The following is a 267,430-nucleotide window of genomic DNA, read 5'->3' as shown; positions in this document are numbered from 1 at the left end:
AGCTGGGGCGCCTGTGTGGCTCAGTCGGTTGAGCTTCAGACTCTTGATTTCAGCTCAGGTCATAATCCCAGGGTGGTGGGAGGAGCCCCCCCACTTGGGCTCTGCACAGAGTATGGAGTCTGCTTGGGATTCTCTGTCTCCCCCAACCCCCTCTCTTCTCCTCTCTGTCTCTGTCCCTCCCCCACTCATGCAATCTCATCCTCTTTCAAAATAACATTTATTTTTTAAAAAGGAACATAATTTGCTTTAAAAAATAAAACAGTCGGGGCGCCTGGGTGACTCAGTCGGTTAAGCGTCCGACTTCGGCTCAGGTCATGATCTCACAGTCCGTGTGTTAAAGCCCTGCTCAGAGCCTGGAGCCTGCTTTGGATTTTCCTCTCTCTCTGCCCCTCCCCTGCTTATGCTCTGTCTCTCTCTGTGTCTCAAAAATAAATAAAAACATTTAAAAAAATAAAAAATAAATAAAACAGTTGACAGGAGCCAACTTCTGACACTGTTGCTGCTGCTCAGCCATTCTTCCATTCATTTCTTGCCTTCCCTAATTCTCCATCCAGTAGTTAACATGAAGAGAGGTTCTCTATATTTACACAGCAATATATAGTTTTCTACGTGTTTTATTTCAGTTTCTTTTTTTAAAATTTTCTTTTTTAATGTTCATTTAATTTCAAGAGAGATAGAGCGTGAGCAGGGGAGGGGCAGAGAAAAAGGTAGACACAGATTCTGAAGCAGGCTCCAGGCTCTGAGCTGTCAGCAAAGAGTCCAATGCAGGGCTCAAACCCATGAACCATGAGATCATGACCTGAGCCAAAGTTAGACACTTAGCCAACTGAGCCACTCAGGCATGCCTTTAGTTTCATTTTTACAAGTAGCTGGTAAAAATAGATGAACAAATTTTACCTATTTTCATGTTAAAACACACACACACACACACACACACACACACACGGATTAAATGAATTGACCAAGATTAGGTAGTAGAAGCTAGAATCTGACCATAATGTTCTGGTTCCAATTGAGTGTTTATCTTTGAAGGCTAGTTAGACCACACTGTTGCCTGCAACCTCCTGTAATATACTGTTACACCAGGAAAGGTAGACCGTGTACTCGACTGCCTGATATATGTGGTTTAAGACCAAATTGTGGAGTAGTCTTACCACTAAATATCTTTCTTCTAAGTCATGTGCATATTTAAAATGATGAAACCTTTCTTTTCAAAGGAATTTTATTAACTAGTGAATACTATATTGTATGGCTTGTTTATTCTTTTTGTTTTACTCAAATATATCTCTGCTCAGTAACCAAATATCTGGTAAGATGGTACAGCCCCTGAATGGGAAAAAGTTATCTTTATGCCCTTTGTCCACTTTCATCACTACAAATTTCACAAAATAACCCTCCAACTTTGTTGTTTTTACAAACCATTTTTTTTTTCTGCTATCCTACTATTACCCATGAGGAGAAGGATGCTCACCTTGAAAATAGAGTAGAATTATAGGGAAAGGGATTGCTGACCGTACATTTACAAGCCATCTTTTAGGAAATGACCCTTTCAACCCAGATATTCATATGCCCTACCCAAATTAAGGTTTTAGGTGTAAACCAGGATTTGGCAAATGAAGCTGAAAGATGCTTCTCAGAACACTTACAAGTGAAGGCAATATTAATAGTTTTACTATCACAAAACACCCCATATCTTACCCCCCCAATTCTGTACATATCACAAAAAATCTCAATAAAAATTCTGTATGTGTATGTGTGGGGATAGTTCTGCCCCAATCTTTTTTTTTTTTATGTTTGTTTTGAAAAAGAGAGAAATAGAGAAAGTCCAAATAAGCTAGAGCAGAGTGAGAGGAGAGACTCCCAAGCAGGCTCCTCACTGTCAGCACAGAGCTGGATTCCATTAACCATGAGATCATGACCTGAGCCAAAGTCAGACACTCAACGGACTGAGTCACTTAAGTGACAGGGCACCCCAGGAGCCCCAGTTCTGTCCCATATTTATATATATATTATAAATTATGTATATAATATATAATATAGTAATATATGTTATATATATCTATATGTATCTAGTGTTTTATAAATAATTATAAATAATTAGTGTTTATTTTTGAGAGAGAGACAGAGCACCAGCTGGGGAGGGGCAGAAAGGGAGACACAAATTTGAAGCAGGCTTCAGGCTCCCAGATGTCAGCATGGAGCCTGACACCGGGCTAGAACCCACGAACTATGAGATCATGACCTGAGATCATCACTTGAGCCAAAGTCAGATGCTTAACCCACTGAGCCCCTCAGGCACCCCTGCCCCAATCTTAATGTGTAGATATAGAAAAGGTTTTTTCTTCATTTCCATTGCATTCCAAATTTAAAAGCATAGTCCCTGCTGTCATGAAACTAGTTGCTGGTAGAGGAAACCTTGACTTCTGGTCCAGTCTGTGGTGGGACTTCTGATTCTGGTCCACTCTCAGTAGAATTGGCAACCACTCTTCTTGAATTGTGTTTGTTACCATTAAAAATTGTTCTAATATACAGTATTCATTTAGATAGAATCTAAAAGAACTGCGATTTTCCAATTTGATCGCGTACTGGATCACCTAGAATGGTGTGGGTGCCTGTCAAAAATTAAGATGCCTCCAAATTTTCGATTTTAAGAGGGTCTGGGGGTGGGGCCAGCGATCTTCGCATTCACCAGTTCGGCAAGTCCAGGGTGATAATTGTTTACCGTTGCTACAGCACCAAGGCTTTAATAGCTGTAATCTCGGACCTCCTACCCCCCCCCCCCCCCCCCCCCCCCCGTTCAACCTCCTGTCACCTTCAAACCAGCCACGCCAGGTACAGGGTGACGCCAACACCGTCTCCCTGTCGGAACCGGGCCTGAGCGCCGCATCATAGCAGGTTCCGCTACCCACATGGTCGCCAGGGGCAAGCATAAGGTCGACTCAGTAGGCCAAAATAAATGTGTGACGAATGCCTGGACCGAAGCTGGCAAAGGTCTAATCACTCATTTTTAAGTTTAAATCTAAAAATAATATTAAAAAAAAGCAACTCCACCCCCAGTCCTCCTCGAAAAGGCAAATTCGCGTCCGGAGGTGAACACGAGGGGCGGTACTTCCGGGTCAGGTGGACCGGCTGCCTTGACCTTCCTTGCCGCTCAGCCATTTTGTCCCAGTCAGTCCGGAGGCTGCGGCTGCAGAGGAACCACCCTAAATAGAGCTACAAAGATGCTGTCCGTGCGCGTCGCCGCGGCCGTGGCCCGCGCCCTGCCTAGGCGGGCCGGGCTGGTGAGTGCGGGCAACCGGCGGGAGGGAGGTGGCCCGGCAGGTGGCTGGTGGTGTGCTGACTCGAGAGCTCTTTCTGCAAGGAGGGTGAGGGGCTGGCGGGCGCCGCCATCTTGCACTGTTGGCTGCTCGGGCTGGGCAGGGAGGAGGCACAAGGGCCTGTTGCTGGCCATCCGTGCGGGACGGTGCAGAGCGGTGCGGGGGAGTTGCTGACCTCGATGCTGTCCAGAGATAGGGTTTCGGGGAGGGTTCCCGACTTCAGCTGAGTACTGCCCGAGAGGGGCCTTGGGTGAAGGTCAGTGTTGGAGCTCTAGCTCCGATGCCTGCTCTGAAACGGCGAGGCTTGTCTCCGCTGCTTCTTCGGGACTGTGCCACTGAAGGTCAGAGCACTGTTGCTATGTCTCGTTGAAGCGGTTTAAGGAAGCCTGACATTGTATGAAGGTCAGCGGGCCCCAGCATTTCACCTCTGCCCGGAGGTCGGTCCAGGGGAAAGCAATAAATGAAGGTGCCTTTCTGAATACTTCAATAGGCGATCTCTTAGTGCTGAATATTGAAACAGTAGCGAAACACAGCGCAAATGTGCATTTCATGTGGTAGATACCGTGACAGCAGTGATAGCGAATCCTAAATTGTCTCAGGTAGAAAGACTGCTTTGTGTTGTGGTACTTTGACATGTTTTAAGATTTCGTCCTTGAGGAATCGTTAGACAGTGATTGAGAACTCAAGTGAGGTAGAACATAGGTTAGAAAATGCCTGTGAAGGTCAATGCTCTCCCTTCATTACTTATCGCCCTTGAAGTTAAGGCTTACATTTACTTATTTTTTCCATGTTAAACATAATCTCAGTTTCAAAGGTGAAATAAACATATTTTGTTGTCATAATGGAACTGGTATCAAAGAGCATTTTTAACGGATTTCATCTGGTCCTAGAGAAAGTAGTCGATTTAGAATTGCCAGTGACCAAAATTAGGGCATTACAACTTGAAGGAGAAGGAGGGGGTCCAGATTGCTATAGGCTTTGTCAAAGGCAGGAAAAAAAGAGTAGACAGCCATACTTAGTTTCTAATCAAACTCTAACATTTACAAGTCAATTTTTGTTTATTTGTTGGTTTTTTTTTAAGTAAAATAGGATGTTATTGATATTTGCCCCTTTTGGAAAGCAATTTATCTTACTGAGAATTTTCACAATTCAACTGAAATATATCTAAAGATGAAATAATAGCAACTGGTGCCTTTAAAGGAAAAGATAATTTAGTAACTGTTGCTTTTAAAAATAGGCCGTTACTATTTTTTTAAAAGTAGGCTCCATGCCCAATTTGGGACTTGAATTCACGACCCTGAGATTAACAATCACGTGCTCAACCGAGTCAGCCAGATGCCCCTAGACTGCATGACTGCATTTTTAAAATTTGCTTTTTATAGAGTACTTATAGCATTGCCAGGAGCTGCATAATAGATTTTCTCATATATCAAAAGCTACTTTGTTATATGATTAATAGTCTTCCAATTTTAAGCAAAATATTTTGATATAATTAATATTTTCACTGATAACATGATCAGAGTAAGCCAACATTTGTTTAAGCTTGCCAGTTTTATAAAAGCTTTTTTTTAAATCATATTTTTAAAAATGTTTATGTGTTAGGTCTCCAAAAATGCTTTGGGATCATCCTTCATTGCTGCAAGGAACCTCCATGCCTCTAACACACGTCTCCAGAAGACTGGTAAGTCAATATTTCTAAGTGTACATACCCCACAGTTACTGTCTTGTCAATAAGTGAGAAAATAAGTTACATAGGTAACATAACTGTTGGGGTTTTTTATTTTCATCTGTTAATTTTTTCTTTCAAATTTAGTTACCACAAATCCCAGATTCTTAGCCCATAATGTGCCATTTAGCCCTATCTTGGTAGGTTTTCTTGTTCTAGTGAAATATTTTATCATGTTACTAGCTCTTTCCTTTTTTTTTGTTTTCTTTTTTCATTTATTTAAAAAGATATTTTAGAGCATGTGTAGGAGCAGGGGAGAGGGGCAGAGAGAGAGAGAATCTTAAGCAGGCCCCATACTCAGTGTGGAGCCTGCTGTGGTGCTCAGTCCCACAGCCCTGGGATCATGACTTCAGCTGAAAACAAGAGTCCCAATGCTCAACAGACTGAGCCACCCAGGCACCCCTACAACTTTTTTTTTCTCTGATACAATATCCCTTGGGTGGAAACAGAAGGTACACATATCAGGTGCTGGGCATCCGTTCTGAACTATGAAAGATTTCTTTTTCTTCTCCAAAAAAAAATTAGAAAAAAGTAAGCAGTTTTTACCTTTGTTTTTTGACGGTGATAGCTGCTAATCTATATATGGCAATCTATAAATTTACACATTGCAAATAGGATAGAGAAGTAGGGAGGTGAGCATAGGAAGATGCTGTAGGTTAGGGAATTCCTTTGGAGATGTGATTGGAGCTTTTGAACTAAAAATTAAGTAAGTGAATCCATAGGGGCACCTGGGTGGCTCAGTAGGTTAAACATTTGACTTTGGCTCAGGTCATGATCTCACAGTTCGTGAGTTCAACCACATGTTGGGCTCTGTGCTGACAGCTCAGAGCCTGGAGCCTGCTTCGGATTCTGTGTTTCCCTCTCTCTGCCCCTCTCCAGCTTGCTCGCTCGCTCTCTCAAAAATAAATAAACATTAAAAAAAAAAAGTGAATCTGTAAATCTCCCACATGCTAAGATGAAGAATAGTATTTGCATGTTTTTAAAAAGAAAGATATTTATACTTTGTTAACAGTTGCTTTTAAAAAATAGATTGTATTTTTAAACTTCCTATAGAGTTTAGCCAAAAAGTCTGGTTTCAACATAGATACAGATTCTTAATCACTTGGATTTGTTTTTATAGTAATGGTAGGTACTAAGCTTTTTCGAATAGAGCCAAGTATATTATATTACATCTTAGAGTAATTTGGTTATTGTGATCACAAAACTATAGTTTTCACATTGTTGAGGAAGTGGGTTTTAAAATCTTGAGACCAGGCTATTTTTGCAATGGAATTTTCCTCTCAATAGGCACTGCCGAAGTGTCCTCTATCCTTGAAGAACGCATTCTTGGAGCTGATACCTCTGTTGACCTTGAGGAGACCGGGCGTGTCCTAAGCATTGGTGATGGTATTGCCCGTGTACATGGGCTGAGAAATGTTCAGGCAGAAGAAATGGTGGAGTTTTCTTCAGGATTAAAGGTAAATTATAAAATGAGATTTTGGTGGTTTAGGATTGGTCTCTGAGTTATTCATTAGTAATTCAGAGATTGTGCTAGTGTTTTTTTGTTTAACTTTAAATCTCAACTTGTTCACTGTTTTAGTGATTATCATAGGTTGTGAAAAGAATAAACTTAAGGGTTTTAGTTACCAAAGTTTTTACTCTAAGGATTGATGTATATATCAGTTATAGCCACTAGTGCTAAAATATATATTGAGTAAACGTTCATCTGGATTCCAAGAATGGTATACTCTTTGCAGCCATTAACGTCATCTTATACAAAAGCATTAGATAACTTTAAATTCATTTCTGGTGGAAAGTTGAAAGTCATTGAGTTTGTATTTCTAGTAAGAGTAGATGTATTATTGTTGAGGTAGGGTAGTGTAGTTATCAGAAGCTCTCTGATAGAAATCTACTTTCCATTAGGTTGAACCTAGTTGTTTTCTGAGGAAAGCAGAGTGTGATATGGGTGGACCAGGGGGAGTAGGATTACCCACACATGGGAGAAGACAGTCTTGGCCCTCTGGGTAGTGTCCAGTGTGGAAAAAGAGCCTTGATGTGGAAGAATAATTACAAAGCCAAAAGTTTTATCCAGGGTGTTAGACTTTGGCTACAAATGTAATCTCCCATATCTTCAGTGTATGTGTATTAACACAGTTTTGAAAGTTGAGGTGAAATTAATGAACTCTGAGTTTCTGTTTAGCTTTTAAGATCTAAGAGTTTAGTAATGCCTAATAGAACTTTCTGCAATGATGGAAATACTGTGTCTTTGCTGTAAATGTAGTAACTGTTACATATGTGAGGCTGTTGAGAGTGTAAAATGTGGAGTTTTTCACAGAGAGTAGGTGATGTATAGAGATGTGTTAGAGAGAAAAGTAAGTTTCTCTGACTTTGTAAGATGGTGTTAATTCAAATTTTAAATAGCCACATGTGATTAGTGACTGCTGTAGTGAATATCTTAAGATTTAGATTAAAGATTTTGTACATCCAGTGGTATTCCATGATATTCCTCTGTATTTGTTCCAAGTACTTCTACAAAGCTTTCATTACTGACCAGACTCTGTTCCTGGAATAACCTTTTTCCTTAGTAATGATCAGGGACCTAAAAATCTTACCATTTTGAAATAAGTTTATAATGAGGAGAGATGACCCATCATTGTTACATTATGGCATTTTGTTCTTGTTTGACTAGCTTTTAATTTCACTGTCTACTAACCTGATGAGTTCTCAGTAGGTAATTCTTTAAATTGTGTATGGAACTTCTCACAGGTAAAAAGATGTAAATTAACTGTGTCTTAAAATTTCGGGTTGATGATTTTATTTCATACTGATCACCCAGTTCAAAAGCCAAAGACAAAAGAAATGCAGTGAAATAAGCTTAACCTGTTGAGGTTTTTTTTTTTTTTTGCTTCTTTTAGTTCTTTGAGGATGTGATAAAGGAGCATGCTAGGCTTATCGTAATGCAGTTTTGACCAAAGAAGGGTGTTGGAAAAATACTTGGGTAAACCAGATCTAAAGGACAAGACTTTTTTTTTTTTTTTACTAGGTATTTTCATAATATGTAGTGTTAATGTATGCGGAACAAGTACTAAAGTTTTGTCGGTGTTTGATTGTGTGTTTTGTGTAGGGTATGTCTCTGAACTTGGAACCTGACAATGTTGGTGTTGTCGTGTTTGGCAATGATAAACTGATTAAAGAAGGAGATATTGTGAAGAGAACAGGAGCCATTGTGGATGTTCCAGTTGGTGAGGAGCTGTTGGGCCGTGTCGTAGATGCCCTTGGTAATGCCATTGATGGAAAGGTACGTTTAACATTTATTAGATGTGATTGTAGCCTCTAACAGACATCAAAACTGATTGTTCTGGGGACACTTTTTATTGTTTACCAGGGTCCAATTGGTTCCAAGACCCGTAGGCGAGTTGGCCTGAAAGCCCCTGGGATCATTCCTCGAATTTCTGTGCGTGAGCCAATGCAGACTGGCATTAAGGCTGTGGATAGCTTGGTGCCAATTGGTCGTGGTCAGCGTGAGCTGATTATCGGTGACCGTCAGACTGGGTAAAGCTTGTTAAAAGTTCTAACTAAAATATGCTTGTGGAAAGGTTACTTTTCAGGCTTGGAATGGTAAATGCTTTGGATATAATAGAATGGAATGCGATGAGCATTAGCAGTAGTAGTTTTAAGTTGAGAAAACTTTTGAAGTATTCACTAAGATTCATGTTTACTTTCCCTTTTTAAAGCAAAACCTCAATTGCTATTGACACAATCATTAACCAGAAACGTTTCAATGATGGAACTGATGAAAAGAAGAAGCTATACTGTATCTATGTTGCTATTGGTCAGAAGAGGTCCACTGTTGCCCAGTTGGTGAAGAGACTTACAGATGCAGGTATTAAAGAACTTTAGTCCTGGGGCCAGTCCAACTGGCTGGCTCAGTTAGTTGGTAGAGCATGTGACTGTTGATCTCAGGGTTGTGAGTTTGAGCCCCACATTGGAGGTAGAGTTTGCTTATAAGAAAAGAAGTTGTTCAATCTTATTATTGTTTGGTGGGAGTCCTATTGTTGCTAATCTTAGGATAGCTTCTACTGAATGAAGACTGGTTTTAATTACTCCCTAATGAATTGAAATTTCTCATGTAATTCAATAAGTAAAAACAAGTGAAAATAGTGTAAAACAATGATACATTTAAGGTTTTTGTCAGTTTCTTTAAAGTAGGTGCCATTTAGAAGTTCTGGCTAATCTGACTTTGATAGATGACTTAGTGAAGCACTTAATTTTTATTATAGTAGTCTCTAAAATCAAAACGTTAATAATCTTGTAAAACTGAAAATTTATCTTCTTCCCAGATGCCATGAAGTACACCATCGTGGTTTCAGCTACTGCTTCTGATGCTGCTCCGCTTCAGTACCTGGCTCCTTATTCTGGCTGTTCCATGGGAGAGTATTTTCGGGATAATGGCAAACATGCTCTGATCATCTATGACGACTTATCCAAACAGGTCAGAGTATATATATTTTTAGAATCTGCGTGTTTGCACCACAATGGAAGGTGACAAATTTAGCTTTTAATAACTAAACTTCGTAACCCTTTTCTGTACTCTAGGCTGTTGCTTATCGTCAGATGTCTCTGCTGCTCCGCCGACCCCCTGGTCGTGAGGCCTATCCTGGTGATGTGTTCTACCTACACTCTCGTCTGCTAGAAAGAGCGGCGAAAATGAACGATTCTTTTGGCGGTGGCTCCTTGACTGCTTTACCAGTCATAGAAACACAAGCTGGTGATGTGTCTGCTTACATTCCAACAAATGTCATTTCCATCACTGATGGACAGGTATTTTATGCTTAAATAAATGTAAAAGCTTTGGATGACTTCAAGGCATTGGTTGAGGCTGGTGTTTATGAACCGATCTGTAATGCCTTTTACTTTTTATTGTGGACAATTTCAAATATATAGAAAAGTAAGGAGAAGGGTATAATGAACCCCACATCTCTCTCACCCATTTCAATTTGTGGTATAGTGGACCTCATTTTTGCTTCATTTATAGCCACTACTATTTTCCGTGTTAGGTAGTTTTGAAGCAAATCTCAGAGGTCCTATCACTTTATCTGCATATATTTTAATATAAATTCATAATCTGTTTTTTTTTTTGTCTCACATCTTTTAATCTTACCAACAGAATATGTAGTTTGATATGGGCTGTGAAAGATTGGAGGGACTCTTTACTATGAGAAGAAGACAACATTCTTCTTTGGAGATGTTGGGTTTCAGTTTTTAAAAAAAAAATTTTTTTTTTTAATGTTTTTATTTATTTTTGAGACAGAGACAGAGCATGAGCAGGGGAGGGGCAGAGAGAGAGGGAGACACAGAATCTGAAGCAAGCTCCAGGCTCTGAGCTGTCAGCATAGAGCCCGACGCGGGGCTCAAACTCATGGACTGTGAGATCATGACCTGAGCCAAAGTCAGACGCTCAACCGACTGAGCCACCCGGGTGCCCTGGGTTTCAGTTTTTTGACTTAACTTTGAAAATACTTGATTTCTTTAAGCTCATTATCATGTGTATTCTCTGTATGATGTAGATCTTCTTGGAAACAGAATTGTTCTACAAAGGTATCCGCCCTGCCATTAACGTTGGTTTGTCTGTGTCCCGTGTCGGATCTGCTGCTCAAACCAGGGCCATGAAGCAGGTAATTTGCATCACTTTGTCAAGGAGATGGGGTGTCTTTAGTTTAAAATCACAATGTATTTGTTCTTTGTCAATGAAGTTAAGTATTTTTGTATTTCATGACTTAACCATTTCTGTATTTCAGGTGGCAGGTACCATGAAGCTGGAATTGGCTCAGTATCGTGAGGTTGCTGCTTTTGCCCAGTTTGGTTCTGACCTTGACGCTGCCACGCAACAACTCTTGAGTCGTGGTGTGCGATTGACTGAGTTGCTGAAGCAAGGACAGTATTGTAAGTTGTTCTTTCATGTCATCAAGTTCCTACTGTGTGTTAGGGCCTGGGAATATCATACAGCTCCCTACATAAGCTACAATACATACTGTTACCTTTCATTAAATTTGGAGTGTTTTGAATTTTTTTTTTTTTTAACGTTTATTTATTTTTGAGAAGAGGGAGACAGCATGAGCGGGGGAGGAGAGAGAAAGAGAGACACAGAATCTGAAACAGGCTCCAGGCTCTGAGCTGTCAGCACAGAGCCTGACGCGGGGCCCGAACTCATGGACTGTGAGATCATGACCTGAGCTGAAGTCAGATGCTTAACTGACTGAGCCACCTAGGTGCCCCAAGATGGAGTGTTGTGAATGTGATCGATGCCTATTATACTTGTATTGCAGGTATTGTCATTATTTGAAGGAAAACTTACTAAAATATACTTACTACTTTTGAGAGTTAAAATCTATCAGATCCCTTCCTCTGCCCCTTTCCGTGTTGGCTTTGAGAGAATGGAATTGGGCAGATTTAAAAGAATGTTAGTATGTGTTTACCTTGCTATAAAATGTCAGCAACTTATTTATGTCTCAAACAGTATAAATACTGCCAGATGATAAACCGTGCTTATGGAATATGCCCAAAGATAACACTTTAAGGCTTGCAAATATAAGGAAAAGTTTTTCCTGGGGACAGAAGTGGGAAAGAGTATTAATGTGGGGTTTCTCATAGAGAATGTGAGAGCAGGTGATATGGAGGATACATGTTCATAATTGGAAGAAAAGGTAAGTTTCTCTGGCTTTGTTAATATGGCATTTATTTGAGCAACTCACTTGGCATTGTTTTGTTTGTTTTCAGCTCCCATGGCTATTGAAGAACAAGTGGCTGTTATTTATGCTGGTGTGAGAGGGTATCTTGATAAATTGGAGCCTAGCAAGATCACAAAGTTTGAGCATGCTTTCTTGGCTCATGTTATCAGCCAGCACCAAGCTCTGTTGGGCAACATCAGGTATGAACACAATCGGTAGCCTCTTTTTTATAATTTTTAAGATACAAAGTCTTGATAAAATTCTTTTGAGTTTTGTAGTTAGTCATTGAATTTTTGTTTAGGTCTGAACTGATGAACTGTTTTTCATTTCCGAATAGGACTGATGGAAAGATCTCAGAACAGTCAGATGCAAAGCTGAAAGAGATTGTGACAAATTTCTTGGCTGGATTTGAAGCTTAAACTCCCTGTGGATTCACATCAAATACCAGTTTGGTTTTGTCATTGTTTATTCTAGTAATCAGTTCCATTTGTAAAAGGATTACTGTCATACTCCAGATGTACAGAAATTACGTTAAAAATAAAGGTTCCGTATTGCTTGGTGGTTTTCTGTAGTTTGAACGATTCTTTTAAAAGAACTGAAATTAATTAGAGGAATTGGTAAGCATGCTTTAGCTAATTTACTTGAATGTTATTCAGATTAGAGGCCTAGATTATTCAAGACTGATCTCTTTCCAAGATTCTAGAGTGCTTTGTGATTGATTAAGGAAGAATTCATAAACTAGGTAACTGGATATGTAGCAGAGTTCACATGTGGTAATGTTGAAGAGCCTCGCTGGCTTGTCTGCCAAGAAGACTGATCTATATAAAAATGTACTGTAGGCAAGAAAAGAACAGGACAACTAAAATTTTCAAGGAAGTAAAACTGGTAAGTGAGGTCTGAAAGATTGGGACAAAGATTGAGAAAGAACATATTAATGAATAGAATTAGGAACATTTGTTAATATCTTCTCATTGTTAATTTTCTTTAACATCTTTTATAGGCAGTGGTTTATAATTATAACCAAGTTGGTCAGTTTTTATGGTATTTTTGGTCTTATTTAAGAAATTTTTACCTTAAAGTCTACAAAGATAATTATATACTTTACTAAGAGTTTTAAAGATTTACTTTTGTTATCTAAGAGCTTAGTCCACTTACTAGAGTTCTTCAGAGAAATAGAGTGATTAGGATGTGTATAGAAAGATTGTAGGGGCTGGCAAGTTTGAAAGGGCAGGTGGATAGGGCTGGAGACTCCTGGAATAGTTGTGTTTAGAAGCAGAATTCCTTCTTAGGGGACCTCACGTTCTCTAAAGGCCTTCCAAATGGATGAGACCCATCCATGTTATGGAAAGTAAGCTTTTTTTTTTTTTTTTAAAGTAATCTTTATTCAGAGTATTTCAGATGTTAATCATGTCTAAAAAATACTTCCACAGCAATTAGACTGGTTTGACCATAAACTAGATACCATAGCTTAGCCAAGTTGACACAGAAGATTGACTGTCATTGTTGCACCTGGCTGGCTCAAGTTGGTAAGGCATGAGATCTCAGGATTGTGAGTTCAGTCTCCACATTAGGTATAGAGCTTACTTAAATAAATTAAAATGGGTTCCTGGGTGGCTCAGTCGGTTAAGTGTCCAAATCTTGATTTTGGCTCAGGTCATGATCTGATCTCATGGTGAGTTTGAGTCCTGCAACCAGGCTCTGTGCTGGCAGTAAGGAGACTGCTTGGGATTCTCTCTCTCCTTGCTCTCTGCCCCTCCCCTGTGCTCTTTCTAAATAAATAATAAACATTTTAAAAAGGTAGGAATGCAAGCTGGTGCAGCCATTCTGGAAAACAGTGTGGAGGTTCCTCAAAAAACTAAAAATAGAGCTACCCTACAACCCAGCAATTGCACTACTAGGCATTTATCCAAGGGAGACAGGTGTGCTATTTCGAAGGGGCACATGCACCCCCATGGTATAGCAGCACTATCAACAATAGCCAAAGTATGGAAAGAACCCAAATGTCCACCGTTGGATGAGTGGATAAAGATGTGTATACACACACACACACACATATATATGTGTATACACACACACACGTGTATACACACATACATAGATATACACATACACAATGGAGTATTACTTGGCAATCAAAAAGAATGAAATCTTGCCATTTGCAACTACATGGATGGAACTGGAGGGAATTAGGCTACGTGAAATTAGTGAAGGACAAAAATCCTATGACTTCACTCATATGAGGACTTTAAGAGACAAAACATGAACATAAGGGAAGGGAAACAAAAATAATATAAAAACGGAGGGGGACAAAAGAGACTCCTAAATATGAAGAACAAATAGGGTCACTGGAGGGGGTGTGGGAGGGTGATAGGCTAAATGGGTAAGGGGCATTAAGGAATCTACTGAAATCATTATTGCACTATATGCTAACTAATTTGGATGTAAATTTAAAAAAATAAATAAAAAATAAGGGCGCCTAGTTGGCTTGGTTGATTTGAGCGTCCGATTCTTGATTTCGGCTTGGTTGTGATACCAAGGTTGTGGGATTGATCCCCGCATCAGGCTCTGTGCTGAACATAGAGCCTGCTTGGGATTCTCTCTAAGTTAAAATTTTTTTTCCATATATTCATATCCAATTTTTAAGCTCCATTTATTAAATGAGCCCTCCATGTAACCTGCTGTGATACCGGTGTTATATTTAAGTTCCACCCGTGCCTGGGTCTTTCTGGGCTCCTCATTTTTAAATTGTTAACAGGTATATAATTTAAAGAATCAAAAAGTCAAGACAGTTGTTTATGAGAAAAGGAAATCCCTTGTTTGCCTATCCCCAACCTCTACAAAGGCAACTGATTCCTTTTTTTTTTTTTTTTTTTCATGTTTATTTTGAGAAAGAGTGCACGAGTTGGGGAGTGACGGAGAGAATCCCAAGCAGGCTCCGTGCTGTCAGCGCAGAGTCTGTTGTGGGGCTCAAACTCAGGAACCGGAAGATCATGACATGGGCCGAAACACTCGGACACTTAACTGACAGCCACCCCGGCGCTCCCAAAGGCAACTAATTCCTATTCAGTTATTTTGTCAGCTCCGTATTGCAATGGTGCCACTTCCTGATTTGTACATTATGTGTGTAATCTGTTGATTTCACCCAACGGGTAAGAATTTTGCATGTGCACACAACTGCTATACTACACCACCATAAATCTATTTAACTATGATCACAATATGAACAGATGATGATTTGGGTTAAAGAGAAATGCTGCTCATAGGACTTCTTTATGATCTGCTTAAACCTGAAATGGTTTTTTGTTTTTGTTTTTTGCAGTGACATGAACAATTTATTTTTTAAGTTTTGTTTTTTTAAATTTACATCCAAATTAGCATATAGTGCAACAATGATTTCAGGAGTAGATTCCTTAGTGCCCCTTACCCATTTAGCCCATTCCCCCCCCCCCACACCCCCTCCAGTAACCCTCTGTTTGTTCTCCATATTTGAGTCTCTTATGTTTTGTCCCCCTCCCTGTTTTAATATTATTTTTGTTTCCCTTCCCTTATGTTCATCTGTTTTGTCTCTTAAAGTCCTCAAATGAATGAGGTCATATGGTATTTGTCTTTCTCTGCTAATTTCACTTAGCATAATACTTTCCCGTTCCATTCACGTAGTTGCAAATAGCAAGATTTCATTCTTTTTAATTGCCGAGTAATACTCCATTGCATATATCTACCGCATCTTATCCATTCATCCATCGATGGACATTTGGGCTCTTTCCATACTTTGGCTATTGTTGATAGTGCTGCTATAAACATTGGGGTGCATATGTCCCTTTGAAACAGCACACCTGCATCCCTTGGAAAAATGCCTAGTAGTGCAATTGCTGGGTTGTAGGGTAGTTCTATTTTTAGTTTTTTGAGGAACCTCCATACTGTTTTCCAGAGTGGCTGCACCAGCTTGCATTCCCAAGAAATAGTTATTTTTTAAAATTTATTTTGAGAGCGAGTGGGGAGAGGCAGAGAGAATCCCATGCAGGCTCTGTGTCCCGACAGGACTGATCTCCCGAGCTGTGAGATCAAGACCTGAGCCAAAATCAGGAATCGGATGCCTAACTGAGACACCCAGGTGGCCCAAGTCTTAGAATATTTTAAAGCATGTCTGGTTTACTTGGTCTAATAAAAGGACAAACCATATCTAACAAGTACACCCTATGAGAAGAATTTTTGTGAATGGTCCTCTGGATTTTAGTTTCTACTATCCACTAGCTGTAGTGATTTGGTAAGTCATTTATTCATCTGGATTAAGAATTGTAGAAGAGGGGTGCCTGGCTGGCCCAGTCGTTGGAGCATGTGGCTCTTGATCTCAGGGTCGTGAGTTTGAGCCCAACATTGGGTGTAGAGATTACTTTAAAAATAAAGAGGTAATGGTTTGGGGAAAAAAATTGTGCTGGAAGATGGCAAGAGTTCCCCTAAAGCTGTAAAGCCTCCCTGATAGTTTTGCTGACCTAGAACCCAACACAGTCTATTGCAACAGTGAACCAGGAGAAACCAATTCTGAGATAACAAATGTTATTTTTTTTATTAGTCACTCAAAGGTGAGCAGGTTGGGAGACCACAGGCATGGCGCTGTTCTCACCAGATGTGCCTAGCCTAAGTACCCAATGGCCCTGCTGTGAGGCAGCCAAAAGGCTGCCATAAAATGAGTTTTTGTACAGCTTATCATCTGAGAAAGGCACTTGACCTTTGAAATGTAAGGTTTTATAGCTTTCAGATAGGTATTTTAAAATCTGTTTGAGGATTATTAAGTCTAGCTCTGCAGAAGGCCTCTAATGTCTCAGCTCTGTAATCTATGTGAGAATATTAAGATAGGCATATCTTAAATAAAATAGTGTTTAGTTTAGCTATTTATTACTCAACTATGAGATGAGCACTAAAGGATACAAAATGAGTGACATAGAAGGACCCTCTAACTTTCCTAGGATAGGGAGGAAGACCAAAGACATTTGTTGTAATGACTTTATAATGCTGTGCAATTACTGTAGTGACCAGAGCAAAGTACTATTTGAATTGAAAAATCCATATCTATTGACAGAAGTGAAAAAGAGTTCATGGGAGAATTGGCCTTTGGCAAGAGGTAGACTTTTTTTTAATTTTTAAAAATATTTATTAAATGTTAATATTAAATATTTTATACTTATTATATTGTGTTATATAATATATAATATAATTATATATTTATATATTATATATGTAAATATATAAAAACATGTATTTATATATAATTATAATATGTAATATACAATATATTAAATATTTATATTAAATATTTTAATAAAATTAAATATTAAATATTTTAAATATTTATTCATTTCTGACAGAGAGAGAGTGCGAGCAGGGGAGAGGCAGAGAGAGAGGGAGACACAGAATCTGAAACAGGCTTCAGGCTCTGACCTGTCAGCACAGAGCCCGATGTGGGGCTCGAACTCATGAACTGAGATCATGCACTGAGCCGAAGTCGGACGCTCAACCAGCTGAGCCACCCAGGTGCCCCAGAGGTAGACTTTTTAATTATGAAAATACTCAGTCCTAAGGAAAAGTTGGAAGAATAATACAAGCAACGCTCTTTTACTATCCATCAATATATGCCACATGTTAATATTCTGATGCATTTGCTTTATTTTTCTGGGGAACTATTTGAGAGTAAGTTGTAAGCATCCTGACATTTCTGACACTTCATCTAAAAAATTTCAGCATCTGTGCCCTAAGAATAAAGACCTGCAACTCATCTGCATAACAGAACAGGCTTGTTTTTCCAAACATCTTTCACCTTGCTAGTGAGTTTTCTCCCTTTTGTGTCTTCAGCCCCTCCCCCTTTCTTTAGGTCACATAAGCTTCATGTTGCCTCTTTGGAATTCCATGTCTATGTGATTCCCCATACATATGCCTATTTAAATTTGATTTTTTCCTCTTTTTTAAAGAAATAGGGGTGCCTGGGTGGCTCAGTCCATTAAGTGTCCAACGTTTGATTTTGGCTTAGGTCACAATCTGACCATGAGTTCAAGGCCTGCATCAGGCTCCATGCTGGCAGTATGCAGCCTGCTTTGGAATCTCCCTTCTCTCTGCCTGTCTCCTGTGCACACTCTCTCTCAAAATAAATAAGCTTAAAAAAATAAAGACCATCTATATAGCCACAATACCACTATACCTAAGAAACAACTGACTCAATAATATGCTGTCCATATTAAAATTTTCCTAATTGTCTCCCCAGCATCTTTTATAATAGCTATTATTAAAAAAATATGTTTATTTTGTGTGTGTGGGGGGGTGTGGCAGAGAGAGAGAGAGAATCCCAAGCAGGCTCAGTGCTGTCAGTGTGGAGTCCGACACAGGGCTTGATCTCATGAATCGTGAGATTATGACCTGAGCTGAAATCAAGTCAGACGCTTAACTGACTGAGCTGCCCAGGTGCCCGTAAAATAGTTATTTTTTTTAAGTTTATATAAAATTCCAGTTAACATACAGTGTAATATTAGTTTCAGGTGTATAATTTAGTGATACAACACTGGTGCTCATCACAAGTGCACTCTGTATAATAGTTATAATTTTTATTAAACAGTTTTTTTTAATGTTTATTTTTGAGAGAGCAAAGGGGGGAGAAGCAGAGAGACAGGGAGACACAGAATCTGAAGCAGACTCCAGGCTCCAAGCTGTCAGCACAGAGCCAATTGTGGTGCTTGAACCTACAAACCACAAGATCATGACCTGAGTTGAAGTTGGATACTTAACCAACTGAGCCACCCAGGCGCCCCTGTATAATAGTTGTATTTTTAAAATTAATGTGAATATCTTGTTCTCCAATAACTTTTCACTGGATGTTTTGGGGATCTATTGATTCTTACCTGAAATAGAACATTGGGAATTGTAAAATGGTGATATCTATCTATCTATCTATCTATCTATCTATCTATCTATATATTTTTTTTACCCTTGCTGGTATTCTCCTCTGAAGGAAAGCTTTCCCTCTCAGGTCAGTATGAACCATGGATTTTTTTTTTTAAATTAAATATATTACAGTATAAGTTCTATTCTTGACAGAGGATGAAGGTCATGGGCATTAAGGGTAGAATTAGCATACATGAACGAATAAAAATGGTGAAGTAGTTTATTTTGGGAATAGTGACTTAATGTGCTTGCAGCATAAGGTATATATGGCTGGGTTGTGTTTTACACATTTGAACCTGTTAATGGAGGGCTTTGAAGACCACTGAAACATTTGGAATTCTCAGTGATGATCAGTTGTTGATCAGAGCTACTTAGGAAAACAGCAATGATTTGTTGATAGCTTGGAGCAAGAAAATCAGAAAGCCAATTCAAAATTCTCAGTAAAGAGAGTATGGAAAGGGAGAAAGAGGAAGTAGATTTGAGGGACATTATATAAAAGTATTAAATATAGTACTGGGAATTCATGAAAGGAGAGAAGATTGACCATGAGCCTTCTGGTTTGGGCAACCAGAGTAGTGAGGGAAAATCAGATTTGGAAGTAGAAGTTAGATCATTTAATTTTGTATAAGTTTGTTATCTATTTGTTGAGGTTAATATCTCAGATGCTCACTATAGATTCAATTTAGGCCAGAAATGTCTCCTGAGAGTCCTCAAAAGGAGGATACTGAAGTACTGAACAGTGTTCTCAAGAAAATCTTAATAGGAAACAGGGACAGTTTCCCAAAGCTATGTCATTTTTCAGTGTGGGACAAGAGATTTTGTCAAGGTGTGATTTGGTAAAATCATTCATATTCGTGGGGGTCAATACTATCCAGAAATAGCCCCTTAATTGTTTGACCTAAATCCTTTAAAGTCATTCCCCACAAATATTCTTTAGTTTTTGATGCACACAGAGTGACACAGTCCAAGACTCATTCCTTAATGGGTAAATAGATTTCCAGTTCCTTCATTGGAGATGGTTCCTCAATTCATGTATGGAAAGTGTTGCAAGTTCCAAAAGAAGAGCAGTATATCCTTCAGTTTGTCAACTTTATCAAACACTTAAATATGTATTTGTTCACCACCGTGTTAGGCAATGAGTGTATCATGACTCATTCCCTTAAGGGAATAGGGAGGTGAGATAAATACATATGAAAGAGAATAATCAAAAGTAACATGAGAATGAAGCACCAACATGAGCATCTTCCCAAACCACTGAGTCCAGAAAGGAAAGCTTTGCCAACAGTCCCGGAAGTGTTGGAAGAGGTTCCAACATGGAACATTTCCTAGTTCTCACTTTAATTAAGTCTATTTTCCTATTCCTTTTATGGTGGTGCTTTTTGTGTCCTGTTTAAGGAATCTTTATAAATTTGAACTCAAAAGCAAAGAGTAAAATAATGGTTGCCAGGTGCTGGGGAGGGGGGTTGGAAAAATGGGGAATTGTTGGTCAAAGGACACAAAGTTCAGTTATGCAGGATCTAGAGAGCTGATGTACAGCATCAGCTGCAGCTACTAATACTGTTTTGTATACTTGGCATTTGCTAAGAAGTTCATCCTAAGTGTCCTCACTACACACAGAAAAATTGTAACTGAGATCGTAGATATTAGCTTGATTGTGCAATCATTTCACAATTTATATGTTTATCAAAACATCACGTTGTATGCCTTAACTATTTAAAATTTTTATTTATCCTATATACCTCAATAAAGCTGGGGGAAAATCTTAGTTTACCTTAAGGTTAAGTTTTTTTTTCTTTCTTTTTTTTCTCTAGAAGTTTTATTGTTTTCACATTTGGGTCTATGTGTCAGGGGTCCAAGACCACGCTCAGGACCAGTAATTTTCTAGAACTCAAAGGGCTCGCCATACAGTTGTATTCATGGCTGTGATCTATTATAGTAAAAGCATACAAAGCGAAATCAGCATGGGAAAGTGCTCGTGGAGTGATGTCTGGAGGAAACCAGGCCCAGAGTTTCAAGAGTTGCCTCCCAGTGGAGTCACACGGGATGCACTTAATTCCTCCAGCAATGAATTGTGACAGTATATGTGAAGTGTCTACCAGGGAAACTCATTAAAGCCTCAGTACCCAGGGTTTGTACTGGGGCCACTCATGTAGGCACTTTGCTTAACACATACCAAAACCCCAGACTTCCAGCAAGAAGGAAGCAGGTGTTTAGCATAAACCACATTGTGCAAATAATTTAGCTACAGTGAGCCACTCTTATTATTTAGGGAAAGTTTTTTTTTTAATGTTTATTTTTGAGAGAGAGAGAGAGCACAAACAGGAGAGGGGCAGAGAAAGAGGGGAACAGAGCATCTGAAGTGGGCTCCATGTTGACAGCAGACAGCCTGATGTGGGGCTTGAACTCTCAAACCATGAGATCATGGCCTGAGCCCAAGTCAGACACTTAACCGACCGAGCCCCTTAGGGAAAGTTTTATATCAACGTTGGGAAATGTTTACCCAGCAAGTCTGCAGACACCAGCCATGGGCCAACTTTGCCAAGTAGGTGTCTCTCAGGACAGCATTCCCGGCCTGCTACGTGAGTTCTTCTGCGCAGGTTTGACTCTGAAGCAGGGTGATACCAACCTCCAGTACTGACCTCAGTCGTGTTCTCCAGGAGTCCTGGACTTAGCCAGCAAATCCTGTTAGCCATGGAGGTCTGTTTTAGAATGCTGGGTACCTCAAGTTTCTGTATGAACCTTTTTTGATTTGGTTAAAGGTACTAATTCAGGCCTGGTACAACTCTCATCAGTAAACCAAAGCTGACCTGATGCCTTCCTGGGCTGAGGCAGTACATGATAGTATATTAGGATTTTTAATGTTTGTTTGTTTGTTTGTTTGTTTGTTTATTTGAGAGAGAGAGAGGGCACACGCGAAGGTGGGGAGGAGAAGGGTAGAGAGAGAGGGAGAGAGAGAATCCCAAGCAGACTCTGAGCAGTCAGTGCAGAGCCTGACATGGGGCTCGATGCCACAAACCACGAGAGCAGATTGATACACTGCTGACTGAAGTCCTTAGTTTATTGAGATTTCTTTTGCTTTATTTTCACTTTCTATCTTTCCTGCCCCGTTGGATTTTCTTAGTTTTTACCTAATGTCCTTTTTTTGTTCCTTAGATCCATCTAGGACACCACATTAACCATCATGTCTCCTTAGGCTCCTCTAGGCTGTGACAATTTCTTAGATTTTCTTGGTTTGTGGTGACCTTGGCAGTTTTGAAGGGTTTTACTCAGGTATTTTATAAAATGTCTTTCAGTTTGAATTTGGTATTTTCCTCATGTTTAGGCTGAAGTTATGGGATTTTGGGTGGAAGACCACGGACATAGAGCGCCATTTTTGTCATGTGATATCAAAGGTATGTACTATTAACACGAATTATGACTTTTTTTTTTCTTTTGCCTTTCCTTTGTGAATTATCACTGTTGATGTTAACCTTGATCTCTTGCCTGAGGTACTGTTTGTCAGGCTTCTTCACTGTAGGGTTACTCTCTCTCCAACCCTTTCCACACTGTATTCTTTGGAAGGAAGTCACTATTCCCAGCTTCCATTTAAAGAGTGAGGAATTGGGGCGCCTGGGTGGCTTGGTCGGTTAAGCGTCCGACTTTGGCTCAGGTCATGATCTCACGGTCCGTGAGTTCAAGCCCCGCATCGGGCTCTGTGCCGACAGCTCAGAGCCTGGGGCCTGTTTCAGATTCTGTGTCTCCCTCTCTCTCTGCCCCTCCCCTGTTCATGCTCTGTGTCTCTCTGTCTCAAAAATAAAAATAAAAAAACGTTAAAAAAAAAAAAAAGAGTGAGGAATTATGCTCCACCCCTTTGAAGACTGTCTATACAGAGTATTTGGAATTTTGCTGTTTATTTAGGTATTCAGTCAATCTACTTACATCAGTATGGACTCATGGTTAGTTGTTTCATATTTGGGGTTCTAATCCAGTATTTCTTTTGTTGTTCAAATTGTCCCAGCTTTGGCCATTGGGAGCTTTCAGTTGGCTCCTGTATTCCTTTGATATGGCCCTAACTATTTTGTGTATTTCTTGTCTTAATGCACTTTCTGACACTACAAGATACTCTAGGCTTGTATATTTCCTGCCCCAGCCCTAGAACCAGTCCTATGCCTGTTTGTTTTTTTTAAATCATGTTGTCTGGTTTTGTTTGTTTCTTTTGAGTTTTATAAGTTCCTTATATAGATACTGGATATAAATCCTTTTTGGACAAATGTGCTATCAATTTGTTCTGTTCTGTGGCTTGGCTTTCACTCTCTTAATGGTGGCTTTTGATGGAAACACAAGCCCCTATGTGCAGTTGGTTGTCCTCTGTGACAATAGATACCAAAATTTTCCCATCTTTACACTCCTTTATGAGGAACAGGCCCTTTGAGTCCCTTACTTCACTCCCATTACCTTATGAAAATTCAAATCGTGATGGTATCCAGCCAGCCAGCCCTTGCTTTGATGCAGGCCAGACAGAGCTCCTCACCCACCGTGCAACTAGCCCTTGGTCACTTCAGGCTCCTCCTGGATGTTTGTCCCTTGTATTCGATTCCTGTCCTTTCCTCAATCTACTCAGCTTCCAACCTAAGTGACAGAAATCCAGCCACTTATCTTGACATTGACTTGGCAGACCTAATAATACAGCTTAATCCTGCCCTCTGGTGCTCTCAGACCCTGGCTGCTGCTTGGCCAGGTTCTGGTCCAGGGATCCCATCTGGCTTTAGCTACTTGGCCAGTACTCCCACCAGGTTTTCCCCCTGCTTCTTGAAATGGAGGGAACAGACTATGGGAACTGAAAGAAAAATTGATAGTGCTGATGATCAGAGAGAGTTCATTGAATCCCCTGGCTGGGTCCATCATTGTCTAATGACAATGACACAGAGAGAGAGAGAGAGAGTGCAAGTGAGTGAGGGGAAGAGACAGGGAGAGAGAGAGAATCCCACAAGGGGCAGAGAGAGGGAGAATGTGAGAGGGAGAGAGAGAGGGAAAGAGAGAGGGAGAGAAACAGGGCTCACCCAAAGCAGGGCAGAAGGTCACCTGAAGTGGGGCTTGAGCTCACCCGATGTAAGACTCGAACTCACGAACCATGAGATCATGACCTGAGCTGAAGTCAGATGCTTAACTGACTGAGTCACCCAGGAGCCCAAGAGAATATCAGTCTTACCTTGAGGTGCTTTGCAATCTTCTTGGGAGGTAAGATATCCAAAAGGAACAGAAATTAGAGAACATAAGGATATAAGTAATACATGATTAAGGGCTTATGTGTGTGATATGGGTGACGAGTTCCAGAGATTCAAGAAGTGAGAAGACAACAAGGGCTGGAGAAGTTGGGGAAGTGTGATGTCGTGGAACTTTATTTTTATTTATTTTATTTTATTTGTTTTTGATGTCGTGGAACTTTAGCAGGAGGAACAGTAGCAGGTGGCTGGTAAAGTGTGAGCAAAGATGGCGTGGCAAGACTGGGAAGAGCTGATGGCCTTGGGTTGGTTGGGGGGAGGGCAGGAATCTGGGCAAGGAGATCAGAAAGGTCAGAGCAGAGCAAAGCCAGGAAGTTCTTGAAAGTCAGGCAGAGGTGTTTGGGACTTCATTACGATGGGCAATAGGGAAACTTGGTAGCTTTGTGAGGAGAGGAGAGACGCGAAGAAAGCAGTGTTTTAATTTTTTTAAATGTTTATTTATTTTTGAGAGAGAGAGAGACAGAGTGGGAGCAGGGGAGGGACAGAGAGAGAAGGAGACACAGAATCCAAAGCAGGCTCCAGGCTCTGAGTTGTCAGCACAGAGCCCGATGCGGGGCTCAAACGCAAAAACTGTGAGATCATGACCCTGAGCTGAAGTCAGATGCCTAACCAACTGAGCCACTCAGGCGCCCCTGTTTTTTGTCTTTTAAAAGCTTATTTATTTTTGAGAGAGAGCCACCCAGGTGCCCCAAGATATAAATGCATTTTAAATTTTGGTGACATGATCAAATTCTCTTCACAAGGATTTTCCAGTTTTACGTGCAAGAGTCTATTTGGCCACTACTGTGTACTATCAAACTTTTTGTTAGGAAAAATGCATTTAATGACTTTAGAAAGTACTTCTGAAATGTTAAGTTAAAAAGCAAGATTCAAAATTTTATGTATAACAAATGTGTATTATTGGAAGAGATTATGCCAAAATATTAACAGCAGCTATCTTAAAAGTAATGATCATTTATTTTTTAAGTGTTGATCATTTCATTTCAAAATTGCTATAGCAATATTATTTAACTTTGTCAGTAAAATCTCTCCAATTGGTTATAGACCCTTAGATATAGTACACATTTTACTTGTCTTTTTATTCACAACACCTTGTCCAGGAGATGACTTTAATAAGTTTGAGGAATGAATGAGTAATACAGTAAATCCTTGGTTTGCAAGCATAATTCATTCCAGAAACATGCTTGTATTCCAAAGCACTTATAAATTTCCCATTAAGAAATTTTCCATTAAGAAACAATGGAAATGCAGATGATTTTGTGATAAATAAAAAATAATACATATAAAATATAAAGACAAATAAACAAATTAACCTGCATTTACCTTTGAAAATCTTCATGGCTGGTGTGAGGGAGACAAGGGAGAGGAGGGTTACTGTGTAGGATAACTTTCACTATCACTAACAGAATTACTACTACCTATTGGCTCCATGGAATCTTCTTCTGCATGGGGGCCATTGTATACACTTGCACGGATGTTGACTACAGTACATTATTAATAAATTCTTGTCTTATATTATATTTAATGTAATTGGCAATAAGGCAGCAGAGGAAAGGGTCTGTATCTGCAGGCAGCCTAAACCTAGAATGAAGCAAAGCATTCCTAAGCTTATTCTTGTATGGAAAACCAAAGGACTGTTCATAGGTGCTTTGAAGTGATTAAAAAATACACTAGTGTCAATTGTGGGCACTTTCCAACATTCTGAAAAATCACCTATTTCTGCCACACACCGCGGGCTGAGACTGAGCATCTGAGCATGGGAGACTATCACCCGCAATCCTGTAGAGAGAGAGAGAGAGTTATAATAATGTGGTTTGGCATCACATACCACTCATATTGAAGACATCACTCATTTATCAAGTTAAAATTTATTAGAAATGTTTGCTTCTCTTGGGCAACACTAGCAGAACAAGTTACTGGCAACCCACGGTTTTACTGTATTTTCCGTCAGTGTGAAGCATTTGCAATTTTCAATCCTGCCACCAGGTGGTAGAAGAGAGTTAAAATTCAGGGATCTTTGGAATCTAGGTGGTGAAACTCAAGCATTATGCACCATGACAGTTTGGAAGACTTTCTAAGACTTAAAAAGTACATGCATTAAAAGTAAAAACTTAGACAAGTAGAATTATGTCCAAAATATCTGCCCTGGGGCGCCTGAGTGGCTTGGTCAGTTGAGCAACCAACTTAATTTCAGGTCAGTTCATGATCTCACAGTGGTGGGATAGAGCCCTGCATGGGGCTTGGTGCTGAGTGTAGAGCCTACTTTAGATTCTCTCTCTCCCTCTGTCCCTCTCCCCTGCTTGTGCACGCTCTCTCTCTCTCAAAGTAAATAAATAAACACATAATAAAGTATCTGCTCCAAAATATTAAAAACTTCCAGGAAGCATCTTGGTGCTATCTTTCTTCAGCCTCTTTCATCTCCCCAGTGGGTGCTATTTCTTACCTCTCCTGCAGTTTAGCCTTCCTCCTGGTGTCCACTGAGGCCTCTCCTGTCTCCTGATGGTGTTGCCAGACTCCCCTTCCTTCTAACCTCACTGCTTTCCAAAGAGATGAACAACCGGATGAATGGATGCATGGCCTTAGAGTGACCCAGAGCTGGAGGCAATCTTTTCATCTTTCTATTGTAGGTAACTCTGCTGGTGGAATTTCATTACAGTGGAACCCGGGTGGTATTACCAGGCAGAACCTTTTAGCCGTCCTTCAAATCCTCCCAGAATTGCCCTTTCACTGTGTCTGGACAGAGGTAGAACCTGCTCGAGAGGCAAATGCTTGCCTTTTCAGGCCTGTGGTTATAGGTGGTCATCAGCACTTGGTCTTGGTACCCTTGACCTTCATCTTCCCCTCCTTGAGCACCTACTCTTTGCCCAGGGTGGATTTGCTCCAGGAGTGACATCTCTCTTTGACCTTGGCCCTGTTTAGAAGTGTAGAACTCAACCCAGTTCTTCACCTGTTTAATACCCTGGGATCTTGGGCAAGACTTTCAAGCCTCTCTGTCTGCCACAATTTTGGCTCAAGGCCTGTAGCATCATGCAAAGCATCACGCTTTGTTCCAAAGCGCCATATTACTACCAAGGAGAGATAGGTCTGACTTGTCCTGGGGTTATGGAGTGTCCTTAGGGAGGGAGAGTGCATGGAGAGGAAGGAGGCTCTGGGCTGCTGCTGGAGTGGGCTTGCTGGAAAAGGGTCTTGGGTCTTGAGAATGAGGAGGAGGTCGGAGAGGAGCTAAGCTCTTGGAGGCGTTGAAAGGGCCCCGCTAAGAATCAAGGGCTGACAGCATCAATGACCTTTCTTGACCTTTAAACTAAAACCTGTCCAGGGGCTGATCTGTAGCAGGTGCCTCTGGAATGTACTCAGGACTCCCTGAAGCGTTTGCACCTCACGTAACCGCTAGCATTGTCAGTCCTCGAGCTCTGCGGAGCTGACACCGGTCCCCGAGACCACACTCCGATCAGGTTCCCGAGACCTCTATCCAGCATCCTGCCGGGCCAAGATTTCTCCGGGAGGAATTCTATTGGGGGAGGAGGGAGCACGTCGGCGGGAAGGGAGCCGAATTCGGCAAGGCGGCCGGACCAGTTCCTTGCAATCCTTGAAGGCTTCCTGCATGAGGGGACAATTCCCGGCTCCCAGATTGCCGGCTGCGGGACGCGGCGGGGCTCTACCCGGGCGCGCGCGTGGGCGCTGAACACTAGTGACCGCGAGGCGGAGGAGGTGGTGGTGGCGGCGGTGGCGGCGGCGGCGGCGGCGGCGGCGGAGGAGGAGGAGGAGGAGGAGGAGGAGGAGGAGTGTGTCCTGGGCGGGTGCGGTCGGGAGTGGTTTAGGACCCGGGGCGGCCTCCCCGCGGCCCGGAGACTCTCCAGCTGGGCCGCCCCACCGCAGGCTGCCACCCTCCGGCCTCCCCGCGCCTGCCCGTCTCCCCGCTCCACTCGGCCCCCTGCGACGCGCGCTGGCCATGACGGGCGCACTGTTCAAGGCGAACTTCTGGGTAAGTCGGCGCCGCCTGGGGACCTGTCCCGCTGCCGTGTCCCCTCTCTGCCCCGCCCCCAGCCCGCCGGCGCCCTCGAGTCGCCCGGGTGGAGTCCCCGGCGCCTCTGCCCCCCGGGCCCCAGCGGCACGGGGCCCCGAGTCTCACAGCCGAGGATCCGGAGACCCCGGCGAGGAGTGGCGCGGCCGGGGAGAGCGGCCGGTGCCCCCGAGGCTGTGCCAGGCGCGGGTCTGGGGCGGACCTGGGTGAGCTTCGCGAGCTGACCGCTGCAGGCCGCCCCCCCCCCTCCCCGGGATCGTCGTCGTCTCCAGGTCCGTCCGGGCCCAGTCGGCGCCCGCCCTTCCCCGCAGAGGCTTTGCCCTGTTCCCGGAGCCCCCTCCCCGGAGCCCCCTCCCCAGGTCTTTGCCCAGAGCTGCTGGCGGCGTCCAAGGGCTGCCTGTCTCCCTTCCTCCGTCTGGTCCTCTTCCCTCAGTCCTGTCACTCCTCAGGGACCCCTCAAGGGCCTGTAAGCCCTCTTTCAGAGGAACTGCCCTCATCCTTTTAGGCCAGCACACCTCCCGACTCCTTACTTCGGACCCTGCGTGCCTCCATTGCTCCCCCCCCCCCCCACCTTCCTGAAGTTTTTGAAGTTCCCCTGGGGCACTGCCCCCCTGCAGGTCCCATAGCAGGTATTGTCACTGTGGGGGAAAAAAAGTAGGGCAGAGAGACTGCCTTCCCCCACCTCACAGTGTGACACCAGTTGTCATATCTCAGCCCAAATGTCACCTCCTCGGGGAGGCCTTTCCTGATTGTGCCCAACAGGCCCTATCACTAGTTCACATGTCACCATTCTGTTCCTTTGTAGCATTTGTCAGCCTGTGGTTTTGAACTGGGGAGACTGCAAGCGCATGAGCCTCTTGGGACAGCTACTGTGCAGTTTTCAGGGCCGGTGCCCCTTACACAGCTGATGCGGGGTGGGTGCTCAGCAAATAGTTGATGACTGAGTAAGTGCATCTGTATCGCCCAAGGGGCCTGGGACTGGGTGACAGCCACAGCCTCTGTCCTCACAGGGCTCCACGCCACCACCCCACCGATAAATACTTGCCGGAGTGGTTAGGGCCAGGGGCAGAAATGAGCTCTGGGTTGGGTAAAGGTCAGCGGGGAAAGAACCCTCTGTTTATACCTTCCCCCCTCCTCTGGCCTTATACTTTGGGAAGGTATCTGAGATCCTGAGATAGTTTGCAAAGGTATCTTTCACCTCTAATTTTCTGTATACTTTGTGTCAAATAATAGAAACAATAATAGCTGACATTACTGTGCACCGACGAACACCTGTTCTAAATGCTTTATACACACTACTCATTTCAGCCTCACAACTACCCTGTGAGGTAGCTTGCTTCCTATCTCATTTTACAGATGAGAAAACCGAGTGTCAGATTGTTAACCAACAATCCCAAGCTGCTAGAGCTGTTAAATAGTGGAGTAGGCCTCTGCACGGACCAAATGCTCTGTGAGTGCCTCAGTGAGGCTGGGGCCCAGCAAGATTGTCCCAGCATTGCTGTCTGCATGGATCCTTTGGTACTCCCAAAAGTAGATGGTGGGTCATCATTTGACCCTCTGTGTGAATATCTTTCTCCCCCTGCTCCAATCATGAGCTCCTGGAGGGTAGGTCCTGGGTGTTACCATCAGCTGAGCCTTCAGCATTGAATGCTGCCTTACCTGTGAATGCTCAGGAATCAGGCAGACGGGATTGTTGGCTAGGCCTGGGGGCAAAGGAGCAGAAAGGAACCTGCTGGAGGCTTCGTGTGATGCCTCCACCCACTCAGGGCATAGAGGAGGCAAGGCTGTGGTTAGCACAGAGGGGAATAACTTTCATGTTTCAAGGATGAGAAGGTTGTGATCAGATACAGTAGAAAACTTTGGAAGCACAAGTGGGTATCAGTGACTGAATTTAATAAATATTTATGAAATACTTTTCCTGTATAAGGATTTCTTTTTTCTTCTTCTTTTTTTTTTAAATTATTTTTTAACGTTTTTATTTATTTTTGAGACAGAGAGAGACAGAGCATGAACGGGGGAGGGACAGAGAGAGAGGGAGACACAGAATCAGAAGCAGGCTCCAGGCTCTGAGCCATCAGCTCAGAGCCCGACGCGGGGCTCGAACTCATGGACCGTGAGATCGTGACCTGAGCTGAAGCCGGACGCTCAACCGACTGAGCCACCCAGGCGCCCCTGTATAAGGATTTCTAATTGAGGTGGCATTTGCAGAGTAAGGCCACTACCTTGGTTGGAAGGTATATTCCCATGAGGAATCAAGGTACAGAGAGCAGGCTTTGGCTTCAAGTTTGTGGAGGAGGAAGGGGCGGAGGTAAGAAGAGTCCAGCAGGGGCCACGGAAACTGGGCCAGGGGGTCTAGGGTGGAGACCATACGGAGGAGAAAGGAGGAGATGAGGGAGGAGTAGCAGGGGAAGAAGATGTCAAAGCCACAGGGCAAGGCAACCATTGAAGGTGAGCATTAGGGGAAAGGGAAGGAGGGCTCAGAGGAGGCTCCATGTAATATGAACTGGAGAATGAGATGCGGGCCCAGAGATAAGGAAGTCAGGAGGAGGAACTGGTTTGTGGGGAGAGAGGGAGGAGGAGGAGGAAGAGGCAGAGCCAATATTAACAATATTTAACCACAGGGGTAGCAATGGTGAGGACCAAGGCCAGCAGCCAACCCAGCCCTTGCCCCCACACCCCCCCAGCACCATGCCAGGACTGGTGGGTATGGGGAGGTGTTGGGAGGGGGAGGGTCCTGGAAAGGGGACAGATGTGTGAGGCAGCAGGGTTTGGAGCTATTTTGTTTCAGTAACCAGTGCAAACACGGCAGTGAGTGTTCTCTGATGTCTGGTGGTCAACGGGCTGACAATGGGCACCTGCAGGGTGCTGTGGTAGTAGACCGTTGGTTGGCATTCTGGGTTCGAGGAGCTGGTCTGGAGGAGATGGCCCTGGCCCCTTGCGAGCTGTCCAGGTGAGAGAATACAGAGAACAGCATGAAGTACAGAAAGGCATTGGTTACCAGTGGAGGCTCTGAGGTGGACTGGCCGGGTTCGAATCCCCGTCACGCCCCTTACCAGCCGTGTGCGACTTTAGGTGGCAGGTTACTTCAACCTCCCTCCTCCCGCCCGCCACCAAGCCTCAGTTTTCCTTCCTCAGTCCCATAAAAATGAGATATTAATAGCGGCTACCCCATCAGAGTTTAGTACCGAGATTAGCACAGTGCCAGGTGAGTACCTGTGATTGTCAGCTGTTACTACTATCAGCACAGAGGTGACAATTAAAGGCAGCACAGAGGTGACAATTAAAGACAGTTGACAGTCACTTGAGGAGAAAGAATGAAAAGACAGGAAGTTCCCAAGGAGGCACTCTTGAAGAATACCTTTGTTTAGGCAGGAGAGGAGAAAGGACAGAGAAATAAAGACAGGGATGTAGGGACACAACCAGGAAAGGGCTGTCACACGCCCAAGAGAGAAATGTTCCATAGAAGTGGAAAGGCCTGTGGTCAAATTAAGTAGGTGTTCCAGAAGAGGTATGAGTCAGTACATACTTTGTATGTAATCTTACTCAAATGACCCATGGAAATACTTTCCATGGATCTGTTTGAAAGAGAGTACTCAGTGTTCTTTACTAATTTTTCAAAACATTTTTTTAAGTTAATTTATTTGGAGAAAGAGGGAATGTGAGCAGGAAGGAGCAGAGAGAGGGAGAGACAGCAGTCAGAGCTTAACCGACTGAGCCACCCAGGCGCCCCTACTCGGTGCTCTTTAAAAATGGGACGGTCCCAAGGGGCCCTGGGTGGCTCAGTTGGTTGAGTGCTGACTTAGGCTCAGGTCATAATCTCACGGCTAGCGAGTTTGAGCCCCACATCAGGTTTGCTGCTGTCAGCACAGAGCCTGCTTCTGATCCTCTGTCCCCCTCTCTGTGCTGCCTCTCCCTCACTTGCATATGCTCTCTCTCTCAAAAATAAATAAAACACTAAAAAAAAAAATAAAAATAATGGTCCCCAACTGAGTTTGCCCGATGTGAAGCACCCAGGGGGGTTGTTTCTTTCCCACTCTTCCCTGTGCGTACCTGGTCTGTGGCTGCATGGTTAAGCAGTGCTGCGTAATTTATCACGTTAATGTAAATACTACCTTGTCAGAATAAGAGTGACCATGGATGTGGATTCCAGAACTCCAGGGAAGCAGCTAGGACACAGTAGAGGAAAAATCCCAGTCTTTGACACGATCAGACAGTGTCTTCCAGTTGTGGATAGGCACATGTGATATAGAACCTGTTCCAGCAGAGGTAGAAGTCCTCCCAACCTAGGAGATTCTCATGCTCCTCACTTGGGTGTGAGGCCCAACCTACCTCTGTACATTGTCTAGATCCTTATTTTGACCAGGGCTTTCTGCTTCTCAAAGCTCTTGGTCTAGACCAGCTTCCTAGTCTCTGTCCCAGCCCTCCTCTGTGACCTCCTGCACCCGCAGTAGGTGGGGGCTTGCTGTTCTGCCTGCAGAGTGACCAGGGAAAGTCTTAGAGCTGTTTGAATTTGCTCATTGTCTTACTGTGGACCCAGGCTGTCCCTCTGCTCCAGATTTTCGGCCAGTGTGGAATCTTGTCATTCTGGGGCCTTACTGGAACGTGGGCAGGTGCCATATTGGGCTTTGCTCAGTGACTTTTCTCTGTACGGTGACCTACATCACTATGGGAAGCTGCTTTCTTTTCTTTTTTTTTATTAAAAAATTTTTTTTCAAGGTTTATTTAATTTTGAGAGACACAGAGAGACAGAGCATGAGCAGGGGAGGGGTAGAGAGAGAGGGAGGCACAGAATCCAAAGCAGGCTCCAGGCTCTGAGCTGTCAGCACAGAGCCCGATGTGGGGCTTGAACTCGCAGACCGCGAGATCCTGACCTGAGCTGAAGTCGGACGCTCAACCGACTGAGCCACCCAGGCGCCCCTATCTTCTTAAAAATTTAATGAGAGGCACGGGACCTCTCTTAAAGGAAAATAAAAAATTACAGCTTTTCTCAACATCATTGTGCAGAAACTTGTCACCGCTTTACAAAATAGTATGTTTATACAGCTTTTTCTTGACAGAGCAGCTCTAAAATTATCTATTGACTTACCGCTCTAATCAAGGATTTAGCCTTCTTATGTCATCACCTCTATTTCCCTGTAAAATTATATCACTAATTTTAACTTTTTATTTAGAAACAAATTTTTAAGTGTATTTATTTTGAGAGGGGGAGAGGGGCACAGAGAGAAGGAAAGAGAGAATCCCACCCAGGCGCACCCTAGAAACAATTTTAAAGTTACAGAAATCTCGAGAGTATAAAGAATTCACGTATACTCTTCACTCAGATTCTCCAGTCTTTTTAATTTTTTTGTTTTTTTTAAATGTATTTATTTTTGACAGAGAGAACGCATGTGTGAGCAAGAGAGGGACAGAGGAAGAGAGAGAGAGAGAGAGAGAGAGAGAGAGAGAGAGAGAGAGAGGTGGGGGCGGGGAGAGAGAATACCAAGCAGGCTTCATGCTCAGTGTAGAGCCCAAAAAGGACTCAGTCCCACAACCCTGGGATCATGACCTGAGCCCAAATCAAAAGTCAGATGCTCAACTGACTGAGCCACCCAGGCACTCCAGATTCTCCAGTTTTAAACCCCATCTGCTTGTCTCTCTTTCTTTCTCTTAATAGATATATTTTCTCCTGAACCACTGAAAATAAATATCACTGTTTTGAAATCAATAATCACTATTTAGGTTGTCAGCATAAAAAGGTTGTTTACTTAAAAATAAATTGTATACTATGATTACATCTCCATTCATGCTTTTCCTGGACTTTTTTGTTTGTTTGTTTTTTTGTTTTTGTTTTTTGTTTGCATTATTCAACTTTATCAGAGACTTTTTTTTTTTTAATGCTCAAGCATATCAGGGGTTTTGTTTGTTTTATTTTTTATTAAAATTTTTTTTTCCACAAATAAGCAAGTTTTTTCACAGACCAGACTTACATAGTGAATGCAGAGTTCAGAGGTTGGTCTATCAGATACCCATTATGCAAAGGCCTAAAAATATAACACGTGTATAGATAAGAACATATAGTTAAAATGTATTCTAAAGTGGGTCTCCTGGGTGGCTCAGTCGGTTAGGCATCCAACTCTTGATTTCGGATCAGGTCATGAACTCACAGTTGGTAAGTAGGTTTCAGTCCCACATTGTGCTCTACTCTGACAGTGAAGAGCCTGCTTGGGATTCTTTGTCTCCTTCTCTTTCTGCCCCTCCCCATCCAAGAATAAATAAATAAACATTAAAAAATGTATTCTAAAGGAAAAAAGATTTGGTGTATTCAAAACTTGGTATAAATGTGTATGATGCATGCTCATTTATGGATTTTTCTGGTGAAATAGCTATAGATTTCATCATCTAGTCAAAGCAAAATAATGATTATATCTAAAATTTAGAATAACCACTATCTGTACGACTACTTGATAATTTTGTACTTAATTTTTGTATTTATCATTTACTACTTCCTAAATTTAATCAGAATGTCCAGTTTTTATTTTATATTTTATTATTTTATTTTTACTTTAGGGAGAGAGAGAGAGCGTGTGAGTGGGGGAGAGGAAGAGAGAGAGAATCTTAAGCAGGTTCCATGCTCAGTGTGGAGCCCAATGCAGGGCTCTATCATGGGATCATGACCTGAGCTGAAATCAAGAGTCGGACGCTCAGCTGACTGAGCCACCCAGGTGGCCCCAGAATGTTAAGCTTTATACATATTTTATTACGGAATAAATATCATCTACATTTCAGTATTAATGAAAACCTCATCCTGAGTAGAAGTGGCTGACATTGTTTTTTCTTTACCTGCGCTACAAATCTCCTATTTTAACAAAAAGGAGATTTCGATAAGAGGAGTTGTTGGTTAGCTTTAGAGTTGCATTTTTTTTTAATGTTAATTTGTTTTGGAGAGAGAGAGAGAGCAAGGGAAGGCAGAGACAGAGGGAGACACAAAATCGGAAATAGGCTCTAGGCTCTGAGCTGACAGCACAGCGCCTGACATGAGACTCAAACTCACAAACTCTGAGATCATGACCTGAGCCAAAGTCAGACGCTTAACCTACTAAGCCACCCAGGCTTAGTTGTAATTTTTTAAAATTTGAAACTATTAAAGGGGCACCTGGGTGGCTCAATTGGTTAAGTGTCTGACTCTTGACCTTAGCTCAGGTCTTGATCTCAGGGTCATGAATTCAAGCCTCATGTTGGGTTCCATGCTAGGCAGGGAGCCTACTTTATCAATCAATCAATCAATCAATCAATAAAACCATTAAAAATTTCTAATTAAATAAACAAGGATGCTTTAAGTTAATTAAGTAATTAATTAATTTTAAATGTTTATTTATTTTGGGAGGGGTGGAGGGGCAGAAAGAGGGAGAGAGAGAATCCTAAGCAGGCTCCATACTCAGCATGGAGTCCATGCCGGGCTGTATCTCACGACCGTGAGATCATGACCTGAGCAGATATTAAGAGTCGGGTGCTTAACTGACTGTGCCACCCAAGCACCCCTAAATCATATATTGTGAAAATCCATGAAGATGGCAGAACCATATAGCTCACTCTAGAAAAGTCAGGCAATAGAATACATGGTATTTTCTTTAAAAAAAATTTGTTTTTAACGTTTATTTTTGAGACAGAGAGAGACAGACCATGAACGGGGGAGGGTCAGAGAGAGGGAGACACAGAATCTGAAACAGGCTCCGGGCTCTGAGCTGTCAGCACAGAGCCCGACGCGGGGCTCGAACTCATGGACCGCGAGATCATGACCTGAGCCGAAGTCGGACGCTTAACCGACTGAGCCACCCAGGCGCCCCAATACATGGTATTTTCAATACCAGTGTCCAATAGCTGCTGTGAGTCTTACAGCCTCTCAAAACAAGGGCTTCGTCACCTGTCTCAGAGTCGTGGGGTTCCTATTTCCCAAATAACACATGTGTGAGCTAAGTAGGAAAATCAGACTTCTCAAAGATATAGTAGACTGGTGGCTTATTTGTTTAAACCTACTTTCTGGAATCGGCTGTTTGCATTTTGGGCTGAAGGTTAGCCAAGGGTCAATAGGGGATTTTGACATATCTAATAGATGTTTGTTCTTCATGAGAATAGAAAAGCTTTTCTTCAGTGGACCCTAATGCCCCTGTCTTAAATTCTTTGTACTATTTGTATGTTCAGGGAGGCTCAGAGCAGCAGAGGGCAATCTTAAGCCACAGTGCACAATCCATAACATTCATTATTCTCTGTCTTTGGAAACTATTATATAACCTTAAAACTCACTGTTCAAATATGGCTGTTTCATTAGCATTGACCAGGTCACACTGGATTGCATTTGTGGATTAGAAACTGGCTTCTTCTTTTTTTTCTTTTAAGTTTATTTATTTGTTTTGAGAGAGAAAGAGAGAGAGAGAGAAAGAGAGAGAGAGAAAATCCCAAGCAGGCTCCACGCCCCTAGTGTGGAGCCCCGTGTCGGGCTTGAACTCATGAACTGTGAGATCATGACCTGAGTTGAAATCAAGAGTTAGCCACTCAACTGACTGAGCCACCCAGGCACCCCGAAGACTTCTTTTTTAAACAGAAATGATCACAGGTAACTATTTTTGAAAGTTGAACAGAAGAGTATTCTTAGATATTAAATACCCACTATTCTTAAAAAAAAATGCTGTGATGATCTTAAATATTTTTTTCACAGATGACTATTCATTTTTTACACACATTATTGTTTATGGCCATGGATTACAGTTTCAAGTACTTTTATAAACCTCCAAAAATGACACTAAAATTCCCACCTGCCTCAATATCATAACCGTTTTCACAACTATATTTTAGCAGAGAAAGAGAAAAAAAAAAAGAACAAGAAAAGGTGTAAGGCCAGCGGAAAGCTGACCCCTGCCTCACACCCACAAAATTCACACTTTGAACCACAGCCACACAAAACTACTTGCTATACCCCAAGGTGGGTGGGGCAGTGTTCCCTTGGCCCTGTCCCCAGGCTTTTGCATTGACTTCTGCTCCTGCTTCTAGGTCTTGGTTAAGAGAGTTTCTGAAAGCCCGTTGTATTTCTTTTCTTTCTTTTAATTTTATTTATTTAAGTAATCTCTAAACCCAACGTGGGGCTTGAACTCATGACCCAAAGATCAAGAGTCAGGTGCTCTTCCAACTGAGCCAGCCAGGCGCTCCAGCCTATTGCATATTTCTAACAGTACTTATCACTCAGTATTTAGTCATCACTTTCTTTGCCTGTCTTCTTTACAAGGCTATTGTCGCCTTTTGTCTCATTTACCTCTATGTCCTTAGAGCTTGACACAGTTCTGAGAACAGAGTATATGCTCAATAAATGTTTAACATGTGAAGAAGAAGTGAACACGGAAGTCTAACCTACTTGATTAAAAAAAAAAAGGTATCCACTGCTCTTCGCCCCTACGCACACTTACATATATGTAATATTCATGGCCATGCAACTGAATTCCGTATTTAACTAGTTCCCTTTTCATTTTTTAAGTCTGATAGTATGTATATTTTTTATTGTGGCAAAATACCTATCACTTAAAATTTATCCTTTTAATCATCTTAGTGAACATCTTAGTTCAGTGGTGTTAAATATGTTCATCGTGTTGTGCAATCATCACCGCCATCCATCTCCAGAACTCTTTTCGCTCTGTGGAACTGAAAGCCTATATCCATCAAACAATAACTCCCCATTCTCCCTTACCCCAGCCCCTGGCAACTATCACATTTCTGTCTCTATGATTTTGACTGTTCTAAGTGCCTCATATAAATGGAATCATACAGGATTCATCTTTTTATGACTGGCTTATTTTGCTTAGCATAATGTCCTCAAAGTTTCTCCATGTTGTGACTTGTGTCAGAATTTCCCAACTTATATTATATTATATTATATTATATTATATTATATTATATTATATTATATTATATATTATCTTAATTTCCTAACATAGTAATACATATTAACGTACATTCCATTGTGTGTGTATAACACATGTTGCTTACCTGTTCACCTGTAGATGGACACTTGGGTCGCTTCCACATTTCAGCTCTTGTGAATAATGCTGCTATGAACACGGGTGTACAAATATGTCTTCAGGACCCTGCTTTCAGTTCTTTTGGGTATGTGCTCAGAGGTTTAGTTGCTAGATCATATGGTAACTCTATTTTTAATTTTTTGAAGAACTGCCATATGTTTGCAACAGCAGCTGCACCATTTTACATTCCCACCAGCAGTGTGGAAGGGTTCCGGTTTTCCAACGTCATCATCAACACCTTGTTGTTTTCTGGTTTTTTTGATAGTAGCCATCCTAAGGGTATGAGGTGATACTGTAGTTTCATTTTGCAATTTCCTAATGGTTAGTGACGTGGAACATCTTTTCATGGGCTTGTTGGCCATTCGTATATCTTCTTTGGAGAAATGTCTATTTAAGTCCTTTGCCCACTTTTGAATCAGGTTGTTTGGTTATCTTTTGTTGTTGTTGAGTTATCTGTATATTTTCTGGATATTAACCTTTTTATTTTTATCAGATATGTAAGTTGCAAATATTTTCTCCCATTCTGCGGGTTGCCTTTTTACTCTGTTGTTAGTGTCTTTTGCTGCACAAAATTTTAAAATATTCATGAAGTCCAATTTGTTTTTTCTTTTGTTACCTGTGCCTTTGGTGTCCTATCTAAGAAGTCATTGCCAAATCCAGTGTCATGAAGTTTTTGCCCTATGTTTTCTTTTAAGAGTTTTATTGTTTTAGGTCTTACATTTAGGTCCTTAATCCCTATTGAGTTAATTTTTCTGTATTTGGTATTAAGTAGGTGTCCAACTTCATTTTTTTGCATGTGGGTATCCAGTTTTCCCAGTACCGTTTGTTGAAAAGACCATCCTTTTCCCATTGAATAGTCTTGGCCCCCTTGTCAAATGTCATTTGACCCTGTATGAACAGCTTTATTTCTGTTCTATTCTGTGGGCCTGTCTTAATGCCAGTACCACACTGTTTTGGCTACTGTGGCTTTGTAGTAAGTTTTGAATTCAAGAAGTGTGAGTCCTTCAGTTTTGTTCTTCCTTTTCAAGGTTTTTTTAGCTATTCAGGGTCCTTTGAGATTCCATATGGATTTTAAGATGGGCTTAGAATTTCTATTTCTGCAAATTAAAATCAGAGACTCTTTTTAAAAAATTCTCCAGCATACTAGGTATTTTTTAAAAGCCCTCTATACCCCCATCCTCCTCTGGAGACCCCCTTTTTGGAGCCCTCTGTCCTCTGTCCCAACTGCTGCACAACTGTCATCCTGGGCTTTCCTTCAGTGCTCTCTTGAGTTGGAGCCACTGTTTTCCAGATCCTATGTCACTTAGAGAGCTCTCAAAACATAAATGAGTTCATATCCTTCCCCTGCTTGAATTCTTCCAGTGGCCTCTTGTGGTACTCAGAGTGTAAAAGTCTGACCATGGCCTACACAGGTCTGCCAGCCCCAGACTAGCCTGCCCCTCTGCACGTATCACTTACCTTCTCTTGCTCACCTACTCTACTGTGGCACTTCTAGGTCAGTTACCAAATGATGAATTATTGTTTCTGACTAGCCAATTTGCTTGCCCCACCTGCCTGTTCCTATGGCATCCTGTGCCCATAAGATAATCCATAATACTGTAACTACCTCTTTAATGTCTGATTCCCATGCCCATAAGCTCCATGTGATGTGTCTGACTTGTTCAGAACCATATTCCCCCACATCTAACATGGTGCCTGGCTTGTAGCAGACACTCAGCAAATGAGCTGACACTCATCCAAGCCGACGCTCTGTCTTCACATTCCTTTTGGTGAGAAGTGTTATTCTAGGCTTCTAAAGAGCCTGTCCTACTATGACTGGAGGGGTCATCTTGTGCTTGGGAGAATGCTGTTGTCAAGGATGGGCTCTGGCTGTACTGGATGCCTTATGCCCAAGGAAGGGCACAGAGCAAGGTCCACACACTAAGTGCTGACCACATGGTGAGAGACCCTGTGACCAATAGAGAAAACACAACACTGGTTAGAGAGAGGAGCATTCCGGTTCGAGCGACCAAAGCAAGATGGGTCAAAGTCAGAGTGGTGATCATGGCCCTGGAGGTGACAAGAAAAATGACAAGGAAAAGAAAAAGAAATACAAACCTCCCGTACCGACTAGAGTGGGGAAAAAGAAGAAGAAAACAAAGGGACCAGTTGCTGCCAGCGAGCTGCCACTGGTGACATGTCACACTCAGTGCCGGTTAAAATTACTGAAGTTATGGGGCGCCTGGGTGGCTCAGTTGGTTAAGCGTCCCACTTCAGCTCAGGTCACGATCTCACGGTCCGTGAGTTCAAGCCTTGCGTCGGGCTCTGGGCTGATGGCTCAGAGCCTGGAACCTGCTTCCGATTCTGTGTCTCCCTCTCTCTCTGCCCCTCCCCTGTTCATGCTCTGTCTCTCCCTGTCTCAAAAATTAAAAAATAAACGTTAAAAAAAATAAAAAAAAATTACTGAAGTTAGGATTAAAGACTCTCTTCTCATGGAGGATGAATTCATTAGAAATCAGGAACAAATGAAGACTTTAGAAGAAAAGCAAGAGGAGGAAAGATCAAAGGTGGATGACTGGGGGGACCCCAATGTTGGTAGGAACGTTGGAAGAGATCACTATCTACATCTGTGGGCTCAGAACGCTATGTCAGTATTCTTTCCTTGGTGGACAAGGATCTGCTGGAACCAGGCTGCACGGTCCTGCTCAACCACAAGGTACATGCTGTCATAGGGGTGGCTCATGGATGACACGGATCCCTTGGTCACAGTGATGAAGGTGGAAAAGGCCCCCCAGGAAACCTATGCTGTTATTGGGGGTTGGACAACCAAATCCAGGAAATTAAGGTATCTGTGGAGCTTCCTCTCACACATCCTGAATATTATGAAGAGATGGATATAAAGCCCCCAAAGGGGGTCATTCTCTATGGTCCGCCTGGCACAGGTAAAACCTTATTAGCCAAAGCAGTAGCAAACCAAACCTCAGCCACTTTCTTAATAGTGGTTGACTCTGAACTTAATCAGAAGGTGATGGGCCCAAACTCGTTCAGGAATTGTTTCTAGCTGTGGAAGAACATGAACCATCCATGGTGTTTATTGATGAAATCGTTGCCATTGGAACAAAAAGATATGACTCAAGTTCTGGTAGTGAGAGAGAAATTCAATGAACAATGTTGGAACTGTTGAACCAGTTGGATGGATTTGAATCAAGAGGTGATCTAAAAGTTACCATGGCCACATACTGAATAGAAACTTTGGATCCAGCGCTTATCAGACCAGGCTGCATTGATGGGAAAATTGAGTTCCCCTGCCTGATGAAAAGACTAGGAAGTGCATCTTTCAGATCCACACAAGCAGGATGATGCCAGACTTTGATCATGGCTAAAGATGACCTCTCTGGGGCTGACATTAAGGCAATCAGTAGAGAAGCTGGTATGATGGCCTTGAGAGAACAGAGAATGAAAGTAACAAATGAAGACTTCAAAAAGTCTAAAGAAAATGTTCTTCATAAAAAACAAGAAGACACCCCTGCAAGGACTCTACCTGTAGCGACCACATTTGCCTTCAAGGAAATGGTCGGGAGTGTCCCGACTCCTCGGAAGGATGAGGCAGGGGAAGGTACCCAGAGGAACCCATGTTCCAGTTGATCTTTCTTAACAAAACTTCCTCTGTACATTTTTGAGGGTGATGTGGATATAGGATGCCCACTGGGCTGCTTTCATCTGTTGGCCATGTGCAGTGCTCTGCCCCCAATAAAGCGAGCTCCTTCTCAGGTAAAAAAAAAAAAGAGAGAGAGAGAGAGAGAGAGCGAGAGAGCGCATTCTTCCCTAGTCATCACACCATCTCAGGCAATTCAGCTTAACAACTATCTGTGAAGTCCTGAGCAGCAGCCTTGTGGTAGCTGCTGTGGGTCACAGAGTGACATGAGACACCTCACCTTCTAGAGACTGTTATCTACTCAGTTCAGACTCCTGTGCTATTTAAAGACAACAGTTTTTTAATATTAACGTAATAAAATTAAGGACATTAAAAATGTATTGTTGGGGCGCCTGGGTGGCTCAGTTGGTTAAGCGTCCTACTTCGGCTCAGGTCATGAGCTCATGCTTGTGGGTTTGAGCCCTGCATCGGGCTCTGTGCTGACAGTTCAGAGCCTGGAGCCTGCTTCAGATTCTGTGTCTCCCTCTCCCTCTACCCCTTCCCTGCTCATGCTCTGTCTCTCTATCTCTCAGAATAAATAAACATTAAAAAAAAATTTAAAAAAATGTATTGTTAGTGATTTGGTACTTTTCCCCATTTTGTCCTCCATGCATAGGTATAATTATACCGTATGTACTATTTTGTATTCTACTGTTTCCATATAATAAATAAAATATAAATATAAGAAAGTATCAGAAGTTTATCTATTGCTACCTACTTTTCTCAACAATCATTTAAAAAATATTATAATTGATGAAACTGTCTTCTTGCTGTTTGACATTTATATAATTTCTGAAGTTGTCTATAATAAATAATGTGCTGCACATCTTTATTTAGGATATTTAAAAATTGGAATCTTTGGGGCATCTGGATGGCTCAGTCAGTTGAGCCTCCAACTTCAGCTCAGGTCATTTCAGTTTGTGAGTTTAAGCCCCGTGTCTGGCTCTATGCCGACAGCTCGGAGACTGGAGCCTGCTTTGGATTCTGTGTCTCCCCCTCTCTCTGCACCTCCCCCACTTGCGTTTTCTCTCTCTGTCTCTCTCTCTCTCTCTCTCAAAAATAAATAAACATTAACAATTTTTTAAAAAAGTAATTAAAAAATGGAATCTTTAAATATCTGTTTCTGGAAATTCATGAAGGAACTTGTCACTGCTCAACTGTTTTACTATGTTTCTCTGATGAGATCACTCCCTCTCTTTCCATGGTGTTAATTTCATACCTTTTCCACGCTACTCAGACCTCTACTTCCTTCCCATATGCTCACTCTGTTTTGATGATCTTGCTTCCTACTCCATGGAGAAGCCAGACACCAGCTGGTGAAAGCTCATTTACCTTCTGTATAAATAGGGTTAGGTTTGGCCATGAGTAACAGAAAACCCAGAGCGACAGTGGCCTAGACAAGGGCAGTGTTTATTTCTATCTCACATACACAGAGTCCCTAGCCAGAGCTAGGCATGATCAGGAAGGATACCCCTGCCTGCTTACTCCAGCGGTACCTGGTTCAATGCCTGATACATAATAGATTTGACGTAGGCAGGGTGGGCCCCAGGACCCAGAGGGGGTCACACAGGACCAGCCAAGAGGGTCATTGGTTTTGTGCAGGACAGAAATCAGCACCTGGCTGGCTTAGTTGCAAGAGCATGCAACTGTTGATCTTGAGGTCATGAGTTCGAGCCCCATGTTGGGTGTAGAGATTACTATAAAAAAAAAAAAAAAAGAAAAGAAAAAAAAAATCAAACATGAACCTGAAGGAAGTGAAAGCAGAGTTTGTTGAATACTGTCAGTGATAGCACATAGCATATTGAGTGTCTGGGAGACTTGGAAAAGAAAGGAGAGTGAGTCTCTCCATTGCTCGGGGTTAGGGCTTATATTGGAAACGGTCTCAAGGTACGTGTTCCTTCAGGAATCCAGAGTAGGGTCCCCTCAAAGGCGAGTATCAGGTGAATAATAGGTGCTATTTCTTAAATCACTGAAGGTAGGGAAGATTGATGTCAGCATCGGCAGAGGTTGGTTTGAAGCTAATGTCCTGGGACATGTTTGGGCTTCGGTTCTTCTTAGATGATAAAGTGTTTGGGAGCCTAGGACAAGAATCCAAGAATGATTAACTTTCCTGCCTCTCTGTTGGAGCGGGAACATAAATAGCAGCTTGGTTCATTCAGATGCAAGGTGAAATATAGAACATGAGTAAATGGGGCCTAGCAGAGAAACAGCAGAGACCGAGCCTTTCTAAAAATGGAGCTGCTCTCTTTCCCTCTCTCAGATTCACAGTACTATCTGTTGAATGAAAATAGCGTTCATTTAGAGTAGGACACTTAAAAACTTTTGGTGTATATATAAAGTGATTTCTTAGAGAGCAGATGTATTCTCAATGTCTCCAATAATATCCCAAGGTACTAGTTCCACTACCTCAGTCGTGGCCAGTGTGGTTTCTTCCCTGCCCATTTAATAAGCAAAAACAGGTGCCTCCTTAAACTTGCATTTGTGTTTTTACCACCAGGGAGAGTGAACCTTTGTTTACTTCCATGTTCTATTTCCTCTTTTATGAATTGTTTTGTTTCTTTCCTTGTGCTTTGCTTATGAATCTACGTAAGCTATAAAAAATGATAAAGGTATTGCTTGTTATTTACTACAAATATTTGCAAGCACATTCTCACATCTACATATGTATGTGTATACATATGTGTGTTGTGCGTGTGATTCACATCTTCTGGCCTCCAGTAAATACCGTGTGCAGTAGTGAGGGCGGTCCTGAGGCACTCAAGCCTCTGTGTCGGACATTCTTGGGTTGGAATCCCAGCCCTGCTCCTTTTAAGCTGAGGGATATGCCTTGTTCAAATTACTCAACTTTCCTAAGCTTCGTATTCTCCTCTGTAAAATGATCATTATACTTAAAATGTATACATATTTTGAAAATGCTTTATACAGTCAAGTGTGTTGAGCTAATCTTTTGTGATTTCATCTATTATATACCAAAGTTTAAAAACTTCTCCCCATGCTTGATAAACATTTAATTATTTTTCTTTGAACTTTTCTATGGTTAAAGTTGTACTCAATAGTTAATTGTCTTTTTGGATGAGTCCCAGGTGTTCTGACATTTGCAGAAGCCAGAGATCTGTGTGACCTCTAAAGTCAGGAGAAGATTGACTCCTGCCCTCAGTGGGCCTACGCTCTTGTCAGGGGGCAAACACACATGTATGATCCCGATGGGAAATAGGCTGACCTACTCTCCTCACGCTAAGAGGTGTGGGTTAGCAGAGTAGGATTATGGAGTAGGCCCAGCTGGGTGGGTGCCATGGGCCACCAGTCCCTAAAAAGCGCTAAGATAGCACTGGGCATGTGATAACATGGGAAAAATCTGTGTTTCCAGAACACCTCAAGGGAGGGTAAGGCTTGGCACAGGGCCGGAAGGAATACTTAAATAGGCTGCTTAGGGTAGGGAGACCGAGCCTCTGCCCCTACCTGCAGGCCCTGCTTGAATGACAACAGTTGACAGATTGATGTCCTCTGACAGGCTGGAGCCTGGTTTCGGGCTTAGTTTTGCTGGGTGATGGATGCAAGAGGAAACACTGTATGGTCACTGTAGTCTTTCCTCTCCACTCTTGCCTTACAGGGCTGATCTGATTCTACTCCAATTTGAACACTAGTTTTTCTATTTAAAGAATAGCTGCTTGAGGTGACAGGTCCATAAAGGGCCACAAATGTCTGAAAACCCTAGAAATACAGTCTCTTTACTGCTCCAGGCCTTGGTTGCCCTGCCTCTTCGAAACTGCTCTGAGGATATACTCTTTAAAAAAATTTTTTTTTAATGTTTATTTATTTTTTGAGAGAGAGACAGAGAGACAGAGCATGATTGGGGGAGGGGCAGAGAGAGAGGGAGACACAGAATCCGAAGCAGGCTCCAGGCTCTGAGCTGTCAGCACAGAGCCTGATGTGGGGCTTGAACCCACAAACCATGAGATCATGACCTGAGCTGAAGTCAGATGCTTAACCGACTGAGCCACCCAGGCACCCTGGGATATACTCTTTTTTATCAAACACAGGCACTAAACTTTCTCCCTCCCAAGACAGCCAGGTCTTGAACAAGGGGTCCAAAAAGACCTTAGTTCTCTGGGATAAAAAGTATTTCTCTAGGCCTTTGTCAGCACTTCTACTGATGGTCAGGTCTGGAGATCTGAACAGTTGACCAGTCCTGTGGGTTGTCCCCAGCTCAGCCTTCATCCAACTGTCCTATGCTAGCACCTACCTGTTTAATCAGGATTCCCATGTAATTCCTGCCAGGAGAGTGGTTGGCTTTGATTCTGACCAGCTGTTGTTTAGGGCCATCATCTTGGCCAGCAGGCTTCTCCCTGGCTGACACCAGCTGTATTTCCCTTTCCTGGGCTGAGTAGGTGGAGAGAGTGTATATGAGAGACCATGGTGTTCTCCTAGATGTCCTTAGCTCTGAGTCAAAGGCAGCAAATATGATGCAAATCAAGGCACCTGCCATTGAGCCATGTGGCCACTTCTGCAGACACTGAACTGAAGGGCCCCAGGACCCAAGAGCTTGGGTCAGCAAGCCAGAAGCCTGTCTGCTCTCCAGGGCAAAGAAACGAGTCCTGTGGACGGGGTTTCAGATAGGGAAGGTGGAAAGACCAGGGGGCTCAAGAGAGGCTGTAGGTACAAGACCGCAACTATTCAGATGGAATTGTGGTCGATTCCATGGGAACCCAGGAAGTAGGGAGGGAGAGGCCACCAGCTAAGGGCAGCTGCAGTCCCCCCGGCCACGTTCCGTATCGTTTGGGATCTACATCCGACACTACCTCAGACTAAGCGAGTGCCTTGCCCAAAGCCACTCAGCTAACCGCTCTGAACTTGAGCTTCCTGTTTTGCAATGAGGACAATACTGTCTGGGCAGCCTAAAACTAGGACCATTCTGTGTCTCAGATGAGAAGATAGATTATAGTTGTGTTAAAGACGTGGAACTGTTGGTAATGCATTTGTATATCGATATTGTAGCGCTTTGCTTTTTTTTTTTGCAGTTAATTTTAAAAATTGAGACAATTCATGAAATTGGGTGGAAATAACTTTAAAAATTTTAAGGAATTGTTAGAACAAGTGAAATATAGTCCATAATCCCTAAAAATTGTCATTTACAGCAAGCAGCAAGAAAGGTATTTGTAATACATTACTTTAGAAAAAGTTACTACCAATTCGTAAAATAAGACCTCCTCATTTTTTTTAAGTTTATTTATTTATTTTGAGAGAGAAAGAAAGCATGAGGGGGGAAGGGCACAGAGAGAGAGGGAAAGAGAGAGAATCCAGGATAATCTCTCCATTTCAGGGTCCTTAATGAAATGACATCTGGGAAGTCCCTTTTGCCATGTGAGGTAATGTGTTTACAAGCTCCAGGGATTCTGACTTGGATATCTTTGGGGGCGGGCCGTTGTTCTGCCTAGAACATTGGGTGATTGGATAATCACTCCATGTGTTTGGGGGACAGAGTGGTCACTGGGGGCTTCTCTGGAAAGATGACATTTGAGCTGAGATGTGAAGGGTAAGGTCCAGCCAGCCTTCCGGAGCGCTGAGGGAAGGGGGAGACAAAGCGGCGAGGCTGGAAAGGGCCTGGCGTGTTTGAGGAACAGAAAGATCAGTGTGGCTTCAGCAGGAAGCAGGCCGGATTGCTGGGAATCAGTTTGACAAAAGCCAATTTGCCGAAATGATCAAGTCACTAAAGTCCTGCTTCTAGTAATTACCTAGAAAGCTAAAGCATGCTGTGTTATCGAGGGTAATTTCAAGAATCTTTAAAATTAATAGGTTTTATTATTTAGTGCAGTTTTAGGTTTACAGAAAAATTGAACAAAAGTACAGAGTTCCCATATTGCTCCCTCCCACCCCAGTTTCCCCCTCTATTAATATCTTGCATTAGTGTGGTACATTTGCTACTCTTGCTGCACCAATATGGATGCATTATTATTAGCTAAAGTGCATAGTTTATGTTAAGGTTCACTGTGTTTTATAGGTTTTGACAAATGCATTATGTCATCTATCCTCCATCATATCATACAGAATTGTTCCACTGACTTGAAGAACCCCCTGTTCATCCTTCCATCCCTCCTTCTGAACCCCTGACAACCACTGACCTGTTTGTTGTCTCCAGTTTTGCTTTTTCCAGAATGTCATGTAGTTGGAATCATACAGTATGTGGCCTTTCCAGATTGGCTTCTTTCCCTTAGCAGTATGTGTTGAAGATTCTCTCATGTCTTTTTGTGGCTGGATGCCTCACTTCCTCCTATTGCTGAATAATATTCCCTGGTGTGGATGTACCACAATTTGTTTATCCACCTGCCTACTGAAGGACATCTTGGTTGCTTCCAATTTGGCGCAGTTAAGAATAAAGCTGGTATAGGGGCGCCTGGGTGGCTCAGTCGGTTGAGCGACCGACTTCGGCTCAGGTCATGATCTCACGGTTTGTGAGTCCGAGCCCCGCGTGTGGCTCTGTGCTGAGAGCTCGGAGCCTGGAGCCTGCTTCGGATTCTGTGTCTCCCTCTCTCTCTGCCCCTCCCCGACTCACGCTCTGTCTCTCTCTGTCTCAGAAATAAATAAACATTAAAAAAAAAAAAGAATAAAGCTGGTATAGGGGCACCTGGGTGGCTCAGTTGGTTGAGCATCCAACTTCAGCTCAGGTCATGATCTCACAGCTTGAGGGTTCCAGCCCTGTGTCGGGTTCTGTGCTGAACTCAGAGCTCGGAGCCTGCTTTGGATTCTGTGTCTCCCCCTCTCTCTGTCCCTCCCCTGCTCGTGCACTGTCTCTCTCTGTCTCTCAAAAATAAATAAACATTAAAAAAATTTAAAGAATAAGGTTGGTATATACATTCATATGTAGGTTTGTATGGACACAAGTTTTCAGCTCACTTTAGTTAAAATATGGTTTCATTGAATCAGATTCATTGGTCTAGTTCAGCTGAATGTCATTTTAACATGTGTTATTTCACGTCTAAGGTGCCTGAGTGTCCTCTGTGCTCAAAATTCATGCAAAAGGCTCCTTGGATTAGGCTGGGTAAGAAATCAGTGAGTTAGAGGGGAAAAGTCAGTGGACTTAGGAGAATGTGTACTGGAAGAAATACTTGATATTTGCTTCTAGAATTCTGACATTTAAGACATGTGTTAAATCTGAAATTTGAATATGTAAGACATTCTGATTCCCAAAAGTCATGGACCCGAAGTGCAGAAAATCCAAAACATACTGAACTTGAGCTGGCCTAGTGACATTGCAGTGGCGAAGCCAAAGATAAACTAAAAGTAAAACTTAACCAAATCTAAATAAAAACTTTGAGGAAAAAGCCCTAAGACAACACAAATTGTCATCAATTTTACAGAGTCTCTAGGAACAAGTAGAAACAAGAGTCACATATTTCCGGGGTCAGGGAAGGCTGAATCACTGAGAGATAGAGGATGAGTAATTTCTGGACTACAAAGAATCATTACTTGGTATTATCCCTACAAACAAAGTTAATCATCCTGATGGGCACATTTGGAGATCATTGCATTTATTTGCATATTTTTGGTTGGGTAACATTTTTTTGCATTTATGTACTTCTGTTCATGTTAAGAATATAATGATCAGTCAAATTGTAACCTAAGCCTCCATTCCTTCATTTGTAAAAGGATGGAAATGAATTATGTGGTTTAGCTCTAAGATGCTCTCAAATACAGTAGCATTCTAAGGCTAGAATACTGTGGGAAAATAGGCTCTTTGACTACCTAGAATGTTTAGGACATGGGATATTCTGCTTAATTCCACTTTCCGATCAATTGATAATTAACCCCGATTAGTTTTTGGTTTGAAATTTGTTAGAAATTATAAATCCACATCTTGGCGAATCCATATCCAGAGCACGTAAGGGATTTTTTTTGAGGATTCTTCTGATTTAGGTGCTGGGGTTTCAGAAATGGAGATGGAGACATGAAAGATACAGAATAGGAATGAATGCACTTTGTTCTCATCAACATCACATAGTTTCTATTAGTTTGCAGTTTCTTGGCTTTAGATAAATTGTCATGGAAGAAATCCAGTCAGTTGACTATCTGGGTTACTGGGGTCTGAGATACGGCGTCCAGTCAGCGGCTGTGAAATGCATCCCAGACATTACTGCTGCAGGGATGTGGCTGCTTAAGAGGCTTCACAGTTATGTAGTGTCTTAAGACTTTGAGATTTATTCTCGTTTGTGTATTTGGTTTGCCTAGTAGGTGAACCAGAGGATAATAGATAGAGACTAAAAGCCTTCAAAATTGTATTTCAGTGGGGATGTGACATGAAGGGTGTCAGAGGCTGGAGGGAATTTTTATGGACTGGACTCCAACTTCCCACGGGGAGCAAGAGGGAATACAAGTCAGCTAGAGTAGTGACTGGATATTTCCCTGGGCTTGACCTACTTTGGTTTCCTGACTTACTTCTCTTATTTGCTTTGACGGTGGTGGTAGTTCATTGGGTATTTGATCTGGCTGGCTTTCTTGGCTCTGCTGGCTGGACTGCTGGGGTTTAGAGAAACACTGTCCTGTTCCCTTGGTCCCCTATCTGAGGACCTACTTCAAATTTTAGGTATAACCGCTTCCTGGCACTTGCTTGCTTTTCCAGGCCTGTGCAGTGTCTTGGGCATGTCGGGAGGATTCTCTAGGGACTGCCGTGGACCAGGAGGAAGACTTGAGTCTGTATTTCTGGACATTGATGCACCACTGATTGGTGCTCAGTTCAGCAGCACATGTACTAAAATTGGAACAATGCACCACTGACTTTACCCTGTGATATATACAGTCACGCACCTCTCAGGGGTAAACTATAGAAGTTCAACTTGTATTTATTAACTGGAAAAGTGTTAGCACTAACATTAGCAGTGCCCTTAGCTGTGGTCTAATGTTCCTCATGAATTGAAACACCCACCTTCGATTCTTAGATTTTTCTCTCCCTGTGGATTTGTAAGTCAAATTTCTCATGTCCCTGATGGATGTGTGTGTGTGTGTGTGTGTGTGTGTGTGTGTGTGTGTCTGTGAAACAGAGAGAGAGAGAGAGAGAGAGAGGGAGGGAGGGGGAGAGGGAGATTTAGATCATATTGAAGGTTAGATGGGTAATGCTGAACATTAGCCAACTTTCTGAACATTGATATCTTCTAAATCTTATGCCTTCTATGTTAAATTTAGAGGGATATTCGTCTTTCACAAAGTCATGGTCTCAACATACATAATATAAATTTTCTGTAGTAAAATGTGAAGTTGTTCCTTTTTTTATGTTCAGTTTTGTTATGAGGAGTCCAAATAGTTCAGAAATAGAGGTTGCCACTAATAAATGTGTGGTATGTTTCCTTCCGGACTTTTGTCTCTGTATTTATATACAATGTAGTTATGCATTTTTCTTAACAAATATGGACTCATTTATTATGGGCTTATATAGGAACCTTTCATTTGTCTCATGATAATATATTGTGGCTTTTTGTTACTATGTATAATTCTTAAAAAAAATTAAAAAAAAATTTTTTTTTTCAACGTTTATTTATTTTTGGGACAGAGAGAGACAGAGCATGAACGGGGGAGGGGCAGAGAGAGAGGGAGACACAGAATCAGAAACAGGCTCCAGGCTCCGAGCCATCAGCCCAGAGCCCGACGCGGGGCTCGAACTCATGGACCGCGAGATCGTGACCTGGCTGAAGTCAGACGCTTAACCGACTGCGCCACCCAGGCACCCCCCCAAAAAATTTTTTTTAACGTTTATTTATTTATTTTTAAGACAGAGAGAGACAGAGCATGAACAGGGGAGGGTCAGAGAGAGGGAGACACAGAATCTGAAACAGGTTCCAGGCTCTGAGCTGTCAGCACAGAGCCCTACGCGGGGCTTGAACTCACGGACCGCGAGATCATGACCTGAGCCAAAGTCGGACGCTTAACCGACTGAGCCACCCAGGCGCCCCAATTACTATGTATAATTCTATTTTATTCTAGTATCTAAGGAAACTTGTGATTATGTTGGGCCCACCTGGATAACCCAGGATCATCTTCCCCTCTCAAGATCTTTAACCTAATTGCACCAGCAAAGTCCTTTTTGTCATGTAGGGAAATATATTCATAGGTTCTGGGGCTTAGACAGGGGCATCATTTGGGGTCATTATTCAGTCTGTCATACTGGTGTTTTCTAGGTGTCTCCGCGGTAAAATTACGGCTTTCCCTTTTGTAAGTAATGAATAACTAATGTAATTATATAAAATAATGTAATTAATAAGTAGCTTAAGGGGGGATACTTTGAAATTATGTAAATGTACTGCTTGCCTCAAACTTTTATCCATTAGTTTTTAACATCCATTGGTGATTCTTGCCTGAATGAATTATTAAGGGGGTGGTCATTAAAAATTTTTGACAGTTTTGTTGAGGAATAATTGACATGTAATAAACTGCCTGTGTTTCATTTTTATTTATTTATTTATTTATTTTTTAATTAAAAAAATTTTTTTTAACATTTATTTATTTTTAAGAGACAGAGAGAGAGTATGAGCAGGGTAGGGGCAGAGAGAGAGAAGGAGACACAGAATCTGAAGCAGGCTCCAGGCTCTGAGCTGTCAGCACAGAGCCTGATGTGGGGCTCAAACCCACAAACTGTGAGATCACGACCTGAGCCGAAGTCAGATGCTCAACCGACTGAGCCACCCAGGCGCCCCTCATTTTTATTTTTTTTAAAGACTTAAAAATTTTTTTTCTTTAACGTTTATTTATTATTGAGAGACAGAGAGACACAGAGCCTGAGCAGGGGAGGGGGAGAGAGAGGGGAAGACACAGAATCTGAAGCAGGTTCCAGGCTCTGAGCTGTCAGCACAGAGCCCGACGCGGGGCTCGAACTCACAAACTGTGAGATCGTGACCTGAGCCAAAGTCAGTTGTTTAACCAACTGAGCCACCCAGGAGCCCCTAAAAAAATTTTTTTTAATGTTTATTCATTTTTAGAGAGAGAGAATGCACCTGTGTGCATGTGAGTGAGTGGGGGAGGGTCAGAGAGAGAGAGGGAGACACAGAGTCTGAAACAGGCTCCAGACTTTGGGCTGTCAGCACAGAGCCTGGCGTGGGGCTTGAGATCTTGACCTGAGCTGAAGTTGGACTGATGGAGCCACCCAGGCTCCCCTAAACTGCCTGTGTTTTAAATATAAAGTTTAACAGGTTTTCACATAGGTCTACCACCCATGAAACCATCCCCACAGTTAAGCTTGTGAACCTATTCATCACCCCCAAGGTTTCCTCACACCCCTTTGAAATTCCTCTAACCTCACCTGCCTCTCTCAGGCAACCACCACTCTGCTCTCTGTCCCTGTATATTAGCTGCGTTTTCTAGAATTTGTATAATCCAAGCACAGTAGGTGCTCTTTTTTTGGCCTGGCTTCTTTCATTTACCATATTTATTTTGAGTTTCATCCATGTTATTGTATTAATAGTTTGTTCTTTTTAGTTACTAAATAAGATTCCATTTTATGGACATGGACATGTGATAGTTTGTTTATCCACTGATCGTTGATGGACGTTTGAGTTGTTTACAGTTTTTAGCTATTACAAATAAAACTGCTATGAACATTTGGGGCTCCTGGGTGGCTCAGTTGGTTACGTGTCTGACTTTGGCTCAGGTCGTGATCTCATGGTTCGTGGGTTTGAGCCTGTGTCTCTGTGCTGACAGCTCAGAGACTGGAGCCTGCTTTGGATTCTGTGTCTCCCTCTCTCTTTGCCCCTCCCCCCACACTCTGTCTCTCTCTTTCTCAAAAATAAATGAACATTAAAAAAATAAAAAAAACTGCTATGAACATTCATGTACATCTTTGTATGGTGATTTTCTGATTCCATCTATTATAATGAAGTTGGCATTCTACTGTAGGGAAGAGCTTTCTCTCCTCTCTCTCTCTCTTTATTAGTATGCACACAGGGATTCTTATTTCATTCGATGGATATAGTATGTTACCATCATGATTTCTCTTGATGCTCAAATTTTTCTGGATTTGGATAGCAAGGGGTCCCTCTAAACTGGATTGTGTGCCCTAGATTTTGTGTCCTTTAGATATATTCCCATCATTCTTTGAGCACTCCTCGCTTTCTGGGACAAGATGTTATAGGCTTAATAGCTAATTTCTCTGCCACAGTCCTAGAATCTGCTATTTCTCCAAAGAGCCCTGTTTCCTTTTAGTAGAGAATAGGATTTAGAAAGCAGTATTTGTGCTGTGGGTGTGCTCATTGCTACCTGGAATTCATTGTTTCTAGGCTCTTTCAACAGAGTGAGGAAACATATGTATGCATAACAATACCTCCAGTTCCATTACAACACCACAAGGTTATTCTAGCCTTCTCCCACTTGCTGTATTTTCCAGAGGTATGCTGGTAAATGGTTAACAACTTCTCCAGGAGATAAACTTTTATCTATGCTTTGCAGCATTTGCCAATTTCCGTGGTGTAAAAACTCCCTCCATGGCCATTTTCAAACCACCAACATGACATCACTGAACAGGGAGTTAGGAAGAGATGTACAGCATTGGTCCTCACTGGTACGAGCCAGGTCTTGCATGCCACTGTAGGAGAAGTGGGCTCCTATTATTCACAAAATATTTACTCATTTCCTAAATGAGCCCTAAAACACATAGAAAGTAGTTTCAGGATTGCTAACCAATACCATTGGGAGAAACAAGCTAGCGTTTAATGCGTCTAACTCCTTTGGCTTAGGATGAGAACACACTGTCAGAATAGGGTGGCTAAAGTTACCTGGGTTGGTTCTACTTCCCTCTCCTTTAGTATGGTGATTTTATTCATTCAAATGAGGTTAGGTTTGTTTATTTCTCTTTGTATTCCATTAGCTAGGTTTCTCCCTTACTTGTGTATGTTTCTAGTGTTTTCCACTGTGTAAAATATTAACATAATTTCAAAAATTAGAACAACTTAGAAGGGTGTACCCAGAGGTGCCTGGGTGGCTCAATTAGTTAAGTGTCTGACTCTTGATTTCGGGTCAGGTCATGATCTCACAGTTCGTGGGTTGGAGCCCCTGCTTGGGATTCTCTCTCTCTCCCTCTCTCTCTGCCCCTCCTCTGCACGCACATGCATGCTCTCTCTCTCTCAAAATAAATACACTTGATCTTATCCAAAAGGCCGAGAGTGATCTCTCTCAAAATAAGTAAATAAACTTTAAAAAAGAAAATAAGTGTACCCAGAGAAGCATCACTTTCGCCCCCTCCTTCTATCCCAATTCTACTCCTGTCTTGTCCTTTCTGATCCCACTTACCCTGTGTAAGTGACTAATTTCATTAATTTCTGGTTTATCTTCTCTGTTTCTTTTGTACAAATGAGTAGATATATATATGTATATTCTCATTTTCTTTTCTTTCTTATGCAAAAGGCAGTATACTACATAGAATAGCCATGAAATCGGAAACGTGTGTGTTTTTGTTTTACTTTTTATGACTGAAACTCCTCGATTACTTCTGGGGCATGCTAATGATAGGTATATTCCATGAAAATCAGAAACATGAATCCTTGAAACAATGCAAAGGCGCATGTGCAGGGGTTGATAGAAATGCTGTATTGATAAACTATGTTCATAACAGTTTTGCATAATGCATTAAACTATGCATTGCTAATCAAGGACAGTACGTTCAACATACCATATGATATCACCATTGGAAACTTTGTAATATAATAGCAATTAATCATTTCTTACGTATATTAGCCTATGCTTCCAGACTTTGGGACCACGCTGAAGCTACCCTCTTGCCCTTTGCTTTTTTAGCTTTAAAAAATACAGACTGAGAGAACCTAGGTGGCTCAGTTGGTTAAGTGTCTGACTCTTGATTTTGGCTCAGGTCGTGATCTCCGGTCTTGAGATGAGCTGAGCGCAGAGCCTGCTTAAGATTCTTTCTCCCTCTCCCTCTGCCCCTCTCTCTCTGCTTGTGCTCTCTCTCTCTCTCTCTCTCTCTCTCTCTCTCTCTCTCTCTCAGGGACAGAGCCTGATGTGGGGCTCGAACTCATGAACCGTGAGTTCATGACCTGAGCCCAGATCAAGAGTCGGACACTCGATATACTGAACCACCCAGGTGCCCCTCATTCTTTTTTATAGAACTTCATTGTGAGGATATACCACTCTCCCTGTGTGTGAATATTTAGGTTGTTTGCAAAACTTTGGACAGCACTTTGTTGGAGGTGTATCTTCAGGGTAAATTCCTACAAGTGGAATAGCTGGATAAAAAGGTAAACACACATGTACTTTGGTTATTATTGAATTCCCCTCTCTTAAAGTTTGAACCAATGTTCATTCTCACCAGCAATGCACAAGAGTGGCTGCTGCCCGCAGTCTTGTCAACTGAATGTGTTTCCTCTTGTTAATTTTGCCATTCCAATGGGTGAGGTTAAGTTTCCATTTGCATTTCTCTTTAAAAAAAAATTTTTTTTTTTTACATTTATTCATTTTTGAGAGACAGAGCACAGTGGGGGAGGGGCAGAGAGAGAGGGAGACACAGAATCCGAAGCAGGCTCCAGGCTCCGAGCTGCCAGCACAGAGCCCAATGCGGGGCTTGAACCCACAAAACCATGAGATCACGACCTGAGCTGAAGCCAGACGCCCAACCAACTGAGCCACCCAGGCGCCCTGCATTTCTCTTTTTTAATAGGTGAGGTTGTATATATCTCTAAATATTTAAGGAATGCATACACACAGAGTAAATCATGTGTTCCATATCTTTTGCCCATTTTCTGATTCTTTTTCCATCAATTTTATTTTATTTATTTTTTATTTTTTTAATTAAAATTTTTTAAATTTTTTTTCTTTTCCATCAATTTTATTTTTTTTTCAACGTTTTTTTATTTATTTTTGGGACAGAGAGAGACAGAGCATGAACGGGGGAGGGGCAGAGAGAGAGGGAGACACAGAATCGGAAACAGGCTCCAGGCTCCGAGCCATCAGCCCAGAGCCCGACGCGGGGCTCGAACTCCCGGACCGCGAGATCGTGACCTGGCTGAAGTCGGACGCTTAACCGACTGCGCCACCCAGGGGCCCCTTTTCCATCAATTTTAAAGAATTATTTCTATGTCAGGGATATTAGCCCTTTAGTGGTGATTTAATTGCAAGTGTTTCTCTTTGTCAGTTTTATGTTTATTCTTTATGTTTATTATTATTTTTTGCTATGAAAATGTTTTTATGTTTAGGTGGTCAGATGCATGAACTTTTTTTGTTGTTGCATTAGGATTTTCAGTCATAGTTAGAAAACCTTTGGCATGTTTATCTCTAGCACTTGCAGGTTTCATGTGTTTACATTGAGATCTCTGATCCATTTTGAATTATTCTTGGGTACATTGTGGGGTTTGTATCTGCTTTTACCATTTTCTAAATGGCTAACAGTTGTCCCAGCACCGCTTATGAAAAAGCTCATTTTTGCCCCAGTGATGTGAGATGCTACCTTCAGCATATATTACTTTTCTGTGTGTACTTGTGTCTATTTCTGGGCTTTATATTCTATGCCACTGGTCTGTTTGACTATTTATTATGCACCAGCCCCACAGGGTGTTAATGATGGAGGCTTTATAAAGTGTTTAAATGTCTGGTAGGGCTGGCTTCCCTTCAGAACTTTTCATTCTCAGTATTTTTCTGGCCATTTTTGCATTTTTATGATTTCCATATGAACTTTGTTTAACCACATAAGAAAAAACTTGTTGGTATTTTCATTGGAATAGCATTACAGTTATAAGTTAACTAAGAATTGACATTTTTATGACACTGAGTCATCCTATCCAAGAAGAAAGATACCTTTCCATTTGTATCATATCATCTGCAAGTAGAAATGGTAGAGATGGTTTTATTTCTTTCATAGCTCCTATGCTTCTAATCAATTTACCCCCTCAAATTGCATTGGTTAATCCCTCTAGTATGAAGTAGTGGAGAAAGGGGGCATTCCTGCCTTGTTCCCCATCTTAATACAAATAAATGCCTGCAGTGTTTCTCCTTTAAGTAGGATATGGGCTTTAGGCATAGGACATATAAATATATAAAATCATTTTAAGAAAGTACCATCAGTTTCTTTTTTCTTGAGTTTTTTTTAAAATCAGCAATGGGTGTTGAATCCTGTTGAAGGCTTTTTTGGCCTTGCATTGCATTGCTGTAATAAATTATGATGACCTTGTGGCTTAAAACAGCAGAAATGTATTCTTTCACAGTTCTGGAGGCCAAAAGCCCAAAATCAGCATCAGTAAGATGAAATCAAGGTGTCAGCAGAGACATACTCCCTCTGGAGGTTGTAGGGAAGAATCTATTCCTTGACTTTCCCAGCTTCTGGTGGCTGCTGGTGTTTCTTGGCTTGGGACGCATCACTCCAATCTTGGCTCCGTGGTCACATGGCTTTTCCTCCTAAGTGTCAAATCTCCCACTGCCATCTGTTTTATAAGAACACTTGTGATTGTGTTTAGGGCCCACCCAAATAATCCAGGATAGTCTCTCTATTTCAATACTCTTAATGTAATCATATCAACAAAGACTTGGTTTCCATATGAGATAAGGTTCATGGAATCCAGGGATGAAGACCTGGGTATCTTTGGGGTCTATTATTCAGTCTACCACGGGTATCTATGGAGAAAATCATGATTTTTCTGTTAGATTTATTAAAGTGTTTTATTAGATTAATAAATTTCCTAATATTCACCCAACTTTGCATTCCTGGAATAAATCCCACTTAGTCATGTTACATTCTTTTCAGAATGTGTTACTGAATTATTTTTGCTAATATTTTATTTAGAACATTTTGATTAATATTTATAAGTGATATTGGTCTTCAACTTCCTTTTTTGTATTCCACTGAGTTAAAGTATTGTGTTATACTTGGTTTGGAAAGTGAATTAGGACATTTTCTTTCATGTCCAATCAATTTTGGAACCTCAGGAATACTTTTTTCCCCTGACGGTTTGGTGGAATTCTATTTTCCGTGAAACATCCAGTTCGGTTGCTGTTTTCTCCTCCTTGATTACTTTCTGCTGCTTCTGTGGGAGCTGGCCTGCTGAAACTTTCTATCTCAAATGGGGTCAATTTTGTTAAACTGCATTTTCAGAATACGCTAATGTCGTCTTTTTTTTAAATGTCTTCTAAGTTGCAGTCTAGGAAAAAAATCTCTTACCTCAATATTTAAAAAAATATATTCTATATTTTCTTCTTACATGTTTATGATTTCCATGCTTAGACCTTTAATTAATCAGGTATTTATTTTAGAGTATGATGTTACAAAGGGCTCTATATTTAGTCTTTGGCAAAATGGACAGTCATTGTCACAGTAACATTCATTGAATAAGCCATCCTTTGCTTTCTGGTTTCATGTTTCTTTTATCATATATGAAATCCTCCGTGTGTGTAAAACTACCTCTGGACTGTTGTTTGTATTTTATTTACCTGATTGTCAATTCACAATGTCAGTACTATGCTTTTAAAATTTTTTGTTACTTTATACTGTTTTTCATACGGGTAAGTTCCTTACTCATTACTTTTCAACATTTTGTGAGCTTTTTTCATTCACCTACCCTTTCTGGTGGGCTTTGGAATGAAGTTAAATTTAAAAAGAAACTCCAGTAACATTTTGATTTTTATTGGAATTATTTTAACTTTATAGATTTACCTGGGGAGAACCGAATTTTTCTAGTATTAGATTTTTCCATCTTGGAGTAGGATATATTTCTAGATGTATTGTGATTTTGTCTGTATTTTTTGGTAGTGTCTTATACCTGGTAATGTCTATACCAGATTTTGTCTGTATTTTTTGGTAATGTTTTCCTTCAAAAAAGCTTATTCCTAGGTATTTTATTTTATTTTATTTTATTTTATTTACTTATTTTATTTTATTTTTAATTTTTTAAAAAATTTACATCCAAATTAGTTAGCATATAGTGCGACAATGATTTCAGGAGTAGATTCCTTAGTGCCCTTTACCCATTTAGCCCATCCCCCCTCCCACAACCCCTCCAGTAACCCTCAGTTTGTTCTCCATGTTTATGAGTCTCTTCTGTTTTGTCCTCCTCCCTGCTTTTATATTATTTTTGTTTCCCTTCCCTTACGTTCATCTGTTTTGTCTCTTAAAGTCCTCATATGAGTGAAGTCATATGATTTTTGTCTTTCTCTGACTAATTTCACTTAGCATAATACCCTCCAGTTCCATCCACATAGTTGCAAATGGCAAGATTTCCTTCTTCTTGATGGCTGAGTAATGCTCCATTGCACACATATACCACATCTTCTTTATCCATTCATCCATCGATGGACATTTGGGCTCTTTCCATACTTTGGCTATTGTTGATAGTGCTGCTATAAACATGGGGGTGCATGTGTCCCTTCGAAACAGCACACCTGTCTCCCTTGGATAAATGCCTAGTGGTGCAATTGCTGGGTTGGAGGGTAGTTCTATTTTTAGTTTTTTGAGGAACCTCCATACTGTTTTCCAGAGTGGCTGCCCCAGCTTGCATTCCCAATCTTAGGTATTTTATATGTTTTGTTGGTATTGAGAATAGGATTTTGTGTTTTAAGTTATGTTCTTTTTAAAAAATAATTTTTAATGTCTATTTATTTTTGAGAGAGACACGAGTGTGAGCGGTTGTTACATTCTTAAGTGGTCATTGTTGATGTGTACGAAAGCTTAATGCTTTTTTAAAAAATGTATTTAATTCAACTCCTAGCTTTTCATTTGATAAAATGTCTGGTTTTCCAAGTAGGTACTTGTATCCTCTAGAAATCATGACAATTTCTGATATGTTTTTGCCTGTCTGGAGTGAGAAAGTGGGAAGGGTGCCCTGGAGGCGAAGGGCATTTACAGGACTTGACAACTGTGTGTAACCTTTTTTTCCTTTCAGTTTGTACTGTGGAAGCTTTGGTGGTGCCAAGGGACGGTGCTTGTTGCTCTTCTGCTCTTTCTGCCCTTGCTGGGAGCCTGCTGCAGGGCGGAGTCCTCACCAGCTGTGGCTTTGGCACAGAAGTCCCAATTGGCCGCTCTGCCTCCACTCAGCGGGGCGGGGCACTGGCTGGATTCCCTCGGCCTACAAACACTGCCCATGGTTTCCGTGGTTGCTTCAGTTTCAGCCCCTGCTGACTTGAGCTTCAGGGTTTCTAGGGCTTTGCCCAGAAAGTCTGGAATTTCTTGTTTGGCGTGGGCTAGAATACTGGCTTCTGTCCTCTGTGCATCTAGCCCCATTGGCTTTTTGTATAACGGAAATTCCTACAAATCTCCAGCTTCCTCCTTGGGCCCTTCCTTATTTTCTATTATTGTTATGGATCATTTGGTATTTTAGTGGGGCTCGGGAACACAGGAGAGAGAACAAAAGACCTCAATCTGGCATCTTTAAAGGATGGAGGTGGGGAGGAAGACTTCAGATTATAAAAGCAGTATAAATATTTTATAGTAAATTTAGAAAATACAGATGTGTGGTAAGAAGAGAATTGCTTTCAGCATTTTGGTGCACATCCTTCCAACCATGGTTTTGTTTTGTTTCGTTTTGTTTTGTTTTGTTTTCCTGATGCAGGGGTTTGGTGTCACACAGTTACTTCCAAGTGTATTTTCAGCTGAGTGGAGTTGCCTTTTTAACTCACCTGCTGACTTGACAGGAGGGACATTTAGACATGTGAAAATGTCAAGTGTGGATCCAGCCCAGGCAGAGCTGGGGATGTCTGATTGAAGGCTGGAGGAGGTGAGGGAGGCACCCTGTGGGCTTGCAGAGCACAGCTGGAGTCGGAACTGGGGTGCGTTTCATTCTTGTTTTCACAGTCCCCTGCTATGGCTTACGAGAAGGCTTAAGGACAAAACCACGATATGGTTTTGGCTTTATTTTTTTTTAATGTTTATTTATTTTGAGAGAGACGCAGAGAGAGAGAGAGAGAGAGAGAGAGAGAGAGAGCGAGCAGGGTAGGTGCTGAAAGAAGGAGAAAGAGAGAATCCCAAGCAGGCTCTACGCTTTCAGCCCAGAGGTTCAAACTCATGAACCGTGAGATCATGACCTGAGCCCAAACCAAGAGTCAGACGTTCAACCGACTGAGCCACCCAGGCGCCCCAATTTTGACTTTTGATTTAGGAACACATGGCCGAAACAGCAGTTTCCATATCCCTTTCTGAGGTCTCTCTGACACCTTTCCGGCTGCTTCCGGTGATGATGACATATTAAAAAAAATTTGTTTTAATGTTTTATTTATTTTTGAGATAGCACAAGAGGGAGAGGGTCAGAGAGAGAAGGACAGAGGATCCAAAGCGGGCTCTGTGCTGATAGCAGCGAGCCCGATGTGGGACTTGAGCTCACAAACGTGAGATCATGACCTGACCTGAAGTCAGACGCTCAACTGAGCCATTCAGGTGGCCCAACATACTTACTTATTTTTGAATAGCTAACAGACTACATTTCTTTCACTGTTGTCTGTTTTTAGTAAAAAAGTTCACACGGTCCAAATACATTTGATTTTTTGCTGATGTGGCCTGGTCTTTTGAAATTTGAATGTGTCTCTCATAATTCCTTTAGTTTATGAAGCACTTGACAAACTCAAAGCACAATATCTCATTTGATCCTTACAAGAATCCCCGTTTGATAGTCTGGTAAGTTAACATGAAGAGAGTCTGAGCTCTTAGCCCAAGGTCACATAGCTGGCACGGGGTAGAATTTGGACTCAAATTCATGTACAGTGTTAAAGCCTGGGTGTGTCCCTTATAAAATTGCTGGGGTTAGGGGGGCGCCTGGCTGGCTCAGCAGGTGGAGCATGCCAATCTCAGTCTCGGGGTTGTGAGTTCGAGCCCCACACTGGATGTAGAGATTACTTTAAAATCTTTAGGGGCATCTGGATGGCTCATTCAGTTAAATGTCCAACTTCAGTTCGGGTCATGACCACGCATTTTTTTTTTTAATGTTTATTTTTGAGAGAGAGAGAAAGAGTGCAAGCAGGAGAAAGGGAGACACAGTAGGAGCCTAAAGTAGGCTCCAGGCTTTGAGCTTTCAGCACAGAGCCAGACAGGGGGCTAGAACCCATGAACCATGAGATCATGATCTGAGCCAAAGTTGGAGGCTTAATTGACTGAGCCACCCAGGTGCCCCATGATCTCATGGTTTTTGAGTTCTAGCCCCTGCTTTGGATCCTCTGCCTCCCTCTCTCTCTCTGCCCCTCCCCAGCTCATGTGGGCATTCTCTCTCTCTCAAAAATAAATAAATATTGAAAAAAAAAAGTCTTTAGAATTGCTGGAAGCAGACCGACAGAAAGTTAGCTATGGTCCTTGTCCTCCAGGAAGAGAAGCTGTGTGGTTGAGTGGTTTATGAATACAGACTTTGTTCCTCAGTTGCTTGTCCTATAAATGAAGATAATAATGATCCCTGTGTTGCAGGATTGTTATAAGAATTAAACAGGATATTCCACTCACAATAGTTGGTATGCTATTTGGAATACAGTGAGCATTCAATGGATGTTAGACCTAATTATTAATATTAATTAACAATAACTAATCCATATTTGCTGATAAGGTGAGTTTGAACCATTTGGTTTTACCTGTCTGGGTAAAAGAGATAGGAAAGCAAGCAGGAAAGAAAGGTCCGGGTGGAGAGCATAGGGAGGTAAAAGGAATGCCTTGGTCTTTACTCCCAGTCTACTGTTGCTGTATAACTTTTCATGAATAACAGAGATTTGAATATATTGTTGGTTGAGGGTTAAGATCTTTCACTGTGGTTAGAGGTAGTGATAAGGAGACCCTCACTTCCTATTTTCTCCAGCTGTAAAACATGGAAATAGCTCCCATCTTGCTGTGTTTGTGGAAAACGCTGTGGACCTGTAATGCAGAGTGTGGCACAGCATATGCTCAGGCAGCGAACAAATGCAGCCTTTGTACGTAACACCAAGTCAGCAGACCCCAGCCCCGGGTCCCTAGAGGGCATCAATGTTAATTTGCATTTTTTACTCAAAATCAGAGTTGTGGGTTTTTTTTTTTAAAGTTTATTTATTGATTTTGAGAGAGAGAGAGAGAGAGAGAGAGAGAGAGAGAGAGAGAGAGAGAATGGGAAAGCAGGGGATGGGAAGAGAGAGAGGGAGAGAGAGAGAATTCCAAGCAGGTTCCGTACTGTCCATGTAGAGCCTGATGCGGGGCTCAAACCCACGAACCATGAGATCATGACCTGAGCCAAAACCAAGAGTTGGATGCTTAACTGACTGAGCCACTCAGGTGCCCCCCAAATCCGAGGTTTCAAAGTGAAGTGCAAACCATGGAGTCTTTCTCTGCCCTCTTCTCCATGCCCCTTTTACAGTCACTCTCCTGCCACCCCAATCTCTCACGTTCTCTAGTTTTGCCTGCATGCATCTTGCTTTCCTCTGTGCTCAGCTCCTCTGCATGGGAACCTTGATTGTTCTTTTGTCTTTTATCATTTCTGGGGCAGCAGCAGTTCTCAAAGGGCATTAAGTCACTTGGAAGGAGCATAAAACGTGGAGATTCCCCTGCCCCAAGCTCAGAACCCAGCAGGTCTGGGTGGAACCTGGGAGTCTGCGAGGGTGATTCTGGCACAGGTGGTCCTTGGAGCCCACAGCTAGGGAAACCGTGTAGCAGACACCGTGATAGGGTGGGCGTGAGATGTAGCACAGACCCAGATGTGGGGACCCTCTGGTGGCAGCGCCTGTAACTGCGATGGCAGCTTTGGAAGCTGCAGGATGCTTTGCTTCCCCTCTGCCCTTATTTATACCTTCTGCCCAGAGGCCACGTGGCGGAAAAGGATCATGGAAGCAAGTTCTGAGAGGCTCCTGCAGCATGGGGCTCAGCGCTGGGCAGGAAGGAGAGTGTATATGCCTGGACTGAGTGACTGAAATCAGACCTGAGTGTTAGATCTGGGGTGGGGAGCTGGCGGGCAGTGGAGTTACCCTCCACCAGGCAGTGCACAGAGACTTCCTCCTTCTCTGAACCCACACCCTGACCTGGTCTGGGCTGCCAGCCTGTGCGCTCACAAGACTTTTACTACTATTCTTTGGTTCACATGTCTGCTGATGTGGCACACATGTTGCTTCCTGCTGGATCTGGCAAATTTTTTGTCTTAAAAAAATTGAAGTTTCTTTGTGGTCAAAGAACTAACACATTGACTGAAACTTGAATGCTTTTTTTTTTTTAAATTTTTTTTTTAAACATTTATTTATTTTTGAGACAGAGAGAGACAGAGCATGAATGGGGGAGGGTCAGAGAGAGAGGGAGACACAGAATCTGAAACAGGCTCCAGGCTCTGAGCAGTCAGCACAGAGCCCGACGCGGGGCTCGAACTCACATACCGCGAGATGGTGACCTGAGCCGAAGTCAGACGCTTAACCGATTGAGCCACCCAGGCTCCCCAACTTGAATGCTTTTTAACTCTTTATAATTCGAGCATTATGAAACCTTACGTTCTGGGTCCTTGGGTGGTTTGCTGGGTGCTTGGATCTGTTCTCCCTTCGTTTTCATCTCCCTGCCTCACACATGACTCCAAGGCCAGATCCACTTCCAAGGCTTAGTTAGCTTCCTCTGTTCCTCCTACTGTGTTTCCTGCCTGTTCGCCCTCTGAATTCTGTTCCTTTTGTTGTTGTTGTTTTTTGCCTTTTAATTTTATTGAAGTGTAATTTATGTAAGTTAAATGTGCAGATCAAGGAGTTTCAAAAACTGCACACACCTGTACAACCCACACCTCTATGGAAAGATCTTGATAAGAATGTGGGTCACATGGGTGTATGCATTTCCATCATTCCAGGAAGTTCCCTGAGGGGCCCTTCCCACTCCACCCTCAGTTTCTCCCCTGGCTCAGGTAATCACTGTTATTTCTTTTCCTGTAGAGGTAAGTCCTAAAACTGCCAGGCTGCCCTAGAATGTCATGTAAATGAGATCACACATTAAAGGCTTTTTTTGTGTCTGGCATCTTTCACTTGCATGAGGTTTTGTTGTTGTTGTTGTTGTTGTTCTTGTTGTTTTTGAATGATTATTGAGAGAGAGAGAGAGAGAGAGAGAGAGAGAGAGAGAGACACACAATCCCAAGCAGGCCTGACTCAGGGCGTGATCTCACAAACTGTGAGACCATAACCTGAGCCGAAACCAAGAGTCAGACACTTAACTGATTGGGCCACTCAGGTGCCCTCACTGGCATAATGTTTTTGAGATTCATCCATGTGGTTTCCTGTGTCAGTAGTTCTGTCATTTTATTGCTGAGTAGTATCCCACTGTATGAATATATCACACATTGTTTGTCATTCATCAGTTGTTAGGCATTTGGGTTGTTTCCAGTTTGGGGCTATTGTGAACAACACTCCTATGAACATTCTTGTGCAAGTCTTTTTGTGGACAGATGTTTTCATTTCACTTGGGCAAATGTTTAGGGTGCAGCTCTGGGCCATAGAGTATGTGTATATTTTTCTTTTTGAGAACTTGCCATTTTTCAAAATGTACCATTTTTACACTCCCATCAGAATGCATGAGAGTTCTGGTGGTTCAACATTCCTGCCTACATTCAATGCTGACTTTTTAATTTTCGCTTTTCTAGTGAGCGTGAAGTAGATATGACTGTGACTTTAACTTGAATTTTTCTGTGATGGTAAGCAACTTTACATAAACTTTTTGGCCAAATGGAATATCTTTTATGAAGTGTCTTTTTATGAAGTATTTATGAAGTTTAAGTATTATGCCTGGTTTTTATTGGGTTGCTTATGTTTTTATTATGAATTTGTTGGAGTTGTTTATATATTCTGGACATAGTCCTGTGACAGACATATATGTTCAAATACTCTACCCCTGACTATGACAGACATATGTAAGGTGAATAGTTTCTCCCAGACTGTGGCCTGCCATTTAATTTTCTTCATAATATCTTTTTAAAAAATATTTATTTATTTTTGAGAGACAGAGTGAGAGCAGGGGAGGGACAGAGGGAGAGGGAGACACAGAATCTGAAGCAGCTTACAGGCTCTGAGCTGTCAGCATAGAGCCAGATGCGGGGCTCAAACCCACGAACTGTGAGATCATGACCTGAGCTGAAGTCGGACACTCAACCGACTGAGCCACTCAGGTGCCCCTGTTTGTCCATTTCTATTCAACTTTATTCCACTATTTTTCTTTCTTTCTACTTACTACAGATTTAATTTGTTCTTTTTTCCTAGCTCCATTAAGTAAAGGCTTAGATTGTTAATTTTAAAACATTTTTTCCCTCATGTAAGCATTTAGAGCTGTAAGTTTCCCTATAAGCACTATCCTGCTGTATCCCATAGATGTTGTTTCCTTCACCATCATTTGGTTTGAAGAATCTTCTGATTTCTTGTGTGAATCCCAGTTATTTTAAAAGACTCAACTTAAATCTTATTTCTTCTCTTTTCTTTCATTAAAATTTTTTAATGTTTATTTTTGAGAGAGAGCGTGCACGTGCGCATGAGTGGGGGAGGGGCAGAGAGAGAGGGAGACACAGAATCTGAAGCAGGCTCCAGGCTCGGCGTGGGGCTTGCACTCACAAACTGTGAGATCGTGACCTGAGCTGAAGTCAGACCCTTAACTAACCGAGCCACCCAGGCTCCTCTCTTCTCTTTTCTGAAGACTGAAGCCTATTCTTTCCTATGTACCTCTTTCATTATATATTTTCTCTTTATAGTCTTGTGTATCGTCTTAGTTTCTAATTTTCCTTGTGCATACACATTTGTTTTATGTATTTGTCTTTTATTGACTCTAAATGAACAATAGGCCCCTTGACTGCAAGAACTGCAGCTACCGAGGACTTGGTAACCTTGTTAGATCTTGTCCGTGGTTGGCATATAATTAACAGATATTTCTCAAGCTCCACTAACATGGAAGCTACTGTGGGTGATAAAAGTTGGGTGTAATCCAGATACTCTTTAAGAAGTTAACTAATTTTTAAAAATATGTTAACTAATGATATAAAATAATGTATAATAAGAGCCAAATAGAGGAATGGGCATTAAACACTGCAGGCATTTAGAAGAGGAAGTGAAGTCATTGGAGGGAATTATTTGAGGAAGACTCCAGAGAGGAAATGGGATTTTAACTGGCCCCAAACCAGAGGAGGAGATGCCATTCCTGCTGTGGGAAAAGCATGTACAAAGGTCCTGAGGTATAAATGTAAACTGTCCATGTAGAAGACAGGGAAGAGACCAGTGTGGGGAAAGCTGAGGAAGGGAAGTCAGGGATATTGTGTAGAGAACTCTAATTAACAAGCTGAGGATATTGAGGTTATGGGGTTATCACTTCTGATGGCAGATCTGAGATGCCATCTTGGTACTCATGCAGTCTTCTATCCTACTTGACCCTCCTATTCTTACTTATGCTAGTCAGAGCTTACCAGCCATGCTTTCCGAGCAGCATATGAAGAGTTCCCAGGCCAAATCTTCCACTACTTTGAACTTGGTCATGGGCACTGTTTGTTTTCTCTTGGGGATTTCATTTCTTGGTTGCCTCTGTAGCCCAGTCACTGCTCTGAAGCAGGAATTCTGGTTTCTTAAGCTGACAACCATGAGGCCTAGTGATTTGGTTTGTTTCCATGAGGCCTAGTGATTTGGTTTGTTTCCATGAAACACTGGTCTAGCTCCACCCTTCTTGTTCAGCTCAAAGAGTATGTATCTGCACCCTTCATTAAGAAAAAACAAACCACTTTTTTCAAAAGAATGGCATAAAACAGAGAACCCAAGTGTTTTTCACTGAGAAGGGCAAAGCACTTCTGTCTACAAGCCAGCATTGGTTGTGGTCCTTTGTGCCCATTCACTCATTCACTCAGGAGTCTTTGCCTTCATAACTTCCTTCTGATGCATCTGGCTGGAACACAAGAGGCGTTTTCATCCTCCAGAATTTTACTGTAGATCTTTGGTGTGCATAACTCGAAGCTAGATTTTTTGGTGTGTGTGTGTGCGTGTGTGTGTGTGTGTGTGTGTGTGTGTGTGTGCAGGAGCGCCCCAAGACTTGGAAGAAGCTGCAGGAACTTGCTGTAGAGTTGGGACAGCAAGATTCCTCACGTGGTGGATACCAAGCAGCAAATTCAGAAGCTGGGCGCTCTGAAAGCCCAGAGGAGGGGTCCTTGGGGTCCCTCAGAGAAGGCTTCCAGAAAACCTGGCAGTTGCGGGACTGGATCTAGATTTATCTAGGAGGGGATAATGTAAACATTGTGTTAGAGTTGCCGCTAAGTGCTGCATTGCTGGTGACAGGAAGAAGCCTCCCTGGCTGAGACAGAAGAGTGTGTATGGAGGGGGTGGGTGGAGGAACGAAGCTTTGGTGGAGGCTGTTTCTTTAGGGTTCCCAGGACCTAAATTTATGCGAAACAACAGCCAGAACTCCTAGAACTAAATGCATTTCTAACTTAGATTTCTAGTTAGATTTCTAACTTAGATTTCTAACTTATATGCCCACACGTAAAATTGACTCTGCTCATTAAAAATGCAGTGTGAGTTATGGCCGGTTAGGTTTCTGAAGGCCATGTTGAAATCAGCCTCAAGCCTTGTCCTGCTAGATCTCCCTGGGACCCTGTCTGCTAGTCCAGGCCATGCCAGTGGCAGCAAATGGAAGAGGGAGATTCTGCTTCTCCAGTGTTCAGAGCTGGGTAGAGAGGTATCTTCAGGGGTCCCCCACTCACCACTAATGGTAGAATAGTACCTCCCTCAGCCCACTGGGGGCTGGGAAGGGGTGGTCTGCCTGGCTGGGCTGGGGGTGGGTGAGTTTAGAGCTCCCCAGGGCACACTTGGGACAGCCTAACCAATCTCCCTAAGGGACTAGAGTCTGAATCAGGCAACCTAATGTATGCCTTTGGAGGTAGAAGCCAGGGAACCAGCCAGATTAGGGGACCTCATAGGGGGTATTCTTTAGCCCCTGACTTGTTGGTTTGAGGCGTTGTGGGACTTTGATTTTAAAGGTTTTTTTTAAAAAATCTTTATGTATTTTTGAAAATGACAGGGAGGGGGAGGGGCAGAGAGAGAGGGGGACAGAGGATCCAAAGCTGACCCCATGCTGACAGCAGACAGCCTGACTTGGGGCTCGAACTCACAAACCGTGAGATCACGACCTAAGCCGAAGTTAGATGCTCAACCGACTGAGCCACCCAGGTGCCCCATGGGGGCTTTGATTTTAAAAATGTACTGCCTCTGGGGCTACTCCTTTGGGGACTTAAGTAGCTTCCTCCAAACTCAGAACACATAATAAAATAAAATGGGCATAAATTGCTAATTTAAAATGAGAAAACATCCCTCCTCCCCACCACCCCTCCCCGATTGGGGCCAGCCAGTGACCATGTGATGGATCATGCTGACTCCCCTTCATGTTTCCCAGTGGGAAGCCGGGTCCCCCTCTCTACTCCAGGGACCTGGCTCCTGGCTCAGAGCTGCTTGCCCTTTGCAGGAATACCCTTGACCCTTGACCCTCGACCCTCAGACCAGGCTTATTGGCTGTGGGAAGACGTGTCAGTGTCAAGCTCTGTGACAAGTTTGAGAACGAAGGGAAAATTGTGTAGCCCTGGTTAAAGCAGCCCTGCAGTGGCAGTGGGTTTCCACCCCACAGGAGCTCTTGCCCTGTCCTGATGTGACTTGGCCTTGGGGGTTGGTGCAGAGAGGGACAGAGCCCAGCCAGCTCCCTCATCCATGTGCTCTCCATTTCCTGTCTTGTCCTTCCTGTTTTGTGGCCCTTCAGTTTCATAACTTTGAAAATTCTCCCACAGCCACATACACTCTTACTTCTTCTATTTTGTTTGCTTTGGTCATATGTGTCTTGGAGGTGAAGTTCTTCAGAAACTTCCCACTGCTGGCTTCCCCTGTGCTCTGCCCTGTCTACTCGCCAGGCTCGGGGCTGCTATCGTCACTCCCTGCCCTGACAAATGTCCTGTCTCATCAGAGCTCAGACATCCTCAGCACCGCCGGCTACGACAGCATCATCCAGCACCTGAACAACGGCCGCAAGAACTGCAAAGAATTTGAAGACTTTTTAAAAGAAAGGTACATGCTGTTCTTCCTTGAAGATGGAGGGGAAGACAAAACACCCCCACACAAAGGAACAATTTCCTACTTTCTGTGTGTTTCTAAGCGTTCCCAAGACGTCTGCTGTAGGCTATGGAATGATACCCAGGAAATAAATGATATCTCTGTCCCAAAGCTCTTAGAAACCAGCTTTGACAGATGACATTCATGAATGAAACAGCAAACAAAATATAATAAAATGCTAAGTGAGGTGATACGCACAGCACCGAAGACCTCACGGGAGAGGGAGATTGTGAAAGACTAGTAAATAAAGAGGGGCAGCTTCATAGCTGACGGGACTGGTGAGCGGCCCTGGGGGGGAGGGGCGGGGTGGATTTGATAGGGGGAGGTGTCTGTGGAAGAGCAGCAAGCTTGCAGGTGGAGGAGAGGAGCACGACTTAAGGAGCCTGATTCAAAGACCATAGGTGGGGAGGGGCAGAGCAGTGAGAAAGATGGGGGCGGAAGGGTCCCAGCACTCCAGAGGGCAGGGAGCTTGGTGGGGAAGGAGGGGACTGGCATGGTGTAGAGGATTTTTCCTTTCCTTTCCTTTTTACATTTTATTTTATTTTTAAAGTTTATTTATTTATTTTGAGAGGTTGGGGTAAGGCCAGAGAGATTGGGAGAGAGAGTATCCCAAGCAGGCTCCCTACTGTCAGCACAGAACCCAATGCTGGGGGTCAAACTCACAAACCATGAGACTGTGACCTGAGCTGAAATCAAGAGCCAGACACTTAACCGAGCCACCAGGCGCCCCTCCTTTTCTTTTTGGAATAGATAAGGTTTTTATTATTATTATTTTTTAATTCCGTACTTAATGGGGTAAGTTAGTTTTGTGGAAAATTGTAGTCCTCCAGAATACTCAATTGCCCAGTGATTCTGGATGAAGGAGTACTCTAGGGGGATTTTTGGCCAAAGAGCTGGGTCATTACCAGGACCCAAACTAATGAACAGATTCTCTTTGTAACACAGTGAGTGAGAGGTTTATAGCTTGGAGATACAGGCATTAAAGTCTTTTTCCATCAAATCTTTGTATTTTCTTCTCAAGAGAACATTGGGTAACATCACACCTACATGGTCGTGTGCCCTGATGAGGAGGCCTCTGTCCCTGAACTGTCTGAAAGGCCCCTGGGAACTGGAGAACTGCCACACTGTGGTTCTCAGGAGGCATAGGCGAAGTGAGGTCGGTCCACTGTCAGCTTCCAGAGAGCTAGCTGGTCATGCACCTCTTCCTTCCAGACACCAGCCTCCCTCCTCTACCCAAGATGGTTGACAGAGGTGACACCAGGTTACCACTTTTCTTTCTCTTGATGGGTACTGGAGGTGGGCTTCCTCTGTTCTTCAACAGAGCTCTGGAGGGAGCACACAAACAGGAATTTCATGACTGCAGGGTGTGCACATTGTAGAGCCTCCCTTGCTTTTTTGTGCCCCTCCTCCAGTTAGTGCTTTTATCGATTTTCTCCTGGGTGTGAACTAGCCTTGCCCTGCATCCATGAGAAGGCATTGCCAAACATCCATGACCGAAGCTTCCGCTGCCGAGGCGGGACCATCCAAGAGTCCCCTGACACGATGTGGATGGTGTCGTAGCTCCGTGGTGCCCACATTTTTTTTTAAATGTGACCCTCAGCAAGAAATACATTTTACACTGCCGTCCGGTACACACGTGCATAAAACAAGAGCTTAACAAACGTCACTACCCTATTATTTTACTCAATTCTATGTATTTAAACACGGCTGGTCATGACCCATTGAATGGATTTATTGTGCGCAAGTGAGTTATGACCCACAGTTTGAAAAACACAAGTCCAAACAGATCCCAGAAACTAAGTTCTCACTTTTTAAATGTCTCATAAAAATATATGGAGAAGAGGAGGAAATATATGGAAATTAAAAATTAATAAATATTTTTATTGTATTTTTTTAAAAGTTTCTTATTTATTTATTTATAGACAGAGACAGCACGAGTGGGAGAGGGGCAGAGAGAGGAAGAGAGAGTGGGTAAGGGGCAGGGAGGGAGAGAATCCCAAGCAGGCTCTGCACTGTCAGCACAGAGTCTGACCCGGGGATTGAACTCACAAACCGTGAGATCATGACCTGAGCCGAAACCGAGAGTCAGACGTTTAACCGACTAAGCCACCCAGGCGTCCCTGTGCTGTATTTCTAGTATATGGTCATTTTTCTGGAGGAGTTTCAGAGCAAAAGAAACCAGTCCCATGCTCTCTGGTTTTGGGAAAGAATCGGCATCAGGTCAGAGTGTCAGATATGTATGCCCTGGGTACGGGGGTTTGAGGCTCTTGGTCATGTGGCCTGCCTGGGCCCTGGGCTTCCTTTCTGGTGGTGTGCTTGCCAGGAGGAGGCTGCTGTCAGTGAGGGAGTGTGCGTTCCTTCCCTGTGTCCTGTTCAGAAATAATTCATGTGAAGAAGTGCAACCCTCTTCAGGGTTTAGTTGCCTGGCCTTTCCTCTTGCTCTGGTAGGTGTGGGGTGCCTGTGGTTCAGAGAAGTTATGTAACTTGCCTAAGGTCACACAGCCAATAAAGGATAGATCTGCTTTCAAGCCTAGGAAAATTGGGCCCTGGAACTCTCTTCATCATACCTGGTACAGTGCCTGGGACATCTTAAGTGGCGGGGAAAGGGGATATTCGGCATTTTAGATCATGCTACACCAAGTAACAATCAGTTGTTTTTGTGAGACCTGCCAACTGCAGAGTTTATATTCTGAAATTCCCCTCTCTTTGCTATAGTTTAGCTGTGTATTTGAATTGGCTCAGTCGATTAAACGTCCAACTTCCGCTCAGGTCATGATCTCATGGTTTGTGAGTTCGAGACCTGCATCGGGCTCACTGCTGTCAGCGCGGAGCCTGCTTCAGATCCTCTGTCCCCCCTTCAGATCCTCCCTCAGAAAACCCAAAGAACAAAAAGCATAAAACACTGAATTGACTATGAATGAGGAACTCTTTAGGATGGTAAAAGGATACTCTTCGAGAACATGGGAAGAGGGGTGGGCCTCAGGAGTGCAGCCTTTAGTGGAATTATCTCTTACTCCACTTAAAAAATATATATGAATAAAAATAAATTTTTGGTAAATAAATCCTTGGGTCACAGTTTTGAATAGTCTGTAACGTGCTGGCCTGTGCCAGTCAGGGGGCCATGTTTGGTTTTGCCAAGATGTGATGTCCACCTGGCAACTGAGACATGAAGGCCACCAATCTTCTCACAATTCCCCCTGTCCTGTAGGAGAGTTTTGCATTTTAGAGAATGGTGTTATATCTGAGCTTCTCCCTTCAGAAGTGCAGTTTTGCCCTCAAGGGGGGTGCCATGTGTTTTAACTAAGTCAGCCCGAGAAAGACTCAGAGCTCTCTCTTCTGTTCCCTTTAGGGCATCAATTGAAGAGAAATACGGCAAAGACCTGCTAAACCTCTCTAGGAAGAAGCCGTGTGGACAGTTGGAGATCAAGTAGGTACCATGCTTCTTTCCTGTTTCCAGGTTGACTAACACTGCCAGGAGCCCCATCACTTCAGCAGACAGAGCTGGCCAGTGCGGTGAAGTGTGTTGGGGGAAAACAGTTTTTAGGTTTTTTTTTTCTTATTTTGAGGCGTGAAAAATCTGAAAAAATAGAAAGGAGGCTAAAATGAACTGCAAAGCCACAATCCATTAGTAAAATGTTCTGTATTTCTATGTATACTTTTTCATAGGTAGGATTATACTATATATGATTTTGTACTAGACGTTTAATAGAGGGGCTTCCATGCACGCACACACACACACACCCCACAGTTTGTGATAACTCTGAGAGACTGTCTGCATGATTTTATAGTTCTCACGACTGATGTGAGGTTTCTATACGTATTCTTCTGTTACTCACTGATTACAGGAATGGCCAGGACATGGTGCCTGCTTTAGGAACACGCTCCCTCTCATCTACAGGGCTGGCTTCATGGGCCGTCATACAGGAGCCTATGCTTTGAAGGGCTTCATAACGGGTTTGATGCTCTTTGCTGTCCCCATTTTGAAATTCTTAATAATTTTTATTTATTTATTTATTTTTTAATGTTTGTTTATTTTTGAGAGAAAGAGAGCGTGAGCAGGGGAGGGGCAGAGAGAGAAGGAGACGCAGAATCTGAAGCATGTTCCAGGCTCTGAGCTGTCAGCACAAAGCCCAATGCAGGGCTTGAACTCATGGACGGTGAGATCATGACCTGAGCCAAAGTCAGTTGCTTAACCAACTGAGCCACCCAGGTGCCCGATAAATTCTTAATAATTTATAAACAACGGGTCCCACATTTTCATTTTGCAGTGGACCTCACAAATTCTATAGCCCCTCCTACTCATTTGGAAATTTCTACATTCCTTCTTCAAAATAGGCATGTTGAGGGAGGCTTGGGAGAAATAGTTTCAAGTAGACTTTGCAGGCCTCTGCAGACCTAATCACATCACATACTGTGCTATAGAGAGCCGCATAGATGCCCTGAGGTCTGTGTCCTATCAGAGACCCTAATGGGGGAAGATAAGACATAGACCTTCCTCTTCTCTTCTCTTGCTTCTAACACACACACACACACACACACACACACACCACCCCACCCCACCCCACCCCAGAAATGTGCTGGATTATAGAAAAGAAACATTGGAAACTACTTAAGATATTAATAGTTATATAAGCCTAAAAAATTTGTTACCCCCTGATATCAGGCATTGGTATAAGGAGAATTTGTTGATTATACTATATTTTACTTTTGATGTTTTAAATGAAAAATTAAAAAATACACTAAAAGGTAAAAAGACAAACATAAAGACTGGCTGTATACCCAAATCACCTAGATTTAATAATTATTCATGTTTGCCATACTTTCTTAATATAGGTTTTTTGTGAAAATGTTTAAATTGGAACATTTTAAATTTAAACCTAGAATTAGATATTTCTCCACATGTACTTGGTTCCTTTTAGTGATTTATTGTATTTAGAGATGAAACCCTGAGTTCTAGCATTGGTCATTGTCACAGAGATGTCACCGTTTCTAGGCACTTTCCCAGGACAGATATTATATATTATATTATATTATATTATATTATATTATATTATATTATATTACTTATATTTTATTATTTTTAAGTTGTTTTTAATAATTTTTTTACATTTTATTTTATTTTTGAGAGACAGAGAGAGACAGAGCACAAGCAGGGGAGGGGCAGAGAGAGACAAAGACAAAATTTGAAGCAGGCTCCAGGCTCCGAGCTGTCAGCACAGAGCCTGACGTGGGGCTCGAACCCACAAACCATGAGATCATGATCTGAGCTGAAGTCGGAGGCTTAACTGACTGAGCCACTCAGGCATCCTATTTATTTATTTTTAAATGTTTATTTTTGAGAAAGAGAGAAAGCAGGCACGTGCTTGTGTGAGTGGGGGAGGGGCAGAGAGACAGTGGGACAGAGGATCCCAAGCAGGCTCTGTGCTGAAAGCAGAGAGCCAAATGCAGAGCTCAAACTCATGAACTGTGAAATCATGACCTGAGCCCAAGTCGGACGCTTAACAGACTCAGCCACCCAGGTACCCCTCTGGGGACAGATTTTAAAAGCATAAGTAGTTCATATTGATATTTCCAATTCTAAAATAACTTTGTAGGGTTTTACTTAATTTCCTTAATTTTATATTCATTTCACCTTGCACTGAAAATCTTGATTCCTGACAATATTAGCACAATTACTTGCTTTATATGACCATTTATATTAAAATATTTCAAAATAATATCAATATTACTACTCATAATAATACTTCTGAATGAAGTTTAACATTTCCTTGAAGTTCCTTTTGATCTTAGAATGTATTTCACTGAGAATACTGTGTTCTGGGGTGCCTGGGTGGCTCAGTTGGTTAAGCATCTGACTCTTGATATCGGCTCAGGTCATGGTCTCATGTGTGAAATGTAACCAATTTTGTTTCAATTTTTTAAATTTTAAGGGTTGTTTTCTTTTCCCTATTTGGTTTAGTTTTATTTTTTGAACATGTAAAACATTTACGTATTGACAGATCAAAACTGCATAGATTTAGGTATGTTTCTTTGTCATTCAAGCAGGGTTTAGATAATTTCAAGGAAGATTAGTGGGTCACTTGGCCAAAAAACTTGTTTATTTGCAGAGAAAGTGTAAGCTGTTTGGGAAGATACCCAAAAACTTGAGGTGATGTCATGAGAAAGAGCCATATTCTCTCACATTAACACTTCTTAGAAAAGGTATTTAGCAGAATGAGTCTGATCCAAAATGGTATTTATTATATTCTTACACATTTGACTTATAATTTAGTAAATTCATAGAGAACACTATTCTCTCTGTTCTGTGATAAAGGCCAGTCAGTGTTCCTTCTAAGAGTATACCTCAGACAGGAAGATGCAGCAAAAAATGAGGCCTGGGGACAGAGTGTCCAAAGTTGAAGGCCATTTAGGTGACTTCTGTTTCTGTCACCTCCAGAATGATCTTTAGGAAGGGACCCTCGATAAGAGTGCAAGACTCTGCTTCTCTGTGGACTAGTTAGGATTTTTCGTCTTGTGGACCACATTGAGAGACTCAGGCGCCTAATGGGCTTGCTAGGATTTAAGGCCAAAGTGTTTATCGAAAGGGTGGTAGAGGGGCACCTGGGTGGCTCAGTTGGTCCAGCGTCTGACTTCGGCTCAGGTCATGATCTCATGGTTTGTGGATTCGAGCCCCACATTGGGCTCTGCGCTGACAGCTCGGAGCCTGGAGCCTGCTTTGGATTCTGTGTCTCCCTCTCTCTCTGCCCCTCCCCGGCTAACGCTCTGTCTCTCTCAAAAATAAATAATAAACATTAAAAAGAATCTTAAAGGGTGGTAGAATATTTTCTTTTCCCACAGTGAAGGGGAACACTAGGGAGAAGAGGAGTCGGATGTTGCTAGGCCACCACCCCCAAGGTTCAGATTCTCTCCGGTTGTCATGTCCTGAACAAGGGAAACAGCAATTAAGTGATGATGTGAGACAACAAAGCTAATGACAAACCAAAGAGAGATTGAGGCTGCCCTTCTTGTGGCCCTGCAGCCAGTTGCTTCGGGTGGGGGAAAAACTTTAGACCCTGAACAGATTATTTATGTGTAAGGCTGGGTTTCAGCTCCACGACTCCCAATTGAGAAAGCCTTCTGGTGGTGTCTGATGCCATATCTCTGCATTTCCCAGTAATTCCAGTAGTGTGCCTGCACTTCAGTGACGTTCGTGTGTCCTTCTGGACCACTGGCACATTTGTTAGACATGGACACTTTCTAGTTCTATCCACACCATATCACGATAATTGTATCATAAGATGGGTAAAGAGAATGGAGAATGTGCAGTTATGTTTTCCTGCTTGATGTCTTTGTAATAATTGGAAGTGTTTGTGTGAGAAAAGGCATGCAGAAATAAGGATTCTTTCTTTGCAATGAACAGAGCAGGGGAAAGGAAATAGCTGAAAGAAACGGCCAGCTGGAAAAGACAAGGGGTTTTTCTTTGCAAAGTAGCAAAGCTTGCCACCTACATGTATACATATAAGAAGTGATCCGTGATGTTATGCTGTTGTGGTTCGGGGACCATGAATTCACAAAGTTCTATTCCTACTTGAAAGGCTGGAGTGAGCGCAGTGAGATCTGCTTCCAGTGAAGGCAGCATGAGCAAGAACATCCCCAGGGCCATGTCACCTCACAGGGATGTTTACTTTAGGAAGTGTAGGATGACAGACAACTAAAACCATGGGCCAGGGTGTCTCCAAGGGAGGAGGAGCCATGGGCTGTAAGAGGATGGGGGAGATTGAGAGAAGGTATGAAAAATGAGTCATGGGCTTTCCCCACTGAAACTGTGAGGTAGTAAATGTGTGTTGTTTTAAACTGCTAAATTTGGGGTAGTTTGTTTTTTAGCAGTAGAACATTGAAACGATGTGTTTCATGTCTGTCCCTTCCTTTAGAGTCCAAGGTCTGGGACCAGTCTGTCTTGTACCATGGAATCATTAACATCTGACACAACACCTGGCTCATGGTTTATGTTCAATGAACACATGATTGACAAATGAGTGAAAAAGAGGGAGATCAGGAGCCAGAGTTTGAACCCTTCCTTGTATCCTTATTTCTAATTACCATACTTTAAAGAAGTGGACTGGTATTCTTATGAGAAAGGGATCATAATTCCTATATAATCATTGGGAGAAATGAAACATAAGGAATGTGGGCATCTTGCTCTACCCAGGTGGACAGTGAAGAATTTATAATGCTTTGCCTGGGACTGAGAGAGCAAGAAAGAGGAAAACTGAACTGAAGAAATCTTGATCCTTCGCTGTCTTCCCAAGCTTACATGCAAAGATGAGTCTGCAGGCCATGACACGTGGGCGGAGAGAAGCATGCAGTGGTTTTATAATAAGATTGTACAGGGGCACGTGAGTGGCTCAGTTGGTCAAGTGTCTGACTCTTGTTTTCAGCTCAGGTCATGATCCCACAGTTTTGTGGGTTCGAGCCCCGCCATTGGGCTCCTTGCTGGCAGCATGGAGCCTGTTTGGGATTCTCTGTCTCCCTCTCTCTCTGCACCTCCCCACTCACACTGTCTCTGTCTCTCTCAAAATAAATAAATAAACTTAAAAGAAAAAAAGATTGTACAACAATTTCCAGAACTGAAGTTATATTTGTGCTTGTTTTTCAGCACCCTGAAGCAGGCCCTTGAAGTCTTCAAGAAGCGTAAGTGATTCTTTAAATTATATTTGCTGCCCTTGGCCGGTTCTGGGGGTTTTACTTTGAACAGCCATCTTGTATTGGGTAAAAAAAAAAAAGTTAGAGCAGATCCCAAGGTGAGAAGTAGCTCTGCAGAGCTGAAATGAGCTGGAGAGCCCACCTTCCATGTGGAAGTCATGATGTGCATTTGACTTACTTTGAGCAGGGGTTCTCACACTTGAAATCCAGGGCAAGGCCCTTGCAATTTGGTCTTCAAGGGGTCCTGTCTGGGTCTTTTTGAAAAAAATTTTTTTATTAAAAATTTTTTTTTATTAGTTTATTTTATTTTTTGACAGAGAGAGAGAGACAGAGAGAGGGAAAGAGAGAGAGAGAGAGGGAGAGAGAAGGGAAGGGGCAGAGAGAGAGGGAGAGAGAGAATCCCAAGCAGGCTCCACGCTGTCAATGCAGAGCCCAGTGCGGGGCTTGAACTCATGAACTGTGAGGTCATGACCTGAGCCGAAATCAAGAATTGGACACTTAACTGATTGAGCCACCCAGGCGCCCCTTTTTAAAGTAATTCGTACACCCACCATGGAGTTCAGACTCAAGGCTCTGAGATCAAGGGTTGTAGGCTCTACCGACTGAGCCAGCCAGGCGCCCTCCTGTTCAGTTCTAAGAGTCCCCAGTCCTGTTACTCAGAAACTGCCTTTAAGGCTTTCTGTTCTTCATAATACTTGCTGCTTTCGAGCTAAGGATTTTAACATGGCATTGTATGTATGTGCTTAAGTGTTTCTGTAGCTAGTTGACTGGTTCTAGAAGTTTGTAAATGTTAGCTAAACAGATATTCATCTTAACTTTTCCATGGAAGGTGTTCTCTTCCCTTTTTAACTCACCAATGAATACATTTCTCAAGGTAGAAATGTTTATGTTTCATGTTTTTTATATGCCCTGCAAGGCTAACCATGGGGCCCACGGGAGCTTCAGTCTAGGCTGGGTCTCCTAAGCCTATGTACTTGCTGTTACTTGACTTACTTTCTACCCTCCCCGAATAGTTTTATTTCCTTCTTATTAAAAAACATATTTATCTTAAACATTCAAATGAGACAACTATCAAGAAGATAGTAAGTACCTAGACTTTCAGTTCCTAGTGATAAGCAGTTATTGGTGAATGTGACTCCAGATATTTTTATGCAATTAAACACATGTAAATGTATCAATTCATATAAAAAATAGGATGATACCATGGCAGTGGTTCAGAATCTGTGGGGTGAGTGAGAGCAGATCATTTGTTTTTAAGTCATTTTTAAAATGAAAATATCAATGGTTTCATCATGCTAACAGTTTGGGATATATCTCTCCAGACCTTTTCCTACACATTTACAATTCTCTTTCTCTCTCTTAAATTGCACACAGACACACACACACGTGAGTTTTTGTATAAATGAGATCATACTATACCTATATCCTACAATTTGTTTTTCCCAACAATATTATCTAAGCATCTTTCTATTTCTTTTTTTTAACTTGTTTTATTTTTTATTTTTTTAAATTTACATCCAAATTAGTTAGCATATAGTGCACCAATGATTTCAGGAGTAGATTCTTTAGTGCCCCTTACCCATTTAGCCCATCCCCTCTCCCGCCACCCCTCCAGTAACCCTCAGTTTGTTCTCCATATTTATGAGTCTCTTCTGTTTTGTCCTCCTCCCTGTTTTTGTATTATTTCTGTTTCCTTTCCCTTATGTTCATCTGTTTTGTCTCTTAAAGTCCTCATATGAGTGAAGTCCTATGATTTTTGTCTTTCTCTGACTAATTTCACTTAGCATAATACCCTCCAGTTCTATCCACGTAGTTGCAAATGGCAAGATTTCCTTCTTTTTGATTGCCAAGTAGTACTCCATTACACACACACACACACACACACACACACACACACACACATACATACCACATTTTCTTTTTTTTTTTTTTAAATTTTTTTTTTAACGTTTATTTATTTTTGAGACAGAGAGAGACAGAGCATGAACAGGGGAGGGGCAGAGAGAGAGGGAGACACAGAATCTGAAACAGGCTCCAGGCTCTGAGCTGTCAGCACAGAGCCTGACGCGGGGCTCGAACTCACGGACCGTGAGATCATGACCTGAGCCGAAGTCGGACGCTTAACCGACCGAGCCACCCAGGCGCCCCCATACCACATTTTCTTTATCCATTCATCCACCGATGGACATTTGGGCTCTTTCCATACTTTGGCTATTGTTGATAGTGCTGTTATAAACATGCGGTGCATGTGTCCCTTTGAAACAGCACACCTGTATCCCATGGATAAATGCCTAGTGGTGCAATTGCTGGGTCGTAGGGTAGTTCTATTTTTGTTTTTTTGAGGAACCTCCATACTGTTTTCCAGAGTGGCTGCACCAGCTTGCATTCCCAAGCATCTTTCCATTTCAGTTCTTATAGATCTGCCTCATTCTTTCACATTTGAAAGTTTTGGTCTTATAAAATGCCAGACCTCCTCCAGAAAGGTTGTACTGACTTCTCCCCCACCAAAAGTGCTATTTTTTACCCATGCTTGCCAATATGAAGAATTTTCACATTTAAAAATTTTTCCCTAACTGAAAAGTAAAAAATTATACATCTCTGGGGGTTGAGGTTTTGCATTTTTTCCAATAGCTTTACAGTTGAATATATTTTCAAATGTTTATTAGCCATTTAGCCAATCTTTTAAAAAATGCCATGTTCTTTAACCAATTTTTTTATACTGGAATGTATATATTTTTCTTTTGACTTGTGAAAACTCTTTTAATATAGCAGTTTATTCTGTTACATAAATTGCTAATATTTTTCTAATTTGTCATGTCTCTTGGAACCTTTCAAGGTTATTTTGACACACACAAGTTTAAATTTTTTTCTTAGGTCAGATCTGTCCATCTTTCTAGCCTTAAAGTCATGCTTCAATTTGTTTTCTTAGAACAAGTAAAGTAAGAATTTTTTTTTTTTTTGCTGCTACAAAGGTAAACCGTACTCATTGCAAAGATCTTAGAAAATAAGAAGAAAAAATCACCAATAACCTTTCTGTCTAGAAATAATTATTGATAGCCATAATTTTTGTGTGTGACCTTTCTTATAGATGCTCAGGTTCAGAAAATGTTAGAGATGGAAAGACTGTTAGAGTCATCTAATGAGAAATAAATACCGAATTTGAAATTGTAGTGGGTTCAGTGACATCTTTCAGCATGTAAGCTCCATGAGGGGGCCTCGGCTGTTCTTCTCCCCAGTTCTGGGGACACACTAGGTTAGTAACAGTTAGTGGTTGGAGGTTAAGCTAAAGATTTGCTAGCCTGGTCTTGGTGGTCAGGGCAAGGCAGGGCACATGGAGGGGGTTGATAAATGTTGGTGACCAAGTGAGGTAGGTTAATTTTACCACTTGTTCCAGTATTTTATTTTGTAGGTAAGTTTTGTGTGGTTTCGTATATTTCAATTCAGACATATGTAGATCTTGTTTATTATGTTTTAAAAAATTTTTTTTTGCAGAGGTAGACAGTGTGGCACAATGTCACATTCAGCTTGCCCAGACTCTAAGAGAAGAGGCCAGGAAGATGGAAGAATTCAGGGAAAAGCAAAAGCTACAACGGAAAAAGGTTGGATTTGCGTATATGTTAAGACGTTGCTTTTCCCGTGGCGGAAAACTCCAGGCTTGTTTTTCATCAAACTCCTTGGCTCACACCCGCCTTCATGCAGCCATGCTCCTCTTTGAACCTATGAGATTATTTATTGGGAAACCATGTGGAGACCCAACTAGATGGTTCTGTCTCTGTACCCATTTGCACCCAGGCCAGTTCTCTTTGAATTCTCCCAGGAATTATGGGTCTGGCCTGTCTTCTTCTTTACATATCTGCTGCCACTATTGAGACAATGACTGGCAAGAGGAAACCCTGTCTTTGGTAGAGTCTAGGGCATTTAACCTGGCAAACTCCCAGACCACACTCCTCCTCCTTGAGAAGGCAGTAAGGGAAGGGTAAGATGTAGAGAAGACTCACATTCTCCCAGAGACCATGTAGTCTAACCACCTTATTTTACAAATTGGGAAACTGAGGCCCTGGGAAATCCAAGTCCTTTTTGTCTTCAAAGCAGATGTGCATAGGCTGTTTTTCATTGATGGAATTTACTCTGTCCAATTACATGGAAGGAGATGGGAGTAACAAGAGTTAATAAAACTGGCGAATGTTTGAAAAGTTACAAGGATCAAGAAAAGAAGTTCAGATATACAGTAGTAAAGTGTTCCTTAGAAGAGACCAGCGACTATTCTGACTCCCTTCTATCTTGTTCCTAAATGACTTATACATTCAGGTTGGCCTGACAGCCAACTAGAGCTCTTCTAGAATTTCTTCTTTTTTACATCTTACATCTGGTCTAAAAGGTTGGAACGTCAGCTTCACATGGGGGACCAGCTCTTCTTTATTTGGCACCCAAAGATTTCCACCCAGGTCTCCCCAGACATCTTTGCATGAGTTTTTTGGAAATCCGTTCTCATCCTGGTCCTTGACCATCTGAAGGTCATTGTCTATAGTGTGTGTATCCAAAAAAGTTCCAGCTGTTAAGGCTGATTCTACCCATATGCCATTTTCAGAAACTTTGCCTATGGTTCTAAGCCAGAGTCTAATTCCAGCCTTTGGTGACCAGCTGGCATTTGGAGTAGATGGTGGACTTAAGAGCCCGACTGCCTTACATCTATGGTCATCTCATGAGCTGCTCTTAAAGCTATGCCTCTTCTTAGGAATAAAAGGTGGAAACTAACATTTAAGGAATACCAGATCAGTGGTTTCACACACATTCACACTTCGTATATCAGGTTTGAGAGGTGCATCTGGCCTCAAATATTTTTCAGAGCATAAATAATATGTACATATACCCACCCATTAGACAGTCAAATTATTTTGACCTGACATTGCCAGCCTTGCCCACCTACCTAGAGAAATAACAATTTTTCAGGGGCAAAATTAACAGAGTCTATACGCATATGATTTCCAGTAAGAGGAGCAGAAAGTCATTTCCTCATGTTTCCAAGTGCCTTTGGTAGCCTTAGTCGTTTCAGGGAGAGTTTTGTTAATTTTGCAAGGCTTCTGAAACTTCCCCTCCTAACAAGTTACAAAGATCAAATTCTCATAACTGGAAGAATGTGTTCTGAATTCTGTTAAGTAATAAAGGAGCCTGTGCTCAGCTCATTGCTGTCATCCAAGTTCTCTATATTCTCTGTGCTCTCTACAGGAGGAAAATGCCTTCTGAGCTTTCTTGAAGAAGTCTGAAGTTTATTAATAAATTTCTAGTTACTCGTGTCACAGTGAACTCTGGGTTGTACCACTTCTGTTTTTAGATACCTTTTTTTTTTAAATCAAACTTTGGGAGAAAATGTGTCAATGCTAACTTCTCATTTTCACTGTATGTTTTGGGCTTCCACTTTCTGGAAATTGAGCCATTTCCACTTATCAAGGAAAACCATTGGTTCCTTTTAGCAAACTGGGGAAGGGGAACGGCAGGTAGAATAGCTCAGAAGTTAGTGGTGTACTACTCACTTAACTAGATTTCTGGGGGTGGTGAACAATACAGACATGGTCATCCTTCCCTCGTGGAGTGTAGAGCATGGCCAGAGAATGATGTGACATAGTCATCATGATAAAGCGTGATGAGCATTAAATACTAGGGGAGATGAAGGTGCCACCTCACCTGCAGTGGGGACTCCTAACCTTATCAGTGAGGTGGGGGAGGCGTCTTGGGGGCAGACCCTGAGGCTACAAGCACCAGAGTGAGTGACAGTACAGGTGAGGATGATGAGGGACAGGCTGTCATCCCTGAGGGTTGGCCAGGTTGGGGGGGCTCTTAGGAGTCTTGGCGTCTTAGGGTACTGAGGTTGCTTCCCCGGCCCAGAATGTGCTAGGCTGACAGGGACAGCACACGGTCAGTCACTCTCCTCTGGTGCCTACATTCTGTTCTGCCCTCTCCGCTGACATTGGGATGAGCATGGCAGAATGGTGCTCTGCCTGTGTAGAGAGAAATCGCCAAAGAAAGGAATGTCCTTGGTTACACGGAGTGACGCTTACAGCTTTAATGGCGTGAATGCAGACAGACAGACAGACCACCAAAGCAGCTATTTCAGTCATGTACTGCAGGGCCATTTGAATCATTTACATATCTCTTCTTCCTTTGCCCCTCCCTTCTGCTTCTCCCCACCCTAGAGCAGAGGTGATAGTTCTTGTACTACTTTGTGTTATCAATAATAAGACAATTAGATTTCCATTGGGTTTGGCCTTTGAAGACCTGCCAAGAATAGGCCATTCTATAAGTGAATACAGACATGAGGAGACTTAAATCAAAGTGGGGTAACAGACAGATCTGGACTTGGTGTCACTGAATGGCTTTGAGCAATTATCACCTCTTGGGCCCCCAGGGCTCACAACTGTCAGGTTAGAGCCAGACTACCTCTCTCTCTCTCTCTCTCTCTCTCTCTCTCTCTCCTCCTCTAGGGTCCTGTTCTCATACAGGTGCCAGGGATCCTCCAAGGTAGAGAGGAAGATGAAGGGAAAAGGTCTGACTAATAGAACTTTGTAGCCACCTGAGAGGAGCTGGAAGCAGGTGTTATGTGTGAGATGGACATAAGGAGGCCTGGCTGAGGCCATAAACTATGAAATAGTGGCAGCTCCCAAACTGGAAGAAATATATATATATATTTTTAATATATATTTAAATATATATATTATTTAATATATATAATTATATATTATTTATTATATTTATTATATATTAAATTATTATTTAATATAATAAATAATATATAATAAATAATAATTTATATAATATAATATAATTTAATATATTATATTAAGTTAATATAATATAATATAATAATTTAATATAATAAATATAGTTATTATTATAATTATTATATAATTATATAATATATATAATTATATATATTATATAATTATATTTAAATATATATATATTTAAATATATTTAAAATATATATTTTTGGACTGGCAAAGACCACAGGACAGACCAATAGTGCTGAGTGATCTGCTCCATGGAGTTTGGGGAAATCAGGAACCATTAATAAATAAACCCAGCTCCTCCTCCTGGTAGAGGTACCTAGGCGCTTACGTGAACCACACAGCTTCCTGTCTGTGATGACAAGGGCCTTCCCATGAGACTCTGCATGTGGGGCTCATGTCTGTTCTCTGTGTCTACAGGATCTTCACTGTTAGCAGATGCATGGCCCACCTCTTAGTCCTCGATTTCAGCTGGGCTGGAAGATGGCTGTTCAGTTCTCTGAAGGCTCCTTGGGGATCCCCAACAGAATTTCATGTATTCCACAAAGCTTATATTTGAAGTCAGACCATCCCAAACATTCCATCCAGATATCTTGAAAATCCATCCAGCCATGTTTGTGTTGGTAACAGACAAAAATGTAATTCTCCAGAAGAAAGAGAAACCACATTTGAACATCATTTTCAGAGTTATTATTTTGCATTGTGTCATTTTGCATGAGAGCAATGCCATAGCTCATTTTGAATTACTGCACCTCTTGGTTTTTTATATACCCGTTTGATTTTATAGAGCTATCATAAGGATAATGGTAGGTGAGGGTAATGATTAGGAACAAGGGCACAGGAGTCAGGCTGTGCTCAAATCCCAACTCTACTACTTGCTTGGGTAAATTAATCCACCTCAGTTTACTGTCAAAAAAAATGGGGATAAGAGTACTTACAGTTGTTGGGATGCATGAAAACTGATTAGCACATAATAATGCTTGATAAATGGCAACTACTATTATGTCTGAGACATACATTTTTACTACTAGCACCATTATTCTGAGTAATGAAAGGGTTAATATCAGAGCCACAACAAAGAAATTGCTCTCAAGTGAACTCAGCAGAGTAGTTTACCTTTCCTGGATTAGCTGGGATTAGCTGGGAGAATACCTTCTTTTAGTTGTCCTACAAACATTTCTTCTCTTCATACTGCCCCGGCTCCTTGCTGGTTTAGGGTGTGTTATTGGTGGATACAAGAGGAGTGAATATTTATGAGTCCCTAATTTTATTGTGCTGACACAGGCTTACAGAATAAAGACCCCTTTTAAAATATGAATGGTGCCTTAACAAAGGTTTTTAAATCTTTTCTGAAACCTAAGTTCCTTGATTCCAGGTTTACAGAAGAGACAGCTCCAAGGATGATCAGTGATTCTCAACGGTCGCTGCCCAAGTTCAAGGGCGGGCCTTACCATTGAGCAGCCGTAAGACCTTGGGCAGGTTGTTCAGCCTCTCTGCTACAGTTTCCTTGTTTGTAAAAAGGGAGTAATAAATAGCACATCTACCTTCTGGGTGTGTGAGGACTAAGTGAGGTAATCCACGTTGAACACTTACTCCTCAAGATAAGCTGGCATTAACAGCAATTTGTTTTTTATTAATAGTGCTTGTCCTCTCTTCACAGACAGAGCTTATAATGGATGCTGCGCATAAACAAAGGAGCTTACAGTTCAAGAAAACTATGGATGTGAGTCTCAGTTTATTGCTTTTTTTTTTTGCCATGGTGACATTTTTTGAAATCCTGTGCTGTGTAGGAGCATATTCCTGAAAATAGTACTTCAATAATATTATGGACTAGTGCAGTGGTTTGGGAAAACAACCTTTAGAAGTTTGACTTTCCTGCTTTTTAAGGCCTTGGAAAGATGGAGGATGAAACAAGATAGAGGAAAGAAAATGATGGTGACTTTCTGGTAACCTGGGAAAGTCTACAAGTCAATTGAAATATCTCAGGCCAAGACACAAAAGTGTCTATATCACATGCCATTTATCTTGTTGGATGTTAGCTTTTTCCCCTGTGACTATTTTGAATCTTGGTTTCTTACCTATTTTACTGAGTGAGCCCTTCATGTTTTAGGATCTACAAACTGTAAGAGCCTTCCATAAGTAATCTATTTAAACACACACACACACACACACACACACACACACACACACACAACAAGACAGAGCTAAGACAAATTGCAAGGGCCCTCCCTCTAGCTTTCCTAAATCTGTTCACTCTGGACACAGTGAACTCTGTTACTGAAACATCCATGATTCCATATTTGTACAGAAGTATCATCATAATGTTCTATGTGACATGGTGTGTGGTAACCCAGTTAAAAAAGAAAATGTCACCAATGTCGATGACATATGCAGTCTGCTCCACGTCATTTTTTTTTTCTGTGATGCATGGCACCTCCAAAGCAACTGAGAAATAGGGAATGATGTCAGTGTAACTGCAGAAATAGCATTGGTCCATACATGGTTGTTCCCAGACTTTCTGTGTTTTGAGCAATCTGGGACAAGGTTTCTCACAATTCAAGATAAAACCCTAGTGAAATGCAAGTTTCTTAACTATCTCTTCTACCTGCCTGCAGAGCCATGCTAGTATTATAATTTTTGCTTCGACTATCAAAAATGATTTAGAAAACTCAAGAAAAAGGAAGACTATTGTATTAACTCATTTTTCGCTTGCTGTGTCCTTTTTTCCTCTTGATATTCCAGCGTTTCTTCTTTTATAGTTTCCTTTGCTTAGAGAGTTTAGCCATCTTCAAGATGGTCTACTATTGACAAATACTTTTAGTTCTTCCTCATCTGAGAATATCTTGATTTCCCCTTCAGTGTCAAAGGCTGTTTTCACTGGTTATAGGTTTTTCCTTGTAGGTAAAGTGTCATTTCTGTTTTAAGATATTTTCTTTCTTTCTTTCTTTCTTTCTTTCTTTCTTTCTTTCTTTCTTTCTTTCTTTTCTTTTCTTTCTTTCTTTCTTTCTTTCTTTCTTTCTTTCTTTTTTTTTTTTTTTTTAGTTTTCAGAAGTTCACCTATATATGTAGTGTCATGGATTTCTTTGGGTTTATTTTGTTTGGGGTATGATCAACTTCTTGAATCTGTAGTTTTATATCTTTTGCCAAATTTGGGAAGTTTTCAGCTGTTATTTCTTCAAGTAGTTTTTTAGCTCACCTTCCTTTCCTTGGATTGCAAGGACATGAATGTGTTAGATCTTTTGTTATGGTCCCAAGGGTTCATGAGGCTCTATATGTTTATTTTGAGGTTTATTTATTTTTCTTGAGAGAGGGAGTGAGAGCATGAGCAGGGTGGGGCAGAGAGAGAGGATAAGAGAGAATATCAAGCAGACTCCATGTTGTCAGCATGGAGCCCATGCAGGGCTCAGTCTCAGGAATTGTGAGACTATGACCTGAGCTGAAATCAAGAGTTGGACACTTAACCCACTGATCCATCCAGGTGCCCCATCTATGCATTTTCTTCAGCCTGTTTTTCTCTCTGTTCTTCAGATTAGGTAATTTCTATTGCTCTGTTTTCCACTTCACTGATTCTTTCTTCTATCTCTTCCATTCTGAAGTCCATCCATTGAGTTTTTAATTTTCATTAGTGTGTTTATTTAGTTCCAAAATTTCCATTTGGTTTTTTATAGCTTTTATGTGTTTGCTGAACTTTTCTAGTTCTTTGCCCAAACCATCTATTTTCTCATTTAAGTGTTTTTGTAATTGCTTGTTGAATTTTTATGATGGCTCCTTTAAAATCTTTGTCAGATAATTCTAACAATCTGTCATCTTGATGTTGGCGTCTATTGAAAGCCTTCTAATTCAGTTTCAGATCTTCCTGGTTCTTGGTATGATTAGTGATAGTCATTTGGTTTTGGACATTTTAGGTATTATGTTACAAGACTCTGGATCTTATTTAAACATTCTGTTTCAGCTGGATTACTCTGACACCTCTAGCAGGGGACAGTGAGGTCCCCTGCCTCATTACTCCTTTATGGGGGTAAAAATCCAGGTTTCTCCCATTGGCCTCCACTGAAATCACAGGGTTTGCGTGGCTGTGTTACTACAGAGAGGTGGTTAAAGTTCTGATCCTCCACTAGACCTTCTCTGACACCACCCCAGCAGGTAGAGGGGGCACCTTGTGACTGCCAGGCAGGGGTCGTAGAAGTCCAGGTTGCCCACATGGTTTCCACTGGCACTATGTGTAGGGCTGTTATCTTCCAGTAAGAATGAAGGTTCCAGTTCCCTATTTGTCCTTCTCTGAAACCATCTTGGCAGGGAAGTTGGGCATCCTGTTATAGCTTGGTGAGAGTGGAAGTCTAGACTCCCTGCTTGTCCTTTGCTGTATGTATGGGGGGCAGGCCACAGTTTTTTTAGGTGGTGCTTGGCTGCAGTAGAATGGTTATTTTCTCAAGGTTTCTCTCCTGGTAGACTGTCCCTTTTCTGGTCTTTTGGCTAGAGAGGGCAGGTTTTTGTTGGGACTTCTTGTTTTTGCTCATTGCCACTTCTTGGTTGCCTGCTTCTTTGGCACTCAGTCTGTGACATACGAGACAAAGAAAAAACCAAGAGAACTTACTTGTGGGTCACCCTTCTCAGACCAGGGTTGCTAGCCAGTCTGCCTTCTCTCCACCTTTCAGAGTCTTATGTTTGTTTTATACAGAGTGTCCAGAGTTTTTAATTGTACTTATGTGGAGGAATAGGGAAAATTACATCTTTCCATCTTTTCAAAAGCTTGTATGTATAACCTTTAAAAAAATTATTTAGAACCATAAATGTGATCATATCCCCTCAGTCTTATACTAATAATCTAAGACTCTATCTTTAGGAAATCATCCCAAAAAGAAAAGCAAAGTCATGAACTTACTCTTAAAATAATGAAAATTGTAAATTATTTAGTGACTAAAAAATGGAGAAATATTAGTTATATGACCTTTATGAATATGTAGCAACAGAGAAAAAATATTTAATATGCCATATTAAAAAATAAAGTAGGGTAGAGAAAGATTGATATAACTGACAGCATTAAAATTTAAGACTACTTTACAGCAAAAGAAAAAATATCTTATACACGGCTTAAAGAGAGATAACAAATGGGGGAAAATATTTGTAACTTACATAACTGATAGCCAATTAGTGTTCCTAATATAGACTGAGCTGTTAAAAACCAATGGAAAAAGGGGTGCCTGGGTGGCTCAGTCAGTTGAGCATCCAACTTCAGCGCAGGTCATGATCTCCTGGTTCATGGGTTCGAGCCCTGCATCCGGCTCTGTGTGGACAGCTCAGAGCCTGGAGTCTGCTTCAGATTCTGTGTCTCCCTCTCTCTCTCTGCCCCTCCCCCACTCACCCTCTGTCTCTCTCTCAAAAATAAAATAAACATTAAAAAAAAACAATGTAAAAAAACTCAATGAAAATATGGAATGCTCCAATAGGAAAGCAGGTAAAAGACATGAAGTAGAAAGGACATACCACCTTAGTGGTCATGAAATAAATACAAATAACCCAACTTTATGCTGACATTTTCTCCTCTAATATTACAAAAGGTCAGGCATATTGTCCAAGCTTGGTGTTGGTGAAAGTGAGGAAATTTACTCCATAGACTGCTGGTGGGAGTACCAGTTGGTGTGGTCATTTTGGAAGGAAGTTGCACATATACATATTCTTTTACCAAACAATTACACCTCTAGGAATTTGACCCGTATAAATAAATTCATACTACCCAAAACAAAATCAGAATATTTTTATGTTATAAAAAATGGGAAACAAGTGTCCACTGATAGAGAGAGAGTTAAAATTATGGCGTGTGTGTGTGTGTGTGTGTGTGTGTGTGTGTGTTTACAACCTTTAAAATGTTCAGCTACAGGGGCGCCTAGGTGGCTCAATCGGTTAAGCGTCCAACTTCGACTCAGGTCATGATCTCACAGTTCGTGGGTTCGAGCCTCACGTCGGGCTCTGTGCTGACAGCTCAGAGCCCGGAGCCTGCTTCGGATTCTGTGTCTCCCTCTCTTCTCTGTCCCTCCCCTGCTCACTCTCTGTGTCTCTCTCAAAAATAAACATTAAAAAAAAATGTTCAGCTACAGGGATCATGCTTGACATAGAAAAATGTCTATCACATACCATTACAAAAGGAATTTGCTGCATGAATATCTTATGTGGTTACAATTATGAAAAATTATGAAACTTCTATGTGTGTGTAGCATATATAGAGAATTGTATGGTTGTTTACTGAAAGGTTAACCTCAACTGAATTGCAGAGGATGCCGAGAATTGCACAAACCATCTCTGCAAAGGAGTCTTCATTCTTGGTCAAGCAGTTTTGAGGGGGAACAACATTCTTATTTATTAGCTGACTCACAGCTTTGCTTTGTTTGAGTAAGTTAAGTCTTTGCTTCAGTAGGTGAAACAGAAAATTATTTGATTTGCTAACTATATAGTTGAGAACTGTTTTCATACTAATGGTAGTGATGACAGCACAGGATAGACCAGGGTCTACTTTTAAACTAGTTAAAACAGGGACACTGAGGTGGCTCGGTTAAGTGTCTGACCTTTGGTTTCGGCTCAGGTCATGATCTCACAGTTCATGAGTTTGAGCCCCACATTGGCTCTGTGCTGCTGGTGTGGAGCCTGCTTCAGATTCTCTCCCTCTCTCTCTCTCTCTGCTCCTCTCCGACTCCCGTGCATGTTCCCTCTCTCAAAATAAACTTTAAAAATAAAAATAAAAAAAATAAACTAGCTCAAACAGATTTTTTTAAATCAAAAAGGAACACGGCTATGCTTGAGTGACAGAATTGATGGGATCCATGCCCTTGTCACCTGCTATGGTGGATGCATTAGAATATTGAGGCATAATTACAATTACTATGGTCAAATGATGGCATCTAAGTTCTGAGGGTTATGTTACATAAACGTTAGATTACACATATTTTTTTAAAATTGTTTTTTAATGTTTATTCATTTTTGAGAGACAGAGAAAACCAGAACGTGAGCGGGGGAGGGGCAGCAAGAGAGGGAGACACAGGATCTGAAGCAGGCTTGAGGCTCTGGAGTGTCAGCACGGGGCTCGAACTCATGGACCATGAGACAATGACCTGAGCTGAAGTCAGCCGCTTAACCGACAGAGCCAACCAGGTCCCCCTAGATTATACATACACCTTACAGTTATATACATATTTTGATTTTGCCTATTTCAAATCCCATCTTTTGTTCCAGTTTTTAAAGCCCACATACTTTGTGTTTGCCGAATTGGAGTTATTACTTCCTTGATCAGGCTGCCACCACACGCGTAGTTTGGAAAAGGGCTAAAGAGCCCTTCCACAAATAGATAAGAAGGAGCCTTTGCTGCCAGGGTGCCCACCATCTGGCGGTGATCACAGCACTGACCAGAGTGCCCTGTCCTTTGCTGGGCTCGGCGGGCTCGGGCTGCTGCTTTGCAGGCTCACGTTCCGCTCACCTGTTTTGGTCCTCTTTTGGCACATAACAACAAAGGCAAAGAAGACCTATGTGCAGAAATGCCGGGACAAAGACGAAGCAGAGCAGGCTGTCCACCGGAGCGCCAATGTGGTGAACCCGAAGCAGCAAGAAAAGGTACCTGGGAGAGCCGACAGCCTGAAAAATCTGAGCTTTCTGTATTTGAAACTAAAGCCAATTACTAATCTTAATGAAAAATGGACGTGCATCCTAAGTCCCTGGCAATATCTTGCTTTTGGGCTGTCAGGATCCTCTGGCCCAGAAAGTCGTTTGTCACAGTTTTGGGGTTTGGGAGGAGCTGGAGAAGCGTGGCCGTGGGGAAGGGAACAGGGTGATAAGAAGTAGGGGAGAGGGTTTTGGTTTTTTCATCTTTCTTCAAGACTGAAGTATTCTTTGGAGCCAGGCCACCTCAGGCTTGGGCGCATTATCAATTTTATGTAATCTGGTAGAAGACTGTCAGCAACCAGAGGGCAGGGGTTATGTCTTTAGGATACCATGGGGCAAGATGTTTGATGGCCGTTTCCCTGTGGTGCTAAGATTAGAGGGCAAGTTGAACGGTTTGCTGAGAGAAACACAGGTAAGATGTGGAACACGGGTCTCTTCACAGCCATTGCTTTCAAAACCTGTTTTGCCTGTGGGAGCTCTACCCAGCATTCCCCATCTCTTGTTCTTTATGTGTCCTCACAGCTTTTCGTGAAACTGGCAACTTCGAAGACTGCAGTCGAAGACTCAGGTGAGGGGGCTGCTCCCAGGGATGGGGGAGGCTTGTGGGGAGGGGGCTGACATTATGCTGAATCTGTCGGGAAAGGTATTTTTATATATCATACAAGAATGTATGGACAGACAGTGGGATTAACAAGAAAGCAGGAGGGAAGAAGGGAGAAAGGGAGGACAGGGAGGGAGACAAGGTATATCAGAACCTGGGAAAGTGAGACAGCTGTTTCTGGCCACTGCCTGCTTGAGCCGTACTTGTAATTAAATGGTGGTGGTGGAGGGGGGGTGCGGGGGGGGGTGGGGGCAGAGGTCATGTGACAGCTGCTTTGTAAGCAGGTACTCATTCTGATTTATTAGGAACATCTGTCTTAAAAGCCCATTTCAGCCCTGATAACTCTTATCTGCTATGAAGGAAACAGCCAAGTTGCAAGGCCTTGTCATGGCTGAAACCTGAGATCCAAGCCAGGTGTTTGCAAAGCCTTCTGATCCCAGAGTATTCTGCAGGAGCCAAGCCTCTTGTGACCATGGTCATTTAAGAAGTCTCTAAACCCAAAACCAAAGTCACTTGGTAGTTCTCTGCACCTCTCACTGTCTAATCTTCCTGAAAATGGAAATGGGTGGAAGCTATTGAGGTTGAATTAGCTCAAGAGAACTCTGGCTGAAGTTCCTGTCAGCCTTTGTTCTCCTTCCTTGAAGCATTTCCTTTTTTTTTTTTCTTCCCCTTGAAACATTTCTTACTTGGCTTGGTTTAATGTCTAAAAAGAAAGTGCTTATTTCACAAATATATTGTGAGAGAGAGAGATGGATATGGCCTCCCACTGTTCAGAGCTCCATGGGGTCTTGTGAGCTCAGTGTGACTCTGGCGAGTGTCATTTGTCATCCAGGGTGAGCTGGGCAGTGGGTCTGCGCACCCTGCTCCTGCCTGGTTTCTGAACCCAGGCCCTTCCCCTCCACTGCAGACAAGGCGTACATGATGCACATCAACACTCTGGACAAAGTCCGCGAAGACTGGCAGATCGAGCACATCAAGGCCTGTGAGGTACCAGAACCGGTGGCTGCTCAGGAGGGGATGGGTCTTCCTCCGAGAATTTGGGGAGTCTACTTTGCCAGAAATGCACCACCCCCTTATTACAGGGCTCCAATTCTCATAGAATTGCTTGAGGCCAAGTTAGAAATCAGAAATGTAAGTATAGGATGGATGGAACTGGAATGTTTTCCTCCAAGCCTCATCTTTCTGCCCCGTCCCAGTCCTGAGCGTTGTGTCTGACTCTGTTCAAGGACTTCCTCCAACGTTTGGTTAGTGCAAATACGAAATAGCTGAATCAGTTAATGGGTGATTAAATAATTATCTTTCAAGAGCCTTGCCTGAACTTGCTATCCAATAAGGAGAATGCAGATAGAAGGTGAACTAGAAGTTTTCACTCAGGCACCTGGGTGGCTCAGTTGGTTGAGCGTCTGACTTCAGCTCAGGTCATGAGCTCGAGGTTTGAGAGCCAGGCATTGGGTTCTCTGTTGTCAGTACAGATCCCATTTTGAATCCTCCGCCCCCTCTCCCTACCCCTCCCCTGCTGGCACACCCTCAAAAATAAATAAACATAAAAAAAAAAAGAAGTTCTTACTCTCCTTACACCTTTGATTTCACCATTACCTCCTGCTTCATTTTTAGCATGTGACCTCACTTACAATTTCCTGGAGAAAATAAAGACATAACTTGGAAACTTCCTCAAGTTTCTTTTAGCCTGTCTATAGTTTTTCTTACCAGTGGTTCTCAAAGTGAAATCCCAGGACCTGTAGCATCAGTATCATCTGGGAATTTGATAGAGATGCAAATTCTCAGACCAACTCTGCACCTACTGAACAGAAACTGTTGGAATAGGTGCAGTACTGTTTATAAGTCCCCTGGTGCTTCTAAGGCAAATTCAAGCCTGAGAATCACTGATCTACACCCCCCTCCCCTCCTTTTCTCCTGTTAGTTGAAAAGGGGCTGCCCCTGCCTTATCAAGATCCTATCCCGCCATCTGGGCTCAAGATCCCATCATCCAGCTGTCTTTCCCTCATGCCTGTGCAAAGCTCCCTTCAGCGTGAACTTCTTATACCATTGTTTGGACAACTCAGCTCATTCTTGGTGTTAGAACCTACTGGCACTGGCTGTTGCTTCCTGTCTGCTGCCCTCTCCTCTCTTCACAGCCAGGCTTCCTGAAGGAGTTGTCTTCACATGCTCATTGCCCCTGCCTGTCCCAGCCTGCTGCATCTGGGGTTTGTCACCCCTGCTGCTGCTCGCTGAGGAACCAGACATCTCTGTGGTGTGAGGTCCAGCAGGCCTTTGCAGTTCCTGATCTTATTTGGCTTGTGTCTACTGTCTAACACTGTGGGTCACTATCCCCTTCCTAAAACACTCTTTTCTGCTTTACTTCTGTGACTCCACACTCTCATGGAAAAACCTAGAATAAGTCCCCCTTTTTAAGGTATAAAAACGTGCAGAGCAGTACCATATGCATTTTATAGACACACAAATATTAGAAAAGCCTGCACAGGAATGATAAAGTTTAGGAGAATGGTTATCTGTGGGGAAGGAAGAAGGGGATCGAGTTTGGAGAAAGCACACAAGGGGCTTAAACAGAATCTGAGGCAAATATGGCCTAACTTGTTGACCAAGCGAGGTGGTCAATAGGTATGTATTCATTATATTGCTCTCTATGATTCTGTCCATGCGAAGTATTCTATAATAAAAATCACATAAAATCTACTGTTTATATGCTACATAAATACAAAATATAATAAACACTACATATATACCAAGTATGCTACATACTAAATACTAAAAGGTTTCCAATTAAAATAATGTATTTGCTTCAAAATATCCTAGGGAGTAGATGAGTTGGTAGGGATATAATAAAACAGAATTGGTTGTGAATTGATACATGTTCAAGCTGGTGAAGGGTCCATGTGCATTCATTATACTATTTTCTCTGTTCTTATCTATGTTTGAAGTTCTACATGATAAAAAGTTTTAAAATGTAATAGTGTTATATTCAACCTTTAAAAAGTACATTAATATGGGGGCGCCTGGGTGGCGCAGTCGGTTAAGCGTCCGACTTCAGCCAGGTCACGATCTCGCGGTCCGGGAGTTCGAGCCCTGCGTCGGGCTCTGGGCTGATGGCTCAGAGCCTGGAGCCTGTTTCCGATTCTGTGTCTCCCTCTCTCTCTGCCCCTCCCCCATTCATGCTCTGTCTCTCTCTGTCCCAAAAATAAATAAACGTTGAAAAAAATTTTTTTAAAAAAAGTACATTAATATATAACATCCAGCGTTGAATAGCATCCCCTTTATAGAATAATAGCTTGATTTTCCTAAAGTTGATACTTGCTTATGTCCAAGAAGCTATTGTTCAGGAAGTGACTTCTTAAAAAACTTTTTTAGTTAAAGAAACTTCAAACATAAACAGAGTTGGAGGACAAGTGCGAGTTCCCCCACGTTCTCGTGAACTTCAGTGATTATAATCATCTTGCCAATATTCAGTCATAGGGGAATTTGAATGTGAGGCTCTGGCAAGCTGCCCACGTGGAGATGCCCACCAGGCAGTCGGAAATGTTAGCTGGAATTCAGGTTAGACCCTTGGCATCTGGGCTCATCATCACCTCTTACCTTCAGAACTATATCCAATCCTGTTGGTGTCAATACCATATTAGAATACTATTTGCATTCTTTGCCTGCGGTAAGAGTTTATGAGTTTCCTTGGTAGCAGGGAATGTCCTAAATGGGACAATAAGCTTACAGATAATGAGGGTTGACACTGTTTCTTAAGTCATAGCCAGTCTAGACAAATGTCTCCCTTCTCTGTATATGTACGGACATGTAGTTATGTTTCCGCAGATGTTCGAAGCTCAAGAATGTGAACGAATAAACTTCTTTCGGAATGCGTTGTGGTTACACATGAATCAGCTGTCACAACAATGTGTCACAAGTGATGAGGTAAGTCAGAAGCATCCATGGAGGATTCATGAGAGTGGGAGGAACCATAGGCATTTATTAGTGCACCCTCCTCATTTGAGGCCCAGAGAGGTACGGTGACTTGCCCGAGGCCACACAGCGAGCTGATAGAAAGACCCAAATAAACACCTAACTGCCTGACTCCTAATCTGCTTTGCCACCATGACTTTCTCTTTAAGGAATTCACAGGGCAGGAGAGCAGAAAAGGGAGACCCAAGTGTAGTTTAGTTTATGGAAGACAGAGATGTCATAGCAAAGGGTCACTCCAGGACACCACCAAGCACTAGGAGACTGACCCATGCCCGGGCTAATGACCATGTCAGGGCTCAAGATTTACTTCAGCGGCATTCCCACAGCCAACATCCGGGTTTAAGTTGTGCACAGCAACCCTCATGGGGTTTCCAGACCTCAAGAGGGATTAGAATCAAATTATCACAACCTTCTTTGCTAAGAAATAGCCACCCTCACTTGGATGGGACATTCACTTTAGGAGAAAAATCAAACACCTAGAAAACCTGTAGAATTGACTAGAAGAGCTTTTTTCCAAGTTAATTCATCTTTGCATTTTGTGTGTGGCTTTGGTCTTGGTATCTATTTTCTTTGTCCCGTCAGTGTTAAAGACAAATCTTTCTGTGAAGGTTTTTATGCAGTCACAGAGATAACATTTCTTGTCATCTTTAAAACAATTTTAATAGCAGATATGCACCAGAGAAATCCCTTTATATGAGTCTGGGACTTAGGAATGTCTCTTTTTCTTTTCAAAACAAAATTTGGAAGAGCCAGCCATTCATCAAACCTGTTTTAATAAGCTGTGTCACAATTATTCACAGACATACCTCTACGCTTGATTTGTCTTCTTTTTGTCAGATGTATGAAGAAGTCCGTAAGAGCTTAGAGGCATGCAGCATTGAGAAGGACATTGAGTACTTTGTGAACCAACAAAAAACTGGACAGACTCCACCAGGTGAATGGAGTGGTGGGGTGGGGCGTTTATTTAAGCAATTCTGCTAGTCTTTTGTGCACATGTCATGGAGAATGGGAGACATCAGCATCTTAATATTTTGTTTCTTAATTGCCCTAGCACCCATTGTGTATGAGAATTTCTACTGCCCCCAGAAGAATACAGCCCCACAGGGAAAGGCTCCAGGGCCCAACTTACCAAGGTAATAACCACCTACCTTTCACATGAAGAAAAATACTTAAAACATTTTTTTTAATGTTTATTTATTTTTGAGAGAGAGAGAGAGAGAGAGAGAGAGAGAGAGAGAGAGAGAGACAGAATGTGAGCAGGGGAAGGGCAGAGAGAGAAGGAGCCACAGAATTCAAAGCAGGCTCCAGGCTCTGAGTTGTCAGCACAGAGCCTGATGTGGGGCTCAAACTCACAAACTGTGACATCATGACCTGAGCCGAAGCTGGACAGTTAACTGACTGAGCCACCCAGGCCCCCCGAAGAAAAATACTTTTAATAAATGTTGTTATCATTAGTGTTCTAAGAGATATTGGAACACATCTACCCCTGCATTTGCTTAAGTGAGGTTGCTAGATTTGGAGAAGTAGCATTTTTTTTAATTTTATTTTTTATTTTTTAAAAATTTACATCCAAATTAGTTAGCATATAGTGAAACAACGATTTCAGGAGTAGAAGTAGCATTTTTAGGACAAATGTTAAGTGGATTTTACCAGTCATAGTTTAAGGAGGACCATATTATGCTTGAGTGTGATTATTATGATTCACGCATGAATCCTATACTTTTCGTAGAGCTTGTAGAAAGCAGAACTCTGGCCCCCTGTGAGTCAACTGACCTACCTGTTTTGGTAGGGCCCAAGAGTAAAGGATGGTTTTTATAACTGGCTGAAAAAAAGAAGAAAAGGATACTATTTTGTGACACATGGAAATGATATGAAGTTCATGTGTCAGTGTTCATATAAAGTTTTATTGGGACCTGATCATGCTCATCCATTTACATTTTTTCTGCGGCTACTTTTGCATTAGAGTTGGCAGAGATGTGACAGAGCTGCCTTAGTGGCCAGCAGAGCCTACGTCATTTACTGTCCCTTTGCAGAAAGAGTTTGCCACCCCTGCTTTATCTGAGAGAAAAGAAACTTCTGTTTCCCGCACAGTCAACTTGAAATCTAGGCTGTTGAATTTCCATTCCAGTTTTTAAAGAGAAGGGAGTATTTGAGGGAGGATTGCATGGTCATCATCAGTATTTAAGAACACCAGGTGCCATTCAGAACAGGTCATGTGAATGAGCTCATTTAATCCTCGCAGTGAGGTGGGAATTGCTTGGATTCTCCATCTTACGTGTGGAGATTTTGAGGGACCAGGAGGTCAGGAAACCACACGCTCCACAGTAAAGACTTTCCTCCTGGCTGTTTGGGGTGCTGGGACAGGGCTCTGGGCTTCCTGAGTCCTGTGCATCCTGCTGTCCTGTTCACCAGCATAATAGAATGCCGGCAGCCTAGATTCCGGTACGTCAGTGTTGCCGGCTTTTGCTTCATCTGAACTTTTCTTGACTCTTTGGAACAGAAACCAGATCTGATTAGCGTGCAGTATGATTGGGGCGTGAAGACAAAAATTACAAACTAACGAGAACTTATCTGAAAGACTTTGGTTTTCATCTCTTACAGGAGAGGACCTCTCCCAGTTCCTAAAAGTTTACCAGGTACGATGTCAAGAAAGACCTTTCAAAATACTCATGTCAGGTTCTCTTTAAGGTTGAGCAGCTAGAATGTTGAAATAAAGGGAAAGAAGGGAATAAATAGAAATAAATTCTCAAGAGAACGAGCCTGTATCAGGATCTTGATGTAATACTGTTTGTCAAAGAGTAGACTTTGGTAATTAGGGGTCTACTTTATTGCCTGTCAAAGAGAATTCAGTTCCTAGAGTACCAAAGGAAACTTATTATAAGGCAGTCTTACCTAAGAGATTATTTCAACTTGGACCATAAGAGAAGCAAAGTATAGTTTCCTTTGGATTACACAGAAACATAACTGATAGAAGTTATGTCTAGAAACACATAACCTAATAGTATATATCTGCATACTGGCCATAACTGGGTCTGTCACTCATGACTTGGTCTCTTTTTAAATCCTATCAGAACTCCTATGACACCTCTAGGACAACCACACATTTTAGCTTTTTTGTTGTTGTTGTTGTTAGTTTTATTCCTTGGATAATTATAAGATCCTTGAAGGTGGATAATTGGTTTTCTCCTGTATCACTCATAGCACTTAACACAGTCCTGAGCACATAGGAGGTGCTCAACAAATATCTATTTTTTTTGAGTAAAAGAAAGGTATACTTACCTATGTTCAAGGGAAGAGGGAACTTATGCTGCATATCATGGTTTACTAAAACTTCAGTGACTGAAAAGAAGTTTAGGACCTGAAATTATAATAATATCTTTGAAAAATATAAGGATTTAAGTTATTTTACTTTAAATGTTTATTTATTTTTGAGAATGAGAGAGAGAGTGTGAGTGGGGGAGATGCAGAGAGAGAGAGGGAGACAGAGGATCTGAAGCAGGCTCTGTGCTTAGAGCAGAGAGCCCGATGTAGATTTCAAACTCATGAACTGGGAGATCATGACCTGAGCCAAAGTTGTGTGCTTGACTGAGCCACCTAGGTGTTCCTGTTATTTTATTTTTATAAAACAATTACCACCTGATAGTGTGGGACTGATTTTTGTCTATGTCTTAGCTTGAAATCTAAGCTAAGCCTTGAAGATGGCTTTACTCTAGGTGCCGCTATCTGCACATGGATGAAAAAGGGCAATGAAATCGTGGTAGTGATTTCCAGAATGTATGCGTGAATCTTCTGTGTGTAGTCTTGACTTTCATGGGTAGGTTTCATCGCCGGATATGTTTTCTTTTTACAGAAGGGCAGTCAGTAGAATCTTTAAGTGGAATGTCTTGATTTGAAAAGGGCTAAGAATCTTACCACAAAGCAGTATTAGCTTAATGTTGCTCTGTTCTGCCCTTTGCAGATAACCCTGATTATTCTTTGGTTGATAACTACAGTCTGATCTATCAGTAACATCAGTGGTAAGAACCTTTAATTTTCACGTAATTTTCAAGTTGCATTTAGACTATTGATTGTGTTTTTGAAGTCTCTGAAGCTTCTTTACGACACCACTGCAGGCAGCAAGGCCTTGCCTCAGGCTCACCCGTGCCGTGGATGCACGTGATCCTGCGGGATGGCCTCTCTGGGTCCCACAATTGCAAGGGGACTGGAGCCCACGCCATACCTACTTGAATGAGGAGATTTTTCCTTCGTTAATTATTTTGCAATTCATTTTCTGCTCTAGTTAAGCTCTTTGTGGCTACAACGCACCCGCACTTATAACACACCTCACACACAACGCTCACACAATGCCCATGATCCTCACTGTTTAATTTAGCCTTTTGTGTGCTCCCCCCTCCCCCAAAGGGGAAAAGTCAAGTAAAAAAGAAGTCAGTGACAACGAGGCAAACACTGTCACACTCCCCTATCACACAAAGGGCGTTGGAGGGGTCATCTGGTATCAGATCATTACTACTCCAAGCTAGCAAACCCCAGGGATTCCTAGAGCAAAACTATGAGATGGTGCTTGTCTCTGACTCTCAGGTGCTTGCAACGTGTCCCAGGTCCATCTTTGCCTTCACAAATGTGAGTGAATGCCTCCGAGTCCAAAACAGCAATACTAAACGGAACTCTATAAAGTATAAATGTTTTAACCCAAATGGGTGTGTCTTGGGGCATGACAATATCCATATAGATGAGCAAAGAAAAAGCTTGAAAGGATACATTCCCAAGCAAGTAGTAGTTTTTTTGTTGTTTACTTATGTTTTCCAGTTTGCCTACAGTAAAACTTTGTTACTTCTTTAATAAAAGACAGTTTTGAAAAGTTGATCCTTTTGCACATTCCTGATGTTCCCAGGGGTGACAGGAGTGGGGGCAGATTCAGGAACTGTGCCAGCCTCTCTCCCACCCTTTCTGGTTTGCTGTTACTGCCACTTAGGAAACAAAACAAGTTTTATTTCTTAATGTTTATTTATTTTTGAGAGAGAGAATGATGGGGGAGACGCAGAGAGCGAGAGGGAGAGTTAGAATCCCAAGCAGGCTCTGTGCTGACAGTGCAGAGCCCAATGTGAGGCTCAAACTCACAAACCATGAGATCACGACCTGAGCCAAAGTTGATGCTTGACCGATTGAACCATCTAGGTGCCCCCAAACGGGTTTTGGTGGCTTTCCTTCAGTGCTCTATAACACTGAAAAGTTCTTCAAGTGAGTACATCAAACACTTCTTGTCTTCAGTCCTCCAGAAACACTCACTTTGTGACTTGTAGCCCATTAGCTACATGGGATGGAAGCCATGTTGTTTTGATTGGGTAGAAATGATCAGCCAGTGTGTGTTTATATTTAAACATAAGTCCTTAAATGGCTTAATAAATGTGTTTAATATCTAAGCAACTTTGCTGTGAAAGATAATGGAAATGGAAGATCTAAAATATCTCAGCCGCTAACTGTACATAACTTTCTGACCTGCAAACAAATTGGAGTCTCTACAACTGGTCATCATTTCTTCATTTCATAAGGCTCCCTTTTTCTCATGAAAAGAGGCACGGCCCATATTAGAGGTAGAAAGGGACATGGGGAATCAGTGACTTGGAACTCCAAGGCGAAATCCGCCCTCTGGAACAACACCATGGAGGTGATGGCTGCAGGTAGGCCGCTGGCAGCTCCGAGAGTTTGAGTTTTATTTTAACCTCCTCCTTTCCCACCCTCCCTTATTTGCATAAAGCACACATTCTAGTTGCTTAATAGTAACCTTTGACCCAGCAACTCTAGTTCCTCTGAGTTCAAGAACCTGTTGCTTCAGTGCAAGATGCTAATGCCAACACACGTGGGCTCTGTCATTTCACGGGGTTCATTAGTATGTGGAAGCTCAGGGAACAGGACTCAACATACACATGTATCATTGACGGAGTTGAAGAGAATTTTACAGAAGGAAGTCTATCTTAGTTAATAACTTAGCTAAGCAATGTATCATGACATTTAAAGTAGTTTGAGCCTTTGGAAATGAAATAGGAATGTGTAGGTATTTAAATAGGAAGGCGGAGGAATTTGTGGTTTGTTTGGCATTGTTGATGTAGCTGCTATGCTTGTTTTTAATTCTGACATGTTTAGGGACAGATTATAACTTCTGAGCATCAAAAATATAAATATGTGTATTATTTGCATAAAGCAATGCTGTTGTCATCACAGTCCATTTTTTCATCACTTTAAAACACTTATTCCTCACTGTGTGTTCTCTTTGGCCAAGCATACTTATTCTTTCTTTTTTCTTTTTTTCTAAGCATACTTATTCTCATTGAATAATACGGCAAGGGGAGGAGTGAGGAGCTGATGTGAATGGTTCATTCAGATGAAATTTCTTTGTTATTTTCTTTCAGAAAACAAACCTTTTTCGGGCCGGTGCTTCTACAGCGTGGGAGGAGGCACTCAGAACAGCAGAATCCTTAGCCAAACTGTGTCAGTCGTGAAACTTCCAAGTGAAACCTTGCTGTAATTTTTTTTGTATTTTAAATTCATTGTAGACATTTAGATCAACTTAGGCTAGTTAAGTTCTGAAATTCTTAGGAGAAGTTTACAAATTGCCCCAGACTGAAGAATCATTCTTTCCTAGGCGGTTACTAACGTTGTGAGTGAATTGTGTTATCTCCTTGGTCTCTGGATTTGGAGCCCTGACTCTTGTTGTGGGGGAGCAGAGGTGGCTGCAGAGGAGTGTGAGCCATGAACGTGGAGGGCTTCTTTGGCTCCGGGGGCAGCTTGGCTGTAGAATGTTCACAGCAGCACGTGCCCTCGGTGGTGCACCATTTCAAATCACCTTCCTTTTTGGCTGCAAGACTTGGAAGCCATCTAATTATACTTTCTAATTTTACAGATGAGGAAATGGGGCCCAGAAGTGTGAAATCAATTTCCCTACGGATTAGGGACAGAATCCAAACTGGAGTGTAAGCTCACCTCGCGTTACCATTCTGAGTGATCCTTCCTCAGGCCATTGGTGCTTGTGTTGAAATTTCAGACGCCGAATGTTTTTTGCCGGCGTCTTTCCAGTTGGGAAAATAACCAGGGTTTAAATGTCAGATTTATTTTTATGGGAGTCCCTGTGTGTCCTGAACTTCTAGAGCACCATATTTAATTTAATCTAAGAAGCCACTGATTATAAAGCATGGCCATTATTTTACACACCACTGAGCAAGTTAGGTGAGGGAGTTGACATTCTCAGTGGGGGGAAAATTACTCATAAAGGGGTGAAAATTGGGACAGTTAAGGGTTAAGCCCATTTAAATTTGATTTGCTAAACTGAGGCAGGGGGAAGTACATCCTAGAGTCAGTGCAATAGGGTATTTGGACCTCCATTCCTAAAGAGAATTCGAGAGCTCCAAAGCCAGTCCTCAGTCCTGGGTCTTCACAGAGAATCTTTCCCTTGCTAGCTCCTAGAACTTTTTAAAGCGTCAGTCTTACCCTTTCGCAGGTATTTGAGTCTTTCTTCTTGTTACCCACAAACAGCAGGGAGACAATGTCCCTTTTGTGTAATATCCACATGCCATGAGAAAATGGTACATTTTAGTTAATGACAAATTAAACTAGCACTGGTACTTATTCAGTATGTTGTTGGCCTTGTAACACATATTTTCTTCTCCTGCTCTATGCAGTAGCTTTCTCAGAACTGTGCACAAATTGATTAAAACAAGATTGATTATTTCCCACCCTTTAAGGTGTTACTGAAAGTGGCAGCTTCTCCTCATGACAGGAAGCTTGCATCAATTGGATATCCTTTTGAGAAACTGAAGTTTGCAAAGGGCCATTGACTTCCCCAAACTGAGCAGGCTCAGGACATTTCCTTCAAGCTCAGAACATTCTAATTTTTAGGTATTTTATTTATTGTTCACAATTCCTCAGGGATTTCACTTTTCTCTCTTTTGGTCAGTGCAATCGCTGTAAACGTGTTTTATGAATTGAAAATACTTTTATTTTATTGCTCTTTCAGTTTGATGTGAAGTAAAATAAAGGTTCCTTGGAGATTTAGGATTTATTTTGCCTTTTTGTGTCGACCACATCCTCTCTTCCAAGCTGTTGGACCCTCGTCACATTTGCTATTGTCCAATGGCAGTGGAGCAAACTGTTAGGAGGGGAACTGCCACATCACTTCCTACTGGTCCTTCATGACAAAGTCACTTGCCTGGGGAAGCATCACTCCCGCCTCCAGACTAGCTTGGATCCCCTGCTGGGTCCTTCTCCTCTCCCTTTTTTTCCTTGATAGTACGTGGTTCACTCTTGAAATTAATTGTTCAGAGTCTGTCTTCTCTCCTAGATGGTGACCTCAATGACTGCTATATCCCCAGCACCTGACACGTTGTAGTGAGTATGAAAGAATGAGTGGCTAGAAAGAGAGCATACCTCGAGAAATGACCAGTTGGGAGTGTAGAGGGAGCGAAGCCAGTCAAATAAGTATACATGTTAAATTTAGTAAATGTGATCTACCCTTAAGACTGGAGGCTTCTTCATTTGAATTCCACCAGAAGCAGCCCCTGAGATAAGGCTTTGAGTGCAGGTACTTTTTCTGGGGGGGGATCCCAGAAAGCACCAGTATGGGAGTGGGGAGGTAAAGGGGGTGGAAGGAGGGAAGGGAGGAAGGGAGGAAGGCAAAAAAACCATGTATTATCAAGACAGCACTGCAGGCACCGTAGCTGTAGTCTGGTGGGGACTTGTACGAAACTGTGGCACACGCACCTCACAGATGGCTCACCAGTTAGGATGTTGCTGTGATATTCATTCCCCGGCTCCCTTCAGTCACTGGTTGAGGGCCACCCCCAGGAGGCATTAAACCCCTGGCATTTCTGGCCTGCTGGAAATGCGGAAATGCCAGCAGAGTGGGATCCCGAATGCTGAGAGAGTCCTTGGGAGAGGCAGTTCCTGGCAGTTGCAAGTGGGCTGACGTTTAAGGAAATGGTAAATACTGAAGGGAGGTAGATGGTGCCCTGATGGGGTCTGACCCCTGCGTGGCTCAGATCCAGCTGTGCCCCACATGGATTTTACTCCAGCTCGCCATCACTTCTTCAAGTTCCAGTTTCCAACACACACACACACACACACACACACACACACACACGCACACCCTAGGCCGTTTAGTAGGACAAGCTATGGTCCCTTGCTACAGATGGTCCTGAGTCTCTAACTGATATTCATCATCTCCTTCCTCTAGCAGCGTGTTAGGGAGTGAATTGTATTCTGCCCACAGCCCCCTCCGAATTTATATGTTGAAGTCTCAACTCTTAGTACCTCAGAAAGTGACTGTGTTTGGAGATAGGGCCTTTAACGAGGGAATTAAGTTGAAATGAGATCCCTGGGGTGGGGCACTAATCCAGTCTGGTGCCTTTTTAAGAAGAGAAAGAGACACCAGGGGTGAGTGGGCCCGAAGGATGACCTTGTGAAAAACAAGAGGACAGCCACCTGCAAGCTGAGGAGAGAGACCTCAGAGGAAACCAATCCTGCCAGCACCTTCATCTCGGACTGCCAGCTTCCAGAACTGCCAGAAAATTAATTTCTATTGTTTAAGCCACCCAGTCTGTGGTATTTTGATATGGCAGCCCTAGCAAATTAATACCACACATTCTAGATGCCCTTCGCACTTGGCAAGTCTACTGCTTGTCTAGGTTGCTCAACTGGGTTGGGTAATCCAGATCGTCATCCCAAAGGGTCTTAGCCCCTGGTTGTCAGGCTCTTATCAGACCCTGTTTGCTGAAATTGCTGTGTTTATCACAGGCAGGGCAATACCCAGAGGCACCCCAGTGAAACTCCTGAGTTCCAGATACATTTCCCCCCACCCTACTTTCCTCATGATGATCACCAATTCCTGCTGGGACAGTTACTCCCTTCTTGTCTTGCTGGTTTACTGGCATGACTAGGCATCAGCCACCATTTAGTGGAACCCTTTCTATGTCCCCCGGTTAATGCATCTCCTGGCAACCACATAGAGCTAGGTGCTCTAGTCCAGCAGAGCCTAAAGTTAAACTCATGGAAGCACCAATTTCCCAAGTGGGTCAGTGTGACCTACCCCCTCTTACCTCTTCACTCCCAGGCCTGTTTTCCACCCAGTGGAGTCAACATATATTACCATATTGCAGCCGTATAAGCACCATATATGACCTCATCTTTAAGACCAGCACCCCAACCCTGCAAGGTATTCTCAAGCTGCCACACTTTATAAGGCCATTCCAACATTCTATCAGGACAGTAGTTTCTAGGTGATGTGGTATATAGTAGACAAAGTGGAGCCCATGGCCATTTGCCCATTGTTGTACCAACTATACTGTAAAGTGAAGCTCTTGTTATAAGATATGCATTCTCAGTGGGGGCAGAATTTCTCATAAAGGGGCAAAAATCGGTTCTTGTTGGGCAAAACGACTCTTACTCTTCTTATGTTTAAAGCACAGACACACATATGGCACATATACAGAGATGCAGTATATCTATGGTATTAGAATTTCATGAGCATGGCAATTAAGGAAAAAGTGTCCATAGGGTAATGAAAAGCACCAGTCTAAGGTAATGTTACGTGGAATTTCATAATGATACATGAGACACTCTTTCAGCCTTTGGATAGTGGTGTTGGCCAAGGCACTCCCAGTAGGAAAGAATAATGTATTCTTGGAATCAATCCCAGTAGAGGTGAATCTCTGCTTCTTCTATAGTAGAAGAAGCTTAATGAATCACTTCTCGCCAAGTGGCTGGTTGGTCTCCTTGGGGGATGATAACATATTAAGGGCTCACCTTCAGCTTCAGGGGCTAATTGATCAGACATTTAGCAATAGCCACTAGGGCAGGCCTGGTGAGTGGGGGGGGGGGCCTGTAGAGTCTTCATTCCTGCTACCATGGCTACTCTGTTGAGGAGTCCACCGAGGAAGCACTGGGGTGGTCAAGGACAGAGACCGCTGGATGCCACTGGATGAGTCATCCTTGCCACTTGGTTGCTCTGTACCTCCTTTGATGAGTTGTTTCTTGTGGGCACTGGTGTAAGACACAAAGATTTCACACTTCGTTGCCCATTCTTTTGTTTTCGGTCTTCTGATCCTATTCCTTGGTCAATCGGTCAAGTCATGTGCCATTGCCCAGCCGTCACCTTGGCCTTCTCTTCTTCACATCAGGCTGATGACCAGCTGTGTTACTTGATGCACTGCCCACTGGGAGCACTTCTCTTCATCCTAGGTGGGGCTGTAGCATAGCAGCCCACATACAGATGAACAACAATTAACATAGAGAGATGATTTATTCTTGAACCAGGCATGAGTTTTTTTGCTCTTCTTCACCCACTGGGTTGAAGGAAGCCTCCTCTGAGGCCACAGGTATAAGCTGCAAGGAGAGGCATAGGTGAAGCAGAGGAAGTTGGGGGAGGTGTCTGCATTGCCTGTTTGAGTAGTGGCCTTCTGGATTTGCCCCCACCTATTCCAGAATGTACCACATGTTCCACAATGTACCCCACATGTTCCAGAATGCCCTCTGTACCTGACTCAGGGGGTCTAACTCAGGATAAAATGGTAATAACATTAGTTAATGTTTATGTTTCCTTTATAACTTTGACAAAATGCATCTCTGTCAATGTTACCATGGAGGCTTTCTGGCTTTCTTAGCCCCTAGTGATCTGACCTTGTAATCTTCTTTGGTACACCAACAGCAGTTGACGACCAACCCACTCTATGGTCCTTATAACTAAATTTGGCCCATATCTCTCAAATGTCAGGAATGTTCTATAAGACTGTCCTACTGAATCCTGCCCTAAGTCACCACAGATGAGGCCTCCAATCATTTGTGATGCTTCAGCTTGGAGGTTACTGATTGTTCTATTTCTGTAAGCAGTGAGATCCTTGTTACCATATGGCTGGGAAGCAGTCTAATTCCTGAGTCCCATCCTGACATCTGAGTACCATTTCTGATACTGTCTTAGTCTAGGTTCCTCAAGGGGGCTTGGAGACCAGGACTTGAGATCAAGCAGTTCATTTAAGAGGTGTTTCCAGAGAACACTAGTAGTGAAATGGGAACTAAAGAAGGGAAGAGAAAGAAGTGAATAAATACAAGGTTATCAAGGAAGTTGATAAGAAAGTTACTTATCACTGTGGGCAACTGGAGCTGAATCTTATGGGGAACTCTGGGCAGAGGCACAGAACACAGATCAGATCGCAGTATTAATCCACCCTGGATGTGAGGGAGCTGAGCATTCGTATTTGCTAAAGCTGCTGTAATAGGGCACCGCACACTGGCTGGCTTAAACAACAGAACTGTGTTGTCTCACAGTTGCGGAGGTGAGAAGTCCAAAATCAAAGTGTTGGCAGAGTTGACTCCTTCTAAAGGCTGTGTAGGAAGGAGCTATTCTAGCCCCTCTCCTTGCCCAGTAGATGGTCGTCTTACCTCCATGCATGTTTGTGTGTCCATTTTCCACCTTTGTATAAGGACACTTGTCTTATTGGATTAGGGCCCACCCTCATGACCTCATTTTAACTTGATTACTGAAAGATCCTATCTCCAAATAAGGGCACGTTCCAAATAAGGTCACATTCACGTACGGGGTGGAGGGGGGGTGGAGGGGAGGGGGGCTTAAGCCTCCAAAATATAAATTTTGAGGGATAAAATTCACCCCATAATTGTATTTATATGCCAACTCCCACCTGTCACTGGTGGAGGGCTGCTTTCAGTTTAGGGGGATGCAGTATTTCCATGGCACCTTCAGCCTGTCATACATGTGGCCAAAGGGAGCTCTGAGACAAAGATGTGATAATTAGAGCTTGGGTTTTTGTGTACTCAGAAATGAGAAATGCCAGGGAGATACGAGGGGGACACCAGCAATATCCGGTACTTTGTGGGTGCAAATAACTAATCATTTCCATGATTCATTTAACATTTTTTTAAGTGGGGAAGATTATGAGAGGGGAAATAGTAGAAAAAAGACAAGTTTTATATGTTTTGCTTCCTGTGGGAGAAAAAGTCTGTCAGTAGAGGAGACTCCACCTATATAAGTCTTCAAAAAAAAAAAAATGTAGGCTGGCTATTTTTGGTACTCGCACTGCCAGCTAATTGTCTCAAGAAGCTGAAAAAATTTAGAAGTAACATGAGTTCTGTGTGATTTTTAAAAAATATGTTTAGTAATCACGAATGATGAAATCATTAATGCTTCCTACAGAGTGAGGAAGTAATTAACTGTAGAAGACGGCCTTCTCGGAAATCATGTCACGGGAGGTTTTGTCAGTGGGGTATTGCCGGCAGATGGCAACAGAGACTCTGGAATCTAATTTTGTAGGGGAGTTTAAGAAAGGCTTACCCAGGGCTCATGCCTGAGTTCAGCAGCATTCATCGAATCCCTGTTCTGTTCCAGATGCTGGCTGAATTAGGAATCATGCTCCTATTAAGTTTTGGAATACTATGTGAGTTATACTCCTTTTATGAATGCCTGGTAACTGTTTCAAATTGGGATTTTTCTCACGAGATAGAAGACTATTTTAAATTCTTAAAGCTGCAATGAAAATTAATATAACCCATTGGAAGGAAATTTGGTAAATACTTATTAAAATTAAAAATGAGAATGTCTCAGGGCACCTGGGTGGCTCAGTCAGTTAAGCATCTGACTCTTGGTTTCAGCTCAGCTCATGATCTCACGGTTTGTGAGTTCAAGCCCCACATCAGGCTCTATGCTATCAGTGTGGAGCCTGCTTGGGATTCTCTCTCTCTTTCTCTCTCTCTCTCTCTCCCTCTTGATCTGCCCCTTCCCTAGTCATGTGTTCTTTCTCTCTCTCAAAATAAATAAAACTTAAAAAATTAAAAAAAATGAGAATGTGTTTTTCATCAGCAATTTTGCAGCTAGGCATCTATCTTATAGAAGTATTCATGCACAAAAATATACAAGTATGGTCATTTGTAATTATTTTTTAAAGATTTTATTTCTTTTTAAGTAATTGCTACACTCAGTAGGGAACTTGAACTTACAACCCCCAGGATCAAGAGTCCAACTGAGCCAGATGGGCACCCCTAAGCATTGTTTTTAATAGTGAAAAATTGGAAACAATTACATGGCTCCCAGAAGTTTGTTTAAATAAAGTTATTTATTTAATATAAAGGGAATGTTAAATTAATTAAGAGAAAATGAAATAGAGCTATTGGGGTGTCTAGGTGGCTCAGTCAGTTGAGCGTCTAACTCTTGATTTCAGCTCAGGTCATGATCCCAGGGTTGTGGGATCAAGCCCCATGTTGGGTTCCATGCTGAGCGTGGAGCCTGCTTAAGATACTCTCTCTCTCTCTCTCTCTCTCTCTCTCTCTCTCTCTTTCTCTCTCTCCCTCTGCCCCTCTCCCCCACTCGTGTGCTCTCTCTCACTCGAAAAAATAAAAAAGAGAAATAGAGCTATCTTCTTTATAAACACGTATCTCCAAGATTTATGAATTAAAAGGTCACAGGCAATATACACATAGACACTGAGTATTTAAGAATGGGGTATTTGTGCATAGGTAGAAAGTCTGAAAGAATGCATAGTGAACTGTTAGTAATTATTGACTCTAGGGAGACAGGTTAACTTTCTATTACAGGTTCTTCTATGTTGTACTTCTATGTTTGTGAAAAATTTTAAGAATAGTATAATTTAAAGCTATTATATAGAAACTTTGAAGGAAGAAAAAAATATAAAATCAATGCCCATGTCAATGCTGTGACTATTCTGAATAACTCAGTATCTTTAAATAAAATATTTCTGATATTCATCTTGGCCCCAGTGTATAAGTATAGAGTATTGCAAATACAGAGAGAGTAAACCTGGCTGCCTATCTTAAAAGTCTGTTTATGCCGCACAATTGCATGGGTTCAAATCCCAGCTCTCCCGTATCCTAGCTGTGTGACTCTAGACAAATCATTTAACTTCTCTGGGCCTTAGTCTCTGTCTATAAAATGAGAACAATAAAATTTTGTAGGGTTGCACGAGAATCAAATGGGTTACATGAAGAGTCCTCAGAACAGTTCCTGGCTTATAGTAAGTGCTCAGGAAATGGAGATTATTACTGCTGAAGGATCGGTAATAGCAAACCCTTCGTGCTCAGTTAGGCCAGTGATTGTGCTTGCTGTAAATATTTTAGAGTTTCTGCAGATAGAATTTATATATAGAAAATACGTTTGTCATTGTTTTGTAGGTTTTTTTGTTTTTGTTTTTAAAGTTTGTTTTTGAGAGAGAGAGAGAGAGAGAGAGAGAGAGCGCACATGGGTGCACAGTAGAGAGGGAGAGAGAGAGAATCCCAGGTAGGCTCTGTGTGAGCCTGACGCCAGGTTCCATCTCATGAACCAGAGATCATGACCTGAGCCCAAATCAAGAGTTGACACTTAACCTATTGAGCCACCCAGGTGCCCCCATCATTTTCTTGTTTGAAATGAATCTTTTAAACTAATTATTTTAAAATTAATGTTCAATTTATTTGTCATATACATTTTAAAATTTAATTTTTTTAAAAGTTTTTTTATTTATTTTTGAGAGAGAGAGAGAGTGACAGAGCATGAGTGGGGGGGAGGGCAGAGAGAGAGGGAGACACAGAATCCGAAGCAGACTCCAGGCTCTGAGCTGTCTGCACAGAGCCCGATGCAGGGCTCCAACTCACAGACTTGGAGATCGTGACCTAAGCCGAAGTTGGACACTTACCTGATCCACCCAGTCGCCTCTCTTTCTCTCTCTCTTTTTTTAAATTTAGTTTTCTTAAGCCTTTATGAATCTCAACATTCTATTTATAAATCTAATAAATTTTAATAATCACTTTCAAGGGGGAACTTTACCATTTGGTCAACTCAAATTCAATAGACCAAATTTTGTCAAAGAATCAGTCTCATTTGTGATTTAAATTCCTTCAGACATTGTAAACTACAGTATTAAATTTAATATAGATTAATTTCTTCTATTGCCTGAACTGACCAACAAAACCAACTACTTATGGTAGTAAGGTATAACAAATTCAGTTTATAAATGTAACATATGCCCCCTTTTCCCCATAGGCTGTGATACATTTATTGCAGTTTATCTATACATCATGTGTGCTTCCCAAATAAGTTGTAAATCACTGGAAGTGAAGGTAGGGTCAGTTCCATTAAGTTGTAAATCACTGGAAGTGAAGGTAGGGTCAGTTCCATTTTTCTAAGTAGTGACTAACAGAGAACTTTGAAGTCCAAAAAGGATTTGAATTGGTGGAAACCAGAAAGGGTATTCCAGACCTGGAGAAATACCAGCAAAAGTAATTGGTAGTAATGGTGGCATAAAGATTTTGCTCATATTTTCCAAGTTAAATACACACACACACACACACACACACACACACACACACACACCAGGGTATACAAAGTGCAGGGGCATTCCGAGTAGCTTGATAACTTTTTTTGTTATTGTTGAGGATTTGAGATCAAAAGATATCAAACTGAACTTTATATGATCAAATAGCTCACAAGTCACTGTGCAGTGGCCATCTTTGGAGTGCTTTTCATTTCTCACATCATATTTCAGGATTTTTCATTCTAGGATATGCTACCAGTGGGTGAATAGACTTATTTTCCTCCCGTACAAGCCATCTCAACTGTCTTACCCCACCACCAGACAAAACAACTCACATTCATTTGTTCCATTCATCAGATATTTATTGAGCGTCTACTATATGCTGACCAGTGTGGTAGAGGCCCTTGGGATACAACAGGGAACAAAACAAAGAACTCTGCCCTTTAGGATCTTACATTCTAGAGGAGCTGACAGGCATAAACATGAAAGCAAATTTTATAGTAGTTTAAGAGGCACTAAATGCTTTGGAAAAAAGAAATAGAACAGCTGGGGAAGGGAGATGGGGCCAAGCTTTTAACATCTGGAATTTAAAATTGAAGCAAGGTACACACAAGGTACATACATTCTATACTAAGAATACTTTTATGGGTCTTATTTCTTCTTTGCCCTTTTTGGATCAGGTGTCCATTTCCTGCCTGGCAATTTGTTTAGTAATACCATTTACTAACATGTCTGTCGCTCTACCAGGTACCTTTCACGATTAGCCCATTTAACATCATCATTCTCCTTTACAAAAGAGGAAACTCAGGTGCATTTAAGGACCATCAAGAGCGCCAAGCAAAGACAGAGGCTAACTGACTTAAATACAGGTCAAAACAAGATTGACAAACATCCCTCCCCGGACTCCTTAAAGCCATTGTGCCTGAGGTGTGCGCGGCCAAAATGAGTGTGGGCCAGGGAGACAGACGCGACTTGTCAACCGGCCAGGGCCCGGGAGCTACACAACCCTCTGGAAGCCGCGGGCGGGTTGGACCTGGAGGCCCCGCACGCCGGGCCAGGGGTGGAGCCTGGACGGAAGGGGGCGGATCTATCATCTTTCAGTGAAAATGCCTCCTGGAGTGGTTTGTCCTACGTTGTGGCCCGTAGCGTCCCTGAGGTGCCGCCCCTTCTCCGGGAGTGGTGGATGTCTGATCACGTGATAAGTCTAGAGGCCGGAACTGGGCAGGTTGTGGGACGCGCAGGGTTTTGATAAAAACAAACGGCGACGGCGCCGCCGCAGGGTCTATGGCCGAGGCGGTGAGGCCCCAGCGCCGGGCCAAGGCCAAGGCCAGCCGGACAAAAATCAAGGTGAGGATCGCCCCCGCTAGCCTTCCAACACCCTGGCGGATGCTCCCTGCCTGTCTCCTTTTTCCTCTCTTGGGCCTCTCTAGCCAGGGCTACCCATCCCCTGAGCCCTCCGCAGTCGCTGCCCGCACCTCCCAGTATTTGATCCCTTACCCACTGACACTGGCCCTGTTCAGTTATTCCATTTCCACGTTCCCCTGCCGGGTTTTGTCAGGAGCCCGTATTTTCCTTTTCCTCCTCTGACCTCTGTGGGCTCTTTTCTGCTTCCTTGACTTTTTCTCACCTAGGTCTGGATTCCTGCCATGTAGTAGCTTTTCAGTTTCCAGCCTCATCTTTTGACTCTGTCTCTTTTCTCCTTTAAACCTAGGAACATTTTCAATCCTCTCATGCACAAAGAGGGAAGGGACTGCTCCTCCACGCGTAGCATGTACTCTCTGGTAGAACTTTATGGATAGCGACAGATAGAAAGTAGATTATAGTGATGGACCTCTTCACTTTTGAATTCAAGGTGATGGTGCTGCTGCTGCTGTTTATTCTCATTATCCTAGTCATTTATGATGGGGAATGAATGTCCAGAAATGAAACCAGGGCAGGGCTCACACAGTAGAGATAGATTTGAATTTTCTGGGCTTCTTCTGTTGGTGTGTTTTGTATTCGATGCAGCTTGGGTTTTAATTTTACTCCTGTATATTTTCTGAAATGACATTTATTTTACAGTGAACAGATTAAATGCTGGCCCTGGATGGCTGGACCTAGATTATTCTGGCTTACCTAGAACTGAATTTACATTAAGGAAATAATGATGATGGTATTACAATTACTGGGAATTTCCTTTTCTACAAGGGGGTGATGTGCAGAGCAGGCATAACTTAAAAAAGGTATCAAAATCTGATTTTCTCATGGGAACAAAATTTTGACAAGAGACAGGTGTTCACCGGTACGGTATCTAATAATCCATAAATGCTTTATGTGATTGTCTTTCATTATGATACATTAAAAAAAGGCTGTAATGGAGTTGTGCGCATCAGTATACCCAGACCTGTGAGGAGTTACTCTTTGGGGCGAAAGCCATCTTGCTATCTAATTTAAGAAGCATATTTAAGAGAAATAATTTTGCATTGTATTGGGCTGGTAAAGAACTAGCTAGACAGAGGAGGAAGAAAAAAGCCCTTGGTCAACCATGCATAAGGTCCCTGAACCTAGAATGTGGTTGTGCATAACATGTAAACATCAGTCAGGTAGAGAACAGAATCTTAAATCTTAATCTGTAGGGTTTTTTTTTTCTTCAAATGAATGATGAAGTGACAAGTGATAAGTTCAAAGTCATGCAGTTTGACAACTCAAGTTAAAGCCAAATATCGCAATCCAGTAGCTTAATAAAGTCATATATCTATATGTCTCTGTCTATAGATAGAATGTTATAAGTACTTAAAAACTTAAGAGGATGCTCTGTGAAGTTATTTTGTTTGCAAGAGAGTTTCTAAAATAAACTAAAAACCTTAAGCTTTTAATCCATCCTGAAAAACCAATTGCTTATTTTATTGACATATATTAGGCAGTTTTCCTATACAAACCCATGTTAATTTATTTGAAGAGACCTTCATTCTAGAGGTATTTGGTCAAACCAGAAATCTGGGCCACATACCTTTTCTCACTCTCCAAGTCTCATCAGTCACTAAGTCTTGCCAGTTGTTGTTCCTAAATATTCTCTTAATTCTGCTTATTTCTCTCCATCCCACCACTACTATCCTCCAAGGAAGAATTCTTGGATTTCTGCTAAAGGGGCCTTTCCAAGTTCATTCTTGCTGCCCATTCTCTAAACTAAAGCCAATTGATAGTTTTAAAAACAAAACCAAAACTGATACCTCTCCTCCTTAAAACCTTTCAAATGTTCCCCATTGCCCAGAGGCTAGAGTCTGGAGTCCTTCCATGGTCTCAGGGCCCTAAATGATCTGGCTTCTATCTTTCTCTGCAGCCTCAGGTTTACCACTGTTATCTCTTTTGGTTCTCAACTCTATCTATCTGTCTATCTTCTGCTTCAGGACCTTTGCACATGCTGTTTCCTCTGCCCTGACACCTCTTCCTGCCCCCCTTACCCTAGCTAGCTACTGCTCAGTCATGAGATCTCTAGTGAAACAGTGCTTCCTTAGAGCTTTCTCTCATCACCCTCACATTACTCCCTCCTGCAGTGGCACACTGCATCCCTTTTGTCACTCGCCTCACTCGTAGTTATTTTGCCAACAACTCTTCTCCCTTCTCAATGAGGGAAGGCCTTGTCTTGTTCCTAGTATCCTTCACAGCTCTCTGTGCACTTGGTCATGTTTGTTAAATAAAGGAATAGATGCTGGTATTGAAGAATATTTCCAAGCTTTGTCACTTAGAAGAATTTAGTAAATTTCCTCTGAGTAGCGTGAAAAAACAAATGGAAAAAGTCCATAACACCAGTAAGGCCCTCATATTTGTCATTGAAAAAAATTATTCTCTTAGAGTAAATAGATTCATTTTTAGTGCCGGCTGTACTTGGGCCATAATTATAAAGTTCTACATTAATGAAATCTTTATTATCTGTAATATAATTTGTAAATATAACTATTTACAGAGCCATAAAGCAGTTCCAAGGCTCAGTTCAGGAAGTGAGTAGTGTCATGTGTTGTTGCCTTTAGACAGTTTGGGTGGCTTGTGGATTTTTTACTCGGCAGCTGACCTGCATTCCTCAATGTTAATCATCTGGTAGATGACCTCATGTTGTTAGGTTGTGGTTATCACCTCATTCCCAAGAGAGCATCTTTATAACTTTTTCATCTTTTAGTACCATTTTCTACTAGAATATCCCCACCTCAGAGGACCCTGACTTTGGTGATCTTGGTAGATTAGAGGTTAAGTACAGCAGGTTTTTAGATTTGGACTTATTCTACAGATGCAGTGTATTATAGTCCTGGAATGTATATGAACATTAGTTAAATTCTGAATGCCAACAACTCATTAACAGTAACAATGTATGGTGATTGCTAAAGATAGACTGAGATGTGGCCAGAAAGCTGATCACAGAAACAGAAAGACCTTTAAACTGCCATCCCCTATTGCTCTTGCCTGGATGATTTCTACCTCTTAGTCCCTCCTTCCCATGAGTAGTTACAGGAGTGAAGGTAGGGGATGCACTATATATTATTTAGTTCCTTTTGTGCCTCCTAAGATCTATTCATTTGTTGAGCAAACACTCACTGGTCACCTAGAAACTGTTCAGGGTACTTGGGAAATAACAGGAAAATCAAAGAACCTGGCCTTAAGGCAGTTTACATTCTCAAGGGAGAAGACAAACAAACCAATAATCCCCCTAAAAAATAATTAAAATATGTGATATGTTAGGAGGTGATAAGTGTTAGGAAAACAGAAAAAGAACAGGGTACAGAGTTGAGGAGTACTGGTGAGAGATAAAGATGGGTTGCAATTTTCCAAGGTGACATTTAAGTAAATACAGAAAGAGACGAGGGAGTTAGCCACATGGATTTTGGGGGAGAAGTCTTCCAGGCTAATGCCCTAAAGGAGACCTGTCTGGTTTGCCCCAAGAACTGCAGGGAGGCAGTCTGGATAGGATAGAGTGAGGGAGGGGAGGGTAGTGGAATGAAGTCAGAAAGGTAACACAGGGCCAGGTCATGCAGGGCTGTGTCAGCCATTGTAGCAACTTCTACTCCCAGGGAAATATGTAAGCGCCAGAGGGTTTTGAACAGAGGAGTGATACCATCTGAGTTATGCTTTAAAGGAGCACTGTGCTTGCAGTGTTGATAATGGATTGTAAAGGAGCAACAGTAGAAGCAGAGAGACCCTCTAAGCGACTGTTGCAGTAATCTAGGCGACAGGTGACAGTGGCTTGGACCAGACTTGTATAGCAAAGGTGGTAAGGAGTGTTTGAAGTCTGGGAGCTTCTGCAAATAGAGCCAAGAGGATTTGGTGATGGTTTAGATGTGGTATGTGGGAGAAAACAGTCAAGGATGACTCTGAGATGGAGGAGGTGGATGGAATAGGTTTGGGGGCTGATCAAGGGTTCAGTTTTGAATATGCTAATTTAGAAGCGAGTGTCTGCTAGACATCCAAATGGAGATGGAGAGTAGGGTTGGGTATGGGAATCTAGAGCTTGGGAAAGAGCTCCAGGCTCAAGATTAAGATCTGGGAGTCTTTAGTCTAGAGATATTTAAAGCCGGAAACTGAATTAGGTCACTTTGGGAATGAGTGTAGTGTGAAAAGGTGATAAGAAAAGAACCCAGGGCACCCCAACTTTAAGAGTTTGGGGAGAAGAGGAGGACCCACAAAGGAGTGTGGGAAGCTACCAGTGAGGTATTATGTGTCCCCAGTGCTCTTAACTGAGAATGTAGGGCCCAGAAGCTGGGTGAAGGAAGTGTATAAAGGAGGAGGAAGAGGTCAAGCCTACAAAATTCTGACACGTGAAGTAAGATTGTTAAGAGCAACAGGAAAGAGGTGGCAGCCAAGAGGAGATGTACTCAAAGCAAAATATAGAGAGACCCCATCACTCCCCCCAAGTCTTTGTACTTGTGCAGCATCCCTGTCTACGCGCCACCCCCCCCCCCCCCCCCCCCGCCCAAGGAGAGCTGGTAAAATTGCCCCAAGAGCTCTTGATCTGATACAAACCCACGTGTCCAAGCCCTTTTTATCTGTTCTGTGCCAGACATTGTGCTAAGTGCTGTGGATACAGACATTATTGATAAACAGACCCTGCCTTTAGAATAATCTCATGGAAATATTCTGTGAAATGTGTAAAACTGAACCTTCATTATTCATGAAGAAGCAGCTCGTTGTTATTTTTATGGAAGGAAAGGAGTCGTAATTATTTTCACTTACTCCAGTTCAGAGAGAAAGAATTGCAAATGAGGAAACTTCCATTTGTTTCCCAGAACTTGAACTCTCATTTTTCTTCTGATTTTACAAAAGTGCTCATTGCTTAAAGAAGTATGTGTGCCTGAGAGTACACACATACACACACACACACGCACACACACACAGAAATGTGCAACAGAAATGAAATACCCTGAATTCCATCTCCTGGAGATAACTGGTAGTGGCAGTTTGTGTGCATTCTTCAGTTTTTTCCCACATGTACACAACATTCCAGAGCATATTTTATTTACTGTGATGTATGGTTAAGTGTGGTTTTCCATATTAACGACTCTTCCATTTCTGTATAAGGGCTTGATTATGTTTCCTTCTGTGGAATTATTTTAAAATTTGTTCTCTATCCATATGTAATTTATGTGGAGATCAAAAATAAGGAAATACAGATTCCTAATCTCCCGGCCAATTTTAGTTGTAAGAAACTTGTCTTTTGTTTAAAATAAAATGGTATGAATTTTTGCACACATAACTTGATACACATGGAGCCCTACTTAGATTTTATTTTGTGATCTGTAATGATTATTATATGTACAGTATGTTCTCCTTTATCTCTAGTTAACTCAAGTAGGCAAAGTAATTGGAAGCTGCCTTTTTAAAGTGAGATTTTGTATTTTTAGCGTAAGAATAGATTCATATTCTGGTCTAAAAGTTGCGTTTCCTCTGAATTCATTGGATAATCCCTCTGCTTTCTGAGAGGCATATAAAAATAAACTGAGTGTGCCAGAATACATGGTAAATATTTTCTAGATAATTGAATAATGTCTTTATCTAAAGTTCTTTATTCTAGTACCTAAGACAGAGCTCACCGCACAGTTGGTACTCAGTAAACCCTTACAGTCCTCCAATCCATCACTAGTGTCTCAAGAAACATTTATTGAACACTGCTGAAAATCAGGGGCAGATCAGATCCAAAAACATAAGATATAGTCCCTGGCCTTGAGATACTTGTGGTTTATGTGGAGGGAGACAGAACATAAAGATAAATAAAGATAAGTAACCGTATGTCTAAACCTGTAACGAGGGCCGGATGACAAGTATATATATAGCAGGAGTTCAGAGTAAAGCACGTGCGGAAGGGTCATTGTAAGAAGATTTTGTCTCGAGGCATGATCATAACTGAGTCATCAAAAGCGCTGAGTGCCAGAGTTAAGAGTCAGTCTTACATTAAGTGGAGAGCTGTGGCTGTGTCTGTGGTGTTTAGAGTGGTGTCTCAGGAAGGCCAGTGGTAATGGCATCTGGGATGAATTGGTGGTGGGGCAAAGGCTGGAGGCTTGGAGACCATTCAGGGCCTGTTCCCCTTTTCCGTGCTTTGGAAAAGTGACATAAGCCACAGGGAGCCACCACTGCTCCTGAGGCCTTGGCTTTGGTGATGATCTCAACAAATTCCCTCTCCCTCCACATTCACACCCTAGAGGTCCTGCCCCGGTCTTGGGATTTGTGAGGGAACGGTATCAGGCCTTTGCCATCAGCCCAAACAGTTGTCCGTCCTTCCCTCCAGGTAGCTTCCTTGGTCTGGATGGTCCATTTGAATCAAAGCACCAGCTTCTCTGTCCTGCCTCCGCTCCCTCCTTAGGCCAACTCCAGGCTAATTCCTCTTTGGACCTAACTTCCCTAACCTGTACAGGTGGAATTTTTTGATTCCACTTTTGAACGCCAGAGAAGCACTGACTTCCACCCCAGGGGAAATAAAAGCCTAAACAAAGTCTTAGGTGTTCTTCCCAGAGAGGCTAGGAAGTTTTTAAAAAATTCAGTTGATTCTCTAGCCATATTATCTGTTGCTAGAGCTGCTGGGAGTGGGCAGGCGAATTTGGGAGTAGCAGTTGGAGACTTCATTTTGTTAGTGAAGGGGAAGAATTTGAAATTACAAGGGCAATTCTGGAGTGAGGAGAGAGAGCAGTGAGGTGAGGTTGGAGTGGAGTGAGATGGGACATGGGGAGGTTCAAAATTGCCTGAGGGACAGGCTGGGGAGGAAGCCTCTGGATGCCTGTGTGTTGGAGGAGGTGTCGTTGCTTGCCTTGCCCTTGATCATATGGCTCATCTTGTGGCTGCTTCCAACTCCCTGTCTTCCAGCTGGCATTTAACACCCCTCGAGGTCTCTTCTGGCTTAAGGAAAGAGAAATAAAAATCTTCTGTGTTTTACATTCCAGTCTCTACTTCCTTACTTCTCATTCATTTGTCGGCTCACTAAATTTTAAAAATCGCTCATCTTTGTTTTTAATAGCTTTATTGAGATGTAATTCACATACTATACAGTTCATCTATTTATAATGTACGTCAGTGGTTTTCAGTATGATTATAAGGTTGTGCAGCCATCACCACTGTTGGGAATTGTTCTCCATAGTGGCTGCATCACGGTACAGTCCCGCCAGCAGTGTATGAGGGTTCTAATTTCTCTACATCCTTGCTGTCACTTATTATCTTACTTTAAATAGTTATCCCAGGGGATGTGACGTGGTGTCGAGGGATTTTGATTTGCTTTTCTCTAATGGATCATGATGTTAGCATCTTTCTGTGTGCCATTTGTATATCTTCTTTGGAGAGGTGTCTGTTCACATCCTTTGCCCATTTTTAAATTGGATTATTCATCTTACTATTAAGTTACAAGGGTTTTTTTTTTTTTTAATTCTGGATATAAGTCCCTTATAAGATAATTGATTTGCAACTATTATCTCCCATTGTTTGGGTTATATTTTCACTTTCTTCACAGTGTCATTTTCAGCACAAATAGTTTTGATTTTTATGAAGTCCAATTTATCTATTTTTCTGTTATTTGTACTTTTGGTGTCATGTGTACCCCAAGGTTATTGAGATTTACTCCTGTGTTTTCTTTTAAGGGTTTTAAAGTTTTAGCTCTTACATTAGGTCTATGATAGTTTTTGAATTAATTTTTGTATATGATGGAAGTTAAGGGCCCAATTTCAGTCTTTGGATATCTTGTTGTTAAGCACCATTCATTGAAGACTACTCATTCCCTGTTATATTGTCTTGGCACCCTTGTTGAAAATCATTTGAGCGTAAATATAAGGCTTTATTTCTGGATTCTCAGTTCTCTTCCATTGATCTATGCTAGAACCACACTGTCTTTATTACTCTAGCTTTGTAGTAGGTGTTGAAGTGGCAAACTGTGAGATCTCCTTTGTTCTTCTTTTTCAGAATTGTTTTGTCTATTCTGGGTCTCTTGCATTTCCTTATGAGCTTAAGATCCAGTTGGTCATTTTATGCAAAAAAGGCAGCTGAAATTTTTATCGAGATTATGTTGAATTTGTGTATCAATTTGAGGAGTATTGCTGTCCTCCATGAACATGGAATGTATTTTCACATATTAAGTCTTTAATTTCTTTCAGTAATGTTTTGCAATTTTCAGAGTACAACTTTTACAATTCTTTGGTTAAATTTATCTCCCTGTATTTTATTCTTTGTTCATTATAAATGAAATTATTTTCTTAATTTTACGTTTTGATTGTTCAGCTCACAAAAATTTGACCTTTCCCCTGACCAGTATACCAGCGTTTCACTCACTGTAGTAACCAAAGGCCTCCCTCTCTTGATTTTCTCTTTCTGATCTCCCAGTCTGACAAACCTATTTATTATAGAAGCATGCTGAACATCACTGCAATGTAATTGGAGCCACTTTTTCATTTTCTTATAAATACTCGTGCAGCGCTTGCTTGTTATTCGTGATTTTAGGCAGTTGGACAGACTGGTTTGTATGCATTGTGTGGCTCATATCTGAATCTGATATCCACGGTTCATAGTATAGGTGAATGTAGTTTTGGAGGGGGCACATTGCTTCTTTACTCACCACTTGTAAATGTTTGGTAGCCATATTCATTACCAGCAAGATGACCTCAAATTCCATTTCAAAAACATTTATCTTTTCTTCCTAATATTAGGTACAAATAAACATCTTACATTTTTGGTTATTTACTCACCAACTTTTTTTTTTTTTTTTTTTCCTGAACATTTGCTGGACGGCACAATCCAGAATCACTGATAACTTGTGTAACTGTCAGGTTTGTCTTCCTTACAGTTTCACGGTGAAAGGGAGTATTTGATTCAGTCATTTTTCCAGTTTGTTTGGTGTAACAATTTTATTTAAGTAATTTTCCTGTAATTTTTTCTTCTCTATCATTGTGTTTTCCAATGTGTCTAGTTTGTTAGTGCCTGAAAATTTTTTAAAACCATAATTCATTTTATTGCATTTTTTAATGGTTAATTTTCTGTTTTTTTTGGTTGTTGTTTGTTTTGTTTTGTTTTTTGGAGTTAATTTTGGACTTCACAAAAAGTTGTAAATATAATACAGAGAGTTCCATATACCCTTCATGCAGCTTTATGTTATCATCTCACATAATCATAAATTCTATGGTCCAGAATGTTTATCACAGCCAAGGAATTAATTTTGGTACAATACTATTAACTAAAATATAGAATTTACTTGGATTTCAGCAGTTTTCCTACTGATGTTCTTTTTCTGTTCCAGGGTCCAATCCAGGATCCTACATGGCATTTAGTTGTCCTGTCTCTGTTGTTTGCTCCCATCTCTTGATAGTTCCTCAGTCTTTTCTTTGATGACCGTAACAATTCTGTTGTTTTGTAGACTGTTCCTTAATTTGAGTTTTTATCTGGTGTTTTTTATGATCATATTGAGGTTACACGTTATTGGAAAGGCTACTGAAGAAGTGATAGGCCTTCTCAGAACATCACATGGGGATGTGCTACTGGTGATGTTATCCTTGATCACGGGTTAAGGTATTAACCTGCCAGAATTCTCCGCTGAACCTTACTATTTCCCCCTATGTAATTACTAAATATTTAGGACATACTGTGATGCTCTGCAGCTGTCTTGTTTCTGCTTACATTTTCACTCACTCACTTTAGCATCCATTAGTAGATCTTGCCTGTGACAGTTATTACCATAGTGTTGTAATGTGAATTTTCTGTTTTTCTCATTTCACCTACATTTATTGATTGAAATTCTTTAAGAAGGAAGACATTTTTTGTCCATTTACGTTTATTTTATCCCGTGGGTCATAATCTAATCCTGTAGTTACTTATTTTATTGCTCAAGGTATTTGACTTTTTCCGTGCTCAAGGTATGGGTTTTCTGTGACTATGTGAAGATGAAGGTAAATCTATTGAGGCCTCAGCTACTTGGAAACTGTTCTGTTTCACTTGACCTCTAGCAGAATGGAGAACAACCTAATTAAAACTTTCCTCCTCTGTCCTCGAATCATGATTTACTGCTTATTTTGATGTCTTTCTCTTTTGGGATTATACTAGTGAGTCTCCCAAGTTTACTGTAGTCAAAATTGATTAATAGGAAACATGAAACACATCGCTCATGAAGTTTATTTAGGTTCCATTTTCTAAATTATAAAATTTAGATTTTATATACAGTTTAAGAATTTCTTATGTTTAAATCATCAATTATTGCTATATTACAAATTAATTCACATTATAAATCTTGTTTTTAGGAAAAGAAAAAATCTGAACCCCTTCAGAGGGAAGAATCTGATGAAGTCTCCCTTCCGAAAACCTCCAGAGAGCTGGAAATTTCTGCTCCAGCTTGTGAATTCAAAGGAGACTGTCTGAAGGTATTAACTGATTCTCAGCTCCAGAATGCTGCCAGTGGACACAACGGGAGTGAAATGTTTGATGTACCACTCACCTCCTTAACTATAAGCAACGAAGGGTCCCTGACATGGAACACACAGACCTCAAAGGAAGGGGAGGAGGTCAGAGCCTGTGCTGGGGACGATGCCATGAAGCCGAAGGTCGACCCTGGAGACAGTGCCGGAATCAAAGTAGAAACCCCCAAGAACTTTACAGAAGCAGAGGGAAATAAATTGATACAATGTGGACCTTCTGAAAGCCCCTTGCAACCTGATTTTTTTCATACTCAGCAAGAAATGGAAAATTTACAGGTCAGAGAAACTCCGAAAAAGAAAGAAGACAAACAAGCCTTGGGTCTTTCTCCAGAGGTGCTACAAAATGTTGGCCTGCAGAGTTCTTGTGAAGCCAAAGACATTTTTCAGCCACCTAGAGTGAAAAGACTGTATCCCCAGCTGCCAGCTGAAATTGCTGGAGAAGTACCAGCTTTGGTGGCAGTGAAACCCTTGTTCCGCAGCGAGCGACTGTACCCCGAGCTCCCATCTCAACCAGAACTGGTACCATTTACTAAAGAACAGCTAAAAATCTTTGAGCCTGGTTCGTGGCTGGAAAATGTTGAGTCGTATTTAGAAGAGTTTGACAGCATGGCTCATCAGGACAGGCACGAATTTTATGAGTTGCTATTGAACTATTCCCGATGTAGGAAGCAGCTGCTGCTGGCTGAAGCTGAGCTCCTTGCTCTGACGTCTGATTGCCAAAATGCGAAAAGTCGACTATGGCACTTTAAGGAGGAACAGTTGTCTGTGCAGGTATTTTGACTATTTCAGGAGCCTGGGGGATTTGCGGTGGAGGTGCTCTTCTCGTGAGGCCATCCAGGTCTGGAGTATGCTTATACTAACGCTTGACCCTGACCTAGCCCAGAGTAGTACAGTGGAGGAGTCACAAAATCAGATGCCTGCAGGGGCCACGCAGGTGACCTAGAGAAGTGAAGTGGGCTGAGCGGGATGGTGGTCACTGGGCTCCTGCCCAGTGGTCTGGGCTCATGCCTGGCCCAGCAGGGGCAGCTGCTCTTAATTCCTCGCTGATTGTTGCTTTGAGGCTGTGTGGTCCCGCATTGCCACGTCTTTTCAATTCCTAAGAAGAGCTGGAAATCCAGATTTTTATGGGCGGGATCCTGAAATGTAAATGTGGGCAACAAAATACAGAGTAGAGGACAAGCAAGTCATGTCTCCAGGTCAGATCCAGCCTGTGGACCATTTACTTTGTAACCTTGGGCATAATGCCAGGAACATCCAATAGGTGGAGAGTGTCAAGGAGAGCATGATCCATGGAGTAAGCTTGAGATGTGATGAGGAAACAGGGAAGGCAATCAGATGTGGCTGTATGGAGGCCAAGGTGGCCATTAGGAAAGCCATTCCATAGTGGCCTGGGAAGGATGGCAAGGAAGAGAAAGCCGCTCTTGGCAAGTTTGGCAGTGAAGGGAAGCTGGAGATACCAAGGAGAAATATGTGCTTTTCCCCCGTCCTTAATCCTTATTTATTGGGAGACTCGTGTATCTCTCTTTGTAGATAGAAAGGAGTCTGTGGAGAGGGGAACATTTGAAAATACTAAAAAGGAGGATAGAATCAAGAACACAGCTGAAGGTGTTAGTATTGGGGTGTTAGTATTGGAAAGGAGAGGAATTTCTTTTGAGCAGAGGGTAGATACAGAGATATTTTGAAGTCCCTTAAAGTTGTGGAGATCTCACATTATCTTCAGTGTTTGCAAAGTAGAAGGTAAGATTATCAATCATGAGAGTCTTAGGAGCAAGTTTTATTATTTTTTTCTGAGGGTTTGTTTTTCCTTCTTTGACCTTGTGATGCTTTACAATTGGCATTATACTTCTCGGCACCTGATTATATATTTGATTTATTCTTCTCTATGTGGCGGTACTGTCCCCTCACCATGATTTATAAGCTCTTTGAAGGTGGTACTGAGCCAATGCATCATATGCCTGCAGCCTGATTCTTTCAAGTGCAAAGAGTTAACTGGTTTCCTATTTTCCCCTTTTGTCCACCGCTAGGGTATCTGTGCAGATCAAGTGAAAGTTTCTGGCTATCATCGCTACCAAAGAGTAGAGATGAATGAAAATGCACTGGGGGAGCTAAAGAAGCTATTTGATGCCAAATCTGAGCACCTCCACCAGACCCTCGCTCTGCATTCGTATACCTCTGTGCTCTCAAAGTTGCAAGTGGAGTCTTACATTTATGCCTTACTCAATAGTTCAGCTGTTCTGAGATCTTTAGCAGTTCAAGGCCAAGGTAGGTGAATAATCAAAGTCTCACTCTTTCTTGTGATCTGCAAGGAAAAAAAGAATTGAGGGGTTGGTTGAATTGTGCCCTAATTGGTATTAGAAGGGAACATTTGTGCTGTTTTACCTTGTCTTTCCCAAAGCAGGATGGAGATCTGCCTTAGTAACATTTCTTGGGAGCTATGCCAGGTCTCCCTTCCCTGGGGCTGTCAGTCTGTGCTTCTCTGGGAAGCCAGAGAGCTTGCTTTTTATCATTAATGCCCCTTACTGTCCTATTTATGTGCTTCTTAACCAAGTCAAATTCAAATGCAGTTTTTGATTGTAAAACTGATACTCAGCATACTTTTTCATCCTCTGTTGTACTTTATTTTTGCTTGTCTGGTTTGTTGGGCTGTTTTATACAACTTTCTTCGGAGGATCTATAATGTTCTGCATTTTTTATCATATTTGGGTTTTACAAGACTAGCTTTGATTGTGTCATGTATTAAGTATGAATTAGCTAATTGAATTATGCAATTTTTATTTCTAGGGGAGATATTAGGAATATTTTTTTTTTCCAACTTCTTTATTTTTTATTTTTATTATTATTTTTTTCCATATTTAGTTATTTCATTTTTTTTTTTTCTGAAATTTATTGACAAATTGGTTTCCATACAACACCCAGTGCTCATCCCAAAAGGTGCCCTCCTCAATACCCATCACCCACCCTCTCCTCCCTCCCACCCCCCATCAACCCTCAGTTTGTTCTCAGTTTTTAACAGTCTCTTATGCTTTGGCTCTCTCCCACTCTAACCTCTTTTTTTTTTTTTTTTTCCTTCCCCTCCCCCATGGGTTCCTGTTAAGTTTCTCAGGATCCACATAAGAGTGAGACCATATGGTATCTGTCTTTCTCTGTATGGCTTATTTCACTTAGCATCACACTCTCCAGTTCCATCCACGTTGCTACAAAAGGCCATATTTCATTTTTTCTCATTGCCATGTAATATTCCATTGTGTATATAAACCACAATTTCTTTATCCATTCATCAGTTGATGGACATTTAGGCTCTTTCCATAATTTGGCTATTGTTGAGAGTGCTGCTATGAACATTGGGGTACAAGTGGCCCTATGCATCAGTGCTCCTGTATCCCTTGGATAAATTCCTAGCAGTGCTATTGCTGGGTCATAGGGTAGGTCTATTTTTAATTTTCTGAGGAACCTCCACACAAGGAATATTTAAAGTAAAAAAAATCCTTCCCCCTCATTGATTTCATAACTAATCTAAGAGCTGGGATTAGACCAGAGGTCTGCTGCTTTTTAAATAAAAAATAGATTTTGATGAAGTTGGTTTTCCCTTTGTAATACTTCACAACATTAAATACAGTTTTGGATTACATATTTAGTAGAGAGAGTTAAAAAAATTTTTTTTAACATTTATTTATTTTTGAGAGAGAGAGAGACAGAGCATGAGCAGGGGAGGGGCAGAGAGAAAAGGAGACGCAGAATCCGAAGCAGTCTCCAGGCTCTGAGCAAGCTGTCAGCACAGAGCCTGATGCGGGGCTCGAACCCATGAACCGTGAGATTATGACCTGAGCTGAAGTTAGATACTCAACCAACTGAGCCACACAGGCACCCCGAAATTCAGATTTTTAAAGAAGTTTCATTTATTTAAGTGATCTTTGCACCTAGCGTGGGGCTCAAACTCACAAACCCAAAATCATGAGTCGCATATTCTTCTGACTGAGCCAGCCAAGTGCCCCAAAATTCAGATATATGTATGTATATATATATATTCTAATTTTTTTAAAGTTTATTTATTATTTATTTTGAAAGAGACAGAGCACAGGCAGGGGAGGGGCAGAGAAAGAGGGGACAGACATCTGAAACGGGTTCTGTGCTGACAGCAGGGCCCGATGTGGGGCTTGAAGTCACAAATGTGAAATCGTGACCTGAGCCGAAGTCAGACACTTAACCACCTGAGCCACCCACGTGCCCCAAATTGAGATATTTCTGATGCAGTTTTTTCTCCTTTGGATTTTTATCTGAACTAAATATTTTGAGAAGTTATTTATTTATTTATTTATTTATTTATTTATTTATTTATTTATTGAGACACTAAAAATTCTCCCCAAAACACCACTTATATGGGGCTCATTTAATCCTCTTTTTAATTTATAGCTGGTAAACAGACTGAAAGCTTTCCCTCTGATCTGTGTCAACTAAAGGAGTGCATTAGTGTCTTATTCATGTTCACCAGGAGGGTTAATGAAGATACTCAGTTCCATGACGATATTCTTCTCTGGCTGCAGAGACTGGTAAGGAAACAGATAATTGAAGAATTATCTCTTATTATAGTTCTTTTTCTCAACAGCTTCTTCAGCTAATTCATTTAATATGTTAATTAGTGACATTTTCTTTGTTCATGACACATGGAAATAAGTTATACTTACCTAGTGTGTTATTAAGCACAAAGTGTTTTTTCTTTCTAATAAAGTTTAAGCTAAATAATCTTGGGGCTTCATCCTTGGGAAGAAATGGAAATGTGGGAAGCATGGTAAAGCAAAGATTAGATACGTAGTTAATATAGGCCGCCGCTCTGAAAACTTCCATGTCATTTAGTTTTATCATCTTATGTTTGATGTTTCGTTAAAAGATTAAGAGAAAAAAGACAGGTGTCAGGATTTGGGAAACTTAAGAAAGATGTTAAGTGTAGTAGCGAAGGAAGCTTCTTTGTTTAGTGGTTTTCAGTGGGGCCGCCTTGGGTGTTTTTTTAATTTTCATGCTAGAGTTCTTACATATGTGGTAAGATCCCAAGCATACTTACTTGGATTTGAGAATCTGTTACAAACTGAGACTACATTAAACTACTTGGCTTGTATCTATTCACATGTGGCCAGGAACATTGGGAATTTGTCTTTTGCCAGGTAATAAAAATTGGGTTGCAGGAAAATACTTACGATATTTTGATCGTAGTACTCATGGGTTCATAGGCCTCTGTGTGTCTCTGTGGTAGAAAGTCACCGTTCATAGTGTATCTTTGGGTGTGTACTACATGTATGCTATATGGGTATATATGCGTGTAGTAGATCTCTCTGGTTATTCTTCTGAAAGATTCACGTATTTCAACATTGGCTAAGTGACTTACTAGACCCTTAGGTGCGTTTTTCTTCTTAAATAGTGAAACTCTATGTTCTCTCCTGTTCAGGTATCAGTGTTACAAAGAGTTGGCTGTCCTGGAGATCACTTTTTCCTTTTAAACCATATTCTTCGATGCCCGGCAGGTGTTAGTAAATGGGCTGTTCCTTTCATCCAGGTATGATGAATGGTTGTCTAATTTTGAGTGGGATGAGAGAGATTTTGTTAAACATTTTTTCCTGAAGAAATTGCTTTTTTTCCCTTAAAAAAGCTATTTAAAAATATTAATATTTAAAATAAAAATTTTAAAATACATCTATATATATATTCGTATAGTCATAGGAGTTTTTATGCTGAAACTTCTTGAGCCACCCTAATTGATGAAATTAAGATAGAATTATAAGAGTTCCCTTGTAGTCTGGCTTGGTAGGTTCAGTAGTATTTAATTTTGTAAAATTTCTGTGCAGGAAGGCTCACTAGGACTTTTTTGGTAATACTCAACACAGCTTTGTAAATTAATCCATCTCAGTTGGTACAGACGAGGCAGACACCTTGAGCATCTCAGTGCTTTAATACTAGCAGAGATCCGCATCTGTGTGATGATCAACTCTCAAATAATCACCTTCAGTGTTGATTACGTGGTTCATGGGTTCCCCTCTCTGTTGCTTGCCTTTGGGTTGTTCTGTTACTCACAGCAACCACTCAGATGGGTAGAAGCCAAGTGCATGCCAAGTTCAACTTCTCCACATTACCTTTTCTTCAGTATTTCTGGTGGTGAGAAGTTTGAATCGTTTTGGGTAGAAGGGAGATTTTTTGTTTTGTTCTCTCTTTGGATTAAAACAGCAGCATTGTCCTGCATCCTGTCTGGTTACAGTGGTCGAAGGACAGTGCTTAGCGAGCGCTGCTCTTGGAGGACAGCGGACTTCAGTACTGCCAGGTAGCCCGCCAGCTGCGCTCTGCTCTTGTGGATTCGGCGCGAGTCCATCTTTGTTTTCATAACCGCTCCCTTTGTCAGGATGCTGGTGAACTAAGAACGTGGATACTCGGGTTGTTGGTTTTCTACAGTATGCTTTTTCCTTTTCTGATTTCAGATCAAAGTGTTGAATAACCCGTCAGGGGTCTTTCATTTTATGCAGTCCCTTGCTCTGCTAATGTCGCCTGTCAAGTAAGTGTGGAAGAGCTTTATGAAGTAGAAATTGAAATGCTTCTTTCTACCAAAGGATTGGCTTCCTAAACTGCTCAGATCCAAAGAACTGCTAAGGGAAGAGTCAGCATTCCAGAATTTAATATTGTGGATTTTCTTTGGGTTGGATACCCTTTGTCCCCAGGTGACCTTATTAACTGCTTATGTATAAACAATTAAGCTTTTCTGGGTGCCCCTTTTTAGTGGGTTTGCCTCTCCTATCATATATGTCATTGTGAAAGGTGCCGTGGGGAGATCGGAAAAATCATCTTTTCCTTAGAAGAAGACATTTAGAGTCAGAGAGGGAAAAGCACAAATTGCCAAGCTGCGATTGGCACACTAGCACTGAAGAGGCTGAAGAGAGGAGGGTGGAGCCATGGAAGAAGGTTCTAGGTGCATGAGCTGGATTGCAAGAATGGGGTGGATCTCAGCAGGAGTGAAGGAGCAGGCAGTGCTCTGGCAGTGGGGAGAACAGGCAGTGGCCCCAAGCACAGGTACAGATGGCTGTGCAGAGGACAGGCAGGAGATCAGTGTGGCTGGAGTGAAGGACTATGTGGGGGATGGTCAGACAGATGAATAACCATGGTGACTTGGATTATAGAAAGGTTTGACATTAAGACAGAGGAATCTAGAATTGATATGGTCTGGGCCTGGCAGCAGTTGAGGACTTTTGAACAAAGGTAAAAGTCGTATCAAGGAAAGTTGGGATTGACTGAAGGCAGAAGAAGATGTGCTTCTGCTTAACTGAATTACAGGTGCAGACTTTTGGCTCTCTTGGCTCTGGATCCTAACTCACCATCCGGAGGACACTTAACTGGGGAAAAAGGCACAGTCTGTCTAGGTGACCTTGAACAATGTTACTACCACTTGCTCTTGGTCCTAGAAAGCCCGTCTGCCTCAGAGCCTGAGGTGGGATCATGGTGGTGGGAAAAAGAAGGAGGGGTACCTAAGGTCATCTTCCCAGAAAGGGATTAAGTAGCTGGCTAAATAAGGAAATGGTGGGAAAGGGGTGGTTCTGACATAACCCTGTAGATGTCTGAGCCTGACTGACTGTGAGGGCACTGGTGCTGATAGACCCAAAAGACAAAGGAGAGCCGTTTTATAAGGAGAAATGTCTGAGGTCATTGGGGGCCTACAAGTGACAGATACCAGTGGACATTTGGGGCTTCAGGACTGGAGCTCCTCAGGTTGCAAGGGCAGCAGTGGACCTGTAGAGCTGGAAGTCATGGGAGAAAGTTTCTGTAACAGGAGGGAATGGATGAATTTTTCAGGGTCAGGCCAGAGGGGAAGGAACAGGGGGCTGAGAACCGTGTTGTGGTCCAAGAGGAGAAACTTCTCTAGTTATACCTGCTCCTCAGATCTAGCCAACACCTTGTGAAGTTTGGCTGGCAGGAATTCTCTCCAGTTCTCTCTGCCTGGGTACAGGGGGGCTTCTGCAACCTGTGGTAGATACGATTTTGACTTAATGTTTTTGCATTAGATGTACTCTTTTGCCCTATGCAAGCTTCTGAGTTACCTGCAGATTGTCCTTTTTTTATTCAGTAAAGCATGGTTCCTAAAATCGTGTACCTGGCAACACTTGGCAGGCCTGGCTCGAGTTAAGGTACCGCCACTCCGTACGTGTCAAGGTCCCAGGGAGTGTGGGGGCTGTGCCGGCATAACCGCACTCCTGCAGTGACTCGTCATGACTAATTCAGAGTGGTGGAGGTCTCCACCCCCAATTAGTAAGCTTTTAGCTTCCCTGAGTTTTAGCCAGTTCTTATTTCTTGTTTACTACTTTAAGCCATTTGAAGACTGGATGGATGGCTGACTCTTCTCTAGGGTCAGTAGATGATCCAGAGTATGTGCATGTGGGCTTTCTGCGTTTATGTGATGGGTTGATTTCCCTTGTCCTTTAGAAATCGAGCAGAGTTCCTGTGCCACATGAAGCCCAGTGAGCCGAAGCCATCCTCCTCGGGGCCTGCATCTGGGACCTGGACACTAGTAGATGAGGGAGGAGAAGAGGTAATTTGTCATGTCTGCATTATTTTGGTTAATCATTTTTAAGCTTCTCTTATGTACCATGCATTGTTTCAAGCACTTTTCACATAGCATCGCATTGACTTCTCCCAGTAGCCACAGGAGGCAGGTACTGATGGGATCCCCACTTTACAGATGAGAAAACTGAGGCACAGGGGGTGAATGATTTTTCCCAGATCATAAGGTCATTAAATGGTGGCACCTCTAGAGCCTGTGTTCTGAACCAGTGTGCTATGTTGACGCCTGTGTGTAGAATATCTTCCTCTTCAGCTGGGAGAATTTGGAACCTGGGAATATTTTCATACTCTATAAAATTTGCATTAGGATTTTCTTTTATGTAGTGACAAGTTTCTGGACTGGGAGCTGGGGCTTACCGACGTTCTTCCTTTAACTGTTACAAATACTTGTCATCCAGATCTTCTCATTTGAAAAGTAGAAGATAGTTCTTTATTCGTGATGAGGATTGAATGATCAAAATCTAGTTTCTCAAGATAATACTTGTTGATTTTTCTTTCTGCTATATACAGGGTTAGTGTATTTGTAAGGGGTTCTCCCTCCAGCTAGTTATCAGCCCTGGCGCTTTTTTATGGTCCACATCCTGATTTGATGTGCTGTCCAGGATGGCCAGGGACCAGATGTACTGAGACTCCTTTTTTTTTTTAAATTTTTTTTTTCAACGTTTTTTATTTATTTTTGGGACAGAGAGAGACAGAGCATGAATGGGGGAGGGACAGAGAGAGAGGGAGACACAGAATCGGAAACAGGCTCCAGGCTCCGAGCCATCAGCCCAGAGCCCGACGCGGGGCTCAAACTCACGGACCGCGAGATCGTGACCTGGCTGAAGTCGGACGCTTAACCGACTGTGCCACCCAGGCGCCCCCTGAGACTCCTTTTTAAAAGGAGTTGACAGATCACAACAGACAGTTCTCAGAATGACAGCCATGGCAGGTGTGGGGATCATGTCTGTATTTACCCAAGTGCTCATTCAGGAATGGGAAGCCCCTTCACACACTTCTTACTCTTTAGACATCTTTGCTAGAGACTGAACAGTCACCTTGAAGAGAGTCTCTCAGGAGCTGGTGCAAATCGGTCTTTTAAAGATTGTGGTGGAACCGTTTTTTTTCCTTCAAGAGTGTTCTCCCCTGAGAGAGAAGTCTTTTCTGTGGTAGGTTTCCTGCATTTACTCCCAGAAACAGATAATGATTGAGGACCCTGCAGTGGTGCCTGGCTTCACTGATTGTTGAGTGAATTCCAGAACTGGGGGAGTAGATGAGAGGGTTGAGAGTGCTGTTGGCTCTATAAAGGCTGTGGGGAGGAAGGCACGCCAGATCCGCTACATCAGTGGTTGGTTGACGCTGGCTGCCTATTGCAGCTGCCTTGGCAACTTAAAACTCTTGCCCAGGCCCCTGGCCAGACATCCAGGTGCTTAAAGGCCTCCTTGGTGATTCTAAAATACAGCCAGAGCTGAGAGCTACTGCTAGTAGAGCTGAGGCTTGCTTGTTAGCCATTTAGGACCTAAAATGGAGGGGGAAATGAGTGGCTTGGGAAATTACGAATGAATCACATTAGTCCCTTGCTGAAGTTGAGTGAGAATCATCAGGATCTCTGCATTTTTCATAGCGTTCCCTTTTGAGTGTAGCATATCTTAGGACACAGATCAGCTTGATTTCTAAGTGACTTTCGTGCCGTGTGTCAAACAAGAACCTCAAAGGCTTCGTCTGTGGAATCGCTACATATGACCTGTTACTCTCTCCTGCTCTGGCAGCACCACCTGACAACGGAGCCTCAGTTATCTATGGCAGATACAGAAATTGCTTCGCTGTAAGGCAGTTAAGTACTACAGTAGGCCTTGATTTGGGGGCAGGAGACCTGTAGCTAAAATAACTGGGACTCAGTATGTGGCTCTTTAATTGATGTTGTCAAAGCAGTGGGCTTTATAGTAAGATTCTCTACTCTAGAAGAACTTTTTTTGTTTAAATCTTCTTTGGGACGGAGATTTCATGAGAGCAGTTTCGGCCACTGAAGGACGGATGTGACCCAGATGCACATAAAATTGTGCTTGCAATTTTGGGGGGTTTACAGCCCATCTGTGGAACTGATGCTGGGAGGGGAAGTCCATGAAGACACATGGTCCATGATGTACCACTCATGCCTGTGATAATTTAGCTCCTGTTGACTCTAGAGCACGGTGCGTTCTCATCAAATCAGCTGACGTGATTGTGCATCTTTTCCCTTAGGATGAAGACCCTGAGACCAGTTGGCTGCTTCTTAATGAAGATGACTTGGTTATCCTTTTATCACAGTTTCCATTTCATGAGCTCTTTCAACATCTTCTTGGGTTTAAAGCAAAAGGTAGACTGATTTCTTTTGTCCTGTGTAAAATGTGGTTCCTGATTCAGGTTCCCCTGTGCCTGGCCATACTGAACAGAGATGGTTGCATCAGACCTCAGTGAGATTTCCTTCCTTTCTCTGGTGCTTGTGATTTCCCACTTAGTGCTGAAATGGAGAGAGGTCACCTAGCTTGCACATTGCCCAACTTTCATAAATTGTTTTCATTTTGCACTTTGTCCCAGGTTTCCCATCTCCTGTTCACAGAGGAGCCAGAGCAACGGAGATTGTTATTTTTTCTGCCTTGGCTTAGTTTCCTCATTGAGGTATTTACAGTCGTATCCTTCAGTGTTTTTCATAGCATTTATAATTTTTTCCTTTTCTCTGATTAACTTCTAGGTGATTATTTACCTGAAACAACAAGACCTCAAGAGATGATGAAAATGTTTGCGTTTGTTAACTCACTAGTGGAGCTTCTGGCTGTGGGGTTAGAAACATTTAATAGAGCGCGCTATAGGCAGTTTGTGAAGCGAATTGGTTACATGATCAGGTAATACTGCCGTTGGTACATCTGTTTCTATTTGCTTTCGCCTTGGTCAGATGTAGATACTGCGAAATTGGGATGATGGACATTTTTGTGTATGCTTCACATCTGACTGATTGTAAAAGTAAGAATTTTTTTTTCACCACCTAGCAGGTGGGAATTCTGTAAATGCTTCCAGTCAGGATATTTGGTTAATTAACTCAGATTTAACTGGTTTGCTAGGTAATTGTCCTTAGAGTCAAGATCCTCAAAGCAGTTGCTGGGTTGAACGTGGCCAGAGAAACTGAACTTGGTCAAGGAAGATGAAGCCACTTTCCTTTTCCTTCGCTCCCTCTTTTCCTTCTGCCTCCCAGCCTTTGCCTGGGAATTGCCACCTAGCGGTGGAAGATTGGCAGCAGCTCTTTTGTGTCATTGTTTCCCTGTTTTCTCTTGTATTTATTCTTATTCTGATTTTGTGTTAAATACCATTTAAAGAAAGTTGCAAAGACTTCATCAGCGGCCACTATATTTGAACTAGGGAAAGCATTATTTATTTGATTGAAAAATGAGTTTATGCTTTTATTATCAAGTACCAATAAATTTTGACAATATGTACTGCTTTTCATTGAATTAATTTTGTATCCTCTTTTCTGCATCATTAGTTTTTCTGTATTTACTGGGTCATTCCCGATAGCATATAAATATGCTGTTATTTCTTCCAACCACCCTTCTCTCCAAAAAAACCCTCTAAAACTTCTCCCCCTCTTCGGTTTTGTTTCCAAAACAAAATAGATTGTAATTAATTTATTTTAGATGTGTATCCATCTGCCTTGTAAAGCCAGGTAAATGATTATAGGATGCCCTGAAGGGCTGGAGGGTGCCTTTAAGGGCTTGAGAAAGATGATGGACATGAGATGGTGGGAAGAGGGATGGCTGGTGACTTAGAGAGTAATTTCTTAAAAGCTAAAAGTCTATCTACTTATTATCAGAAGTCCAGACATTTATTTGCTTATTCTGCTTGGTGTAAATAAGGTAAAATCTGTCCTTGGACTCATATACATGATGTAGGATTGAGTGCTCGTTATGTGCTGGGAATATACTTCCTCATTTTATTTTCTCAGTAACTCTATAGGAGAGGCATTGTTATTATTGCTTTAAAGTCAGTATTCCCTCTTTATATTGTTTCTATGTAAATACTTACAGTATTTACTGTAGCATATGGTACATATGTAGCATATGGTAGCATATTATGATTATTCTTTCTTTGTTTTCCATCTGCTTACTTTTCTTTGTATCTATCACAGATTCTTCTCACATCTTCCAGCTGTAGCATACTTTCTACAAGGTCCCTTTCTTCAGGTCATCTGTTGGTTCCAGGTTTTTCCCTCCATGCTTGCCTGAATGCTCCACAATCAGGCTTCCCCCCCAGTACTACCCAAACAGCTCTTAGGAGTGACGGTTGCTATTGAACTTTGTTGTACTGATCCGGTGACCGATTCTGAGTCTTCCTCCTCCTTTACATCTTTCCCATAGTTTACATGGCTTTCTCAGAGTTGCTCACTTTCTCCTTAAGACACTTTCTTTGCTTGGTTTCCAGGATCCCACATTCTCCTGGTTTCTCCTCCATTTTACCTGGCTGCTCATTTTCTGACTCTGGTCGTTTTCATCCTCACGTCCCAAACTTCTTGATGTTGGCGTGCCTCAGGGCTCATTTCTGGACCTCTTCTCTCCCATCTAAACTTGCTCCTGGGACCTCATCTGTTCTCATGTCTTTAAATACCACCTAAATACTGTTAGGATTGTCAGAGTTCTATTTCCAGCCCGTGCCTCTCTCTTAACTCTTAAGCTTGTAAGTCCAGCTGCCAAGTCAGCACCTCTACTTGGGTGACTCATGAACATTGTAGTTTAATACACCCAATGGGCCTCCCTCTTCCTGCCTCCCGCGCTGCTTCTCCGTGGCCTTCCCAGTTTCAGTAAGTGGCAGCTTCATTCTTCTGGTCGCTCTGGCCAGAACATTTGGTGTTATCCCTGACCTTTCACACCCCACATCCAGTCTAATGGCCAGTTCTGTCTACCTTCAAAACACCATCTGCCATCAAATCTAAGATGCCACCAATTCTGAAGATGCATTTATGTGTCTCTAAGAAAGAAAAAATGTTACCAAAATATGGCATGTTAGCAATTTAATATACATTCCAATCGCAGGGATTGTGTGAAAGTGTGAAATGTTCATCCTCTTGAACCAATGAAACATGCTATTTCCAGAATCCAGCCGGAATTCTCACCTTCACTGCTACGACTCTAGTTCATTCTTAGGTATTTCTCCCTAATTGTAATTGTAATAGCCTCCTGACTTACCTTCCTGCTTTGCCTTGCTCTCCCCCCCCCCCCCCCCAGCTTATTCTCGCAACAACCAGTGTTCCTGGTAAATGGTGAGTCAGTTCATGTCACTCCTTTGCTCCCAGTCCTGTTCAGAGTAAAAGCCAGAGTCCTCACAGTGACCTCCAGCAGCCTTCATGGTCTGGTTTCCTGTCACTTTTCTCATTTCCTCTCCAGCCAGTCTCCCTCTCAGTTACCTTGCTTTTGCACACTGGCTGCCTTACTGTTCCTCCAACATGCTGACCACATCTTGGAACCTTCATTGCTGTATCTTCTTCTTTTTTATTAAAATAAAAAATTTTTTTTAATGTTTATTTTTGAGCGAGAGATTGAGAATGAGAGGGGCGGGGGTGGGGATCAGGGGGCAGGCAGAGACAGAGGGAGACAAGGAATCCGAAGCAGGCTCCAGGCTCCGATCTGTCAGCACAGAGCCCGATGCGGGGCTCGAACTCACGAGCTGTGAGATCATGACCTGAGCCAAAGTTGTATGCTTAACCGAATGACCCACCCAGGCGCCCCTGGTGTTTTTTCTTCTACCTGGGGATGCTCTTCCCTTAGATATCCCTGTGACTTCTTCCAATGTTTACTCACGTGTTCCTCTTCAGTAAGGCCTTTCCTGCTCCCAACCAACCCCCTTAATCTGGCCAACTCCAGAGAAACATTATTCCTCTCTCCTACGTATTTTTCTCAATGTCACTGATAACTATGTGACAGACTATATTTCTCACTTTATTTTGTTTGTTGTCTGTTTGTCCTCCCATTAAATGTAAGCCTCATGATGGTAGTGTTTGTCCCCCCATTGAATTCTTTTCAGAACTTAAAAGATAGTAGGTGTTCAGTAAATATATATGAATAAATTTGTGTTTCAAATGTAATATAAAGGTGTCAGGATTGAGTGCATTAACGAGAAGTGCCATATTGCCTGTCTTCACACTTAGGATGACCCTTGGTTATGTGAGTGACCATTGGGCACAGTTTGTGAGTCACAACCAAGGCTTGGGTTTGGCCCAGCAGCCCTACTCTGTGGAGAAACTACAGGTTGAATTTGATGAGCTGTTTTTGAGAGCTGTCCTCCATGTGCTGAAAGCCAAAAGGTAAGGAGTATGATGGTAACTGCGGAGAAATGGCTCTCTGACTAGTAAGAAAGATTGGCGTGAAAGTCATCGATTGTAGTAGATGTCTTATTTTTTAATTTTTTTTTTTTTTACATTTATTTATTTTTGAGAAACAGAATGAGAGAAAGTGTGAGCAGGAGAGGGGCAGAGAGAGAAGGAGATGCAGAATCCGAAGCAGGCTCCAGGCTTTGAGCAAGCGGTCAGCACTGAGCCTGATGTGGGGCTCGAACCCATGAACTGTGAGATCATGACCTGAGCTGAAGTTGAGCGCTCAACCAACTGAGCCACCCAGGCGCCCCTGTAGTAGATGTCTTATATAATGTCGAGGTGTATTTCATCTGCTTCTTATCTTGGGCAAATTCATGGGTTTTAGTGTCCTTATTTATAGTGGTGACTGAAATGCCCTTTCTTTAATGTTTCTTTCAATCTTAAAATAACCCAATTGTGATATCTCAGTTTTGCCACCCCTGAACTTTTGGGGTAGCCTAGAACAAGGTATGAATTCTGTTTCACATCCACTCAGTGCCTGAGTGAGGCAGAGTAGTGCACAGTGCAAATGATTTGCCAGTTTTATTGTTTCAGTTGTCCTACTTACTCTGAGGGTTTCAAGGTCTAGGATTCTTATGGGTCCTGGTCCCCTGTCCTCTCTGTGTAAATGCTGGCTTCTGATCATGTTGTCTTCTATTGCTGCTTATAGCCCGGGTTACACTTGAGGGTACCTCCTGCACTGTCTTCCCTGAGCTTCTGGCCAAGGGTAGGAGCAAGTTCTGCTAACAGCCCTGTGCCCTCTGCTGGGAGGGGTTTGCTGGCCTCCAGCTTCACTCAGTTAACTGCCAGCTCTTCCCCACCTTTGCCTTCTTCTGAGCTATGCTTCCTCTTGCCATGGGTCTCTTAGCTTCAGCCCCGTATTTATTGCATGTTGTGGAGGGGGTTTGAGTCTTGGCTATTTACTGTCACCTTGGGCAAGTCACCTAGTGTTCGTGTCCTCACTTTCTTCATTTGTAAAATGGAGAGGATGATGCTACCTGTTGTGTTGACCTCATGGACATGTTACCAGGATGAAATGCAGTAATGTATGGAAATACTTTGTAAACCCTGAAGGACTTTTTAGGTGGTAAGTGGTGGTGGTTCTTTTGTGGTTTTGCTCGCTTAGAGAAATATCAGAATTCCTTGACTAAGTCTTAAGCACTTGTAGGCACTCAGAAGGCATGGATCTAAGATAAATAGAATTTGGGCTTAGAAATTTATCTTTAGGTTATTCGTCATACATTCTGTGTTATCCATAAATTCGCTTGTCTCATGAGGTACACTAGATCCTGTGCAGAACCCGGCCGGGGGATCAGGAATAGCCTCCCATCTCTGCTCTCATCACTTATCCTTGCACCTGCTTAGCTGAGATGGAAAGTTCTCGCCATAGCTACTAGCTCTTAGATTTTGAGCTGTGAACTGTCCTCTAGTATTATATCTGTAATTCACAAAGATGATCATCATTTTAAAGTTTAAAATATTGAGAACTGTTACTCTTGAGTATAATTTATTTTAGGAAAGAAATTATACGAGAATCAGATATTTAAAGCCATGATACTTAAATTTATTTGGCACTCCAATAGAAATTTCTGATGTGGTTATCCCCCAAAACAAACCCAAAAGATAGCCAAAGCCTAAGCCACTTACTGCATATCTGCCATGTGGGGAATTTTGTAGCCTGAAATACAGAGTTCTGTGATGACTTTTTTAAAAAAAAATTTTTTTTAATGTTTATTTAATTTTGAGAGAGAGAGGGAGACAGAGCGTGAGCAGGAGAGGGGCAGAAAGAGAGAGGAAGACACAGAATCTGAAGCAGGCTTTGGGCCCCAAGCTGTCAGCATAGAGCCCGACATGGGGCTCGAACCCACGAACTGTGAGATCATGACCTGAGCTGAAGTCGGATGCTTTGCCAACTGAGCCACCCAGGCGCCCCCTGTGATGACTTTTAAGGCCTCTGCAGTTTTCTCTAATTGTTTTGGGATAAGTTATACAAGAGTGTCAGGTCCTGTGTGAGGTGTTAGGATATTATCTAATTTTTTTTTTCAATGTTTATTATTTTTTTTAGAGAGAGAGAGAGACAGAGACAGAGACAAAGAACAAGCAGGGGAGGGGCAGAGAGAGAGGGAGACACAGAATCGGAAGCAGACTCCAGGCTCTGAGCTGCCAGCACAGAGCCTGATGTGGGGCTCGAACTCAGAGACTGAGAGATCATGACCTGAGCTGAAGTCGGCCGCTTAACCGACTGAGCCACCCAGGCGCCCCTTGGATAATTATATAGTAAGACAGAAGCTTGGCTCACCTGAAGTTACGGTTTCTTCAACCTTTGCTCAAGAGTCTAGCTGTTGCTTTTCAAATCTAAGTCAGTAGTGGTTTGGGTATAGATGTGGGTCAGGCATGCACTATTTAATACCTTTTTCTTGTTCTCTTAATAAGCCTAGTTTGTAATTGGACAATTTGTAGTTTTGCCCAAAATAAAGCAACCGTTTTGAGTGCCTCCCTGTTATTTCCAAGATTTTTTTGATATAAAATTCACACCACAAAGTTTTAATAGCATTTAAAGGTGCTATTGAGTGCTGATTGTTTTCAAGATACTGGCTTAGGTAGTGGATAATTAAAATACAAGACTCTAGGTTACATGGTGGTTTATTCAAAGATGAACAAAACCTGGTTTCTGCTTTCAAATTGTCATGGTTTGTATGTGTACGTGAATTACAGTAACTTGAGGCATTTCTCACTGTGTGGTTTGAGGAGCACTTGAGTCTGAGTCACCTGCGGTGACTATAGAATGTGCAAATTCTTGGGCCCCAACTGTGATCTACAAAATCAGGATCCTATAGGCAGGCCTTGAAATCTGCATTTTCCACTTTGTGGCTTTTTCTGCCCACTCCAGTGTGAGAACCACTGATAAAGGGTATGATGTTGCCAAAGTCAGGTGTGGACCAAATTCTGTGATAGTCCTGAGGAGGAAATCAGAGGAGGGCTTCACAAATGGATTGGTAGCTGCTTGCAGGTAATAGGTTCTTGCCAGGCTTGTCCAGGAATGGTCTGAACACAGCGAGGGCTCTGGTTAGAAACATGGGTCTGAGCTGTAAGTGCAGGCCTTTGAATGTGGGGCTTGAAGGGTTTGAATTTCATTCAGTGATGAGTGGGGAGTCACCGGAGGGCTTTTGGTTCTCCTCCCACCCATGGCACACGTGTCTGTGTGTACACACATACCTGTACTTAAGCTCACACACATACATCCACATCTAAGCAACCTGTCACCTAGGTCTTAATAAGATCTTTGGTTTAAAACAGAGCTCTGCCTCTTACCACCCCTTCTGTGCCTTGGTAGCCTTATGTGTAAATTGGGGATAGTGTCAGTGATAGTTCTTGCCCGGGTCTTGTGAGGATGGAATGAGATGATGTAGGGTGATTAGAACAGTACCTGGCACAGAGTAAGTGCTTTGTGAGCATTGCTGTCATTGCTGTCCATCCTTGAGGTGTGGGTGACCGAAGCATGTTAGCGAAATTGCTGTGCTGTCATTTAAGAATTTGTTTTTTCTACCAGAGCAGGTCTGCCTGCTTTCTCAGTGTGGTGAGGTTGACTGATGGATGAAATTATTCCTACTCTTTAAAATGCAGACTTGGCATTTGGCTGTTTATGTCAGAGATGCCCTTTGGGACGCTGTCCGTCCAGATGCTCTGGAAGCTCTTCTACCTCATGCACCAGGTGGAGAGTGGGAATCTGGAGAAGCTCTGCATCAGTCTCCCGCCTGCGGAGTGCAAGAGGCAGCTCCAAGGTACGGCCGGGCCACAGCAGGTAGCGGAGGTCTTTCCTACCTGTGTGCCTTTCTCGTCGTGGCTTTATTCTTTTTATCTTGTAGAAGGACTAAGAGTATTTTACTCTGTGTACTCATAAGTAGAAATTTTGAAATTTGAAAGACGGCTGTATTGTTTTGACATAGTAGAATGTTAATTCCAATTTTCATTATTCTTGAAATGCTCTGGGTGGTAACTTGATATGATCCCGGTTTGGGGAGGGGAAATGAAAATTGGGTTGTGAATGCCCCCAGGGAGTTATTTTGAAAATACAGGGCATTTGATAGACTGCTTTTGATTTCTCAAAGGTGTAAACACGTGGAAAGAATTGTAGGCTTATTGCCTTCTTCCCGTGAAAATTCCATCAGGGGAATACATTTTTTAAACAGTCTCTCTCTCTCTCTCTCTCTCTCTCTCTCTCTTTTAAAAATCTTTCCTCTATACCTTTTCTTTGTGGCATTCAGTCTTCTGTCATGGATCACAGAGCTGTTTGTCAATAGTGCTCCCTAGTGACAAAATGTAATATTGCTTCCACTGCATCCTCTGAGGAGTTGGTAAAACAGACCATATACTGTTTATTACATTTACCAGTATTGCAGTCATGGTTATGACTCACTTCTTGCCCAAGATTTTCATTTATAAGGAAATCTCTTTTGTTTGGGATGCGTGCTGTGTTTATGCAGAGCGCTTTGCTAGTCTTAGCCGTTTTCATTAGTCACATGGTTCATTGGCTGACAGTTACTGAGTAGTTTCACGTGTGCCTTTGAAAATGTCACACCTAGTGATGGTAGCAGCGCTTTGCAGTTGACAGACCCCTTCACTAGTGACTGGTCACTAGTGTCATTTAATCTTTAACAGCTGTTTAAAGCAGATGAAGAAACTGAGAATTGGAGATGTTAATGTCACCTCTGAGGCTACATTATACATAGAGTTGGAATTTCATCTGGTCTCCGGCTTTTTCCCGATGCCTGTAGATATCTATGCTGGAACAGAGACTTTTAAATATTTCTATATATCTTTTAATTTTATATCTTCTTTCTCTCTGGAAGAGCAATTAAACGTGGTCTATGTTCATTCTTCACCCATTTTAATTTTCTTGCCATGAACTTGCAGACCCAGAACATTTTGTGAACTTTGAGAAGTGTCTTTCTTCCATGAATAGCTCAGAAGAGATTTGCCTTCTAACGACATTTGCTCAGATGGCTCAGGCCAGAAGAACCAATGTGGATGAAGACTTCATAAAAATTATTGTTCTGGAGATATATGAGGTTAGAATATTAAGTTTTAGAAATCAGCTAAAAAATGCTTTTTTTTTGGATTGTCCATGCGTTGATTCTTTGGGGATTGCTTTAAAAAATTTTTTTTTTAACATCTATTTATTATTGAGAGACAGAGACACGGCATGAACATGGGAGGGGCAGAGAGAGAGAGGGAGACACAGAATCTGAAGCAGGCTCCAGGCTCCGAGCTGTCTGCACAGAGCCTGACGTGGGGCTCAGACTCACCAACCAGGAGATCATGACCTGAGCCTAAGTTGGATGCCTAACCGACTGAGCCACCCAGGCACCCCCTCTTTGGGGATTGCTTTAAAAAAAGTGACTAACTTGTATTGTCTGTACTTATGGAAAGAGAGAATTAAAGGATTATCATTTTGCTCTAAGGAATGTTAAAAATATGAATCATACTCATTCTATTTCCCCCTACTGTCTCTTGACATCTGATGCATGAGTTTCAGTGAGGAATAGGCATTCTGGCACAGCCTGACACTTGTGGTTTTAACAGTCTGTTGTCCCTCTGCCCTGTGTCAGTGCCAATTACGCAGAAGCCTGGCTTCCAAGTCAATTTAGATGAGATGGTGGAAAGGATACTGATGCTACAGCCAGAAGACCTGGGTTTGTTTGAACTCTGTTAATAATTGCTCATCTCACAGCAGGAAAGACACCTCATCACTCTGGGTTCAGCTGCTTCATCTATAAGATGACAGGCTGGGATGAGATCCTTCACTGAGTCATCCCTAATGGAGGAAGAGAGTAGACTTTGGACCCCTGAGTATCTAGAGACAGAACCCAAAGTGGTTATCAAGATTTTTATTAGAGTTTTGTGTATTTTAAAAGATGTATATTTTCAATTTAGGTTGCCAGTTATCTGTTTATCTTCATTAAAAAATATCTCTTCCAAACTATTCGAGTACACTTAAGTAAAATTATATTTGAAGAAGATTCTCTGAGTTTAACACCTTCTCCCCAGTACCCTGGTTTAAGAATGAATGAACTGGATGATCCAAAGTTCTTTTCCAGGGTCCAGCACTAGGCTATTCCTATACTTACTTGTGAGGTTAAGGCCTAAATGGGTCTGGAATTCCAGACTATTTTCATGGTATGAGAATATCGTGGGTGTGGAGGGAAGGTCTGTTCTCACATACAGTAAGTGGCATTCTTAGGGTCTGTTGTGAAAGTAACACTTATGCTCTTGAATGTTTCAAGGGTTTGGCCAGTACTCACAGTAAAAATTGCACTGTGTTTTACATTCTGCTTTTGTGTGCCTGTGTGTGTGTGTGTGTGTGTGTGTGTGTGTGTGAAACTGAAGCAATACTTAATGCTACTGAGATGCACCCTCACAATCTTCTATTCTATTCTGTTATTTTTCTGTTCTGTTCCACTGTATTTTTTAAAAAAAGAAATGTGCTTGCCATTGGCATCAGTGGATTGTAACCTGTACTTTGGAATATGTTAAGAGGAGTTGATAAACATTGATATTTTAGAAGCTCTTGTAGTTAGGGATTTTATTTTATAGCAGACAATAGGTATTTCTATGAAATGCATTCTGGTTTTCATCATTTTGGCAATTTTCTCAAATTTAGAAAGTTTTTACACCAAAGGGATATAGCTACAGACAGGCTTTGGGATATACTTCCTGAACCCGGTGCTTGAAGTCATTACATAGGTGCCTTTCCCTCTCCTCCTGACTCAGCCTCAGGTAGACAGGTAGCTCTCTGTAGTTCTGACATCTTTTTGAACATGGCGTGACCCAAGGCTCAGTGTGAGGCTCTTTCTCTTTTACTTGAAAACATCCTGCATTAAGGAACTGTGTTTTGACTGATGATTGATGGGTATTGAAAGTGCCATCTCCACCTCCTCCCACTTTTAGGTATCTTATGTCACCCTGTCCACCAGAGAGACTTTTTCAAAGGTTGGTCGAGAGCTCTTAGGGGCCATCACAGCTGTTCACCCTGAGATAATTTCTGTCCTTTTGGATAGAGTTCAGGACACCATTGACCAGGTTGGAATGGTAAGAGCACTTAATTTGTTTGTATGTTTTGCTTTTTTGGTTCTGTTATCCTGGGGTAATGGAGCAATGAGAAAAATAATCAGGTTGTTGGGGAATGACTGAGTGACGGGCGCAACAGGATGAAGACAACGTGTAGTGTGTCCTGGGCCCTGCCATTCACCGTGCCTGCTTGGGGTTAGCGGCTTCTTACAAAAAGCTGTGATTCTCTTTAATCTCCTCAAAGTGACTTTGTACCTCCCTCAGTAACAGGTTTTTGTTATCTTTTCTTTTTTCTTTTTTCTTGTTTTGAGAGAGGGCTCACATGCACGCACGGGAGAGGGGCAGAGGGAGAGGGAGAGTGAAAATCTTAAAGCAGGCTGCACACTCAGCATGGAGCCCAATGCAGGGCTCGATCTCATGACCCTGAGATCATGACCTGAACTGAAATCAAGAGTTGGGATGTTTAACCAGTCGACTGAGCCACCCAGACATCCCTCAATAACAGGCTTTTCTTTTAAGTACAGTCTATATAGTTAATAACAGTTTGTATTTCAAAGTTTGTTTGGCTTTCGTAATTTTTATAGTTCATACTTGGAAGAAACAACTATGATTAAGAAAGAAGGCCCTGTTTACAAAAGCGAAAATAAAAGTGGTAATTTAAGTCAAACAAGACACATACAGTTTATTTCTGTCATTTGTCACAATCCCTTTTGTGGTCTGTTGATGTTAAAAACAGCTGGATTGTGACATAACTCACATACCATACAGTTCCTCTGTTTAAGCACGAAAGTCGGTGTGTTTCGTTTTTTCACAGAGTTGTGTAGCCATCACCACTCTCGATTTTAGAACAGTTTGATCACCTCAAAAAGAAACCACATACCCTTTAGCTATCACACTCTGTCCCTCCATCCCCTCCAGCCATAAGCCACCACTAATCTACTTTCTGTCTCTATAAATTTGACTGTTCTGGACGTTTTGTATTAATGGAATCATACAATATGTGGTCTGTGAGCGGCTTCTTTTACTTAGCATAGTTTTCGGGTTCATCCACATTGTAGCATGAGTCAGCACTTCGTGACTTTTAATGGCCAAATATTCCATTGTGTGGATGTACCATTTAAAAAATTTTTAAAAAATATTTATTTATTTTTGAAGGAGAGAGAGACAGAGCATGAGTGGGGGAGGGGCAGAGAGAGAGGGAGACACAGAATCCGAAGCAGGCTCCAGGCTCCAAGCTGTCAGCACAGAGCCTGACATGGGGCTCCAGCTCACAAACTGTGAGATCATGACCTGAGCCGAAGTCAGATGCTCAACTGATTGAGCCACCCAGGCGCCCCTGGATGTACCATTTAAAAAAAACACACACTTACTGAAGATTTTCTTCATCATCTGTAATACTGCTATAATGTGTGAGTTTTGCTAATGGCAGATAGTCCCACATTGTAACTTGAAGAGGAGCATTTAAAGTGATAGTATTTGCAGAGGCCCTTCATCTTGTAGTCACTGCATTGTCCCTGTAGGATGTATCACTGATAACTGTCATTGCTTCATTACATTCGTAAGTGGACAGATTCCGGGGAAAGATTGGTTTATGAGACACATTTTTTCTAAATGAAGAATAAATGATACGCTCTCCTTGGAAAAGTACATCGTACTTTTTTTTACATTAAAAAATTTAATCGTGGTAAATTATACACGGCATAAAATATACCATCTTAACCCTTTTTAAATGTACGGTTCAGTGACATAAGTACATCCCCATTGTTTTGCTTGTTACCATTGCTGTCATCCAGCTACAGAACTCTTTCCATCTTGCAGAACTGGAGCTCTATACCTATTAATCAGTAAGTCTGCATTCCCTCCACCCTCCACCCTCCACTCTCCAGTCCCTGGTAACGACATTCTACCTTCTCTCTGTCTAGAGTTTGGCTACTCTACGTACCTCGTGTAAATGAATCCACACAGTATTTGTCCTTTTGTGATTAGCCTATTTCATTTGACATATTGTCGTCGGTGTTCATACATGTCGTAGCATGTGTCAGAATTTCCTTCTTTCTTAAGCCGGCATAATATTCTAGTGCATGTATAGACCACATTTTGTTTATCTGTTCATCTGTTGCTGGACACTCAGATTGCTTCTCCCTTCTGGCTGTTGTGAATAATGCTGCTGTGAATGTGAGCGTACAGCTGTCTCTTTGAGGCCCTGCTCTCCATTCTTTTGGGTATATACCCAGAAGTAGAGTTGTTGGAACATAGGGTAATTCCATTTTTCATTTTTGAGGCAGCACCATAGTGTTTCCATAGTGGCAGTAGTACTTTTTAATAAAAGCATTGTATCCCACCACGATATGATATGATTTTATTGAGACGAAAGGGCTTTTATATTCAATATACGGGAGCATGTTTTTGGTTACTCCTTTTTGGGTGATTATCTAATGGAATTAGTTCTAAAGAAATACACAGTGGGTCGCAAGATTCTTTCGCTTTGGTTGAGCTCATCACCATTTTCTCTTAAGTGGCTGTCTGGTTTTGGCCACACTTACATTTTACATTTAATTTAATTTAATTTTCCATATGGATGAATTTCATTTCATTTCATTTATTTATTTTTAATATAATTTATTGTCAAGTTGGCTAACATACACCCACTTACATTTTAAATTTGCTCATAATACTTCTAGTAAACTGGCCCAGAGGTATGCTTGACTTTAAGTATAAGAATTGGAAGCATAATGTTTTTTAGAGCATATCTTCTGAAAGGTGCCTCCATTCTCTGTTTATACCTTTAGTTCCTTAATGCTTTGTGAACTTGCTGACGTTTTTGGAGGAACTTGTTCAAACCTTCTGTGCCTTCAGATGAATATGATGGCTTTGAATATTTTTGCTGTTACCTTGGGATAATCAGGAATTAGAACTAGCCCCAGAGCCTAGGAATGATCTGTGGGCTGTAAACTGTCCTAGTTTTCAAACGTTGAACTGTTACTGCTTTCTGGAATAAAAGCCACTTGATCATCGTGTGTTATTCTTTGTATGTATCGATAGATTTATTTTGGTAATTTTTTTTTTAATTAAAAATTTTTTTTGGTGTTTATTTACTCTTAAAGGAGAGAGATAGAACATGAGTGGGGGAGGGGCAGAGAGAGAGGAAGACACAGAATCAGAAGCAGGCTCCAAGGCTCTGAGCTGTCAGCACAGAGCCTGATGCGGGGCTTGAACTCACAGACTGCGAGATCATGACCTGAGCCAAAGTCGGACACTTAGCCGACTGAGCCACCCTGGCACCCCAGGAAAGGCACCCCGGCACCCCAGGAAAGGCTTCTTTAAAATTCATTCTTTCTACTGTTCTTTCCCATTTTGTTTTGCCTCTCATTGGGAGCAGTGCAGGAACCTGAAAAGTACTAGTATGCATGTTCTAGATCTGTGTTGTCTAATATAGTAGCCACTAGGTACATGCAACTGTAGAGTCCTTGAAAGGTGGCTAGTCCAAATTGAGATGTAAGTGTAAAGTACTCACTGGGTTTCAAAGATTTAGTGTGAACAAAAAGTATGTAGCGTATCTCAATAGTTTTGTATAGTGATCACATGTTGATAATGTATTGGACATATTAGATTAAATGAAATATATTAATTTCACTTGTTACTTTTAAAATATGTGGCTAGTAGAAAAACTAAAATTATGTATGTGGCTTACATTGTATTTCTATTGGATAGCACTGTTCTAGACAATATAAAATGAATTGCTCTTCTGATTAGTCTCCCTTAAAGCAAACTATTGAGTGACCCCAGATTTATCTTAATTTGCACACATCGATAGGCTATTCAAATAGTGATGCTATAGACTTCTTGTAAACAGGATTTTAAAAACTTTTTATTATAGAATCTATCAAATATATATAAAAGGGAGAATAGGAAATGAATCCCTGTGTACCCATCATCTACTTTCAACAGTTACCAACTCTTGGTTAATCTTATTTCACTTTTACCTCTGTTCACTCCTTGTCCCTCCTCCCCAGATTGCTTGGGAGCTAACAGAAATATCTTTTTAGATGCCAGAAAAGAAATAATAATTTTTTTACTGAAGTGTAGTTGACGTGCAATATCATATTCATTTCAAGTGTACAACATAGTGATTTGGCGATGATATACTTTACGAAATGCTTACCACAATAAGTGTAGTTACCATCTGTCACTGTACAAAGTTACTACAGTGTCATTGACTGTAATTACTATACTGTACTTCTCATCGCTGTGATTTATTTATTTTATAACTGGAAGTTTGTACCAGTTTTATACTTTCAATCTCCTTTACGTTTCTATTCTCCCCTCTATTCTATTTACCCCTACTATTCTCCCCTCTTCTGCTCTGACAACTACCAGTTTTTTGTTTATTTAAATAATTATTTAAAGCGCTAAATCTTTTTGTAAAATGAATGACTGTTCCTCGTTTATTATGGCTTTAAATTTGGGTCTTGGTATGGTGGTTTTATTAAATGGAAGTATACCAAATTATACGTAATAAAAGATTGACCTTTACACAGGGTAGCAAAATGTGCTTTTGGTGTATCATTGGTTTTAATATTTGTTTCCTTTGGTTGTCCATGATGTCCATTTCATTTGTCTAAAAATCAAACAAAACCCCACTTCCTTTTGGAAAAAAAATTTTGCAGGCAGTTTAATAATATATTGTAGTAATTCAGGATTGTTCCTTAAGTTTTGATCTTAATTACCATCATTTTCTTTTAAATAAGGTTTCTTTATACTTGTTTAAAGAACTGCCTCTGTATCTCTGGCGACCTTCTGCCTCTGAGATAGCCGTGATTCGGGACTGGTTATTGAATTATAACCTGACAATGGTGAAGAATAAGTTGGCCTGTGTTATTCTAGAAGGACTAAATTGGGGATTTGGTGAACAGGTATGTGTATCAAAACCACTCTCTAGATACTGGAGGTTCTACACATCAATTTTAGAGAAACATTTCCTCAAAACATAAACATTTCTCAGTACTCAGTGATGGTAGTTTTTATTAATCATAGTTTATTAATGTTATTAATAGTTTTTATTATTAAGACTTTGCTATGTATAATGTCTCTAAAGATGCCATGTCCATGATTTTGACCATTAAAACTTTCCTTCCTCTTTACTCTAGGCCTTACGTGTTAGTTCCTAGGTCAAAATGTTTCAACATTTTAAAGGGAAAATGGGAGAGAACTCAGCCCTCTAACAGTCTGCCACCTTTTTTCTGAACAAATCATTTGGTTGTCACAGCCGTCTTGTGTGTTTTGCACGAACTTGACCCCGTTGTACAGATGAGAAAACTGGAGCCAGGGAGCTTTTCTTCCAGAGTGTCCCTGACCACCTGGGTCTGCCCATGGGTTCATCCAGGGCTTCCCCCACTCCAAGTGAGAGCTGTAGACCCCTCTTTTCCATCCTCGTGTTCTCTGACTTGTGAATAGAAGCCCCTAGTCCTCCCTCTCCTAGCAGGCTGCATGAACTTCCCTACGAGAGTCTCCATGATCCTTCGTTAGAGGATTTGTGAGAGGATTAGGGATATATTTCTTTATTTCTTTTTTTTTTTATTAAGTTTATTTATTATTTATTTTTGAGAGAGAGTGCACAAGCCGGGGAGGGGCAAAGAGTGGGAGAGAGAGAATCCCAAGCAGGCTCCTTGCTGTCACTGTGGATCCCGACACGGGGCTCCATCTCACAAACTGTGAGGTCATGACCCGAGCCAAAATCAAGAGTTGGATGCTTAAACCAGCTGAGCCACTCAGGTGCCCCAGGAATGTGTTTCTTCAGGTTGCAAAGGAAGATTGGATGGGAAATTCTATAGGCAACTTCAGGCTCCTAAAGGAATATTTTATTTGTGTTGTTGAGTATCTTCTGTATTTTCACTGATGAGAAAATGAGGAAAGGGGATATAGACTTAATTTATTAAATATCCTTTTGTTTAATAATGAACATCTTCCCGGTTTGTGGCAGTGCCCTTAAACTTGTGACCTAAAGTCTTCATGGAGCTTCTAGGGTAGGAGTGGGGGAGTTACATTCAAAGATACCTTTTATATGAGGGTCCGGGATGACTCAGACTATTTAAGTACAACGTAATGGTTCTTTAAGATTTCCGTGTTTTTTCCTGTTGCCATTTTATAACTTCATTGTTAGGTGATGTAATTTTTGGAAAGTTGAGGATCCAAGATCCTTTTTTTTACTATCCTTCCTAGTCCTTTTGTTCCAAGGTATGTTAAAAAAATCAAGATGGCATGTTTATGATGATTTTTCTCTTTAAAAGGGTACCCTTCATCTGGATCAAGCAGTCCATGCTGAAGTGGCTTTAATGATTCTTGAAGCGTACCAGAAATACCTTGCACAGAAGCCGTATGCTGGGCTTCTTTCTGAAAGTATGAAGCAGGTATTTCCTTCTCTTATATATTGAGAATATCTTTATTATAAATGATTTGGGTGGATACAGCTACAGTATTTACCCTTAGGTTGCCTAAGAACATTTCTGGCCACTTAAGATACTGAAATTGAATTCTGTGGTTGGATGAAGATTTTTTTCTTTGAGAAGTGGCCTACCTGTGACCATTTTAATACTGTGGCATTTGACTTGACCTGGAGCTGGCCTGTCCTGGCTCCGGAGAGCTGAATGTTAAATTTTCGGGAACTTTGCAAACTAGATTGTTGACCTGTTGGTAGCTTGAAACTGACCATGGTGGGAGTTTTCACACTGACAAAATTGACAAACCCTGTAAAGGATCTCCCACACTCCAACTGGTTGTTAAAACTTATTTATCATCACCCCATGAGTTGTGCACCAACTTTTGTATTATTACTCCTTTGCTTGTGCTGACTCAGATCAGACGCACAAAGAGACTAGTGAGTAAGCAGAAGTGGTCAGTTGTGAGAAATTGCTGTAATTGAGTACTGCAAACTGAGCCCTGGTAAGTAGTGTGTCCTCTCTTTTGCGGACGTTGCTGATCACAAAAGCAAATGGGCGGGTGAGCTTACTGATTTAATTTGTATGTGACTAATGTGGTTTAAAATAAATAATTGTTTTAGGTTTCATATTTGGCCAGTATTGTTCGATATGGAGAGACACCTGAGACCTCATTTAACCAGTGGGCCTGGAACTTGATCTTGAGGTTAAAACTGCACAAAAATGATTATGGAATACAGCAGAATTGTCCAACTGTTCCCTTCTCCAGCACTGTGCCTGACATGACAGAGTCACCCACGTTTCATCCTCTCTTGAAGGCTGTTAAGGCGGGCATGCCCATCGGCTGTTATCTGGCCTTAGCTATGACGGCTGTGGGCCACAGGTACAGTGTTTGGGCTGAACCCCTAGGGTTGCTGAACCTTGTAGTCAGTGATTCTGGATTTCATTTTTCACATCCCAAGGTCTGAGGCCTCCATCAAACCTATCTAAGGGCAATCAGGACCAAATTATAAGCCTTATTAATGGCTTATGTAGGGGAAATGCTGCCCAAATTCATATAAGACAGATTTGTACCAGAAAATCATCTCATACATTACGGACAGAGTATACCTGTCACCCAGAGGACAATGTTCATGTTAGCGCTAGATGTTTTGTCTTCCTTGGAATAGTGACAATATAAAAATAATTAGTCATCTCTACTGAATTTTGTTTAAAGTGATGGCAGCCCAACTTCGGCTTCTCAGTTAGAGGGCTAAACCTGCCCAGGGGAATGAAATGCCTGCTCAGGTCACGTGCTTCTCTGGTATGAGCCTAGAGCGATCTCTGTCTCTTCTACACTGAGTGGTAGTTTTCTGTTCAGTCTTCTCAGGGATCATGTGTGAGGTCCTAACCTCAGGAGCCGTGGTTATCTTGTGTTACCATTTTATCCCAGTGCTGAAGGCTATAGCTGGTGCAATAAGTAACTGGTGCAGTAAGTAAATGAATGAATTCTTAGTTGGTTAAAAATCCTTTTTTTCCCCCTAGAGATCATTTTCCTACAGTGTGTTAATTTTTTTTAGCCTCTTTTTTTCTAAAATTTCTTTCACCTACATGCTTTCTGGTTCTTTCATTTTAGACTCACTGTAATACCTTTTTAGCATCCCAATTTCAACATCTTGTTCCACATTACATATATTTTCAGTAGGATGCCAGTTGTGCTATTAGCTGTTTATGTTCAGCCTTGTGCCAAGAAGTGGGAGAGAGACAGGATTGTTAGTGGCCTTCAGGCTGTTGACAGTTTAGTGGAGATGGTAGATGGAATCAATTGGCAGCACTAAAGACGTGACCGTGGGCTGGATGAGAGGTGTAGAGCAGTGCTTCTCCGTTCTGGCTGCTCTTCAGAGTCACGTTTGGAGTGATTCTAAAGCTCCCTGTGCAGAGAAGAGTGTGAGAGTCCTGATCTAATTAGTCTGGGGCCGTTGTCCAGATTATTCTGATGTACAGCCTGGATTGGGAACCACTCAAGAGTATGAGCAGAAGGAATTTAAAGGAAGGAGAGATCATTAGGTCAGGATGCCTGCGTGGAGGAGCTAAGCTTTGGAGAGGAGTCTTAAGTAGAGAAGGCGTCCGAGGCTAGGGGGCAGAGTGGTGATGCTCACCCTTGCCAGGTGACCTTGCCAGGTGACGGTGTTGAAGATTCAGCCTCGGACCATCCACTCCCCCGCCCATAGCACCTGTGTGCTCTGAGCAGAGCCCTTACTGTATTGTAGTGTAATCATCTCTCTCGCTCTTCTCATGCACTGTGTGCTCCTTGAAGGCAGGGGCATTGTCCTTTCATCAGTTTATCTCCAGAACTTGAACTAGTATATATTTGATTCAAGCATGAACATGGGAAGGAGCACCAGGTGTCTGAGTGGGGAGGGGGAAGAGTGAGGAGTGATGAGGAAACACTCCTGACTGAAGCCCATGCTTCATGGTAGTGAATGGAGGTGATCAAGTAGGTCAGTAGGACTAGTGATGGACAGATTTGAAAGTCAGGTAAAAGAGGGTAGAAGTGATCCATTGGGACGAGGAGAGATCTTAATTAAGCACTTTGGGAGGCACTCTACATCTTTTCCAATAGCCCTCGTATCATTCTCAGGGTCCTGTACCTCAGGCACCTCATCTATAAAATGGGAATAATAATAGTACTGGACTTAGTTATGAGCCTTAAGTGAGTTCTAATTCACTGAACACGTTTAGCATATGTCTGGCGTGTGGATTCAGAGTGTAGTATTCTGAACTCAATCGTTTCATGATTCTTCTTGTTTCTTCTAGTCATTCTGGGACTGTAGTTCCTTTACTCACTGATAAGACTGTGTGTCTTCTCCAAACATAAGTATTTGTTTGGTGCTGATTACCAAATACTGAATGGAGTGAAGGTGGGAGTAAAGAGTTTCTCTTTGGGGCTGAATTCCATCCACCACGGTCGTCTGGGATGTATGCATACTAGAATTAACTTAACGATCTTTTGAATGTGCTTAGGGTTGGGTGCAGAGTATGCAGCAGTATAAGTTGTATACGAATATAACATCACAGAATACAGAGAACAGTAGTCAAAGAAATCACCCAGAATCTTTCTCACCCTAATGAAACATTGTTTTGTTTTGTTTTTTGATATTTATTTTTGAGAGAGAGAGTGCATGCGCACAAATGGAGTGGGGGCAGGGGGGGAAGGCAGAGGATCCAAAGCGGTCTCTGTGCCTACAGCAGTGAGCCTGATGTGGGGCTCAGCTCATGAACCATGAGATTATGAGCTAAGTAAGCTGACGTCAGATGCTCAACTGACTGAGCCACCCAGGCACCCCTGGTACACATTATTTTTAAATAGTGTAATAATATTCGCATTGAATGCATTTTTCCAAAATTTACATAAATCATGTGTGCTTCTGAGTTTGTGATTTTAAACAGTTTTGAAAAGTCCATCTTTTACATGGATCATCTGTCATATGTTCCTCTGCATTTGAGATTATTTCTTAAAGATAGATTTTCTGAAGTGTGTCAAAGAGTAAATTTGTATGCAAATTGGTTTCAGAAGAACTTTGCCATTTTATACTAACAGAATGAACTCACTTTTGAATCTTCTCTTTGCTCTGCTACCTTGTGGGAATATGCAGACAGTGAGAGCCCCACGGCTCTTAGAAGAAGCACCATTTGGGAAGCAAAGTAGGGTAGTGGCAAAGTGCTGTGGACTGGAAATTTGCAAACCTGGGTTCTCATTTTGGCCCTCCATTAGGAAATTATGTGAATTTGGGCATGATACTTCACCTTTCTCATGTGTAAAATGAGCATATGGATGAAACTTAAGTTCCTTTGTGCTCCAGAGCTCTGATGCTAGTATTCCTGGGCTAAGTTTGGTGGTGCAGAAATGTGCTGGAGACCTGAGATCAACTGGGTAGCAAGTAGGCTGATGGCTCACTGGAAGAACGTCATTTTCTGAGCCGGCTGCCTTGCACGCTCATTGCCTTTGTCTCTTTCCATAGCATTGAGAAGTTCTGTGCAGAAGGCATCCCACTGTTGGGAATTCTGGTCCAGTCGAGGCATTTGCGAACAGTGGTTCATGTCCTGGATAAGATCCTGCCTTTGTTCTACCCTTGCCAGTATTACCTTCTGAAGAATGAGCAGTAAGTAGAAAACAGCCTGGGGAGTACAGATGACTGCTTGCAAGTAAAAGAGGGAATGATATAATTCACTGGTGTATTTTTTTATGAGGCAGAAAACTTCCTGCCTAGTTTAGAATGCAGTTTGATAAACAGTGACTCTTATAATGATTCTTGTTTTATTATCATGAAAGATATTTCCATTTCTCATTTAATTTTAGATTGCTTATAGCTTATTAGCAGTTGAAAGGGAAGTTTCCATGAAACCTGGGAATAGTGTTTCTGACACTGAGCAGCAAATGGCTTTGCCATTGTAACAGTAGCAGAACACATTGCTGTTAATTGTCTGTAGTATTACAAACAGATAAGATGCATAGGAAGGTGCTCATCACATGAGACATACATAATCTTGTTGAGAAAACAAGACTTTTGAGGTAATTACAAAACTTATGAAGCAAAGTATTATTGGCAAGGCCACGCATGCTGTGGTGTATAGGTTGCATTTGCGTTGTGTGGTAAAAGTATATGGAATTTAGGGTAAAAGAAATAGCTGCTTGGGAGGGAGGGAATTAAGAATAGCGGGGCGCCTGGGTGGCTCAGTCGGTTAAGCGTCCGACCTCGGCTCAGGTCATGATCTCGTGGTCCGTGAGTTCAAGCCCCCCGTTGGGCTCTGTGCTGACCACTCAGAGTCTGGAGCCTGTTTCAGACTCTGTGTCTCCCTCTCTCTCTGACCCTCCCCTGTTCATGCTCTGTCTCTCTCTGTCTCAAAACTAAATAAACATTAAAAAAAAAAAAAGAAAAAAAAAAGAATTAAGGATGGGGTGTTAATCAAGACTCTTAATTGCACATGATAAAAACCCGGTGCATGCTGGTTTCATCAAGAAGGGAATGTTTTGGCTCATGTGATTGGGAAAAGGGCTCATGATAACATCAGGTCATTCTAAAGTGGTAGTTCTCAGTCAGGGGTGATTTTGACCCTTGGGACATTTGGTAATGTCTCCAAATGATTTTGGTGGTCACATCCTGGTGGGGAGCGGGAGGCAGTGGATGGTTGGGCAAGGGGATGGTTGAGGGGGCGACTGGGGGAGTCTGCTACTGGTATCCGGTGGATAGAGGCCAGGGGTAGTGCTGAACGTCCTGCAGTACGTAAGAGAGCCCCTCACAGTAAAGAATTAGCCAGCCTAAAATGTCAGTAGTGCCAAAGTTGAGAGACTCTGGATTAGCGTTTCTCTGTTTTTCTCTTATCCTCCTTCACAGGTCCCTTGGCCCCGCCTCTCTTTTCAGTTTTTCCACTGCAGGTGTGCTTTTCTGCAGGGGAATGAAAGTGTGTGGCTGTAAAGAGAACTAAGTACTACCCTGTGGGAAGGGCCAATGTTTTCTGTATCATTGTTCCTTGTAATGATCCCTGATTGGTCTGACCTAGTCATGTGTTCTCTTTCAGCCTGTCACTGTTCTGGGTGGTATTGACTAGTTCTAAGAGGAGGGTATAGGGATTCTGTTTTGGGGGCCCCTCCCTCCCAGAATTGGCAGTTGGGTGGCGGGGGGAGGGTGGACAGCTCCCTTAATGAAAGGATGTGCAGTTAGCAGAAGGGAGAGAGAGAGAGAGAGAGAAGATGCTCAGTGAACAAAAGCAACAGATGGCCAAAACATATGACTTTATGGAAGAGGTGGGTTTCTAGTTGAGTTTTGAAGTGCATGTAGGTGTTGGGCCAGTGGGGAGGACAGGGTGGGCAGGGTGGGGCTTTTTCACTATGGGTAGGGGGTAAAAAGAGGGTCTGGAGGGGCCAGGCTGGGAAATAGTGAAGGCATAGAGAAGGACAGAGAACTGCCAGTTGGGGAGCAGGGTAGAGAGCACCTGGCTGGGGCCTCGAGAAGTGTGAGCACAGGTGAATTCCTTGACTTTGCAGGGCCTCTGTTTCTTCATTTGCATAATGGGCTGATACACCTCGCATACAGGCTGGGTGTAAGGGTTAAGTGATATAAAGTACAATGGCTGGCACATTTTAGTAAATTGTTTTTAGATTTTTAAAAGATATTTTAAAATTAGATTGAATGGCTTCTATATTTTTTTCTCTAATCACTAAATTTTGAGTAACGATGACTCTTTCTAGGCTGTGTTTCAAATGCTTCCTCTCTATATCTCTCCCAGGCCCCTCTAATGCCTGCACTGGCTCTGTCCTCTGAACTTGTACAACACTTCATTGGTACCTTTCCCGCCCTCACTTTTCCTCTTGACTAGGGTTTGGGCCTCAATTGGGCCTGCACTGTGTCTCCTGTGAAATGGGAAGGGTGTTCATTCACCAATAACAACTGCTTATCAATTTGCGCTGTGTGCTGCTGCTGCCTGTACAGCGGGGAGGGAAGCAGGCCGGCCGTTGCCCTCAGACACGTAGGAAGCGATCACGTCCTCAGGATGCGGTTGCCAATTTTAAGGCCCATGGAGGACAAGAACAGGGTGCCACGAGAGAGGTTAATGGGTTAGCTGTGTTTTAGATGGCAGGAAGGCTCGGAAAGTATCCTCTGAGGAAAGAACATTGTAGAAGAGGTGTGGGGAGTGAGTAGGAGTTTGGTAGGTTAGGTGTGGGGGAATGTTTCAGGTGGAAAATCCAGCAGAAGCAGAGAGAGGAGGGAGCTGGGAACCCAGGAACTGAGGGCACTTCCTGACTGTGGTGGGGTCCCCCTTGTGCCCCTTTGTGCCCCTTCTACCACCTTGTAGGAAGTTGACTTCCAGTACAAGATTGTGGGATGATTTTACAAACATCTTGGCATTTGTTAGTGAGTGGGGAGGGGGTAAAGGGGCACTTGGGGTGGTGTTCCTCTAATGCTCTTGAACTTGTACGTGTTTGTGTGTCTTGGGATCTATCTGTTCTCTATACTTCTGCAGATAGATAGAATTCCCTTTAACCCACCTTAAATTTGAAAACTTCATTTTTCTGAAGTTCTTAAAGATTTATTGAAAATCCTAAATAGAGCTTTGGCCTAAAAGTGGGACCAATTTCATGTTTTTCTGTTTCCTCCTAAGTAATTAGCCACTGGAAATTTTGTTGACTTCTGATTGGAAGGTCAAATGCATTGTCTTGTGTTCTTGGCAGGTTTCTGTCACACCTCCTTCTGTTCCTACACTTGGACAGTGGCGTCCCTCAGGGTGTCACACAGCAGGTCACCCACAAGGTGGCACAGCACCTGACAGGAGCCAGCCATGGGGACAACGTGAAGCTTCTCAACAGCATGATCCAGGTCAGGCCCCCAGGAGGCCCCTAAATACACCCTTGCCCACCTTCCCAATCAAGCACCCTAGGGTTAGCACATCTGAGTGTCGGTCATTTCAAAGCACTTGGCACAGTGCTTTTGGCCAAGAACATCGCAGATTTGGGCTTTGTAGTGGAGGTGGTCATTTTGCTGGTGTTTTAAAAGTGGGAGCCTGACTCTTACTTCCACATCACTTGAGCGCTTTCTCCGTAGGCCCACGTATCCGTAAGCACCCAGCCCAATGAAGTGGGCCCCGTTGCCGTGTTGGAGTTCTGGGTTCAGGCTCTAATAAGCCAGCATCTTTGGTACCGAGAACAACCCATCCTTTTCCTCATGGACTACTTGTGTAAAACAGCTTTTCAGCTGATGCAGGAAGACTGTGTGCAGAAGTTGCTCTACCAGCAACATAAGGTAAACCTCCTAGAGAATTTGTCTTTCGGTCATTGTCTAGATAGTAGCCTTCCCAGGATGCTCCCCCAAATGCACAGTTCTCAGTACTACTCTGGGGCCACTGCCTTTTTAAGCTTGGTCTTCTTGGTACCTGATCTCAGTAACCACAGTCTGCTAATGCAGATTCCAGGGAAGCTAAAGGAAAGGACCCCCCAGGAGGAGCCTTGCTCATGACATTTGGCTGTAATACGCTGCCTGTGGCTCTCACTGCTGGTGGACTAATTATGAAATCTGTGTCTTACCAGAATCTACCATCACAGTAAGATAATTGCTGATATGCTTGAAAAGGTCATTGATAAGGTTTTTTTTAAAGCCTTCTCTCTCTGTTCCACATCCTGTCCCCTGTATAGAATGCTTTGGGTTACCACTGTGACCGGAGTCTGCTCTCTTCTTTGGTGAGCTGGATCGTGGCTGGCAACATCACTCCTTCCTTCGTGGAGGGCTTGGCCACGCCTACTCAGGTAGGAAAGCCCTTGTGGACCGTTGGTAACCTTTGCGAACTTTTAATGTTCTCATCTTTACTAAGGTATTGCTAGCAGCTTTAAATAACGCTCATTTAGCCCTTGGCACGTGTAAGAACCCTCGTTCGTTTAATCCTCGCGGCGGCCCTCTCCTGAGGTTGCGCTGTTGCTGTTCCGTTTCACCGAGGGCTTAACTGAGGTTGAATGGAGCCGAGCAGCTGGCTCAGAATCAGACCGCTGGTGGTCAGTCCTGGTCTGCCCGGCTGTAGAGCCTGCCCGGCAGCACGGTTGAGGGTGGATGCTGGAGCCAGGCCGCCCGGGGTGCACACTCGGTTCTGATGTTTGTTAGCCCTGTGCCTTGGGCAGGGCTTACCTCACCGTCCTCAGCTTCCTCAGCTGGGTGCTGGGAGTACTGAGTGCACCTGCACGGGATGTACTCAGAGCCGGGCTTAGTACGTCACACGGTGCACACGAGGCGTTGGCCGCTCTTGTCAGCGATAGCGGCCGCAGCAGCGCTTTCTTCATGACTACCACCTCTCCAACTGTGAGTGTCGAATTATGGCCCTGATCCATCACTTAAACCAGTAGCGACATCCTTCAGCCTCCCATCACAGTCTTCCCTCCCGCTCTTCCTCTTAACTCTCGTGATCCAGCCGAAACACACTCCTTGCTGTTACCTACCGTGTCCCATGTGTTTCCACCTCTGTGCCTTTTCCTCACTGGTCCTCTTGCCAGGCATCCTTCGCCTCCATTCTCCACACAGAGCCGTCTCTGATATGTCCACCTCTGTGATCCCGCCTTCCCTCTGCTGGCTTCCTGGAGCGCTGGACTCCTGATTCAGTACTCACCACCTCTCACTTCACATTGTGATTACTTATATATTAGTTTTGTCTCCTGTATACGAGATGGAAAATTAAAAAAAAAATTTTTTTTTTAACATTTATTTTTATATTTTTGAGAGAGAGAGCGAGAGAGAGACAGAGCACGAGTGTGGGAAGAGCAGAGAGAGGGGGAGACATAGAATCCAAAGCAGGCTCCAGGCTCTGAGCTGTGAACACAGAGCCTGATGCAGGGCTTGAACCCACGAACTGTGAGATCATGACCTCAGTTGAAGTCAGACGCTCAAGAGACTGAGCCACCCAGGTGCCCCTGAGATGGAAAACTTCTTAAGGGCAGAGCTCATGTCTGGCCGTCTTTCCTGTCCTTGTGCATACAGAACCTGCATGTTGCATGAACAAACATTTTCTTTTACTGAAGTAGCTTTTCCAAAGGAATTCAGCATTTTTCAATGATCTTTTTTATCTAAGTTTATATCTGTGACAAGAACAGAGGTAGGTATAAAACTCTGTTAATTTTGGAAATTATAAATACTTGTTGATTGAGATATCTGGTAGAAAAGATGTTCATTTGTAGACTATCAGGATGTATTTGGTCTGAGTGAGCTGCTCATTCCCCTCGCTCTTAACCTGCTGTCATTGTAGGTCTGGTTTGCCTGGACAGTACTGAACATGGAATCCATCTTTGAAGAAGACTCCCAGCTCCGAAGGGTCGTTGAAGGGGAATTGGTTATAAACACTGCTTTTACCCCTGACCAAGCTCTGAAGGTGCAAATAGCAGTTCTGCATTTGAGTGGGAGAAGGTGGTTCTCTGATAGATTTATCTATAGCTTTTAAACTTCTCCGTTTTCTTTCGTTGTAAATGTTTAGAAAGCACAGTGTCCAAACCAGTGCTTAAAACTGTATAACTGAAGTGCATCCTTCTTTCCAAGGTTTATTTAGCATGAAGAGCCACATCGTAATGATTGAAGGCTGTGTTTTTGCGCGTGTGGAGGGGATTGCCATTGTTTTATAGCAATTTCCAGTGTGTCTCATGTGCCTTAGTCCCCCGGAGAGCTTGTTAAAAATCAGATTCCTGGATCCAAACTTTCGAGATTCTGGGTTTCTAAGTGTGGAGTGGGACCAGGAATTTGTTTTAAAAACTCCCTAGCTGATCTGTAGGCTCACTGAAGCGAAAGAACACTGGGATAAAGCTTTAGAACGTAAGACCTATTTCAGGGTCTTATAATACAGATTTTGCTTTTGGGTTTCAGAGCCTGTCATGGAGTTTATCATTCTGGAAAGTCCTTTTCAGATCTAAGTTTTTAAGAGATTGATAATGTTTGGCAGTAAAACTGGCTTTTGGTTTTCCTATCATTCTGCTCCCTTCCACTGTGGCGTTTTATGTGCAAAGGCCTGGAGAGGCACAGAAATGAGATAAGACTAGGTGATGTGTAAGACACATTTCAATCTGGGGGCCTGGGAAATGTTTTGATGGAAAAAAAAACCCCTGCCCCATATGTTTTGCTACCAAGGAGGTTAAAGTATTAGTTAGTGGGCCGGAAAGGTCAAGGTTCTATGACTTGTTTTACTTACTGAATTGAAAACAAAACGTTCAGTGTTTTCATTTGGATCACTTACAAAGAGCAGACTGTTTGGAACTGCGATCATGTCATGGTTGCTCAAGGGCCCTCCTCTTTTGTAGAAAGCCCAGGCCCAGCTGAAGCTCCCCATCGTCCCGTCCCTCCAGAGGCTGCTGATTTATCGCTGGGCCCACCAGGCCCTTGTCACGCCTTCTGATCACCCTCTTCTGCCTCTCATCTGGCAGAAGTTCTTCCTCCTGTATCTTCACCGCCCAGGACCGCAATATGGGTATGGTACCCCGTGTTGTTGTAAGTGTCTGTGAACCTGTTCTTGACTTGGCACTGCTCTGATGCTCTGTGTCCTCCGCCGTGGCCTGTAAGTTAGAACCGTTCTTCGACCTACGACTAGCAGTGTCCCTCTCTCCCCTGTTTCACACTTATTAGACTAGACCATTTTTGAGTTGAGGGTATCTCATGGCAGCTCTTTCTTTGCCATCCCCTGTACCCAATGGGGTGAAGACAGTTCCAGATACCTGGAACCAGGCAAGGTGTAGCGTAGAGCCTCTAGAGCTGCAAAGGGAGGGAAACTGCTCCCCACAGGCTGCTTGTGTGACCCTTGGGAGCCCGTCCAGGCGGACTGCTGATGGGCATGACAGGTGTGAACAAAGGCCTGGCTGTGCCCGGCAGCCCTTGGGCTGGGAGGTGTCTGCCATTTCCACTGGGTCTGAAGGGACTCTGGTCGGCTGGAACTGTCCACTGTTCCCGACCATATTCTCAGACTCCAGCCCAATTCCTAGCTCACCCTCACTCCCTTAACTCCGTCCATTGGAACATACGGATGTTGGTTATTGGGCACTTCTGTTTTCTACCAGATTGTAAGTTCTTCTAGAGCAGAGACTGTCTTTATTCAGTAACTGCTAAGTGGTGGTAATACCTTAAATTTGTGTAGTATTTCATTCTTTTTAAAACTGCTTTCATATATACCGTGTTGTTGGAGCTGCATACTAACCATTGAGGTAGAATAATAGGTATTAATTCAGTGTGGGATATTTATAACCATTGACTTGTTAATTGATTGTGATTTTGTGCCACGTAGATCATGTTGTGTTGATCTTGTAATCTATGCTTATATTTTTTAAGGTTACCCATAGATGGTTGTATTGGAAAAAGGTTTTTTCAAAGCCCTGCTCATACCAGTTTGTTGAGAGAAATGAAGAGGCGCCTGACTGAGGTGGCTGACTTCCACCATGCTGCGAGCAAGGCCCTCCGCGTTCCAGCAGAGGGCAGTGAAGGGCTGCCTGCTGGCCAGGCTGGCACCCCTGGTTACCTGACTTCCCCAGAGCTGCACACGGAGCTCGTGAGGTGGGACATGGTTATTTAGCCATTTATGCTGTGGTTTGCAGCACAGGTACTGTGCCGGAACAGTTATCTGTGTTACAGACTGCCGGGTGCTGTTCTCTCGGCCCCGATAGGATGTGGAGGGTGGCAGTGACCAGGTTTGCGTCTCGTCATGCTTCCTTTTTAAGTTCTTCATGAGAAGAAAGTCAGCAGTGTGGATCTAGCTTTATCAAGTGCCCGGAGTCCGAATGGAAGGCCTTAAACCAGAGGGCTGATATCCTCTCTGTTTCTCTGTGTAATACTAGAAACAAACCAAAACAATTGATCATAGCAGGTAAACACCTAGTAAAGCCTGCTAGGACACTTCTTTAAAGGAAATTCATGAGCAAGGCAGGGTTCTTTAAGTGAAGTCCAAACACCTCTAGGAATCTGCCTGGGGTAAGGTAGGATCTAGTAATCACCCAAAATTGCTTCTAAAATCGGGTACAGTATGTGTGTCCCCCCCCAGACGTTAAGAACTCTGGAGTAAGGTTGGTCCCTTTCACGCTGTTCCTTTACCTTTCATTTATAAGCTTTCTGTAAACCAGGTATTAGTCTTCTAAATAAGACTTAATAAAAATGGCTTCTAATAATTAGCCCTGAATGCAAAATGTCTTGGTGAGGAAGCCTGGGGTTTTGATCCAGCACTGAGGCTTCAGGCTTGCTTGACCTAAAAGCCCTTCGGGCTATCTTTCAGCCTTTGGAATGATTTCTGCCCTCATCTTGCCTGCTTCTTGAAGGAAAACTTACTTTTAGCCAGGCTTACGCCATGGGGAGGCTTAATCTTTGAACGTTTCAATCAGCCAAGAAAGTTTGATGTGCCCTTCCGCCTCTCTTAAATCCCCCTTCCTTTGGCATGTTGGTAAAGTAGCCATCTAGCTGCATCAGAAGCTGGGAGAGAGCTCTGTACCGGCCTCTTGCGTGTGAGAGCCTGAAAGTCCTGTCCCTGCCTCTGTTCCTACGCAGACTGCCTCAAGAGGTGAAGGAGGTAGTTTTCCATGTTACCGAGCAAAGCAAAGCCATGCCGCCTCCCAGACCCCACCCAGCAATTTGGGTGCCACAGATTCCTCTAGTACCTGTTGCTGTAAACAACTGCTTAAAATACCAGTGATCTTAGCTCAATGGACTGTGTTCCTTGTAAAAACAAAGGAAACATCATTAATTTTTTTTTAAAGTTTCTACTGGAAAATGGAGATTTTTTTTTTTCCTTTCTTTTTTTAGCTGGGCTTTGTTCTGTTCCTTCTTAATAGGAGCAAGGTGTACACATGCTTTGAGTCCTCTTTGTGCTACCTTGAAGCGGGAGAGCGTCATTGAGCCTGAAGCTGGCAGGTTTTTCCATTGTAGTAGTTTAAGATGGCTTTTAATGTCTTCTCTAAAAGATAGAAAATGTGTTGATTTGAATGTTAGTTAACCTTTTCCAAACACTGAGGCTCACCGACTGGATTGCCTAGGAAAGAAAAACTCCAAATTCAGATCCTAGGTCTGTGTTAAAATCACCTTCTCTGGTTATTTTTTCCTGTACGTTGTATTTACCCCTGATTTAATAATAGAGTTCCCAGAGCCCTTTCTTTACAGCCTTGTTGTAGCAATTACCGCATGAGATCGTAAGATTTGTGACCTCCTCCCCTGCTCGCCCGTGAGCTTCTTGGGGGCTGTGGTGGTGGTTGGAAGCATTTTCTGTATTCTGTGCTTTTTACTTTTATGTAGTAGTGACAGTGTTCCTAGACATGTAAGAAACGTCATTTGCCTGCATGTCTTTTTGTATTTTATATAATTACGTTTTTTTTTTCTTTCAGGCTCTTCAATGTATATATATTATGGCTAGAAGATGAGAATTTTCAAAAAGGAGATACCTATATCCCTTCTCTACCAAAGCATTATGATGTTCACAGGCTAGCAAAAGTGATGCAGAACCAGCAGGTGATACTGCAGTACTGTCTCTCTTAGCATATCTGTGATAGAACATGTCACAGTCATAATCTAATGTTAAATCCACTTACTGATATGGAAATGGGTCACTGGCATGTTCAGGAGGTGCAGTTGGGGTACAGCCACTGTGGAGGGCAGAGGATGCCAGATAGGTGAAGAGTGGTTACATCGTTAAAGGCCATGTATGCCTTCCTAAAGAATTTGGATTTGTGCCAAAGTATTTGTTTGGAGAGCCGTTAAAATAATGTGAGTCATTAGATAAATGGGTGAATTTAAAATATGTTGAAGAAGAATCAGTAGGATCAGGAGGAATTTTAGATTAGATACACAGGTGGGATTGATACTGTCATAGGATTGTTTCGATATACAGGACAGCCAGACTTCTAGAGTGGGCAACTAGAGATACTGTTTACAAAGATAGAGGATACTGGAAGAGGAGGTGCCACAGGGGCTTCAAGGAGAACGGTGTACTGGGCATTTGGTAGGGAGGGAACACATAGGTCTAGAACTTTGGAGTGGGGCAGTGTAGGAAATATGTTTTTTTTGTTTGTTTTTTTTACTTAAGTCCGCGTTAGGTAGCATATGGTGCCATACTGATTTCAGGAGTAGAATTTAGTGGTTCATCACTTACATATAACACCCAGTGCTCATCCCAACAAGGGCCCTCCTTAATGCCCATCCCCCATTTAGCCCATCCCCCACTCACCTTCCCTCCAGCAACCTTAGTTTGTTCTTTGTATTTAAGAGTCTCTTACGGTTTGTCCGTCTCTGTTTTTCTCTTATTTTTGTTTCCTTTCCCCTATGCCAATCTGTTTTGTTTCTTAAATTCTACATGAGTGAAATCATACGATATTTGTCTTTCTCTGACTGACTTATTTCACTTAGCCTAATACACTCCAGTTCCATCCATGTTGTTGTAAATGGCAAGATTTCATCTTTTTGATCACTGAGTAATAGTCCATTGTATGTATGTGTATGTGTGTGTATATGTATACACACACACCCCACATCTTCTTTATCCATTCATCAGTCGATGAACATTTGGGCTCTTTCCATACTTTGGCTATTGTTGATAGTGTTGCTATAAACATGTACCCCTTCGAATCAGCACTCCTGTATCCTTTGGATAAATACCAGTAGTGCAATTGCTGGGTTGTAGGGTAGTTCTATTTTTAATTTTTTGAGGAACTTCTATACTGTTTTCCAGAATGGCTGCACCAGTCTGCATTCCCACCAGCAGTGTAAAAGGGTTCCTCTTTCTCGCATCCCCGCCAGCATCTGTTGTTACCTGAGCTGTTAATGTTAGCCATTCTGATAGGTGTGAGGTGGTACCTCATTGTGGTTTTGATTTGTATTTCTCTGATGATGACTAATGTTGAGCATCTTTTCATGTGTCTGTTTGCCATCTGGATGTCTTCTTTGGAAAAGTGTCTTTTGCCCATTTCTTCACTGATTGTTTGCTTTCTGGGTGTTGAGTTTGATAAGTTCTTTATAGATTTTGGATACTAACCCTTTATCTGATATGTCATTTGCAAATATCTTCTCCCAAGGAAATACGAGTTTAATGGTAGTAGAGCATCTAGATTGAGAGGAGGACTGAATGGAGCTAGGGCCCCAAGGCATAGAGAAATAAGGCTGAGAATACGGAGCCATAGTAGCAGGAAAAATAAATAGGCAGTCATGGACTGAGATCCTTTGAGCGCAGTTCTGTGTTCATCCCTTTTTGTCCTCTACACGCCACGGCCTTATCTAAGAATCTGCGTGTAGCGGATGACTGGTCAGTGTTTTTAAAAATATTAGTCATAGTGTCTTGGTTCTCTGATAATTATCTTGGCTCCCCATCATCTACAGAATTAATACCGTTCTCTTTTTTTTTAAGTCTTTGCCATTTGATTTTATAGCTCCAATTTTTTTTTTTTTAAATTTTTTTTTTTCAACATTTATTTATTTTTGGGACAGAGAGAGACAGAGCATGAACGGGGGAGGGGCAGAGAGAGAGGGAGACACAGAATCGGAAGCAGGCTCCAGGCTCTGAGCCATCAGCCCAGAGCCTGATATAGCTCCAATTTTTATCTGTAGTTCATGTTTAGTGTTGTTCTGTCTTTTTGTGGTTTTCTGAGACATCTCTGCTTACCTATCTTTAATTCTCAGTATTCTTAATCATTAGCCTCTGTCAACAGTTACTTAGCACAGAGGCAGACAAGGTGATAGTGACCCCACTGAAAGGAGATGGGTGTGCACAGTAGGAGGGAGTGGTACAGCACCTCCAGCAGTTGTCTGGTGCTTCTAGGTTTCAGACTTGTGGTCAAGATGACTTTGGAGTTCCTCTCCTGAGTCTGGAATGCCTCGTGCCATGGTTGGTTTGGAAGTAATGATTTAGGACTTCATGGCAGTGTGCCCATTACAAGCCAGAGATTTGTAGGTTTAGAGGAATCCTTTAAACACTTAAGATCAGAAAGAAAAAAAAAAATCATCCACAAAACCATAGTCCATAGCTGATCACCTTCCTACTATTTGGTACAGTTTTTAATGATCATGGAGAGCTGACATTTCTTTTCATTAAAGACAGTCTCCCATTCTAATAATATGTATTGATCATCAAAGTGAAGCATGTAGTTCAAAATATGCAAGATAGTTTATTGGAGTGTAGGAAGAGAATACTAAAACTTCTATGTTTTCTCATTTTATTTATTTTACCTTTTATAATAAATTCAGTCATACAGAAAAATAGAAAAGCGTAGCACACATGCTTTTCTCCCCCTGCCCACTGTGTACCGGGTGTCTAATTTTATCTATAGCCCGTTCACTCCCTTCACCATATTATTTTGGAACTAATTCTAGAAAGCATTTGATACATGAAGATTTCTTTTTTTTTTTTTTTTTCAACGTTTATTTATTTTTGGGACAGAGAGAGACAGAGCATGAACGGGGGAGGGGCAGAGAGAGAGGGAGACACAGAATCGGAAACAGGCTCCAGGCTCTGAGCCATCAGCCCAGAGCCTGACGCGGGGCTCGAACTCACGGACCGCGAGATCGTGACCTGGCTGAAGTCGGACGCTTAACCGACTGAGCCACCCAGGTGCCCCTGATACATGAAGATTTCAAAAGATGAGGATTAAAAAACTATTATAACCCAATAGCATTTATATCTGAAAAATATTAAGAGCAGTTTCTTAGTATCAAATACTGAAGTTGGGTTCAAATTTCCAGTTACCTCATAAATGTCATAAAATTTTTATTTTTATTTTTATAGTTGAATCAGGATCCTCATTTTGTAATTGGTTGACAGCTCTTATAAGTCTGTTTGATCTGTCACTCCTCCCTTATTCCTTTTTCCCCCTGTAGTTTGTTGAAGAAACTGGATCGTTTGTCCATAGAGTTTCCCCAGAGTCTGGATTTTGCAGATCGTCGTAGTATGGTTTAATATGTTTCTCTGTCCCCTGTATTCCTGTAAATTGGTATTGGGACCAAGGGCCCAGATTCTTTCTAATCCAGATAGTTATTTTCAATATATTTGTTACCTATCTCTTTAAAATTTCTGGGTTTTAACTTACTAGCTCAGTAGTATTTGTATGCAGTGTATAAATATACAGTTGGTGGGGCCATTAAAATTATTTTTTCTGTTCTTGGTGCATAATCAAACTCCTGCAAAGATTGCTAGTATCCATTTTAGAACATGATCCTTCTTAACACTGGAGAACTTGGTATGGACCACCTCATGCTGAAACTTTCTGGTCTACCTTTTAGTTAAATATATAATTTTATATGTGAATATATGATTCATCTGTGAAAGTTCAAGTCCTATGTGAATATATGATTCATCTGTGAAAGTTAAAGTCCTATGCTTTAATTCTAGGATCTGTGGATGGAGTATTTGAACATGGAGCGCATACGTTATGAGTTCCAGGAGACTGTTGGTCTGTGGACACAGGCCACACTTGAGTCCCATTCGCCGCCCTGCAGTTTGTCAGTGCAGCTGGACTTCACTGATCCTTTGTTGGGTGAGCTGTACCACCATCATCCCCCTTCAGTGAATGAATGAATGAATGAATGAATGGATGAATGAATGAATTGAGGGTTAAGGTTTACACAGTGTATGCCTCCAGTGAGAATTGTTTTTTTAGAAGTTCATTGTTACCTTGTCTGCACCTTAGGGTTAGGTTCAGCAATGCGTGAGAGAAAACTTCAAAACAGTAATGGTTTACATAAGGTGCTTTTTCTCCCATAAAAGAAGTCTGGAGGCAGGCAGTTCAGACAGTAGCTTTAGAGTCGTGGCCTAAAATGTTGCTTGAGAGAAACTTGAACAAAGTCAGGAGTCTTTTCCAGTGATTAACATCCGACTTTGTTACTTTCTGTGCAGAGAGTAGTTGTTCTAGTGGAAAAACCCCAGCCATATGGGACGATCCCGTACTTGACCTGTTTGGAATGTTAAATTCCATCTGTTTGGGGTGCAAACAATACAGGTCTTTTTATGCCAACTAAAATCATGGCTATTAAATTTTCTTTTATTTTTCTTAAGAACAGAAAATGGAATGCTACATCTGGAATGAAGTCGGAAATTCATAGTAGTTCCTTAAGTATTTGTTGACTTGATTTATTGACTTGAAATTTCCTTGACCTCTCCTGTTCCCTATTACCTTACTGTTGAAAAGAGGCAGGTATGTGGCAGCATTTTTCTTCCTGTGCTCAGTCCCCACCTGCTGTATGGTATGTGTATAGTGCAGTGAAGAGAGAGGGTGGGAAGATAGGAATTTATTGATTTATTGGATACCTGTGTGGTCAGCTCTGTACTAGGTGTAGAAATACAAACATTTAGATTGGATTCACCACTATGACCCCATGTGCAATCTAGTGCAAAGTTGGATGGACAGATTTGCCATCACTTTTCTCATATGGCACCTGGTTTCTTATTTGGATTCCATTTATTGAGTGAATGAATAAGTGGATGAGTGAAAGAACGACAATATGACTGTATAATGTAAGTTCTGTAGGAGTTTGTGTCCATGCCTTTGTCCATTTTTTTTTTTTCAACGTTTATTTATTTTTGGGACAGAGAGAGACAGAGCATGAACGGGGGAGGGGCAGAGAGAGAGGGAGACACAGCATCGGAAACAGGCTCCAGGCTCCGAGCCATCAGCCCAGAGCCTGACGCGGGGCTCGAACTCACGGACCGCGAGATCGTGACCTGGCTGAAGTCGGACGCTCAACCGACTGCGCCACCCAGGCGCCCCGTCTTTGTTCATTTTAACTCGACTGGTCTCAGCCCTCCTGGTCAAACCTTGGCCTAATTTAAGATTTTTCCACTCAGCCATATTCCGTAACGCCCGTTTCTTTTTCTCCTTTTCTCTGAAGTTTATCTGGATGATTGCATTAAACTCTTAACAGGACCACCCTCCCCGTCCCCCCATCCGTTGACTGGTGATGGCTGCCATCTTCGTCAGACTTGCTTAGAGAGTTTGCTAGATCCCCTTTATGCTAGTTTCAAGTCCACACACTTGAGCATGTCGTGTGAGACTGTCTAGGGTAATAATTTAAGATCGTGAGCTTTGACTCTTTAACTCTCAGTAAGGAAGGCTGTTTGAGGCTAGGAGTTGTGTTTAATCATACCACATGCTCGTGAGCTCCCGACTCCTGGTAGAATATTAGTACCCCGGTGGGGGCTCCCTCAAAACTAGCAGGTAACGAAAGATAATGATTTTATTCATTTAGGCCACTGATGGTTTATGTAACTACTCTGTACATCTTCAACATTTTTCTCGAAGGTAACCAGCCAAAGCGTTGCACTCAATTAGTATGTTACTACCTAGTAGTAGCCTTTACTCAGTAAACGCGACTTAATTTTCTTTCAGCTAAAGAAAGGGTTTTAAGCAACTTGCGGAAGCACGAGGCTCCCCAGCCTCCCCTTGATCTGCACCCAGTGAGGCCTCCTGTGCCAGTCATTTCCTCGGCTGTGCTCCTGAGTCAGAAGGACACCACCCAGCTGGTGCGCACAGACCTGAATCTGTTGCAGCAGCAGGCCAGGTGAGACCGTGTGACCTCCAGGGTCATGCCCCTGTGCTTGCTGCTGGGACAGCTTGGATGCTTTAGTACCTTGAAGGGTTTCCTCATCAGCGTTCTCTCCATGAGGATGATTTGACCAGGCTGGCCCAGTCAGGTACCTCAGTTAGCCAAGTTGTGACAAGTCGTTCAGTTTCATGTTGAAAATGCGTGGTGCTTTCACGGACTAGGAATTTTACATTTCCTGTGGTGGCATTTCTGTGGGCCAGCAGTGCCAGCCAAGTGTTTCTTAAGCTTCTCCTGAGGAGACTTTCTGATACTGAAAAGATGGTATTAAAAGGGTAGGCAATGAGATTTATTTTCTTTTGTCACTGCTTTGCTCCCTAACTCTCCATATTCTTTAATAAATTGCCTCAGGCACTTGATTAAAATGCGGGAAAATCATTTAGTGCTCTGAGTTAAAGTAGATACAGAACGATTAACTCTTTGTTTTTTTTAAGTGTTTATTTTTGAGAGGGAGAGAGAGCGTGGGAGGGGCTGAAGGAGAGGGGGACAGAGGATCCCAAACAGGCTCCGCACTGACCACCCCATGCGGGACTCAAACTCATGAACCGCGAGATCATGGCCTGAGTTGAAGTCTGACACTCACCCCACTGAGCCATCCAGGCGCCCCCGGAGCAATCAACTCTTTAAGGTTTTGGTTCCAGCTTGCGGTCTGGCGAGAAGGAGCGGGTGTGGAGTGAATCTGTTTGATGAAGTAGAAGAGTCTAATCTTTGCGAAGACACTGGGAATCGATCTCTTACTGGCTTTTTTTTTCCTTGGCTGCTCTTGGTCCAGGCATTGATGGTGTGCACGTGCATACAAATGTGCACCCCCGCCAGTGTGCGCACACACATGCCTACACAGTAACGTAACCGTATCAACACCCTTGTAAACAGCTTTGTCCATCTTTGACAGTTCAGTTTGAGTTGCTAATACCGAAGAAATCACTGGTGCTTACAAGCAAGATACCCTTTAGAATGCTTTAATTAGGATGGATTCTCATTTGCTCTTGTATATTTAAGGGTCCATGTAAAAAACATCGTTAGTGTAATACAGATTCTAAATGAAGCTTCGTTCCTGGCTAAAAAGTTGTCCCACTTTTCCTTCCTTTTTAAAATTTCTTAAAAACAAAATTTTTTTTTTCAATGTTTATTTTTGAGAGAGAGACAGACAGACAGAGGGTGAGTAGGGAAGGGGCAGAGAGAGAGGGAATCACAGAATCCGAAGCAGGCTTCAGGCTCTGAGCTGTCAGCACAGAGCCCGACTCAGGGCTCTAACCCATGAACCGTGAGATCGTAACCTGGGCCGAAGTGGGATGCCCAACCGATTGAGCCACCCAGGCGCCCCTAAAATTTTTTGTTAAGAAAAAGAGAGGATTTGGGTAAGGCTGGGCACACACCTTTGGTCTTTTGTTACTATAGGATACTTGGTCTTGATGCTCTCTGATGCAGGCTGGGGGGAACTGGAAGCCTTTATCACCTACCGTGAAACCTTTCCGAAGCCTTTCTTCTACTTCCTGATGATGTTTTTCAGAACTGCAGCTCTTCGAGAATCTCAGCAGGTTGCCCTGGATAGTGAGCTGTTGGACACAATGCCCAAGCAGTATGTTAATAGAGAAGAACAGACCACACTACATTTGGAGTGTAGAGGCAGTAGTGGTAAGAAATGCCAAGGAGCAGCAGTTGTAACAGTTCAGGTAAGATTGTTTAAGCTTCTTCTTAATTCAGAGAATTTTTAATTGAGTCCGTAATAGTGGCATATTGTTGAGAGAGACTGAAAGAAGTTTGTAGCACATGATTCACATCCTGAAACACTTAATACATTTGGGGGGGTGAAGACCCACACAGAGCTGATCATGTATTTCCGTAAGTGCTCGTGTGTTCGACAAGGACAGAAATTCAAAGAAAAGCATAATCACTGAGAAGATCCTTAGAGGGTTTTAAATTGATCTTCAAAAGACTTTGATGATGATGGTTTGGATTCTGTTAGAAGGAATGTGGGAATGGAGTCCTCTGAACAGCCATTTAGGGGTCAGTGGCTAGGTCAGCCTACTTCAGATTGTTTTTGGGTGTGGTGGTGGGAATTCACATTGGAAAGGATGATCACTTGGGAGCTCCAACTGTGTGCTGTGGTCGGTGGGGAGCCACTGAAGACAAACGTGGGGGGGACGTGTGGAAAGCAGGTCAGTTGGATGGAGCCTGCCAGCAGGCAAAGGAGAGACGTGCAACTCCGAGATTAGGAATTCAGCTGCCTCTTAGTGTCACCTTCTTGCACTGGAAAAACAGGCTTAATTAAGTTGGGTCTGTGACATTGAAAGGACTTCAGAATGGAGCTTAACTTTAGCCAGCACATCGTAGCACTTGCTTTATGCCTGACTCTGTGTAAACACTCTATAGAACTTATCCTCACGGCATCTCTGTGAGGTGGGAATTCTGGTTATCTTGTTTCCAGACGGGGAAGTAAAGGCATAGAAAGGTTAAGTTTCGTACCCAGAGTGACACAGCCACCGGGTGACAGAACCAGGGAGACCTGGGCAGGCTGGCTGCAGAACACAAGCTCCTTACTCGCTGCACCCTAGTCCTTCTGCGAGAGACTTCGGGTCCCCAGAGCTGGGGAGGAAATGCTCAGAGGTTGGCTACCGCATTTGCACAAACATAGCTCCTCTTTTTTTGTTAGCTTTTAGAAATCAGGGAAAACTTATTTTACTGACTCTTGGTTGTCTTTCATAAATTTCTTTTTGTGCTTCCTCATTTGAGCAGTTTTGATGTATTCTTCATCAGTCTCCTTGGGAGCCTGTTTTCTCTAAAATGTCTTCTCTGAAATAACTTATACACTTGTCTTTTTCGTTACCTTCATAATTTGTTTTTGATAAAATAACATATTTGTATGCATCTAAAGTTAAGAAATTTGACATGGGATGTGAGACTCCCAAACACTGAGAGAACATCTTTGGCCAGGTGTTTTATAAAGTTAATTTCTTTCAGTGTACTTTTCCCCCAGTTACTAATGTTTTAGTAACACTAGGTGGGAGCATTTAAGAAGGATCACTTGCTAAAATAATGGAGCTTGGAGATAAGTCTGCTGATTTAGGACCGAATTTGATTTGGTGCAAAAAAAAAAAAAAGAAAGAAGTGTATCAAGTTCTAATTAAAAAGGGTGTCTTACTACCAAACTGTGCCTTCAGAAATACGGTATTTTTCCGTATTTTGGAATTACACATCTTTGCCAGGCTGTTAATACTGTACAGAGAAGGGAATTCTCCTAAGATGCATTTTATTAAGTGACTTGGTAAGATAAGTACAAAAATGTTTTTTCAGTTCTGGCTAATAGCTTGCTCTGTGAAGAGTCATGAATACTTACTGCCCAGCCAAAAACCAGTTCTCTTTGCCTGACCGCCTGTTAACTCTCAGGGTCTTGTTGTGGTGGGCAATACCACCGGGCTGACTTGGGAGCTTCAGCTCCCAGCCTGTCAGTGACCTGGCTTTTTCCTTTTCAGAAAAAGTCACCATAATCTTGATTTGTCTGAACTCTTGAATTGAAATTTCTTTTATAAGCTTTTGCTTTGTTAATTCTGAAATAGAAAGGTATACTTTTCCTGAAATACCTTCTAAGTAATTCTGATAAGACAGAGATTGGAAAGCAGATGATTTAGGATAAGGACTCAAATGAATGTGGCTTAGATTTTATTTTTACAGACAACACAAAAAATATTTATGCTTTATTTTCTCAAAAGAAAAATTGGTAAATGCAAAGATTGCTTGAAGAAAAAAGAAAAAAAAAGGACAGAGAAGAAAAGGAGATTTTATAGAGACCTAAAGAATTTGAAAAAATAGCTGTGTTTTATGGCCATAATCTCTTTAGAAATATCTAAGTTTTCTTAAAAAGCACATTCTAATTTTCTGCTGGCCTTACTAGTTTGCCCAGCACCCTGACTTTCAGTTCTGTTTGGGAGGATCTAGAAACTGGGAAACTCCCACTGATGGCTCCTATCAATATTGACAACAGTATTTACTTCAGCCGTTAATTTTGCCTGATGATGCAGATGTGACTGAGGAATTGAAAATGTGAAGATGGCAGCTTTTGTAGTCTGATTTATTTTTTATTATTTTATTTTTCTTATTTAAATTATTTTTTAAAAAAGTTTATGTATTTATTTTGAGATAGAGAGCAGGTAAGGGGCAGAGAGAAGGAGAAACAGAATCCCAAGCAGGCTCCATGCGATCAGTGCAGAGCCAGATGTGGGGCTCAAACCCACTAACTGCAAGATCATGACCTGCACTGAGATCAAGAGTCGGATGCTTAACTGACTGAGCCACCCAGGCACCCCATATTTTTCTTATTTTAGAGAGAGAGAGAGAGAGAGAGAGAGAGCGCACACAAGTGGGCAAGAGGGGCAGAGGGGGAGAAGAGAGAGAATCTTAGTCAGGCTTCATGCTCAGCACAGAGCCAGACTAGGGGTTTAATCCCACAACTTGGATCTTGACCTGAGCTGAAGTCAAGAGTCAGATGCTCAACCAGCTGAGCCACCCAGGTGCCTTGTAGTCTGATTTAAATAGGATTTCTTTGGAACGTTACATAGTAGTTGCTAACTAAGGTTGTCCAGGTGGTAGTTGCTGGTTGATACTTCTAGGAATTGAAGATAAAAACTTTTTTTGGCTACTCATCAATAGCTAAGAGCAAGGTAGAGGAAAGTTGAAACTCTAGCTGCCATGAAGTTAGGACATTATCTAATCTATGCAAGTCAGTTAGGTTTGCTCTGAGTTTTGGCCAGAGATTGTACTTGAGTTTAAAGCTGTCTCATTACACAAATGGATGACTTTGGTTATGGATGTCAGGGAGGGAAGGTGAGTTCTGATTGTTTATTACTCATCAAGAAATTGTCTCTGGGAGAGCATATGTCATGCAGAGGGTAGGTTGTGTTGCTTTTATACATAGAATTATATCCTCTCTGTATGCGTGTGTCTAGGGACCACTTCATGGCTATATCCAGTAGTTTTGATCCTGTTTAACGTCATTTTATTATCTGGAGATGTTGAACGTCATGAGGTCTCTTCTAGTCCCTCCAAATCACTAGCCACTTTGTAGTTTCCCTCCAGAATTCCTTTTCATCAATGCAACCCTTAGATTGCTGGTTGTGCTTGCGTCTACCCCTGATCCCCTTAGTCATTTGTGACATTGGCTGCTTTTGCCTACTGTTTGTGTTGGAGTTCTTAATCTAGAGTGGGTGTGTGAATGGTCTTTAGTGAGTCAGTGAAGTCCCTGAAAGTATATGGAATTTTTTTGTTCTGGATAGTTTATAACTTGAGTAGATCCTTGGTAGTCTATGACCACTGAAAGGATTAACCCATATGTTGCTGACTCCTACTCTGCTTTTCTAGTCCAGAATTCTCTGAGTTCCAGATCTAGATTTCCACCTGCCTATGTGATTTTCTGTGAATGTCCCATAAATACTTCAAACTCCACAGGTCCCAGCCTAATCCAATTTTTACCCTCCAAACCTGTTTTTCCTGTAACAGGAAGTGGGGACCTGGGCATCAGTGTCATCTCCCCACCCTCATACTCCCCATCTAGTTACTTTCCAAGTCATACTGGTTCTGCTTCTGAAATGACTTTACATTTGTTTCTTTCTCTTTGTTCCCATTGCCATTGTCCCCTAGTAGGCCCACATTACTTTTCCCCTGAACCACTACATAAGGCTTCCTTTCTATAGACTCTCTCCCTGTCCAGTCCGTTTTCCATTCTGTCACATTCATCTTTTTTTTTTTTTTAATTTTTTTTAACTTTATTTATTTTTGAGAGAAAGAGACAGAGCATGAGTAGGGGAGGGGCAGAGAGAGGGAGACACAGAACTGGAAGCAGGCTCCAGGCTCTGAACTGTGAGCACCGAGCTCGACGTGGGGCTCGAACTCACGAGCAGTGAGATCATGACCTGAGGTGAGGTCAGAAGCTTAACAGACTGAGCCACCCAGGCGCCCCTGCCACATTCATCTTTTTAAACACAAATCTAATCACATTTCCAGGCGAAAACCTAACATTGACTATCCGGTATCTAAAAGGAATAGGACCCTTCGGATCCCCCCATAATCTGTTCTTGATGAGTTTCTAGTGGCATCATTTACCCTTTCCTAATCCCTGAACATTTTTTTTCTAGCCACATAGGCTTTTTCCATTCTCCAAACGTGACATGCATGTTCCTACCTTCTCTCTCAGGCATGTGCTGTTACTTGTTCTCCCACACCCATTCGTGAGCTCCTTCCTCTCATCCTTCCATGCTCGGTTCAGGCAGCATCTCTTGAGGTCTTTCTCAGCCCCTCTAGTCAGACTGAGACAGTCCCTCCTTTCATAGCAGCTTTTGCATAAATGCTGTTGTATTCACCTGCTATTTTTCCTACCGGTCTGTGAACTGCTGAGGAATAGAGTTCCTGCCCTTAGTCATCTGTATTTCTGTACCATCTAGCATGGCTCCTGGCACATCATAGGTGCCCTTTCTCGCCCCTGAATGAGTCAGTGAAAACCACCAGCGCGTCAATCATGAGGTTATGTTACAACTTGTTTTGTATTATCATTACCTTGTCACACTGTTACTAGATTTTGAGTTGCATGAGGGTCAGGACCTTGTCTTATTCATGTTTCTGTTGTTAATGCCTCACACAGTCAGTGCCATAGAACCAGTGTGTTTGAAGGAACGAACCGTAGATTTATATTCTTCACCAGTAAACCCCCTGATTTCAACTAGCTTTAGGGATTTTGTAGATATCCTTTTCCTACTGGAACCTTTTCCTACTGGAAATTAGCCGTCATTCTGTGTGTTTACCATAGGCCAACTTAATGCTTTCCATACAGAATCTCCGGCCTCACACACTGCTGCACTTTTCGCTCTACTACAAATGTCTCCTAGGCCGTCAGTCTTGGAAGCGATAAGGATTGTCTTCCTTCCGTATACGAGATTATTTCCCAGCTCTGTTCGGAGCGCTTCTTATCACATGCTTGGGCACTCTCATATCCCAGGTAACATGCCGGTGACTGTTAATCTTCACAAAGTGGGGATGAGAAAATAGGTTCAGAGAGTCTCAGAGACTTGCCAAAACCACACAGCTAGTAAGTGGCTCAGCTGAAATTCAAGCCCACGTCTATTTGAACTCAAGACCCAGGCTTTCCCAGGCAGTATTGGGAAATGAAGCCATTTGCTTTTAGCTGTTTCTGCTCCAGCTTCTGAAGACTAGGTTAGCTGTACAATTCTGAGTAAGCTGGTCATGGCCATCATCTCTCTAAATTAACACGTGTACCATTTTCTCTCTCTGAGTTGGTGTGACAGGATCATCTTCTTTTTCAGTGATTAGAGAATTCATGGATCGGATCAATTTTTTAAAATCAACTTCATGGGGAATGACTTTATATTTTAAATATAAATTTTGAGATTAAAATGCAAGAGTATATTTTAAATATAATTTTAAATGGCTCATTTGTAAAGATTTCAAATTGTATCATGAACATATTTCATTGCTTAATAGAATTTTTCGTGAGGGAAAAGCCCTGGAAATTTCCAGCCATCTGCAAATGTTTGAACTATGTATAGCTTGTTTGGGGTATACAAAAGCCAAATATGTTTTATGGGAAGTGAGACGTGCTTCTTCTGTGGTCGTCTCTCCCAATAGAAGGCTCTAATAATTCAGTGATATTCCCTGAGGAAATGGGGTGATTTATAATAGGGTTCCTTTTGTTGGACTTCGGTATTGTGGGGCATGTGTGCCAGACCCAGGATTGATTTATTATCATGTGAAAATTTTGCTCCATCCTAGAAATGAAAGATGGAAAAGACCCACTGAGGGCCTCACAGTACTGTAAGATCCGACTTGCTTCGTCCAGCTTGCACATGGCTTTGTCTGCTTACAGTGACTCCGGCGCCCCCCCTCCCCGCCCCCCGCCCTCGCTGCTTTGTGCCGTCGTCTCCAACTTCTGGCGATTGTGAGCCGCCAGGCACTCAGCCCCTCTTCCGCCCTAGCGAGCAGAGAAAATTCTCTGTAGAGCTGGGAACAATGAGCAAAAATAAGTAGACTGGGAAATAATGAGAACTTTGAGGTGCTTTTGTGTGTGAGGATGTCTGAACTTTCCCACCTCGGTGCTTTGCCTTATTCCTGGGCATCTGTGGTTTGTCCGGCGTGGGGTGGCAGTTCTGCAGCGCCAGTCTCTTGGTCTTGACGGCATTTCCCGGGCGAGGGCACCTCTGTCCTTTCTTTCTTGTGCTTCCCTCCATCCTCACTGTCTTCCTCCCTCCCCTCACGTTCTTTCTTTTCCTCCCTGTTTGCCTGCTTTCTCTCCAGGCCAGCCAAGGGCCGTGGCCCTCAGAGACCCCCACCTCATTGCACACGGTGACACGTTAGGCATCGAAACTGTGCAGATTCCTGACCACGTTTTAGGCTGTTCAGCATTGGTCTTTGATTTGAGAGGTTGGAAATTTAATATTTGTGTTGATGCATTATGTGGTCTAATGGAAGTCACTTAATCATCTTATCTTTCATTTCTCCAATAGTAGAAATTAAAATAATTGTTAACATCATATGTTCTTGGATCTTCACCTTCATGCCTTTTGATTTAGACTAACAGCTTATTTTCGTCTTTAAGTAAGAAGCTTTGTAAAGCTGTTTAATATGACATTGGTGAGTTTGATGGGAGAAAGTTATCATGATCATGAAAGCAGGCGCTCCGTGTACCGTCAGAGTTGGGCTATACTGGGGTGTTGGGTAGAACAAAACAAATAGCACCATTGCCCTCCAGTAGCCTTTCATCTGGAATTTACGATAATAGCTCTGGCAGGGACATCAGGACCTCAGTTAAATACGTTTGTGAATTAAGTATTTACATTATTTACAAACAAAGGATATCTGTAATCACTGCAGAGGTGGCTAAAGACTGGGTTTGGGCATGTGTGTATAAAGGAAAATGTAGACCCTTTGCTGACTCAGTGATTGGAGGAGACCGTTGGAGGAGAGTGTAGGATTTAACATTCCCGCCTTCTGAATGTTCTCATCTCTTCAGCATTCTCTGCTATGCCTGCAAGATAAGTCCACATTCCCTAGCCTGCTCCAAAGGACTCCCCAGGACAGGAACCCTGCTCTGTAGTCTGACTGCTCTGTGCTCTCCAGCCCTGACCTCCCTGCCTGGCTGGGCTTCTCTTTGCTGTCCCTCTGTCCTCTTGTCCCCCACAACTGCCACATGGGTTGTGTCTTTGTGTTGCAGCCTGGGCCTAGGATATGTTTTGCATCATTCATATCCAAAAGGGGACATCGAAATGTACAAACAAAGCAGCTATCACATAGGTCACCATCAACTAGTTAGAGAAAAGGGATATTAATAATCCCCTCAAATAGGAAAGACATAATCTTAAAGAAAGGCTAATTGTTTAAATTGAAATAGATTTAGTTTTTTTTTTTTTAAACTCAATACTTTCTCCATTGTCACATCTTTACTGAGAACGAGTAAATATTTCATCAGTGACAAGCTTTCGGGAACCACTGAATCAGTCACTTGCTCTTTCATAGGCATGCAACTGATTGGCGCACTTCTTGTATTTTTTCATATTTTGTTGTTTTATAATTGGATATGTTTTCTTCCTTTCAAAAGGGCAAGTGTTTTATTAACAGCATCTGTGTCGTGCTCTTTGTATGCTTGGCACACGTGAGATGTGAACCCTAGTGGTTCAGGTTGACGTGTATGTGCTTTTTGGGTGGGGAGAATGGAGAGTGGTCAGGGCTCAGGGGAGGGGCTCAGTGGAGGAGACGCTTGGTGTGCTTCCAGGAAAACCTCGGTGGTAGAAGACATTGAGTCTGGTTGTTTTTTTTTTTTTTTTAATTTTTTTTTAAAAATCTTTATTTATTTTTGAGAGAGAGAGAGACAGAATATGAGCAGGGGAGGGGCAGAGAGAGAGGGAGACACAGAATCCGAAGCAGGCTCCAGGCTCCACGCTGTCAGCACAGAGCCTGACGCAGGGCTCGAACTCACAAACCGTGAGATCATGACCTGAGCCGTAGTCAGACGCTCAACCGACTGAGCCAGCCAGGTGCCCCGAGTCTGTTTTTGATGAGAATCGGGGAATCAAAGCATAAGTGACAGAGAGCATATCCTACAAAAGACTGAACCAGTGATAAACTCGCTCCAGTTTGATCCTTCATGAAAAACCTGAGATTCTTGAGTAGTTTTTTGACATTTTTTTTCCCTACCCCTCTCCTCTTCAACTGAGAATTTTGAGTTATAATATTAATTATAGTAATAGTTCTTCATCAGATGCTCAGTATATTTATAATATTTGCTTTAGGAACATAGCAAGGACAAAAAAGGTCTTGACCACTTTTATCTTTCTTAGTTTGAAGGTATGCATAAAAATGAAGCAGTAAGCCAACAGCTTCATGTTTTGCGAAAAGAAGTGAAGCAGTTGCAAGCAGAAGCTGCTAAACCACCATCACTTAATGTTGTGGAAGCTGCTGTTCACGCGGAAAACTTGATTACGTAAGTTTTGAGGGCATTATAATTTAAAATGCAATGTTGTTATTATTGATAGTAATCATACATGCTACTGTACCCCCAGACACCCACTAATTAAATTAGTACAGGATCAGCAAACAATGGCCTTTGGACCAAGTCTGGCCTGCCACCTATTTTTATAAATAAAGTTTTATTGGAACATAGCCATGTCCATTTATTTACTTAATGTGCATGGCTTTATACCACAATGGCAGAATTGAATAGTTGTGACAATTTATGGCCCATAAAAACATAAAATATTTACTGGTTGGTCCTTTATAGAGTAAGTCTGCTGACCCCTGAATTATGAGATGATACAGCACATTGAAGTTCAATCATGGAGAGATTGAGTGCTTAAGTTTTATATCAAAGTTGCATTTACCCAGGAAGTCAGCATTGTCAGCTCAGATTATAGAGCAGAGTTTGAAGGGGAATTGCTCAGGGGAATTAGGTTCTCAAGTATAGTTGCCAGCTTGCATTTGGCCATCATGGCTTTTCCCTTGGAGCTCCTGGCTTACCCTCAATGTCTTCTTTCTTCCTAAAGCCACCAGGGCATGACTTGGGAGAGTGGTTGACCCTGCCTTTTACTTTAAGGTGGTTCCACATTCTAGTACCAGCAACTAATCCCCCAGCAGATCAGGGTAGTGGTGTGTGGGGTGGGGCATTGAGTTCTTTTGTGGATTGGACTGGGTGTCCAGGGAAGAAGGAGATGAGGTGAATAAGAAGTTGATGTGTCTTTTACTAGCAAAGGAACTCAAAACAGCCTGAGACTTAGAAGAGATATCTTTGTTCTGGGATCTTATTCTATATAGAAATCTCTTTCTGTGACACGGGTTTTAAAATTTAGAGAGGGGCACCTGAGTACTCAATTAAGCATCCAACTTTTACTCAGATCATGATCTCGCGGTTCACAGGTTTGAACCCTGCGTCAGGCTCTTTGCTGAAAGCTCAGAGCCTGGAGCCTGCTTCAGATTCTGTGTCTCCCCCTGTCTCTGCCCCTCCCGGGCTCATGCTCTGTATCTCGCTCTCTCTCAACAAGAAATAAAAACGTAAAAAGAAATATTAAAAAATTTAGAGAAATAAGTAATTAAATTAATTAAAAATGTATATTATATAAGGAATACACAAAGTTAAAGAATTATGAATTACATATAAAATATGAAACATTTAAGAATATTTAAAAAAAATTTTTGTAATGTTTATTCTTTGAGAGAGAGAGAGAAAGAGAGAGAGACAGCATGAGCTGGGGAGGGGCAGAGAGAGAGGGAGACACAGAATCTGAAGCAGGCTCCAGACTCTCTGAGCTGTCAGCACAGAGCCTGACGCAGGGCTCGAACTCAAGGACTAGGAGATCATGACCTGAGCCGAAGTCAGCCGCTTAACTGACTGAGCCACCCAGGGGCCCCTAATAAGGGTAAGAATATTAATAATATATATGATTCCATCCCCCCCCCCCAGAGGACATAAAATCATTTCCGTGTATTAAAAATAAGTTGTTGGGTCAAGGTAGAAGATACTTTATCTACCCCATGAATTTTTTTTCCCCATGAAATATTTTTAAAGTGACATTTATTTGGGGGCTCTGAAGGACTCTTAAGAATATTGCCTGTGTGAGAAGTGTAGAGTACCACGGAAGTACTTGTGAGTCTGTATTCTCTTATTGTAGACCAGTAGCCTCACCTGTATTTTCCCACAGGGCCCTAGTGAATGCCTACAAGTTGCAGCCTACCCCTGGGGTTCAGAAGGTTGGCATTAGCCTCTTCTTTACTGTTGTGGATTATGTCAGTGATGAGACTCAGCGCCATCCTCCCACAAGGCAATTCTTTACTTCATGCATTGAGATCTTGGGACAGGTAAGGTAATTCTGTGTTTTTAGCCTCACTCACATATATTGAATCTCTGTAGCATCCTCATTAGTTATAGTGAGGGTTGACTTCAGACTTCTGTTACACGTTCAGAGTCTTACATAAGTCAGAAGCTTATGAATTGTTGACTTCTCAAGATGCGATTAAAATTGTTGGTATAGAATTTTGCTTCCCATACAAGAGATATTAAGTTACTCATATTTGAAAGTCTGGGAGACATCAAACTTTTTCATATGCTTTTTGTGTTATTAACAATAACAAGCTCTTATTTATAAAATGCTCTCCACTTCATCCTCACAGTGACTCTGAATGACTGATATCCTTTTCATTTTAAAGATGAAAACACAGGGGCGCCTGGCTGACTCAATTGGTTAGGTGTCCGACTTCGGCCCAGATCACGATCTCACAGTTCATGGGTTCGAGCCCCACGTTGGGCTCCGTGTTGACAGCTCAGAGCCTGGAGCCTGCTTCAGATTCTGTGTCTCCCTCTCTCTCTCTGCCCCTCTCCCACTCATGCTGTCTCTCTCTCTCAAAAATAAACATTAAAAACAGTTTAAAGATGAGAAAACAGGTCTCTAAAAAATGAAATAACTTGCCTAAAGAATATAGCTGGTCAGTGCTGGAGCTGAGCCTGTATCCCACGTCATCTGTCTCAGTCCATGTTCGCTCCACCTCTCCACTGCTGTCTCCCAGTTGCTATTCTCAGTCCCCATTTCTTGATTTGACTTACTATTAAAAATACGGGTATTTAACAAGGCAAGAGCAATGTATCCATGCACATTTGTGAAATATGTCATAAAGGAAAGGAAAGCCACTTGATGGAAAATATGTAAACACTAACCATATACTCTTACCCAAATTCAATGGAATGAGTCCTTAGTTATTAGATACTTATAAGGGGACAATATAGAGCAGAAAATAAAATAGATTTTTAAGTAGTTTTTTTCCCTTGATTTTAAAATTGATGTATGCTTATGATAAGCAATGCAGACAATATAAAAAGTGTAAAGAAGAAACATTTCTCAATTCTAACCTACTGGAGATAGACACTGGTTATAGAGCTAAACATTTTATTATAGTTTATCTTGTGTATGTATGTTTATTAGTGTGTTATGTGTGTGTGTGTGTGTGTGTGTGTGTGTGTATGTAGAAATGATGTATCATTCCTATATACAGCTAAATAGATAAACTTCCTCAGAAATGGGCAAGTGCTATTTTGTTACCTCGTGTTTTTCATTCAAACACAACTTCTAGACATTATTCTGTGTTTATAAATATAGACTGATATCATGGTCTTTAATACATACTGTTCCATGGTACAGATACATTGTAATGTATGGAGCCCAGGGCCCTGGATGGATATTTAGGTAGTTTGTTTGTTTTGCTACAATAAGCCTGAGATAAATGTTCTTCCACATCTCTGTGAACTTGGACTATTTTTTCCAGGATAATTTCCTAGAAGTATGGTTGCTATGTCAAAGGGACTAACATTTGATGTATATTGTCACAGTGCCCTGTTCCCACTACCATAGCAGGGTTTGAATTTATTGCTCTCCATACCATAACCAGTGTTAAGAATGATGATTCTTTTAAAGTCTTGCTAATCTAAAAGGGGAAGTGTACTTTGTTATTATTTTAAGTTGGATTTCTTCAAGTATTTGTTAACTGGCATGACTTTTTCATATGTTTATTGGCCATTTAATTATTTTTTGTGATTTGCTAGTTATTGACCTTTGCACATTTTCTGTTGCAGAATTTCTTATTTTTTGATTGCTTTGAAAGAGCTCCTCAGACTATTAACCTGGTATCTGGAATATGTTCTAAATTGATTTTTCTACTTTGTCATTTTCCTTTTATTTTATCATACTTCTTGCCTTATAGAAGGTACAATTTTTGTACATTCAAATCTCTCAGTCCTCTTAGTATTTCTTTCTGCCTGTGGTCCAGCTTATCGGAGCTTTCCTGGCCCTGAGATTATTTAAATACTCACTTACATCCAGTACTTGAAACATTAGTGATCTTGATTATATATCAGTTTGTTAAAGTTAGCTTTTTAAAAGTATTGAAAGCACATCTCAATAATATCTATAACCTAGAGGTTTTGTTTTCTTGACAAAATGTTGATACTTAGTGGGGGCACCTGGGTGGCTCAGTAGGTTGATCATCTGACTTTGGCTCAGGTCATGATCTCATGGTTCATGAGTTCAAGCCCCATGTCACGCTTTGTGTGGACAGCTCAGAGCCTGGAGCCTGCTTCGGATTCTGTGTCTTCGTCTTTCTCTGCCCTCCCCTGCTCGTGCTTTGTATCTCTCTGTCAAAATAAACATTAAAAAAAAAAATGCTGATACTCAGTAATCATGGTAGGCACCTTGCAAATTTCTGGATTCAGATTATCCCAATATTTTAATCTTTTAAAAATTCTCTATGACTTGTCCAAATCAAATTAATGGATTATCCAGAATTTTTAATATCACTTCCATTAGAAGTGTTAGGTTTATCTGTGATGATTTTAGATTTTTTTTTTTTATTGTTCCACATTTTCATTTAGAAAACGTTCTGTTTGCCTTACACACTAGCCCTTAAAACTCGGTTGTATAAATAAAAGTTGGGGAGGGGAGAATTTGGTGACATTTTCCCTTTCTGATTCTCTCAAGGTGTTTATCAGTGGCACTAAGTCAGAATGCAGAAAAGTACTTGAGACTGTTCTGAAGAATAGAAGGCTGTGCTCTCTCCTGTCCCCTTTCTTCACTCCCAATGCTGCACCTGCGGAGTTCATTCAGCTCTATGGGAAAGTGGTGAAGTTTCTAAGTGAGGACAACAGTGATATGATCTTCATGCTGCTGACCAAGGTGAGATGTGATTCCGTGCTGATGCCATCACTGAAACGTAGGATCTAGTGTTGTTTCCGCTCTGTAGAAATGAAAGGCCCCCTGGAGTTCTGTTTCCAGGTAGACCCTTTCCGCATTTTGTATCGTCTTCAAGCAGCCTTTCCGTGTGGGGGCAGTGGTTGTGTCGTGTAGGGCAGTCTTATTCCTCATAGTAGAGAAAGGACTTTGCTCCCGAGCCCTCTTTAGAAACAGTACAGCTTTGAAATATTCATAATAGTAATTTAGTGCATCCTTCTTTTGACTATATCCTGAATTTATGCCGAAAATGTGTTTGATAAATGAGTTGTAATATATCAAAGTCTCTCATATTTGGAAGAAGCCAGATATAAACAAATTGCCTTTGTCCTCATTCTGAGTAGAATATTAACTGAGACCTAGGCAATGAATTTACTTTGCCACTTGAGAATTACAGAGCCTTAGTGATTTTGCCTTCAATTGTATTTCTCTGACATCCATAAATCATAAAACCTAGGCATTTTTCTTTAGGGCCTAGAGACTGCTTTCAGTCTGTAATGGGGGAGAACAGGCTTTATAGTTGGGAATTCTGGAAGGTGATAGATAACAACATCCTGAATTTTTATTAACTGAGATAGGTAACTGCCATAGACACAGAAACACGGCTCTTTTAGATGGAGACAGTCGCCTAAGTGGCTACTCTTTTTTTGGCAGAGTGTGGATTCTTGCCTAGGAGGGAAAACTTAACCAAAAGTTTACTATACAAAAAAGCACACGGGACCGAGAAAGCTTTGTCCCTGTGGCCCAGAGCGCAGAGATGGAGGCTTCCGGGTGCCTGTTAATTATTGACCTCCGCTCAGTACTTGATTATAAATTCTAGTTTCAGTTTTTGTAAAAAGCCAAATGCTCAGTGGTCTTTGACTTTAAGTTTGCACATCATTTTCTCTACTTCAGCTAATTTCCCCGTGTCAGTAAAACTGCTTCTTGTTTCTTTTTTCTTTTTAGTTCGATCTTAAGCAATGGTTAAACGCCACTAAACCTCCTCTGTCTGATCGTACCAGGCTTCTGGAGTCCATTCACTTGGCACTTACTGCCTGGGGCCTTGAACCAGATGAAGATATTTTGATGCCTTTTAATCTTTTCTGTAAGCACTGGACTTACCTTCTTCTCTACCAGTTCCCTGACCAGTACAGTGACATTCTCAGGCTGCTGATGCAAAGTAAGTGGCTTTTAATTGTGACTGATTAGATTGCAGCGAATGTTTGATGTGATATTTACCATTCTATGGATGTCATCTAAAAATGTAGAAATAAGACAAGTACGCAGGAGTTTAGAATTGCTAATTTTTACCTAAAGTGCTTGACAAACCGAAAGCTGTTTGTAGAAGAGGGCAGTGATTGTCTTAGTGATTGTCCTAAACGTTTGCATGGGTCCTGATTCAATAAGGCAGCACTTAGTATGTGGTGTTGGGGTCCACAGTCATGCACCCACCTCTTTCCCTTGACTTTGCAACCATCCTGAACTGAGCCGGGGTAGACATGCGCCTGCTTCCTCTGTTGACTGCAGATTTGGTGAGAGAAGGAAGTTGCTTCTTTGCAATATGTTTAAGGTGCCAGTCGGTTTCTCTGTAGGTCCAAATAGTGGATACATTTTGGTTCCCCTCCCCCTTAATTCTTTGACTCAAGCTTGTTTGTGAGTAAATTTTACCTATATATAATGGCAGACTGTGTTTATATTCGCCAAGGGACTGAGATGTGTTCAGTTTTCCACAGCCCCACTCTCCCATCTCCCCACCGCCCTGCATTTTTCACTGAAGTATTGGAGATTACAAGAGGAGTAAAGGTTGTTAGCGTTTTTATTTTGGGAATTTCATTAGGCAGGAATTTTACTGAAGTTTATTAAATGAGATAGTATTTACTTTTTTTGTGCAAACTTCAGATAGTTTATAGGTGTAATGGAAAACTAAGATTTGCTTCATGCCAAATCTTTGTGTTACTTCATAGAAACCATTTAATGAATAGGTTAATGATTTTATATATTGGACTATCTGAAGAAATACTGAAATGTGTGGTCTCATTTTCAAGCTTTCATTGTTTCCTGTGGAGGCCAGTTGCAGGGTGGGTGGAGAATGGTTGCAGGAGAGGTATTTGTATGATTTTGATCCATACTTGCATAACTAATTTTTGTTCTAAATTTTCAAAATTTGATCAAGTATACATTGTGGGGTTTTTCCCCGAAACCTTTTTAAGGAATTGTAAACGGTGTGTGCAGGCAACCATTGACTTGCATTTAACAGGAAATTTATACTTCCCAGGAAGAGTAATTCAGTTAAAAGCCTGGGAATGACAGTACCACCCCTGTCAGATTCTATGACTTCTAGCCTCCTGGTTTCCCTTTCCTCCCTGGGGAGGGTGTTGCTGTTCTCGGGGCTCTATCCTTTGCTTTTCTATGATTTTCCTTCTTCGTGGGCATGCCCGTTGTTTTCCCTGGCGTCACTACCCTCTTCTAGGTGTGCCTGACTCCCACACCTGTAACTTGATTCTGGGGCTCTGCCCCAGGAGCCGGACCACAGTAGCCATTCACCACAGACCCTTCACTGTTCCCTAGACATCTCTCGCTCACCATATTGCAGCTGCCTCATCATCTCTCCCCTCAGATATACCAGCCTCGGTTGTCCCTCGTGATCCTCATGCCGTCTCTGGGTGGGAAGGGCCTGAGGAGGTCTGAGTCCTGGCCTCTGGGTGTGAGACTTACCAGGAGCACAGTGCTGTCCGTAGTGTCTGTTTTGCATGCTGTGTCTGTGTTGCTTTAGGTTTTGCCTGTTGAGGGAGTGGAGTTTCAGGAGTAAGTACGAGGAGAGAGCCTAGACTCTGAGGTTCCATTCTGCAACGCAGTCTCCCTTGTCTTGTTACTGCTGTTTCTCTCACAGCTTCATCCAGGAGAGTGGCACTTTTACCATTCCCCAGGTAGGGGCTGGTAGGCAGGATTCCCCACTCCCAACACTGGATTCCAGCCCCGATGACTCCGGCTGTGCTCACTCCCAGCAGAGTCACTAGGAACCAAGAAAGTCAAGAGGGAAAGTCAAGTGTCCGGGTGGACAGTTCTTTTAATAGGTTCTCATTACTGCGGCCTCTTCACCATAGATCTGTATGAATTTGTTTTGGATTTTTATTTAATTTTCATTTGTTTGGGTTTGTTTTTAATTTTAATTTTTTTAATGTTTCTATTTTATTTTATATTATTTATTAAAAAAATTTTTTTTCTTAATGTTTATTTATTATTGAGAGACAGAGATAGAGCACGACGAGCATGGGAGGGGCAGAGAGAGGAGGAGACACAGAATCTGAAGCAGGCTCCAGGCTCCGGGCTGTCAGTGCAGACCCCGACGCGGGGCTCGAACTCACAAACCATGAGATCATGACCTAGCTGAAGTCGGACGCTCAACTGACTGAGCCACCCAGGCGCCCCATTAATGTTTTTATTTTATTTTTGAGAGAGACAGAGTGTGAGCAGGGGAGGGCAGAGAGAGAGGGACACACAGAACCCGAAGCAGGCTCCAGGCTCTGAGCTGTCAGCATAGAGCCTGACGTGGGGCTCGAACTCACCAGCCGTGAGATGCTTAACCAACTGAGCCACCCCAGGCGCCCCAAAATGTCGTTCCTTTGTAAAGTACACGTGTTCTTTGATTCAAGTTGAAAAAGTTAGTTTGTGAAAGATGCTAACTTGCTGTCCTCTTCCCGCCCCACAAGGCTCCGCGGAGCAGCTGCTGAGCCCGGAGTGTTGGAAAGCCACTCTGAGAGCCCTGGGCTGCTGTGCCCCAAACTGCCAGCAGGGGGCAGCTTCTGCCGAGAGCTCCGTGCTTCAAAGCTCTCCAGATGTTCTCTTGTCCGATAAGCAGGTGTGTAGCTTTTGGTGTCTGAAGTTTATGTCTCTGCATTTCTTTTCTGTTTCCTTCCCAATTTTTTAAACAGTTGGGACACATTCAAAATTTATATCTAAAAAGCTGCACTCTTATGGATTATCTTTAAGAGCGCTGTGTTTTCCTTTGTCTCTTGCTTCCTCCCATGCCCCCTTTGCCTTTCTCTCACACCTCAGAGTCTGATTCTTGCCCATCCGTTTAGGAGCAGCCCAGGCCACCCCGTTAAACCTCCCCTCACCACCTTAACCCATCTGATTCTTAAGCTTACACCCCTGGCACCTTTGGTCAGATTTTCATGCAGTGTCCCATGGGGCTGGGCTCCTCATTTCGTCAATTTTATGTGCTATGGGTCCATGTGAGAATGTACTGGACAGAATGGTTCCTCTGCTTTAGAAAAAGAGTTTGAAACCTGCTGATTTACTTTTCATATGCAAACACCTTTGCAACTGTGTTACAAAGTCTGAGCCCTCTGTCACAGTCCTCTGTAGTAGCTGCTGAAAGTAGACATTGGGTGAGGATTCTTTGACCAGTCATTCTCTTCCAGGTAATGGAGACGATACAGTGGCTCTCAAATTTTTTTTACAAGCTTCGCTTATCCACATTGGACTTTAAAAGCTTTGGTTTATTCTCAAAATGGAGTCCTTACATGGCTGATATGAAGACACTCTTGGGCTATCTTGTTAAAAGGCTGCTTGACTCAGAAATGGCCTGCTTGGCTCAAGACCCATCTGCCAGCAGCAAAGCAGGTAACGTGCCTTTAGTGCAACAAGGAGTGGGGTGTTCTCCTCCATTAGAGGAGACTTGAATAGACACATGGAGAGATTTAAATCTTAGCAATAAAATTAAATATCTGAGTGTCAAGAAGAAGAAACAGGAAATATGCAGTGTAGGTGTGAACCCATCTATGTGTTATACCTCTGTTCCCCCGCACAGGGGTGCCTGCTTCAGCTTGTCTCTGCCCCTCCTTCATAGAGCAGGGTGCAAGGAGATGGGTTTCAGTCTCTAACTCTTCCTGTTCTTTCTCTTGCTCAGGAAAGGGTTCTGAATATTTAAGCTTTTATCGTTAAAAAATACGCAGTAAAAAATTATCCATGACCCTGTGTTGTAATAAAAATTCTTCAAGAAATTCCATTGCAGCAAATGAAAACACAGACATACTTAGTTATAAGAAACATGTTGTTTGCATATCAACATAGGTTTGTGAGTATATAGATGAGAAGAAGTAGATTTGTTTTTAGTGTTACCAATGATAATTAACAAAGGATGAGCTTGTTTCTTGTCTCTAAAAATTTTGCTTTGTTTTAGTGCTGAGATCCCTACATTCAGTAATCATCCAGCTCTTTAAGCCATGGATCTTGGTTTTAGAGGACAATGAAAGGTAAATTGTTTTTCAGATATTTAAATTCCTTTGAAATTTATAGACTTAAAGTTCTGAGGGGATTTGAATTTTTACGTAGGGCCGTATTTAAATTTAGAAAATGCTTCCTTATGGTTTTTTTAATTTTTATTTAATTTATTTTTTTTTTAATTAACATCCAAGTTAGTTAGCATATAGTACAACAGTGATTTCAGGAGTAGATTCCTTAATGCCCCTTACCCATTTAGCCCATCCCCCCCTCCCACACCCCCTCCAGTAACCCTCTGTTTGTTCTCCATGTTTATGAGTTTCTTATGCTTTGTCCCCCTCCCTGTTTTTTTTTTTTTTTAATTATTTTTGCTTCCCTTTCCTTATGTTCATCTGTTCTGTGTCTTAACGTCCTCATATGAGTGAAGTCATATGATTTTTGTCTTTAATTTCACTTAGCATAATACCCTCCAGGTCCACCCACGTAGTTGCAAATGGCAAGACTTCATTCTTTTTGATTGCCGAGGAATACTCCATTGTATTTATATACTACCTCTTCTTTATCCATTCATCCACTGATGGACATTTGGGCTCTTTCCCTACTTTGGCTATTGTTGATAGTGCTGCTATAAACATTGAGGTGAATGTGCCCCTTCGAAACAGCACACCTGTATCTCTTGGATAAATACATAGTAGTGCAATTGCTGGGTTGTAAGGTAGTTCTATTTTTTATTTTTTGAGGAACCTCCATACTGTTTTCCAGAGTGGCTGCACCAGTTTGCATTCTCTCCATAGAAAATGCTTCCTTATGAAGGGAACTTAAGACATTTTCTGTTAGTGGAATTGCTAGTCTGGTCGATCAGAGTTGTTAATACTAACTTCGAAGCAAAACCGGACACTCATTTCCTTTTTTTCCACAATAAAGACATTGAATAAATTTTGGTCCTTAATTTTGGAAAAATTGTTCTCTTGAATTTGAATTTGATAATACGATACTATAAAATATGAGAGTAACTTGATTTTATCCAGTACCTCAGTTAGTTTTTGGAAGTAAGTTGGCTTTCGAATTACTGGGTGGGAATTAATGTGAGCTCTGCAATTAAGTGAAAACATGGTGTTGTGAGCATTCAAACAAGAAGTGTAGAACTGCTCACATGCAGGTAGCTGCCTTATGAGTCTTTTCCCCGAAAGGCATACAGACAAAGCTACATGAACTTGTCGGGAGCTTGTTAACATTACGCCAGTGCTAGATATCTCAGTATTTAAGGTACCTTCACAAATATTGATCTGTTCCCAAGACTCAGAGAACAGGAATGGCTTACTCCAGTTCCACAGCCAGTGAGGGCAGAACTGAGAACAGAGCTCAAGGCTCTGACTTCCATGTCAGATCTTTGTATTAACCTGTGCTGCTCCAGGGGCTCATTGAGGAAAATAGAAAAGGTTCTGGATCTTTTCTTTTGCTAGAGAACTATCCTTAATCTATAAGCTTCAGGATTTTGCACAGATTCTAAGACTGCTGGCAGTAATACAGACTGCTGTTTATTTCTAGGAAGAATTAATGGGATTTATTTTGATATTGAACTTTCTGAACCCAGTTCAGAAACTAAAATGATCATGTAAAGAGTTTTTTTCTTTGGTTATTTCCTGTCCCTTTTTGGTCATCTTTTTTGTTATGTGGATTTTTTTTTTCTTTTTTTCATGTTTTGGGTAGAGAAAACTGTTGAAGCCACTTAGCGGCATATACCTAAGACATTTGAAATGTAACCAAGATACACAGGGTGTAAATTAGGTATAAAAAGGTGTTAATTTATGTAGGTAACAGATCTCTGACTTAATTGCATTGGAATAAACGTTGAGAAGGAAACTAAATTGTGTGGCTGATATTATGAGCCTCCCGGAATTTCCAGCTGTTAGAATGGTCTAAGTGTGTATTTGGGCTATGTAATACAGTGTTCTCTAGGACATAGGCGGTCCCTAGACTCTGGGGCCTAGAATAATTTAGTCATGGTGCTTTCATTTCTAAGTGTGTGCTTCTTTTATTTGAATCAGCCAACGACATTACCCCTGGCTGGAGAGTGATGCTGTGGTGGCCTCGAGCATCGTGCAGCTGTTCACTGACTGTGTTGATTCATTGCATGAGAGTTTTAAAGGTAGGAAGAGGTTACATTATGTCTCTGGTTGCCTGTCACTTTTTCCCTAAGTCGTTCGGTCTTAGGTCTTTGGCCTCTGCTTTCCCTACTTTATTTAATTTTATTTTAGTCGGGGGGCAGTCATCTTTGACCAAAGACGGTCACTGATACAACAGGTTAGCGTGAAGTTTGTAACATCATACATTGTTTGTAAGGCAGCTCCGAGCCAGCCATGGCAAATAGGCAGCCGTTCTCTTCAGATACTCTCTGGCCCTCATGTTGAACCTCGTTCTCTCTTCTGTGCCTCTAACTCCTTTTTCATGTTTTCTTTCTGTGCTTCATTTTGGGCAAAGGCTTGAGGTCTCTCTTCCAGTTTACTCAGTCTCCCCAGTCCTGTCTAACCTGCTTAACAACAACAACAACAACAAAAAGCTTTGAGTTTCTTATTTCAGTATCTAGAAGTTGTATTTGTTTTTCAAATCTACCCTGTTTCTTTTTGATAGCATCTGATTTCTTTTTTTGTTTAAAATTCTAATTGTTATTTCTTTGAAATGTTTAAACATGCTTTGCTTTATGACCTGTGTGCGGTAGTAATTATCTGAAGTCCCTGCTGGGGACACCTGGCTTATGCTACAGTTGGATGTTCCTTTAGATTCTCATACTTAGAGGCTTGTTTCCTTGTGTATTTTAAAAAAACGTTCACTTATTTTGAGAGAGAGGAAGCAAAGAGAGAGAAAGGAGGCGAGAGAGAATCCCAAGAGGCTCCATGCTTAGCTCAAAGCCTCACTTGGGGCTCGATCTCAGAACTGTGAGATCATGACCTGAGCCAGTAGATATCAAGGGTTGGATGCTTAACCGACTGAGCCACCCAGGTGCCCCTCCTTTTGTATCTTTTTGTTTGTTTATTTGTTTATTTTGAGAGAGTGCGCAGGAAGGGCAGAGAGAGAGAGAGAGAGAGAGAGAGAGAATCCCAAGCAGGCTCTGTGTTGTCAGTGTGAAGGGTGACACGGGGCTTGAACTCACAAACTGTGAGATCACAACCTGAGCCGAAATCAAGAGTCAGATGCCTAACCAACTGAGCCACCCAGGCACTTCTCTGTGTATATTTTTAAATTTCGTATTGTGAGCCCATATTTAGAGAGATTTTCTCTGTAGAAATTCCATGAAGACCAGGATGAGGGTGTGTCTTCCAGAAAAGATCCTCATTTGTTCCATCTGGAACTATGATTCCTCAGCCTGCGGTTTCTCTCACTACACAGGTATAAGCAGTCAGACCCCAGACTTGCTTGTAGGTGTGCCCAGTTACCACGAACAGCTCCCCCCCCCCCCCCCCCCCCCCCCCCCCCCCCCCCCCCCCCCCCCCCCCCCCCCCCCCCCCCCCCCCCCCCCCCCCCCCCCCCCCCCCCCCCCGCTTCCTTCGCTCCAAGTCCAGGTGAAGGCAGAGAAAAGGTTCCTTTCTTCCCCTGATCTGCCCTCTCGGTGAGGGCACAGGCCTTGGGAGACTCCTCATGCTATTAGAGCCCTGCAGAAGCAGACCCCTCTGCATGCAGCTGAGGCCTTGGTGTCTGTTCAGGACTTACGTTTCCTGGGCTCTCTTTGCTTCTGGCCACCCGCATTTGGCCTTGTTGTCTTCCGCTGTGTGTACCTAGCTATGCATTTTCAAAGATGTTTTATTTTACCTACTGTATCCAAATGTTTTATATTGGGAGGTTTATAAGGACATTTGTTCCACTCCACCCAGATTCTTGTGGTTGCCTCCTGTTTTTCTCATTCTAGTTTCTGTTCCTGCCTATTGAATAGATTAATTATTTCCTGAAAACAGTATTTATGTCCTATCATATTCATATTTCCAAACTTTTAAGTGTCATGTTTTAGCCCAACATTCGGATGTATCTGGCCCAGTGCACTTCAGCATTGTGCAATGGCTTCCTTATGGAAACCTTCCACTCCAGCCATACTGCTTGATACACTGTTCCGCCGATGTCCTTGGCCCTCCCCTCACTGTGCTTGCTCATGCTGACTCCACTACTGGACGAAGCCTCGGGTCCTTTATATTCTTCCGCACATGTTTTTGTACACACGTGTTTCTCTTCTGCCACTGAATCTTCATAGTGCATCTTCATAGTTTGAGTCCTTCAGGAGCAGACACCGTGGTGGGGTAGAAGGCTACTTGGGATCTTTTTGGGGTGGTCCCTGGGAAGATAGGAGGGAGAGGAGCGGCAGTGGGCGAAGAACTCCTTCAGGGCCCGTGCAGGTGTAACACCTGTGAAAGGCGATGGGAAGGAAGAGCAGTGCCTCTGCCCGGGTGCAGCTCCGAGAAAGGGCTGGCCAGCCCAGCAGCGAGCGCCGGGCCAGGATTCCTCACGGAGTGTTCCCCTGGTGGGCAGAAGTGGCCAGCTCTGTGCTCAGCTGTTGGCTCCACTCAGGCACTGCAGTGAGTCCTAAAGGTGCCACGGCCCGATTGGCACGTGCCGTTTCTGACTAGTGTACCTCTGTGGCTGCCGTGGCCTCTGTGGCCGCCATGTGTCTGTGTGGCACTTAGTCACAGACTTAATATGTCATCCAGTCCTTAAAAAAATGTGCACGTGTATAGAAAGATTTAGGTTCACAGCAAAATTGAGCAGAAAGTACAGCAAGTTCCCATATCCCTCCCCCCACCCCCCGGATAGCCTCCCCCACTATCAACAGCCCCCCACCAGAGTGGTACATTTGTTACAGTTGATGAGCCTACGCTGACACATCATCATCACCCAAAGTCATGGTGTATGTTAGGGTTCGCTCTTGATGTTGTACGTTGATTTTGAGAAATGTATGATGAAACATACCCACCATTACAGTTCTGCCTACGCCCCCCCCCCCCACTAATTCTTGGGGAGAATTTTTTTTTTCTTTCCCCGTAGTTTTAGTTTTTCTATAATGCCAAATAATTGGAATCATACATTATATAGCATTTCATATTGGCTTCTTTCACTTACTATTATGCATTTAAGATTTCTCCAAGTCTTTTCGTGGCCTGATAGCTCATTTCCTTTCAATGCTGAACAACATTCCGTTGCCTAGATGTATCCATCCAGTATTTTATATTGATCTTTTATATATATGCCTGATCTCTTAAAATTTTTTTTTCTGACTCAACTGTAAGATGTAAGCTCTAGGCACAGAAACATTCTTTTTATCCCCACAAGACTTGGGCAGTGCCGTAGGTTCAGTGTCTATTTGATAAGTATGGGTTCAATGAGTAACGCATGAAATCCTAATAGTACTCACTTTTTTGTTTTTGTTTTTTTTTGGAAAGATAGACTTCTGGCTTCTTCTTACCATCATCAAAAAGATTTGAGCATTAAATTATAATCACAAAGGCTGTATATATTTGGTTTCTTAGTATAAGGGACAAGTACTCTCTTAGGCTCTTGCCTGTGTATATAAAGTAAGAAAGTAGCTTGGGTACAGGAGGGACATGGCTAACATCAGGAATTGGTAGCTGAGTTCAAGGAGAGGAAACAGCACTGTGCAAAGCAGGAAGAAGTATTTTGTAGCCTTTTAGTGAGGTCTTCTGAACCAGCTCTCTCCTTTTATTTGTGAGAAAATGAAGACCCAAAAAGCAAAATGAATTTATCTGAGCTCACAGAACTTAGGTGTATCTGGGCTGGAACTAGAAACTCAGTCTTGTCCTAAGAGATTACCTTTTAGACGTCTTGTACCTACATATCCGTACTTTTAAACAAAACTATTTTTATTCACATTTGAACAAATGCTACTCTTACCTTGTCTTAAGAGGTTAAAAACATGTTAGTGTTTCATGATGCAGAATAAAGTAAGGATGCGAACCAAGGGCACAGGCATGTTAGAAATGATAAATTGATTGGTACCATGGGCTGATGCTTATTTGTCATTTTTCAAAAGCCGCTATTAAGAAACATCATCAGGTTTCTGTTCTTGTGTGTGGCTCTCTCTTCTTTGACTCCATTCATTCCTTTTCATAAAACCAGAAAGTCTGAAAAGTTTTGTTTTAGACGAAACGCCGGTTACATTGCCATGAACTCTTGAGGGCACTGTAGTAATTGATACTGGTGATGATAATACTGAGTGATAACACAGGAGTGTCATTTTAGACTAACTTGGCTGAGTGACAGCAATAATCTAGTTTTACCGCACCAAGGGTTAAGTTTTAGTCATGTGGCACATTTCTTCTTGAGGGGTATTAGATTCCTCCAGGGTGCCAAATGAGTAAGTGCTAAGGCCAGTGGCCGCGTATATGCCGAGGGCAGCAGACTAAAGGGGTACCTGGGAGTGGTTGGGGTTATGCAAGTGTATTTGTGTTAAAAAGCCAAATAGTTAGAAGTTTTAAAGAAACACTGATCGCCCCTGCTTTCTCCCACATCCCAGCTACTTATTCCAGTTACCCAAGTGAGTAATTACATACCAGTCTTTGTTAGTAATTTGCCATCAGTTTTTTTTTTTTCCTGGCACATGAAAATCTTTGAAAGTGAGTAAATATAGAGAACCTTAGGTCTTAGACTTTCAGTTCAAATTTCTGTTTTGTATTAATTTGTTTATTTTTAAAGATAACCCTGAATGTCTTCATCTGTGTTTTCCTTTTCAATTTCAGATAAGCTGTCACCAGGTGATGATGGAGCCCTCAGGTTGCACCTGCTGCATTACTGTGAAGCATGCACAGCACCCAGAATGCCCGAGTTCATTCTGTACGCTTTCCATAGTGCCTACCAGAAGCTCCCGTGGAGGGACCTGCACCCTGACCAGATGCTCATGGAGGCCTTCTTCAAAGTAAGCCTCACTCCCCGTGGCACAGCCCGGCTTCTGGGCAGCAGCCTGTTCAATGGTTTTTAGCCACAGTTGCGGTGTGGGCTTTCTGTGTGCCTGTGTGGTGCTTGTGTGGAGCATGTGACTTCCCATGGAAATCGTTTCACTGTGTGAGCGGGTGATTGGAAAACACTTCTAGGACCATTTTTAAACCCAGAGAAAGATTTTGTCTGTCACATGGCTGCCACCCCCTAGATTTTAGTAATATTGTTCGATGAGTACATAGTTTAATGACTTCGTCATGCTCAATCTTGGTGTTTCTGGGTTTGCATATTTTTCTAGGATAGCATCACCAGACTTTCATACTGTTAAATGTTCTATTAGAGCAAAATGTAATTGGTACTCAAGCCATTAGTTTCTTTAAGCAGTTACATAAGGGAATAATGTTGTAGGAGATAGAAGTGCGTTGTAATGGCCAATGATGCATCATAATCGTATAAAGACCTGAAATGACCTGGAAAAAATGCTAATCTGTGTGTGTGAGTTTTAGCAGTAGAAGCAATAGTTGTGAAAAACAGCCACAGTGGTGTTACTTACCAGCCAGGCAGTGTTGTTGTTCTTAAGTTTATAGTTTTCTTTTTTTTGTTTGAGAGAGAGAGAGAGAGCACGCAGGGAAGGGGAGAGGGAGAGAGAATCTTCAGTGGACTCCACGCCCAGCGAGGAGCCTGATGTGGGGCTCAATCTCATTCATGACCATGAGATCACGACCTGAGCCGAAATTGAGAGTCGGACGCTTAACTGACTGAGCCACCCAGGCACCCCTCTTACGTTGCTATTTTTAAAAACCTGTTATAATCTGGTCTTCTTAGCTTTTTACAGTCATCTCCATTTATTTATTCATAGTCACTAGCTCATTTGTGTTCACTCTTAACTTAATGTCAATTGATTACTGGGACACCCTAAGTGCTTTAATTACTGCAGGTCCACAGTGGTTCGCGGCAGTAGTGAAATGTACTGCAGTCCTTCTGTGCTGCACACGGAGACTCACCCGGGATGTTCTTGTCAGCCACTTGTCTGTGGCTGAGCTCCAGGGAAAGCTGAGGACAGTTGTCTCAGAGATAAAAGGTTAGGAATGATTTTGTAGCTAGGTTTAGTATATGAGACAGGTCCTAAGTATGTATTTGTCACTGTTACGAACATGGAAGAAAATGTTTGTTTAAAGAGCTGTAATACAGCTTTAAGTAAGAGGGCAGCCTCGGCTGTGTGACAGATTAAACTAGAACAGTCTCTGAAGGGATGCTCTAGACTCTGTGCCTCTAGGAATTTTAGTCTAATGATAGATGACCCCGACCTGCCCAGAAGCTGGAAGCTTTTCAGTTCTATGTGTCTTGCTGGCCTTAGAAGGGATGTTTTTTGAAGGGTTTAGAGTGAGGTTAGAGGTTATCAGGAGGATGAAGATCATTTTCTAAAAGGGAAAAGGATAAGTAGTTAGTATGATACAATGATGGTAGTCATGGGAGGGCATGAATCATTACCAAGTTCCATTGATTGTGATTTTATAAATGGAGTAGAGCTTTTTAACCTTCATTTTAAACAGAAAAATTTATAGCCAGCCACATTTTATTTTAAACAGACTGTTGAGGGGCGCCTGGTTGCTCAGTCGATTGAGCGTCTGACTTTGACTCAGGTCATGACCTCGCGGTTCATGAGTTCCGGCCCCAAGTCGGGCTCTGTGCTAATAGCTCAGAGCGTGAAGCCTACTTCAGATTCTGTGTCTCCCTCTCTCTCTGCCTCTCCCCTGCTCGTGCTCTGTCTCTCTCTCTCTCAAAAATAAATAAACATTAAAAAAAATGTAAACAGACTGTTGAAATGGGCTAATAAGATAGAACTCTGACATTGATTATATACTTTAAAATATATCTACCACCCCTCCTACCAATCCCTAATGTATTTTAAATAGGATTTAACATTATGAAGTCATCAAAAATCACAAAGACTAATGTTGTGGAGATACTTTTATAACATAACATTACACTAAAAAGGCAGTATAAAAATTATGTACACTGTTATAGTAGGTCTAAAAGTAGAGTCCTAGGACCAGTAGTGTCTGTACCACCAGGAAACTTACTAAAAATCCAAATTCCTGCTCCCACCCTGGATTTAGGAAATATAAAATTTGGCAGCAGGGTCCCACAGTCTGTGTTTTAGTGGGTCTTTAGTGGGGGGGGGGGGCGGGCTTCTGATATATGATCAGCTTTAGGAACCACTGGCTAGTAGATCTCAGTCTTTGACCTGTCCTTGCACATCTGAGGGCTGTAATAGACTCCCCTGAACTTTGGTGACTGACTGTGGCAGTCTGGTTAGAGCTAGGGAAGGTCACTCCTCTCCTATTAAGAATTAGTGGAATAGAGGCACCTGGGTGGCTCAGTAGGTTGAGCATCTGACTCTTGATTTTGGCTCAGGTCATGATCCCAGGGTCGTGGGATTGAGCCCTGTGTCAGGCTCTGTGCTGAGTGTGTAACCTGCTTAAGATTCTCTGTCTCTCTCTCTCTCTCTCACTCTCTCTCTCTCTCTGTCTGTCTCTCTCTCCTTTTGTCCCTGCTCATGCACTCTCTCCCTCTCCCTCCCTCCCTCTCTCTAAAAAAAATTACAAAGAAAAAAGAATTCGTGGAATAAATAATGAACTCTAAATAAGGTGAAAAATGTACACATTCACTGAGCATGGAAGAAAAAATATGACAAATGTTAAGTGTAAATCTCTGGGGGAAGGATTTATAGATGATTTTTATAATCTGGGAAAAAAGTTACTTTTTAAAATACAATTTAGTAAACACTGATTTATACACATCTTCAAGATAGCTTAAAGCAAAACATTGATTTGAATTCATTTCCCTTTAGGTGGAACGAGGAAGCCCTAAGAGCTGCTTCTTATTTTTGGGGTCTGTCCTGTGCGAAGTCAACTGGGTCAGTGTGCTCTCTGACGCCTGGAGCCCCAGTCCTCACCCAGAGACGCGGAGCATGATTGTCTGCCTCCTTTTCATGATGATTTTATTGGCAAAGGAAGATCAGCTGGTAGACCAAGCAGTAAGTTTGGAGAGCCTGAGATGAAGACTTGGCAAGGCTTCCGAGATCCTCCCTTTCTACGAAGTTGTAGTTTTTCACTGGTTTCCCTAACACCTCTGTCGGTGTGATATCTACTTGGCATTTGGGATGTGCCTTCAACTAGTGCCTGATTTTCTGGGATCGTTCCTAATCGAATTCTGGATCATGAAGGGAGGCACATGGAGTTAGAATATAAAAATCAATTTTATCTTATATCTCATTAATTGCTAGTTTTATGACTAGATCCAAGAGTTCCTTTGAAAAACTGGGTTCTGAATACTTACAAATCTTAAAGTGTTTTTGCCAAGACTTTGGTTATTACTTTCACTAGCACTTCTACTTGAGTAGATACTTCTTTGACATCTTACCTGTTCCATGCTGGTCATGGGCCCTCTTAGTGGTCACTCCATAGACTGGAGACATATTTCTGGGAAATGGGGAACTCCAAAACTAAAGGAGTGTGTGTTTTATTTTCAGGATTCACCTCTGCTGAATCTCCTTGGACAAACAAGCTCACTTTCATGGCATCTTGTAGACGTTGTGTCATACCAGAGTGTGCTAGGTTATTTCAGCAGCCATTACCAGCCATCCGTCATCCTGGCAAAGGAACCTTCTGCTGAATTAATCATGAAGCTGCTGAGAGTGTCTGCAGGCCTTTCTGTTCCTACTGACGGCCAGAAACATCTCGTAAGTTGAGTGGGTGCTTTAAAAGGCAGAGTGTTCTTCAGGGTTGTAATAGTGTAAGTGCTACTGAGGACAGGCTCAAGCCTCGTGATGGCTCAGTTAAAAAAGGTAGAGGAGGGGCGCTTGGGTGGCTCAGTCGGTTAAACGGCCGACTTCGGCTCAGGTCATGATCTCGCGGTCCGTGAGTTCGAGCCCCGCGTCGGGCTCTGTGCTGCCCGCGCAGAGCCTGGAGCCTGTTTCAGATTCTGTGTCTCCCTCTCTCTGACCCTCCCCCGTTCATGCTTTCTCTCTCTCTGTCTCAAAAATAAATAAACGTTAAAAAAAAAAAAATTAAAAAAGGTAGAGGATGTATGTCATGGTGCACTTATTTTGTACTCCTAGAGTTTTTAGTTTTAATTATCTCTCTTGGTCAACCTTCACTTACGGCAGTATCATGGGCTAATGAGAGGTGAAAAAGGTTGAGGGTGGCAGCTGTTGGTTTAGGGATCTGGATGTCCTTGGCAGCAGAATGGCAGGGAAGTTATGAGCACGAGTTTGAGGTCTGACCAACTCCGGTCCCCCGCCCCCTGCCATTGTGACGTTGGTGTTCTCATCTGAATTGGAAATAGTAATACTTGCCCGTAAAGTGTTGTTGTGAGAATTAAATTAGGTAATGAACATAAAAGTGTTTGGAAAAGTTTCTGGCAAGTAATTAGTATAGCGTTAATGTTTTTATTAATGGAGTGAAAAAGGAAGAGTGTTCTGGAATTCGGGAGAATGTGTGTTCTAGTGACAGATGTGCGCGTATCCCTAGACACAGGGTCGGTCCTTCGACACACACCTGTCTTTGTGTGGTCTCTTGCTCTGTTCTCTGTACCCGCTACCAAAGCAGTCAGAGCCGCGGCATGCTCCCCAGCACTTAACACTGCTTGCATGGATTCATGTGAACGCTCCTTTTTCTGTCAGGATGCAGTTCCAAAATGCCGAGCCTTCACTCATCAGATGGTTCAATTCCTCAGCTCCCTGGAACAAAATGGAAAAATCACCTTAGCAGCCCTAGAAAAGGAGATGTCTAAGCTCTTAGATGATATCATCGCCTTTAACCCACCTGGTAAGTGGCCACGGGCAGTCATGTATTTATTCAGTTGGTGAATCCCTGCGGTGTGTGAGGCCTCGTGAGGTCCGGGAGACGGGCAGGATGCTTTCAGTCGTGTTCCCGGAGAAGTGATGCGCAGTGAGAGGACTGGCTCCCAGGGACACTGTCATTTCAGCACTGGGGAGGCACGAGTGCTAAGAACTTGAGGAGGGGTTCACACTGTCGGGTGCTGGTGTGAGGTTAACTGGACTGAGGGCTAAGCTAGACGACTGGATTTAATGAGTGGGGGGAGCCAGAGATGGCCCGTGAGCAGCATTCCAAGATGCTTTGGCTCTTCCCTGGTGGGCACTCCAGAATCACCTATAGACACATGAAGAAACTGTGTGCAGAGAACTTGTGCTCCCAGCAGTTTGGTGGACTGGGTATCCTGACTGCTTCTGCTGAAAACAACTAAGAATGCTGGAGAAAATGTTTTTATGAAACCAAAAATGAAACTTATCATGGAAAATCTTAGAAGTCAGGACCTAAGTGGAGGAGGAACCTGCAAAGGTAATTGGAGTGCCAAGGCTGACTTCTCCCATGAAGGCTTTTGTGGAACCTTCTTAGACTGGGTGGAGGCACTAAAGGCCGGGGCTTGCTAGTAATGGGATCCTAAAAGGAGCTCCTGTGCATCACCCACAGGATGGCATCTTCAGGACAAGGGTAGCTAGAGCTTAACCTGCCCCTGGGAGAGGAGGGCAAAGACAGTGGTATGTTTGACCTGGGTGTTGGGGCACATGTCTGTGTGGTGGGCAAAGAGCTACATCTTTTTGAAAATTAGTAAGTATAAGTTGAAGCACATCTTTGAATTTGAAGCACAAATTCCCGCTACCTAGACTGTCAAGAGGAAAATTCCTGTATGTGGAAATTGAGTTCAAGTTGTTCTGGGTTGGCAGTGCCGTTAGATGCCTGGTACAAAGCAACCACAGAGCCACTTTGCAGAAACCTGTCTTCAACTCTGGCCTCAGAGTTCCAAGGAATATGAAATCCTAGTGGAAAAAAAAGTCATAAAACACATAAGGAAACAAGGCCCCACAAGCAAGTCAGCAGAAAATGACAGTAGACTCACACATATAAAGACTTAAGACACTGGAATAATTAATTAGCACAGTAAACTAGTATTTTTAATCTATTTGATGAAATAAAAGATTTGAAAATGTCAGTAAGGAGCAAGAAATTATAGAAATATACAGCTTTGAGAGAGAATCAGATATTCTAGAAATGAAAATATAAAAATTGTGATAAAAACTTGGTAGGCTCAACTCCTCTGAAGAGAAAATTAGTAAGCCAGAAAACGAATATGAAGACAATGTCCAGAATGCAGAACAGACAGAGAAAGAATGTGGAAGTCAGGTTAGAGGGCATGGAGGATAGGCCGAGAAGATTTACCACATATCCAGTCACCCAGTCAGAATTCCAAGAGAAGAGGACAGAACTGGGGGGAGGCAGTAAGGAGCTGGAGAGATAGCAGGACTGAGAATTTTCCAGGGCTGATGAACGGAACACTCCTCGGATTCAGTAAACCCAGCAAATCTCAAGAAGGTTGGAGAGAAATTGACATCTATACACACTGTGGTGACACTGCAGAGGTACCAGGGACAAAAGAAACAACTTTCACATGAAGGAAGGAAGGACAGATGGGCGGACACGTTCAAAGGAACAACATTTGCACTGACCGCCGATTTCTCAGTAGCAACAAAGGAAGCTAAGACAGTGGAGCAACTCGAGTGTGCTCCGAGAAAATGACCGTGACCTGGAACTGTCACCTTAGAGATACGGTCTTCAAGGGTAAGGATAAAATAAAGATATTTTCACTGACAATGGAGAGTGTCCCAAAGACATCACTAAAGGCAGTCTTGAAGCATGTTCTTTAGGTAGAAGAGTCATCACGAATAAAAAGAATTGGATTGCAAGAAGGAAAAGTAAGCAGAGAAAGTGGTAAAATGTGGTTAATATGAACATAAACTGCCTGTGGAAAGCTACAGTCAGCATGCATTTAGGGGCTTAAAAAGCAAAAGCTGAAATTAAACTATATGACCACGAGTATATAGAAGTGAGGAAGGAGGTTGAGTTAAAAGCATTCTAAAGTTTTAGTATTGTTCGAAAGGGTCAACAAATTGATTAAGTTTATACCTTGATGAAATGTGAATGTTGACATTTCTCAGATGTTCACTAAAAGAATAGAAATAAAATGTATAATTGCCAAGTTAGTGGAAAGAGATAAAAAGGAATGGCCAAAATGCATTTAGTCCAAAGAAGGCAAGAAAAGAAGCTTGGAGAAGGTGAGAAAAATAACCAAAATGAGGTGGTAGAGTTTACGTCCATAAATGTTAATGGACTGTTTAAAAGAATTTGTCAGACTGGATTAATAATGCACAACACCAGCTCTAAGCTGTTTATAAAAAGTACATACAAAGCATAGGCTATACAAAGCTTTCTAGAAGGCAGTCATAGCGGGCAGTTACTAAAATAGAAAGCTGGCATAGCTTCCATATAGCTTTCATATAGATAGGACTGTGTGGCAGAAAGCATTACAGAGCCAGATGATCTCTAGGGTGTTTTCCTGCCTTGAAGTTGCATGACAGAAAAATAAATAAATAAAAAGCGTTAATAGAGATAGAGTCATTGGAAATTGATAAAAGTTTTCATATACCAGGAAGATACAATACTGATAAATGTATTTGTACCTAATAACACAGTAGCGACTACAAATACCTGAAGTGAAAATTGACAGAATTAGGAAGAGAAATGTGAAAGTCATTCACAGTAAGAGATGTGGCCACACTTCTGACAGTAATTAATTAAGGAAGGAAAATCAGTAAGGCTCTAGGAAGTCTGATGGCCCAGCTGGCTGTAGTGCCCATGCGGAGGAGATGTGCTCCGTAAACGCAGAACTCACGTGGTGTCAATCTTGCCCGGCACAGGTAAGGAACCTCGCCACTTGTTCAGTAGAAAGTCAGTTTCCACCAATCCCAAAGGACTGGTGTGGAACAGACCATGCACATTTTAACCACAGTGCAGTGAACTTAGGAATCAGTAGCAAAATATAATCGCGTGCTGGAATTAAGAAGCAAACTTTAAATAACTGATGACCAAAGAAGCAATCATAATAGAAATTAAAAATATTTAGAACTGGATACAAAACCAGAATGCATCAAAACTTGTAGGATGCAGCTGCAGTGGCACTTAATTGCTTGGCCTTAAATGCTTATATTAAAATTTTAAAAAGATGAAGGTTAGTAAGGTAAGGATCCAGCTTAAGAGGTTATAAAAAGAACAGCAAAATACAACTAAAGACTGTGGAAGGGAAGAAGTAATAATCCAGAGAAGATAAGTAGGAAGAGACTGAGGATGAAGAACAATGAAAGTGGCCAATACAGGCGTTGGTGAATCTAAATGAAATGTGAGTGTCTAAAACAAGAATAACAGTAATGCCTCCCTAGGTTATGGCACCAGTAGGTTAAAGCCCTTGCATGGTCTGAGAGTCAGTTAACATCAGACTTTGAAAACTCAAGAATGCATGTGTCATTTGTAACATAACCACCATAAGAATGTTGAGTGTTTAACTTCCAGACGAAAAGAGAAAAAGTACAATAAGATAAAATGAAGTAAAAAAGAGAAAAAGGAATGTGGAATAGGAGGAATAAAGAGAAGATATATCAAAAGATAATAGATTTAGACCCCGTTACGTCAGTAATTACATTAAATATGAATGACTAAAATTGTCACACTGAATAAAGGAAGGAAGAAAAAGATGACCCACTAGAAAAAAATGAACAAAGACCCTTGAATTGACCCTCCACAAAAGAGAATATCTAAATGATCAGTGTATCTACCAAAAGGTGCTAAACCTTGTTAATAATCAGGGAAAATATCGGGGTGCCTGGGTGACTCAGTCGGGTAAGCATCCGACTCTTGGTTTCAGCTCAGGTCATGATCTCACAGCACGGAGCCTGCTTGGGATTCTCTCACTCTCCCACTCTCTCTGCCCCTCTCCCGTTTATTCACACATGCATGAGCATACTCTCTCTCTCTCTCTTTCTCTCAAAATAAATAAGTAAACTTTAAAAAAATAATCAGGGAAATACAAATTAAAACCTTAGAGACATATGATGACATATCCATTAGAATGGCTAAAATTAAAAAGATTTCAATACTAACTGTTGGCAACTATGTAGATCAGAGTAACTCTCGTGTACTGTTGATCACAGAGTATATTGGTACAACCTTTTTTAGAAGTTTGCTATGATCTACTGGTTTGCATATCTTACAACTCAGAATTCTGCTCCTAGAATATTCTAAAAGAAATGCACCTGTGCCCTGGGAAATATGAACAGTGTCTGTAGCTATGCATCTAAGGGGGTCCAAAACCGAAAAGAGCCCATTTGTTCAGTAGAAAGGACAAATTGTTGTATATTTGTATAATAGAATACAACAGTGAAAATCTGCCTCATCATGGGTGAATCTCACAAACTTTTAAATATTTACTTAAATACTGTTTGAAAATAGGTGATTATAGTGTACTATGCTGGGAAGCATAGTCATTTAAAGCTGGTGTCACTGAGCAGATTGGAATTGGTGAACAAGAAATCAGTTGAAATTTCTCGAACATATCTGCAATATAGATTTACCATACAGGGCATGTAATATGGTAGTCAAAAATAGAGATTCTGGAACCAAACTGCCTGCTTTATCCACTTGCTAACTATGTGATCTTGTAGAAGTTGTGTAACTTCATCTGCAGACTGGGCATAATAATCGTACCTGTCTCATGTGGATAGTGTAAGCACGGAATGAGTGTATGCCTGGAGCTGTAGCATCGGTCTGGCAAGTCAGTAACTCAGTGAATGTTAAAAAAGGAAAGAAAAGAAAATTACCAGACAGTACTGGAGAGGCTGTTTTAGAATTGATCAAATGGGTTTAGGCCCTGAAGATTAGCTGATAGCTGGCCAAGCACAGGAGAGGAGGGCTTTCTAGAAAGATCTTAATCAGAAGAGTGATGGGATCAGATCTGGTTTTTCAGAAAACATTTGTTGGCTGTGTTGATGATGCATAGGGAGAGGCAAGGGTGGGATCTATTAGGAAGTTTATTGTAGTAGTTTTTTGTTCCTGTGAGTCATAATTAAAAGGCAGATTCGAATTAAAATTGCTATTGGACTGAAATTCATAGATAATGCCTTAATAAAGAATATCTGGGGTGCCTGGGTGGCTCAGTTAAGCGTCCAACTCTGGATTTCAGCTCAGGTCATGATCTCATGGTTCACGAGAGCCCTGCGTCAGGCTCAACACTGTCAGATTCTGACAGCTAGGGATTCTCTGTTTCCTTCTCTCTCTGCCCCTCCCCCGCTCGTGCTTGCTCACTCACTCTCAAAGTAAATAAATAACCTTAAAAAAAAGAGTATCTCTACCCATAGAAATACATGAAAAAATAGGTATTCATATATAGGTTGTTTTTAAAACCTTTGTTTTTGAAGTCCTTGCTTGATAATAAGTAGGAGTGTTGTTGTTTTTTTAATGTTTATTTATTTTTGAGAGAGAGGGAGTGAGCAGGGAAGAGGAGAGAGAGAGGGAGAAAGAATCCAAGCAGGCTCCACGCTATCAGCACAGAGCCCGATGCAGGGCTTGAACTCATGAACTATGAGATTGTGACCTGAGCTGAAATCAAAAGTCAGACACCCAACCTGACTTGCCACCCAGGTGCCCCGATAAGAAGTAGGTCTTATAGTAACATTAAGTTAGGGTTTATTCAACACTTGTGAGTGGGTGAGTTTGGTTTGATAGGTGTGATGAGTAAGACCAAGACTCCCCTACTTTCATTGATGTGAGTACCGAAGCCTTGTGATAAGAAAGCCCCAGTTCTAGTTCAGTAAGAATTTTTACCTAACTCGAGGAGAGCTAGAAGGAGCTGGCAACAACCGTGGCCTGTTGGATTGTCTGTTCCATGAACTCCCGGTGAAATGTTTTCTATTTGGGGATGTGAAGAAGGAATCCACCTCAGTAACGTTTTGCAGTTCTCTTGTAGAATGAATTTGCTTTTTCTCGTCCTCTGTTCTCTTTTCATCTCAGTTTTTTGGAAAGACCCATTATATTGCCCGTCTGTCCACTTTTCTTACTGAAGAAACAAAGAAAGAAATAAAAACTGCTTAAGTGAGGAGTTCTTTTGAAAAGGTTTAAAAAGGTTTTTCTTTTCCTTACTTTTATATTTAGTTTTAAGGAATAACCTCTGTTCCTTGTAAATCACTCCAGAATATCTACAGCTTTGGCACTGGTGAGTGGAGGTACTGTTTCTAGACAGTTTACCAGGTGGCTTTTGAGATCTGTGAGCAAAGTCTGGACGATAAAGTAAGCATGTTCTGATAAATAATTTAGTTTTTTACCAGCTTGATGTCTATTTATTGAAGTATAGCTCAGCCGCCTCCCGTAACCAGGGATCTCTCAGTGGTTCCTCCTTTGCCCTTACGAAGTACTGATGTGCTGCATCCTGTCCTTAAAAGCTACACCCCATGCAGAGTGTTCCTTCTGGTCCTTCAAGATCAGTGGCCAGAACTGTAAAGTGTGCCCCGGAGTGTGGCCAAGATCGGGCACATTGACATCACCATTCCTGCAGCCACTCACGATGTGTCTGTGCTCCCCTGCAGACATGGACAGCCAGACCCGCCACATGGCACTCAGCAGCCTCTTTATGGAAGTCCTGATGATGATGAACAATGCAACTATTCCAACGGCAGAGTTCCTCCGGGGCAGTGTCCGCGCCTGGATTGGGCAGAAAGTGCACGGGCTGGTGGTCCTGCCTCTCTTAACAGCAGCCTGTCAGAGCCTGGCTTCTGTCCGCCACATGGCTGAGACGACGGAAGCCTGCATCACTGCCTACTTCAACGAAGGTACGAGGCTCTTTAGGATGGTCTTTTCCAGGGGAGAGTAAAGCTTTCTCAGAAAGATGTACCTTTCTGGACCCTTCCAGTGAGCGATTTCTTTGTTAATGTAGCTGATGTTTCACAATGTATTTTGTATTGTCCACAAAGATCTGCAGTTAGTGTGAGAACCTATGGCCTGTGTCTGTTAGTACAGTCCTGTTTCAGTGGAGGGAACCTCCAATTCATTTTATAGTGGTTTTGGAGGTCAGACTGGCTCTTTTATGGGAGGCAGGTCATGTAAAGTCACAGGCCTAGCCATGATCTTCCAAAGAAATGCTATAAACCAGAATCTTTATAAGACCCACTATGTTAATATTCTTTATTTTTGTCACTTTTTAAAATGAGTTTTCATGTGTGTCTTTTATTGCTTCTTGTCACATCTTTTACACTATTACAAAGAGATCAAAGCCCACCCCCCCACCCCCCCACCTTTTAAAAATCATTCTTATTCCCTAACCTCCCTCTAAACTCGATTCTGGAAACATTGTGGTCTGGTTAAGAAGAATTGCTCGGATGAACATTCTCAGCTGTGATACCCAGATACATATCATTGTGCACACAGTGGGAGAGAAGGAAGGGTATTAGAGCAAGAAGGCCGGGAATTACCCGTCACCTGCTGCTGCCCTTCCTTGACAACCCATGAACAATGCATGTCCCTGTGTCCCCCCATGGAAGGTGCTGCACATGTCACCATCTCCCCACTGTCATTCCCCCAAAGAATTGAGAACCACTAGGATAACACTCCTGCTTCAAATTCATTCGGGTTGCTAAAATCAAAAAATTTTTTTTCAGTTTGTGAAACAGTTTTAAGGATTTATGTTGAGGTATGAGTCAAACCAAGCCCTGAAAAGTAGAAATACTTCTGTCAAATAGAGTAATAATAATTTCCTTGAGAAAAGCATATTCACAACCCACTTAAAAGGTATTAGATGAAGTTAAAACCCTTAGGTGACTTGGACAGGCAGTACCTACCTGTGATTTTAAGGTATTAAAAGGGAGAGAAGGGTGATTCTGACCTCTTGGCCTCTAGCCGTGGATGGGCACTTAGGGTGAGGACTTCCCAGTCTATGCCATGAGGCACGTTTCACTTGTGTGGCCTCCAGGGCCCACGTGGGCTTGACATGAAGCCTAAAGTGAAGAGGCCCATTCCAGCAGGTAAATAATTTCATTCTTGTTTTCATCTTGCTATCTTTCCTTGTTGTTTTTTTTTTTTTCAGGCTCCCTCAGTCAGAATTTAGGATGGGGCCCCATTCTGGTGTCCCTCCAAGTTCCGGAGCTCACCATAGAAGAATTTCTGCAGGAGTGCCTGTCCCTCGGCAGCTACCTGACTCTCTATGTCTACTTGCTACAGTGTTTAAATAGCGAACAGACTTTAAGGAACGAAATGAAAGTGCTTCTCACCCTGAGCAGGTGGTTGGAGCAGGTGTACCCCGGGTATGTTGGCCCTGTGGCTGCTCTGTCCCTGTCACTGTGTTAACACGCTGGGCTGTCAGCCAAAGCTTTGAAAGTACCAAGTGTCCCCCATACTTAAAATTCAAATGTGGAATTTCAATTAAACAGGAGCGGAAAGAAGCCACCTCTAATTGTGTTTTCTTCCTGGGCCCCCCCCAGCTCCGTGCAGGAAGAGGCCAAGCTGTTTTTGTGGTGGCACCAAGTCCTGCAGCTGTCCCTGATTCAGACGGAACAGAGTGACTCCGTCCTGATAGAGTCTGTCGTTCGAATTCTGCTCATGCTTCAGAGCAGACAGAGCCAGCTGGCCGAGGAGAGGCTCAGCTCCGGGATTCTGGGGGCAATCGGGCTGGGCCGGAAGTCGCCCCTGTCCAACAGGTAAGCAGGCGCCTGCCACTGCTCTTCCCACTGGGCCTCAGCATCTGCCCCTGCTTGGGGACTGGGATACTTGAGTAGGCTTTTTGACTTCAGGGCTAGGTCCTCTCATAGATTAAGGGGGGAAAAATCAGCTTGATTACATCTTTATATATTAAAAAACATGTTTATTTTTTGTAAACAACTTTGTTTTCACATGTAAAGAATGTTTTCTTAGTAATATCTCTCGTTGTATTTTGACTGTGTAACCTGACCACACTACTGATTTCTTTCTGGCTTTGAGCCAGCGATGGTGTGTAAAGTTAGGTTATAATACCCCAGTTAGTTGCTTCACTGCCTGTACTTTGTCAGGGCAGCGCAGGCCCATGAGGGACTCAGTCTCCTAGAACTGTGAATCGCGATGAGTTCAGGTCAGCTGATGAGAGGGATAAGTAATGAGAAACAAGTCTAAGTTTTAGTTGCTGAAAATTGCAAGGCATGGAAGAATTTGCCACTGGCCTTCAATTTTTATCTCCCTTATTTGCATAGTGGTTTTCTTCCCTAGCCTTTATCAGGGTTGAAAAGAGTTCTGCCATTGTGATGTCAGCATTCTTGTAGAATAGCCCATTGCAACTTCGGGAATCACTTAGTCCAGACCAGGTCACATCATGTGTCTTTGTTTGTGGTAGAATTTAGCAGGAGTATGTGACTTTGATTTACCTAAATTGTGGCAGACTACACATAACGTAAAATTTATTACAGTAACTCTTTTAAACTATACAATTCAGCGGCGTTTAATACATTGACAGTGTTGTTGTACTCATTGCCACTGTCTAGTTCAGACATGTTTCTGTCTTTCCCAACAGGAAATCCCATACTCGTTAAACAGTTAACTCCCTATGTCCCTCTCCCCTGAGTCTCTGGCAGCCACTAAGTGACCTTCTGACTTTATTATATCCTTTCTGGACATCTCATAGAAATGGAATCATATACTGTGTGGCCTCTTGTGTCTGGCTTCTGTGACTTCACCTGAAGTTGCAAGACTCACCCATGTTTAATCATGAATCAGTACCTCACTCCTTTTTATGGCTGAGTAATATTCAGCCATGTGGTTGTGGTATGGATGTACCACATTTTGTTTATCCATTCATCAGTGGATAGACATTTGGGTTTTTACACTTTTTGGCTGCTATGAAGTTTGTTAACAAACTTTTGCTGCACATGTTTTCAGTTCTTTTGAGTATGTGCCCAGGAGTAGAATTGCTGGGTCATATGGTTTCTCTGTGCTTAAGTTACTGAGTAACTGCCCAAATCCATTTTCCTGCACCAGTTTTTACATTCACACCAGCAGTGCCTGAGGTTCCAGTTATTCTACGTGTTTGCAACAGTCTGAATGTTAGTTACGTTTTTTGGGCAGTGATGATGGAAAGGAAGGTTAAGGCTCCTTCTTGGTCATACTTAAGGTTTTCCTGCAGAGGCTAGCAACAGCGTTAGGTCTGAAATGTGTTTATCTTGTTTTTAAAGAGAAAATGTGGTATTTATTTAAAAATATTTACTTGACTCGTCATTTACTTCTGACCTCTCCCTGACGCCGAAGGTTCCGAGTGGTTGCTCGAGGCATGGCCGCCTTCCTTTCGGTTCAGGTTCCTTCCGAGGATCAGATCCGTTTGAAGCCTGGCTCTGAATTACATCTGACCCCAAAAGCTCAGCAGGTCAGTAAAAACAGCTTTACAGTTAAGGGTCGGAGTCTTTTCGGTGGGCCTTCCCGGGAGGCGAGGGGTGGCAGCCGTTGTCCTCACACACGGCGGCGTGGTTTGCTGTCGTAGCTCTGTGCTGTGCTCTGCATACTGCACGTGCCTGCCTCAGATTTTAAACCAGTTTTTGTAGGTGCATGCCTAGAGCACTGGAAGTGCCGTTGTAGAAAAAGCAAGGCCATGGGCAAGCCAGCCGGTCCAGGGTCGAATTGGTTCTGATGAATAGGATTGTGACCACGTGCTGGGGGCCGGGGACTGGCACAGAAGATGGGGCCACAGGAGACTGACTAGGGTAGTTGAGCTTTAACTTGGAACCAAGGAAGTCGTTCTGATTTTGTGAGTCTGGGGGTTGACCCCTGTTGGCTGATGTGGGAATAACCAAAACACATGGACACAGCGGCAGCTGTGAGAAATTATAGTTTGTTCTAAAAACCTGGGAGGCCACGTGGCAGTGGTCCTGTCCTCATAGGTATTTTCACCTGTAAACAGGCTGGCCGTGTACAGAGGGGTCTCCTGTAAAACAGTGGCCAGCATTCCCGAGTGCTCACCGGAGGCACTGTTGTGAGTTTTAACTCACTTGATATTAATGAGTTAACGTTTTAGCTCATTTAATCCTCATAAGAACCCTGTGCTGTAGGAGCTGCTGTTATCCTGGTTGTGTGCTGAGGAAGTGGGGCCGAGAGGGGCGGGGCTCAGTGACTTGTAAGTGCCTGCTGGGGCCTCACCCCGTCTGCGCTCTGCAGTTCTCTCTGTGTCTGGTGGGCGCTCACACCCCTCGCTCTTCGTCCTTTGTGGCCTTGTGATGTCCAAGCCGGCCACGTGCAGGGCGATCTCTGGGTTATTAAGAGCAAGCATCCAGCGATCCAGGCAGCAGGTTCTTCACAGGCTTTTTGGTTTATACAGTACCCGATACTTGTCGCCAATTGACCTGACAACTACCGTTTGAGTCCCTAATGTCATATATGAGCCGTGTAGGAACTGCCACACGTGGGCAGGAAATTCTCCCGAGGGCCGATTGTGAAGTGGGCGTGACACCCACATATATTCGAGAAGTCTGATGCTCTCCTGTGGCTACCAGGTCTCCCGGGCCTTGCCTCTCCACCTTCATTCCCTTATGTGATGACTCCTGCCTGCCCCCCATTGATGCCTGTTCTCAGATTGAACTCCCTCCACCCAGCAGTCAGGTTGGGAGCTACATCCCTTCAGTTGTTCATTTTTGGCTCTGACACTTCTGTCTTAAATCCCCTGGCAGTTTATTTCTAAGCTGCCAAATTATTTACCATCCTCAACGACTTCTCCATCCTTGTTTACTGACCTGAGCATTGATCTGCATTTGATCTGCATTCTCTTGTGCGGTGGCCCCATATCTGAGAGGGGAAGGTGTGGGGTAGTCTGTGGTCACGTTCAGAATCCTGGGGGTGGATGACCGGTGTAGCTGGAAAACAAAGCTCTCCCACACCAAGAACCACTGTTCTGATTTTGTTTTCTCCACATACAGTCTTCTTCTCCTTTCCTACTATGAAGGAAAGAAATGTTAAAATTGTGGAATTGAAGAATGTTTTTCTTTATTCCCGAAGAGAGGCATGGGAACACCTTCATTGTTTCTGGTGGGCAAAGCTGAGGAGCTTGATCTGTACTTTATGCTTGTTGACCGATAGAATGATCTCACCCTCAGCAGCACTTAGGCACTGGTTTCTTTTGAATTGCCTATAATTAGACAGTTTAATATGACGTGATTTGGTAATCTAAGAACAAACCCAATAGCAAATCAAAATCTCACAGTAGCTGGTGCCTGGGACTTCGGTTTGGGTTCTAGGAGGAGAGGCAGCAGGAGATCGGTGGGGAGGGCTCTGGGCCGGCACTGGCGGGAAGGAGGATGAGGCAGTGGGCCGGCCTGGCCTGGCTGCCACAGTGGCTTTCTGCGGGGAAGGTTGGAGAAACAGCACAGCCAGGAGGAGGGAAGGCTGGGTGTGGAGGCTGCTGAAGCCAGAGAAGCTTGGGTGCTGGCTTCCTTCTGCTGTGGTTCATTAGTGCCTGACTTTGGGACTTCTACTTCCTGTTCCCTAGGCTTCCCTGAGGCTCGCAGTTGCACCAGATGATGGCAGGTGTGCTGCACCTGCGGGGATCACGAACTATACATCTGTGTGGTTAACCCTCCCGTCTTCCGTGTCTTTCAGGCTCTGAATGCTCTTGAATCCTTGACATCAAGTAAGCAGTATGTTGAATACCAGGATCAGGTATCACAAGCTGCACAATTTATAAAGCATCCTGGCCATTGCCTCCAAGATGGGAAAAGCTTCCTGGCTCTTCTTGTTAACTGTCTCTATCCAGAAGTGCATTATTTGGACAACATACGATAGTAACACCGAGTCTCTCAAAAAAACCTGTTGCTGTTTATGTTTACATTTAACTTTGCTGTTGCACAAGTAACTTTGCTCAGTCTCACTGCAGAGCTCAGTTGGGCCAGTGAGTTCGTTGACTGAGAGGCAAGTCGGGAGGCACTAGATAATTCTGTTGTGCATGCGCATGTGTGTATGTCTTTGTGTGTGTGTGTGTGTGTGTGTGTGTGTGTGTGTGTGTTTTCTTAGTTCTTGAAACTTCCCAGGGCCTTTGTAGTTTTTATGTTCACCCCACTGGAGAAAATGAGTCCCACTTGGGCACAGAGCCATTCAGCTGCTGGATCCCCAGTCACCTCACAGGACCCCCCCACGGGGCTCTGTTGTATGTCTCCATTTCTGTCTTCCCTGTTTTATTTAAATATCAAGACTGCTGTGTCAGATCTAACTGCTTTGGGAATCATGTAGAACCCTCCGTTTTGAACCTCATTTGTGTTCTTTCAAAGTAAAACAAGCTTTGAAAACTTCTGCATTTCTCAAATGTGGGGAAATACACCAGCTTCAAAGTATTATTTCCCTCAAAATGGAGATAAGAATGCTGAATTAAAGTGAGGCATTGTCTGAAATGTGGCCACTTGATCCTTGATTGTAGCGGATGGCAGAGATGGTGACAAGTCCATTTCCATCCAGCTGTGGTACTCATGAAGAAGGAGATGTCCATGTAAACCGAGGGGGCACACAGGTAGCATGTGATGAGCAGACTGTGTACAGACGTGTTCCGTTTGATCCCCGTGGTGGAGAGTGTGGTCACTGTGGACATATGTGGACATAGTGTCAGGCCTACCCCAGCCCATTCCTGCATTCACACCGCTTCCTCAGCCCCCGTGGACATCAAAGTTTGCACCTCTTGATAGACAGCATGTTTGAAATCTGAAGGCCTTGCTGTCTAGAGAGAGAGTCTGAGAACTTAATGCTCTGTATTCTGCTTGTTTCTTCATTCCATATTTAAGCTCAGATGAAGTTAGACACTTGTCCGTGGAAACTTGACTTTTCCAGTAGCCATGTGCCTTCTGTTGTTGTTCACCATTCACTCGCTACCAGAGCCTGTCTGCTGCCTTGCTCTGTGGCCAGCTTCTTGCTCTTGTCATTTCCACCCCCGGCATGAGCAGTTTGACTTCTGCCTTCCTAATTCTCTTGGCTCGAAATTGATTTTGTTCACTCAGCTGGCAGAATATGTTCTGTTCATGGATTAATTATAACCCGAGGATATTTATCTAACAGTGTCTGAACTGAGAGCCCTCAGCAGAGGGAAGCGGGATAAAGGTTAACGGAGTGATAACCTCTCTTCAGATCTCCTCTTGGAGTGCTCCCCCCCAACATTTGGAAGTGTGCGGGAGCCTGTTCTCCCAGTTTGAACTTGTTTAGTTGCACAGAACACATCTGCTCCACAGATCAAGATTATCCCTGTGAGCCTCCAAGGTTGTAGGCCACAGAGCATCCCTCTCAGAGGGCACGTCACAGGGCTCTCCTTGGTTTTGCTTTTCTCCATTTTCAAAATCAGTCAGCCTCCCTGTGCTGTGTTAAGAAAATGTCATAAGCTGTGGGCAGTTCAGTGGCCGATTTGGCAACAAAGATTTCATGACAGAAGTGTTTTGTGTGCTGTTTTCTGTGAGGAGGCTGTAATTATTGATATCCTAGAATGTGAAAATTTTGAGTGACAGTCTACATTTTAAAGAAAATTATGATTCATCTATTAATTTTCAAAGGTTTGTAATATTTATAATGTATTTGGTCTGTAAAAATTATAAAAAATAAAATCAGTCTTTGGTTGTAGCTGGCAAGAATATGAATTTTAGGGGTATTTCAGTTAAAGTTAATGCAGAATGTTATGCCCAATGTCCTCTGTTCTGATACGGGAACTTGATTTTCAGAGATGGTTGGTGAAATACTTCCTCTCTGACTACTTTGTGCTTAACAGTGGAGGCCTCACTCACCACATAGCCTCCCTGGAGCGTCTCGAGGCTGAGGAAGTGCTTTAAAGATGCTGAGATAGTTCAGAAGGTGGCAACACTGCTATAGCCTTCTGGGGGCAGAATAGAACAGCCAGCCCTTGGCTTTCAGGAACGATGAGCCTTTGCTGCCAAAAACAGTCGGCCTCCAGAGAGCGCAGGGCCAGGTTCAGACACCCTTACCTGCGGTGCCACATGTGATGCCTGGATCAAGCCAGACCAAGGCCGCCCCGCGCCGAGCGGTGTTGGAGGCGAGCTAGCACCGACCTTCCCTGCCTGTGCCTGTTGGTGGCACCTGGCTCCGACAGGGACGTCATGACAGGTGCCTCCCCTGCATCTGCACTCATCTCCCCACAGCTCACAGAGCTCGGGTCCGAGAGGCACGCTTGACCTCCCCCGTGTCCTGGCTCCTGCGCCCGACTGGAACAAGGGGACAGGGCAGAAAGCTGGAAGGCACAGGCCGTTGAGGAGGTTGTGCTGATTTGTCCGCTCAGCCTGATGGAGGAGCCAGGACCCACCCGGTGTGATCCCAGAGCTCCTGGGCGCGCAGAGAACATCATGGTCAGTTTGGGGCTCAGTCACATCTGCCCCCTGGGGTGGCCTGAGTCCCTCATTCTGAGGCCGGGCGAGCCTCTGCAGAAAATGAAAATCCCCCTAGTGGGCTCACTTCACCCTAACCAGCCCCATTCCTCCCGCTCAGTTACTAAAATCGGTGCATCCAGGGGGCACAAGGTAGGGTGTTCAGTTCATGCCCTTTCTTTTGAATGAAGGTGATACACAGTTTTCTATTGGGTTTTTAATACTAAGGTTAATGATTTCCTCTGGAGCAGGAAGCAAATGCTGTAGGATCATGACTTTTAAAGCTCATCTGGTCCCACTTCTCACTCAGCAGGGACCCCCAGCCCTGCTCTTCCAGCCAACCCCCTGCCTCTCCTCCGCCCTGTCCTGTGGCCAGGAGTCCTGCCCCTTGTGGACAAGCCCAGGTGGGCATTGGCTTTATGTTGTGCCAGAACTGGCCTGATGACATTGGTCATGGTTCGGCTGCAGCTGGCCAGGCCGGGGCTCCTCTGCTACTCTAACCGATCTTCTAACATTTTCAGACCTCGTCACCCACCTGACCCCACCGGTCCACCTCTTAGTCTTCATGCTAAATGCTCAGTGCCTTTAGTTGGTCCTCTTCCCCCACGATGTCTGACAGGGCTGCTCTTTGGGGAAAGTGCCCAAGTTAGCCCATGTTACTCCAAAAGGGCCGTGTCCATGAATACCAGGGCTGGGGCTCAGGGGCACAAACTTGAGGTGGCAGTCACCCGCAGGCACCAAGAGAGTATGCTTCCTTCTGTTTTGTGCCCTTGGCCTGATCTCTGTCCCGGGCTTTGTCACACCAGTGTGGGCCAAGCAGTGACGTTGACCCCCTGGGACATGTGGACGGCATCGGCTCTCGGCGGCTGTGCCCTGTGGTTCGCACATTCAGTTAGTGGCGAATTCAAACTCCACACCTTGGTTTAACATTAGTTGCTGCCCAAGATCAGTCTCATCGCCTGCCTGCATGATAAGCTAACAAATAAGGCGCTTTGCACGTATCCTTTAGCACTGTCTGCCCTTCAGTCTGGACCAACTTCACGGCTTATTTTGAAGTAGTAGCTGAATTTTTTTCTGCTCAGTTAACTTTGTCTTCTTAAACAAAACGAGGAGTCTAATGTTGGAAACAAACATGTTGCTTTTTTTTTTTTTTTCAAGAGTATCCTCATACTGATCTTCCGTTTGAATCTGGGTTGAGCTGGATAAAGTTCTTGGCTTACAGCCAGGCGCTCTTACAGACCTTGTCCTGGTCCTTGGTGATCCCCACATATTATAGAGCCATCAAGTGTCCTGCAGAAGCTACAGCTGACACTTCTTCCAGTCTGGATAGGTTCCTGATTTTTGGTGACAATAACTTGAAAAAAATAAAACTGAACTACTGACCCTGTTTGGGGATAATGAAATCACTAAGGAATGAATGTTGTTTATTAAAACTTTTATTTTTTAATGTACAGATGTAATATCTCTCACTGAGCGCTGAAGGTTAGAATTTAGTTTTCCTTCAGTGGCTTAAAATCACTTATGTGGCAACAAGTACTTCCTGAGTGTGTTTAACTCTTTCCTTCCCACATGTATAGTGTGGCCTTTAACAACCACATCTTATCTGGTCATTAAATGTGCAATATTCACTTCTTGTTCATTGTTGAGCATTTTACACGCTTGTACAAAGATTGAGTTTTTATATAATGATGAGAAACAGAGAAATGCGAATGGGTTTAAGTAAAATCCTGCAAATAAACCAGAATTAAAATTGAATTTACATGTGGTGGACACGTCTCGTTTTTGGCAGATTGGTTGGCAGGTCTTTTCATCCAGAAGTCACACTAAGAAAAATTTGGAATCAGAGCTTGTAAGGGGTAGAATCTGTATTTTGTGACATGCCACCACATGACACAAAGTTAAATTCAAAGAGAATTTAAGTCTTGGGGGTTTAAGAACAGGAGGCCACCTGGTGACCCCAGAGAATTCAGGAGAGCCCTGAGGGTCTACAGTGTGGCTGTGACCTTAGGAGAAGGAGGGACACGAAGCTGCATGAAGGCTCCACCACCAGACTTCCTGGGCGGGGCTGGGGCACCTTGGAGGTCGAGCTGCCAGGGGAGGGCAGTATAACCTGAGCATTGAAGCTCAGGGAGCTCTTTCTCTCGCTTTCCTTAGCATTCGTGAGACACATCTTGAACGGGCCAAAGTATGGTGGGAGGGCCTGCACATTTGATTTGGGATTGACGTCAGTTTGGAATTTCTGTGGGACAGGGCCCCTTCCTCCCTTGTCTGGGTTTGGCTTCCTTTTTCCAGACGGAGCCACAGGATTTAGGGATTGGGAAGTGGATTAGAGGCAAGCTGTGCCACCTCCTAGTGTAGGAATCGGTTTCCTGTCTCTGGACCAGTGGGCTTTCTTGCTGGGACACACCCACAGAAATGCAGCGGGAAATGGTTCCTGTCACCCTGGGGCAGCTGAGAAATAGGGATGGTCTTCATCTAAGGGTGAAGGAGCCAGGATCTTCCTCTGGAAACTGCTCTTCTGAAGACAGCCCTCTTCCTTCTTGGTCTTCCTTTCTAGCCAAACCCTTTTAGGAAACAGCCACACTTTCCTGGTCTGTCAGAGTGACCAACACGGCCCCTCTCCTGGACACTGTATTGTAATATATCCTAAATTTGTGGCTGACACCAGATTTACTGTGGACCTTCAGTCTTCCTGGGCTGCCCTGCTCCCTGCCTTGTCTTTTTTTTTTTTTTTTTTTTTTTTTTTTTTTTTTTTTTTTTTTTTAATATTTTGAGGTTAGGGTGTGAGCATTGGAGGGGCACAGAGAGAGGGAGAGAGAGTCCCAAGCAGGTTCCATGCTGTCAGTACAGAGCCCGAAGGGGGCTTGATCTCACGGTCCATGAGATCATGACCTGAGCCAAAATCAAGAGTTGGACACTTAACTGGCTGAGCCACCCAAGCGCCCCCTGCCTTGTCCTTAGTCAACCTTCCTTAAGGCCCTCTGTCCACCTTCCCTTTCCTGTCCCACTCTTCTCCTCCTTCATCCCATCCTCCTCCCCCTCCTCTTCTGGTGGCAGTATGGAGGTGAGTGCCTGGGCTATCTTCAGCTCTGGGGACCCTTTGAGGTCACTTGCACACAGGACTTGGGGATGACTGTGGAAGACAAAGGTCTGGGGGCCCAAACCCCGGGAAACCCAGAGTTCCAAGTATTTCTGTATCCTTATGTTGGCAGATCATGTTTTTCTCCCTTTAGTGCATAAAACGTGACACAGAGGAAGGGGCACAGGAGAGGAGGAGAGACATGGGAGAGAAAGCCTGGGAAAGAGGAGGCAGCATGTTGGTGTGGAAGGAGCTGGGACCACAGCTGTTTTGTCACAAAACATGTGGGAAGCTGGCCAGGCCGCTTTCCTCCTGAGACTTTCCCTGTTTTAAATGGGGATAATTGCAGCTTTTCCTGTTCCCTGGGTTTACAGCAAGAAGTCCCTGAGGCCACAGAGGTGGAGGCACTGAGGAAATGTTGAGGGGATGTTACTGGGGGAGAGAGGGCTGGTAGCATTGACTTAAGCAGCCAGGGCTGGAGGCCGGACAAAGCCCAGGACCCCCGGCTCTTGGTCTCTAAGGTCCCACTGGCCTGAAGGCCCTGTGACCAGTGGGCCTGGTGCTCCCGTCCAGGCTGGCTAAGGGGCTGTATGTGAACAGCCCACTGTGTGTCATTTCGTCCCCAGGCAGGGCCTACCTTCAGTGTAGATGATCTCATGGACACTGTCTTCTCCTGTAGATGCATCTCGATGTAAAAGCTCACTAGCTCCTCAAGGCAGGGGAAGTGTGTTGGGCTCTTGGCACATCTGGGTGCACCTCTTCCTCCCACTGCCCATCTCCAGGGGCAACAGGTGGAGGGCTGGCAGTGGAGGGCAGTCTCTGGGCTGTCAGCAGCCCTTCTGGGGACAAACGGGCTCACATTCCCAGAGCACTGAAGGGACGGCTCTAGCTGCGCATCCTGGGCCACACTGCGGAGTCCTGTCTTGAAAACGCCAAGTCTCCTGGGTCCCTTCTCTCCCTGACAATGTGCCGACTGAGCCCGTCGCCTGTGGCTCTGGTCCTTGCCACTGACAAAGCCTGAGTGCTCCGAGACGGTCGGGTTGGGGAGGATGGCAGCTCTGCTCCACGCAGACCTCCCAGTGAGAGCTCCAAGCTCCTGGGGTCTGGTGATGGCCAAATACAGCCGCTTCACCACTCTCCCCTTTTGCCCCTGGAGCAGCCGCTTTATCTAGAGACCAAGCAGAAGGCTGCCTGTGCGCAGTAAGCAAATCGGTAGAGGGAGTGCTGGAGGGACCCTCTGCCGTCCCTTCTCTGTGTGTGCTCCCCACGGCCCAGCATGGAGTGTGAAAGCACTCCACCAGCTGCGTGTTCCTTTTAGGAATGCCACTTCGGCGGTTTCCGGGACGCCCTCCTTCAGTCTGCACATACCATAAGAAGGAGCATTGGGTGGTGAGGTCGCACCCTTGGAAGTCAGCCCACCTGGAGGCAGCCTCAAACTTTAGCTTGTTTAAGAATCGCCTGGAGTCACCTGGGCCCTGGCTAGAGACGACAAGCTAAGAAAGACATTTTGAGAACTGGGGAAATACGAATGTGGGCTATACGATGATATTATTCAATTATTGTTAACATTTTCTCAAATGTGAAAATGGCATTGGAGTTATGGAGGAGAATGCTCTTGTTCTCTGGAGATGCAGCTGAGGTATTTAGAGGCGAAGCACTGTGGTGTCTGCAGTTGGCCCTGAATGGTTCAAACACACACATACACACACACACACACACACACACACGTGTGCACATTAGCAAATATGGCAAATGGTAGTAACTGTTGGATGTAGGTGGTGGGTACCTGGGTGGTCATCTTCCTTTTTCAGCTGTGTGTGTGTGTGTGTGTGCATGATTGAAAATGATCATAATACAAAGTTAAGGGCAAAAATCACATGAACATCTGTTTAAAATTCCAGCACCCAGCCTCAGAGCTCACTTTTAGGAGGCCCAGGTAGCACTCAGGATGGGGATTTGAGCAAGCTCCCCAGGTCCTTCTGATGCAAACCACTTGACCTTCAGAAACCACTGCAGAAACACGGCTCTGAGAGCCTGGGGTCTCGAGGTGGAAACCCCAGCCCCAGAGCATGGTGGCTCCGGAGCAGGTGCAGCAGTTGGACGGGTGAAAGCAGCATGCTGAGCAGTAGAGGGAGTCAGCGTCCTGCTTGGCCCCTTGGTTCCACCCCTCCCCCGCCCCTGCTTCTCAGCCCTGTGGGGGGCAGCACTTGCTACCATGTGGGAGCCCCCTCTAGCTGCAGCCCCAGCTCCAGCCCTCATGCTCCAGCAACTTTGGGTGGCTTCAATATCATGCTGTGTCTGACCACCTGGCCTTTTCCCAGACTGCCCTTTCCGCTTAGAATCACCTTTGTTCTCATCTTCCAACTTCTATTCTCCCCCATTTACGTGGCCGGCACGTGCCTTCTCCATGTCCCCTCCTCTAGGAAGCCTTCCCAAGACTGGGTCACTCTTCCTTCCTGGGTGCTCCCATAGCACCTTCAACATTCTGTTGCCCTTACAGGATTTCCCGCTAACTGGTCTGTCGCTCCCTAACCTGAAAAATTTTACTGTGGAGCCCTCGGGGCTATTGCCCATGCTTCTGGCTTCCCTCCTTCCAGGCATCGTGTAGGGCGCACTGCCCGGCCCCCTGAGGGTGAGTGTGGCATGTTGGTAGTTCTGGCCGAGTTATGATCTCAAGTAGGAGACCCTCGAGAGCTATCTCCAACCCAACGACCCACAACAAGAGATGGCGGGTCCTTGGGAGCCTGTGTTCCTAAGTACAGCAAGCAAAGCTCTAATGCCAATCTGTGGTGGGCATGTAACTCTGGTGCGAATAAACCCTAGTTGCTTTCAGCCACTGTGATTTTGGCTTTGTTAACACAGCACAACCTAACCCAGACTGACCGAGACACATACCTCATTCATTTCTGTATGCCCAAACACCTGGCCCAATTCCTAGCACAAAATAGATACACAGAAAATAATTGCTATCATGGCTTTTTCTTGGCTGTGAAACGGGCCTCAAAGACCAGGCAGACGTTTCAAACCACACCACCCCCGTGTCCCTCGCTTCTTCCCTGGTGATATGGGACTCTCCATGGAGGTGCCCAAAGTATCCTCATACGAGGAGGTACAAATTCCAACTCCTCTGACCTTCTGACAGTTCAGACAGGCTCCTGGATGGATCCCAAGTTAACCATGAGCTGCTGTCACCCACTTTCCCTGGCAAAGGCTCTGCTGAGCAAGGGAAACTTGTCACCCACTGCCCTGCTTATTAACTTGTGAAGATCCCTCACACCTCAGGCCACCTCCCCAGCAAAGCATCAGCGAGGACCCTTCCTTATTCTAGGTTGCCACCCTAGCTTTTGGAAAAGTTCTGAGGGAAAGACTGTCCCCATTGCGTCTTCAGTGCCTGGCCCGGTGGCCCTTTGCTCTTGCCAGCTTGCCCTGGGCTCAGGCACACCTCCTCCCTGTCCCCTGAGCCCAAGAACTGCAGGAGCTAAAATGCACAGGCTCACACAGAGGTGTGAACACGGAAGGCAGCACCCTGCAGTCAGTCTGCGAGGCCTCGGACAAATGCCGTGGAATCGCTGGTGCTTTTGGACCTCGCACATGCAGGGTGGATGCAGGTCATAGGTGGAGGTCACAGCCACAGCTGCTTTATCCACACGAACCTGCAGCCCAGACTTCCCCTGTGACCTCTCAGCTTTCGGTCCTTAAGGACAGTGAATCCCAGATGCTGTCAGATGATAGGTGTTTCTTTTCCCAGGGGACCCAGCTCAAGGCAGTGCAGAGCAGCCAATGGGGTAAGAGGTAGGCACAGTGTGTGAGGCAGTCACAGACGAGACCCCAGGGGGCAGGGGTACCGGGCTTCTCACCGCTGAGTTGATGTTCCTGGGACCACAGATTTGCACAGCCCCAGACTCAAAGGTTTGCTCTCTGGAATCCTTGTTCTTGGCCAGGCTGGTGTGGGGCCCCCACTTGTCCAAGAAGTCTCTGCACGTCCCAAGGGTGCCTGCAAGGAGGAGCCCGTGGCCTCCCCCCCCCCCCCCCCGCCGCCACATCTGTACATGGTTCTGTACTTCGCGAAGTCCCTTCACATCCATTATTTCTTCAGATCTTGATAGTCCTAGCAGCCAGGAGGAAAGATTATTGTCCATGTTCCAGAATGGACAAACTGAGACTCAGAGAGGTAAAAACATGCCCTAGTTGACACAGCAAGTCAGAGCCTGGGAGCCCCTCTGACCAGTGTCTTGCCCGTTTTATGATGGTGTTCTATGTAAGAAAGGGCCAGAACTTGTCTGTGAGCTTCACGCTGAGCTCACGCACACACGCACAGACACGTACACACACATACAGATTCTTTCAAAATGCTGGTCCCAGTGATGGGGGCTCTGGGACAGACATCCACGTAAGAAACCACTGAGCCTCTGAGAATGGGGTCTGGACTCCCTTTGTGGGGGGTTGCCTGGCAAGGGGCTGCCAAGGTGGCTGGCAGCCAGGAAGGGCTGTCCCAGCCGAGCCTGGCATTGGCCTTCGCTCCTCATGCTGTACAAGAGGATGCCAGTGGCCAAGGGGCTCCTCACGGTAAACATGTGGCTGCTGCTGGGTCCCGAGGGCTCATCTGGCTCAAATTCTCATAGTTGGACTCCTGAGCCTGGGGCCTGTGGACAGGAGAGAGTCGGTTGACCACCCGATACAGAAGTGGGGTCATCACCAATTGCCCAAACCATGCCCCAGCGACGGGCAGGAAGGAGAGACGAAAGGCGACTGGGGCCTATATCCAGCAGGGCTTGCGGACCAACTGAAGGGTGGAGGAAGGGTAGGGGCAGCAGCTGTGGAGCGGGGAGGAGGCTAACACAGGGGAAGGCAGCCCAGACCACAGAGGTGCTATCTTCTCGAAGGGATCTCATTGGTGGCTTCAGCTGTCTTGTGTCACATGCCCTCCAGACTGATCTCCCGGGCTTGGCCTCCTGAGCTCCAGCTGCTCTCCTGACTTTGACTTCTCCCCAGGGACATCTTAACAGGCATCTCGCACCTACACGTGAGTGCTCCCATGATCCTCACCACCACCCTCTTCTCTCTCTCTCATCTTCATCTTAGTGGCACCCAGGGTGACAGCTCCAAACGGGGCACCCTGGCTGCCTCCCTCACTTGTGCTGCCCACCTGGCCCTATGGTCAGCCCCGCCTTCCACCAGTCCCACCTCCCCACCTCCACCACTCGACCTCCTTCCTAGTGTCAAGCCGGCCTCAGCTTTGGTCAACAGCCACCCCAAAGGTCCCCTGGCCCCCACTCTTGTTCGGATGGGGCCACCTATCTGCTTCAGTGATTTCTCATCGGCCCCTTTCCAGGTCGCCCCTGAGCCTTTGACTTGCCCAGTGACTGCCTCCCTCCCCTGGGGCTCTGCTGCATGGCCCTGTCCATTTCCTTCGCAGCTCTTATTTTAGAATCTAAGATGATCTTGTTTAGGTGTTTATTAAATTCTCCACATCATGTGAGTTTTCTGAGGTCAGGGAGTTTTGCTGTAGCGTTAGCATCCAAAACAGCGTCTGGTACATGGCAGGTACTCAATAAATATTTGAACACTCAGCTTTCTGATTTAGGTGCCTTTAGCAAAGAAAAGGGACATTGCACAGGTTTCCAAGAATGTGGGGAATAGCTGGCCAGGCAGCTGGAGAGAGGGGACTGGGCTGGCATTATGGTTTTTCCAGCCCTCAGGGCACAGGCAGGGATGGAGTTATAGGAATGCCAGGGCTTGTCCAATGGGCCCTGAAAGACTGTGTTCCGCCTCCCCACTCCCCAGCATCCCAGGCACACTGCCCAGGGTCAGTGAATTGGATTCTTTCTTCTTCAACACAGACTTCCACATGAGCAGACACTGGGAGAGAAGGGGAGCCTGGACACGAGGGTCAGCACTTCCTAGCTTAAACCCTCTGAACCTCTAATGGCATTTTGTTTGTGAAACCTTCAGCTTTGGGGAAGAATCAGTGCCCCCAGGTGGCTTTTGTGTGAGTCTGCCTGTTCTACAATGCTTAGGAGAACAAGAGGAGACACAGCCTTGAGGAATCACATCTAGGTGTGGACATAAAACAGAAAAATGGCCCTGCAGCACCAGGAAACCAGGCGGGTCTGGGATAGATGCCAGGGCGAGGCTCAGACTGTAAATGCTGGGGGTGGGGTGGGGAGAGCAGGTCACCGTGGCCTGGTCAGGCCAAGAAGGACTTGGGAGACCGAAGAGGAAGGCTCTGGAAGGCCACAGGGAGGGTCTAAACCCTGGTCAAGTTCCAGCCCCCAGTCCTGCCCTTTGCCGTTCTTTATCCTTACGGCACGAGCCTTGAGAAGCCTGCATGCCTTGCTTGGCCAGTGGGGACTAGAGCCGGGTGGGTGAGGGCAGGGTACTCACCGTGGTGGGGTGTCCTGGGCAACTGGGTGCTCTGTGTAGGGACAGAAAGACAGAGAAAGAGAGAGGAGAGGCATGAATCTCCATGGTCGTCACAGGCTACAGGTCCTGGCTGCCCACCCTACCCCACTGTGGAAAGTGGTCTCAAGGGACGTGTAACAAACACTAGCTGGCAGGGGGTGAAGTGGCCTGGCAGATGACCAGGAGTTAATGAGGAGGAGCGTGGAGTGAGGAGCGGCCCGGCAGAAAGACCCGCCTTTCTGAGGACCGTGCAGCACAGAATGCTTGGTGGGTGTGAAGAGCCAGCAAGACGGACGGCACAGCCACAAGAAAGGAGGCAGCAGCCAGGGCAACTGTGACAAATTTTGGATTTCATCCCAGGAGAGGCTGAGGCCGGTGCTGCTGACCTGGGCCTGAGAGGCTCTGGGAAGCCCCTCTCTGGGGCACGAGCAAATTTCCCAGCCAGCTCAGCAAGAGAAGCGTGGGGTGAGCAGCAGCTCCTGAGGACACCCTGTTAGCTCACACTTCCTCACCTGTGTTTGCTGTTCCCTCTGCTGGGAACACCACCAGCTCCTTGTTTGCTTTTCTGAGTTAGCTCTCACCTTCCCTCCTGGCCCCTATCCAGATGTCCCACCAGAGTGAGGCCTGCCAGTCTGTGCTTGGGTGGTACCTGGGCTCCAGGACAGCCCTTCCCCCTGCAGACTGGGCACCTCTTACTCAGCTCTGTATTCCTAGCACCTACACAGCACACAGTAGGTCCTCAAGATGCTTACTGTAACATAAGGGAATGGTGCTATCTGGGAAAGCCTCACGTGTGGTGGTGTCATTTATGGGGTGCCGCCAAAAGGGCGGCGCTATACTTTTTGGGTCTCTATCTCTGTGCCTCTGGCTAGAGGCAAGTTCGTAACCTCTCTGGGCTCCGCTTCCTTGGTGTAAAACAAGGTCCTGCTAGTTCCCACCTCCTGGGCTTTACGCAGGGAGAGGAGAGTGAGTTGGAGCATGGGTGCAGAAAGTCTGTTTGGGCTGGGTTACGCCAGGTGGTCAGCCGGGCGGCCTTACCTAGAAGGAGAGCCCCCGCCCCTCGCACCCACCCTGGCCCGGGGGTGCACCCACCTGGGCGGCGGCGGGCGACGGCGCGGGCGGCCAGAACGCCGAGCAGCAGCAGCGCCTTGAGGCCGAGCGCCCCGAGCGGGAGGGCGAGCGCCGAGGCCCCAGAGGCGCCGTGGAATCGGAACAAGTAGACGCTGGCCTCCGCGCGGCCCAGGCTGTTGGACGCCGTGCACGTGTAGCGGCCGTCATGGACCAGCGCGGGCAGCTCGGCGGTCACCTGGTGGCCGTGACCCAGTCCCTGACCCGGGCCCGGCACGGCGGCCGAGCCGTTGCCCAGGGCCGGGCCGGACCAGTCTAGGACGGGCGGCGGCTCCCCCTCGGCCGTGCAGAGCGCGCGGAAGGAGTGCGCCGGCCCCGGCAGCACCGAGAGGTTGACGATCCGCGGGGCGGCTGCGGGCAGCGGCCAAGGGGTCGAGGGAGAAAGCGAATCCTGGTCAGAGCAGAGGGGGCAAAAGAAAAGGCAAGGGGGACCCCTCCCAGTCCCGTTTAGTCACCAAGAGATTTGGGGGTGGTTGGCTCAGAGAAGAGGGAGTAGGCGCTCTAGCGCCACGGTGCCTGGGTCCCAATAGAGATGTGGCCTTGGGCAAGTTATTCCGAAGCTCCGTGCCTCAGTTTCTTCATGCGTAAAATGGGGATCGTTTTCTTTATGGGGTCGTTGGGATTTGGCAAGTTAATACATGTGGGGTGCTTGGATTAGGGCGTGGCCCATTAGCAAATGCGCACTCAACGGTCGTTATTGTTGCGGTAGCTCGGGGCTGGGGACTGTCTGCTGGTAGGGGTTCAAGGGCACTTCCCATTCCCAGACAACCTGTCTGTGGCAGGGTGGCGAGGGCCCTGGGGAGAAACTGAAATGCACTCGGAGAGGCAGCCCGGCCAGCCCAAGGGCACATGGGAAGTTTCGTGGCAGAGCCAGACTGGAGCCCAGAACCGGATCCCCACGGCAGCGGGGTGGGGCTAGGATATTTAAAAGCTCCCCAGCTAATTCCAGTGCACAGCCAGGGTTGAGAACCACTGTTCTGGGGACCGGGGATCCTGGTGCCCACTTCTTTATGCCAGGGTCTAGCAAAATACTGGGCACTGTGGGCTCCCTGGGCATCCCCCCCCCCCGCCCCAGGGGGCTGCGGGTGCCCTTCAGTGCACAGAGCACACAGCCCATTGCAGCCTTTGCCGTATTCAGGATTACTGTTCGACTCGTGCTTCTCGCCCCCTAGACTTCGAGCTCCTGGGAACATTCACTCTCTGCGCGCTTCATTACAGTGCCCATTCCCGGGCCCCATTCAGCCCTTCTCGGAGCAAGCGGTCTGCATTTTTAACTAGTTCCCACGTGGCTCGTAGCCATCGCCAGTGAGCCCCCCCCCCCCCCCCCCCCGCCCTAGAGAGATAGGCTGTGTATTGCTCCCCTTTCTATGCCCCGGCGGGAGCAGTGCCGGCACCCGGAAAGCCCTCTGGACGGGGCGGGGAAGGGGGCCGGGACAAGGGCACGGCGCTCACCGGTCACGCGGAGCCGGATGCCGTGGCGGCTCTCGTAGCGGTCGTGGACGTCGCCGGCGAACTCGACGCGGCAGAAGTAGCGGCCGTCGTCGGCCAGGGCGAGGCGCTCGACGCGCAGCGACAGGTCGTTGCGGCGCGGGTTGCCCAGCAGCCGGAAGCGGCCGTGCAGGCTCAGCGCCGTCTGGCAGAGCTCGCTGCCCCGCGCCGCCGCGCACCGGAACACCTGCGGGCCCGCGTACGCCTCGCCCGAGCGCCAGATGGCGGTGAGCGGCCCGTCGTAGTGGCGGTGCGGGTGCGTGAAGGTGCAGGGCAGCACGGCCGCCTCGCCCGCCGCCGCGCTCACCTCGGCCGGCACATGCATGGACCAGCGCTGCGCCGGCGCACCTGCGGGCAGGCGGCCGGGAGCGTCAGCCCCGCCCTGAGGCCGCGCCGGCCGCCATCCCTCGGACTCTGGGGGGCGGGGGGAGGCGAGTCCCCACCGGGAGGTTTGGAAACCTTAGGACTCTGGGAGCGTCTCCCACCTGGGGGCCCAGAAGCCCACCCCGTGACCGTGACCCGAGAGGCATCTCCCGGGATCTTGTCTCCCGGGACTCTTGAGGTGCCTGGGACTATTTGCCTCATTCGGGCGGTCCCACTTCACCGACAGGCCCCTTGACCCCATACTCTTCCCTAACCCCTGCCGGGCTGCAGAAAAGCCCTGGAATCCATGGTTACATTAGTCCCAAGACCCCCGTGGTAGTGATAATAAAAGCACTTACTGTGCACCTCCGTGTTGAGCAAGTTCCCGGTAGTATCTCTTTTAGTTCTCACAAATGATCCTAGATGTAAGCACAGTTTTTCCTGGGTTGTATGTAATAAACTGAGGCACAGAGAAGTTGAGTGATTACATAAGGTCACACAGCTAGGAAGCAAAGCCGGAATTCAGACTCAGGACTGCCTGATTCCACAAACGCATGGAACCTTGGGGCTCATCCAAGGAGACCAACACTCCCATTTACAGAGGGGAAACGGGCCTTGGCAAGGAATGGTATGTTTTGAACTTAATGTGTTGAATGGGATGAGATTCTTTGAGAATCCGGGTCAACCGAAATGGGCTTCCCAAAAGGCCAGATGAGCTGAGAGACCAAGAGTGGTAGACCATTGCGCTGCCTTCTTGCTCTGCACAAGCCCCTTTGGGCTGTTTCCTCACCTCCTGTGTTGTGAGCCTCTGAAGTATGGTTGAGCTAGGGTCTGGAAGCTGTGCTCCGCCTTCAGCTTGAAGATGAGAGGAGAGCCTCTGCCCCTGTTGTTGCATATGTGTGCTGCTTTGGGGAAGGGGTGAGCAGGTGGGTGGGTGGGTGTTGGACCTGGGCCTTGGAGGATCAGGATAGGGGTGGTGTCTCCCTGAGGAGGGAGGACGGGCTGCTAGTTCTACCCAGCTACAACGCTGAATGCAGTTCACAAAAGGGATCCTTAGAGGGAATAATATACCCACTCTGGTATTTCCAAGAGCTTTGTAATTTACACAATTCTTTTGTATACATCATGTCACATGACCCCCAAAACACCCTAGGGGAGAATGACTTGGGGAACTATTGTTATAGATGCGAAAATGGAGTCCCAGAGTCACACAGACAGATGCTGGGAGAAACCCAGCTTTGCTGACTCCATGTCCAGTGCTCTTTACTCTTTGGGGGTAGCTCATGTCCTGGTTTGGAATCCCCCCGGCCCACAGCCAGTTACCATCCGTCCTCCAAGAAGCCCATCCCATCTATGAATTATCTACAGGTCAGGACATTTCTTCTGCATAGAACCAACATCTGCCACTACCCACATGACCCTCTTTGGAGCGTGCACATCCTCTCACGGTGATGGCCCTTCTGGGACCCCAGCATGGCTATCCTGGTCCCATTAAGTCTTCCCTTCTCTGGTGGAAGTCCCGGGGCCTCCCCTGCTCCTCCCCTTCCTCACTGCCCGCTTGGTGCTCTCCGTGCAACGTAGTGTCCTGAGCCGGGGACTCCAGATATGTGCTGCAGGGGTGTATGTTGCTCGTGTTCCTGCAGGGGTGTGCCGCAGATGTGCGCTGTGGGGGTGCTGGACCAGCAGAGTGGGGTACGAATTGGGTTGTGTGAGCTTTGCCTCGTATAAAATGACACTTTGGGCTTGTGCCGAGCTTGCAATCCAGTAAAACCACAAGTTCTTTTTTCACGCGATCTGCTTATAAGCCAAATTTCGTTTCCTCTAAACAAGTGGAATTATGCTTTTGAACCCAAGTGGAGGACTTGACATTTACCTCTACTAAGAGCTTGTTTGCTCAGTTGTTAATAATCAAAGGGCCTAGTTTCAAATTTGAGAAACCCTTCCTGAAGGTTTTGCTGGTTTACTCAGTACCTCCAGCTACAGAAATGGTTTCCCCACTCTTGAGGCTCAGTCCCTGCCTCAGTTTCCCTACACTTCTCACCCTCTGTAACCTCAGCCTCTTTTGAGCTTCTGCATCTCGCAGGCATCCTGGAGCCAGGTACTGATTCCCCAGAGGTATTTTTTTGCTATTGTGCATTCATCAATTAGGAGGCGTTTATCAGACATGTCCCACTCTAAGCCAGGCACTTGGATACAAGCCAGGGTTACAAAGATCAATAGGTTACCTTATCAGCCTGCTGGAGCTCACCACTCAGAAAGGGAGACAGATCTGTGAACACATAATTACACTACAGCCTGCCAGGTGCTCTAATGAGGGACACGAACAATGTTCCCTCTGTCTGAACAAGTTTCCTGGCCCATATCATTCACCAACTTCCTCCCAGTCATCCCCAGGTCTCTGCTGAGTCTTCCTACAGAGGGAGGGCTTCCTTGAACCCCAAGCCTGGGTCTGGCACCCTTGCCTTCGGCCCCCGGCCTGGCAGAAGTACATCCTCCAGGCATCCAGAAGCTCTGGGAGGACAGGGACCACGTATGTGTGGTCGTATTTGTGTCATCACTGCCTAGCACGGCACTTGCCACAAACCAACTGATGTTGAATTAGATTGCTGTAAAAGGGCGGAAGGGAGGGTAATCAGGCTGGCAGGGGAGGGTGGTGTGGCTGGGGGAAGAGGAAGAGGTGTGCAAATATTAGTCAGCAAATGCTTGGAGGACCAGCAGATCCTCGAGAAAGAAGTGGGATTTTCTAAGATTTGGTGTAGACGGAAGGTGCTCTAGGCAAAGGGAGGTAAGGACATGAGCATAGAGGTTGCAGGCATGACGAGATAAGGGAGCCAGAGGACACAGTGCTTTGGGTGCTCACTGGGAGATATTCCTCATTTCATTTCATATGTACAACGACCCAATGAGAGACTCGCGATAGCCTCTTTTGGGGAAGAGAGAACTGAGGCTCAGAGAGGCCACGTGACTGCCCAAGGTCACTTGACTTACCAGAAGCAGAGCCAAGGCTTCCCCCTTGGTGGCTCACATTTCTACTCTGTCCTGTGTGCTGTGTCGCTTGGGGATGACAGTCTAGTTTGGAACATCCTGAAGTGGGATACAGATGGTCTGCCACAGCCTCTCCCTCCCTGGGGGCTTTGCTCTAGGAGCAGAGAGGACACACAGAGGCCCTTTCAGCCAGTGTGAGGATCTTGGCTCCAGTTAGGGGGAGATTTGTGTTTCCTGTTTACCTGCTGGATGGTGTTTCAAGAGGAAAGCACCTGGACTCCCTGTTACATGGAGACTCCGGACGCATCCACTCAGGGACTCAAGGGGAGGGTGGGAGGTCCCGGCAGGAACTGCCCAGGGAGCACATGCGTTTGCTTTGGCAGGAATCCAAGCTCCCCAGCATCCTGTGACATTTGTCATTCCCTCTGGCAGCTCATGTCCGTCTTTAGGACAAGGGAGGGATGACTCCTGAACTAAAATCATGCCCCCTTATTGTGGAGTTTCTAATCTCCTTGCCTCAGGACTATTAGCCTCTGGGGACAGCAAGAGACCCACATTCTTCTCACTGCCCACCTTCACCACTCAGTGGTGGGCCACAGGGTATGCTGGCAAGATTTCCTGCTTTGGCACAGCTGGACCTGGGTGACAGTCTCATTTGTGGTCATTCTTTCCTGGGCTCTTATGAGCACCCAGTCTGAGCCTGGCACTGTTCTAGGCTCACTCACTTATGGGTGATCTTTGGGCAGGTTACTTACTGTCCCAGGTCTCAGACTCCTCTGCTGCAAAATGGGGCGCCTAATACCTTCCTCATGGACTTGAAGGTTGAATGAAGTCACATGTGTAGCTCGCCCAGCAAATGCTCAATGCACGTCAGCCCCCTTCTCTCACCAGCCCTGCCAAGGGAGGGTGCATACGAGGGAGCAGGGTGGGGGTGCTGAGCAGTGGCGGGAAGTGCTCTGGGCACACACCTCAAGCCGATGCAGCAGGGGTGAAGATAGGGGACGCTGACATCGCACCTTTGGCGGCTCAATTTAGCATCTTAGGGACCGTGTGGGCAGTCAGGGTGGACTGTGCCTCCCAGGGGATGGCCACGTGGTGCTCAGAGCTGGAGTCCCTCAGACCTCCCCGGTGCTGCCGCCCCCTAGGCCCCATGATGGCTGACATCACCAGCAGACGGCAGCCACTCTCATGAGGCCAGCGATCTGTAAGGGGGCCACCCTCCTTGGGGACATTTGGCATGCTAGCAGGGGTGTTCTCAGGGAGTGACTCCGGCGGTAGCCTCTTGGGCATGGTGGCACCTGGAGTGTCAGGAGAGGGCATTTGAGGGCAAGGGGAGATGTTCCTCTTGGCCAGCAAACCTCACCAGGGAGGTGTGTGGGTTGAGCTGGGGCACACTGCCTTCCGTCCACTTCTCTCCTGCCTGCGTTTGCTCCCAGCAATTCTTTTTGGGGCCTGTGTGTTGTGCAGATAGGTTGTCAGTGGAGAAAAGGGGAGAAAGGGCTGCAGAAAGGGGAGGAGGGTGGGGTGACAGAGAAAACAGGAAACCCATCTTTCAGTGTGAGCTGGACCCAGAAGTTTCTAGGGAAGGGATGAGGAGCAGGGATGCATGAGGGAAAGGCCTGGCTGTTCTCCTGACCTCGGGGTTATCCAGGCTTCTCCCGTAGCCTCGCCTCTCGGCCACACGGTTGTGGACGTGGCCCCGCTTGCCTGAGCTACAGTTGGAGAGCCTCAGCTGACCGTGCCCCGCGGCCAGTGTCTGCTCCAGGGCGCTGCTCTCCCGAGTTCCCACTCAGCCTGTGTCTGCCTGTGCTCCGCTGGCCTTCTCAGGGGGCCCTGCTCCCTGTCAGTCCTTCTCTGCCCCAGGTAGGACTTCTCAGCCCAAGCTACTGGCCACAGTAGCCGCCAGGAGCAGAAGCATCATCCTGGCTCGGGGAACTCTCCCGTTTCCCCCCCGGACCCATGACAGCAGTCCATCTCCTCCTTGGCCTCTCCCCGCACCCCATGTCCTTGCTCACTACTGAGATTTGTCTTGCCTTTTGGTTTGTTTCGCGACAGTGGTTCAGAGCTAATAAATTCCTTTGAGCACAAGCTTTGCTCTGGGCTCCCCACCGCTGCATGTGGATGGTGTAAAGGTTGGGGCTTGCACTCAGAACCCTCTGGTTCAGCCCAGGCTGTGACAGCCCAGAAAAGTTACCCGACTTCCATTGGCCTCCCTAAACAGGCACAGGGGTCCTTGCACTGCAGAGCTGGGGTGAAGAGTAGATGAGCTGCTTGTCAGGGCCTGAGACGGGAGCCCTTGAGGGTGACAGTGACTATGATCACTCTACCTACTTATCAGAGGCTTGTGGACCAACTGCAGAGTTGTCCAAAGTCACCCAAGTGGTCAGAGCTCCCAGACCATTGTTCTTTCCACCTGCATGTTCCCTGGCACCTCCAGCTTTCTGAAAGCAGATCCATGGGGAGCCAGACGGGAAAGACAAGGAGACAAGGGAGAGTGTGTGTGTGAGCCCCTGGGAGATTAGGGGCTGCCCCAGGGCGCTGGGTGCTGAGGGTGGGTGGCATCGGTAAGAAGAAGGGCACAGAAAGGGGAGGGGGGGTTTCTGGACAAATTCCTCCCACTTTGTTTTTGCCGATGGCCTGCCCTGGCCCTATGCTCAGAGATGCAGCTGGGGGGGCAGAATGTGACACGCGGGGACCCTGCTCATGCAGCCCCTCAGGCTCCCACATTGCAGCCTAACCTAGCCCGGTCGTCCGGCCTCTTGCCCAGGCCTGGTGCCACACGGAGAGGCTCATAGGTGAACGGTGCCAGAGGGGTCTCAGAAAGTGCGACCCTGCTCACCCTAGTTCCGTGAAGCAGCTGCCAGTGTGAGAAAAAGGGATCCCCTCCCCAAGACGCCTCAGCCTCCCTGGGTAAATCTCAGTACATGGAACACTTGCGTGGTTTAAGTTTTGTTCTTGGACATGTGACTGCTCGTACTTCCTCTACGTCTTTTTGTCTTTGACTGATTCATAGCCCCTGACCCTCAACAGCAGAAAAGAAATAAACCAAAACAAGCACCCCCACCCCCACCCCGCCAAAGCTAGCCTCTCTCAAGGGTATGTGACTTCAACAAGATTTCCTTGCTATTTCCTTGCACAATCACTGAGCACCAGGACTGTGCTGGGGGCTTTTATATACATGATCTAATTATCCTTCACAGCACCCCATGAGGCACCAGGGACCCCACTTTGCTGATGCTCAGAGAAGTTAGGCAACCTTCCCAGGGCCACACAGGTAGTAAATAGCAGAGCCAGGATTTAAAGCTGTGTATGACATCAACACTTATGCCTGAACCGCTCTCTTATCAGCCCAAGATCCGGGCAGGGTCACCTTCTCCAGCCCCCACCCTCTAAGTGGCACCCTAAATCATCCCAGGGAGTCAGCCGAGTTAGGGCACTCTGGGAAAAGAAAGCCTCTCCCCTATCAGCCCCCACTGGAGGGCTCTGTCAGGGGACAACGGGCAGTGCAGGGTGGGGACTGGGGTCGGTCCAGTCTAGAGCCACACATCCCAGCCCCACCCTACACCACACTTACCAATTAAAATGGCCAGCACTTCTAAGAGCTCTGTAGACAGCTGCTCTTATCCAAACCCGACCTGATCTGGACTCTGCCTCTGTTGAATGCTCAAGAGGAAGGAAAAGGAACCTAAGGTGTGGGAGTGTATAATCCAGTCATGGAGACAGGACCCCAAACAAGGAATGTTGCCTAACAGCTTAGAACACCATGATATCAGAGATCACTAATGTGGCACATGACGGCCAGTGGCCATGCACATGGAGGCACCGACGCTGAGTCCAGGGACATATCCACAAGAGGGATGTCTCAGGCGGGGATCCGGGAAAGGACTGGGGTCTGGGCCAAGGGGCTCGGAGGATGGCTTTTGTCATTTATCCCAATTACCCTCAACTATGTCGAGCATCAGAATGACCTGAGAAGATGGTTGAAGATGCAGACTTCTGGGCCCTGTTGCCTGATATTCTCATTCTGCAGGACTGGGGTGGAGCCAAGGATCTGCATTTAAACAAATACTCTCTTCCCACTGAAATGCTGCTACCGATGGTCGGTCGGTAACAGAAACACTGTTCCCAGGGACACGAACTCACTGAGCTCAGTGCCAATGACGTCGTTGCCTAAGCCTGCGGCAAAGGGTTCCCATTCACGCCTTGGGGTTCCCCCTGAGCGGTCAGGATGCCCTCTATCGGTTGCCCTGTTCCCCATGTGAAATCACCCCCACTCTTCCCCCAAACCCATTTTCCCTCTGGGCTGTGCCCATCGTGACACAAAGCATTTGGATGACCGCAACACCCGAAGTCCCTTCAGAGCCTGGACTGTCCGCCCCAAACCTTGCCCACTATCTGCTTGGATCCTCACAGCGGTGGCTGAGCCGGTGGCCTTTCTACAGGTGGGGCTCAGAGAAGTCAGAGGATTGCCTAAAGTCACCGGAACCCAAGATGACACCCGGGCTTGAACTTGTGGCTTCTGTCAACGCAGCTTCCCTAAGTGCAACCCGGTTGTCCCAAGTTCAAGGAGAGAAGACTGTACCTAAGATTCTGTGAGCATCTATTCTGTTCTGAGCAGGGGCCACAGAGAAAAGTGGGAAACTTACCTATAGGGAGGATGCCCACCAGGCAGGCCAGGAGCCGGAGGGACCATTCCATGCTGTGAGTGTCTGGAGACCCCAGACCAGCCCCACACTCGCCTGGGCCACCAGCAAGAAGCCTCCCTGATGAGGAGAAGGCAGCGTGCCCAGGCCTGTGCCCCTACTGGGCTCCAGGCTCCAGGGGAACTGGGGAGAGGCAGTTGGGCAGCCTGGATATGATCAGATGAAGCCCGTGGGGTTTAGTCATGTGGAAAACCAACAGGGGAACCACTCAGATGATTTTCCAGGACAGGAAACAGAGAAGCACTTGAGGAAGAGGAAGGACCCTTTCCTGGGGCCACTGGTCCCTTTGAAAAAAGTGCTGCTCTTTTGCTGCCTGCCCTCTCTTCCTCCCTTCTTCCCTTCGTCCTCTCTCTCCCTCTACCCGCCTCCCTTCCCCCTTCCCCTTCTCCCTTCCTTCCCTCTTCCTCCCTCTTTCTACCCCCCCTTCCATCTTACCTCCCTTCCTTCCCTCCCCCCTCCTCCCTCTCTCATTCTACCTTCCTTTCTCCCTCCCCCACCCCTCCTCCCTCCCTCCTGCCACCCTCTTCCCTCCCTCCTCCTTTCTTTCCCTCCTTTTCTTCTCTACATTTTTAGTGTGCCAGCATGGGTTTTCATTTTGATGGAGCTATCTTCCTGTGGCCATGCTGATTCCGAAGTGGTGATTATTCACAGAAGAAAAGTCCTCTCCAAAATGTAGTCATCGTTGACAATGGTTACATTACCAAGCAGCATAAAAGGGAAATAGTAAACTTACTAAGCAAATCAATCCAGACAAACATGTCAAAATGCTCAGAACATCAAAATGTCAGATAGAAATATCCTACCACAGGGGCAGAATCTCGGTATCTGTGCCAAGGAGGTAATCAGAAAGCTGAACAGAAAAAACGGCTAGGTAGGAGGCTGGCCAAGGTGAGCCAATGCTTGGGGAGAGGGAAATGTTTTAGTTAGGATAAATGCTAATCTGTTGAGAGAGAGAGAGAGAGAGAGAGAGAGAAGTTCTCAAATACAATAGATGTTTTAAAAAATGGAAGTTGATTTCTGTCCCATATATCAGTCCCAAGGTGAGCGATTTACGTAGGCAGGTGGCCTTGCTTCTCCAGGTCATTCAGGGATCCAGGTTCAGACCTACTGTTACTTTCTCACCCCCTTCTCCATTGTTAATGGCCTTAAGGCTGAAGGTGGCAATCAGGCTTGTTCAAGGGGAAAGATAGAAACTCTAATTGGCTTGTCTTTTTGGTTATCTATGATCCAAAAGCTGTAGACATCACATCCACTCACCTCCATTGGCCACACCCACGGCAAGGGAGCCCTGGAAGTGTGGTCTCTAATGAGGTGATGCTATGGTCAAGCTAAAATGTATTACCCTGGAAGAAGGAAACAGATGTTGATGGGTGGTTACTTGTCTCTGCCCCAAGTGTTTGCTATAACTCTAGAAAACTAAACTTTGGAAAACAATCAATTCCATAAACTCTAAAATGTCCTTGAAGGATGCACCCTTATTTTATACACAACTGAGAGAGAAAAAAACTTTGTACCTTTTTATAATCGTAAGATGCCATTGGCTGTAACATGTATCGGAATTCAGAAATGTTAAAAATGTGAAAAAAGATGAGCATCTTAGAATTGATGAAATATAGTTCCTTTTTGGCTTTTTGGTAACATATTCTCAACAACAAGAGCCTTTTCAGGGGCACCTGGGTGGCTCAGTTGGTTAAGCATCCAACCCTTGATTTTGGCTCAGGTCATGATCTCACCATTCATGGGTTCAAGCCCTGCATGGTGCTCTGTGTGGACAGCAGAGAGCCCGACTGGGATTCTGTCTCCCTTTATCTCTGTCCCTCCCTCGATGCCCCCTGCCCCACCACCACTCACGTCTTTCTCCCTCAACAGTAAATAAATAAGCATTACAAAAACAGAAAAGGAAGAAAGGACTTTTCAGAGGGGTCAGCCTGTCCTCCCTATGCTAGGAGGAGCCACAGAGAAGAGATGTATGTCTGTGTCTAGACCAGGGTTTTACAGATACTCTTTCTCAGATCAAGGAGGTTTTTTGTTCTGTTCCTGGTTTGCTGAGAGTTGTTAACGTGAATCTAGTGTTGAATTTCCTCAAAAAGTTTTTCTGAGATAATTCTAAGATTTTGTCTCTTTAGTGAATTACATTGACTTTTCCAAGTTGAACCAGCTTTGTGTTCCTGAGATAAACCACACTTGATCATGAAGTATTATCCCTTCTACATATTTCTCGGTTCAGTTTGCTAACATTTTATTGAGGATTGTTTAATTGTGTCCATGAGGGATATCGATCTGTGGTTTCTGTTTCTTGTAGTGTCTTTGTCTGGTTTTGGCTTTAGAGTAATGCTGACCTCATAAAATGATTCAGGAAATGTATCCTCCTCTTCTGTTTTCTGAAAGAGATTATGAATTGACATTATATCTTCATTAAACATTTGGTGGATTCCCCAATCATCTGTGCCTAGAGGTTTTTTGTTGTTATTGTCAGAAAGTTGAAACCTATGAGTTTAAGGGCACCTGGGTGGCTCAGTCAGTTGAGTATCTGACTTTGGCTCAAATCATAATCTTGTGGTTCATGAATTTGAGTCCCACATCGGGCTGTCTGCTGTCAGCACAGAGCCTGCTTCAGATCCTCTTACCCCTCTCTCTGCCCCTCCCCTGCTTAATGCTCTGTCTCTCTCTCTCGCTCTCTCTCAAAAATAAACATTTAAAAAAGAGGAAAAGAAAACAGTTTAATCTGTTTGATAGAATGCTATTCAGATTATTTCTTCTAGACGTAAGTTTGGTAGATCATGTATTTCAAGGAATTGGTCCATTTCATCCAAGTTGTTAAATTTAGGGACACAGAATTGTCCATAATATTCTCTTATTGTCTTTTTAATGTCTGTGAGGTCTGTAGTAATACCACCTCTTTCATTCCTGAATTAACAGTACTTTATTTTTATTATTATTATTTTTATTTGAGAGAGAGAGAGAGAGCAGTGAGCAGGGGAGGGGTGTGGAGGGGGAGATAGAATCTTAAGCAGGCTCCATGCTCAGCATGGAGCCTGACATGGGGCTCGATCCCTCGACCCTGGGATCATGACTTGAGCCCAAACCAAGAGTAAGATACTCAACCAACTGAGCCACGCAGGCGCCTCAACGGTACTTTAAAATCTCAGATTCAAATACTTTTGAACCTGTATCATGCCCCACGTCTATGCTGGACACCGCCCAGATATATGGAAGATCAGCTTCCAGTAGAGGTTTACAGTCTAATCAAGTGTGCTACACCTTGACAACTCAGTTCTCAGCCCTAAACCTACATTTCTATACTCTGCTGTCAGTGCTGAGGCTGGCACTCTGCAAACCACATTTCTCAGACCACACTTGGCTAGTGGAAGGCCCTAGAGAGAGGCTGGGAGGTGGAAGCAGGGCTTCCAGTTCCTGTTAGTGGTGCTCCAGCACCTTACGAGCCATCTAGGTCCAGCCTCCGGCTCTGTTGACAATCCAAGCCTGCCGCCTCCCCTCAGAGGTGCGGCCCCAGCCCGGCATGTCTGTCCCCCTCCCACCCTATCCTCTGAGCATTAGCCACACAGTGTCCCCCTTCGCAGAGCTGACCACCAGCTGTGCTTCCTCTAAACCCCTAGGCCTCCATAACCCTACCTCCACCCCTCCCTCTCTGCCAGCCCCAGGGGTGGTAGCTTCTTCCTGTAATTACTAATACTTGGGCTATCTCTGAACCCCCGATTTTCTCTCTTATCCTTCAGTTAGTTATCTGTGTAACCAGTGGCTTACACTGTGTTTGATACAGGAACTCAGCATATCTCGGTTTAAGAGGTCAACTCTCCCCAAGTTCATCTCTAAATTCAACACAGTCTCAATCAAAATATCAATAGGCTTTTTTTTTTTTCCTAAAAGCAGATTCTAAAATTTATTTGGAAGGACAAAGGAACTGGAAGAGCCAGAATTGTTTATTCGAAAAAGAAGAATGCACTGGGGGGACTGTCGTTACTGATTTCAAGAACCACTATAAAGATGCAAAGCAAGAAAATGTGATATTGGTGGAATGATAGCCACAAAGATCAATGAAACAGAATTGAGAGTCCAGGAATACCCGTGTAGCCAACTGATTTTTGACAAAAGTCCAAAGGCAATTCAATGGAGAGAGGATAGTCTTTCCAACAAATGGTTTTGGAACAGTTGGATGTCATATATATATACACATATACAGGACCTTGACCCATAACTCACAATTTATACAAAAATTAACTAAAAATGCATCATAGGCCAAAATGTAAAACGTAAACCTGTAAAATTTCCAGGGGAAAACAGGAAAAAAAAATCTGTGTAAGCTTAGGTTAAGCAAAGAGTACTAATCAAAAAATTTGAGAAATTGGATTTTGTCAAAATTGAAAACATTTTCTCTCCAAAAGACACTTAAGAGAATGAAAAGACAAGGGGTGCCCTTCTGGCTCAGTCAGTTGAGTATCCGACTTTGGCTCAGTCATGATCTCAAGGTTCGGTTCGTGAGTTCGAGCCCCGCATGGGGCTCTCTACTGTCAGCACGGAGCCCTCTGAGCATCCTGTTTCCCTCTCTCTCTGCCCCTCCTCAGCTGGTGCTGTCTCTCTTTCAAAAATAAACATTTTTAAAAAGAGAGAGAGTGAAAAGACAAAGACTGGAAGAAAATATTTGCAAATCATATCTCTGACAGAGGATCTGTATCCAGAATATATAAAGAACTCTCAAAGACCAACAATAAGAAAATAATGACAAACAAATCAGTAAATTTGAAAAGATGCTTCACCAAAGAAGATGTACAGATGGCCAATAAGCTCATGAAAACATGCCCAACATCATTAGTCATTAGGAAAATGCAAGTTAGATTTATAATGAGATACTGCTATACACCCATTAGAATGTTAGAATGGCTAAAGTAAATAATACTGACAATACCAGATGCTGAAGAGCCTCAGAACAACTGAAACCATCATGTATATATTGCTGGTGGGAATGCAAAATGGTGCTGTGCCCTTTGGCAAACAGGCTGTCAGTTTCTTAAAAAGTTACAAAAGTTAAGACGTTCTTAGCATATAGCCCTGCAATCCCACTCCTGGGTATTCACCCAGTGAAATAAAAATTTATGTTTACAAAAAGTCCGTGTGAGAATGTTTACAGCACGTGTCTTCATACTCACCCTAAAGAAGAAACAGCTAGCTATCCCTCACCAGTGAATGACAACCTATCACACAGCGTGCAACAGAGCACTACTCAGTGTCAACAAGGGAGAAAGCACTGATTTACACAATAGCACGGGTGAGTTCAATGCATTTTGCTTAGTGAAAGAAGATAGGCTCAAACGAGTACACCTTACATTTCGTTCAGGGACTAGGCAGAAACTACCATGGAAGGGGCTCGCGGGGTGGTTGACTGCAATGGAGCAGCATGGAGGATTTGGGGGTGATGGGACTGTCTCGTGTCATGACTGAGGCGGTGAACACGTGATTCTATGCGTTGGTCAAATTGCAAACGCGTATGCATAGAATTAGCACCGCAAAGAATGACTTTGACATATGTAATTTAAAAAGCTTAACCAGGTTGTGGGGAAAACCCAAAATGGAATACAAAAGGTTGCAAAACATCTACATGTATTACAGAAGAATAACTTAGCCCACGAGAAAGAATATAGCACTAGCTGAAGTTACTTTGGAAAACAGTGTTTTGACTGAATGCTCTGGCTAAAGACAAAACACTGGGTGTAGACACCGATCTGTAGTTAGCAAACTGGTTTCTCATAAGGATAGAGCCAGAGACTCTGAAACTATGTATGTGTACATGAGGGTTGAACAGATAAGTAGGTATGATGTAGATCATGAGAGGCAGATTTCTTTCTGCTGTAGAAAAAAGCTACAGTTGAGAAAAGGGGAAGAGCTAGGATGACCCTTGTAATAATTGGATTGGAACTGGAGGTGTCAGAATAGTCTTGGTTTTACAACGTATACACAGATAGATGCAGAGCCGTTAAAGCTCTTAGTGCAGAGGCTGGAAGGTTGAGGAGTGTCTAACACTTAATAAATGGTAGCTACACATGTATATGAATGGTACATACACATGTGTAGCTACCATTGTTACATATATTATACATGTTATATATATGTTATATATGGATTCATATAAAAACATACATACGTGCATGCACATAACAGACATACATACATATACGTATATATATTTGTGACTCAGTTAAATGATCCTTAGTGTTTGTTTGTGTTGTTGGTCAATAAGCTGGTGCTGCCTTTTCCCAGTCTCCCGGGGCTGGCCCACTTGTGGCTTTTCAGTAGGGTGACTATAATGAACTATCCAACCAGGACACTTTTGTCTGGAACAAGTGCTAAACTGTTGGGACCACCATTACAATGGTCATAACCTGTGACTGTACTGGGAAAATCAGACATGTGATCACTCTTCTGGAAACATCCTGCGCTATGAATTTCTTGGCAGAGTGTCTCAAAGGCTTTATGGATCCACATATGAATATTGGGGTGGGGGAAGAGTGGGGGGCAGGAGAAGGCGCTGGTATTCCCAGCTATCAAAGGCAGAATATTGCCCTTGCCTTTTGAGTTCCTTTGCTTCGGTTTTCCTGGGAGTCACCAACTGAGAGGATTGGGAAGATGTATGTGTACAGACCTCTGAGGGTGAGCTGTAAGTTGACACCAGGTCCTCATAGTTGAGGAAACACTGAGAGTATGTGAATCAGGGGTCATTGCAAGTTATATCTTCAGTAATGTTGTATAGTATACAACCTGCACAACTGTATGTGGTCACCCCATGTGAATACTTGGGAGAAGGAAGGGTTGGAACATGAAACCAATATTGTTTCTGGGGTGCTTTAGGGCCCCTCTCTGCTACCTGACACTCTTAATCAGATTTCATCTAGTGAAAGTGAACCCCCAGCTGGCCTAGGTCATTGGAACCAGAGTGTAAACCCCAGGAGTGGCAGTGGGTGGAAATGTAGCAGCAAGGAGGAATGGCAGATGGAACCTACAGGGATTTCCAGTTGGAGGCCACAGGGTTACAGGCTGATATGATTTTCTCATTCCTTTGCACCTGCTGATTCCAGGTATCCAGGTAAGATAACGCCCCGATTCAGGGGCAGGGCCATTTGCTAGGCTCAGGTGGCCAGGAAGCCACGGAGGTCAAATCAGGTCTCTGCTGAGAGGCTTCCAGAGAGAAGGGTATCCCCTGTGACATGACAGGAGTCTGAGCATGGCTGCAGGCCAGTGGGACAGCAGCTCAAACCACTTAGGCTGGGAAAGGAGAGGAGGCTTATGGTTTCCTAAGTCATTCTTGATTGGGGTAAATGAGGCCACGTCCTCTTGCTAGTTCTGGATGAAGATGGGGCGGGTTGTTCCTTTCCTAGTCTTCTTTCCATTTCCTCTTCTCTGGGAAACTCAGCTTTAAAAATCTTTGACATTTCCCCTGATCTACACTATAGATGACACGGGAAAGGCCGTGTGGCATCCCGGCGAGGCCACCACTCCCGCAACGGACGGTGCTGTGCTGAGTTCCAGCTTTGTTGGTGACTCCACTGTCGCTTTGGGCGAGCACTTATTTTCTCTGTAAAGCACAGATAACGATGGCCTCTCGTGCTGCTACAAGGACCACAGGGCGAGGTTTACGAGGGACCACTCAGGGTGCCTGGCGCAGAGTAAGAACACCCCTAATCTTCAATCAGGGACAGGATCATCTTTTTATTTCGGAATCCCACTTGTTTGGAATACACACAGATTCAGATTCTGATAAAAACCAGCATGATTTCAAGAGTCGGAAGGAAGATGATGGAAGAAACTAGACGCCTATCAGAGGTCAAAACGATTTCAAGAACTTTAGAAATGTTTGGTTAGCTAATTAGCAAATTCATCTTTTGCTCACAAAAGCGGGTTCTCTGAGACCCAGGACAAGTGCTCATTATTAATTTTAGTTGTTTTGGGAAACAGCACAGTTGCTTTTAAAAAATACCATTATGGGACACCTGGATGGCTCAGTCAGCTAGGCATCTGACTCTTGATATCGGCTTAGGTCATGATCTCATGGTTCGTGAGTTTGAACCCTGCATCGGGCTCTACACTGACAGCATAGAGCCAGCTTGGGATTCTCTCTGTCTCTCTGTCTCTCTTTCTCTCTCTCTCTCTGCCATTCCCATGCTCTCTCTCTCTCTCTCAAAATAAATAAACTAAAAAAATTTTTAAAATTAGCCATCAGTCTCTTTTCTGTATGCCTCGTGCTCCCCAAATCCTCACTCTCCTCCCGCTGTCCCTCCCGAGCTGCTCAGACAGAAACCCCTGGTCCCCACAGCTGTGTTTCTTCCCTGGCCTTGAACTCCAAAGATCCAGACCTTTCTCCTTTTTGTGGCTTCAAATCTGCCCTTCTTCAGAGAGGAGTTGTCGTTCGATGAGACAAAGCAGAGTTCATAAACAGTCTGCAAAACAGAGGGAACATAGCACATCTCATAAAATGGCGTTTCGAATCACTGGAGAGAAGTGGATTCTTTAATGATTGATGCTGGGAAAGCCAGTTTGCCATTCGGATAAAAAAAATAGAGATAGATAACATCCTTACTTTTTAACCTATATTCCAGATGCCACAGTTACTTGAAGGTAAACGTTAAAACCGTAAAAATGCTACTAGAACGCATGAATGAACCTTGAAGTGGAGATCTTTCTAACTTTGGGGAGAAAAACCAGAAATCGTAAAATGAAAACCTTTTTTCTTTTATTAAAAAACTTTTTTAATGTTTTATTTATTTTTAAGACAGAGAGAGACAGAGCGTGAGTGGGGACAGGACAGAGAGAGAGGGAGACACAGAATCTGAAGCAGGCTCCAGGCTCTGAGCTGTCAGCACAGAGCCCGACACGGGGCTCAAACTCACGAACTGTGAGATCATGACCTGAGCCGAAGTCAGACACTTAACCGAGCCCCTAAAATGAAAAACTTTTAATGTTTTATTATTTATTTTTGAGAGAGAGAGAGAGAGAGAGAGAGAAGGAGAGAGAGAGAGAGAGAGAACGTCAGGGAGGGGCAGAGAGATAGGGAGAGGGAATCCCAAGCAGGCTCCACGTGGTCAGCACAGAGCCCAATGTGGGGCTTGAACTCATGAACTGTGAGGTCATGACCTGAGCTGAAATCGAGAGTCGACTGAGCCACCCAGGCGCCCCATAAAATGAAATTTTGATACATTTGACATCCTCGTAAGAAATTCACTTTAAACTTGACTAGTTCAAAACTTAAACATTTTGTATGGGGGTAAAGAAAGGCACAAGGCAAGTGACAAAGCGAGGGAAAACGTTTGCAGCATATGTGATAGATAAAGACACGTTGCCTTTGTTTCACGCATTAATAAGGTATAGGATAGCTCATAGAAAAGAGATAAAAGTGGCTAATAAACTTAATGCTAATTTTAAAACAGCAAATCAACTCAGCAATGAAATACTATATGGGCGTCTCTGGTGGGCAGCATTTAAAGGCTACATTAAAACCTTGCATTACCAAGGATAGGGAAACGGGGTGTCAGTAACACAGATGGATGTATCACCCAGTCATCTTTTTGGAAGACAAATTGACATAATCAGGATTGCAAATGTGTACAAACTCTCACCCAGCAATTCTACTCCAAGAACTTTATTTCCTAGATATTCTTACGTAAACTGGCAACAATATACACACTAGAATCTTCCTGGAAGCATTATTTTGTTGTAGCAAACAACCTAGATGACCATCAACAGGGGCTGATTAAGTACTGTAGACATCCTGTGATCGGATGCTTTGAATCTATTTCACAGAGCAAGATAGATCTCTGTCCTGACTTAGGAAGATTCTCAAGATATATTATCAAATGGAAAGAGCAAGGTATAGAATAATGTATAGAGAGTGAGGTCTTAGCTATGTTGAGGAGAAAGGACTATCAGCTTTTGAATGTGTAGATAATTTCTGGAAAGACTCAGAAAAAAGTTAAAGGCAATAGCATCTGGGGAATTGAGATGATTTGAATATATGTCCACAAATATACTCCTCCCCTCAAAGGGCAAAGCCTTAATTCCTCTGGGGCCGGACTTACTGACTTGTATGTAATGAGTAGAATGTGACAACTGTATCTTAAAAGTCATTGTGGATTCTTTCCTGCTCTCTCTTTTGGGCCACACACTCCGGGGGAAACAGACTCCCTCTTAAAAATTATACTTTGAACATTTTTTAGAATTCCATTTTCATTACCATGCTGGTAATTTTGCCATATACCAGTGCATTCCCCCTCCCCAGGGGGCTCTATAACACTCATGACATACAGTCTTAATTTTCACTGTAGAGTTACAGTACATATTGTCCCACTTCACATAAATCTAGCCACCTTGGAACTATATAGGTCCACTTGTCACCCCCAGTGGAATATCGGTCTGACATGTAACATTTCCTTTATGGCACCTGACATGTACATATATTATAAATACAAGACAGTGTTACAATTTTTGTTTTGAATAGTCATATATGTTTGAAACAAATTAAGAAGGAAAAGTCAGTCTTATATTTACCAGATATTTATCATTTTGGATGCCCTTTATTCCTTCCTAAAGATTCATATTTTCATTTGGTCTCATTTCTCTTTAGTCTGAAGAATTTCCTTTAGCATTTCTTTAGTGCAGATCTGCGAGTGACAAATTCTTTTAGTTTTCTTTTATCTGAAAAATCTTTATGTTGCCTTCATACTTGATAAGTGTTTTTTTTGCTGGAGATAGAATTCTGGGCTAGGTTGTTTTCTTTCTTTCTTTCAGCCCTCCAAGACGTTAATCCACTGTCTTCTGGGCTCCATTGTTTCTGACATGAGAGACCAGTCATTTGAATCACTGTTGCCTGCTTTGTAACATTTTCAAGATATTCTCTCTGTCATTGATTTTCAGAGGTTTGACTCTAATGTGCCTGGGCATTTTTCTTTCATTTAACCTGTTTGAGGATTGCTGAACTTCTTAGGTATGTAAATTTGTGTCTTTTTCTGTGGCACCTGGGTGGCTCATTTAAACATCTGACTCTTGATTTTGGCTCAGGTCGTGATCTCGTGGCTCATGAGTTCAAGCCCTGCAATCAGGCTCCTTCTGTCAGCACAGAGCCTGCTTCAGATTCTCTGTCCCCTTCTCTCTGCCCCTCCCCCCTGTCCCTCCCTCTGCTTGCTCTCTCTCTCTCAAACTAAATAAATCAACTTAAAAAAACTTATGTCTTTCCCCAAGTTTGGAGATTTTTTTGGTCATTATTTTTTCAAATAGTATTTCTATCCCATTCATCTTTCTTTTCCTTCTAGGGCTCCAATTGAATGTATGTTAGACCTTTTGATATTATCCTCCGGTCTCTATTATTATTCTCTCTATTCTTCAGTTGGACGTTTTGTGTTGATCTCTCTTTGGAGTCAATGACTCTTTCCTCTGTTTTCTCCTTTCTGTTGTTAAGCCCATCCAATTGATCTTTACAACTTTAGATATTGTGTTTTTCAGATATTGATATTTCCATTTGATTCTTTTTTATGGTTGTTTTTATTTATCTGCAGACACTTTATTTTCATCATTATTTTAACACGTTCCCTTACATCATTTAGCGTAGTCAAAATTGGGGCTTTAAAATCATTTTCTGCTCATATCAACATCTGCATTGTCTTGAGCTTGGCTTTTCGTTGATTGTCTTTCATCCTCAGCAGGGGTCACATTTTCTTTGTATGTCAAGAGATTTTAGATTGTATTCCAGACAGTGTGATTGTGACGTTGTGGAGACTGGATCTGTTGTGTTCCTTCAGAAAGGTTTGAAATTTTGCTTTAGCAAATAATTAACTTGGTTGAGCTCAAGCTGCAAACTTTGTTTTTAGGTTGACATCTCAAATCTCAGCTCAGCTGTCTTATCCTTATCAGGACTGCCTAAAGTCTGTCCTGCATAAGGGGGTTTGGGGGTCAGGCAGAAATTTGAGCAGCATTTACACATGAACGTTGAGGCTTTTTCTCTCTGTCCCCCTCCTTTTCCAGATTCCACTCATTTCCTAGAAGTTGTGGTTGCTCCAAATTCTATCCCTTGGTTTTTCAGGCCAGAAAGGCTGTGGGTTCTCTCTCAGTGTTAGTTTCCTCTGAGGACACTGACTGATGCCGCCCTCAGGCGAAAAGTCCTAAAACCAGGGCACTCACCTCATGCTGTTCCCTTCTTCCAAGAATCAACTTTCCTCTGGAATCTGTAGCTTTTGTACACTCTTCAGGGCCTCCAGCCTTCAGGTAGGTTTTTATTTTGATTTTTTGTTTTGTTTGTTTTGTTTTTGAGTCTGGAGCTAATAGGTGTTATCTGCAGGAAGGTTGGTACAGTACAGACTTACTCATCCATATCAGAAGTGGAACTCAGTCCAGAAACTGGATTTCTTTTAAGTTTTTTAAATAAAATGTTTAATTATTTTCGAGAGAGATAGAGATAGGAGGCATGCGCGAGTGCTCTCCAGCATGAGTGGGGGGAGGGGCCACGAAGAGGGGGAGGACAGAGGATCTGCAGAAGGCTCTGGGATGGCAGCAGTGAGCCTGATGTGGGGCTTGAACTCATGAACTGTTCGCGGTCCACGTGATCATATCCTGAGCGGAAGTCAGAAGTTTTACCGACTGAGCCACCCAGGCTCCCCTAGAAACTGGATTCTTAACCACTGAGATATACTGACTATCACTTAGTGAAATGCGGATCTGGCCTCATCAAATATTCTCGAAAGAAGTCATTTCTCTGAGAAGTGTCTGAAACAGTGGGTTTTTAACACTATGTGAACCTGATGGTAGTTTTTGAATTTTTTCATTTTTGTTAATTTTTGTTAATTTAATTTTTGTTAATGGTTGTCCATCTACAGACAAGGACCCTTTTTTTTTTTTCCTTTTTTTTCTGTAAAGAAAGTAATGACCATATGCAAACAGGAGATACTGACTCATCTAGGGTGAAGCCAGCCCTTCAGGGTGACTCACTAGACCTTAAGAGACTGGGGAAAATGGCCAAGTGGGTGGGCCTTCTGCTAATGCTTGCTTCTGACTTGGCTAGACTTAGAACAAATTGATTCTGATTTGGGAAAGGTATGAACTTGATTTTCCAGGTCATTAGGAGGCATCTTCTGTTCCTTTTTATTTACCATCAAGAGGGCATGAGATCCTAGGATGTGATTAGAAACAAGCAAATAAATGCAGTTTGTATTAAGTCATTCAGTCACGCAGAGCACTGTTGGGAAGGGGGGAGGGGAAGGTGAGGGAGGTGCTAGGCCCCTGGGGAGACGCCAAGGTCAGAGACCTTTGACACAACTGGGCCCCGCTTAGTCCTCTTTTCTGTGAGCACCCAAGTGGGGGTTGGATGTTTGGGGGTAGTTAGGACGGACCTGGGTCTCACAGATTGGTGCCAGCCTTTGTCACCGCTTTAGTCCTCTGTAGCTTAGGAGCTTTGGGGCTGTTGGAAGGGCTCTGTAATTTCCCTTTTCTCCTCTGTAAAACTGGCCATGGATTAGATGTGCTTGAGTCTCCAGGGAGGGGCCTCTCCACCTTATCAGCACTCACCAGAGGGGGGACTATGGGAATAGGAGCCAAGACTGGAGTGGTTAGGGGCAGGAGAGTGTGGACACTGGTGGGCGATATGCCAGAGGCAGAAGGCATCATCACTCTCCCTGTTAACCTTTCCTCCAAGTCCACTGTAGACCCAGAGAACCCCATGGTGTGGGTCAGAAAGTGCAGCTTTCTCTGCAGAGGGCACTGCCTTCACCTCCCAGGAGAGCTTAGAGGTCAGTGAGCGCCAAGTCCTCCCAAGGGGTCAGACCTGAAAAACCACCCACTGGGCTTCCTCTCCCTGGGCTGAGCTGCTTCCACAGAGCGACTACTATTTCGGGAAGGCAACATGCATTCTTCTCCCTGTCTCATCCTTCCAGGGGTGTGGGACCTCAGGTGGTTTAAGACAGTGGGAGAGGGGAGGAGGAGGGGCTGAAGGAAGGGAGAAAACAGAAGGGGATGGTGGAGGGCGTGGAGGCAAATGTCATTTGCTCAGTGTTGCAGATTCTACTCTGCTCACAGTCCTTTTCCCTGTCCCCTTTGCCCCCCACATTTGGGACACCAGTTTATTAGCTACCAAGTTTGTGCTCACCAGCACCCTCTATCAAACTTAAAAAAGTAGGAGGATGATGCTTTAGAATCTATTCACTTCCTCTTTACAAATTTTTCACCAATCCGATTTCCCCATAAGCAATTTCCCCTCCTTCCAAATAGCTATCAGCCCTGCCCCTCGTGGAGGCTTTCCCTAATCTGAGCAGGGGCTCCAGCGGCTCTGAAGGTGTTTGGTCTCAGCTTGCATGCCTGTCTGTCCACACCCAGGGGGTCTCCCTGCTCTGGGGTGTCAGAGGTCCTGGTTCCTGGGCAGCCCGGCCTGAAGAGCACATCTTTCTTCCAGACCAAAAATGCAGTGGAAGAGGGTGAAGCTCCAAGATCAGAGGGTGACGATTGTCAAGAGACAGGACCTCCAATGGCAAATGTGTCATTTGTCACATCTGTCATTGAACTACTGCTCAGTGACACATCTTACCAGTTTTTGTTTTTATTTGTACTTTTTAAGCTATTCCTCCCCAGGCATCATGGGACTGCGTGCCCACTGTAGAAATTTTGAATAATAGAGAAAATGATAAAGAGATTAGAAGAAATTGTCCATAGATTTACTACCCACTGGTAACATTGGCACATTCCTTTCTGGTCCTTTCCTTTTACATCTATTCTTTCTGTATATATGAGATCAAATAGTATATACTCTTTTCCATACTGTTTTTATTTTTTATTTTAAGTATTTTTTTTTAATGTTTATTTAGGTTTTTTTTGAGAGACAGAGATAGAGTGTGAGTGGGGAGGGGCAAAGAGAGAGGGAGACAGAATCGGAAATAGGCGCCAGTCTCGGAGCGGTCAGTACAGAGCCGGACATGGGGCTTGAACTCATGAACTGCGAGACCATGACCTGAACTGAAGTCGGACACCCAACCGACTGAGCCACCCAGGCGCCCCTAAAGTATTTCTTTTTTTTAAGTTCATATTTTTAATTTTGAGAGGGAGAGACAGTGTGAGCAGGGGAGGGGCAGAGAGACGGAGAGAGGAGAATCCCAAGCAGGCTCTGCACTGCCAGCTTCAGAGCCCAGTGTGGGGCTCGCGCTCACGAACCACGAGATCATGACCTGAGCTGAAACCAAGAATCAGTGGCTTAACCGACTGAGCCACCCAGGCGCCCCTTCCATGCTAATTTTAAAACTTAGGCCCTTTATTAATAGGATTTTCCTATGACATTAAAATTCTGTAAGCGTCATTTTTTTTCTTTCTTTCTTTTTTTATTATGAAATTTATTGTCAAATTGGTTTCCTGTAAGCATCACTTTCAATGGCTGCATAATGTCCTGTCAAAAGTATATGCCTATTTTACTTAACAAGGGGCCAATTTTTTTGGATATGCAAGGTGTTTCCACTTTTAAGTTATTATAAATGAATCTGAAATGAACATGCTGGAGCACAAGCCTTTAGGACAGATTCCGGGAGTGGGACGACCAGAAGGACCGGTTTCCCTTAATCCTTCCCAGCCCCCAGTCCTCCCGCCCCATTACGAGCTTCAGCCCTATTCTTGAGTCAGTTACTCTATTCCACCTCATGACTTTCTCAAAGTCTGTTCACATTCCCACCAGCACTCGATGGACATCCGGGTTATTTGGAAAGGTCATTTGCAAGCTAGAAAAAACCCTTTCTGTTGCTTTGATCACAGGGAAAGTTATGCACCCGGATCTCCATCATGGTGCACAAGTGAGAGGCAGAGACAGGTGTAGACCCGGGTTGTCTGCTCCCTGATACCAGGCTCCTGCCACATACTACAGAGTGTCAAGGGAAGCGGGGAGAGCACCGTGGCCAAGTGTAAGCTGGGCTTTCTGAGGGCTTGGGAGTCGTGGGTGGGTATGGTATAGGGTTGCTCCGATTTTGGTTTTGGTTGTGGTTTTGGCCTCACCACCTGAGTCATTTGTCACTGAGATCAAGGCCAATCAGTGTCTGCTCAAAGCCGTGTCCCTGGAAGGACAGACCTTATCATTCTTTTTTATTCTCCAGCTTTGAGATATAATTGACACATTGACATAGTGTGTAAGTTTAAGGTGTACAAGGAAGTGATTTGATATATGTATATATTGCAAAATGATGATCCCAATGAGCTTAGTGAACACATCCAACATCTTACTTTATTACAATTGTTTTGTTTTGTTTGGTGCTGAGAATTTTTCAGATCTACTCTCTTAGCAACTTTTAGTTGTACAGTACAGTATGTTGTTAACTAAAGTCACCATGCCGTACATTACATCCTTGGAACTGACTCATCTTGGAACCGCAGCTTTGTTACGCTTTGACCACTTTCACCCATCAGCACCCACAGCCCCAGCGGCCACCCATCTTCTCTCTGTTTCTGAGTTTGTTTGTTTGTTTTTTTTTAGCTTCCCCATATAAATGAGATTGCATGGTATTTGTCTTCCTGTGTCTGACTCATTTCACGTAGCATAATGCCCTCAATATTCAAAAGGCAGGATTTTCCCTTCTTTTTTATGGCCGTATAAATATATCATAGATATGTTCTATTATATCTATATCTATACCACATTTTCCATTATTTATAAATCACATTTTCTTCATCCCTTCATCTGTTGATGGACAATTGGGTTGTTCCCATGTGTTGGGTCATTGGGAATAATGCCATGGTGAATATGGGGGAAGGTATCTCTTTGAGACAGAGATTTTATTTCCTTTGGACATATACCCAGAAGTGGAATTGCTGTATCTTATGCTAGTTTTATTTGTAATTTTTTGAGAAAACTCCATATTGTTTTTTATAGTGGCCTCACCAGTCTACATTCCCACCAACAGTGCACAGGGATTTCCCTTCCTCCGCACCCTCACCAACACTGGATATCTCTTGCGTTTTAGACAGTAGCCACTCTAACAGGTGTGAAATGATATCTCATGGTGGTTTTGATTCGCCAGATCTTGTCATAGTTTTAACGCAGGTGGATGGAGACTTTCCAAAACTGCTGTTTCTGTGCCAATTCCAAGACCCAGGCTGCAGGGGACCAGGGGCTGGATTTGCCTAAATGGAGGCAGTGCCTCTGCTCTACTGACTTGGGAAAAAAACAAAACAAAACAACAAAACAAAACAACAAAACAAAACAAAACAAAACAACCACTCTTAATTTAATATTCTTGGACATGCGATCTCCTGCAAACACAAATTTATAGCTGCAAAAATACAATTATTTATATGCCCATCTGTGCGTAGTTCGCCGTGCCCACCCCCCTTTTTCTTTTTTGGTTTACTCTTCATTCTCCCTTTCCTCTTTTTCTCTTCCACATCAGTGTCCTGCCCCTGCAGCCAGGTAACCCAAGTTCACAACTACTGTTCCCCCTGCCATAGTTCTTAATATTATTGAATGCCAGACATAGGTATGCATGTATGCAATATATGTGCATGTACACATATCCATGTATATATACATGTGAACACAAATATTTACATGGTGATTAATTTATTACAATGAATCAAGTTATGACCACCTGACTGTACCTGCTTTTTTATCCAACCATGCTTCCTTGAGGCCCCTTTAAGCCACCTATTATATGTCTAATTTATTCTTTTAAATAATGGCATAATATTTATGGTGTGGTTGTACCCAGATTGATTTAGCTATTCCCCTATTGATGATAATTCCACCTGTTTCCATTTTTCTCTCACGATAAGCCCTGCTACAACGAATGCTCTCACGCATATGTGCTAGTGATTTTATTTCTATAGGATGGATCCCCAGCAGGGGAATTTCTAGGTCAAAAGTCATATTCATTTGTAATTTTAGTGATAGCATCAGATAGCTGCTGAAATGATTGTGATACTTTACATTTCCACCAACAATGTAGGACAGTTTCTCTACATCCACACCAGCAAGAGGAGTTACAGCTTTTCATTTTTTTTTGCAATGTCAGAAGGGCATAAAGTGATATTTTGTTGCTATGTAACACTTCCATGCCTGCTAGTGAATTTAAGCACCTTATGTTTGGGGGATAAATGAACTTGCAACTCCGGATTTTTTTCTAGTTTGATTTGTCTGTGTTTCTTTGCAATGATCGTCTTACTACAATTGTAAATGCTGTTTGCATGTTTTAAATGTTAACTTTATATGATCTGCATTATAAATATTTTTCCTGAGTTATTGCTTTACCATTATTTGTTTAGGGGATATTTTACTGTTCAAAGGACTTTTGTTTTCTTTGTAACTTTTCACGGCCAAATATGCCTATCTTTTCTTTTATAGCTTTCAGGTTCTCAATCTTGATTAAGAAGGTGTTTTCTGCCCTTATCTCATATATATTGCCTTTTAGTTTGCTGGGGCTGCCATAAGAGAGTGGGGGCCTTAAACAACAGAAAGTTATTTCTCACAGTTATAGAGGCCAGGAAGTCCAAGATCAAGGAGCCAGAAAATTTAGTTTCTGGGTAGGGCTCTCTTCCTGGTTTGTAAACTTTATTATCCAATTAATTTTTTATTACCCGATTGAAAAATAACTATTCAAAATGGAATTGCATGAATTATATATATTGACTTTTGGAGAATCGGTATTTTTATGAAATCAACAATTTATTTTATAGTTTCCTTCATATGTCTTGTGCCTTTCTTGTTAAATTTACTTTTAAAGTCCTGGTGATCACGAGATCCTCTGGTAGACTCCTGTGACCTCTTGTCTTCAAAGATGGCTTCCAGCACCGTCCCCCATCCCTGCACCATATGCCTACTCCTCCACTCCTAGTGGAGTGGAGGCGTGGTATTGATTCTTACTAGAAGGAGTGGAGGAGTGGTATTGATTCCTCCTTCCCTTGACTCTGGGCTGGTCTTATGACTTGCTTTTTACCCACAGAAAGTGGTGGAAGTGACACATTGTGGCTTCTAGCCCTAGACCTTAAGACACCTTTCAACTTCTGCTTTTGCTCTCTTGGAAGCCAGCTGCCATTGAAAGGATCCTGGGCTAGACCACAGAATGGACAGAAGCCATGTAGACAGAGGGAGGCCTCATCAGCCCCCAGCCTTTGCAGCTATTTCCAGTTGAGGTACCAGACATGTGAGTGAAACCATTTTAGGTGTTCCAGCCCCCTACGTTTCTTGCTGAGCGCAGCTCCCTGAACAACTCCAGCCAACACCACAAAGAGTTGGAGAAACTCCCAACTGAGCCCAGCTGGAAACACAATCCTAAAAAACAGTAAGTCTTTGTTTTAAGCCACTAATTTTGGGGTGGCTTGTTATGAAGCAATAAACAACCAAAACACATACAAAAGACTATAAAAATATATGACAGTTAAACACACACACACCGGCATAAACACTGGGATACCACCACCTAGTGTAGGAATAAAAATTACTAGTTACTTAGAAGCTCCTTGCTCACATCTTCCTTCTCCTCTGACAGAGATAACTACTATCCAGAATTTCCTGTTAATTATCTTTGCACTTTTAATTTTACCGTCTATGTACATATTCTAAAACAATACTTTGACAATTGCATAAATGGAATCATACAGTATATAAAGCTTTGTCACTGTTTTTGCTTAATATTTTCTTTTTAAGATTTATCTACATTGAATTAGTGGTAGTTCATTCATTTTCCATGCTGTACTGCACTCCATTATTGATAATATTTGGGTCGTTCCAGTATTTTGTTCCTATGTTATGAATATGTATTTTAAATTATTTTTCAAAAATGTTTTTTATTTGGCTGAAATTTTTATCATGGTAAAAAAATTGACAAATTCTATCAATTTTTATTTTTATTTTTTTATTTGAGAGAGAGCATGAATGCAAGTGGGAATGGGGCAGAGGGGGAGAGAGAGAATCTTAAGTGGGCTCCATGCAGAGGCTGACATGGGGCTCAATCCAGGGACACTGGGATCATTACCTGAGCTGAAATCAAGAGTTAGATCCTTAACTGACAGAGCCACCTAGGTGCCCCAAATTTTATTTTTATCAATTTTTAAATGTGTACATCTAGTTTTCAGGGGTATCTAGATATACAAGGCTTAAAAAAAAAATACAGCAGTCCCTTGGAGCACCTGGGTGGCTCAGTCAATTAAGCATCTAGCTCTTGATTTCAGCTCATGGTCGTGAGATCAAGCCCTACATTGGGGGTGGGGCCTGCTTGAAATTCTCTCTCTCTCTCTCTCTCTCTCTCTCTCTCTCCCTCTCCCTCTCTGCCCCTCCCTGCTCTTTCTCACTCCAAATAAACAATTAAACATTAAAAAAATACAGTCCCCTCCTGTCTAGTCCATCGCATCTATTTTTCTACTCTGCAGAGCCAACCACTTCTGACTTTTAACTGATCATTTTGTCTTTCTGTCCATATCTCTATATAACATGCTTATAATGCTACTTGATTTTTTGAGGACTTAGTTCTTTTTCTTATGAACCTTCTCACCTCAATACATATGCCATCTTCCCATTCTCTCATCCTGACATTATTAGTATGTTGTCATCATTTCTGGATGAATATTATGACAGAAGTGCTTTCACAGTTGTTGACTTTGTCTTTCTTGTATTTTTTTGTGCTATGTGTACTTCAGACTTTTTAAGAATATGCTTCATTTTTTTATGGACTTGTCCCTGATTGGAACCAATCCCCTCCCTGCCTCCTTTGTGGGTGTCTGATCTTATGCGTTCAACCACATCGTCATGTCTTTCCGGTGTCCTCTGTCCCACCCCACTTGGGACTGGCTGCCTGCTCCACTTTCTGTGGCCGCCATGCTGTCAGCGCCCCTCACAGTTACCAGTGGATCCCCTTTGGCTGTTTGCGGGATCTCATGTCTCTGTCTTGCGTCCGTGCTTTGTACAGTTGTGGTGGAGGTGCCGGTGAAGACGGCACCAAGGCTTCGGTGGTATCAGCAGTGCCAAGAGTGTGTCCCAACATGACTGTCCTTGGGATTATCTCGGCCGCATTATGCTGCCTCGTCTCCTTGTCTCAGTGTGTTTCCCACGCCTGATTCTCCAGCCTTCCTGTCCTTGCTGTTGTCTACTGACAGGTTCCACTCCTGTGTAGCTCGGCCAGGGAGGATTTCTATCATTGACAAGAACCATGGTGGGTACAAAAGCTGTCTTACTCTCCACATCCTCCTTACCACCCGCAAGTCTTCTCTCTTCTAAACCCAGCAGTCAATTTCTAGATCTTTCACTGTTTAGGTGGTGTCCCTGCAAGCATGGTGTTTAGGCTGAGCACCGGGGGCTCTCAGTGACCTTGATATGGGTACCACAGTGACATGGTCGACTCTACATCCTGAAATGTCACCGATAGGATAGCTATTCCTTGTTCTGGGGGGAAGCCTGAGGAGGCAGCTGGGCAGAGGGGCACACAGGTGCCCTTCCTTCTACGTAATCGTATGATTTGAAGTATTGCAACTGGAATGCAAGACTTTACATTCAATTGTCTCTTGTTCGTTTTGGTCCATCATTCCATCTGTGAAACAACTTTGAATACTGGGCTGTCCCTCATCTTTGGACTCCCCAAGCCAAGTACAGTGCCTGCCATGCTGTGGTACCAGTGAATGGCTTGTTGGATGCTAGGTATCGAGCAGCATCCAGATTGCCTAATGCCCACTCTGCCAATCTGTCCTCCTTCCACAAGGTTCCCGAGAGACGTGTGCTCACAAGGGATGCTTGCAAACGTGAATCGATACATCTCATCATTACCTCGACCTGTGTCCTATACCAACTACGCCTTCTCCCCGAATGTGGCGTTCTGGTAAAGATGTGTTAGATCATGTATCTCCGGCCACACACCATTCTATAGTTTCATAGGCAATCACATGAAACTAGAAGGTATTTCGTTTCTAGAATTTTTCTGTCAGCCAGAATCAGGGCTGCCCTCCCAGGCAAGTCCTTTTTTAATTCTTTTGTTGCAGTGAATGGGAATTTTGAGAACCCAAGAGTCTGAGGCTGGTCAAGGAGTTTCACTTAGCTTCTCCCTGTAAGTTATAATGCCTCATATTGCCTCCCTGTCCCTTCTCACCTCGGGGGAGGTTGCCAGCAATCGGAACGTTCTCAGGTATAAAAAAAGCTTACGCTCCACAGTGAGGTGGTGGGCAGTGGCTTGTCCAGGGTCTGACCTGAGGCCAGCATTGTCCCTTGACTAACCATAACTGAGAATGTTTTGGATTCTTTTATTATGTCCCTCAGGGCAGAAATTAAGGGCCCAAGATGACATCCAAACACAACCTTCTTTTACTTTTATTTGGAACACTGATAGACAAGTTTTCCATCAACTTACTTGCAGATATAAAGCCAGCAGGACTTCTAAACAAAAGGGACATTGAGTGTGGATCTGCAGGTGCTTCATGCTCTCCTCCTTCACTGCGCATGTGCAGCTGATTTCTTGGAAGGGGCACCATGGCCTTGGTGGACTTCACTTGAGAACAATAGACAATGGCAACCATTAATCCAAATTTGCTTCCCTGGAGAAGGAGAAGAGCTTTGCATGGAAGTGTCATGGGGACTCAGGCTCTTTGTTGGGAATTTTCCAGTGGGTCTTTCAAAACACTACTTGTCCCCTTTAAGAAAACATATACCCCTTTTGGGATGTGTTCTATTTTCTGTAATTTATCACTATGATTGTTGGTGAATCTAATGATACCTTGGACATTTATTTTAAAATAATAGAGTGCAACACATGTGAGCCTAGAAAGAAACTCAGGTAGGGTAGGTCTGACCTTTCTGGTTCTCTTCTCCTAGGAGCATGGATGTAGGCTGTGTGTGCCCTGGGGCTGGCAGTCCCCATACCTGGCCACAGGCGTGGTGCAGACAGTCTCTGCAGAGGGAAGCTAACGAGACAAAAAGAGATCAAAAAGATGAAGACAGGAAAAAGTGAGGGAAAGGACGGAGTGGTGAGAGTTCAGGTAGTAAGACTGGCAAATCCTGGCTGCACCAAGGCCTCCTTTGGGCTCTGGGAGTGGCACCAGCCGTCCTTCTCTCCGAAATTCCCTCCCTCTTTCATCAGCTGATACGAATTCGGTTTAGGTCACTTGCCTTCTCGAACCCTCGTTAACAGACCATGTTAGGCCTTGAATAGTTTTTATATGTCTATGTTTATATGTCTATGAATAGTTTTTTTTTTTTTTTTTTTTTAATTTATTTTTGGGACAGAGAGAGACAGAGCATGAACAGGGGAGGGGCAGAGAGAGAGGGAGACACAGAATCGGAAACAGGCTCCAGGCTCTGAGCCATCAGCCCAGAGCCCGACGCGGGGCTCGAACTCACGGACCGCGAGATCGTGACCTGGCTGAAGTCGGACGCTTAACCGACTGCGCCACCCAGGCGCCCCTATGAATAGTTTTTATATGTCCTTTCCAACTTGAGGAGAATCTTCTCTGGTGGAGAAGAGGTGTTGCAGGAAGGGGCGTTGATGAGTTCTGCTTTCTTTCTGTTAGTCCTTAACATTACAGCCCCCTCTCTGGGCACCGGCTTTCTGCCTTCTCTGAGCATAACTTTACTCAACCATTTGGAATCCTTAGATGTTTTCCTAAATCCTGTTCATTCTGGACTTTGGATATGTTTATGCTACTCATAGAATTTCAGTCTAAACTCTTAAAGCTCCTCCTTCCATTTTTGGATATTATCATTAACTTCGAAACATACATATGTGCATGTCTTATATATTTTCATATGTGGAATTATAAAAGTAATATATGTTTATTACAGAGAACATGAAAATCCAGAAATGGCCCAAAAGAGAAAAATGATAAAATAGTTTTAAAATAATAAAACGATGGGGAAGCTGGGTGGCTCAATTGGTTAAGTGCCCGACTTTGGCTCAAGTCATCATCTCACAGTTCACGAGTTCAGGACCTGTGTCAGGCTCTATGCTGACAGCTCAGAGCCTGGGAGCCTGCTTCAGATTCCGTGTCTCCCTCTCTGCCTCTGTTCCTCCCCTGCTTGCACTCTGTCTCTCTCTCAAAAATAAAATTAAATAATAATAATAATAATAATATAAAAAGAGAAAATGATGTAATCCCTGCATCCAAAGAAAAATGTTGTTAATATTTTTTGTATGTGGTCTTGTTTTTTCTATGCATATCTATGGATCCATGCTATTATATTCGTTTTACTTCACAAAAAAATTTTTTTTAATGTTTATTTATTTATTTTGAGAGAGAGAGAGCATGTGCGAGCAGGGGAGGGGCAGAGAGAGAATCCCAAGCAGGCCCCCCACTGTCAGTGCACAGCCCGATCCTATGAGCCATGAGATCATGACCTGAGCGGAAATCAAGAGTCAGACGCTTAACCGACTGAGCCACCCAGGCGCCCCTATCCATGCCATTTTAAAATCCAGCTTCAACAGGATGAGAGGAATCACTGTCTCCCAAGGTTTTTGTTATTTGCATGGCTCAGACCAGTTCTCTCTTTTTGCTCAGATGTAAGTCCTGAGAAGCTGGCCCACTTCCTCGTGTTACTGCTTTTCTTTTCTAGCTTAAAACCGCCGGAGAGGCAAGGCAACGTCTTATCAGCTATTCTGACTTCGGCAGAACGTGGTTTCTTGTGCAGGCCCGGGCCT

At 43.3% G+C, this 267,430-nt stretch overlaps 4 protein-coding genes and 1 pseudogene across 4 annotated transcripts; 4 read left to right on the top strand and 1 right to left on the bottom strand.

Moving 5' to 3' along the window:
* The first annotated feature begins 3,109 nt into the window (after window positions 1-3,109).
* On the top strand, window positions 3,110-12,311 carry ATP5F1A (ATP synthase F1 subunit alpha). The gene is made up of 12 exons (XM_043558720.1): window positions 3,110-3,281; window positions 4,920-4,998; window positions 6,331-6,500; window positions 8,147-8,320; window positions 8,408-8,574; window positions 8,757-8,905; window positions 9,363-9,514; window positions 9,619-9,843; window positions 10,590-10,697; window positions 10,821-10,965; window positions 11,800-11,950; window positions 12,088-12,311. Exons 1-12 carry the CDS (start codon window positions 3,222-3,224, stop codon window positions 12,167-12,169), a joined length of 1,662 nt encoding a protein of 553 aa, XP_043414655.1. The 5' UTR covers window positions 3,110-3,221; the 3' UTR covers window positions 12,170-12,311.
* A 15,427-nt stretch (window positions 12,312-27,738) lies between these two features.
* PSTPIP2 (proline-serine-threonine phosphatase interacting protein 2) lies at window positions 27,739-106,376 on the top strand. The gene is made up of 15 exons (XM_043558719.1): window positions 27,739-27,920; window positions 70,504-70,604; window positions 73,999-74,076; window positions 79,285-79,319; window positions 82,824-82,930; window positions 87,774-87,836; window positions 93,614-93,712; window positions 94,283-94,328; window positions 95,269-95,348; window positions 98,181-98,279; window positions 99,165-99,261; window positions 99,379-99,460; window positions 100,929-100,963; window positions 102,286-102,343; window positions 104,735-106,376. The coding sequence occupies exons 1-14, from the start codon at window positions 27,888-27,890 to the stop codon at window positions 102,333-102,335; spliced, it is 1,005 nt and encodes a 334-aa protein (XP_043414654.1). The 5' UTR covers window positions 27,739-27,887; the 3' UTR covers window positions 102,336-102,343; window positions 104,735-106,376.
* Window positions 40,389-45,524, top strand: LOC122470733 (annotated as a pseudogene).
* A 9,469-nt stretch (window positions 106,377-115,845) lies between the features above and the next one.
* EPG5 (ectopic P-granules autophagy protein 5 homolog) lies at window positions 115,846-224,421 on the top strand. Its single transcript, XM_043558716.1, has 44 exons — window positions 115,846-115,972; window positions 126,349-127,293; window positions 128,547-128,784; window positions 130,933-131,069; window positions 131,960-132,067; window positions 132,981-133,054; window positions 134,971-135,076; window positions 137,329-137,443; window positions 137,819-137,969; window positions 141,260-141,415; window positions 145,088-145,245; window positions 146,378-146,532; window positions 148,412-148,552; window positions 153,280-153,444; window positions 154,819-154,938; window positions 155,589-155,848; window positions 158,967-159,107; window positions 162,176-162,320; window positions 162,546-162,743; window positions 163,133-163,243; window positions 164,725-164,847; window positions 165,764-165,930; window positions 166,782-167,003; window positions 168,815-168,938; window positions 172,804-172,948; window positions 174,797-174,968; window positions 176,521-176,683; window positions 185,348-185,490; window positions 187,202-187,358; window positions 190,025-190,219; window positions 191,219-191,432; window positions 193,963-194,111; window positions 194,677-194,878; window positions 195,438-195,510; window positions 197,527-197,627; window positions 202,216-202,391; window positions 205,266-205,451; window positions 205,947-206,156; window positions 207,099-207,243; window positions 213,906-214,148; window positions 215,399-215,615; window positions 215,793-216,008; window positions 217,582-217,696; window positions 219,916-224,421. Exons 1-44 carry the CDS (start codon window positions 115,910-115,912, stop codon window positions 220,096-220,098), a joined length of 7,728 nt encoding a protein of 2,575 aa, XP_043414651.1. The 5' UTR covers window positions 115,846-115,909; the 3' UTR covers window positions 220,099-224,421.
* A 4,280-nt stretch (window positions 224,422-228,701) lies between these two features.
* On the bottom strand, window positions 228,702-243,170 carry SIGLEC15 (sialic acid binding Ig like lectin 15). The gene is made up of 6 exons (XM_043558717.1): window positions 242,754-243,170; window positions 235,482-235,541; window positions 234,724-235,107; window positions 233,236-233,622; window positions 232,126-232,156; window positions 228,702-230,384 (listed from the first exon to the last, which is right to left on the bottom strand). The coding sequence occupies exons 1-6, from the start codon at window positions 242,803-242,805 to the stop codon at window positions 230,303-230,305; spliced, it is 996 nt and encodes a 331-aa protein (XP_043414652.1). The 5' UTR covers window positions 242,806-243,170; the 3' UTR covers window positions 228,702-230,302.
* Between the last annotated feature and the right edge of the window lie 24,260 nt (window positions 243,171-267,430).

This window comes from Prionailurus bengalensis, chromosome D3 (assembly GCF_016509475.1).
Source record: "Prionailurus bengalensis isolate Pbe53 chromosome D3, Fcat_Pben_1.1_paternal_pri, whole genome shotgun sequence".
NCBI classification, from domain to species: domain Eukaryota; kingdom Metazoa; phylum Chordata; class Mammalia; order Carnivora; family Felidae; genus Prionailurus; species Prionailurus bengalensis.
This window is presented reverse-complemented; position numbering and strand designations above follow the sequence as displayed.

Excerpts from the sequence above, each read along its gene's own strand:
- ATP5F1A (XM_043558720.1), top strand. The coding sequence starts at position 3,222 with ATGCTGTCCGTGCGCGTCGCCGCGGCCGTGGCCCGCGCCCTGCCTAGG. Across the intron at positions 8,321-8,407 it reads GTAATGCCATTGATGGAAAG|GGTCCAATTGGTTCCAAGAC; the intron begins GTACGTTTAACA and ends ATTGTTTACCAG. Across the intron at positions 11,951-12,087 it reads GCTCTGTTGGGCAACATCAG|GACTGATGGAAAGATCTCAG; the intron begins GTATGAACACAA and ends ATTTCCGAATAG.
- PSTPIP2 (XM_043558719.1), top strand. The coding sequence starts at position 27,888 with ATGACGGGCGCACTGTTCAAGGCGAACTTCTGG. Across the intron at positions 99,461-100,928 it reads CCAGGGCCCAACTTACCAAG|GAGAGGACCTCTCCCAGTTC; the intron begins GTAATAACCACC and ends CATCTCTTACAG. Across the intron at positions 100,964-102,285 it reads AGTTCCTAAAAGTTTACCAG|ATAACCCTGATTATTCTTTG; the intron begins GTACGATGTCAA and ends TGCCCTTTGCAG.
- EPG5 (XM_043558716.1), top strand. The coding sequence starts at position 115,910 with ATGGCCGAGGCGGTGAGGCCCCAGCGCCGGGCCAAGGCCAAGGCCAGC. Across the intron at positions 205,452-205,946 it reads ATCAGCTGGTAGACCAAGCA|GATTCACCTCTGCTGAATCT; the intron begins GTAAGTTTGGAG and ends TTTTATTTTCAG. Across the intron at positions 207,244-213,905 it reads CATCGCCTTTAACCCACCTG|ACATGGACAGCCAGACCCGC; the intron begins GTAAGTGGCCAC and ends GCTCCCCTGCAG.
- SIGLEC15 (XM_043558717.1), bottom strand. The coding sequence starts at position 242,805 with ATGGAATGGTCCCTCCGGCTCCTGGCCTGCCTGGTGGGCATCCTCCCT. Across the intron at positions 235,108-235,481 it reads GCTCAACACGGAGGTGCACA|GTGCGCCGGCGCAGCGCTGG; the intron begins GTAAGTGCTTTT and ends GCCTGCCCGCAG. Across the intron at positions 230,385-232,125 it reads GCCCAGGACACCCCACCACG|GCCCCAGGCTCAGGAGTCCA; the intron begins GTGAGTACCCTG and ends TCCTGTCCACAG.